This window comes from Cupressus sempervirens, chromosome 9, assembly GCF_028749045.1.
Source record: "Cupressus sempervirens isolate cs-2001-9-10 chromosome 9, ASM2874904v1, whole genome shotgun sequence".
NCBI classification, from domain to species: Eukaryota; Viridiplantae; Streptophyta; class Pinopsida; order Cupressales; family Cupressaceae; genus Cupressus; species Cupressus sempervirens.
The window spans coordinates 481,948,416-482,236,773 of NC_143126.1; the positions used below are offsets into that span (position 1 = coordinate 481,948,416).

Here is a 288,358-nt window from a genome sequence, read left to right on the forward strand (position 1 = left end):
AAACAAATATAAAGGAAATGATTGCACATTGGAATAAGAATCAATTCCAATTTCATTGAAGAAGGGCATATTTTGACCACTGGCATCAAAGATGCTTAGTAATCCTAATAATGATGGTTTATACACTATTCAATTAAAAATTGGAGACCATTACCAATTACGATGGCATATGAAGTAATCCCTAATGTTTTGACATTGGTTTACCCCTCCTCCACTATCTATTTTGGACAATAGAGAAAATGCTTTCATAAAATCTACAATGCATCTTGGGGTCCTTGTGCACTATTGGAGGGGTCATACCTAACATGTGAATTATGAGGCTACATTTTTTAGGGCTACAAGGGGATTGTAGGATTCTTCAACCACCTTCGATGTTACCTACACTTTAGCCTAAGGTTATGCACACAAGTTGGATGAGTGTAATCTCCAAATAAATGACATCAATATATGCAGACATCAATAAACTATTCATGTAGGCAAAAACAAAAGAGAGACAATAATACCTTATGCTTCTCAAATCTATATTAGAGGACAAGTCATAGATGTTCTATGCTTCAAATGAATTTAACAAGTCACTTAAAACTTTAGAAAAAGAATGAGGATAGGCTAGCCTGGCAGTTGGGTTAACAACCTCTACAATTTTGACTTTTGTAGCCCCTACACAAAGTGGTTTGTTGTGGCACATCACATCACTGCCTACACCTTCGATGATACCTTTATCTACCAATATACCTTGACATTAGAGGTCTACATAATCACCAATACCATAAGAGAAAACCTCTTCCTCTTTGCATCCCTCATCATCATCCACTCCCTACAATTGTAAAATATTCTTAGAGGAAATCTAGGTTGTTTGTCCCAATTATGATTATATTGTTGCTTACAAATGGAAATAAAAGATACATCTATCACTTTTATTGATTCTTGAGTACTCTATGACTTATCATGCACATCTATCTGACTTTCCATGCCCATTTGCAAAGGTGCAAGTTTTTGATTGTCTGATGGGTCTGAGCTTATAGTTCCAACTAGCCTTATGGATCACTCAACCAAAGAATTGTGATACATGGTAACATCTCTCCTCGCTATGTCTCGGCCCACAAAAATTAGAAAAATGGTTTCTGAAATTACAATATCTCTAAACCAATCTTCCTTTGGGCATTAATCTAAAATACATTACTTACATCTCCATTTGGGGTCTCCATCATGGATGGAGTGTTAAAGGAAACACCACCACTATTGACCTGCATTACATATAACCAAATAATATAGGTATTAAGTGAGATGGACGTCACTATCAATATTCCATACACTAAAGTCTCTACTAATCACTAAATTATATGTAAACATATTGCCTCTTCAAGATGTTCAACTATAGGCTGCTGTCCTACACACCCCTGAACACCACCATTACCATTAAGAGTGGGTTATAATTAAATTCAGAACACTAATAATATATGTGTTGAATAATGCATTGCCTATTCCAACTACATACTACTTACTCAAACTTCAATCTCATTTTCATCAACCAACATTGCTTGTTTATGCTTTCCTAACATAAACTTATTGCCACTCCTGCATTTCACTGATGTCAATTTAACACCATCACATGTAGAAGCTGGGAGAGCAAGGATATAAGCATCTTCACACTCAACTATTGTAACAAAAGTGTCTTTTGTGGTGGATGATTGACATAGAATAAAACATTTGTTCCAATTTTTTAGATATCAAACCAAAATGTTCACAACCACAAAATGCATGAGTGGTGAAAATAAAAGTAATCAATACATTATTCAATCTTATATAAATAGAAAAAATTTTTTTTGTTGTCCTTGTTACCTACACCCTCTCACTTCTAGCAAAAAAAGGAATCCTCCTTATATCATCTACAAAGTCAATACTTTTTTTAGCTCTTACAAAGGTTCTTTTCCCTTTACTAGACTTATTCTATTTTGTACGAGATCATTGTGTGTAACTCTTATCACCTACAATTGAGGTAGAAGGTGGTGCATATGTTGATCTTTTAACAATGCCTTCCACAGAACCCATATTCACTAAAGATGGAGTGCCCTATTAGTGGTACATTTAATGAATATCAACAGATTTCTCTAAAGTGGTTCACATGTTTGCATAAAAAATAACTATTATATCAAATTGATCATACCATGATCTCTTTTCTCTTAACCAATGCTGCATCCCTTTTCAATCTCTCCTTCCTCAACTCATCACTCTCATAGTAATGCATTTCCTCTTCCATCTTGGTTAGACACTCTTCCAAAAGGAGTTCAACTGAGGAGACCTTGTATGGTTTGTATATGCATTACTATAATCACCTTCTTTGGGCTTCAAACCTTATCCTCATCTAGTAATAAAAAATTTTGGCCCTCTTAAAGACATATCCAGTTGATTTTGACTCATAACGACATCACTTTCTATTCCTTACAAAAGGCCACCCATGACAAGGTGCCTCAATAAATGGGAGATTATAAAATTTTCATTTTATGTAGGTTCATCCTTGAAATGTCCTAAAACTTCTTTCCCCCATCAACATAACTTCCAACAAGGTAGTAATATATCCTCCTTTGGGTAGACTTTTCAAATCTATATTGGCCCTTCCCCTATATAGATGAGACCATAACACAAATATAAACATTACCATAATTTTTTTTATAGCATGTAACTATAATACATATGAGTGTCATATTCCTATTGATTATATCATTTATCAACAATGAATACAAAATTTGAACCTTAGTGCAAATGAGGGATGTATCACTAGCAACATCAATATCACACTTGTGAATTGCAATATCTCCCATTGGTTCCCTTGATGGGAAAACCACCAATCTAGGTTTCTCACTTTGTATCTGAAATTAACTATAAGTCAATGGAACTATCCACACACAATTCATTCAAACTATACGATGTTGAAATGATAGCAAATGTTAATGACTTTAATTATCACAATCACATGGCCATCTCTAGAAAACTTGGTAGAAGTCCTCTGCACAACAACCTTGCTCTCCTAAGAAAGGAAATAAAAAGAATTAGACATTTTCAACATTGTTCTCTATACTCGGAGGATAATCTTTTTTTTGGGTGTTTTCAAACCACTACATCTTACCAGCATATTTTTTCATATCCACTCTTTCCTTGTTGTACAACACCTCTTTCATATCCACATAAGGCTTAGATGTTTCCCCTATGTAGGGCACCTCAAGTGAACTATTTATTTCTATTAATTTCTTACTTAATTTTAACATCCTACATAGTTTGCAATATTATAACAAGACTGCTTCTAAACACAACTTCCTAATACATTCAACATCCTGCAAATTCTAATAGTTTCATGATGCTGGGCTTTTAACAAAACACAATAGAAATTATTGCTTCTTTTTCTACAATATTAAATATGGAGTTCATCCAATCTTTTATATATATATATATATATATATATATATATATATATATATATATATATATAAACTTATTCAAATTTTTATCTATCTATATGGAGCTGCATTCTTGATGGAATTTTTGTAATGTCCCATTTTTGGAGGAGTTAATCATTTATAAAGTTATCAATAAAAAATATCTATTACAAGGTAATTTTATATTTAATTAACTTAATAAAGTGATATATTTTATAAAGTCATTAAATAAAACAATCTTCTAGAGGTTGCTGGAAGAAGTAGAGAAAAAATTAAAAAGGAGGCTGACCTATCAAGAAAAAAGAATAAATAGGCATTGAGGGCTCATTGCCTATCATTGTGATTTATATTAATATTTGCTAATGTGCATTGTGGAGTCTAGGGTTTTTGCAGATAGTCATAATTGGCTATTGAGAATGAAAACTCTCAATTGGTATGCAATTTTGAGGGTGTGAAAGATCACTTGAATTATTGTAGTGGTGGGAAGGATATTTTAGTCCTTTCACTTGTGCTTAATTGCTAGTTTGGAGTTTTAGTTGGAGTTTCACTTTCATCGTATCATCTTCAACATTCAGTCTCCATCATTTGATCAATCCAGGTTCTTCATTTCAATCTATAGTTGTAACAAGTTCTTAGTTGAATTCAATCAGCTAGGTTTGTCTGTAATGTGCCATGTTGTAATGTTTCAGTGCTGAAAATTGTATAAACATTTGATGATCATTGAATGAATACATTGGCACTATTTTACATCCATTATTTAAGTAGAACAATTTCTTTTATTTAGAAATATACTTTTAGCAGTGTATTAAACTTAGGGTTTTTTTAGTGGCCTATTGGTAAGGGTCATTACAGTGGTATTAGAGTGGTTTCCTACCAGCCTGACAGGGTTACCCAAACACCATTTAATTTAGTTTACAAAAGAACCAACATAATTGAGAATATGGATGAGAGACATTCTCAAAGCCCACCTAGAACTATGCATGATGATGAGACTTTACAGCATCAGGAGAGGCTTCTACAGTAAATAGAGGCAAGTACATAGGCAATGATTGTTATGATGCAACATTTGATTGGGGAAAATAGGGGAAATAATCATAATAATGACCAAGATGATAGGAGCATAGCAAGATCACAACATAGGATATGGTCTAGAATAGCTAACAGACCCACACGTCCTACATTTAGAGAAGAAACTCCAACACACACACTTGATGCTATGGTAACAGATATTGTAGATGAACTCTGACAAGAAAGGAATGAGTGGGATTCATTACTAGAATATGTATAAGATGGATGGACGTTTGATAGGTACCTGAACTACAGAGCTGCTAGGTAGAAGCAAGTAGATAAACACAATGAGTTATGACAAGTCACCAACAAGTTGGTATTACCCACATTTGATGGCAGTGGAAAAATGACTGCTTGTGCTTGGATTCATAAGGTGGATACTTTCCTATCTTTGAAGACTATGATAGAATTTGAAGCACTCAAGTATGCCACTTTACACTTAGATGGGGCAGCACATGATTGGTGGACACATGGCATGATCACATTGCAACACAATCAGGTAACCACATATCAGGAGTTTGTGCATAGATTGATAGAAAGGTTTGATAAAAAAAATTCTTGAAGTTTATTTCTAGGAGTTAGCCCTATTGAGACAGTGAGGAGGCTTAGAAGAATTTATCAATGACTTTTGGAAGCTTATAGTGATGGTGCCTGACATTTTAGAAAGGAGGCTAGTCATTTTATTCACAGAGGGATTAACTAAACCACTCAAGGGGTGGATAAAGGCCTTTGATCTTCCTACATTACAGGAAGCCATGAAGAAAGCCCACAGTATGGAACTTGTAGCTCCATCAAACCAGTTTAGCTCAAAGGGTTCTTCATCATTTAGAGATAACAAAGGGGAATTTAGCAAGGGTAAAGAGAAGGTTAGTGACTCAAAAGGCAAGCTAGCTGTACCTTGGGATAAGGAAACACTTAATGACCTATGTAGGAAGAAGCTATGCTTCTTTTGCAAAGTTCCCTATGAGTTTGTTCCTGATTGTCCTATGAGGCCTAAGGGGAAGGCTAATTGGGTGATGTGGGCTTATTACGAAGGTTTAGATTCAAACATCTCAGAGCACCATGATGAGGATCCTAATGAGGTAGAGGGTGAAAAAGAGGTAGATAGTGCTGAGAAAAAAGAGGCTCCAGAGCTACATTTATAGGAGGCACGTCTGTTTAGTATTCAAAGAGAGGGATCTTTCAAATTTTGGGAAGTCTTGGCAGGACAAAAGGTTATTACTTTGTTGGATACAGGTGCCACACATAATTTCATTGACACAAAATTTGTGGGGAGGTTTGGACTCATTACTAAGGATTCTGAGGGACTGAGAGTCAAGGTAGCCAATGGATATACTCTTCGTTGTGACAAGATGGTGTGAGATCTACCTTTGCACTTGAACAACTATGAGTTTAAGGCAGACTATCATGTGGTCAACATGGGTGACATGGACATAGTACTTGGGATGCAATGGCTACATTTTTTGAAGGTGGTTACCCTGAGATTGGAGGATATGGAGATATGATTCGTGGTGGATGGTAGGACTCATGTGTTGAAGGCTATCTGTAATGGTGATGTCAGGACTATCTCATTTAGGTGGTTGGAGAGATTAGTGAGGCATAATAATATAAAGTGGGTGGCAATATGTGCCTTGATGCCTACCTAGGAGGAGCAACACAAGATTGAATATCATCCAGATATTCAAAAATTGAGAATCAAGTATGAGAAGGTATTCTGTGAGATTCCACCAGGCAGGCCAGTGGACAGAGGTATTGAGCACATTATTGAGTTGGAGGAAGGTGCTAAGCCTGTCATGATCACATCATACCGAAAGCCAAAATGACTCAAAGATGAGATCAAGAGGACCATCAAGGAGTTTCTAGTAATGGGACACATCAGACCAAGTAAGTACCCTTTTGCATCTTCTATTGTTTTGGTAAAAAAGAAGGATGAAAGTTTAGAAATGTGTATTGATTACTGGGTGTTGAATAAGAGAACTATAAAGAACAAGTATCCCATCTCACACATCGATGAGCTGATAGACAAATTGAATGGGGCTTGTTATTTTACAAAAATTGATTTGAGATCAGGCTATGACCAGATCAGATTTTGAGAGCAGGATATTGAAAAATCTGCTTTCAGATGTCGTTGTGGGCATTTCAAATTTGTAGTCATGCCTTTTGGTTTGACTAATGCACTTGCCACTTTTCAGTCCACTACGAACAAGGTCTTCCACCATTAGTTGATGAAATTTGTGCTAGTGTTCTTTGATGATATTTTGATCTATAGCAGGACATGGCAAGAACATTTAGAGCACTTGGAGACAATATTAAGCATTTTACAGAGGGAGTCCTTGTATGCCAAGGAGTCCAAATGTGATTTGGGGATTACAAAATTGTTGTATCTTGCACACATCATTAGTGTGGAAGGAGTGCGAATGGATCCTGAAAAGATCTGTGCTATTGTTGATTGGCCACCACCAGAGAACCTTACACAGTTAAGAGGGTTCCTTGGTCTATGTGGATTCTATCGTAGGTTTGTCAGTGGCTACTCACGACATGCAATTCCCATGATAGATTTGCTAAAGAAAGGGGCATTTTTGTGGACTCTAGAGGCACATGAGTGTTTTATGTGGTTCAAGGAAATAATGACTACATGCCCAGTAATAGCATTGTCTGATTTCACGAAGCCATTTGAGCTTCAATGTGATGCTTTTGGAGAGGGAGTTGGTGCTATACTCATGTAGGAAAAGCATCCTATAGCTTATGAGAGCAGGAAACTCAGAGGGCCTGAGAGATCATTCAGCATATATGGTAAGGAGATGTTGGACATCATGCATGCCTTGGCCAAATTCAAATAGTATCTTGTGGGCAGAAAATTTTGTATTAAAACTGATCATAATAGTTTGAGGCACTTTTTGGGACAGTAGGACCTGAATGATCATCAACAAAAGTGGGTGAGTAAGTTACAGGCCTATGATTTTGATATCACTTATGTTAAGGGGACACATAATATTGGTGTAGATGCTTTATCCTGTAGGCCACACCTCACTTGTATGATTCAGATATCAGAGGACTGGTGACACTTGATTGTAGCAGAATATCCCAGAGACACATGGGCCTCTGATATAGTGGAGGGAAAAGTGATCGACACTAGGTATACTCTCATAGATGTTTTGACCATTTACAAGAGTAGGATTTACTTAGTCCCAGGATCGAAAGTGAAGCAGTTGATTTTGAGAGCATTCCATAATTCACCTATAGTAGACCATCTTGGGTATTTCAAGACTTACAAGTTAGTATGAGAGCGGTTCACTTGGAAGGGACTTAAGGCTGATGTTTTGCAGTATGTGTGTGAATGTCAAGTTTGCCAGTAGAACAAGCACACTCATCCAGAAGGACTCCTACAACCACTTCCTATTCTTGATAGGAAGTGGGAGTGCATCTTTATGGATTTTATCACGGGCTTGCCCAGGGCCTAGGGGTGTGATTGTATTTATGTGGTGGTGGATAGGCTGAAAAAATATGCTCACTTCTTCCCTATTGCTACTACATACTCAAAAACTTAGGTGGCAGAGGTCTTCTTTAGGGAGGTTTTTATATTACATGGTTTTCCTCAGAGCATTGTGAGTGACAGGGACAACCGCTTCATGAGTCACTTTTGGCAAGAAGTATTTTGGTTTTGTGGCACTGGGCTTACACCTAGTACCAATTATCACCCACAGACAATGGTCAAACGGAGATTGTAAACAAATGGGTGGAAGGGTATTTGAGGAATTATGTGGCCGATAAAAAATGAGCTTGGGTCAAATGGATATATCTCTGTGATTATTATTACAATATGTATATCATATGACTATACAAATGACACTCTTCATGGCCCTTTATGGTTATGAGGCACCTAGTTTCTTAGATTTGTTGTTGGGAGAGAGTCGAGTACCCCGTGCAGGTGAACTATTATAGGAAAGTAAGGATATAGTTGCTACTCTCAGAGATAACATTGTAAGAGCTCAGAACCAGCAAAAGCAGTATGTAGACAAGAAGAGGACTAAGCATAGTTTTGAGGTAAATGATATGGTTTACCTCATGTTGCAACCATATAAGCAATCCACTCTCAAGAAGATTGGTGCAGAGAAACTCAAGCCACACTATTATGGACCATTCAGGATCATTAAGCGAGTTGGTGAGGTGGCTTATGAGTTGGAGCTTCCCACAAATAGTAGAGTGCACAATGTGTTTCATGTATCACGCTTCAAAAAAGTGTTGGGTCATAATGTGATGCCTTCTGAAGTGTTACCTCCCTTGGATGATGAGGGAAATTGATCTTAGTGCCAGAATCCATTCTAAGTAGTAGAGAGAAGCAACTTTGTAGGAGAGTAATCAGAGAGTATCTAGTTAAGTGGAAAGATTTACTTGTTGAAGATGCTACTTGGGAGGGAGAAGTGATTTTGCAGCATCTAGCATTAAGATTGCTTGAGGCCAAGCAATTTTAGGAGGGGCAGACCTGTAATGTCCCATTTTTGGAGAAGTTAATTATTTATAAAGTTATCAATAAAAAATATATATTAAAAGGTAACTTTATATTTAATTAACTTAATAAAGTGATATATTTTATAAAGTCATTAAATAAAACAATCTTCTAGAGGTTGCTGGAAGAAGCGAAGGAGAAATTAAAAAGGAGGCCGACCTATTGAGAAAAATAAATAAATAAGCATTAAGGGCTCATTGCCTATCATCATGATTTATATTGATATTTGTTGATGTGCATTGTGGAAACCTAGGGTTTCTGCAGGTAGTCACAATTGGCCATTGAGAACAAAAACTCTCAATTGGTATGCAATTTTGAGGGTGTGAAAGATCACCTGAATTATTACAGTGGTGGGAAGGATATTTTAGTCCTTTCACTTGTGCTATTTCTAGTTTGGAGTTTCAGTTGGAGTTTCACTTTTATCATATTATCTTCAGCATTCAGTCTCCACCATTTGATCAATCTTAGTTGAATTCAGTCAGTTAGGGTTTGTCTGTAATGTGCCATGTTGTAATGTTTCAATGCTGAAAATTGTATAAACATTTGATGATCATTGAATGAATACATTGGCACTATTTTACATTCATTATTTAAGTAGAACAATTTCTTTTATTTAGCAATATACTTTTAGCAGTGTATTAAATTTAGGGTTTTTTTTAGTGGCCTATTGGTAAGGGTCATTACAATTTTGTTGCATAACATATAGTCATAATCATTGTCTCCAAGACTACACCTAGTGTGTATATCATGTATTATAATTGGCTTTAAATTGTTCAAACATGTGGATGATAGATCATAATATATGACATATATATTCTTAGGTTATAAAGAGTATCCATGAACTAAGATTTAAGCACAAATATGGATAAACCCTCTTTTAAATTATGGTAGATGACATAATCAACACATTTCTCTTAGTAATTACACTCAAATAATAGATTTATTTGAAATTATTCAATTCTTAAAAAATATTTCATGCACCATTTTAATTAAACTACATTTAAAGCTCCATTTATATACCATCTATTGTTCTAACTCTATTAGAGTTGTTCGAACTCTATAAAAGATATAATTAATGAATATCATTATTGGCATCACCAATTGTACTCAATTAGTTAAGCTTTAAATCTTTCATTATCTCAAACTTCAACCCATCGATGCCTAATTAATCAAGTTTTTCTATGCTTTTGCAACATTTTAAACAGCCTACATTTGAGGTCTTCCCACATGTATAATATATGTACTATGAGTTGTAACTCCTCATAGAGATTTTCTAGAGAGGTAACAAATAGGCATATGAGTTTCTTTCCATTATAATCTCATAAAAAAATGTAGATTAATTTCTTGATCAATGTATCTACATCTCTTGCAGTACAAATACTAATTAATGCCTTGAGGCTTTTTTGAGTGAAACCCAAGAATGGAAGAGGAACTTTGAAGAAGTGTTGTATGCTCTGTTCATTAATCCTTTTACTTAGTTAATCATGTATGCTAGAGCCATTGCAATAATAGATAATCAGAAGGAGAAGCATGGGTTTAGTGTACTTCAACAAACTGGTGTACTACCAAGTAGGTCACCTAAGTGTAAGTATTGTGATCTCATAACATTTGATCTTCCTTATGTTACTTTTCACTACAACTAGAAGGTGATTATCTATTCTTCCCCAAGAAAATGGTTTTCCTCCATGGTGGAGGCTCTAAAGAAAAGCCTTTTAGAAGCTCTGGCCTATTTCTACCCTCTTTCTAGGAGATTGTGTATGAAATATGGGACTCTTATTGTTGAATGTAATGATCCTAGAGTGGACTTCATCCAAGATTCACAGAATGATGTCACAGTTGGTGATCTATTAGGGACAAAATCTACTTCTTTAATTGAGGACATTATTCTTTTCAATGATATCATTAACCTAAATGGGTTTTTCCTTCCAATGCTTGTAGTTTAGGTGAGAGTCCTAGGAATGTTTGTGACCACAAAAGCATTAGGAAGAATGAAATTTTAGAAAGAAAATAGGATTAGAGGGAGTTGGAATATACATACTATTGTTTGTTTGGTTACCATGCATTACCAAGGAGAACTCATGCAGGTTAGGCCTCATAGAAAATTGTTGGAGTTATAGGATGAGTAAATATTCAAGTTGATTGGGAATATTCAAGTTGAAACCTATAATGACTAAACTATTGGAATGTTCAAAATGGGAAGAGTACTTCTGGTGGGGGGGAGTGAATAAGAAGTATCACACTTTTGGCCTTTTCTAATCCTTTAAATCAAATAACTAAAAAGTAAATTGCATGCATGTAAACATATAAATGAACATAAAGTAAACACATAACACCATATTTGGTAACCTAGAAACCCTCTAGGAATAAGACGGTAAAATTGAGGTGGAGATGATACCCACAAAAATCACTGTAGCAATAAATATTTGACCACTTCTGATGGTCTGCCCTGTGAAAGGCCTACCCTATTAAAGGCTTTACATTGTGTCAATAGTGACCTGGTTAGAAGATTTACACACTTTACATGAAGTGTTACCTTGTTAAAGGATTTAGTCACCTCTTCAAAGGATCTACAAAGTAGCTATTAAGCTAACCTATCAACATAAGATTTTCACTTATCTAATACAATGGCTAGAGAGTGTTAGGAATCTTTGACCTGATTGCTTACAATCTTCAATTGCTGATTTTAGGTACTTGATCTACTCCTTTTGATTTTGATCCTTTCAAATTTGATATCTAATCATGTCCTTTGCACTATTCTGATCAATTGGATATGTAATTGCTGCTATGTTCCTCTAAGTCTTTCTCTCCTTCACACTAAAATTTTGCTATAGTTTACCCATACACTACTCTCTTCAACATATGAAATGGGGTTTTTGACCTCCTTTTAAAGATTGTGAAGACTTAGGGTTAGGTATGGATCTACGATCCATATTGAATCTTGAGTTCTCGCTCATTCCTTACATTTTCCTCATTGGTTGCATGCCTTCTCCATTTTTTTGATTGGCTGCATGTTGATTACAGAGGAAATGTAAAAGATTTGTCCTTATCATTTTTCTCCTTCGAAATCCTTCTATGTTAGCTCCAAAAATGGTTTACATCTGAGTTTGTGAGGGCAAAAAATCATATGCTAATTCTATGTTACTCGACACATACCGGACTACTAGTGCTTGACACATATACTATCTTGGCTTGCTTGACACCTATTACATTTTGTCTTGCTCGACACATGTAAGATCTTGGATTTCTTAGCACATGTATGGTTTTGGATTGCTTGAAATTAATTGTGAATTGACACCTATATATCACTACGCACTTATATACTACTCGACACCTATTGGAAATCTAACTCGGCACACACTATGGCTCAACATACATAGTGTACTCAGTTTTAATGTAGAAAGTGGTTGAGTGTATTAACACTCAAATGTCAAAACCATCTAAGACCAACAATCTCCCCCTTTGACATGAGTGTCAAAAACACTTAACTAATCATTATCATCTATCCTTGTGAGTACCCTATCCAATCTATTCGGCATATGTACAAAAATTTCAAAAATTTGTTCACAATACCTTATAACTCCCCCCTGAGATGATTGTGCCTTGTCATTCTTGCAACCAAAATTCTATGCTGAATGTGCCTAATACACTTTTTCCTTTACCCTTTACCTATATTCTATACCTATGTTCTATATCTGATCTATCAAAGCTATGGGATTGTTGCATTTCGTATTAGATCTTATATGGAATAGAGTTATCTTCCATATGATTGCCAAAATTTTGTATCTCCCCTCACTTTGTCTTATTACTTATCTCCCCCTTTTGGCTATCTACAAACTTTCCTTTTTCTTCAAAATGAAATGAAAGAATGTTATAGTATTCTCCCCCTTAGTTATATCTTCATCAAACTATTATATCTTCCTTATATCTCCCTTAAAATGTATATCTCCCCCTTTTTGACACTTATGTCAAAGGGTTTTAAGGAGTAATACCATACTTAGCCAAAAAGTTACTATTTACCTCCAGTATTGTTTTCAGAGCTGCATCCCAATTCTCCAAAGCAATATCAAGTGACTTGTGCTAGATGGCAGTCTCTACAGCAAGGTGTACAAGTCCATCAAGAGTAGAAAGATTAGGATCTTTCTTTAAAACTATTTTTGCATATACTTGCTCCTTGTGGAGGACTTCCAAATGTGTGGTGATAGAGGATTGAATTTGCATCAATTTAGCCTTAATATTGGCCTCCTCTGCTATAAGTACAACTAACTCCCTTTGAGCGTGAAGCAATTGTGCAAAATGCTTCTCACTTTGAGCTGGATCCTTAGGCAATTGCATGCTAGAAATTTTCAAATTTCTTTCCGAGCTCATTATTCTTTGATTTGTTTCTTGTGTGAAATTGGAAAAATCACACAACTTCTTGTACAATGAGAAAATGTTCTCAAGTACAACTTTGACCTTGTCTATTTTCTTGGCCAACTCTACCTGTTCAAGTGCTATTCCACTTGATATCTTCTCATTTACTTTTCCTTGAAATTTTCTCTCTAACCATTCTATGAGTTTAACATTAGTATCCTAGTCTTCATTTGTCACTGGGTCAACTATATCTGATAGTTGCTCTATTATTGGCTTTGATTCATCTAGTGACTGCAAGCTGAGGACATCCATAAAGATTTCCTTAATCTCATGTAGTGCTTTCTTGTGTTTGAACTCTTTCCTGAGTATTTCCTGCTTCGTCCTTTTGTCTAATGCAGTTTGCATTTCATTGATTTGTGCCATTATGATGGTCTTGGAATCATAGGAGGGTATTACAATATCTTCATCTAATTCAGGGTCTCCATAGTGAAGTACCCTAGCCACTCTAGTTGAGGTCAAGCCTAGAGTTGAGAATTGCAAAGGAATGGCTTCAGTGCTTGGCTTCTGAAGGGTCTTTGTAGGAGTGCCAGTCTTTGGTAGTTCTACCAATGTCTATATGGAAGCTTGCTCCTTTTCTTTTGAGGTATCCTCCTTCTCATCTAATTTACCTTCTTCTATGCTTGGCTTCTATGTGTTGTCACCTACTGTTGTAGGTGGTGAAAGCATCAAAACTTTAGTATGAGTAGCGGTATAAGTGAAAGGTGGTTCTTGTGGTTTCACCTTTTCTCTTTGTGATTTTGCTACTACTTTTAGTAGTTCATCTACACTCACCAATACAAGGTTTGTGCATAATTGTGCCTATAAAGTAGATTGGTGAAGGATCTTGGAGAGATCCTTTGTAGTAAGGGGATTGATGTTCTAAGCTGAATTGTTAGGAACATCCTTAATGATTATTGTTTCTACAGGTGTAATATGAGGTGGACTAGGAAGTGGTAGGTGTAATATGAGGTGGACTAATTCCTCCTCATCTTTCTTCTCTTCCTCCTCTTTCTTCTTTCTTCATCAACTTTTGTTGTTACTTCCTCTTGCTTCTCTTCCTCTCCTTTCTGCTCTTCTATTTTCTTTTCCTCTACCTTTTCTTTGGCACTAGTTTCTGCCTTATTTGTTTCCTCTACCTTGTCATCAGTTATTTTATAAATTGTTTTCCACAATTGTGTGGATTTATTTACTACATCCTCTATCTTGTTTTGCAGGATGCTAAAGGCTCTATACTTAGTTGCAAATTTGCCACCATGTTTCTTATTTGCCTTTGTTATTTGACCCTTTTTCATGTTAGGCTTTACTTGAGCCAAGGTAGATTCTCTGATCTCATTTTCCATTTTTAGACAATAATGCCATTTATTCTCAATTATCTCATACAGTTCTTTGGGCATGGTATTGTCAAGTTCTAGAGGTGTTTTCTTAAATTCTGCCATCATGGCATACACAGATTCCTCTACTTTATTTTTCTCTTCTCTACCGAGCTTATTAAAATCAAGATTCTTCAAATCATTTAAATCTACACTCCTAATCTTTTTACAAATTTTGTCTAAGGAAGATTTAGGAGGATGACTTACCACTCTAAATTGGTTGATATCATCTGATTCTATTCTTTCTTCATCATCAATATCTGGTTGAGCCACATACTTCCTTCTCTTCTTTAGCTCTTCAGCAGGCTATTTAGTGGCTTTCTTTTCCTCTTTTGTTGCCTCTTTGGCCTTTTGAGTGGATGCCCTTATAGTGGCCCTTGTTGCTGGAGTTGGCTTAGTTTGAGCTGGCTTAGTGACCTTCTTAGGCTTGGGCTAAGCTGTAGGCTATGTTTTTGCCTTTCTTTTCTTTTGATCAATAGGCGTAGGTGCTTCCTTGGCTTCTTCTTCCTTGGCATCTTCCTCCTTGTCTTCTCCTACACCCTGGGTCAACTCTATTGGACCTTGCCCTTGCTCTTATTCTTCTTCACTTTCTCCTTCTACCTCTTCTTCTTCTTCATCACCCGCTTCACCTTCAATGCTTGCTCCAAATTGCTTCTTTATCTTCTTTACCAACTTATCTTTCTTCTTGATAACAGTGGCTATTTTTAATTCAGTCTCAACTTTGGACTTGAAAACATCATATGTGCCAAAGTGAGGAGCTTCCTTATCAATTTCTTTTGCAACCAATGTTGTGATTGCTACTAAGGCTTCATATATGTCAAGCTCATATCCAAATGCCCTTAGCCATCTTACTCTTGGTCTTGCTACCTGGATGTAGGTGTTGTCAATGTCAACCAAGAAGCATATGTCATTGACATGTTTCTCTACCAATGAACCTAATATTCTAACCCTTTGCTTCATAGATTTCTTAAAATCCTCAAAATAACTTGTCATTTGTGCATCAAAATTGTCACCCATTTGATCAATGAACTCATTAATTTGTGTAATTGCAATTTTGTTGGGGTTCCAATTCACCTTTCCTATAGAAGGAAACTCTTCCATAACATAAAAGAATATACACATAAGAACTGAACCAAATTTGCATTGTGCACCTTTTGATCTCCTTATTGCTCCTAGATTTTCATTAATTTGCTGCAACATAAGTTTTGATAGATCATATGTGTGATCTTTCTTCACCAGTTTGTATGCTACATCAATAGCTATGCCTGTCACATTGTTCAATCTACTGGATTGGTAGAATTCATGGGATATTATTCTCACAATAAAGTCTAGAAGATGATCAGTGACAGTGTCAATAGTCATACCTCTCTTATTCCATTTGGCACCAATATTCTTTTCAATGATCTCTTTGGAATCACTATGCAAGGTCTTAGGCTGATCTAGGGTTGGGAAATTTGTAACCCTATGCACTATCCTTTTAGTGATCTTTACTGATCCTGTTTCCAACCATAAACATCCATTGTGAATTTTACTCAAAACAATCTATATCCATTCAATCTTAAACATCATGGGAAAAATTAAGGCATTTGTCAAACCCTTTTTCTCAACTAACTCAAATTCATTTTTTAGAATCTTATTTTCACATAGTTTATCATAAGCTTGGAATATCTCTAGATCACCTATGGTGCTAATTTTGTAGTTATAGCATTTTCTTACATCTTGCACCATGACAACTTTAGGTGGGATAATGGACAATGCACTAGTTGGGTCATTTCTATAGGTAACTTCAGGGATTGGCCTAAATTCGGGTTGCTTTACCTGATTGCTAACTAACTGGACCTCATGACTCTCTTTTCCTTTGGGGTTTCTTGAACTAGATACCATTTTACCAAACTAGGGTTTAAATGTATTAAAACTTTAACTTCTACGTAGCTCGAAACTTGATAAATACCTTTGAATCGATGAATATGTGCTAAATTGCTGTTGAAATCTATGCAAATGGTTTTTAGGTTGCTACTTGATGGCTTCTTTTCTCTTCTCATCTTTTCTTTGTGTTCAAATGGCATGAAAATGAGAAAAATTCAACCTTATAAACCTAGCATTAAATGCTTAGTGCTTACAACTATAAACTCGACACTCGAAGGTTTCACCATGACTCAACTCCCATTATATTTCATTTACTTGGCTTCCACTAGCTCTTCACTTCACTTAGCTTCTATTAGCAACTCAGCATCCATTTGAGATTTACTTAGCATTCAAGGGTAGCTTAACAACTTAAAATTTTTGACTTGGCATCTTTTCTCATGTTGATTTCTTCTTTGTAGTACTCCTTTGTTCTTTGGGACTGATGTATGATATAACTTTGTATATTAGTCCCATACACTCTTCTTTTGCTTAGTTGGATGAAGTGTGATCACTTGAACTTTTGGGTGAAGTGATCTCTCCATTTGATGTGCTGCACTCATCTTTCTTCTTCCAAGTTTTTCTCATTTGCCCTCTTATTTGTTCAACATCAACCTTCTTTTTTCCTTTGTTGACTTCTGTCATGGGTGCTTTTGAATTTGTTGCGTAGTTCCTACTGATATGTCCAGTCTTCAAGCAACTAAAACATGTAGTTTGACTTAACCATCTATTGTAATTCCCTCTAAAATGTGTCTTTATGCAATTTTCAACAATGTGTCCATACTCCTGACAATAGTGACAACTATACCTGGTGTTGTAATCCCAGTTGTAGTGATGTGCATGGTTGGTTCCTCTTGCAGGCTGATTAGGTGTCCACATAGGCTTGGATCTACACTCAAATGCTCTATGTCCATATTTTTTGTAGTTGTAGTAGTGATCTTCAAATCTTGGTGTCCTCATGGTCTTGGTTCTACATTCATGTGCTTGATGTACTTGCCTTTGCACTTGTGACAAAAGCTTGCATTTGCAGGCTTATCATGCTGATTACTATTCTTGCTCCTGCATATATTAGAGGTATGTCCCTTTTTACCACAAAATGACAAGTAGGTTTAGTGTTCTTACATTTGTTACTCCTTTCTTCTGCGGTCTTAGATGATTCTCCTTGTTCAGTGTTGGTGTAACCAAGTCTTGAATTATCATTACTAGCCCTTGGTGATTTCTATAGTTGCTCAAAGTACTTGATAGCCTCATTAGGTTTGTTGTAGCTTTCTGCTATCTCCTTTTCTCTCTTCAATTCATTATGCAATTGTTCATTTTGCATTCTTAGAGTGGAGATCTCAATGTCCTTCATGTTTAGCTCATGACGAGCATTCATCATTTGACTTAAGGTGTCTAGCTACATGTTTGAGATCCTTTGAAACTCAATTTTCTTCTCCTCTAGTCTATTTGTAAGATTTCTCTTGTCATCTTATATCATGGCCTTCTCTTAAATGGCTCTCTTCTTTTTTTTAGTCAATTCACAAAGCATTATGGCTTATGATTCTTGTTCAAGCTTGAGTAATCTGATTTCTTTAGCTTGTCCTCTATTTTTCTCCATTAGTTCTACTATTGCTACATCAAACTCCTTGGAATATCCATTGGAGAACACTTGTGTGGTATCAATCTCCTTGTAGTGTATGTCATTTTCAGCTATGGCTATATCCTTCCTTCTTTTTAAGGACTTTCTCAATTCCTCTCTGGCTTCCTCCAATTTGTGTAGAGTGAGGTGTACATCGATCACCTAATTGTCTATGATCTTCCCAAGTTTGAAGACTTCCATCTTCAAACCTTTTCTCTAAGCTATTATGCTTCTCCTTGTGAGAGCTCTGATACCAATTGTTGGAATGTTCAAAATGGGAAGAGTACTTTTGAGGGGGGGGGGGGGGGGGTGGGTGAATCAAAAGTATCACACTTTTAGCCTTTTCTAATCCTTTAAATCAAATAACTGAAAAGTAAATTGCATGCATGTAAACATATAAATGAACATAAAGTAAACACATAACACCAGATTTGGTAGCCTAGAAACCCTCCAGGAATAAGAAGGTAAAATTGGGGTGGGGATGATACCCACAAAAATCACTAAGCAATAAATATTTGACCACTTCTAATGGTCTACCCTGTGAAAGGCCTGCCCTGTTAAAGGCTTTACACTATGTCAATAGTGACCTGGTTAGAAGATTTACAAACACTTTACATGAAGTGTTACCTTGTTAAAGGATTTAGTCACCTCTTTAAAGGATCTACAAAGTAGCTGTTAAGCTAACCTATCAACATAGGATTTTCACTTATCTAATACAATGGCTAGAAAGTATTAGGAATATTTGACCTGATTGCTTACAATCTTCAATTGCCAATTTTAGGTACTTGATCTGCTCCTTCTGATCTTGATTCTCTGAGATCTGAGATCTGATTGTGTCCCTTGTATTTTTTTGATCAACTAGATATGTAATTGTTGCTCTATTCCTCTAAGTCTTTCTCTCTTTCACACTAAAATTTCACTATAGTTTACCCATACACTGCTCTCTTCCACATATGCAATGGGGTTTTTGACCTCCTTTTAAAGATTGTGAAGACTTAGGATTAGGTATGGATCTACAATCCGTATTGAATCTTGAATTCCCGCTCATTCCTTGCATTTTCCTCATTGGTTGCATGCCTTCTCCATTTTTCTGATTGGTTGCATGTTGATTGCATAGGAAATGTAAAAGATTCATGCTTATCCTTTTTCTCCTTCAAAATCATTCTATGTCAGCTCCAAAAATGGTTTACATTTGAGTTTGTGAGGGCAAAAACTCATATGCTAATTCTATGTTACTCGGCACATACTGGACTACTAGTACTCGAGACACATACTATCCTGGCTTACTCAACACCTATTACATTCTATCTTGCTTGGCACATGTAAGATCTTGGATTTCTCAGCACATGTATAGTTCTGGATTGCTTGATATTAACTGTGACTTGACACCTATATATAACTCGACACTTATATACTGCTTGACACCTGAAGTCACTTGACACCTATTAGAAATCTGGCTCAGCACACGCTATGGCTCAGCATACATAATGTACTCGGCTTCAATGTAGAAAATGGTTAAGTGTATTGACACTCAAATGTCAAAACCATCTAAGACCAACATGAACATATCTTGATAATTGTCATACACATTTAATTGCATATGCCATACCTAACAAAAGTAACATGAAATACAATTACTACTAAATTTAGGCCTAAATTTTGATGTAAAAAGGTCAAAATTTTGACAAGAGTAGGTTGATAAGGCAAGCAAGCTTGCTATCGATCTTTTTTGGTCAATTTTTTGCCACATACATTCTACGTCTAAATTTTGACTTCATAAAGGTGGACTTACTGATGCGAATTTCGTCAATTTCCCTAGTCCAAGTTGAACTATTATTTCCTCATTTGCAGCTGCCGCTGGTCAAAATTTTGATGTAAACCTATACCAATTTGGCATCGAAGTTGCGACAAAAACACCTTACTTTTCTACGTCAATGCCATACAAGCGACATCAAAGGCAACCAATTTGGTGTCAAAATTGTGACCAAAATACCAATTCTTATTTGCGTTTGTGTCAAAATTGAGACCAAGATATGTAGAAATTTTGACAAGCTATCCCAGTTATTGTAAAAGCTTTTCTCTCATAGGAGCCTTCTGAACTGCACAAAACTTGATTCTAAAGTATAATTTCTCAGTGCATGAGAGTTAGGGTATTGTGCACATTTCTACCTGCACACCATTGTTTTGTTCATCACATGATTTATTTCATACAAAAAATTGGGAAGGAGGAAGAAATGTGCACAATATCCTGAGTCTCCACTGAGCAATTATGCTTTACAACTCAAATTTTGTGTAGTTTAAAGGCTCCTATGAGAGAAAAACCTTTGTAATAATTGGCATAGCATGTCTAAATTTTGGTTCCTGCAGGGACAAATAAAATTAGGAAAGAATTATTTATCAGGAATGAAAGCCAATAATTTCATCTATTTTTCAAACAGATAAATGTGACAAAAAAACTTACAGTCCCAATCACATCATCATAAGAGCGCATATATAACTATAACTATAACTATGTCTAAAACCAACATAATTTACAAATATCCACAATTCAAATATTATCCCTTGATGTTTCCTTTAATGCAAAGTTTTAAGTCAACTATGTTATCGCCTTGGATGTAATACCAAACTGTCATTAGGCTAAAGACTGCAGCAAGATTTACGATTTACAAATGCAAGGAGAACTACCCAACCAAAGTAGAAAATGACATGAAAAGTTAACAATCTATCAATTGAAAATCTAGATGAAATATTTCTAGCAATTGAAATGTACATTATAGAAACAAAAAATTGCCTTAAAATTGACATCTCACCAGTTGTTCATTTTCATCTGTAATGGCTTCACAAAAGTTGAAAGCTTACGATTTGTCAAGAACACAAAAGGCATCATAGTTCAGCTGCATCAATAAAACTAAAGTAGTTCAGTTGCATGGTGAGGGCAAGAGACTGTCAATATCAATTGTGGAGTTGCAGATAGGTAAGCGATAAACATAAAAAGGTAGTACAAGATTTTAGTAGCAATTATGACCTTCATAGTTTTTCTCAGTAGTGTTAGGTCATTAAATTGGATAGAAAATTGATAGTAAAATGTGAAAGAGAACACACATAATGTCACATCAAAATAAGTTTGCATCCTACATATGAGTATGCATCAAAACTGAATTTTTACCTCCTCAATCTATCTATATCAATAAAGAAATAAGACATTTTTGTAATACAAAATTCTTGAACCCTATTCCACCATAATCTTTCAAACCTGCAAAATAAAACAAAAGCCATAAGAACTAAAATAAAAGGATTTATTTCTAACAAACTATCATATATGCTTTGTATATACCTTAGGACATGATACAAGTTGTTTCACAAGCACCACTTAACATTCCAATTTTTTTCTCATTTACTGGAGTGATGATAAACTATATGCAAAGTAGAAATAGTGCAACATAATAGATGATTAGTATCTACAATTTTTAATACTAAAAATTATAAAGAATGTAATACTCACAAGTGTCACTGGCTGAGAAAATGCAACCCAAGTTTATCATGATCTCTGCAACATTCATTGCATTGGGAATATTCTACTTATTTGCAAACACCAATAACACTACATCTCGTAGTTCATCTTGCAAGAACAAGAAACTTAAATGATAAAAAAAATTCTACGGATAACATGGAAATAATTGTTAAAAGAATGAGGCCAATTTTACACATAATAACCAAAGTTGCCATGAGAAAGACATGAAATCTTCTTGATCCATTTTCCAATTGTGTTTATATAATCCTAAAAATTCACTTTGATAGTTTTGACTAATTATTCTTGGAAGGATTTTATTTGCTTCATCAAATGAGTGTATATTGTAGTTTTGGCTTCTTGTATTTTTCAAGATAGTATCATTACTCATCTAGTATTGTTCAATCTAAAAGGATGATATTGATATGTTGTTTTTCTATAACAACCAAAACAAGGGGTTGTTGACCTTTACACAAACAAGGGATGAAAACATAAACATAGGGCATCAACAACACAACAAAAAAAACCTCTTCCTATGCACTTGGAAAAAAGTCTAAGCAACGCTATTGTTAGGATTGCAACAAAGGAAACCCCACTACAACCTGTCAACAAGGCCCAAGAGTGATTATTTAAGAGTTAACATTATCAGTAGAATTTTGTTCAAAATAGAAGTGGGAGTAGTAACTTCAACAACATAGGCCACAAGGCTAGCAGGCATCGCACCTGAAATACGATCTAACATCCAAAATTGTGACAAGAATGGAAGTGATAGAAGTCTAGCTCAGACCAACAACATGAGAAGCATCAATATAATCAAAAATTGTTTCTTCTTCATTAGGAAACAAGTCCTCAAAAGGAAAATCTGAAATAGAATTAGAAGCTCTAATTTTCAAAGGGTCATTTTTCATGGCCCTCCATCAAGTGACAACACCTATCCAACAGCAATCATTAGGCATGTATCCTATAGAGATGCAATCTCTACAACAAAATGGAAAACCCTCATATTCAATGCTTCACCCATGGCCTCTCATCAACCATGATTGAAGTGGAGAGATCTCTATTTCAACTAGAATACAAACATAGAATAGCCCAAAATTGTACTAGATCCATCCAATTTTAGGAACTAGCAAAGGGAATTTCCAATGGCCTTGGGTAAAACAACTCACAAAAGTGAAATGAAGATGAGGAAGGAAAACCCAAACATAACTCACATAGGTATAGCTCAATGTCACCAAACATTAGGGACTTCAAAGAATTAGTCACCCAACGGTGTAAATCTTAGAGGCACTAGAGACTCTAAGAATTTATAGACCATACTTCTACACTGATAAAAGTCCATGTTATCACCACAAAATAGGAAAAACTTTTCATAAGACTTGACAACCCAAGCATAGCTCCTTCAACCAAAATTTGATAGGCAATTATCTAGAGCATTCAATGAGTCTAGAACCACCAACAAGAGCAAATATCCTAGCACCTAGAAGCCTAGCTTAGTGCTACACCAGGAGAGTCAAACCCCAACAAAAACCATCCAATGGATCTCTTTTGATGGGGTGTGTTATCAGTATATTAAGTTCCCCTCTTTCTCCAGAGTGGAAAACATCATGAATTTTGAGTTTAGATCTACGTTATGTAATACTGCTTTACTCATGTTTAGAGATCCTTACAGTATATTCAGAGATACTTATTATATCTACTCTATAATAAATGGCAGTGTAATAGCATACTAGCATCAGAGTTCATAACCCACATCAAAAGTGGTTAGTTACACAAGAAGAAGCATCCAACATGGGACATGAGAAATAAATTTAGATTGATTTCTCCTCTATTATCAGAGGATCATAGTACGACACAACACAAATTCTCAAATATAAATAATAGTCAAATGTCATTTTACTTAGATCCCTATGAAAATGTAGCACTGAAATACAATATACATTGGAGTTAGGAATTCGATTGACAACCAAAATCAATTGAATTGAAATAAGAAACTTCACCAAAGAATCAACTAAATATGTAATTTCAAGCATATTCTGCTACTCAAAATGTTACGACTTCTTCCTTCTTGACCTTAAACTCGTGACATTTTCTAGTTTTACGGGGAGAAACATGATCTCTCCAACTATTAGTTCTAAATGGCTTCCACCTTAGGCACATAGAGTCTTTGAACTAGATAGATAAAATACACAATTGTGCCAAAGACCATGGAAATAGAGGATAACATGGAAAATACCAAACAACAAGTTGGATGATGATGAAGACTACAGTGAAGGTAGAAGATCCCAAACATCATCAATTAATACCAAACTACCAAATGGAGTATACAAACTTGAAAAGATAAGACACACCTTACAACTTGAAACTCTAGAAGCTACCATCAAATGGCATGACATTGAATCATTACCAATAAATGAATACAACATAGAGAAACTACTAGATATGGTATTTCTATTCATTTTTCAAATAAAAGAGTGCAGTAGGTATGCAACCACAACTAGGGAAAGTGCAATTTCACACCATTTTTCATGTTGATGTTGAGATACAGACCTGTGCAATCCAATCTCCAAAGGAATAAACAACACCACGTATCGCCATCTTTGCCAAAATAGGATTTGTCATAAAGTGGTGTTAGAATAGTTACTAAAATGGTCATAAATTATGTTGTTATAGTAAAATAATACTTTAACTTAAGAAAAAAAAACTATACAATATTAAAACATGATATCGTGTTTTAAAAACTAAAAAGGTACCTGTAACGAAGAACTTCATTTTGACTTGCTAATTGGTTGTCACTATTAACTATAAGCTTATCTTTAAAGTTTGAGCTTCACTTGGTTTCGAGAATAGTTAAATATTCTCTACTTAACAGGGCCAACTACGTGAAGGTGGAAGCTCATTTGGCCCCACCCCCCCTGCCCCCCCCAAACATCACTCTAAATTTCCCATTAACATTTAATGACACTCAATTCATCCATTTTTGAAATATAACATTCAATCATTATAATCACATGATAACATTCATTAACACATAAAATTTATAAACACACAACATTCATGAATAATTTAAGAGTAAGTCATTCATGAGTAATTCATTAACACAATATTCATTAACACCCAACATTAATGAATAATATTCATTAACAATATTCAAGAGTAAGTCATTCATGAATAATCATATCTTTTTTGCTTTCTTTCCGTTTCTTTTTTTCATAAAATTTCTAAGAGGAATATCAATGTCCTCGTCATCCCCATTAACATTTAATAACATTCAATTCATCCATTTTTGAAATATAACATTCAATCATTATAATCACATAATAACATTCATTAACACATAAAATTCATAAACACACAAAATTCGTGAATAATTCATTAACACAAAATTTATTAACACGCAACATTCAAGAATAAGTCATTCATGAATAATTCATTAACACAATATTCATTAACACCCAACATTAATGAATAATATTCATTAACAATATTCATTAAGAATATTCAAGAGTAAGTCATTCATGAATAATCATATCTTTTTTCCTTTCTTGTTGTTTCTTTTTTTCATAAAATTTCTAAGAGGAATATCAATGTCCTCATTATCCCCCCCTCCTCTACTGGTCCTAACACATGTCTCCTCCTCATCTGTTCATGAACATCATGAGGCCGTTCCACAAAAGGGGGGTCCGCTACAATAACAAGTACTTCATGAGTTAAATTCGCACCATTTTATATTAGTGAATTACAAGTTTTTATTTAAGTAAAATAACTATAAATCAAAAAATTAATTTAAAAGAAGAAAACATAGATTTTCTTTACCTGAATGTGTGACATGATCTACCTGCTGATCAGTCTGAACATCCTCTGGCACTCGCTCAGCACGACATGATTCTATATCCTCAATAGAAAAAGGTTACACCAAGTTCAATTAAAGATGTTAAATTTTATTAATAATTATATAATTAGTTTTAAATAAAAAATGAGCACCTCCATCAATAGTATAATGCGCATCAGGGGCTTCATGATGCTACGTATGATCTGTATCATGATTAACAAGCTGCATTGCAATGTCATGCACATTATTATCAAATAAATTTTTTCTCAAGTATTCAATTTATAATATATATTTTGGCATATTTACTTATGCACATGATGCAGGAGATTGTTCGGTTGGGGCAATGGAAGTTTGCCATAGGCATTCAGCCACCGCTGCATAGCCTTGCTTGAAGGCAATTTTTTTGTGTTCTTCTGTGGCCTCTAGATTAAAATTAGTGCCCTACATTTTTTTATTAATAAACAAAATTATTTGCATTTTATAAATAATTTTTCTTTGCAATTCATTTATTGCTACTTACAATGCATGCTTTGATTTTTGAATATCCCCTAGAGCCAAGTTTGTGCTGCCCAACCTTTTCCAGCCTCACCTTTGTTGCCTTTGATGTGTCCTGCAACCTATGAAAAGTTTGAAATATGTTAGATGATATAGATATAAAGATCAGTACTAAATAGTGGATTATTATATATTGGTATGAAGATTTTAGCATAAAGTAGCATGTTCCACCAAAAATATGAAAAAAGGGAAGAAATTATAGCATCATACCTTTAATTGATATGTGTAATCATGCTATTTATCCATGGAGTTCATGCTATTTATCCATATTCTGACATGCCTCTCCATAAAATTACACATCAATTTCGACAGTCTATATTATCCATTATCACACAAAGTAAACAATAAGCTAAAAGTTCAAACATCTAGTAGATTTTATAGATTAATTTTTTTTTCCATCAAAGATAAGTCAATTTAGTTGAATGGAATGTGAACATATTTGGTAAATTGTGGGGGGGGGGGCTTCATGGAGGAATCACTAGTTCAAACTGTAGTTTAGAGTCTATACGCTTAGTGGAAAGGCATGAGTATGGTAGCATTACCTTGGTATCATTACCTGCTGGTTCTTAATGTCCTACAAAGTATCCATAGGTTCCACACTCGAACTATTTTTATCCCCAAGGCTGCAACAGGTATAAACTTGAGGACGAATGTCAGATTTCATATTGTTTTAGTAGCATTCCCTTTTACCCGTAGCTGAAAAGTAAGTATTTTTTTGTTTTCAATTTAAAAGACATCACCTTTGTGCATCAAGTGCTTCTTTAGCCTCCACACTGCATGGAACTAATTTTATAAATGGTGCTTGTAACTGAAAAAAAATCCCCACTAATTTGCTAACATAACTAGCAATTAACAGGAACTACCTAGCATTTTTTGAGCAGAAGACTCATGACTTAAGACTTGTCTTAATCTATGTTTATTTTGATTGCTTCTAGCAGTGGAGCACCATTCAGAATGTTTGAGAAGATAAAAAATGTTACATCATAGTTTGGAGGATGTTTCATATAGTCTACATCCACAAAAAATGATTTCAAAGCTGAAAGTTGAATAGAAAACTGTTCAGATAAGCTTCAACTATTCTTAAAAGTCACATAGTAAAAGAAGAATTAACAATAGAAAAAAATAAAAAGTCAACTTTAACACTTTTACTGTAGAAATTAAGAAGATTAGTATGTGATCATGTTTAAACCATTCGCTTTAATAATGCCACATAATTTTGATCCTATAAATAAGGTATAAGAGTTTAAGAAATAGTAAATTTCATATAGTGGAAAGAAATAGCAGAAATTATCAGCATTATTTATAAGAATGAAATTTGGGTTAGAGTTTTCCAAAAAAAAATTCATAACTTTAAATGCTTGCAAAAAAATGCTTTCATGTAGATTAAAATAACATAAATGCTTACACTTGTAGGGGACACGGCCAATAATGGAGAATGCACACACAACTCCTCCAAATAAGGAAAGCATTTAAAACTTTGACATTAGCAAAATCTTCATCATCAGAACATGTGATTTTCCTGATCGATTTCACTTTTGCAAAATGTTCTAGAAGTTGAGTGTCAGTTTCCAAATAGAGACATTTAGGTAAATAGAAGCTCACCATTATCTTACTGGGAAAACTGCAATCAATAATTCTAATGCTTTCTAAGAGTGGATAATTTGCGTCTAGTGTCATATATATATCATTGACATGTCGAAGGGGTGATACAATTAAAGGCTCAAAACTAAGTGCTAATCAAAGCACTATCAATATCTCAAGTCTCAAAATGATACATCAAATATACAATGAATCTTTTTGACATGTCGAAGGGGTGATACAATTAAAGGATCAAAACTAAGTGCTAATCAAAGCACTATCAATATCTCAAGTCTCAAAATGATACATCAAATATACAATGAATCTCATGATCAATATAAAGATACAAAAAGGAATAAAAGATAGCATGGACCTAACTACAGCCTTCCCCCTCATCACCAGGAGGAGGAGGAGGAGGAGTAACATCTGCACGTGCAGGAGGCACTACACCATCAGAAGCTCAAGCATAATCAAAGAACCTTAAGACATGTTGAGCTAGAGGTCCTGCATTTTCATATACTACGTAATATCGATCAGCCCGAGAGGTATGATGATAGGTCTCATCTCACTCTAACTCTATCTATCTCTTTAGCTCTATGATATTAGACCATAGATCTACTATCTCACAGTTCCCCTCTTCTAGCTAGTCATGCATCTCTAACTATAACTTGCACCTGTACCTTGCCCACCTACCTCTGAGAAGTCCTCAATCTCTCCCTCACATATCATAGAGAATCTTGAGTCTGTGCTAATAGATCTCCTATGGGTGAAACCTGTAGAGGCTAATTTGGCATGTCATCATCCTCTCCTCCACCCACATCCTATTGTGGTGGCTCCTCTACCCTATGTCTTCTTGCATCACCTCCTACTACACCCATGGTGCTCATCTCTCTGTGAGTTCTCACATGAGTAGGCCTATGTGCCTATTCATTGTTGCTCGATCTAAGATCGAATCTAACAGTATGAGAAGGAATTGTAACAAGAACTACCCATGGAAATTATAATGGTCTCTCCTCCCTCAAAGGATGTTCTTGTGGTTGCTAAACATCAGGGTGTGGTGCCTGACTAACTACCCCTATAGGATCAGTTATATGAGGAAATGAATGTTTGGCCAAATGCTCTATGTATTAGGGAGTGAGACCATCATTCACTACATCTAGAAAGTAGTCCCACCTATAAATGGTAAGGCCACTAACATCTTCCATACATCTAATTGGGTCCAATCTAGGAGAACAACCTTTCTTTACCTACTTGGTGAAGCAGGTGTAACTATAGTACTCTTGTGATATACTGTATTGATAGTCGAACTGTCTCTAGACATGGGTTAGTGAAAATCTCTCTATCTTCAATGAAGAATGGCCATTCAGTGGCTAATATACCAACATGAATCCTAGCTAGGAGAAGACATAATCTTATGGCTCTATGCCTAGCCATGGTCTATAGGTAACATACATCATGTCATCCAAATGAAGTCTCAAATAGTTTTTCTTACCTAGTGTAGGCTGGATCATCTCTCCACAATACCAATAAATATAAATCTACAAGGGTTGTTGTCAGTCCTCAAAGATAGGAATGTGATTGTTGTCATTAACTTGTGTTTCTGGCATTGAACATAATGCTTATTACTTTTAGGAGACTGACCATTAGTAAAATTCTTGCAAATTTTTTCAACAAAATTGTACTTGTCATTACAATTACTGAATATCATTTATCACCTATACTACTAACACATACAACTATGGTACATGTAGTTGAGAATTAGTATATTTTCAAGATATAATATAGCTATATGTGAAGTTATAAGCGCACTATTTATATCTTATGTAGGATTTATGTCCAGATTGAGATATATACAGTTGTGTCAGCATTGAGATTGAGATTTATATGCAATTGTGTCAGCATATGAATTTAGGATTTTAAGTAGTTGTGTCAGTTATATCTTATGTAGGATTTATGCCCAGATTGAGATTGAGATTTATAAGAAATTGTGTCAGCATATGAATTACATACCTTTCATCAATAGATAGATTAAATTGAGCTAGTTGAAATTGTTGATACTGAAGTTGAACCCTAAATTTTCTAATTAATGTACTAGTAGTTAATACTATTGCATACCTTTTCAGATCTGCTAGTATACTTTCTTTTGGACATTCCCCTTTCTCCTTTGCATCCAAAATGAGCTCATTCTAGTCCCTCACTGAAACAAAGGGAGGATGCTTGTACTTTAGGCTTAGGACGAGGCTCTTTCTATATGTGTCCCTCACAACCTTAAGATGTCTAGAATCTTTTTGTAACAATTTCTTATGATCAAAAATATTACTACCAAACTCATGCTCTATATCTTTGATGAGCTCATCTTTTAATTTTTGATCTTGGTAGTTCCACCTTATAAGAAAAGACCTGAATGAAAGGAAAAATGTTGCACCAATTAATGATATGAAAAAAATAGTGGGATAAAATTAGTTCAGTTATGATGTTCCACCTTTTACGTATGGTGGGCCCGAATCTTCGTAGCGTGAGGTCATAAAGCCTCCTATAAAATGTATTGTTTCCTGCAAAAAATGTCATGGGATAATTAATAGTAAGAACCATTAAAATGAATCATGCAAAGAATAATTTTCATAGTGAATAAAAAATACATAAAATGAGATACATTTCATCTTTTTAGTGATCTATTTTAGGGTTGGAGGATCAAATTGACCAAAATTGACCAAAAAAGAAGTTTGGAAAAAAATTTAAAATGTCTAAAACCAGTCAAACTCTACCAGGGTTCTATTGCTGATGTTTTGAAACTAAAAAATGTACTGTGACTATATTAATCAGTATACCTTGAAAAAAATATAGTGCATAATACATATAACTTGCCATGACCTTCATTTTTTGTCATTCTTAATTGATGTTTTCACTGATCATACCTGGGATATTATGGAAAAAAATATTGCTAAAATAGATAGTGAAGCTGAAAGTGAGCACTCTAAAAATCTAACAGGAAATAGCAATGATGTGGGAAATCATTGAAAACTGAACATTGAATATGAAAGAAGACTCCCACTTTTGGTTCTCTATAGAAAAATTGGTTAGTATCTTCTACTAAAAGCATGAAATTGCAATGTACCAAATTACTAAACTAGAGAATTACTAGTATAGACAAAAGGTCATTGATAATTCAAATGATCCTACCAAACCCCTAATAAAAAGGAATTCTAGAATAATTAAACAACTTGCACAATACGACATACTAAAGAAGGTCATGAGGCATCACTCCAAATCAAAAGCCCTTTCATTCACCACTTCCTATCATGTTTACGTCTTGCAAGAAAATCCTTATTACAATATAAAAATAATTATTTAAAGTACCTAGAATTTTAGGACATTTCAAAGGCATTGATTCATTATCATCAATCAACAACGATGTCTGCATAGTTCCCATGCTAGAAATACAGGTAGCTCCAAGAAATGATGGTGAATTATCGCCAATACATGCAGTATGATCTGCATTTGGTGGCGTACCAGATGGTGCATCTCCTACCACAAAAAATATAATACACTATGTGATACACCCAAGATTAAAGTACATATTATCAACTCATAATTAACACAAAACCAAATATAGCTAAACAAGGATTTACTAGCTAGATGTCACCTTGTTGCCGACATTAAAACTCAAAAATCTCATACGAGCATCTGTCAACCTCGTAGGAGTCTCCTGCACTGGATGACTTGAACAATACATTGTTAGCAAAGACATTTTGAAATAATAAAAGTAAGAGTTAAGAAGTTTTGAATGTTGGAAATAAAAAATTCCTTCTAACTTGTCAACTAAAAGATTATTTTATTAGTGGTAGTCGGAGCTCTGCTACTACCGGCCTCACTGCGTTGTCCTTGACCAAGTTGTGGATCAGTTGCCAAAATTTCTATATAACAAGAATTTAGTAGTTAAAGTTTCTTACAACTCTTTAAATAAATTGCATCAATAAATTATTTTTGCACATATTACATATTTTACTTCACCACATAAAAGATTATAAAATATAAATCTTTATTGAACTTTTGTTATAACTAAATATTCATTGGAGCTTACTTCATAACGACGAGCTTGCACTCTCAAATCTAATAGCCTCTTCATCATCTCCTTAGATTCCATATTTGCCTCATCCAAAATTTTCATTGCTTCTAAATTAATTTTTTTTCATTTTTTCTTCAACATTTTTATGAAATTGGGAGTTTCAACAATATCCTCATCAGAAGGTGTAGCTAGTGGCTTGGTACTTACTAATGCTGCTTTACCCTTATCCTGAACATCAAATTGTGAGAGGAATATCAGTAAAACTATCATAAAAACTAAAAAACCTTAAATAAAATAACGTAATAATATAACATTTTTCAACTATCTAATTTGTACAATTTCAAAAAGGTTTACCCTCACTGAAGAAGGGGTGGGAGTAGCATCTTGGTGACCTCTATCATTTTTCAGATCCATATCATCCTATCACAAAGATTAAACATAAAAAAATCAGCTAACTGAAAGCAATAGACAACAAAAAGAAACTTGTTAACAAAATGGTAAATAGTACTTACACTGTAAATAAAATAACATAATAATTTAACATTTTTCAACTATCTAATTTGTACAATTTCAAAAAGGTTTACCCTTGTTGAAGAAGGGGTGGGAGTAGCATCTTGGTGACCTCTATCATCTGTCGGATCCATATCGTCCTGTCAAAAAGATTAAACATAAAAAAATCAGCTAACTGAAAGCAATAGACAACAAAAATTAAACTTATAAACAAAATGGTAAATAGTACTTACAACCCTCATGATAGTAACTTTGTTTGTATCTATGCAATTTAAATGGTAATCAATTAGCAGTTCTTCCCCTGCACTTATTGATTTTATTGCACAAACAAAAACTTCATTCCCCTCACGTGCCTCAAATATGCAATTGGGTTGCTTACTAGTTGAAGAAGGTTGCGTACTATTTATAAAACCTGCAATATTACCTATTGCTTTTGGTCTCCCATCAATGTACATAGAAAATCTTTTACTTTGATCATTTTCTTTCCATTGTATATAATTAGCTCATACCCCATACCTACACATACTTTTTTTATATTGAACAATCCACATCCAATCATTGTAATTGTAACATGGACCAGAATACTTGAACAATTCAACAACTTTGTTGTAACATACCTTTATCCCATCCCTGGAAAATAGGCCCAAACCATGTAATGAGGATGGAGCAATGCGATATATCCTCTCATTAACACAAAAATCTGTGTTAATTGGAGGTAGCTCATTGGGTACCCATTCTTTCTCAATGTGTGAGTATTGAAAGGGCACCTTGATGTCACCTTTGGTCTCATCATCATAAGAACATGACCCCCATTAGCAAGGAAAAATTGCATGCATTTATCAAATTTTTTCTTTTGACCTCTAGTTGATCTCCCTATTTTAGTCGTACTACATGTAGAGCTTTCATCTACTAGTTCCTCATTTCCCTCATTCGATGTAGATAGATCTAACAAGTACCTCTTTGGCAGGTCCTGCAATCCATCAAATGGAAAGTGAAAGTGACAAATATAAAATGTAGTAAGTTGAAAGTGATTATACAATTATATTTCTATAGGGACCTTCTTTTTCTATATATACATTATATGATTATATAATATGTCTATTTATAACATACATGTTCAATGATAAACAAGAAGAATATAAGAAAATTATGTCTATTTATTGACTTATACCTGCTGATCCATGTCATTGTGCACAATCCATCCCAAACGGGTCAAATTTTCTGTAGTCAATTGACTGTTTGCAAAAAGGGTGACAATCAGACACAATATAAACATTGGTAATTATAAATAACATATGTTGTAATCATTAGAAATGAACACAATAAATATGTAATCAAATTTCCTGAATATGTTAATCATTTATCTTAAGTTAGTTAAAAATTACATGATACACGTTTGCTACAAATAACTTAGAAGACAACATGAACAATAGGCAACATCGCAAACATGAACAAATTTCCCTTATATATGGAATGCAAGATCGTCAACAAAAGGGGTGATGATGTACCTATAGTCAATTGACTGTTTGCAAAAAGGGTCATAATTAGACACAACATAAATATTGGTAACTATAAATAAAATATGTTGTAATCATTAGAAATGAACACAATAAATATGTAATCAAATTTCCTACATATGTTAATCATTTATCTTAAGTTAGCTAAAAATTACATGATACGTGTATGCTACAAATAACTTAGAAGACAACATGAACAATATGCAACATCGTAAACATGAACAAATTTACCTTATATATGGAATGCAAGATCATCAACAGAAGGAGTGATGACATTTTTAGTTATTGATTATCATCATCATCATCATCATCATCATCATCATCATTGCCATCATCACCATCATCATCGCCATCATCACCATCATCATCCCCATCATCACCATCATCATTCCCATCATCACCATCACCATGATCATCATCATCATCATCATCACCATCACCATCATTGTCATCACCATCATCTTGATCTTCATCAGCTGCTTCTTCATCATCTTCAATATCTTTTTCTTCCATAACATTATACTTTATCGGCCTTCCTCTTGGATCACATCTAACAAAAAATGACCAACCCTATTTATGTGGAACCTCTGAGTAAAACACTTGCTCACATTGGCTTTGAAGAACATAGGGCTCATCTTCGACTGGCTCAAACGACCTTGTATTGATCCTTGTAAATCCATTATCATGTTGAATAACCATTCTATCTAGATCATTTTGATTTAGTCATAACTTGTAACATTTGACGATGAATAGAACTACTTTGAAGGTGTTAAATTCACACTCAATTATATCATCCAAGATTCCATAGTATTGATTTTGAGATTGTTGAGGATGTATGTCATTTCTAGATGATATATTGACCTTGAAAACTGCAGTTATCTGAGAATCACAAGTTTTCTTTGTGTCATCCAACCTTTTTATGAAAAATTTGTGGCCATGATAGTACATAGCTTTGTGGTGCTTGACCTACAATTTTTGAAGTGTGTGTAAATTATTTTCATTGTGAGTTGATATGAAACATATGTCGAGTTATGATCATTAATAAATTTCCTACGTACCTCTCCACCTCTTAAACCCTTTACTAGATCAACTACCATCGGTATAACATTGGAATCTCCATTACGATGAGCTTCTGTAACCAATGAAGAAACACCTTCCCATGTTAATGAGAAACCATTTTGTTGACATCATTCAATCCATTCCATCATCCAATCAAGATTGATCACAATATACAAATGTATTGTATCCCACTCTCAACCACCTATTTCAAAAAAATACACCAATTAAAAATAACTTATATTGAAGATTTATAAGAATTAATTAACTACAATAACATCTTAGATTTACCTCTCACTTTCCTCGATCTACCTTTTCCCATCAAGTACTCCCCTTCAAATTTTTTAATTGAGTTGGGATCCCAAATACGATCTACATGGATCTTTGCTGCAAACTTGGAAAGATATTCACTAATGTACACCATGGTCTGGTATACCATATATCCCTCCACCATAGAACCCTCGGGATGTGCTCTCTATCAAACCAAGTCTTTCAAAAATTTCAAGTGCCTCTCAACCATCCACATTGACCTGGTTGGTATAGGTCCACACAATTCAATCTCCTCAACTTGATGTATGAGGTAGTGTTCTTGTGCATTGAAAAAACATGGAGGTAGACAATTTTGCATTTCACACATCAGAAGAGGAATTTTTCTCTTCCAATATTTTATATCTTCTTTATTAATTTCTTTAGATGACAACCACCTCATGTAATTTTTAGGATCATATATAACCTGTTTGGCATTGTTGGCGAAGTGGCGTGGGAGAGATAGAGGTAGAACATACTGCAATATTTGTAAAATGATCTTGTCAATATTTAATAAAAGAATGCAATTGAAACTACATGTAGTATATAAATATATAGTGAATACAAAATAACATGAATTACCTTAATAAATGTATGCCAATAATGTGTTTTCAACCTTGGCCCAAATTCACTTTTATTTGATATGACATTGTTTATGTTCGCAACAAATCCTGTGGGAAATCATATTTTTTTGTGACTTCTTTTATAGCACTGCTCTACTACTCTGACAATAACCAACTAAGGGCACTTGTATCAATTTGGTCTCCGTTGTTATTTGATCGAATGCCATTTTTCATTGCATGGTTGGATTCTTCAATGTCACTACAAGTTTTGACAATTTGATCTTTGTCACGACTTCCATTCAAGATTTTCCATAATGTCTCTGCTACATTCTTTCCAATATGCATAGGATCAAATAAATTCACAATTGGGAGTTTCTTGTAGTATGGGAACCTAGTAAATTGTATAGGATAAATTTTTAGTCCTTTTGGAAGTTGGTCATTGATGTCTTGACAACCTTCACAAGCATCAATCACATCATCAGTAAAAAAAACACAATATCGAAATATAAATTTGAAACAAAAACCATCAAATGGAATGACATTACCTCGATGATTTATTTTATTGTATGCCAACTTCCATAGGTGAGGTGTCATTCTCTTTGGCTTTGATGTAGTCTCTTCTAGACCATTGAAAAGATGTTTTTCGATAATTCAGTACTTATGATTTTTGTGCAGAAAGTGTCTATTCTCATGAAACACTTGCTTTCTTAAAATTTTTGAATGATGAGATTTTGTCTTTGGACCACAAACTAGACATGCAAATTTACCCTTTGTTTGAAGACCTACAAGATCATGTATAATTGGATTAAATGTGTTAACTTTGACATACCAAAAAAGAGGTGTCAAGAAGAGAACATAGCACAAAAATGTGTTAGCCCAGGGGCATCATGTATTGTCCATACAAGCATTGCATGAAATTGAAATTGTCTTTGTCCTATTGGTCTACAAATTTCATACATAGTAACCCCATTCCATAACACCACCAACTCGTCGATAAGGGGTTCAATATATACGTTGATATCTTTAACTTGGTACTTACCTAGTTGAAAGAGAAAAAACATTACATAATTATTTTGACCATTTGATGGATTAGTAATAATAAATTAATTTAGATGACCACTAAATCAAAAAATACCTGGAACAATCAGTGTTAGCATTATGTGCTCTCTCTTTATGGACAACCAAGGAGGTATGTTATTGTTGATAACAAAAACAGGCCACACCAAGTAAGTAGATCTCATCTCTCCATAAGGATTGACACCATCTACTACCAATAAAAGCTTGAGATTATGAGGTTCTTTAAAGTGTGGCCATTTTTCCTCTATTTCCTTAAGTGCCAAACCATCTACAGGCATTCACATAATGTCATCTTGACTTCTATTGTGTGCATGGTAATCCATAAATTGTGCCAAGCTATTGCACTTGAATAATCGTTGTAGACGTGGAATAATGGGAATATTCTAAAGAACCTTGCCAGGCACCTTTTTTGTTAATCGATCTGATTGATATCTACTAATATGAAAAGTAGGGCATTGTGTTGCAAATTCATGTTGTTTATGATATATAATATGATCGTTCGAACATGCATGTATTGTTTGATACTCCATTCCAATATCTATCATAATGGCAGATAATTCTTAGTACAATCAAGGTAGAATGTTTGATGGTGGTAACAAACACTCACCTATCAACCTACGACCAAAAATATAATTTCTTAATTTAAAGAATATTAATTGCTACATGAACCCAATGTTAATTGTAAGGGAACTACGAGTAAAATAATGAAAGAATATGGCATACCTTAACATACGTGTCATTGCTACGTTGGATAAACCATTCATAACCTTCAAGTTCACCAATAGCAATACAGTGGCAAGAAGAGTTGTTTTGGAGCCTTCATATAAGGACTAGTGTGCCTTCTCAAGTAAAGGTACATCAAGCTCTACATCATCATCATCATCATCATCATCATCATCATCTTGATCATCGTGATCATTTTGATCATCATGATCTTCATCATCCTAGTCTTCTTCCATGGTATCATTACCTTCTACTTCAATATTCACACCTCCATGTTTCTTTGTTTGGAAATTTGCATTCTCCAAATTGTCATGGTCCATAACATGAAACTCAGGGATTTTGACCTATATGAAAATGATGACCTTATATTAACCATGCCATGATATCATCATCAAATCATGTCTTATGTAATTTATAAACTATTAAAATACATACCAATGGGTGATACTCGTTTCCCCCTTCAATATGACCATGTTGCTTACAATGTTGCTCAATTGTTGTGATTAGATATCTTTGAGTCTTTAAGCCCTTACACATTTTGCAAGGACAGTAAATTTTCCATCACCTTTTCTTTTTAAGTTAGACCATAGTCTAACAATTGTCTCCCTATTTTTTTGTGTGTTGATATCATTAGACATGGTCTTTCTTGAATGGAATGACTAGTTGGTGGAAGAAGTATGATTTGTTTGCAACCTGCAGATGGAGTAGTAAGAGGAAGACACATATAAAAAGGAGTTAGGTCTCTAAACCAAGTAGGAGTTAGGACATGCTAGAGTGGGGTCAGCCCAAGATATTTTGGAATCTTGAAGAACCTGGTAAAGGGTATATGGAAAGGTGAAAATAAACAAGTATTTTTATAGCTACAAAGGAGGAATCGAGAGCATTCTAAATAATGAAGAAGAAACTTAAATCCATACAACTTCACCTCTATTTACAATTTGACCTTTCTGCAAGTGAAATATTACAATATACAAAATTTCCAATCACATTTTCACTTTAAAAAGAACACCAAATATACCTTTGCTACAATATCTTCTTCAAATTCTTCGCTATCAGATTCTTCAGAACTGCAAGCTCTTGTGTAGAAAAAAGATGAGATGTACTAAGTAATTTTTGATGGGCAATATTTAAACAAATAAAGTATCAAAAAAATAATTTATGAAATTCAGTTGCTTTATTATGTACTGAAGACTTGGCAAGATGTTCCCAAGTCTATCTATAGAATGCCTATCTGCGTGGTTGTTTCCAAATAGTCTAGTATGGTGCCGCTTTTGAACAACAATAAATGTCACTGGGGCTGGCAATTTGGCTCAAGAGATGCACAAGCCTATTGACACCACATAACTTTTAGTTCATATAGCATTCAACTGTCTTCTTTAACAAAATCCAAAGAGAATACAAACAAACTAATAAGCCGTGTCCATCTCAATTGAATAGCATGTACTATAGTGAGTATTAGGAAACTGACCTTGCAAATAGCATCCAATTCATAAAGTATTAGGAAAGTGACCTTGTTGATTAGTTTAACATAGATTGGTGAACAGAAAATTCATAATAAAAATCTGATTTTTTCCACACTTGTTCAAACCATATAATGAAATGACAAAAAATGAATTGTATACGAGTCACTCCAAATCCTTAGCTTTTAATATGCTTCATAGATGAGATTGCATTATATGTTTTGAACAAGATGTGGGAAAAAATCAAATGACATAGATATAAGCATTCTCACACCATGAGAGAAGCAATAATTTCATAAAGCTTTATTGCAAAAAAATTGTCAATATTATTTACATTATACATACTTGTTTATATAATGCTTCAATTCCTAAACTAAGAAACTATATCTAGTGTTCTAATCATGCATAAAAATAAAATTACAGTGCAGATGTATGAAATTATATGGATAACTACTCCTATACTAGTTTATAACTACTATGGAAGCACAACATTGCAATCACAATACCAAATCCAACTCCATAACTTAATCCCAATCCCACTGCCCACCATCAACTCTCCATTATATCTTTGTTGCTACCAACTGTAGTCTTATTCCATTATGCTTGATGCTCTTTGCAACCTGAACCACAACCCAATGTCATATTTTCAAGGGGAAACCCATGAAGGTTGGGGTTTCCTAAAAAGGAGGAAGCCTCAAATGTTGTGAATTTTTTTCCTTGTGGTATTAATCCTGACAAAATGTTGTTTGAAAGATTCAATACTTCGAGGAAGATTAGATTTGAAAATTTGAAAGGAATTTTTCCTGACAACTCATTTTTTGAAAGATCTAGAGACTCTAAATGAGCCATGTTTGCCAAGGATTAAGGAATTGAACCACATAGCTGATTATTTGAGAAGTTGAGAGAAATTAAACCTTGGAGGACTCCTAATGCTAGAGGAATATTGCTTGAGAGGTTATTATGTGAGAGATCCATGAACTTGTCTGCATAGATTATCTTCTTGTATGTTTGAACCCTTCCTTTTATCCAAATTGTTACTTCATCCTCAAACTTTGATTCATAAGGAGAGTCCAGATTTAAATTAGTGAAATAAGAGAAGGTAAGTCGTTCATCAATAATTTGAGATTGATTGACCATAGCATATAGATTACCTAGATCTTGAGGGATACTTTTTGATAAACAATTACTCGATAAATCTAGAATTTGGAGATTCTGCAACCTCATAAGTTGGGATGGAAATTTACCTTCGAAATTATTAGAGGTTAAGCTCAAAATTTTCAAATCTTTTAGCTTTTCAATCCAAATAGGAATTTTAGCTTCAAATCTATTATTTCCCAAATCAAATATTTTGAGACCTGTGTAATTTGAAAGGGACGAAGGAATATTACCTTGAAACCTATTGCCATTGAGATTTAGTGCATGAAGAGCTGTGAGATTTCCCAACTCCTCTGGAATCTCCCCTTCCAAATTATTGTGAGCCAATTTTAAAACCACTAATTGAGAACACAACCTGATATTTGCAGGGATCTTGCCCGTTAGCTTGTTATTTGACAAGTCCAAAATGCCCACTCTATCTAAATTTGTGCAAGTAGAACTTGGAATTTCTCCAGAGAGGTTATTTCCTAACAATGATAGAAAGATCAATGCCCAAATATCTGATGGAGGTCTAATGTTTGGAATTGATCTGTTAAACATATTATCTGATAGATCTAATAGGAATGAAACAAAATCCAAAGTAGGAAGTGTGCCATACAATCTATTCCCTTGCAAATCCACCACATAAAATTGATGGGATATCTGCTAGGGTAGAGAACCTTCTAGATTGTTATCTGAAAGAATGAGTGTATCAAGATTAGGAAGATCCCACAACCACAAAGGAATATTTCCCACAATGTTGTTATTTGAAAGATCTAGTTCCTTCAATTGATATTGTTGGGACAAAAATGCAGGGAAAGCACCTTCTATATTGCAAGACCTCAATGCCAAGTACTCCAAATGGTCAAACTGTGGAATCCAACTTGCAGATATAGTAATAGATAATTGATTTTTAGAAAGGTCCAATCCTCGTAAGTAAGTCATCTTTTCAAGCATCTAAAATGAAATGTTGCCTCTTAATCTGTTGGAAGCAAGTGCCAACACTTTTAAACTGGCCATATTCAAAAGAGAATTTGGAATTGTTCTTGATAGCTAGTTATCACCTAGATGCAACTCACTTAATGTTGAAAGCTCACATAGAGAGGGTGGAATCTGGCCAGTTAGATTATTATGGCTGAGTAACAATACTCTTAAACTTGCTAGCTTTGAATTGGAGTCTAGGATTCTTCCTGACAATTGGTTGTTACTAAGGTCTAGATGTGCAAGGGATAAAAGGCTGTCAAAAGAGGATGGCATATTTCCCTCCAAATTATTATGGGACAGATGCATGGTCTCAAGTTTTGAATAGTTTGCAGCAGAGTGGGGAAACTCTCCACTTAAATTGTAGCTAGAAAGAGATAGAGCAACAAGTGAGTTGGAATGGCCTAAAATGAAAGAAAGGTTTCCATTCAAGTCATTATTACCACTAAGGTCAAGATTTCTCAATTTCAAACGGGGCATGAAATTGGAAGGGATGGAGCCATTTAGATTACTATAGCTGAGATCAAGTGAAACCAACAAAGATGCATTCTCAATCCAAGAGGGTAGTTTGGATGGGAATGAATTCCATGATAAATGCAGATGGGACAAAGAGGTTAGATTTGATAGATTTGGAATATTACCTGACAGCCCACAACTAGATAGTTGAATCTGGGTGAGATTGTGAAGACTGTTGAGGGCCTCACCCTAGCACTCTGAGCCCATTGTCAGGTTCACTTCATTCATTCCCAAGAATTCAAGGCTTCTCAGACCTCTGGCCCATACATCAAACTTACCACCCTTAAATTCCCAATTATATGAAAGATCCAGATGAGGAAAGCTTCACACATTTCCCAACATTAGAGGAACCTCACTGCCAAATCTAGCATTTGACAAGCTAAGAAATGAAAGCCTCTACAGTTTTGAGAACTGTGGAGGAATAGAAATACCTTGAAAGTAATTCCAGCTGAAATCCAAGTGTTGCAGGTGCTACAGATCAAACAACGCTGGATGAATTTCACCACTCAACTGATTTCTTAGATCAAGGGTAATCACATGCGATGTATGATAATTGCAGCCAACACCCTCCCACTCACAACAATTCAATCCATGCCAAGAGGATAATTGACCCAAGGAAAGATAAAGGCCACCCATGAAGTCTAATAGAGAACTTCTCTCATCTTTGATACATGATATTGAAATTGACATATTAAGATTTGGTATTGTGATTGTAGTGTTGTGCTTCCACATTTCTGAAAATTACAGTGCAAATGTATGAAATTATATGCATAACTACTCCTATACTAGTTTATAACTCCTATATTGTGATTTTTTAACTCCATCACCCAAGAGGATGCAAAACAAGATTAACTTTTACCAGAGATGTCAAAAAATTACATTCAAAAAAATCTAATTTATAGAAATAACTGCAGCAGGTAAAGCACATTTGAAAGGTAAAAATAGACAACTTATGTATATAAATCCTAGAATCATTATGATTCAAAATATTACTTGACTTATAATTAATAATTATGGAAGGTTTTATTTTCACTATAGTCAAAATCTATTAACAGAATGGGTGAAGGTAAGGTAGGGATATACCAAACTCGCATTGTAATGTGGTTCCAAATTTATAAGACACAACAAAAATTGGTTCCACATTTATATGACACTTTTCAAATATTAAAAATATATAAGTAGTTCACCACAGTTTTTAACTCTCAAAATATTAAAGAAATGATATTCTATGATTCTAGTGTTTTTCCTAAAAGCTAGACAAACTACATTAGAGATGTATAGTATTTCATATACTACTACTCAAGAGTTCTAATCATTTCAAATTGTAATAGAATAATTACTATAAATTAAATGTACATTTATCTCACATGGCCTTTACCTTATTGTTCACTTGTTGTAATGCTTATTTATGGATCATGTACAAATGTGTTATGAGTTTTGGAAGATATTACCTTATGTCATAGACATCCTTGGTATCAAGACTAGCTTAGTTGTATATAAGAAAAGCATATATTTTCAACATTTCCATTTAAAAGGATACTTCTACATTTTCCATTATCTCCTCACTAAAACACAAAACAATAATTTTGAGCCATAAGTTTCCATCAATAAAATACAGATGTATTGATAAGACACAAATCAATGCAAAAGCAAAGAAGAAAAGCTTGGTGAGATAAGGCCACATAATAGAAGGAAAGAAGTATAGGAGAAAATTGTTAAATAGGCACACCAAATTTCTCATGGAGAACATTAAAATAAAGTCAATGAATTGAACTTCTATGATGCCCCCAATCTAGTCAGTCAATGCACCACTACAAGCGATAAACGTGACATTTTTAATTACCCTTACAAATACCCATAACTACTTGAAAAAGCTAAGATTTGTGCATCTCAAATGCAACTAGAATTTTTTTGCTAACACTATTTTGTAACCTTGCGAATAACATGCAATTAGCGAAAGCACCAAACTTCCATTAAGTTTCAAGAAGATTCCATTTGATGTAGAAGAAAAGAAATCTCAAACTAGTCAACATATTAGTTTCCTAATTTCCACCAATTCTGGAGGGCCTGTAAGAAAATGAGAGGGAAATTCCCTTAGTGATGTAACATAAAAAATTATTGTTCTTGGCTCTCAGTTGAAGAGGTTTCAGTACAAGGCTCACACTCCCATACCAAGTAAGAAAGATGATTGGTGTTCTTCACTACCAATTAAGAATATCCCAATCTAAGGTTTGTGCTCTCATATCAAGTAACAAAAAAAATTATGGTTATTGGTTCTTATCAAAGAAGTTTTTCAAGCTAGGTTGCAGGCTTCCATACCAAGTAGCGAAAATAATTATTGTCCTTGGCACTCAACTGAAAAGGTTTCAATTTAAGGCTCTTGCTCCCACACAGACTAGAACAAAAACAATTATTTCTCCTAGCTTACAATTGAAGAAGCTCTAATCTAAGACTCATGCTCTCATATCAAACAATAAAAAATTATTATTATTCTTGATTATTTGTCCAAGAAATATTAATCTAGAACTCATACTCTTATATCCAATAACAAAAATATATCATTCTCAACTATCAATCCAAAAAGCTTCACTCTAAGAATTCTATTTCCATATCAAATAACAAATATAATTACTGTGTTGCTCCCAATATAAAAAGTTCCAATCTAAAGCTCATGATCCTATATAAAATATTATTAAACAAGCTAAGATTTCTTCAATCCTTAATAACTTCTCCAAATATAGAATATTATTCATTAGTTTTACCAATAACCAAAGTAATTGGTAGACAAAAGGTCATAGGCTATAGATTCAAACCATTGGAGTGTCTAAAAGAAATTTCATTGTATAGCTAACACAAAATGTGAGCCAAATTGTTGCATGAAGCTTAAAATAGTGAAATAGTTGAAGTCAATGAAGTCAATCATAACGTAGGTTCAAAAAATCTAAATTCTTTTGGTAGAACTTTCTCAGCACACTGAATTAAGATCTGAATTGTCAGTTTTTCAGCTCCCCAAAAGTAGGATGCCACAGCAAAAAAATTGTCTTGTCAGGACAGCGTAAATGAATATCTCACCAAGCCACTTTCCACATGAAATCAAAGATTATCTTGGTTAATTTCTTTGTTCAATTCAATGGGCTCAATATAACTTCAATCTCTTTTCATAAGTAATGTTGTTTTTAGCTATTATATGGTACATAGTATTACAATTGTTTGAAATTTTTTGTAATGCACATTCAAAGCCCTTCTAACAGATAGTTTGATGGACTAGAAGTTCCACAAGATGAATACAACACATGGTTGCAAAAGACTGGGATGCATTAAGAAGTCAGTACTGAAAAAGTAGCACAAGAGTAATGCATGAAGTGCTCAAACCAATGATTTTGGAGAAAATGCCACCAACATGGAGTCCCCAAGTGCATTCTTATGAAACCCCTTATAGTGTGGTTGCATTGAAACCAAATGGTAGAGAAGGGAACACTTTCTACTATTAAATGTAGGAGGATAATAAATCATGTAAATCATGTACCAACTAACAATACATAAGCAAGGGCTTGAATGCAAAAAAATGCACAATCCAAGGCTTGATCGTGCATGAGGAGTTGACTGCTTGGAAGAGGGGATGAAGCCATTCATGGTGAATTTGTGTGGAGTTTGGACAAGATAGAGGGTGAAAAAACTAGACTATGGGAGTTACCACCAAAAAAATGCACCAACAAAAAATGACGCAAGTGACAGAGCGCCTATAGCACATGTTGATCTTCCTTGCCATCTAGATACACAGTTGCGGCCAAAAGATTGATTGCAGCAAGAGTATCATAACTGAAAGTCCCATAGAATGTCAAAACACTTCCTTCCTCAATTGAATTTAAGTCATACAATTCAAGAGTCTCACATTCTTCACTATTGAGTGGTGATCGTTTGGAAAAATTACTCCCATCCTCATCTAAAGAATCCTTCTCTGATCTCTTTGAACACATGTATCTAACAATCAATACTCCAAATGTACACACATTTATGAGAAAACAATAGTTAAACATGAGAGTCCTATTTAAGGGTTTGAAATCCTACAAGGCTTTTAATAACAAGTTTCTATGTTCAGCCTCAAGTATATATGGGAAGTAATCAGTGCTTAACCCTACACCTCAGACACAAGGATTTCACACATAATTAGCTAGAAAAAAACCTTATCAACTAAAATTTTATATATTACAACCCTACACAATGCCATGGTAAAGAAAACCATATAGCGCTAAACTCTTACCTATTACAATGGTCCCTACACAATGCCAAGTCCTCTCTTCTAGAACCTGCCCTTGAAAATCAATGCCCTCCTATGAGTGAAATGCTGGAAGTGAAGGAGTTGAAGTGGTGGGTCAATGGAGGTCGACCACCTGTACATCAAGAAGCATTCCAGCGATTTCCATACAATTCTATGCCTAAAATTATATGGCAATCGTGAACCATCGAAAGCCTGCCATTATGTTCTGTTCTCCTGTAATGGGCACCTACTGGTTATAACTTTGTGAAACACTTTGCAAGTAAGCTCTAATACCATTTTAATGGACACCCACCAGTTATAACTTCATGAAAGACTTTGCAAGAAAGATCTGATACCACTATAATGGACACCTAGGAATGCCCAAAAGCTGAACCAAGGCTGAAGTTATATTAATGTTGAAAATGCTGCAATCAATTACAAGAGATGTATTCCAAAGGCCAAACCCTAAGGGAATGATTTCTAGAATGTTACAACAGAGAATGAACATCCTGTATTGCCCAAAAAAGAGTGTGATTCACACATCCAAGCTCTTATCAAATGCAAGTTATAATCATCCGATACAATAATCCCATGATCAGAATGAAACTTTCAGCCCTATTTATCCTTTCATTCATCCTTCTAGAAGGAACTAAAACATTAATTAATTGCAAGAGCTAGAAGCTTCCTCCTTACAATAATTAATGCATACCCTAGAAATTCCTCCCTGGCAACAATTAATTAAATCACGAGAGGCTTCCATCCTTCCAATAATTAATACATACCCTAGAAGCTATTAATACAAAGTCACCTTTTAATTTTTAATTGAATGACTTTAATTTTTCTTATCCTTCACTTAGACTTTGGAGAACATGAGAGCTAAAAGATGGGATCATTACAAATCTGCCCTCCTTGAAATTGCTTGTCCTTAAGCAATTAAGTAACATAATAAACTCCAACCTCCACCTGGATCCCAATTGAAGTAATATGTGATATCCATATGCAAGTTAAACCAACTGCAAACCTGCATTAGCCAGACCAACCCCTGTAGCCTAACATTCAAAACTTGTGCTAATGAAGTTAGAATGTCACCATAAGGAAACTCCATAGAAGATCTATGAAATGTCTTCTTCCTTGTACCCATCCACATAATATATATTGGATTGGAATGTAAATTATCACCATCATGCATTGAAAAAGATGTAGCTATAGGTGAACCATATGTACTCATGCTAACTGTATCAACAATAGCTGTTGTTGTATCGAAATATATGGACATAGGAACAACATTAATTGTTGCAACAGAAAACTGAACCAAATTTGTAGTTGATGAAAAATCATAATCATCAACATGTGTGGCTTCATTAGAAAATACATCAACCACTGCATTTATACCATTAAAATCCTCATTGGATGGTTCAATTGACATAGAAGTGGCTGCTGATATGATAGTATCCTCATGTTCTCCTAATCCCACTATTACTGCAACACCATCTCCTGAAAAAGCTTCATATGTGGTCTCCTAACTTTGCACACATGTCTCTACTAACTCTGCTGAAATGCCCACATCACCAACATCATAACTGGCTGGCTCTATACATGTCTTGATCCCACTTGAGGAATCAATTACCTTCTGCTCTGGAGCAACATACAAATCGTCAATGTTGATGCCCATCTTTCTAGCCATTTGCTGCAACATCCTATCCATTTGCCTATTTTTCTCCTCTAATGTACCCAGTAACCTAAATATTACATTTTCTTGGTCAAAAATGGTAGTTCTATCATATCGATCACCCATGCTATTGTCTTGTTCAAAGAATGTCTCGCCTGTGTCTATATGACTGGATTGTATGTCCCTCTACACAAACGAACTATCCCATTCATTAAGTGAGTCTGAACTACTTTTTCTTGCTCTAGTATTGCAAAAATTATAGAGCCCTTGTCGCATGCTCAAACATAAATGTTGAAGATCTCCACAAGATGGTAGGACTTATAGCTCTAATACCACTGTAATGGGCACCTACTAGTTATAACTTCATGAAAAACTTTGAAAGTAAGCTCTGATACCACTGTAATGGACACCCACTAGTTATAACTTCATGAAAGACTTTGCAAGAAAGCTCTGATACCACTATAATGGACACCCAGGAATGCCCAAAAGCTAAACCAACTGATGAAATTATATTAATTCTGAAAATGCTGCAATCAACACCCACCGATTATAACTTCATGAAAGACTTTGCAAGAAAGCTCGGATACCATTGTAATGGACACCCAAAAATGCCCAAAAGCTGAACCAAGGCTGAAATTATATTAATGCTGAAAATTCTGCAATCAATTACAAGAGATGTATTCCAAAGGCCAAACCCTAAGGGAATGACATCTAGAATTATACAATAGAGAATGAACGTCCTCTAGAACTAAACATTAATTAATTGCAAGAGCTAGAAGCTTCCTCCTTCCAATAATTAATGCATACCCTAGAAATTCCTCCCTAGCAATAATTAATTAAATCACGAGAGGCTTCCGTCCTTCCAATAATTAATACATACCCTAGAAGCTATTAATACAAAGTCACCTTTTAATTTTTCCTATCCTCCACTTAGACTTTGGAGAAGTTGAGAGCTAAAAGATGGGATCATTACATCTTCAGACTCGTAGCAACCCTCACACCAAATGAAATGTGTTATATTTTTGCCCTTTTTTTTGTTTTATGTTGCGGTGTGTGTCACAATTGCAACCAACACGTGCATGTTATAAAAATTTAAAAAAAATTCTTTATAACTCGACCAACCAACCCATTTAAAATACTTGGTCGCAATTTAGGGTAAAATGCACTAGTGTTAATCTTTCATATGATTGAATCTCTACATTAATTTTTTTACCAAAGACTAAAATTGCACCTCTAATCTTATAGAAAATTGCAAACAACTTCTTGTTACAAAGGATCCTTGAACAACTGACTAGCTTCTAGGAGATATTAGTGATGTCTCTAAATAGAAAATAGATCATATGGTGAAGAATACTAATAAGAAGGATCGTGGTGGTGATGACCCAATTCCCAATAATAACTCAGAACAATTTGAGAAATTCTCAATAAGGTACACCAAATACTTCACCCTATTAGCTTTATAAACTGTCTTCATTATCTTCAAAGATTTATATTCATATAAAATGATCACATTGTATGCATCCTTATAATCAAATAAACTATTTTTCACTATTTTTAATATATGAGACTTGTAACTATTAGGATTACATATTGAATAATTACATCTTACTCAAATTGAACTCTTAAAACATTTATTCTTTGTGGCATGCATCTATAATAAATTTAAGAAGAAAGCATTGTAAAAAAATTCATGATATGCCCGAAGCTATAAAAGTGGAGTCATTATTGTAGTTATGTATGATATTTATGAGAATTTTTTTTGATGTTTGTATTTTGTCAAGCCCCTGCCTTAAAAGAGACTCCTAACATAAATGAGAAGAATAGAAAGTAATGGGTAGCGAATAAGAATGAATACTTTTTCAAAGGAAGATGATGAACAATGATGAAGTCAATAAAAATAAGCAACCTTATGAGATAATTAAAATTGTTAAAAAAACATGAAAAGGTGCAATCAAGGAAAAGAAACAAATTGTTAGTTGGCGATTAATCAAGAGCCATGTCTCTTCACAAGGATTCCTTCTCTTGAAAGAAATAATGAGATATAAATAGTAAATATGGAGGGCTATGGTGAAAGGAAGGCATCAACCAATTATACAAGTAAAATCATACCAAGGTACATTCAATAGATTGAAAACAATGAGCAAGAAAATATAATTACATCAAGGTAGGTTAATCAAGAAGATTAAAGTATTCAACCCAAGAACAAATAAATCTAGGATCGACTCATTGAAGTCCAATAACAAATTCATCAAAGGAACTAATCTTCAAATCAGGGAAAAAAAAAGTCTGAATATATTTTAGATCTACCCTTCTAAGGATTCTCATTTCTACAATATGATATTCACCAATCTAGGGTTTGAGTCTCGCTAGAGAAGATTTTGGTCTGTAAATATGAATTTTGAGGTAGACTAGGGTTTCAAATTTTACAAAGACTCAAGTCAGAATCTCATCTCAACATATATAACTAAAGAATAAAATAATTCAAAGATTCTTTAAATATATTTTCTACCTCATCTTAAATTTTCTGGAAGGTATTCTAGAACAACACGACAACTTCTATTGTGACTTCATTGGACTAGAAAAGTATGTCAACAAAGGAGAATGGATTTTTTTAACCATAATGTTGAATATGGGAAATGGATTCCCAAAATTATACTACATATCAGTAAAAATGCAATGCCCAAATAGATTTTAAATGGAAGAACCACTAAATTCATATTTTCCAATTTATAATTCTTGCCTCAATTAGCTATGTATAACTGACATTAAAATAATTCAAATATTCTATAAGGATATTCTTGGGTGTCGTAATTGAGTGGAAAAGGGCTCAATGAGTACTTTGATAATATTTTAGATCTACCCTTCTAAGGATTCTCATTCTACAATATGATATTCATAAATCTAGGGTTTGAGTCTCATTGGAGAGGATTTTTGTCCAAATATGAATTTTGGGCTAGACTAGGGTTTCAAATTTTATCGAGACTCATGTTTTAATCTCATGGTGGCCAAAATCTCAAAGAGCCATGGCTTCCATTATAGGATGAACTAAAATGGATTTCAAATTTCTATAGATCTACAACAACATTTAAATTTAAAAAGGAAAATTTGCATACCTAATTTATGCGATATGTAGCTGACAAGATTTTTATTTGTGTGATCTATAGGCGACCTATGAAACCAAAGAACTACAAGCAACCTTGACTTGATATGAAAATCTGGAGAGGAATGTGTGAAGTGTAATTGTGAGAAAAATCACACAATGTAGCATGCAACAAATAAACCATTTAACCCTTTTCAAATGTTAATTTGTAATCAAGGTTAATATCTAACTTAACCACAGTTAGTTTCAATGTGATTGGAGTCAAAATGTGGTTGGATTCAAAATGCGATTTCCAAACTACATATGGAAAGCTATAGTTAATGCAAGTGTGTGGGTCTAGATATGGTTTTGATGCAGTTACAATTTCAGTTTGAGGCTAATGATTACCAATGCTAGGAAAGAGGTTCCTAGAAAAATAAGTCATGTCCCCCATCATTCGTAGGTACTATGTTCTGCCACCCATGAGCATTACTGAGGACATCAATTCTATATAAGTTATGTATGGTAGTATCGTATGATAGTATGTCTTAAGCATGGACAAATTGTCTGGAGATTAGCTTTTCCCTATTATTTAAGACTTGTATAATGAATTTTATTAAAATAGTACAATTTCATCTATTGGTGACCTATTAATTTATTGTACTATGAACTAATAATTCAACAAATCTAAACATTTAATGTGTCATAATAGGATGCAAAGTAGTATCTTAAATTAAGACTTATCATACCATAACTTACTTTTCAATGGAATAGATGTACATAATGTTAACATTACGTACTCAATACTAATAAAAATGTATTATAATATTTTATGCTATATGATATCAAGTTTAACACTTTTAAATAAAAAGATTCACAATATAAATTAGAATAGGACAAAATAAATGTGTGGCATATACATAGGAAGGAAATGAAATATATATATATATATATATATATATATATATATATATATATATATGTATTTGTGGGATAGATGAATATGTGTGATGATTGGTGAATGGATGGGGTATGATATGATATAAAGGGGAATATAGGATCTATCCTTAATCCAAATTCCCAAAAGGAAAGATCCAAATGGATTAATCACAAAGAAGTGATCAATGCACCAATGAATCAAATGATGGAAAATATGAAGAAAGAAGGAAATCCTATAATCTACAATAGAAAGTATGTACTTGAAATATTGAATGAATAGAAGGAAAAAACTAAGCTCAAAGTAGAGTAAATATGAAAATGCTGATTTCTGATGTCTATATACAATTTCAAGAAATTTTGCAACCTAGTCTAAACTGGAAATGTTGAGATAGAGAAAACCCAAAAAAATTTTGTCCTTCCAAGGGTAGGTCAACCTTTCCCTAGATAGTGGGGCACAATCTTACCCCAAAAAGTCTTCCTTGACCTGCACTTATCTAACAAAAATTCTATTCGTGGTTCCCAAAAGTTCACTAAAAAAGGTATCTAGATCTGAATTGATATTCATTGTTTTGTACCTATACCTACAAGAAAATAGTTTTTTAATTTGGATGAGGGTATTTCCTTAGTCAAACCTTGGTTTAGAATCAACCTTAATAATTTAATTGAGATAAAGAATGCTAGCAAGTAGTAGAAGTAAATCTAACAATGAAGCTATAATATTCAATAGATATGTAATTGTATTTGAAATGTAAACAAGCATCTTGATATGAAAGCTTGAACATAACATAAGAAAATGTAAATCAAAACCTCCATGATGGTATACTTGGAATCCACATTGAGAGAAGAATGAATAGATCTTGAAGATGAACAAAAGATCTTGAAGGAAGACCACACCACCATGATTGTTAGATTTAGGGTTTTGAATAATGAATCTTGAATGCTTAAACCAAATCCCTTCAAAGGCTTGAATGGTTGAATCCTTGACCTTAAATAGTGAATTTTAATGGAGATAATAGCTTAAATACTTCCTTGAAAATACTTGATGAAATTCTTTCTTGGAAATAATGGATTGTCTAATATCTTCTCATCAATGTGTGTTAGAGAAAATGAGACGAGGAGGCTTCCTTATATAGTGATTTAGGGCAGAAACTTCTAGAGAGGCCAAAATTGGAGAATTAAATCCCAATTAAACTTAACCCCTAGAAATGGACCTAGATTAAATTAAATTTAAGAGTTTACCATTTTGAAACCCAAAACAGCCAACTCGAAAGTGAAAAAATGAAACTTTCCAAAGCCTAACATCTCGAAACCTTTGGAACTTGAAATTTGCACCTGGGGTTAGTGTTAAGGTCAAATCTTCCCTAGGTCAAGATCAAGGTCATCCTTGAACTTGGTTAGGGTTGAGGTGAACCTTGACCCTTCAAGTTGTCATTGACCCAAAAAGTGAAAATCTTCAGTTTCTTAGAGAAAGTTGTCAAAAAGAGGCTGGAAACAAGGGGAAAGAAGAAAAATAGGGGGAAAGCTAGATCAATGCAAAGACCAAATCAAGGTTCTTGACATGACCCCATACCACTTACTTGGAGGGCTAAACTCTCTTAACATGAAAGTGCTCCCATTTTAAGATGATACATTAAGCCCCCACTTTAGCAAGAGTATGGATTCAATACAAACTCTTGGTAAAGGAGAAGAAAGAAGAGATCCAAGTAGATTCAAAATGAGATAAAATAACACCTAGCTAAGGATACAAGCCCATAGACTAAGGATTATAACTGAACATACATGCACAAGGGTGCAAAAACAAAAATAAAACTGAAACAACACAAAAGAATGGTCAGTACTAAACAAACCCAAATCAACTAGCACAAGAAACCTTGCTAAGAAATATTTCTCATAATAATATCATATTTTAAAGCTATCATAAAAGCATAAACGATTATATAAGAAAGACAAGAGCAACACTATAATTAACATAGATTCATGATCCAATCCTACTAGCATGAAAGTGAAAAAAGAAAAAGAGGAAGTGATTACCAGTGAAAAGAGAGAAAAGAGGAAGTGATTACCTTACCCAGTAAGATGCCCATCTTCCTATGAATCACCAAGGGAGGGAGAGCAAAAAATATGGTCAAACCTGATAATTCACCCATAAATTTTTCTTGTAATTGTAATGCATCTTCTGACGGCTTCTAGAAATACCCATAGATCCACCTTCTTGTATCACTATGAATATGAAATGTGTGTCTCCTTGGGATTTAGCAACTTATGTGTGTTACCTTAGGAAGATTTAGCATATTGAAAATATGTGTCTCTTTAGGATTTAGCAATTTATGTGCATTACCTTTAGAGGATTTAACATATTGAAAATTGATGAATGTGTGTCTCTTCAGGACTTATCAACTTATGTACATTACCTTCTAAGATTTAGCATGTAATTATTTAAAAAAAAAAAAAAACTATAGTATAAGGAGACCCTATATATGCCCCCTCCTTATCATGGCTATCTACTAGACATGATAAGGAAGATGAAGAGGATACCTACCTCTCAATACAAGGAGATATCCTATTAAACAAAAATGTATACCATATTCTTAGTGAGGAATATTAACCCCTACATCCAAGAATATTGATAATTGTGAAAAGGATATGTCACTCATGGGAAAAGGATCCTCAAAGAAAGAGATCTTATCAACAAGATCCCCACCATAGTGGAGTGTTTTTAGATAAAGTATCATCTTTCAAAGATAAACCAAGTGGGAACAAAGATTCAATAATCAATCCCCCTATAAAGAAGAGGAAGAGGAATATTTGGAATGAGGAAAATAACTCTAACACCAAAGAAAGGGTAAGATTTTATAAAGAACATAATTTATAACATAAAGGAGAGGTGATGAGCTAGGAAAAGAACCTTTCATAAAAAGGTTATCCATAGTCAAAACATTTGTCAGTATGATGAAATAATATTGTAATATAAATAAGTGCAACTAAGCTAAGGAAAATAGTTCCTTAGACAAAGAGAAAGAATGAAGAACCTTGCCCCCAAGGGTGAAGACAAGAGATAATTTTGCAAAACAAATGTCTTATAAAAGATATATTGAATATACTCTATGAATGATTATAAACATAATAAAAAATCATAGAAAAATAAGAAGAAAGAATACCAATTAAGCTCAACAAAAGGCCTAATGGATCCTAAGAGACTAGATGGAAATAAACATCTTGCTCCCTATTCTTGAAATAAGAGGAGAAGAAATCTATATTATATCAGAATGAGGAGAATCCCTTATATCAAAATTATGAAGGGACTATAAATTGCATGAGAGAAAGATATAATTCCTAAAGTAACTCTTTCTCAAACATATGATTTTAAATGTTTACAATCAACAAATAAGTGTGTATTATGATAATGAAAAGGAAATTTTCACTTGTATAAAGCATCAACCAACATAGGTCTAAAGATTTATTTCTTGGAATTGATTAACTTAACATACACCTTTTTAGCCACCTCTTAACAAATATTTGGGTTATCTAAGGTAGGTATAGGGAGAAGATTATGAAGAGGAGGATGAATATTAACATCAACCACCTTGGATTGCGATTATAAATAACCAACACCATGCATATCTAGTTTAGGGGGTATATGAATGAGATACTTGATACCATGCTCATTAACACCAAGCCCTAAACCTCTAGAACCTTGTTTAGTTATCATATTATATCCTATAGTGTACATATCATGTAAAGATTTGACAGGAGGTGATTATTTAACATGTTCATGAGTAAAGGTTGTATAAGGTGGAATAATAGGTTTTGAAGAAGTTTCTTTACCCTTTCCTTTAATATCATCATGAATTAGAGGAGAAGGTAAATCAAAAAAGTCTTGCACATCTACATCCTAAATTATAGCTTGAATTCCATCATAAGTATGGAAAGAACGAAGATTAATAGATGGATAATTAGGCATTGGATTAGGACTAATAGGATGTGTTGGCGCTAAAAATTGCATGGCAAATTTTGAGCACCCTTGAGAAATTTGAGCCCTATAAACACTTTTTGATGCATATTTACCTGGTTGTCAGTTTGAGGCCCAAGAGGTGTTTAATTTTATAGAACCTTCCATTCAGCCCGTCTACCTGTTCTGTGAAGTTAAATCATCAATCCAAGTCATTTGGCGAAGTCCTGTTTTGAGCTAGTGTCAAATCTGCATTTTACATTAAGTGTCAAATAGCGATCAGAGGCCCAGTTTGCATCTGAATATTTTTTACCCAGGAAAGTGTCATGACTAGCCACTTTGGGGATGTTTAGTATGTATAACAAAGAACCTATGTTTCAATTTTCAAGTCATTTCAAATCTGTTTGACTAGATTTTGCACCCCCCAAAGTTGGTCATTTAATGTTTTATGCATTTGACTAGTTGTTCACAATTCTGGGAAGCTCTATTCGACCAATCATATCTTTGACCCAGTTGACCCAAATGAAAAAATTCTTTTTGCATCCTATTCTAGGGATCAGACACTTCATATGTTCAAATTTTGAGGTCATGACGAATCTATTTGATAAATTTGCTAACATGATTAAAAACCCAGTTTGCATTGTTTTGTTATGGCTAAGGTATCCAGATTGATTCACATCCCTGTTTGGCACGTTATAACATTGATCCTATGATTGGTGAGCCTAAATGGATTATATCATTGTGTTGTCTCCTAAAAATCCTTCAAGTATGCCAATTCTTAAGTCATGACGAATCCATTTGCATACTTTCACATGTTTGTACATTTGCCAAAAACTAACTTTTGACATATTTCCCAGTTAAAATTTCCAAGTGCCTATTTTCGAAAATTCACCAAATGTGTCCTATGATTCGTCATGAGCCCAAACTATTGAATTATATTCTCCTAATGGAAAAGGACCTATATCTAGGTTTTTAGAAGCCCAAGTGATCAATAACCCTAATTTATAATGCCAAACCCGAGCCCAGTTTATGTTTTTTAACACTGTTTGCCTACAGGGTAATTGAAGTATGGATGTTCAGCAATTAAAATATCTTGACTGGGAATTCATCATGGGCTAAAAATTTGCAATATGATAGAGTGTGTAGGATTGAACACTTGTGCCAATTTTTGGGGCCTAACTATTTGATTGAGTCAGTGTTTAAGCCCAGCTGGCGGGCCTCCAGACACAAATTCATAGTTTGCAAGTAAGAAGTGATATGAGTTTTAATTGTCAATGCTAGAAATTAAAAAGGGGATTTCATCTATAATGCAACAGTCAAAAGGATTTACTATGTTTTGAGAAGCCATTAAATCTTTTGATTTAAGGTATGCAAAAGGTCATCAAATGTTGGCTATTTCAATTTGGCATTAGTAATAATAAAGAATGAGCCGACAATGCAACAGAGGAATGGACAATACAATGAAGAAGATTCTGATTTCCTAAACATAGATTCTAATACTGCTCAAAGGAACAAATAAAACAAAGAGAAGAATTTTCAAAAGGGGATCAAGAAACAAAAAAGAGGCTCAGGTAATGAAACCACAGAATATTTAATGTCTTCAACAACGATAGAAGCCTCACACATTTTAAAAGAAAGAAGGCGCCAAGCATGGATATCATGCCAACACAATAGAGAAATTCCACACTTGCATGAAGCTCTGCCCATGCATTTAGAGATCCACGCAATGGGCAAAGAGAAGGAGAAAACCACGCAAGCATGAACCACTATAGTGGAAGCCATGGTGGGTAGCATTGTGATCCACATTTTTGCAGAGTAAAACATTTCAGCAATGGGCTTTGATGTAAAGGGAAAGCACAACACATTCATATTGCATGAATAAAGATCAAATTGTAGTCAAGATGCACCAACGTTTTGACATAAGGGAGACATTTTTAAGCATTGCCAAAAGCATTAAAAAAAAAATATACTCCTTGCACAGGCAAAGCCGCCTCATGCCAATCAAAGAGGTAGCATTTAAAAGGAAGGAGATTCCCACCTTCCAAAGAAGATGCCTGCAGTGAACGAAAAAGAAAAGCCGCCCAGGACAAAGACTATAGTCAAAGAAAGTTTCCACGCTGCAAATAAAAGAGGACAGGTTTTTTGCAGAGAGCCTCACGCAGGCAGGGGAGGCAGCAAAGACAAAAGTGGAGATTCTGAAGTAGCGGCAAACTTAGAAGGAACAAAGCATGGGCGAGATAGGAATGAAAGAACCTATGCTTTTAAAATTCAGTCATCTCTTAAAAAGATTGAACAGAGAACGTTGTCCTCTAACAGAGAGTTCCATGCAATTGAGAAGAAGCTCACGCATTTTTTTTAAACAATTAGAAAATTGCCAGTCCAAAGAAGAGTCATGGTAGCAAAAAAGGAGCCACCATTAAGAGTTAAAGACGTGAAGGCCAAGATGACTAGCAGAAGAGGTCGCCAGTAATGAAAGAGCAGACCCGCACCGAGAGAACAAAAAGAGGATTTCGCCTGCAAGAGAAAAGATGCCAGCGAAATGGAAGCAGGAGCAGATATAAAAAATGTATATCCCACATTGGTAAGTGGTGAAGCAATTTTATAGTTTAAATACAAAGCACTCATCATATAATGTGAATTGAAGTGGACGGCTTTTGGAAGCCAAGGTGCATGTCATGGTCCCCATGGATGATGTCAGCAGGATGGAGAAAACACAAATTTTAAACCAAGGTACATTTCGCGCTGATGTGGCGAGTTGATGAGCGGACGCACAAGATGACGCCACGTGGCAGAAATCAACGGGTGCTCGCTTCCCCACAATATGAAGTTGCGCCCAATTTAAAATATGTGGGAAAGCAAAATTTGGACATGTGGCAAGTGGGTCCTAGCTGGCGGCGAGGTGACGATCAGGTGCAACTTGTGAGGATGTGTCAGATCGTGACACGTGTCACGATCTGATGGTCGACGTAATCTCACATTATGGAGATGCAAGGGGGATAAATAATGCAGGAAAACAGGATTGTGACATGTGGCAATGGGTCCCTGCGGCGCTGTCATGGCACCGGTCGGCCAATCAGAGGCCGCTATGTAGCAGAAAGGCTGGTCAACTGAAGGTTGACCCAGATTGAAGGAGAGGGCAATATTAAAGAATAAAAAATAATAATATTTTATTATTATTTTTATAAAAAATAGTTGACGTGCATCTTTTTAAAACTCAAATGAGGCTCTTTTCTAAAGTTTAAACTTTAGAAACTTTTAAATTTTTGAGAATGTCTTGACTGCAAGCCTGAACTTTCTAGCAGAGGAGTCATTTTCAAAATGACTTTCAGGAGGTTTTCGAGAGGCCAAATAGGTGATGTTATATATCACCGAAATTGGGAGAAGATGAACTTTTCAATTATGGAGTCAATTTTTGCACAGGTAGTAGCTGGCTCAAACTACATGAGGTTTTCTTTTAGGTACCTGAATTGCAACCATTTTCAGACCAGGAAGTTTAGTTGTGTTTTTTGGCAAGTTAATAGCTTGAAAATGCATAAAATAAAAGGAGAATTCAACTGGGGGCATCTCTAAGTCAGTTAGATGAAGTTTTATCAGCATTTTGATGCAAATCAAATATTTAGCAAATCAGGGATTTCATCATTCAGCTGGGGATATTTTGCAAATTAGTTACAATGTAATGATGAAATAGAAAATCAGATGGGATGAAAGAAGAAAGAGGTTACTCACTTGCACAGGATTGAATTTCAAGTGGATACTTGTCATCTTCATAACAGATACAGGAATTCTTTCTCTTCTATATCTTTCTTTCTTGCTTCCATTTGAGGGGTTCCAGTTCTAGTTTTTTGTTACTAAGAGACCATTGTTGGTAGGAAAGTTACAGTCATTCTGTGAGACCACTTTTTTGGATCTAGAATTGTGATTCCACCTCCATTCTTTAGTATTTCTCTGTTGTATTGAGCAGCATGTGTGTTTTATGCAGATAGTTCTTTTCTATTAGGTGATCTATGAGTTATTTTCTGTACGTCTTTCATGTATTTGTTTTCAAGGAGAATGAATAAAATACAACAAAGGTTTCCAAATTCAATTTGAGTCTTATCTCCTATTTATGGATCTGTAATCTTTCTAGTTTGTGATCAAGGATCGTAGATTAGGTTGCATCTTGTTTTGGAATGTATGTGGTTAAAATGTCTTGCATATGGATCAAAGAGCCATGTAATTGCTTGGTATTTATCACAGGGTTTGCAGATTTCATGATGGGATATTTTCAGTATGAGATTCAAATCTGAAGCAGATGTCTGTTCATAAGGTGAAGGATAGATCAGGGATCTGGATGTAGTAATATGTCTCAGATTTCCAAAAGATGTATGGTTATAATTCATTTAATTTCCCAGTAGGTAAGGCACTGATCATAAATAGGATCACTATATTTTGTTGTTCGTATTTGAGTCTTGCTGATATCAACATTATTAATCAAACGTTTTTCCCTTTCATGTTGAAGAGTTGTATTAGAATGCCCTCACTCAGCTTATGAGGTTCTTAGATCTGCATTTAGCTACTGTAGATTGATGATTATTTCATGAGTTAATAGGAGAAATAAGGGTTTTATCTGCTTCATATAAGATTCAGTGTATGCTTTGACAACTGGTACCATATAAGGAATCTGTAGGTTCACCCGCCTAGGTTTTGCAGAGCCTGAAGTGCAGAAGGAGTATAGCCTTATAGTTGGCCTGGTGTCTAAATGGATGTGTTGATAATGGGAGTTAGCTGCCCATAGATATGTTTTGTTCTCATCGGGGTAATTGGAAATGGGTAACATTTTCAAACACCAATAGGATTAGGATTAAGAAAATTCAAAGATGGTGTATCATCTACCAAATTCTTCACATAATCCAAAAGAATAACAAGTCTACCACATGAATCTTTAATGAAATTTTTGAATGTAGGAAGACTTGTATCAGTCAAATTCACAAAAGCATAAGGGAGAATAAGATGAAGGATCATCAAAATAATAAAGTGAATGATACTCTCATAAACATCATAGGTATGGTAAAGAGATGTTAAAAGAAGGGTAATAAAGAACATGACCACACACCAAATCATCTTAATAATCTTCATAGTAAGTAAAATGCAAGAAATATTTTTGGATTTTATTGTATATATAGATTTTTTTTGGTATTTTTAATGTTAAAATGAAAGAGCATAAAAGGAAACAAAATATATAACACCAAAAAGAAAGAGTTGTCTATCACAGGTTCACCAAAATGAATAGGATAAAATAAATGTGTTCCATATATAGGAAGGAAATGAAATATATATGTACGTGTGGGACAAATGAATATGTGTGATGATTGATGAATCGATGGGGTATGATATGATATAAAGGGGAATATAGGATCTATCCTTAATCCAAATTACCAAAAGGAAAGATCCAAATGGATTAATCACAAAGAAGTGATCAATGTACTAATGAATCAAATGATGGAGAATATGAAGAAAGGAGGAGATCCTATAATTTACTATAGAAAGTATGTACTTGAAATCTTTAATGAATAGAAGGAAATTACTAACCTCAAAGTAGGGTAAATTTGGAAAATGCTGATTTCTAATGTCTGTATATAGTTTCGAGAAATTTTGCATCCTGCTCCTAACTGGAAATGCCGAGACAGAGAAAACCCAAAAAAAATTTTGTCCTTTCGAGTGTAGGTAAACCTTGACCCAAATAATGGGGCACAATATTACCCTAGGGCACAAACTTATCCCAAGAAGTTGACCTTGGCCTGCATTACTCTAACAAACATTCTATTTGTGGATTTTGAAAGTTCACCAAAAAGGGTATCTAGATTTGCACTGATATTTGATGTTTTGTACTTGTGCCTGCAAGAAAAATGTTTTCATTATTTAGATGAGGGGTTTTCCTTGGTCAAACCCTAATCTAGAATCAACCTTAATAATGGAATTGAGATTAAGAATGCTAGCAAGTAGTAGAAGTAAATCTAACAATGAATCTATAATATTCAATAGATATGCAATTGTATTTGAAATGTAAACAAGTATGTTGATATGAAAGCTTGAACATAACATTAGCAAATGTAAATCAAAACCTCCATGATTGTATGCTTGGAATCTACCTTGAGAGAAGAATGAATTCATCTTGAAAATGAACAAAGGATCTTGAAGAAAGATCACACCACCATGATGGTTAGATCTAGGGTTTTGAATGATAAATCTTGAATGCTTAAACCAAATCCCTTCAAAGGCTTGAATGCTTGAATCCTTGATCTTCAATAGTGAACTTGAATGGAGACAATATCTTGGACACTTCCTTGAAAATACTTGATGAAATGATTTCTTGGAAATAATGGATCATCTAATATCTTCCCATTAATATACATTAGAAAAAATTAGAGGAGAGGGTTCCTTATGTACTGATCTAGGGCATAAACTTCTAGAGAGGTCAACATTGAAGAAATAAATCCAAATTAACCTTAACCCCTAGAAATGGACCTAGATTAAATGAAATTTAAGAATTTAACACTCCAAAACCCAAAACAACTGACCCAGAAGCATGAAAATGAAACTTTATGAAGCCTAACATGCTGAAACCTTTGAAACTTGAAATTTGGACCTAGAGTTAGGGTTAAGGTCAACTCTACCCTAGTTTAGGGTCAAGGTCATCCATGAATAGGTTAGGGTTGAGGTCAATCTTTACCCTTTAGGTCATCATTGATCCAGAAAGTCAAAGTCTTTAGTTTCTTAGAGAAAGTTGTCAAAAAGAGGTTGGAATAGGGGGAAAGAAGTAGAACAAGGGGGAAAAAGCTAGATCCATGCAAAGACCTAATCAAGGCACTTGAAATGACCCCAAACCACTTACTTGAAGGTCTAAATTCTCTTAACATGGAAGTGCTTCCATTTTAAGATGATATAAAATCTAATTCTAATTTTATACATTTTTGCATGTTTATTTTCTTTAGTTGAAGTTACCTCAAGAGCCATACCCATATATTAACTGATGAAAACATACATGAAAAGGGTACTTAAAATGGATATCTTGAAAACTAAATGCTTAGTGCTTGAGGTATATTTTTAAAACCACAAAGATAAAATAGATTTTATATTTAACTGGCAATGGTTGTGTGCCTCCATTCTTAACACACATTAACATTTTTTCATCACAAAATAATGACAACTCCTTATGTAGCTCTTTTTTTTGTATTAGTGTGAACCCTTTAAATACATGTATACATCTAAGTCATCCATTACATCATCTTCAATAGTTGACATGTCCTCTTCCATGATAACTGCCCAAATGACTCCATCTAGAGTCATGGTCCTCTCTTGGAAAATTTCAAGAAGGTAGTGCCCCATTTTTTCTAGTATTTAAGATGTTCATCATTGAGGCCATGAATTAAGATAATCAATGAGATGATAAAATATTATTGTAGAAACTAGCCACAACCAATTATTGTTTTGGAAACTCAATAGAGGAATAATACTGTCAAGAATATTATTGCACTTTGAATGTCAATGGTCTTGATCAATGTCATTGATACCAACCTCACAATGTAAATGAATCACCCCAACTTTAGAGAATCTCCTATGAACATTAATGCTATGTCTATGTTGACATGATATGAGTGAAAAAAGTAATAGATTGTACATAACCATACATACTACACTATCATCATCACTTTAGCCTTGAATGTTATATTAATCCACCAATTTGATATCATTCCCATGAAAGAAATGTATAACTTCTTGACATGTAATATCATTATGATTTTTATTGAGAGTTAATTTAATGTATTCTACAAAGAATTGTGTGAGACCCCTTTTTAAAATAGCATTGCATTCCAAACCATGGTTTCTTACCTCTATTTTTTCATGTTGTTCAAAGCATAGAGATAATAAATCTACTTGTATTATAGTCATTTTGTGTTGTTGAATAGATTTGTTTAACATTCTAGTGGTAGAGAATCATCATAAAATAAAGTTGAGAATCATCACATCAAAATACATATGTTGTCTCCAACTAATGTATGTCATGATCAATGCTAAAGTTTTCCAATAAATTAAAAAGAAAATTATCATTTCTATGAGCATGTCTCATTGTAAATGTCTCAGGTTTTTTTAGGCAAGGAAAGTATTTGATTTAGACATTTTATCAATTTTCTAATTTTGAAGTTTCCTTTTTTAGATTTATGATCATCTTAAATTCATCTCCAATCTACACCTTATTTATAACCAAGACTGAATAAATTTGTAGACTTTTGAATAACATTATGGCCTTGACTTCATTGTTAGGTTCCTTATCTCAATCTCTTTAAAGTAGCTTCATTTAGATATCATTCATGAGCTATCACAATGAAATATGTGTTCCCATCAAGAACCAATGTCTTTTTAGACTAATAGAAGAGATCATACAGGTGATATAAGCAACCTCAATGACACTAACAACAAACTAGGGAATAAAAATTAGAAGGAAGATATGATATAGGGAGAGATGGTAGCTGAAAAGTAGTATTATACCTAGTAGTGATGGAAGCAAGGATTGCTTTAGATTTTTAAGGAAACTAGAAACAAGGATCCCCTCAAAAAGTTCAAGCAAACTGAAAAGCTTGTGAACAAATTCCTCATGATTTTTTCCTTTAGATTTTTTTGGTCAATTCTATTTTTTTTCAAAACTAGTATTTTTAATAATATTCGTTGACCTCTTCAAAAAAATATTTTTCCTTTTTCCTATTTTGATTAAATTTCAAATGGATTGAACAAAAATATCATATTAATTAGTATTTGTAAAGATAAATGAACACCTTATATTTGTTAAGGTTGTTTGGTATGAAAAAACTTCAAATGAAATATTGATATATTTAAATATAATTTCTACCATTAATAGTAAAAAATTAAAATATTAAAAAAAACTTAAAATATTTTCCTTTCCGAAACCTTTCAGCCATCACATGTATCCAATAGTACTCCAATGACTTAACCTAGATCAACAATGTATTGAACCCAAATCTCTAGTTTTCCAAGGTTGCCCCAACTCAATTTGTATCTCCTCTATTAAAAGGAGTTACAAAAGTTACTTGATGATCATTTAGAACACCTCTATTTCTTTCATTTCCCTTGCACATTTTTGTGTTGTATTTAAATAAGAACATTCTCTAAAAAAAGAACAACATAATAGATTTCTAATATCCACCCCTTTGTTACCTTGTTAGATCACTTTTCATATGCAAGTTATATCTTTAATTATATTTGATAATATGTTTATGTTATTATAATATTTATTGATGATGTAGTACATTGATACTTGAAGTATTTGATTGATATCATGTTAGCTAAATGACAATGATTATTTGAATATGATGATTCTATATGGTTTTACTTGACCCTATACCTATAGGTGTATGGATGATGTGTATTCTTTCTATCTCTATTTAAGGTGCTTGAAGAGGTTGATGGATGAAGTTTTATATATATATATATATATACACACATACATATATACATATATATACATATATATATACATACATATATGTATACATACATATATATATATATATATATATATATGTATGTATGTATGTATACATATATGTATGTATATATATATGTATATACATACATATATGTATATATATATGTATATACATACATATATGTATATATATATGTATATACATACATATATGTATATATATATATGTATATACATACATATATGTATATATATATATATATATATATATATATATATATGGTTATGTGCAGGATCATGGTGTGTCAAAAAGTGGCAATATGAAAAGTCATAGTTTTAAAATGTCTAAATGCATTTCAAAATTTGCTTTGACTTTTTTCCCACCCATATGTATGTATGTATGTATATATATATATATATATATGTATATATATATAAATGTATATATATGTATATATATATATATATAAATGTATATGTATATGTATATATATATATGTATATATGTATATATATGTATATATGTATATACATATATACATATATATGTATATATGTATATATACATATATACATATATACATATATACATACATATATATATATATATATATATATATATATACATATATACATATATATATATATATATATATATATATATATATATATATATATGGTTATGTGCAGGATCATGGTGTGCCAAAAAGTGGCAATATGAAAAGTCATAGTTTTAAAATGTCTAAATGCATTTCAAAATTTGCTCTGACTTTTTTCCCACCCATCTTGATGCCAAAGTAAAAAAATAATACCTTACCTTATTAGGCACTTGATCCCATATCAAGCACCCAATATAAGATCAAGTATCCGATATGAGATTGGGTACCTAAAACTATTTTCCACAAAATAAAAACAAAAAACCCAAGAGTATTAGGTTTTCATTGCTTTCACTTGGTGTTTTAAGTTTTTTCACCCCATATTATGTATAGGATTTTAGAACGGGTATAGGATCCTCTCCAAGCTAAATTAATCTCAAGCAAGTTAAATTTGTTAATTTTTAAAATTGTTTTCATTGAGTTCAATTTAAAATCAGGGTTTTTATATAGAAACCAATGCTTTTTTTTCATTTTAATTATAAACTATCAATTAAATTAGTAATTTTTGAATTCTTTAACAATGTTGATAACAATGAACCATGAAATAATGTTCCACAAAATCCTCTACCAAACATTCCACAACCTTGTCAAAAACCTCAACCGTCACAAGTCAATCCACTACCCCCTCAAAACCCTCCTCGAATTGAAGATTTTATACAAGAAAATCTTACTAAACTAAAGGGTTTTCTAGGCACATATAACAATATGCCTACATTATCTCCCATGTTATTCATGTTAAACACCATAGTGGATAATATCTAGACAGTCACCAATGAGAAAAATATTTCTCTTCAATAGTGTGAGCAAATTCATGCCCTATTTGATGATGGGTTGGACTATGATGAGGTTGTGACACTAAACATAAGAAAAGATGATATAGTTATCCTTTTTGTGAACCCAACAATTGGTAAAACAATAGAATGCAGAAAACCCAAATTATCAATTAAATGGTGCACAACTAAGGCTATGCATGAAAAGTTTTGGAATTATTGGTAGATGGTTTTTGAAAAACCACCACAAAATAATTTAAAGGTCTTATTCTATTTCATTAAAAACCTACATGCTAAATTTGTGTTGGTTCTTGTTGGGCCTCAATGTAAACTACTAGAGCATGAGGCCTAACATGGGTGTAGGAGGAGGAGCTCCTTAGGATAGATCCTATGCCCAACAAAAGAAAGCTAGCACTTTTGTCCCCCCTACTAATGTATTCCCCCTCCTCCAGTACAATATCCTAATATCATTACATAGGCTATCTCTTACACTATTAGAGCCATCCATAGATTGAGTAACCTATTGATCTCCCAAACTAGGTCATTGTTGCCTCCCACTGTTGATGATGCTAGTGTGAGTTCATCATTGATGAGAAAATCACATGTTTGTGTGACCCATACTTACATTATGTGCAAGAATATTTGTCTTGGTCACATAGGTGATAATTTTAAGTATCAATTTCTATTTGGGGAGGAGGATACATAAAACATGCCTACCAAGACTATAGACCTTAATGTGAGAAAGGAGGAGGGGAATGCAGAGCCATGGGCTCTTTCTATGTTGATAAGTCTTTACATTTTTTTGTTACGACATAGTTGATTTAAATTTAATCTTTATAGTAGAATATTTTTAACTCATATTGACTTATACATGAATGTAATCTTCATTCATGTTCAGTTGATGACTGAGGAGGAGCTCAAATAGGTTGACGATATCATGCTTCTAGCTATTTAATTTTGGTATTGAGACATCTATAATACATTATACTGTTCTCTCTTTTCTTTTCTATTCGATACTAGAACATACATGGTTTCTAATCTTTCTTTTCTCTTACAAGTATCATCTATCAGTGGGGGACAAAGTGTGAGAGGTGAGCCACAATGTAATTACAAGGGAAAGGTAATTGGGTGTTTTTAAAGTGATTAAGTATCAATGCATACTTGTAGCTTATGTGTGGCAAAGAAATTTAATTACATTCCTTATTGTATAGGGTCTGGCCACAGGTGATGAGTCAAGGTAGATTTGGCATCAGAGATCCTCTCACATTTTCATTCATAGAGAGAGCCCCATCATATGTATATATATCATTTTTTAGTTATTTTCATAAACATTTTAAAAACTAATTTCCATGATATTAATAACTAGGATTTTTTATCTTTTAGGAAACACCTAGTGCCTAGGAGGCTGGACATCAGAGTTATGTATCTTTGCTAGCACAATCGATGCTTCTAGAGAAGGGGTTGATAGAGATAAGTTTTAGTTTTAATTCTTGATTATATGTTATAATTCTAGTATGTTACCAATTATAATGTTATATTTTAAATCATTAATCCATCTCACAACCATACTTGAACATATATAGGCCACAACCAACAAGGTTCAAGAATTGTCGAGGACATATGAGAGGACTCTTGACCCTTGTAGGAGGTCAATGAGAGAGGTAAATGATGAAAGTTTGAAACTATAAATATTCATTAAAAAATGATCATTATGCTTTTGAGTAATTTAATATTAGATATGTGGAATCACATAAATTCAGTAGAATAACTTTGGGTTTTCCTTTTTTGTTTATGTAGGAGGCATTTGATCCACATAGTAAAATGAAGAGGCTGCATTTTGATGATCCACCAACAACATAGGATGGTATAGTTGTCATAGGATGTATCATGATACATTTTGAGATAGAAAATGCTACATTGTATAGAAAATGCTACATTGTATACAAAAAAAATTGATATTATACAAATTTCGATAGCATGATAAACCACATATATGAATATATGTATTTGATATATATTTGTATAATATATCTATGGATCCATGTATTTTGATATAAATTTTTTTTATTTATGTGCATATGGATATTAATTTTAATTTATTGTGGTATTGTTCAATTTATTGTTCATGTTTATGGAATATCATTCATTTTGATTATGTTTGTTATATTTGATTCAAATGTACTAATTTTTGAAGATCATTTAATGAACCTTTAGTATCAAATTTTAATGCAATATTTAATTAGAAATTATATCATATGATTAACTTTAAATGATGTCTATTGTCCCTTGAGATGTTTACAATTAGCCAAATCCACAACCCATTTGGTCTTAAGAGCTCATCTTTGGTTTTAAGGGACACTTCGGTATGGGGTGACCATGAATGTTTGAGACTCTCCATGGTTGGAACACAAGTGTCACTAGGGTTCACCTACCCATTCAAAGCTAATGAAATTGATAATTTGATGCCATGATCAACTATTTGAAAGTTACACAGTGATGCACCAATGAACTGAGGTACACTACAAGTTTTAGAATCAAGCGAGATCATTATGCCTAAGAGTGATTATTATAGACATCAACATAAATGTCGTATAGAATTTGATTTTTCACCAATATCCCACATGATCTCTAAGTTAGGACCCTTAGAAGAACGACCTCAAAATGCACTTGGAGCATCTTAGGGATGCTTTGGTACAGGGTGGTTGCGAACATTTGAGGCTCTTCATGGTCAAATTAGGGGTATCACTAGAGTTCACTTGCCCATTCAAAGATAATTGAATTAATGATTAAATATCATGATCAATAGTTTGAAATTTATCCAGTTATGCATCAATAAAATGAGGTACACTACAAGTTTTGGCATCAAATGAGACCATTCTGCCAAATCTTATTGCCAAACTTTAGTTCCCCTTTTATGCTTCTAGCTTGGAGTGTTGCAATTAAATTTTTTATAAGTGTCCAAGTTTAGGTTTCCCCTTAAGTGGCTTTCTTTTCATCCATTATCTCATTTTCCCTAACTCTATAGGATTTCATTGCTCTACCTTCTCCCCCAATCCTTCATGCAAGATTCATGCAAATCAAGTGTGCCAAGGGTTGTAGTTGTCTTATGATGGGTGGGAATGTTATAGATCATCTTCCTCAATAATAAGAAAGTAAAAATTATAATTAGAACATCAACACTATGCATAAGTGTGCTCCTATCAGAAAATCACCTACTCAGCTACCCCTCTACTAGAAGTGAAGCTTGTTCAAGAAATTTTTGAAACATAAAGAAAGGTTCCTTCCATAAGCTAAGTGTTCAAGGAATGTGGAGTTGAAAAGATAAAAGAGAATAATTTTAAAGTAAAGGAAGTCCTAGTTTTCCCAGAAATGAAGAGGGACTTAGTGTTATCAATAAGTCAAATTGCACCCTTGTGACTACTTCCCCATAGGAGGAGTAGCCCATGAACCAATTTTTTGATAGAGGAACATGAAGTACATTTTTGGTGGTAAAGTGAATGAATGTGCATTCAATGATTCCAAATTATGTTACTTGAGGAAGATCAAGAGCCTAATGCTTCCTAAGATGAAGAGAAATAAAATTGGTTGTGATTGTTAGAAAGAAGAAATTCTTAGTGCACCTTGTCTCCTAGACTACCTATGACTCCCATTTTCCAAAAGTGTGATTCCAGAAAAGTGTAAGAAGTATACATTATGCAGATATCACTTTTTGAATGCATTTAAAGAACTTTTGAGCTAAAAGTTCATTCAATTAGTGTTAGAGCACATGTTTGATAGCGATTGTGTTATAAAAGTGAATATTCTTTTGGAGATGCCTATTTGATGCTATCCAAAGAGGAAAGAAGGCTAAGTATGAAGTTTGTGGAAAGGAAGGAAATGAACTTCTCCAATGCTGGAGTAGTAGTCCATGTGCCATGATCCTAACAATGCTAAAATTGTAAGTTACTAAGCTTGTCAAAGAGGTAATGAAATAGCCACTCCCGTAGCTTAGTTAAAAGGAGTGTGTTTTGCAAAGAAGGAAGCAAGGCTTCTTCCTAAACCAATTAAATAAAGTGGATTTCTTCATAAGTCAGAGTCTTCCATCAATTAGTGATTCTCTAAAGGCCAATATATAATGGAGAACTAGAAAAGTAAGTTTTCACTACTCTACTATTCTACTAGTTAAAAGCTAAATATTATAAAATTTATTGTATGACCTCATGTTTAAGATAAATCTGATGTGAATGACATAGTAGGGAGTCATTAACATACCATATTAATGGTAAATTTGTTTGTTATTCCATTAAAGATAATTTTTGAGTTAATGGTTGACTCCTCACTTGTGTGATATAGGAAATTTGAAGCCCAATGATAAGATTTTAGATTAATAAATACTAGATTTTTTTTGTTTAATTCACCCCTATAGCTAAGACTACTGGGTGAGAATCTAAATTTACTATGAACTTCTATCATTCATTAGATTAGATTTTCATGGAAATGAATGACAATTGCTAATGGAGTTATTGATATTTCAATGATCTGAGTGTTGTTGTGTGTTAGTAGTACAAATGACATGAGTGTCATTTTCATTTTCATTTCCCCTCTTTGATTGCATTGTCAAATTAAATTTCATGTTCATTTCTCAGTGGTTGGAAATGGAGTACCTAATGATGCACTAATCAATTTAGGGGTAACATGAGAGTTGTTGTAACTTGGTGCTATAATATGAGTATTATCATCCTTGAGTATGCCTATGTTTCTTTGTTCTTTTTGCATCTCTATAGCATAGCCATGCTTTGTGCACTCTGGGATATAGATATACGTGAGATGGGAAATTATTGTTCAGGGATTTGTTTGGTCAAAGAGCCACTTGGGCCCATGAATATTCATGTCTTAGAGTTCCTTCTTTGCATCTAGTAGCTGTAACCTCAATGTAGGAGTAGTAGTGCAGATGCATAGTAGAAGAACTGAAAGTGGCTTGTGGTATTCATAGTTGTGGGTATTGTGAGCTATCTAATCATTCTCTCTGCTTGGGTTTCTTTAGGCTATGGGTAACCTAGATTTTACCTCTTTTTCTCTATGGTTAAGAGCATACCCCTATTTAGAATTAGGACCTATTAAAAAGAGAATTCCTTACAAACCTTTTCATATAAGGGAGTTGTACCTTTCAATTTAGAGGGTAGTGATAGAACTAATAGACTGACCCCTCTCTTGGTAACAACCTATTTCTCCACCACACTAGGCATAAAGAGTCAAGGTATATCTAGATCGAAGGAGAGACAATTTGTCAACCAAAAATTTGTGGCAACTCTACTAGGGATGGTCTATAGAGAAATTTTTGGTATCCCTAGCAATACTTTACAATAGTTTGGCACTCTTATATATATATATATAGTGCTCTCTCTCTCTCTCTCACACACACACACACACACACACACACACACACACAAACACACACACACACACACACACACACACACACACACACACACACACACACACACACACACACACACACACACACACACACACTCACACACACACACACACACACACACACACACACACACACACACACACACACACACACACACACACACACACACACACACACACACACACACACACACACACACACACAAACTTGGCTTTCAAGATGAAGAAGAAGACATTGCAAATCACTTGAACAAACTCACTTGGAGAAGAAGAATATCTTAGGATGAGTACATAAGAGTGAACCTTTTACTGGAAGGAGAAGAAGCCAAAGTTGAGAACCAGGAGAGGTTTCTTCAGAGAAGTGGTTAAAAGAAGTATACAAACTTGTTCATTAGAAGTTGATTCACCCTAGATTTGAAGTACACCAGAACTGTGAATGGATGTGGTCAAGTTGATTTAGTGTACAAAGAGCTAACAAAAGATAACTTTCCTATCTTGGAGGACAACTTGAGGAGTGGCAAGAGTCATTCTAGAGATCAAGGGTTCAAAGAAATTTGAAAGGCCCTATTCTCACCTATTAATCCTGCTAGTTGAAGATGAAGCAAGTCCTCTTCTCCTCCAATTTTTTGAACTCAAACTCTATCACTATGCAACACACTAACTCTTCATATAGTTGTCACACCATCAAGGGTGTTTTTGCCTCATGCCATTTGTTCTCCCAAGAGCCATGGTAGTACCTTGGGGTAATGCAATAGTCCCACTTCACCTAGAAGCAAATAATGATCTACCTAGAACATCTAGGAAGAACTTCAAAAATTTCAATGGAGATGGGAAGGTGTCAGCCGAAGAACACATTGATTCATTCTTCATAGCCTGTAATGTCATGATACCACAACATGAAGACATCATTGTATGCATGTTCATTGATACACTAGTTAGAGGTGTAGCTAATCGGTTCTAATATTTTTCAATTAAATTTATTACTACTCAGGATGATATGTAGACACAATTTGAAGCAAGATTCAAGAGCATAGAGGATGAACACATGTTTCTCTCACAATTGACCCAAGTCAAGAAGGAGCCAAGTGTTCCAATGTGGGAATTCATTTCTAGATTCAACAAGTTGATTAACTACATCCCAACTCCTAGTAGACCAACTCCAAATAACTAAAAGATATTTTTGATAACCTCTATGCCTCTTGATATAAGTTTCCAATTAAGAAGAGTGCACATAGTATATTTGTAAGCTTTCAAAACATGGAAACCAAACTTGAGGACAATCTCATAGCTACTAGTAAGTGGAAGAATAAAATTCAATCAGGAGAATCTATCAGTGGCACTAGTAGTGTTAATAATATAGAAGCTATATTATAAAAGTTATCTAATGAGGTCATTCTGCTAAAGAGACAAATTACCAAACTTGTTCCCTCAGTTCATTAGCCTTACCAAGATATACCAAAGAAGAACCACGAAGTGAAATGTTACAATTATTTCCTGCTTAGAAAAGACTAGTCATAGAAGCCCCTCTGAAGAAAGGGAATATGTGCCTCTTTTACCTTACTACATACCATGATGAAAATTCCTACCCTGAGGTGAAAAGATACATGCAAATGAGTACCACCAAAGAATTGTCTGTGGAATTTCAGAAAAGAAAAGATAACTCTACTCCTAAAGGTGACTATGGAATTTTTTATTTGGAGTATGAGTTGGATTTGAAAAGGGGAAGTGACTAATTTTCCAACCTAGATGGAGTGCACATGAAAATAATGAAAAGAGGCTAGAAGAACAAGAATGCCACCAATTTAGTGCCTATTCATAATAATGCTTTTGTAGCTACTCCAACTAAGGCTAGCGGCCCTATTCTATCAACTTCACAAAAAGGGCAGAGTGGTAAGTCCCAAGAATCATTTGATATTGTAAAATACTATAAGGATTATATAATTTAGAGATCTCCTTTGGACAATATTAAATATAATCCTTCTCAATTGCAAAAGCTAGCAGATTACTGTAAAGGAGGTAGTAGGGTTATTGTAAATGCTAATACTAATTCTAGTCTAAATTCACCTCTTGAAGAAGAGCTTGTGTTACCCAAGATATTCCAAGAAGAGGATTCCTCTATTTTAGTTACCTACCCTTGTAAAAAACCTAACCCCTTCTATGTTTCCTGATTCATTAATGGTTGTAAGATGAGTAACCACATTATAGACTCAAGAGCCTCTAATAATGTCATGCTTGCTCTAATTGCCTGAGATTTAGGTTTTCCACTAACTAAGAAATTTGGATGTTGTTACTCCATGGATGTTAAGCAAGTTCCCCTTGTAGGAAAAGTCAAGGATGCCAAGGTTTCCTTAGTAGCACACCCTCTAAAAAGACTAAAATTGGCAATCTTGGTAGTAGACATACTAGCCAGTTATGGCATGCTATTGAGCTGAAGATTTTGTAGGGATATGGGAGGAGAAATTAAACTTGATTGATCTTAGGCAATCATTCTAGTAGGAAGTAAGAAGGTCAATGTTGAGGGAGAGGAGAAAGAAAAGTTCACTATCATGAAATTAGATGATCATAAAGCCTAAATCATGTACCAAGAAATGAAGTTCGAGAATTACGTGTTATTCACAAAAGGACCTAATATATAAGAAGAAAAAAAACTACCTAATGGTTAGCAAATTTGGACATGGAATTTGATGGAAGTTGTGTGTTTATGAAATCTAGAGCTAGTGTGATGTTGGTTTCTCCTGAACGAAAGGTGATACATATAGCTTACAAGATAGAGTTAAAAAAATATAAATAATATTGCTGAGTATGACACCCTTCTCCTAGGTATCACAATAACTAAATAGAGAGAAGTGAAGATCCTAAGAGCTCAAGGTAACATGAAGCTGATTGTTAAACAAGTCATATATCAATATACAATGAAGAACCATCAACTTCAAAACTATAGCTATAGAGTATGGGATGAACTAGTAAGTTTTGACACCTTCTCCATTGAGGTAGTCCCAAGAGAATAGAACACAACAAATGACTCATTAGTAATTTTGACATCCCTTCTTCTACCACATCTTGACTTTGGAGACCAACTATACAAGGTGGAGGTCATGTTTTGACCTGATGTGCTTGATAATGTAGGCTCATGGAAATTATTTGAGGGTGAAAAAAGGATTTAACATTTCCTGGAAGAAATTGATGTATTTGAAGGACTATAACTTAAAGGATGCATGAATCATTTTCATGATTTTACACTAGACAACAAGAAAGAATTGGAACAAGGTGTTGTTCAACTAAAGGTGATAAGATTCCTCCTCACCTAGTTTCATTAGAAAAGTTTTCAATAGACATTATGTGTATGTCAGATGAGAACTAGATAGGAAAGCAAGAACCACAAGAGAGTATGATGGGATAAACATTGGAACTGAACTTAGCCCAAGAATGATCAACATTGGGAAATGTTGCATTGAAGAAGAAAGGGAAAAAATAAAGAAATTTCTCATAGGTAATGAAGAAGTGTTTTCTTGGGGATATGAAAATTTGAAGAATTTCATGGATGGAAAGTTCAAACATAAGATATCCCTAAAGCCTGATGTAGTGCCCTTTAGGAAAAAATAGAGAAATTACAATCCTATGATTTAAGATGTCATCCATAGAGAGATAGACAAGATTTTGAAAGCTCAAATTATCTATCCAATCCACCACTCAACACGGATTTCAAATATCATGCCTATTACAAAGAAAAGTGGAGAGATGAGGATTTGTGTAGACTTCAATAATATCAAACAAGTGTCCCTCAAGGAAAATTATGCCCTTCCTAACATGGACAAAATTTTACAAACCATGGTGGGATTTGAGATGGTGTCCATGTTGGACAACTTCTCGAGTGTTAATCAAATCAAAGTGGATCAAGCTAACCAACATAAGACAACATTTATTACTCCATGGGGAACACTCTCCTACAATAGGATGTCGATCAGGTTGATCAACACAGGAGAGACCTTTCAATGATCCATGAACCTCTCATTTGGAGATTTGAAGGATAAAATCATAGTCATCTACTTGGATGACCTCATAGTCTTTTCTAAAAGGAGAAAGGATCATTTGAAAGACCTAAGAAATGTGTTACAAAGATGTAGGGAGCATGGAATTTTGCTCAACCTAAAGAAGTCAGTGTTTTGTATGATAGAAGGAAAGTTTCTTGAATATATGGTGTCACAAGAAGTCATTCACATAGATCCAAAAAGAGTATAAGTTATTCAATAGCTCAACCTAGCATTAAGAAAAATATGAGTCAAATCATTCTTTAGCCAGGTGAATTTTATAAGAAGGTTTGTTCCTAATTTCTCAAAAATAACTAAATGCATAGTAGATATGATTGTCTAATCAATGTAACACTTTTTTAGTTACAGGATTGGACATCCCATACTACCAAAGTACTATGCTAATCTTCATTAAATGTCAATCTAGGAGCGTGAACTTGAGATGATATCTGCAAAGTATATGCTCTAGTTTTCGCTAAAAGTCACTACTACCTTGAATGCAATAACTATTAAGGAAATCTAGTTTATCCAAAGGAAAGAAAACTATCAAATACTTGGAAGGGAATTCTAATTATTTCGTTGCAAGAATAGTGACTGGTTCTATTTCTAGTGGCTGCAGGAATGACAATTCTAATCTTAACTTAGAAAACTGAGTCTAACTCCTACTTACTGAAGTAATCTCCACTTTTTGCATGGGCCCCCATGGAAGAATGAAGGAAAAGATTGACTTAGAAAAAAGTATAGAAACTCAGCAAAGTCATGTATTCATTCAAATATGCAGTATTACAATATCTTGGGAAAACAACAAGATGTCTAATAACTCTATCTATCTGCTCACTACTTAACCTCATGGATACAGACGAGGTCTTATTTAAAAGGAAGGAAAAAAAAAAACTCCTATAATTACAACTTCCTCATGAAGGAAATTCAGTTACAACTTAAGATTACAAGCATGCAATTGTAAAGACATTAGTTATCCCTTAAATTCCCCATAAATATAGATCATAGCAAATGCTAGATTTGCTCTTTTATCTAACTTTAAACAGCTTCTAGGAATCTAGGTATTGTGCTTTGCATGTTTAACCAATCACTTTGATGCTTGCTTCCTTGCTCAACTACTTTATTAGGTCCCTCTTTTTTATTCATTGAAATAGGTCCCTTCTGACTTTGCCACCAAGTCTCCAGTTGCAACAGTTTCATAATGCTTCTCATTAATACCATCAATGCCTTAGTGCTATTCCTTCATAGTTTGTTTCTAATTAAGTCTAGCTTAGCTTGTATTCCTGTGATCAACATTTAATGCACACAAAACTTCCCACAAACATTTATTTGCATTTCTTAGTTTATAAAGAAAAGGCATTAATTATTCAACTAACAATTTTTGTAATCTCTTTGGCTATAGGAAGATCTACCCATATCAAACATTCATGAAGAAAGTTTTTTACCACAAAATGAACCTTTTTTTAGATATAATTCTGATTATCATTTTTATGCCCTATGTCCATACTTTATACATCAAAAGTTCAAAACACTTATACTAAAAGATGATAAAGTTCAATATGTTATAGACAAATGTTCACAAAAAGGGCCAAAAAGACTTCTATTTCTTCATGTCATCATTTTTCCCCCCAACTGTCCTGAGGCTGGTCCCTTCAACATCTATAGGTTTTTGATCCTCATCTGTAGCTTGAGATCATTGGCAATTTTCTCCCCTGATTCATGAGCTCTATATGATTTTGTTTCAACCTTTTGCATTTTTGTTCTTCAACAATCATGTTATATTTAGCAAATGAATCATACTTTCCAAGCATAGGATGCAAGAGTATTGGCGGTTGGAAATGAAGAGGTACCCAATAATTTTTCTGACTTCTACCTAACATCATATACTTGGGCATCTTGCTGATGGCTAACTCTAGATTTTGAGGAGAGTGCAACTCCCTTGTTTTTAGATCTTCTAGTAATCAGATCCATCTTTGAAGGGAGGCTTGTATAGCATTAGGGGCATTTGTAGAACAATGTTGCTCCCAATCCAAAAATGCTTGTTCACAGACAAGGTGAATTTTGGTAGCAACACTTTGATTATTGTTAATAGAAAGACAATCAAAGAATACTCTATGAGTGTTGCACCTTTGGTCAAATGTACAATGGTTCAAACATTTCTTTTTCCCTATAAGGAATAGCCTAGTTCTCTTGACTAATCTCATTCTGCATCCATGACATAACTGCCCTAAACTATACATCTCCCACATATAACAATGAATTCCAATATTTATCATCTGGAACAACAAGATTAAGAATATATAACTCATAGAGGAGATTCTGCAGAGCCATCAAAACTAATTTGAATGCTGCATAGAATTCCTAAGGAGTGTGCAAGGAAGGGTTCAACCCCTGAGTAATTCAAGACAATTGAAAATTAATCATTTGCTCCTTCAGGAACAGTGTGTAAATTGGAAATGGTGACCTGCAATTTACAAGCTCTAGAATGATCTCTATAATCTTCATGAAACGTTGCTACAGGACCATAATTTCACTATCCTTCTCTTCAATTTGTTGTGCCTGTTCCCTAATAGTTCTAAGCAATTGCTTCCTTTCTAGGTTCTAGTTTTCTTTTTTCCATTGAAACTGTTGGTACAAACTAAAGCTAGCTGTTAATGGAGTAGAAATGTCTGTTGGTGTATGCCGATGGACAACAGGTCTATAATCTTCAAGGTGGTGCTCAGGATGATGGTGGTCAGTAGTGCTATCGTCCTAAGAATGTTGACATTCAACAGAGTTGTTATTTTGATAGGCAACAATGTTATCAAATTTTTTTGAAGGTACAACAACTACAGGATAGGGTGCAATAGTTATTTTAACTCAAAATGTTTTAACAATTTCCTAAACTATATCTTATGCAACATATGGATATTCCTCTGGTGGTAGATTATCAGTTTCCTTCACTGGCTATTCAAACCCAGACACTATTTTATCTAAGGATTCTGTCACTATCAATATTAATAGGGTTATTTGGCTTTGTGAGAATTTCCTCAAGATCATTTTCATGTTTAGGAGTACGGATTGTAGGTGTTGAGGTCTGTAGAGGTGGAGCTTCTGAATCAATAGGTGGAATAGAAGGTTCCTTTTTTGAGTCTACCCCGGACAATATGGTTACTCATCATGGGGTAGAGATTGGTTGCTTACTCTTATCAACATATTTCCCTTTATTAATTTTGAGTGCAATTTCTTGTGATACTAGGGATACTTCTTCTGAACCTTCCTCTGTTGCAACTGTGTGTGATTTTCTCTTTCTAGGAGTTGAGGCTTTTGCGGGCAAAATTTTCCTTTTCACAGTTTTAGTATAGATGCAGAAGCTGAAGCTTCTTGAGCCATTCTATATACTACTTTCCTGACTCCTACAATAGTTTTCTCTCTTGTCCTCATTCCTTGCACTTTAGGTCCACCCCTTTTAGGTCCCTCTATCTTGAGTTTTACAAAATCCTCTCATGTTCCCAAGTGTTTCCTAGTCAAATCCCTTTCAATTATAGCCCTAATCAAGCTATGGTGGGATACCGAATGGGTTTTGCCTTGCTGTACATAGGTAGCTTTCCTTTTGCTAATATTATAAAGGAAACTTGGGATATTTACAAAACAATCATCATGCCACAAACCACTCAAAATTTTCAAATGTATAGCATGCAAATAGGAATACCTTCCTTCATAGGTAAAATACCTTATGATAAATTCAGTAGGGTGGATGAATTGCAGAGGGAGAGATAATTGTAATGTACCTTGCTTTTTGTTTTCCTCCAGCCGAGGATCTCTAGGTACTAAGAATTTCTCTTTTTCTTGTCATGCATCCATGTCCTCTATCCATCGTTCTCCATTTGTGGGCAAACCAGAAACTTTTTCCACTAGCTCCTTTATAAACCCTATCTGAATGCCCTTAACAGTTGCATATCCATTTCTTAATGTATTATGAAATTGGAGTGCAATTTCCTGATCAAACTACTTCAAATTGAGATAGTAAGCCAACCAACCTCATTGTTGAAACAAACTACATGTTGTTGGGTCTGCCAATAAGACTCTATGGTCTACTGGTTCATGCTGTTGAGGTTCTCCACCCATATTTTTTGAAAAAAAATGCTATTACTGGCAAATTCACTGCAAGTTATTTGAGAGTATGGACGGAGATGGTTATAAGAGTTTCAACAAAGGGAATTAAAAAAAAAAAAAAACTTTAATACTTTCCAAACATCACATCCTTCAGTACTTCATGACGGCATTTTAATCACCAAACTATAATGAGGATAAAGATCGTGCTCAAAACATATGCCATATTAATGAGGGGTTATGTGAAGTCATGATTTAATGATTAGCCTTCTTTATATTATTTCACACATTTCAAAAGTACAAAGTAGTGCCAGCTCATTACTGAAATAACCCTTCACTGTACATCCTACATGCCAACTTAAGATTTTCCTTTATTTGCATTTGCATTCATGATTTCAATTTTCCCTCCCTCCAACCTATCAGAGACTGGGTCCCACCAGACTGTAAAGATTGCAAATTTTGAAAATCAAAATAACATGCTTTTCTAAATAAATAATAAATTAAATAAATGAAAAGGGGTCAAGTGTGATTGACCTGAGGTGTGATAGAAAGGATGGTTCGAGTAGTACCGTATGAGAGAAAGAAAGTGAGATGACATGATGATGGAAAGACAAGAAGGTGGGATGGAATGAGGTGGAAAAGAAATGAATTTCGCATGAATGCAAAATTTTTATTATGAAGGCCTTGAAAATAAATTCAAGGGGTTGAAAGCGTCTGAGTGGGAAACTCAGATGAAGTGGCTTTAGGAAGAGATGTTTCTATTGTATTGAATTGTTGAAGAAATTCTTCCCAGGTTGCTAGTTTATGATATAACTTCAGGCAATGCCCATTAACTAGGAGTTTGAATTTGACTGGATCAATTATTGATAGTTGAATTGCTGCATTGTTAAAAATTGCAATAATTTCATAGGGACCAAGCCATCGAGTCTAAAATTTTCCTTGGTGATGCTGATATCATGAATCATATAGGAGCGCCCAATCACCAATAGAGAATTCTCTATCTTTAAAGAATTTTTCATGCCATTGCTTTCTTTGACTCTAAATTAATTCTGTGTTATGAAGAGCTGACTTTCACCATTAATCCAACTCATTGAGATGCAAAATGTGATCCTGTTGTACTGCAGGAAGGGTAATATCAAGTTCCAAAGCTGTCCGCAGAGTTTTATGTTTAAATTCAATGGGCATAATAGCTGTCTTCCCATATAGGAGTTGAAAAGGTGTAAACCCAATAGTGGATTTCCATGTTGTTCTGTATGTCCATAAGGCTTCAGGAAGTCTAGCTGCCCAATCTTTCCAATGCAAAGACACTATTTTAGTGAGTATATGTTCTAGCTCTCTATTTGTCACTTCTACCTATCCATTGACTTGTGGATGATACAGAGAAGATTTTCCATGCCAAATTTTATACTACTCCATGAGTACAGCTATTAGATTAGATGTAAACTGAGGCCCTTGATCTGATTGTAATTCTCTTTGAACACCAAATTTGGTAAAGATACATTCGTACAGAAACTTTGCAACATTATTTTCATGAGGATGCTTCATGGGTTTTGCTTCTGCCCACTTAGTAACATAATCAGTGCAAACTAGTATGTAACTTTTCCCTTCTGATGGTGGTTCAATAGGGCCAAAAAAATTAATTCGCCATTTATCAAATGGTTCTACTACTATCTATGGCTATAGGGGCATTTCATCTATTTTTTTTGGTTGACCCATTCTTTGATATTTATAACATTTTATTGTATATTGGGTTGCATCCTTGTGAAGTGTGGCCCAATTATAACCTGTATTTAAAATTTTTACTGTAGTCCTTTTGTTAGCAAAGTGGCCACCATAGGGTTCATTATGACAAGTGTGAAGGATGTCATAAGTTTTATCCTCTCTGAGACATCTTTGTGTTACCTGATCTAGTCCAGTATAAAACATGAACCCCGAGATCCATGAAAAGTTAAAACTCTTTTCTACTAGCAATCATTTTTCTTTTGTAGAGAAATGCGGGGGACTTTTGCCAGTAGTTAGGTAGTTGGAAATGTTAGCATACCAAGGGTTTTGTGCTGACAAAAGAAAGAGATGTTCATCGAGAAAGCTATCTTCTATGGTTGTAGGATCATCAGGTATTTGAAGACGAGACAAGAAATTAGCTACAACATTTTCTTTACCTGGCTTGTCAATAATGGTGATGTCAAATTCTTGCATTAGTAACAACCATTGAGCCAATCATCCAGAGATTGCTGGTTTGTTCATCAGATATTTGATAGCAGAGTGAATTGTATGTACAAATATTTGGTATCTTGTAATGTAATGTTTGAATTTATTTAGAGCATAAATTACAACAAGCAGTTCTTTCTCTGTTATAGTGTAGTTATACTCGGCTCCTTGAAGATTTTTGCTGATATAGTAAATTACATGTTCTACTGAATCTATCTTTTGGCCAAGTACCATTCCAATGGCATGATCTGAAGCATCTATGTGTATGTGAAAAGGTAACTCCTAATTTGGTCCTTGGAGCACTAATGCTGTTGAGAGGACTTCCTTAAGCTACATGAAAGCTTTCGTACAATCTGAATCCCATACAAACTCTGCATCTTTTCGAAGCAATTTATATAAAGGTGCTGCAATTTGACTAAAATCTTTGATAAAATGCTGATAATACCTCGCATGTCCTAGAAAACTCTTGACTTCTTTCAATTTAGTTGGTACAACCAATGTGCGTATGACTTCTATTTTTGTTGGATCTACTTCAATTCCTTTAAGGGAAATAAAGTGTCCCAACACCACTCCTTGCATCATCATAAAACACTTTTCACTGTTTAAAGACAAATTGTAGTCTTTGCATCTTTGTAAAACCTTGTTCAAGTTCTCCTTGGCTTCTTAAAATGTTTGTCCATATGTGGTGAAGTCATCCATATAAACTTCCAAACAATTTGCAGATATGTCAAAAAAAATGCTAATAACAACTCTTTGGAAAGTTGCAGGTGCATTGCACAAACCAAATGGTAGGATAACATAAGCAAAGGTTCCCCATGGACACGTGAATGTGGTCTCATCCTGATCCTTTGGTGCTATTTGGATTTGATTGTAGCCACTGAACCCATCCAAGAATGAAAAGTATTTTTTTCCTAAAAGATTGTCAAGAACTTGATTGACAAAAGGCAATGGAAAATGATCCTTCTTGGTAGCCGAGTTAAGTTCTCTATAATCTATGCAGACTCACCATTTTCCCCCTTTTTTGGGAATAATAACCAGTGGTAACACCCATTGGCTATCTGAAATTGGATATATGAAGCCAGCATTGAGTAGCTTTTGCAATTCATTTTTGACAATATCCCTTAATGCTGGGTTTATCCTACACTAAGGTTGTCTCACAGGTTTGCAATCTGGACTGATATAAATCCTATGGGTATAGAGTGCAGGATCCAAACTTTTCATATCTATATAATCCTAAGAAAATGCATCCTGGTGCTTTTCTAATAGTTGCAGGGTATTATGATGTTGTGCCTGAGATAAAGACTTGTTATATTTAATTCTCTCCCTAGAATGATTGCTATTTTGACTACATTTTCAGCCATTGAAATTTTCACAATTGGTTGTGAATCTATCTCATGTGGTAGGAGTGAATGCATAAGCTGTGCAGACTCGAACTAATGAAGTTCAATGGATAAAGGTAAAATGATTTCTAAGACACACTCTTGTTTAGAAGATGTCTCAGGTTGTGTTCCATACTCATTCAGTATGATAGAAGAAATGACATCATCTTCTTCTTCAATGTTTACAAATGAGTCTCATGAGATCATCATCAATTGTTGAATAGATCTATGTTCATATCAGAGTCACCCATATTTGGCCAGACAACTTGATCATCCTACAACAAAGGCTGAGTAGGAGAATACAAGGTTAAATTTTTAGTGTTTGTTCCATCAGAAATAGTCATTTTCCTTGATCGACATGCAATATAAGCATCTATTTTTGCTAACCATGGTCATCTTAGAATGATAAGATATCCCCCAGTACTTTTTTTTGGAAAGAGTACTACAAAATCAACTGGATAATCCCATGAATGCAATGTGATAGTGACATCTTCTAGCATACCATCAGGAATGATGGTAGAACTATCTGCTAGCTACAAGATTGTTGGTGTTTGCTTGAGATCGATGATGCTTAATTTGGACACTACTTCCTTGGTCATTACATTAATGGATGCTCCTAGGTCTATTAAGATATTCTACACTTGCACTCCTTGAATGGTGAGGATCACTACTAGGCTTCCAAGGTCTGCATACTTAGGCATTATGTAGTTATCAAGCATAAGATCAGAAAGCTGCCCAAGGACATGGATAGTCTTTGGGTCTTTCTTTTTCCTTAATTTTTAACACATGCTTCTTTGATGTCTTTTGAATATATAAGTACTTCCTTTATTGCATCAAGAAAGGGAATTTTTATTGTCATTTGCTTGACTTTCTCAAGAAAATCTAGTGCAACTTGATTTTCAATTGGCAGAACTTGCTCTGTTAACCTACTAGGAAATGGTGGTTTCTTGGTTGCAGGAGAGATAGTGGTGGTAGGTTCTTGAATTGACTCAACATTTGTATCATCTATTTCTATCATAATGGGTTGCTGAGGTGAGGCAAGTGTTGTTCTAGATTGTAGATGGATATCATTCAGGTGATGGAATAACTTTGTTGTTGGCCTGAAGGTTTTTCACTATTAGGATTAGGCGCAGGTTGTGTAGGTAATTGTGGCTATTTTAGAGGGGTTATATTGGCTGTAGGAGGCATTAAGTGTTATTGTTGAGGAGGTTGAGTCAAGGTTGGTTGATGCTGGTGCTGCTACCAATTTTCAATTTGTTGCCAACCCTACTGAGGTTTTTGCCAACCCTGCTAAGGTTGGTGGCACCCTTGGTTAGCTTGGTGCCACCCTTGGTTAGGTTGTTGCCAACCTTGGTTAGGTTGCTACCATCCTTGGTTAGGCTACTGCCAATTATTATAATTACCATGTTATTGTTGTCATTGTCTATTACCACCATAATTATGGAGTGGGTCTCGAGGAATACCTGATCTTGGAGCCCATAGCCTTCATTGAGAAACATAGAGGACTTCCCCATCTTCATCAATTGCCTTGAACTTAGTAGGCACATGCTGTGATTCCAAGCTAGCGAAAGGCTTGCATTGGTAGTTGCCTTTCTTTTCTCTACAATGGGGGCAATATTCCATCAACATAATATCAACATCCTCCTTCTTCCTTCATGTTTGCATGGTGTCCAATTGTGTAGCAACATCATTAATGATGTCTTGTTTGAAATTTGACAAGAGTTTTGATAGTTCTATCTTAGATACTCCTACCCCAGGAGTTTTTTGGAGTAATTCCCTCAAACCTCATCGTTTTTTTTATTGTTTCTCTAGAATAGTTCAAACAAATATTCTAGATTTCAGCCCATGTCTTCTATGTAATGTCACCTCCACCCATTAAGTCTAAAGCTTCCATACTCCTGTCATGCACTCCTTTCAGAAATAGATGCTTTTGGGACTCCTTGTTTAGGTGATGTTGCATGTTACGCTATAAGTTAAACATGAACCAGGAAACATAGTCCTCCAAAGTCTCATCCTCCTTTTGTGACATTTTTAAAATGTCATCTCCTTTCAAATCATGGCCTCTGCAATATTCCTTATATTTATTAAGGAACAAGTTACTCATAGTTTGCCAATCTGTCATAGCATTGGCACCTAGACTCATGAACCATCTTAAAGCCGCTTCTTTGAGAGTTGATGGAAATAATTTTAGCTTATGGGCATCAATTGTGTAGTCATAACTTTGATAAAGGATGTTGAACTCAAAGAGAAAAGTTTTTGGATCTTCAGTAATAAGGCCATAGAATTTAGGCAGGGCAACTGAGGGTATATTTTTCAGGTTTTGGTTACCCTGCTGAGGAGGAATTGGAAAGGGAAAGGTAGGCTGAGCTACTACCATTTGTGGATGTCCCAGTAGTGGCTGATAAATGACTAGTGCTAATGGATTATCTTGATATTCTGGCTCATAAAAAAGATTATTCAAATGGAAGGATTCTTCAAATTTGGTTGGTGATTGTAATTGTTTTGGTACTTTTGCAAATACGTTCTCAAATAGTTCTTCTTCTTCTATTTCTTCTCTCTCTTCTCTTTCTTTAGGGTCAGGATAAAAAGGATCTTCCTGATTGAAGTTGGGAAGAAATATTCCAAGGTGATCTCTTCTCCTATGCATGCAAAAATGCTAAAAATGAAACTAAATGACTCAATAGTGAATACTAGACTGACACCATCCTCGAAAATGGTGCCAAAAATGTCTAATAAATATAACACCTTTTTAGTTATAGGATTGGAAATCCCTTACTACCAAAGTACTATGATGATCTTCATTAAATGTCAATTTGGGAGAGTGAACTTGAGATGATGTCTGCCAAGTATATGCTCTAGTTTTCGCTAAAAGTCACTACTACCTTGAATGCAATAACCATTAAGGAAATCTAGTTTATCCAAAGGAAAGACAAATATCAAATACTTGGAAGAGAATTCTAATTATTTAACCATACATCTATGCACCTACTATTGTAGGAATAGCGACTGGTTTTGTTTCCAATGGCTGTAGGAACGATAGTTCTAATCTTAACTTAGAAAACTAAGTCTAACTCCTACTTACTGAAGTAATCTCCACTTTCTGCATGGGCCTCCATGGAAGAATGAAGGAAAAGATCGACTCAGAAAAAAGTATAGAAACTCAGCAAAGTCATGTATTCAATCAAATATGCAGTATTACAATAACTTGGAAAAACAACAAGATGTCTATCAACTTTATTTGTTTTCTCACTACTTAACCTCACAGATACAGATGAGGTCTTATTTAAAAGGAAGGAAAACAACAAACTCCTATAATTATGACTTCCTCATGAAGGAAAGTCAGTTACAACTTAAGACTACAAGCATGTAATTGTAAATACATTAGTTATCCCTTAAATTATCCATAAATATAGATCATAGCAAATGCTAGATCTGCTATTTTATGTAACTTTAAACAGCTTCCAGGAATCTAGGTATTGTGCTTTGCTTATTTAACCAATTGCTTTGATGCTTGCTTCCTTGCTCAACCACTTTATTTAGTCCTTCTTTGTTATTCATTAAAATAGGTCCCTTTTGACTTTGCCACCAAGTCTCCAGCTGTAAAGGTGTCATAATGCTTCTCATTAATACCATCAATGCCTTAGCGCTATTCCTTCCTAGTTTGTTTCTGATTAACTCCATCTTAGCTTGTATTCCTATGATCAACATTTAATGCACACAAAACTTCCCACAAAAATTTATTAGTTTACAAAGAAAAGGCATTAATTATTCAACTAACAATTTTTGCAATCTCTTCGGCTACAAGAAGATCTACCCATATCAAACATTCATGAAGAAAGATTTTTACCACAAAATGAACCCATTTTTAGATATAATTTTGATTATCATTTTTATGCCCTATTTCCATACTTTATACATCAAAAGTTTAAAACACTTATACTAAAAGATGATAAAGTTCAGTATGTTATAGACAAATGTTCACAAAAAGGGCCAAAAAGACTTCTATTTCTTCATGTGATCAATGATGAAGGGAAATTTGAGTTTTGGATGGAGTGACATTGGAAGGGAGGTGTTTGAGGACATAAAGGGTACAATTGAAAAAGTCCCTATCCTTGTCCACCTAGACTATACCAAGGAATTCATCTACTATTATGCATCAACACATATCACCCATCCTCATGCAAGAAATCAAGGAAGGAGTACATGAACCTATTGCTTTTATGAGTGTGCCACTTAAAGATCACAAACTAAAGTACTCTCAAAGGGAGAAGCATGTCTATAAGATGGTAAGGATGTTAAAGAACTTCAAATTCTATATATTGCATTCTCATTCGATTGTACATGCTCCTTACTTGGCAGTGAAGAGTATCCTCACTCAACACAAAATTGTATGTAATGCACAAGGATCTTGGGTGGATAAAGTGCAAGAGTATGACATAGAGGTCAAGCCAACCAAGCTTATTTGTGGGAATGATCTATGTAGATCAGTGGGAGAAAATTGGGAAAGTAGTGAGATAAAGGAGATTCTAAAACTACTGATGGTAAGCCTATAGGATCCTTGGTTATTGCTTATTCATTAATAGACAAAGAGTGTCTAGAGGGTCTAATTTCCAAGCATAGAAGAGATCTAGAAAAAAAGCTAGCCAAGTATGTCATCGTTGATGATGTGCTATAAATTAAGGCCATAGACGACACCTTCTTGAGGTTTGTAGACAAAGAACAACATGATAAATTGTTAAGAGAAATTCACAATGAGGCATGTGGAGGACATTTATCATACTCTATCATAGCCTTCACATTTTAAGACAATGTTCCTACTGGTTTTGAATGTTATATGACACCTATAGATGGGTAGAAAATTGTGAGAAGTGTATGGTGTTAACGAAAAAGACACAATTAGCTGCTCTACCCTCGAGGACAGTAGTCATCGAATCCCCTTTTCAATAATGAAAATGAAGTTTCATAGGACCCATCAATCAACCATCCAGTCAACATCATACACACATTCTTATTATGATAGGATACTTTAGCAAGTGGGTTGAAGTGAAGCCAACAAAGAAAAAAACCTCTGTAATAGTATAAAATTTTCTAAAGGAACACATCTTTGTTAGATTTGGTGTGCCACTCAAATTGATCATGGAAAATGCCTCTTACTTCTCTTCTTCAAAGATTGCATAATTATTCTATGAAAATGGCATTTATTTGGGGCATTCATAAAATTACTACCCCCAATGAAATAGGCAAGCCAAGTTAAGTAACATGAACCTAGTTAGTATTATGAAGAAGTTGGTCTTGGATAACTAGATAAGTTGGTATAAGAAGTTACATGATGCATTATGGGTGGATAGGACCACTCCAAAGTGAAAAATTGGTATTTCATCATTCAGCTTAGTCTATGGCATGGAAGCTAATTTCCCCCTTCCTTTGGATCTCTCTACTTGCAAGTTACGAACTATGATTGAAGATAATACCTTTATTGATGGACTAGAAAAAAAGGATCATGTACCTAACCCACCTTTAAGAGAAAAAAGAAGAGATCATAGATCCAATCACTCAACATCAAATGTAATTGAGGGACATATTTCACAAAATATCAAGACTAAGGAAGTTCATGAAAGGAGATATGGTCTTGTTATGGGGTAAGAGATGTGAGCCTAAAGGTATGCACTCTAAATTTGAGTCTCTTTAGAATGGACCTTTCAAGATAGTTCAATTGAATCAACAAAATGAATTCAAGCTGGCATACCCATCTAGAAAGGCTCTTCCATTATTCTACAATGTCTAGGATCTAAAGCTCTATCAAGCATATAAGTGAAAGCAAGTAACCCCTACATTGTAAATAGTTAATATATGTTTCTTTCCATTCAATTTTATTTCCCTATTACATGTGCTTAGCTTAGTTTCCTTTATCTATGTATTTTTCATTCCTTTATTTTGCAATTAGAGATGTTAGGTCCTTTTCTTCGGCACTTGCATACCTAAGTTGACAATCAAAGCCGATTGTTTTGAAATTTTTAGTTCCCCTTTTAAGCTTCTAGCTTGGAGTGTGGTCATTGCACATGTTTCTAAGTGTCCAAGTCTAGGTCTCCCCTTAGGAGGCTTTCTTATCATCCATTATCTCATTTTCCCTCATTATGTGGGATTTCAAGATTTCACTACTTTGCCTTCTCCCACAACCCTTCATTTAGGATTCATGAAAACCAAATGCACCAAGGGTTTTAGTTGTCTTAGGATGGGCAAGATTGTTGTAGAGAATCTTACCCAATGAGAAGAAAGTAAAAATTACAATTGGAACATCAACATTATGCCTAAGTGTGCTCCTTTTGAAAAATCACTTGCTCGGTTACCCCACCGCTGGAAGCGAATCTCATTCAAGAAATTTTTGAAACTAAAAGAAAGTGATGGGGAGATCTAATTGCTTCTCAAGAACTCTTCTAGCTATTCCTAAGGGCTATCATTTTCCTTTCTATGGTACTTTCCTTACCCTACTCAGAGATCACTTCTAATATCCCTATCCCTTTTAGAACTCTCCACCAACTTCAAACTTCAAATTATTCCTCAACTTCCTTCTATGCAATCATCAACATAATTATCCATTCTTCTTCCTAGAATATTATTGGGACTATTAATAGGCCCCCTCTCTATTATTTTTTGGTTTTAAACCCTTCTTGATCCATCCTGATGATTTCCCACTTGGGTTTCCAATCAATTTCTTGTTTTCTTAGTTCCAGGCCTTGTAGCCCTTTTACCCCAATTATGCCTCCCAGAAACTAGGTTTCTTGAATTTCTCACAAAAAACCTTAAAAAAAAACTAAATAAATTATGGATTCTTAATACCATTAATTAAGACTCAAATATTTCTTGGGTCTTAGGTTCTGACACTATTTGTACACTAGATTTCTACCAAACCCCTATTTTTCAGGTTTATAGTGCATATGAACCAGTCTAGATTCTTTTCCTTCAAAAAGTGCTTCAAAGGTCTTACCTAATCATATAATTTTTTTTACATGTCTAATACACATTCCTCTTCACTTCCAAATTCTTTTTAATTGGCACATCCAACCCATTCAACAAGCCCTCTTGTTGCTGTTCTGAGCAAGCACCTAGCCAAAATGCCTCTGCACTCGCCTAGGGCTTGTTAGTAAAAGTAGATCCTTTGAGACCCATGAACCCAATAATAATATTTATACTATTTACATAGTCTCCTACTTGATTCCAAGAGGCCATGGAAGTCAAACCATGGGAACTCAAGTAGGAGCCATATTTACATTATTGGCCTTGAACCAGACAGTGAATCAGCAAGACACAAAGAATTAAAAAAAATGATAACTAGTATCAAAAATAAACAAAACCAATGCTATAATGGATAATTAAACAAAAAAAATTTAATATTTAATGCATTAGTTCAATCCTTTCAAACTATGGATGACTAGATGAGGGCTCTATTGCACGAATTCAACCAATTTCTTGCTCTTTCCAAACCACAATCTGTACAATGTCCTTCCTAACTATCAAGTTAGTTTTTGGATGACCTTATATATTTTTTTCCCACATTTTTGGACCCTTATGTCAAGATTATAATACCATTAATCCTAATTCCAAGTTTTTAGGAAATGTTGTCATGACAACTTTGCAAAGTTACAAAATTGTCATGAGCAACTTTTACATGTTTTGCAATTTTGTCAAATCACTAACCTCAATGGATCAACTTGCCTTCAAATTATTACAAATGACCTTAAAAAAATTAGAAACATTAAAATCTCACAAACCATCCATTTTTGAATCTTGGTCAAATTTTGACCCTTAGTTGACTTTCTAGGACCTAAACACCTAGATCCTAAGAGACCATTCAAATAACTTGACTCCACTCAATCCTAAACTATCCACACACACACACACACACAAATAAAATTGAAAATTCACAACTTATTCCTTATTATTTGGTGGTTGGTTAACCCAATCTATAAGCCAATATTTCTAAAATCCTTAATGTGCTCCTACACCATTCTCTCCCTGCAACAAACAAGTTAGGAAACCTATGATGTTAAGAACTCTTAATTAATTACATCTTTCTTGAAGTCACTCTTAGATATCCAAGTAGAATCTAACTCTGGTTGGTGTCTCTATTTCACCAAGTTTTCCATGTATATCTTATGCCTAGTCTTCTTCTTCACCCTTGAATCTAGAATCTTTTCAGCTTGTTGTTTGATCTGGCTAGGTACCTTGAGTTCTTCCACATCCCTATTCATCTTAGTATTATAGTGTTCATTATCCATAGCTAGTCATTTATATTTGATTAAATCCTTCACATTAAATATGGGAGAAATGGACATCTCCTTGGGTAACTCCACCTTGTAGGCATTTGATCCATATTTAGCCAACACCTTGCATGGTCCAATCCTTTTCATCTATAGCTTTCTTGGTATGACCTTCTATAATTTAGCTTTGTTCAATAATACCATCACCAAATCACCTACCTCAAATTGTAGATCTCTTATGCCTTCATCTCTCTTAGCTTTCAATGTTTTATTTTCCTCCATTAGAGTCTTCTTTACTTTCTCATGTACCTCTCTCATTGATTTAGAAAATTCATCAACATGACCACTTTCTCCCTCATAACACTTCAAGTCTCTTAGCTCAAGAACTCCTCTTGGATGTAACCCATATACCACTTCAAATGGAATTCTACTTGTAGTCATGTTTATATTATCATTGTAAGAAAATTCTACTTGAGGAATGACTTCTCCCATCCTTATCCATACTGCTCTGTCGAACACCTCAACAAGTTACCAAGTACCCTATTGACTACCTCTACCTGACCATCTATTTGGGGATGGTAGGAAGAGCTATGAGACAAGCTGGTTCGTAACCTCTTCCAAAGTGTCTTCCAAAAATGGTCTATGAACTTCATATCCTATTCTACCACTATACTCATAGGTAAGCCATGTATCCTTGCTATCTCCTTGAAGAAAAGGTGGGTAATTTGATTGGCATAATGTGTTGCTTTTCATGGAACAAAATGACCCATCTTATTGAACATGTCCACTTCCAAAAACACATTGTCCAATCTAGTAGATGTTCTAGGTAGTCCTACTATAAATTCCATGTTGATGCACTCCCAAAGCCTATTTAGGATGGGTAATGGCTGGTAACGTCTTGCATTTGATGATATCCACTTTTCCTTCTGACACACTCCACACTGTTCCACATATCTCCTTACATCCTTATGCATTAGGCAAATAGTAGAACCGTTCTACTAAGTCTATGGTCTTGTTCAACCCAAAGTGTCCACTCAAACTCCTATTATGTTTCTCCTAAATGAGATTATTCCTCATGGATCCTCTTGGAACACACAACTATTTTCCCTTGAATAGTAACCCAACCTGCAATGTGTAGTCAACATATTCACTATGAAAATTATTATAAAATTTAGTGTATACCTTGGATCTTTGAGAAGTCTACATCCCAATTGTAGAGTTCTTTGAATTCCTAAACTCCAATGCCCTACAACTAGATCTCCTGAACAATGAGAAATTTTTTGAAAAGTGCATCTACAACCTTATTATTAACTCCCTTCTTGTGCTTAAAAGTGAAGGTGTAGGATTATAGTAGTTCCATCCACTTGATATGTCTCAAACTTAGTTTGTCTTGGGTGTTGATGTAACTTAGGGCCTAGTTATTAGTATAAACCAAAAACTCTTTAGGCAATAGGTAATTCCTCCACTTTTCAAAGGCTTGTAAAAAAACATATAATTCTAAGTCATAGGATGAATACCTAGACTTGGCCTCATTTAATCTTTCACTAAAGAATTCAATTGGCCTGCCTTCTTGGCTTAGGATTGCACCCACTACAATGTTACTTGTATCACATTCTACTATGAATGGCTTATCAAAACTTGGCAATACCAATATAGGTTTGGTAACCACTTCCTTCTTTAATCTATCAAAGTTTGTATTGGTGTTCTTGGTCCACACAAACTTTTTCTTGAGTTCTCCTTTTATAGTGTCAAGTACTAGTGCAAAAATTTCAATGAATCCTCTTATAAACTTCCTACAACCCATGAAAAATAATGACTTTAGTCCCTATCCTAGGGGTAACCCAACTTAAAATGGCTTCAACCTTGCTCTTTTCCATCTTCAAGTTACCCTGTGATACTACAAATCCTAGGCAGACTAGTTCTTGATTCATAAACTCATTCTTTTCAAGATTTATGGTGAGTTTTTCCTCTTGCAATTTCCTCAACACAATTTATAGGTGTATGATGTGTTCTTATTTGGTTTTACTAAATATTAGGATATCATCTAAGTAGACTACCACAAAGACTCTATGTAATCATTTAGAACCTCATTCATTACCCTCATAAAGGTACTAGGTGCATGTGTAAGCCCAAATGACATTACTAACCACTCATAGAGCCCCTGTGTAGTCTTAAAACATGACTTCCACTCATGTCCATCTTTCATTCTAACCTAATAGTATCCACTTTTTAAATCAATCTTCGACAAATATGTGTTACTTCCTAAGAAATACATTAAATCTTCTATTCTAGGAATAGGAAACCTATATCTAATAGTTATCCTATTTATTGCCCTAGAATCAGTATACATTCTATGCTTACCTCCCTTTTTAGGAGCCAACTCCACTAGAACAACATATAGGCTTACACTCTTCCTAATTAGACCCTAATCCAGTAGCTCTTGAACTTTCCTTTTTATCTCCTTATTATGTTTTGGTGTCATTTTGTATGCATCCTTTTTAGGCAATGATGCCTTTGGCACAAAATCAATTTTATGAATGATTTATCTCTTTGGTGGAAATATTATCAGTGTACCTTCACAAATGATGTCCTTGAATTGATCTATTACTTGCTTCACCTCTTTTGGAATAGGTGATTGTTTAGGTATCTCCTCCTCCCTTGGTTTCACCAGTATGGCATAACCAACTCCTTCTTCCTTCTTCATATGCTTTAGGAATTCCTTCTCACTCATCAAAAGTATATTGGACTCTACTATCTCCACTGCATCTTCTTCTATCAAAGACTGAATCTTATAAGTTATTCCATTCTTCTTGAACAAGTACTTGTTCTCCTTGCCATGGTGTGTTGCCTCATTTTCATACTGCCATGGTCTTCCAAGAAACAGATGGAACCCATCCATTGGTTGCACATCACACAGTATCCTATCTTGATACTTACCTATGGTAAACTCAACCCACACTTTTTTAATAACCAATTTTTTTCCCCCTTATTCAACTAGGTGACTTTGTATGGATATTCATGGGGTAGTAAGTTTTAATTTATGGACTGGCTCCTTTGAAATGATATTATCAGTAGATCTTGAATCAATTATGACCCTGCATACTTTTCGTAATACCTTTCATTTGACCCTAAAAAGACCCCTTATTTGCTTATGTTCATCTCTGGTAGGTTCTTTGATCAATATCCTCCTCAACATGAGATTCTCTTCTTTCTCTGAATCTAGGCTCACCTCTGATTGTTTTGGACATTCCTCTTCTTGTACATATGTTATTTTTTACTCTTCTTGTAAATATTATGGTTTATTAGGACACCTATAAGATGGGTGACCCAACTGCCCACGATTGTAACACTTCATGGAGGAAAAATAGAAACTTCTTCTGAATCCACTTGACCTTCCTATCCCACTATTATAAGAGATACCCTTTCCATATCTACCTATTTTATTTGGCTCATGACCTTGCTCTAAAAACTTGGATTCACCTTAGTCCTTATTGTCATTGCCTCTTCCACTTGACCCACCTCTATGACCACCTCTAGTGTCTCTCCCTCTTCCCATACCCCTAGTATTGGAATCTTATTTTTGTTATTGAGTTTTCCTTTCACTTTAATAGCCATTTGATAACATCTATGAAGGGTAGTAAGAGTAAAGAGACTTAACTCTTCTTTAATTTTCCATCTAAGTCTATTTAGGTATCTTTCCACTTTAATGCTTTCAAGTTCTTTTACTCTAGAACTTAGGCTCAGTTTTTGGAACTCTTCTATGTAAGAAGCTACATCTAGGTCTCTTTGTCTAAGATTTTGTCTCTTCCTATGTAATTGGATATCATAATCCTTAGATAGTTCTCTTTCACTTTAGCCCTCATTATTTTACAATTTTTTATCAATTTCTTACCTTCCTTCTCTCTTTCTTCTTGAAAGAATTTCCACTAGGTTAGTGCTTGTCCTCTTAGCCTTGATTTGGCTATCTTCACCTTTTGAGTATTTATTACTCCATCATACTCAAAGTGATTTTCCGTACCTTCAATCCACTCCATAACTAATTCTACATCCATTCTTCTAGTAAAGATAGGAATGTCTTCTAGTGCTTTGCCACTTAGTGCCTTCAATGCTTTTAGAAAAGGTTCCTTTGCTAATGGAGGGTCTAGTTCTGGTTCTACTTCCTCTTCTACCTAATTCTTTCCCTTGTCCTTATCCACTTCTAACTACTCTTTCATCTTGCTTGTAGTTTCAAGAACTTCCTCTAGATTTTTCTTCATCTCTTCCTCAAATTCCTCAAGAATTATGTTCTTCTCTTGTTGTTTTATAAAATCTCTTGAAAACCCCACATTAGTCACCAATTTGCTTTCTCCTATGGATTCACTTACCTTTGACATGCACTTTTCTCTACCCAAGCCTTTTATTAGGCTCTGATACAACTTTGATGGGGAGACTAACTGCTTCTTAGGAGCTCTTATAGCTCTTCCTTAGGCCTATCATTTTCCTTGCTAGGGTACTTTACTTACCCTACTCAAAGGTCACTTCTAAGATCCATATTCCTTTTAGAACTCTCCACCAACTTCAAACTTCAAACTATACCTCAACTTCCTCCTATGCTCTCATGGGCATAATTAGCCATTCTTCTTCTTATACTATAGGTTCCCTATCTATTCTTTGTTTTTTTTCAAGCCTTCTTGATCCATCCTGATGATTTCCCACTTGCGTTTCCTATTGATTTCTTATTTTGTTAGTTTTAGGCGTTGTAGCTTTTTTGTCCCGATCAGGACTCCTAGAAACTAGGTTTCTTGAATTTCTCACAAGCTCCCATAACAACCCAATAATTAAATTATGTATTCTTACTACCATTATTTAAGACTCAAATATTTATTGGGTTTTAGGTTCTAACACTATACATACAATAGATTTCTACCAAACCTTTTAAGCGTTTCTAGGGAAAATGAACTAGTTTAGATTCTTTGCCTTCAACAAGTGCTTCAAAGGTCTTCCCTAATCACCTCCTTTCTTGTACATGTTTGAGACACACATCCATTTACTTCTATTCTTTTGGATAGGCATATGTAACCCATTCAGCAAGCCTTCTTGTTGTTGTTTTGAGTAAGCACCTAGTCAAAATACCTCTACACTCGCTAGGGCTTATTAGTAAAAATAACTCCTTTGAAACCCATGACACAAAACTCATATTTACACTATTTACATAGTATCCTACTTTTTTCTAAGAGGCCATGGAAGTTCAACCATGAGAACTCAAGTAGGAGCCATATTTACATTATTGGCCCTAAACCAGGAAGTGAATCAACAAAACACAAAGAATTAACAAAATGATAACTAGTCTTGTAAAGCAATCAAACCAATGCTATAATGGATAAGTAGACAAAAAAAATTCAAATTAAATGCATTATTTCAGTCCTTTCAATCCATGGATGATTGGATGAAGGCTCTATTACATGAATTCAACCAATTTCTTGCTCTTTCCAAACCACAATCCATACAATGTCCTTCCTAATTGTCAGTTTAGTTTTTGAATGATCTTATATATTCCCTTACCACATGTTTTGACCCTTAGTTTTGACTTAGAACACAATTAAACCTAATTCAAAGTTTTTAGGAATTGTTGCAATGACAACTTTGCAAAGTTTTCATGTACAACTTTTACATCTTTTGCAATTTTGTCAAACCATTGACCTCAATGGATCAATTTGGCTTCAAACCATTACATATGAACTTAAAAAAAATAAAAACATTAAAATCTCACAAACCACTCCATTTCAAGGAGTCTTGGTCAAAGTTTGACATTTTTTTGACTTTTTAGGACCTAAATACCTAGTTCCTAAGAGACCATTCATATCACTTGACTCCACTCAACCCTATACTATCCACATATAGACAAATAAAATTGGGTCTTCAAAACTTAGTCCTTATTAACTGGTGGTTGGCTAAGCCAACCTATAAGCCAAAATGTTCTAAAAACCTTAAGGTGCTCTTGTACCAAAAATGTTCCCTCTAGAAGCTAAGTGTTCAAGGAACGTGGAGTGGAAATGATAAAATAGCATAAGTTTGAAGCAAAGAAAGTCTTAGTTTTCCTAAAAATGAAGAGCGACTTAGTGTTAGCACTAAGTCAAAATAGCACCCCTATGACTACTTCCCTGTAGGAGGAGTAGCCTATGAACTAGTATTCCAACAAAGGAAGATAAAGTACATTTTTGGTGGTAGAGTGAACAAATGTGCATTCAATGATTCAAAATTATGTTACTCAAGGAAGATCAAGTTCCTAAGTCTTCCTAGTATGAAGAGAAAGAAAAGTGGTTGAGTTCATCAGAAAGAAGCCATTATCAGTGCACACCATCTCTCAGAGTACCTGCGACTCCCATTTTTTGAAAGAGAAAATCTAGCAAAGTGCAAGAAATATAAATATGCAAGTTTTAGTTTTTGAATGTATTAAAGAAGTTTTGAGTTAAGAGTTCATTTAGATAGTGTTAAAACACAACTTTGATAGTGGTTTTGTTATAAAATCAAAATATTATTTCAAAGATTCATGTTTGATGCTACCATGAGAGAAAAGAAGGCTAAGTATAAATTTTATGGAAAATAGGTAAAATAACTTATCCAATGTCAAAGTAGTAGTCCATGTGACACAATCCTGACAATGGTAAATTACAAGTTATTAATCTTTTTAGGGAAGTAATAAAATAGCCACTCCTATGACTTAGTTAAAAGGAGTGTTTTTCAAAGAGAAGGAAGCAAGGCTTCTTCTTGACTCAGTTAAATAAAGTGGATTTCTTCATAAGCTAAAGTCTCCCATTAGCCAGTGATTCTTTGAAGGCCTATATATAACAGAGAATTAGAAAATTAAGTTGTTTACTACTCTAGTTCATAAAAGCTAAATCTTATAAAAGTTATTGTATGATCTCTCATTAAAGGTAAACTATTGTGATTGATGTAGTAGGGAGATGTTAATGTACCATATTAATGGTAAATCTTATCATTACACCATTAAAGGAAATTTTTGAATTAGTGAGCCACTCCTCACTCGTAAGACATGGGAAGTTCAAAATCCAATGATAAAATTTGAGATCAATAAAGATCAAAAATTTTTGTTGTGAATTCACCCCTAAAGTTGAAACTACTGAGAGAGACTCTAAGTTTACTATGAGTATTTTTCATTCATTAGATTAGATTTGCATGGAAATGAAGGACAATTATGAATGAAGTTGTTGATATTGTCATGAACTGAGTGTTGTTGTGTGTTAATAGTAGGAATGATATGAGTGTCATTCTCATTTTTATTTCTATTTCAGTTCCCCTCTTTCATTGCGTTATCAAATTAAACTACATGTTCATTTCTCAGTGAGAAGAATTGGAGTATATCTAATGATAAATTGATCAATTTAGGGGTAATCTGAGAGTTTTTGTAACTTGGTAGGATAATTTGAGTTTTATCATCCTTGAATATGCCTATGTTTCTTTGTTGTTGTTGTTGCATCTCTCTAGCATAGTTGATGTAGGAACATCTTGGGTTGCCTTGTAATCCTGCTCTTTTGTTCCTTTTAGTAGTTATCATCGAGTTCCTTTAGTGCTAATAAAGTTTTTTAGTGTTAACTAAGTTCCATTAGAGCTAACTAAGATGTTCAATATTAACTAAGTTCCTTTAGTGCTAACTAAGCTATTTAGTATCGACGAAGTTCCTTAAGGGTTAATCGAGTTGTCTAGTATTGATCAAGTATTCCTTCATGTTTTGAGTGAACCTATTATTTACTAATGATCGGGTACTTCTTTGACCAAGTTTTTTTGTGTTTGATTCTTAGTTTGAGCTGACTCATGTATTTAATTTGGATCATGAATTTAATGATGTGATCTTGTCTTGGGATGAGTGCAAACTATTTTAAGGTTGACCTTTCTATTATGAAATGATCTAAGATCTTCTATAATTCAATTTGGTTTAATTTAGAGGTAGGACTTAGCAAGTCAAGTAGATATTTCTAGAATTGTGAATTTGAAGTTGTATTGTAGATCTTGAAGTTGTAATTTGTATCTAGCTATAACCCAGAAGGCCTTACAATTGGGCATGTGTGCAGATAACTTGATGAATTAATAAAAATGTTTTGTTCTCTCTCTCCTTGGTGTTTTTCTCTATGTGTTTTCTTCTATTATGTTTACTCAACAAGGTGGTTGGATAGTTGCATGTTCCTTTGACCTTGGCTCTTTAAACCTCCTCCTTGCACTAGTAGCCCTACTTTCTGCACTCTAGGATTTGGATATAAGTGAGCTGATAATCTCTTGTTGGGTGTTTTTTTCTAGTGAAAGAGTCACTTGGGCCCATGAATATTCATATATTAGTGTGTGCCTTCTTTGCATCCAATAGTTGTAGCCTCACATGTAGTATTAGGATTAACCTCAAACATAAATAACATGTACATTCAAAAATAACCAATATCAGAAAATAATAGATCACATAGAAGAGAACACAAGACACCAAGATTTAATGTGGTTCACCCAATGCTTGGGCTATGTCCACCAACAACAAGTCCACCATTATTATTATCCAGTGATTACAATTCACAATCCCTGATAGCTCAATATTATTGCAAGAAGCTACAATATCACCATTACATTATGAAATCCCTAACCCTAAGCCTTTTAAACAAGCTTTTTCTACTTACAAAATTAGGGCTAGAATAAGTCATCTAGTGGGAAAAATAGTAGCTGAAACCTTTTATAATATAATGGAAATTTTGGCTTTGGGAGCACTACCCCTAAAAAATCACTATGAGGGTGTTGCTCCATGACCCCACCCTATATTCTGATAGGGAGCACACCTGGGGCACTCCCCCATGACCTTATCTTGGAGGAACTACCCCCATACCCCATTAGAAATAATATGAGGATAAAACCATGCCAAATAAACCTCTAAGTATAATTAGGCTCCACATCACAACAATCTCCCACTTGGAGACTAATTAGACTCCACAAAAATAACCTCCCACTTGGAGTTTGATCATACCACTACTAAACCTATAGCTCCCTTGCTACTACCTTAATAAAAATATCTATTGGATTATCATTTGTATGCATCTTTTCTATCTTTAACTATCCATCATCCAAAATTGACCGAATGAAATGATACTACAACTGTATGTGTTTTGTCTTTGAATGCAAAGTTGAATTTTTCTCAAGATGAATAACACTTTGACTATCTATAAAAAAATAATTATCCTTCTAAGGGTGTCCCAATTCTTCCAAGAATAACTAAAACCATATCATCTCCTTGGATGCCTTTGTAGTACGAACATACTCTACTTCTGTAGTGGATAAAGCATTAACCTTCTACAATCAAGAAACTCATCTCACTACTGCTCCACCAATAGTAAATACATAATGTATAGTACTCCACCTAGTATCAATGTCCCCTACCAATCATGAGTCAATATAGCCTTGTAAATTAGGAGTAGAGCCCCCAAAGTGTAAACACATATTGGATGTACCTCTCATATATTTGAAAATCCAATTAAAATCATTCCAATGCTCAATTCTTAGATGACTCATATACCTGCTAATGACTCCCATTTAATGTACAATATTGGGTCTAGTACATACCATAACATACATCAAGCTCCTTATAGCTGAAGAATAAGGTACATTGGACATCTTGTCCTCCTCTTCTTGTGTCTTTGGACACATCTCCTTAGTCAACCTCAAATGACCATGTAAAGTTGTGCTGACAACTTTAGCATTCTCCATAGATAAATGTTGTAGCACCTTTGCAATATAATTAGCTTGAGAAAATGTCAATTTCCTATTCTTCCTATCTCTACAAATCTTCATACCAAGGATTTGGTTTTTTTCCCCCAAATCCTTCATAGAAAATGCATGTGCTAACTAGTGCTTCATCCCCTAATTGTGATCCATGTTAGACCTAGCTAAAAGCATATCATCAACATATGAACATAAAATAATGTAGCTATCATCATCCAACCTCTTAAAATAAACACAATGATTTGAATGACACCTACTATATCCATGCTCATGCATAAAACTATCAAATTTCAGATACCTACATTGCCAAGGTGCTTGCTTCAAGTCATATAAACTTTTCTTCAATCTGTACACTAAGTTCTCTTTACCTTTGACCTCAAATCCCTATGGTTGTGCCATATATATCTCAAATAACCATAAATAAATATGGTTTTAACATCAAGATGCTACAAATGCAAATTGTCAGTAGCCACAATACTTAAAACAATACAAATAGAAGTCATTTTTACAATAGGAGATAATATCTCATCAAAATCAATGTCTTTTTTTTGTGCAAATCCTTTTATCACTAACCTAGATTTAATTAATTTCTTACCTCCATCTACTTCTTTCAACCTGTAAACCCATTTATTTAGTAAAAACCTTTTACCTACAGGCAACTTGCATAAATCCCATGTCTTATTTTTTAGCAAAGAGTCCATTTCTTCTTTCATTGTAAACCCCCACTGAATCTTTGTATCCACTCACCCAACTTCATCGTAACATTCAAGTTCACTAGAATTAGTAAATAAAATAGAATATAAAGAGGGAGAAAATATCTTTGGAGGTCTAATTAGCCTTGTTGATCTTCCAATAGTCACTAATTTGTGTTGTATTTTTTTTTGTAGTTGTTGTAGATCATGAGGAATTACTAGATCATCATCATTGGGAGTATCATCCAACACTACATAATCATCTTCTTTCTTCTCATATTGTTGCAATAGATATTTATACAACACTTTCTCATTGAATATGACATCCCTGCTTCTTACAATTTTATGATTTTCAAAATTGCAAAGCCTATAACCAAATTCATCAATGCCATATCCAACAAATACACATTTCTTTGACTTAGCTTCCAGCTCGGTTCTATTTTCAAAATCTATACAACTAAATGCTTCACAACTGAAGGTTTTGAGAAAAGAATAACTCACCTTCTTACTAGTCCATGCTTCCTTTAGAATACCACAACCCAAAGGAGTAGAGGGACCTCATGCTCCTTACACACTCCATTATAGTCCTGTTCATGTGTTCATCCACTTCATTTTCCTGTCAAGTCCTTGGAATAGTTTTATGTTTATGAAGACCATTAGTGGGGCAATCATCTTCAAATTCATGACTGAAATACTCAACACCATTACCAAATTTGAGACATTTTAATTTCTTACTAGTCTCATTTTCAACCAAGCATATCTATTTCATAAAAGTTTGAAATACATTAGATTTATGTCTAAGGAAATAAACCCATACTTTTCTAGTTGCATCATCAATACATGTAACATAATAATGAGAAGTACCAAGGGAAGATATCTGAGCTGGTTCCCATACATTTATATGCACAAGCTCTAATCTCTCACATTTCTTTTCCTTCCTAGTCTTCACAAAAATCCTCTCTTTCATTTTCTATAAGCACAACTTTTACAAAAATCCATATTAACACATTCTCGACCTGGTAAAACTTTCTTTGAATGAATTACTTTCATACCTTTCTCACTCATGTGCCCAAGTCTTTGTGCCATAGCATTGTATCAGATACTACAACAATTGTTCTTGAAATTCATTTTTCTCTGAAACAATCAAAGTAGAAGGAATAGTATGACTTGTATAAAGATACAAGGTGCTTACTTTTACACCTTTTGCTACTATAAGAGAACCTTTTGAAACCTTCCAATTTTTTACATTAAAAGTTGTTAAAGTTTGTAGCAGCAATAGAGATTTGTATCTCTCAAAATCTGGATGTTATTACTATTATTGTCATCTTTAGTTGAAAAGGACACTTAAGTTTAATTTATAATATTAAATGTAAATGACATGTGCCATTCACATGCATTGAGACATGGATATTTGAAGAGTCATAATAAATTAATTAGGAGTTATGGAATCTCAAGAGACCTTCGGTTATAATGTGAAGAGTCTCTCCTATTGTTATATATTCACATCAAGTGAAGGATATTGTACACTTGATTTTTTATTATCAATAAAGATATTTTTTTTTTGTGTGGCTAGGTATTTACCTTCATTCTAGAAGGGTTTTCCCAAGATATTTTTGGTGTTCCTTGTTTTAGTTTTGTCTTCTTCTTATTGCTAGTTATCTTTATAGATTTATAGGTTGTAGATTTAACATGGTATTAGAGCTAGAAAGATGACCTCCTCTTAGAACTTTTATTCAACTACTAAAGCTATGGTTTGATGGGTTGGATTGGTGTTAGCTTTTCCTAATCATTATCTTTAGAACTTCAAGTGCCATGCAAATCAACCCAAAAGACAATGGTAAATTGATTAGATCTATAAACTCTAGCTATCTTCTTGTTCATCAATTTTAGTGATCATTCATATTTTTAAATATCTTGGTTATTGGGGTCAAGATGGTAGTTCTAGTATTGTTTCAATCACCACCTTAATTGAGAATTTGTAGAATGTACTAAGTGGGTCAAGTTCTTTAGACATCTATTCATTCGCAATTTGAGGTAGTTTGAAAGAAACTTCTTGTGATGGAACCATCTTTTTTTATTTGACATATAGTAACAATGGACTCTCATTAGAAAGGTTCATAACCAAAGGTTGATCATATTCTTGAATACTCTTATGAAAAGATAATGATTAGGGAGTAAAGTATATTTTTTTGTTTATCGAAGGAAGGAGAAGAGTTATATCATTCATGATATTAATATTATTCTTGTACCATGCAAATTTCTACAAGTGGTCTTTCATTGTCTTTGAGAAAGGAAAAATAGATATTGTTCATAATGGACTTCTCCTCTATTTATGATTATACTTCCATCATTTATTCACTTTGACATGTTGACTCTATTTTTCTATCAATTTTGAAACTTTATATGTTATGTAGATATATGTGGCACCTATGTTTTCTTTTATTTATTTTATGTCTTGACAACATCCATGTATCCATTGATATCCTATGTAACAACATATCATTTATGTTCCTTTCTCATTGATAAAGAAATGTTTCTCTGAGCATTTGGAAGAGGTTTTTCTATGGAGCTTTAAGCTTTTCTATTTTTTTGTTCATCATGCAAAATATGATCATATATGTTATGTCTTGGTGTCTGGATTCCACCATCATCGTGAATCATTTATCTCTAAGTTTTTATTCAATCATTGAGAAATGGTTTCTACTCTCACCATACACTCTTCATGTGCTTCATCCATAATAGGCATCATAAGGTTCCAAGTTCAAACTTCCACATAAGTATTACTGCAAATCTAGTGAGAACTTAGTTAGAGTTTATATAGAAATACGAATATTGAAATTGTGGAAGGGAGTTCAATTTTCTACCAACAATCATTATCATTATCTATTCAGATAATTCTTGTTGTGCAAAGTATTTTAATTGTTTTTGTATACTAAGATATTGATGAGTATTTATCTTGAATTATTTTTTGGAAAATATTTGAGAGGTACCTGAAGTTGTAGGAACATGTCGACAAAACTAATATGATAATTCTGATTGAAAATTTTGAAGGTTAAAAAACATGGCATCTCAGTCATGGATAGGAGACACTTTCCATCCTTTTCTATGATCATTATGATGTTCTTGACCTCTCATTTGGACTTCTTTTGTTCTTGTATTGATCTCTTTGTGCAATGTAGATAGAGCAGATTATTTTTATTTATTTATCAAAGGTTTAGAATTATTTTAACCAATGAAGTTTGAGCATTGACAAAGGAATTTTATTTTAATATCATAGACATCTACGATGTCGATTTGACAGATTCTCACTATCCTATGAGAGGTGAATGCCTATGCCATATTTGACATAAACCACTGTCAGTAAGGAATCATATGGAATCAAAAGATAAGTTTTTATATTGAGTATGAACTAATATATGCAATTTTTGAATTGTTTTTAGATTTATCTCTTGATTGTAGGATGCAACAAAATAAATATTACAGCTTAGGGAGATGTTGAGATTTAGATGGAGATATTATCTTTAGAGGGAGGCTTCATACTTAAGAGGGAATTTTTATGGAATCCCCTTCAATCTCATATATGATTGTGATGCTTGTCATGTTTGTAAAATTTGAGACTTAAATGAAACCAAGTCTTGCTTTTATTATACCTATTTCCATTCTTGTGTGAATAAATGAGATTGTAAGATTAGCTTTGATAATTCTTTCACTATGCGATAGTGAACATCATATTGAGAGAAAATCCATGATGTCATCACATTGAGAGATTTTGTGATGGGAGTGGGAGTTGGATATCATGTTGAGAGATTCCATGATAGTTCATGTTGAGAGAGTTCATGAATAAAGGCTTAGCTATGAGTCTTACACATATTTGCATGTTGAGTGATTCCATGAATGTGAGTCTTACAAATCATTTCATGTTGAGTGATTCCATGAATGTGAGTCTTACAAACCTTTTCATGTTGAGTGATTCCATTAATATGATTCATTGTTATAGGTTTTCATGCTGAGTGATTCCATGAATATGAGTCATTGTTATAGATTTTCATATTAAGTAACTCCATGAATTGTGTTTTGAATTCATATGATCAAAATTTATCATTGACATTTTTGGTTGTAGCTTTATTTGATTGTTCAGCTAAAGATCTCTCTCTTTCTAAGAGGGAGTGTTAAAGTTTTTAGTTGCAATAGAGATCTGTATCTCTCGAAATCAAGATGTTATTACTGTTATTGTCATCTTCATCTAAAAAGGACATTAAGTTTAATTTATAATATTAAATGTAAATGATGTATGTCATTCACATGCATTCAGGCATGAATATTTGAAGAGTCATAATTAATTAATTAGGAGCAAGAGACCTTTGGTTATAATGTGAAGAGTCTCTCCTATTGTTATATATTCACATCAAGCAAAGGAAATTGTACACTTGAACTTTTGTTATCAATAAAGATATATTTTTGTTGTGTGGCTGGGTTTTTTCTTTCAATCTAGAAGGGTTCTCATAAGATATTTTTGGTGTTCCTTGTTTTAGTTTTGTCTTCTTCTTATTGCAGGTTATCTTTATGGATTTATGGGTTGTAGATTTAATAAAAGTAATTACATAACCCTCATCATTGAGTTTCCCTATTGAAATTAAATTCCTACTTAGCCTTGGAACATTTCTTACCTCATGTAGTAGCCAATGATTCCCATTCTACAACTTAATCTTAAATTTTTCTTTTCCAACAATTTCACACGGTTCATTATCCCCCAAATAAACAATCCCAAAATCCCCTTGGACATAATCAGTAAAATAATCTCTATGAGGTGTAGCATAAAATGAAGCACCAGAATCTAAAACCCATGAATCATTAACACTTTTTAAAGAAAGAAGCACAACATCCTCTTTGGATTTCTTACTTACCACATTTTCCTCCTTGTTCCTTTCTAGCTTATCTCCTTCATTGTTCTTTTGAGTCCAAAAATATTTCTTCTTATGCCCTAGTTTACCACAATACCAACAATCTCTTGGCTCTCTAGATTGAGACCTCTTGCCCTTTGACTTTCTTCTTGATTTCCCATGATTTCAAGAATTGTCTCATGTCTTAGTCATTCTACCTCTACTTTGTGCATTCAAAGCACTTCCTGATGTAGATCCTGTTGGTGTTTGAAAATGTTACCTATTTCCAATTACCCTGATGAGAACAAGATGCATCTAGGGGCAGCTAACTCCCATTATCAACACATCCATTCAGACACTAGGCCAACTATAAGGCTATACTCCTTCTGCACTTCAGGCTCTGCAAAACCTAGGCGGGTGGACCTATAGATTATTTATATGGTACCAGTTGTCAAAGCATACACTGAATCTAATGCAAAGCAGATAGAAACCCTTATTTCTCCTAATAACTTATGAAATAACGTATATCTGCAGTAGCTAGATGCAAAACAATGAAATTCATAAGCTGAGTGAGGGAATTCTGTTTAGAGCTCTTCAACATGAAAGGGAAATTCATTTGATTAAAGATGTTGATTCAACAAAACTTCAAAAATGCAACAGTATAACCAGCGATCCTATAACTGATCAGTGCCTACTCCATTGGGCAATTCCATGAATTCAAAACATACATCTGTGACATCAGGGCATATCTCATATATCCAGACATTAGATCTATCCAACCACCTTGTGATTCAGACATCAGTGTTCATTTAGGTCTCATTCTCACAAAATATCCTTCTCAAACAACCAGTAACCTTGTTTAAACATATTGAGCATTTACTTGGCCCTTTGGTCCAACAGCAAAATACGTCAAACATAAACCCTGAAAGGGATGCAAATGGGTCTCAAATCTTTGTTCCAAAACCACATAAGACTTACAGATTGCTGAGACAGGAGACAAGAACCAAAACAAAACTAGTGAAATTGTTGCTCATATGTATTCCTTTCCTTGAAACTATACATTCAGATGCATAAAATTAAAACATGAAACAACCTAATATCTCATAACTATGTATATTATCTCTACAATGCTGTTCACATGAGAGTTCTGCTGAAGAAAATGGTGTCACAGTCATGGAAACATGTCAAAATACTGGAACCAATGGTCTCACAGTGCAGAAACTGGAATCCCCAATGGTATCACAGCAATGAACTTTTTCTTCCCAAAAAATGGAACCCCTACAAAGTAACAGAGAAAGAAAGATATAGACAAGAAAGAAATCCCGGATCTATTATGAAAATGACAAGTGTCCACTTGAAAATCAATCTTCTGGCAACTGAAAAACTTCTTTCTTCCATTATCCCTTCTGATCTAATTTTGTTTCATCATTAATCTGTAACAAACTTGCAAAATATCCTTGCCTAATGATGAAAACCTTTTACTTGCCAAAAAATCTGATTGCCCCATAAAAAGCTAGTGAAAATGAGTTTTTACTGAGTAAATCAGAACAAATTCGACCCCAACTGCATTTCCATTGCCTTCTACTGATATCCAGGTCATTATCTTGACAAAAAACAAATCTAAACTTCCTGGTATGAATATGGTTACACTTTAGGTACCAGATAGAAAACCTCGTGTAGCTCAAACTGACTGATACCTGTGCCAAAACTGACTCCATATTTGGAAAGTTCGTCTTCTCCCAATTCCAACGGTATATGATAAGGCATATCTAGCCTCTCGAAAACACCTGAAATCTTCGTTTGAAAAATAGTCCTCTGGTAGAGACATCAGGTCTGCATATCTTTGAATTTAAAATCCAAAAAAAAATATAATAATATAATGTCTTAACATTAGAATTAAAACCCTGCTTGATTTTAAAAATTGACGTGCATTTTCAACAAGAATAATAATAAAATATTATTATTTTTAACTCTGCAAATTTTCCTGACCCTTTGAATTTGGGGTCAACCTTTAGTTGACCACTGCCACGTGTCACCTTTTGACTGGTTCGAGCTTTGCACAGCTGGGTGCCACATCATCATCTTGCTTGCTGCCATGTCAGCCTCGCTATCTCGCTGTAGTTAATTGGCGAGCATCTTCGCATGGCGAGGAAATGACAACCCTTTGATAGGAACACGTGTCATCATCTGGGAGCATCTAGGTTTTTTGGCGCCATGTCATCATGTTTGGATTTCCGTTCAAAATTTCATATTGACCCCACCCCACATCATGCTGATGTCATCAGGCATTTAAGTTCGGATTGAATGGGGCCCCTACCACATGGGCTTGGCTTTCCAAAAGCCTTCTCTTAATTCATTTAGTCTATTGTGTGAAAAGGTATTTAAAGTTTCAAAAACCTCTCACTCTAGCGAATGTGGGACATTACATTTCACCTCTCTATGATTGCGATTTTTATTCTTGTTAGGGTGGTGTGAGCTTCATCCTTATCATAGCCGGCTGCTTGCTTCTGAAGATGCGTGAGATCATGTGTTTGACTGTGTGTTCAAGATAGCTGCTTCCTTTAACGCCTCCTTTTAAAATTTACTGTTTTGCGTGAGTGATTTTGCTGAAGACGTTGCTTCTACCTCCATCACGTGAGCCTCCACTTGCTAACATTTTTCTTCACTCAAAATGTGAGGCTTCATCCTCTTTCATGGCCTGAAATGGGCTGAAAAGATGTCGCCCGTGCCCTCTTTTTTTTTTGGACTGGATGAAAACAGAAACTTTGTCTCTTTAAAAGCGTGATGTCCTTTATAAGACGTGTGCTCTTGCTGTGAAATGCCTCCCTCAAACATGGATCTCCTTTCATTTTTTTGAGCCTGTTCTCTCCATTGGTAGGCATGAATGACTTTTTACAAGTGGTGGGCGACTTCTTTCCAATGAACTGCGGGTTTTGTGACTTGGCTAAGTTTCTTTTATGCCTGGACGTGGATCTTCAATGGCATGGGCTGTTCTGATGGCATCCTCAAACTCTGACACCTTCCTCTATTTTAGACGTGACTTCCTTGTCCCTTGGCAGCTTTTTCTTTTAATGTCGTGACCTCATTTTTTATGTGCCTTTATCCATAAAAATAATAGCAATATTCCACACTTTACCTGTTACATATTCACTCCTTTTCATTGCATGTGGCTCTGCTATTTGCCCCATATCTATGGTCCATTGGATAAACTTTTCATCCGGCAGTATATCTTTACACAATCCTGCAAGAAAAATGGCTCCTTAGTTTTAAAATTTCTCTGCAAACGTTTCTCAGAGATTCTCCTAATGAAAAACAATTTTGCTGTCAATTTTGATGTTGCACGAGGGTAAAGTTTGTTTCACATCTCCTTCCTTTGCCCTATCTAAAATTTTTTTGACCCCCATCGAAATCACCACCTCATTGCACTCAAAGCCCTTTCTGCACAATTCATGGCTAGCTTAGATGCTATAATAGATGCTAAATTTGAGTGTCTTTTCAGGTTGTAGTATGCATCATGTATTTGTAGTAAATTCTGAAACTATTTTTTATGCAAGTCTGGTTGGCTTCGAAGCATGCAAACAGACAACAAAATTCTTAACATATCATATCAGCTCACTGAAATCAATCAGACCCCACAGTGGGTCCGGCTAAAAAATTTTCATTTTCACACGACTGACACCTTAAACTGATCCATTAAGATCTTCAAAGTATCTGACATCAAATTGGATCACAATTTGATCATTTAAAATTCATTTTATCACCTTCTACCAACTGTCAAATTCGTGCCAGGAGGTCCATTGGTTGGCCTTAAAAATTGACCCAAACAACTGACAATGCTCTAAAAACAAGCACACTGAATCTCTGTTCCGCACACTCTCAGTCTGTTGAATCTCGTCTCATGAAAAATTTGGGTAAATGAGCACATGGGGAGATGAAAACTGGGGCATTAAAACTCTATCATGAGGTGAGTATGACTATGCAATTTTGGCTCATGACGAATAACTGGGCGCAAATGGCGGACGCTCAAAGTGGGCTACTCAGAATTTTGCAATTAGGAACACTGACTGAAAGCGATTTTTGCAAATGGAATTGACCTGAAAAAGTGTGTAAATGGATTCGTCATGGCTTGCAAACTGACACACTTGGAATATTTTCAGAGGACAACACAGGGGTATAATCCATTTGATCTCACCAATCACAGATCAGGAGTTATGACGTCTCAAACAGGGCTACCAATCAATCTGTAAATACTGACACCAGTGAAAAGTTAGAAATTCCATTTGGAATCGCGTTTGAAAATCACTCAAACGGATTCGTCAAGAGTTGAAACTTGAAACATAAAAAGTCTCTGACGTCAAAAATATAATGCAACAGGAATTTCAACATTTTGGTCAACTGGTCAAAAGTTATAGCATGTCAAACAGGCCTACCCAGAAATATGCGCAAAGTGCAAAATCATGAAAACAGGAACTGACCAACTTCGAGGGATTCAAAACCTAATCAAATGGATTTGAAATGATTCAAAATCTGGAATATAGGTTCTTAGGTATGGACACTAGACACTCTCAAAGTGGAAAGTCACAAAAAATTTTTTGGGTGCAAAATATTCAATGGCAAACACAGCCTCCTATCGCTGTTTGATACTTGGGGTAAAAAGCAGATTTGAAATGCACTCAAAACAAAACTTCACAGAATGGTTCAAAATGATGCTTTAACTTCATGGAACACTTAGATGCTATAAATGAAATTTTCTAGAAGCATAAAACACCTCATGGGGTTCAAAGGTACAGCTAGGTACATAGGCTTCACAAACCATTTATAGGCTTCAAAATTCGGACTACAATTTTGAGCGCCAACAGTGGCTCTGTCTGGGGATGCATGCCCCATGCGGGCATGGCAAGGATTCAGGTCTCTGGGAGAAGCAGACCATTCCAAAACTTCAAAACTCTCCTGAACAGCAAAACTTTCTCAAACAGCTTTATTGAAAACAGGAAACTACTCTTAACTATGTACAAGTGATGGCTGCAGGCCACCGAAAAGTTTCAGAGCTTTTTACCTCTGTCAAACACCTTATTTTCATTTACGTTCTCCTGAGGCAAACTGAAACTCTCATCCTTATTTGTTTCACCCATCATATCAACAGTTTCAATTACTTCGTTAGGCAAAACAAAACTGCTAATACCATCTTCATAGTGCATATAAAAATCAGACAAACTTTCTACACCTTGCTCACTATGAAAATATGAATCGGCGTGATCATAATAACTTACATCATACTGAAAATGAAACTGATCACTACTGATTGAGTCATGGATTCTTTCAACTAGAAACACAAAAGCTTGGTACTCTATTTCATTCAACGAGTTACATGGAGCAGATTGTAACTCACCTTGTGCTTCCATAAATGAAGAGTATGTGAAATTTGATCGTTGCCTACTCGCAACCATGTTACACTTTGAATCAGATTTATCCTCCTTTGCTAAAACCTCTTCACACTCAAAACTTTGATTAGTGACCATATATGAAAATTCATTCTGAAAGTGTTGATCTAGACTATGCTGATCACTATCATTTTCTTCATCAAACTGAATGTCGGAATACACCTTGAACTCATCTTTACAAGACTTATTAGCACATGAAGAAAATATATAATCTGATTGACAACCTTCACTATTTTCCTCCTCATCATATGAAAACTCAAAACTTATTGTAGCATAACCAGCATGGAAAGAATCTAAAATAGCATTAAACTTCCCTTCATTAACATTCCCTACATCCAGCAAATCATCATGTGCAAAAACATTTGAGGTTCTATTATATACACCTCCAAAGTCTAACCAAGATTGTTTGGATTCTACCTCTTTTTCCACATCAAACTTTGGGGAATTGATTTGACTGAATGAGAAAGTATTATGAGAGAACATATGAAAATCCTTAGAGATACTTATGTGCTTTTCAAACTCACAAGCCAACAAAACAGAGATTTCATCAGAGCTCAAGAAGATTGCCTCACAAATCTTCTCCTGGCTGTGATTGTCATCTAGATAACATGAAGAACTTACAACAGGTAGATGATTAGTGTAACAATCTGGAAAATCAGAATTATTACAACATTATTTCTTATCATGGCAATCATCCCCCTTACTGTTGTTACAACTTTCTTCAACTTCATATGTACTGTAACTTAATTTATCTTCTCTTTTATATCCATCTTTTTCATTTTGATTTCTATTACCTGATTCATTAACATTTGAATCCACCTCTTCACAATGGAAAGACAGATTATCTTGCTCTACGGACTCATTGTATTCATTACTACCTTGGCTTTCAGCATACTCATTATCATTAGGAGATATTTCATGAAATCTATAATCACCACTTTCCATCTCCTCAATGAATTTTTTAGTCTGCAAAATTATTTGTAATCTTATAGGTGCTGGCCAATCGACTGAATCGGGTACTAGAACATCAAGGAAAATATTTGGCAGGGAAGATTCCTCAGGTCTACAATGAAAAGGCATCTGATTGATTACTGACTTAAGCCTTAAATAACATTGTTCAGCACTTAAACCTTGAGTACTCCCTACCTCAACTCTTATAAGATTTACAATCCTTTTGTAAACCATTGTAGTCAACATAGTAATGTTATTACTCACAGTTTCTAAACTCTTAGAATTTGGCAGACTAATCTCAGATCTAAGATCTGACTCCATCTTACAACAAAATTTCTACCTCTTCTTTCTAGCGCTGAAAATCACTAAATAGAGGCAACTTCTTTAAAAAATTGACTTCCATGAAAAGAAAACATGAAAACCAAAATACCTCCAGTGCTGATACTGAACTTGGATCTGTTGATTTGGCACAGGTGCAAGACTGAAAATCCTTTACACCACTGATCAAACTTTGTAGAGTCGCCACCTCTTTGCAAGAGGAATGAAATAACCACTGCTGTGATCTATTTTTATATTTCAATTATTTATAACAACAGATTGCAACCAGCACTTAAAAACTTATCAAGAATTTGAAACTCCTTTTCAAGAAACTACCAAAAGCTTCAGATCTGCCCATACAATTGAAAGTCCTTCAAAATTTTGCAATGAAATCAACTAGGAACAAACTGGTACAGAGATTTGAGAGTCGCCACTCACACTTGGTGAGAAATAAAACATAATTTGTCACTTGACAAATCTGAACCAGACCTTCAATGTAGGAGAAACTTGCAGATCATTATTATCTTGAAAAAAAATTTACACTTTATAAAAGAATTCTTGACTCTGAAACTTTCTCAACAGTATTTTCAAACTGGACTGATTGAAGATAGACTTATGACAGTCATAGAACACAATTTTCATCTAGTTTCAACATACTGCTGATAATGAATAAAGCTTAATTGGGGAACATGAAACTTTAGCAAGGAAAAGGAACACATCTTGCTATTGATATGATATATCCAATCTGTTTCACATCAAAGGCTCCTGTTCTTTCAACAAAATGGATTGCCATCTTATGTCCCCACCAAGAGTCGCCATTTTGTTGGTGTTTGAAAATGTTACCTATTTCCAATTACCCTGATGAGAACAAGATGCATCTAGGGGCAGCTAACTCCCATTATCAACACATCCATTCAGACACCAGGCCAACTATAAGGCTATACTCCTTCTGCACTTCAGGGTCTGCAAAACCTATGCGGGTGGACCTATAGATTCTTTATATGGTACCAGTTGTCAAAGCATACACTGAATCTAATACAAAGCAGATAGAAACCCTTATTTCTCCTAATAACTTATGAAATAACATATATCTGCATTAGCTAGATGCAAAACAATGAAATTCATAAGCTGAGTGAGGGCATTCTGTTTAGAGCTCTTCAACATGATCAGTGCCTACTCCATTGGGCAATTCCATGAATTCAAAACATACATCTGTGACATCAGGGCGTATCTCATATACCCAGACATCAAATCTATCCAACCACCTTGTGATTCAGACATCAGTGTTCATTTAGGTCTCATTCTCACAAAATATCCTTCTCAAACAACCAGTAACCTTGTTTAAACATATTGAGCATTTACTTGGCCCTTTGGTCCAACAGCAAAATACATCAAACATACAACCTGAAAGGGATGCAAATGGGTCTCAAATCTTTGTTCCAAAACCACATAAGACTTACAGATTGCTGAGACAGGAGACAAGAACCAAAACAAAACTAGTGAAATTGTTGCTCATATGTATTCCTTTCCTTGAAACTATACATTCAGATGCATAAAATTAAAACATGAAACAACCTAATATCTCAGAACTATCTATATTATCTCTACAATGTTGTTCACATGAGAGTTTTGCTGAATAAAATGGTGTCACAGTCATGGAAACATGTCAAAATACTGGAACCAATGGTCTCACAGTGCAAAAACTGGAATCCCCAATGGTATCACAGCAATGACCTTTTTCTTCCCAAAAATTGGAACCCCTACAAAGTAACAGAGAAAGAAAGATATAGACAAGAAAGAAATCCTGGATCTATTCTGAAAATGACAAGTGTCCACTTGAAAATCAATCTTCTGGCAACTGAAAAACTTCTTTCTTCCATTATCCCTTCTGATCTGATTTTGTTTCATCATTAATTTGTAACAAACTTGCAAAATATCCTTGCCTAATGATGAAAACCTTTTACTTGCCAAAAAATCTGATTGCCCCATAAAAAGCCAGTGAAAATGAGTTTTTACTGAGTAAATCAGAACAAATTCAACCCTAACTGCATTTCCATTGCTTTCTACTGATATCCAGGTCATTATCTTGACAAAAAACAAATCTGAACTTCCTGGTATGAATATGGTTACACTTTAGGTACCAGATAGAAAACCTTGTGTAGCTCAAACTGACTGATACCTGTGCAAAAACTGACTCCAGATTTGGAAAGTTCGTCTTCTCCCAATTCCAACGGTATATGATAAGGCATATCTAGCCTCTCGAAAACACCTGAAATCTTTGTTTGAAAAATAGTCCTTTGGTAGAGACATCAGGTCTGCATATCTTTGAATTTAAAATCCAAAAAAAAATATAATAATATAATGTCTTAACATTAGAATTAAAACCCTGCTTGATTTTAAAAATTGACGTGCATTTTCGAGAAAAATAATAATAAAATATTATTATTTTTAACTCTGCAAATTTTCCTGACCCTTTGAATTCGGGGTCAACCTTTAGTTGACCACTGCCACGTGTCACCTTTTGACTGGTTTGAGCTTTGCACAGCTGGGCGCCACATCATCATCTTGCTTGCTGCCATGTCAGCCTCACTATCTCGCTGTAGTTAATTGGCGAGCATCTTCGCATGGCGAGGAAACGACAACCCTTTGATAGGAACACGTGTCATCATCTGGGAGCATCTAGATTTTTTGGCGCCATGTCATCATGTTTGGATTTCCGTTCAAAATTTCATATTGACCCCACCCCACATCATGCTGATGTCATCAAGCATTTAAGTTCGGATTGAATGGGGCCCCTACCACATGGGCTTGGCTTTCCAAAAGCCTTCTCTTAATTCATTTAGTCTTCTGTGTGAAAAGGTATTTAAAGTTTCAAAAACCTCTCACTCTAGCGAATGTGCGACATTACATTTCACCTCTCTATGATTGCGATTTTTATTCTTGTTAGCGTGATGTGAGCTTCATCCTTATCATAGCCGGCTTCTTGCTTCTCAAGATGTGTGAGATCATGTGTTTGACTGTGTGTTCAAGATAGCTGCTTCCTCTAACGCCTCATTTTAAAAGTTACTGTTCTGCGTGAGTGATTTTGCTGAAGACGTTGCTTCTACCTCCATCACGTGAGCCTCCACTTGCTAACATTTTTCTTCACTCAAAATGTGAGGCTTCATCCTCTTTCATGGCCTTAAATGGGCTGAAAAAATGTCGCCCTTGCCCTCTTTTTTTTGGACTGGATGAAAACAGAAACTTTGTCTCTTTTAAAGCGTGATGTCCTTTATAAGACGTGTGCTCTTGCTGTGAGATGCCTCCCTCAAACATGGATCTCCTTTCATTTTTTTGAGCCTGTTCTCTCCATTGCTAGGCATGAACGGCTTTTTACAAGTGGTGGGCGACTTCTTTCCAATGAACTGCAGGTTTTGTGACTTGGCTAAGTTTCTTTTATGCCTGGACGTGGATCTTCAATGGCATGGGCTGTTCTGATGGCATCCTCAAACTCTGACACCTTCCTCTATTTTAGACGTGACTTCCTTGTCCCTTGGCAGCTTTTTCTTTTAATGTCGTGACCTCATTTTTTATGTGCCTTTATCCATAAAATTAATAGCAATATTCCACACTTTACCTGTTACATATTCACTCCTTTTCATTGCATGTGGCTCTGCTATTTGCCCCATATCTATGGTCCATTGGATAAACTTTTCATCCGGCAGTATATCTTTACACAATCCTGCAAGAAAAATGGCTCCTTAGTTTTAAAATTTCTCTGCAAACGTTTCTCAGAGATTCTCCTAATGAAAAACAATTTTGCTGTCAATTTTGATGTTGCACGAGGGTAAAGTTTGTTTCACATCTCCTTCCTTTGCCCTATCTAAAACTTTTTTGACCCCCATCGAAATCACCACCTCATTGCACTCAAAGCCCTTTCTGCACAATTCATGGCTAGCTTAAATGCTATAATAGATGCTAAATTTGAGTGTCTTTTCAGGTTGTAGTATACATCATGTATTTGTAGTAAATTCTGAAACTATTTTTTATGCAGGTCTGGTTGGCTTCGAAGCATGCAAACAGACAACAAAATTCTTAACATATCATATCAGCTCACTGTTCAGACCCCACAGTGGGTCCGGCTAAAAAAATTTCATTTTCACACGACTGACACCTTAAACTGATCCATTAAGATCTTCAAAGTATCTGACATCAAATTGGATCACAATTTGATCATTTAAAATTCATTTTATCACCTTCTACCAACTGTCAAGTTCGTGCCAGGAGGTCCATTGGTTGGCCTTAAAAATTGACCCAAACAACTGACAATGCTCTAAAAACAAGCACACTGAATCTCTGTTCCACACACTCTCAGTCTGTTGAATCTCGTCTCATGAAAAATTTGGGTAAATGAGCACATGGGGAGATGAAAACTGGGGCGTTAAAACTCTATCATGAGGTGAGTATGACTATGCAATTTTGGCTCATGACGAATAACTGGGCTCAAATGGCGGACGCTCAAAGTGGGCTACTCAGAATTTTGCAATTAGGAACACTGACTGAAAGCGATTTTTGCAAATGGAATTGACCTGAAAAAGTGTGTAAATGGATTCGTCATGGCTTGCAAACTGAAACACTTGGAATATTTTCAGAGGACAACACAGGGGTATAATCCATTCGATCTCACCAATCACAGATCAGGAGTTATGACGTCTCAAACAGGGCTACCAATCAATCTATAAATACTGACACCAGTGAAAAGTTAGAAATTCCATTTGGAATCGTGTTTGAAAATCACTCAAACGGATTCGTCAAGAGTTGAAAATTGAAAAATAAAAAGTCTCTGACGTTAAAAATATAATGCAATAGGAATTTCAACATTTTGGTCAACTGGTCAAAAGTTATAGCACGTCAAACAGGCCTACCCAGAAATATGCGCAAAGTGCAAAATCATGAAAACAGGAACTGACCAACTTCGAGGGATTCAAAACCTAATCAAATGGATTTGAAATGATTCAAAATCTAGAATATAGGTTCTCAGGTATGGACACTAGACACTCTCAAAGTGGAAAGTCACAAAAACTTTTTTGGGTGCAAAATATTCAATGGCAAACACAGCCTCCTATCGCTGTTTGATACTTGGGGTAAAAAGCAGATTTGAAATGCACTCAAAACAAGACTTCACAGAATGGTTCAAAATGATGCTTTAACTTCATGGAACACTTAGACGCACTAAATGAAAGTTTCTAGAAGCATAAAACACCTCATGGGGTTCAAAGGTACAGCTAGGTACATAGGCTTCACAAACCATTTATAGGCTTCAAAATTCGGACTACAATTTTGAGCGCCAACAGTGGCTCTGTCTGGGGATGCATGCCCCATGCGGGCATGGCAAGGATTCAGGTCTCTGGGAGAAGCAAACCATTCCAAAACTTCAAAACTCTCCTGAACAGCAAAACTTTCTCGAACAGCTTTATTGAAAACAGGAAACTACTCTTAACTATGTACAAGTGATGGCTGCAGGCCACCGAAAAGTTTCAGAGCTTTTTACCTCTGTCAAACACCTTATTTTCATTTACGTTCTCCTGAGGCAAACTGAAACTCTCATCCTTATTTGTTTCACCCATCATATCAACAGTTTCAATTACTTTGTTAGGCAAAACAAAACTGCTAATACCATCTTCATAGTGCATATAAAAATCAGACAAACTTTCTACACCTTGCTCACTATGAAAATATGAATCGGCGTGATCATAATAACTTACATCATACTAAAAATGAAACTGATCACTACTGATTGAGTCATGGATTCTTTCAACTGGAAACACAAAAGCTTGGTACTCTATTTCATTCAACGAGTTACATGGAGCAGATTGTAACTCACCTTTTGCTTCCATAAATGAAGAGTATTTGAAATCTGATCGTTGCCTACTTGCAACCATGTTACACTTTGAATCAGATTTATCCTCCTTTTCTGAAACCTCTTCACACTCAAAACTTTGATTAGTGACCATATATGAAAATTCATTCTGAAAGTGTTGATCTAGACTATGCTGATCACTATCATTTTCTTCATCAAACTGAATGTCGGAATACACCTTGAACTCATCTTTACAAGACTTATTAGCACATGAAGAAAATCTATAATCTGATTGACAACCTTCACTATTTTCCTCCTCATCATATGAAAACTCAAAACTTATTGTAGCATAACCAGCATGCAAATAATCTGAAATAGCATTAAACTTCCCTTCATTAACATTCCCTACATCCAGCAAATCATCATGTGCAAAAACATTTGAGGTTCTATTATATACACCTCCAAAGTCTAACCAAGATTGTTTGGATTCTACCTCTTTTTCCACATCAAACTTTGGGGAATTGATTTGACTAAATGAGAAAGTATTATGAGAGAACATATGAAAATCCTTAGAGATACTTATGTGCTTTTCAAACTCACAAGCCAACAAAACAGAGATTTCATCAGAGCTCAAGAAGATTGCCTCACAAATCTTCTCCTGGCTGTGATTGTCATCTAGATAACATGAAGAACTTACAACAGGTAGATGATTAGTGTAACAATCTGGAAAATCAGAATTATTACAACATTATTTCTTATCATGGCAATCATCCCCCTTACTGTTGTTACAACTTTCTTCAACTTCATATGTACTGTAACTTAATTTATCTTCTCTTTTATATCCATCTTTTTCATGCTGATTTCTATTACCTGATTCATTAACATTTGAATCCACCTCTTCACAATCGAAAGACAGATTATCTTTCTCTACGGACTCATTGTATTCATTACTACCTTGGCTTTCAGCATACTCATTATCATTAGGAGATATTTCATGAAATCTATAATCACCACTTTCCATCTCCTCAATGAATTTTTTAGTCTGCAAAATTATTTGTAATCTTATAGGTGCTGGCCAATCGACTGAATCGAGTACTAGAACATCAAGGAAAATATTTGGCAGGGAAGATTCCTCAGGTCTACAATGAAAAGGCATCTGACTGATTACTGACTTAAGCCTTAAATAACATTTTTCAGCACTTAAACCTTGAGTACTCCCTACCTCAACTCTTATAAGATTTACAATCCTTTTGTAAACCATTGTAGTCAACATAGTAATGTTATTACTCACAGTTTCTAAACTCTTAGAATTTGGCAGACTAATCTCAGATCTAAGATCTGACTCCATCTTACAACAAAATTTCTACCTCTTCTTTCTAGCGTTGAAAATCACTAAATAGAGGCAACTTCTTTAAACACTTGACTTCCATGAAAAGAAAACATGAAAACCAAAATACCTCCAGTGCTGATACTGAACTTGGATCTGTTGATTTGGCACAGGTGCAAGACTGAAAATCCTTTACACCACTGATCAAACTTTGTAGAGTCGCCACCTCTTTGCAAGAGGAATGAAATAACCACTGCTGTGATCTATTTTTATATTTCAATTATTTATAACAACAGATTGCAACCAGCACTTAAAAACTTATCAAGAATTTGAAACTCCTTTTCAAGAAACTACCAAAAGCTTCAGATCTGCCCATACAATTGAAAGTCCTTCAAAATTTTGCAATGAAATCAACTAGGAAGAAACTGGTACAGAGATTTGAGAGTCGCCACTCACACTTGGTGAGAAATAAAACATAATTTGTCACTTGACAAATCTGAACCAGACCTTCAATGTAGGAGAAACTTGCAGATCATTATTATCTTGAAAAAAAATTTACACTTTATAAAAGAATTCTTGACTCTGAAACTTTCTCAACAGTATTTTCAAACTGGACTGATTGAAGATAGACCTATGACAGTCATAGAACACAATTTTCATCTAGTTTCAACATACTGCTGATAATGAATAAAGCTTAATTGGGGAACATGAAACTTCAGCAAGGAAAAGGAACACATCTTGCTATTGATATGATATATCCAATCTGTTTCACATCAAAGGCTCCTGTTCTTTCAACAAAATGGATTGCCATCTTATGTCCCCACCAAGAGTCGCCATTTTGTTGGTGTTTGAAAATGTTACCTATTTCCAATTACCCTGATGAGAACAAGATGCATCTAGGGGCAGCTAACTCCCATTATCAACACATCCATTCAGACACCAAGCCAACTATAAGGCTATACTCCTTCTGCACTTCAGGCTCTGCAAAACCTAGGCGGGTGGACCTATAGATTCTTTATATGGTACCGGTTGTCAAAGCATACACTGAATCTAATGCAAAGCAGATAGAAACCCTTATTTCTCCTAATAACTTATGAAATAACGTATATCTGCAGTAGCTAGATGCAAAACAATGAAATTCATAAGCTGAGTGAGGGCATTTTGTTTAGAGCTCTTCAACATGATCAGTGCCTACTCCATTGGGCAATTCCATGAATTCAAAACATACATCTGTGACATCAGGGCGTATCTCATATACCCAGACATCAGATCTATCCAACCACCTTGTGATTCAGACATCAGTGTTCATTTAGGTCTCATTCTCACAAAATATCCTTCTCAAACAACCAGTAACCCTGTTTAAACATATTGAGCATTTACTTGGCCCTTTGGTCCAACAGCAAAATACATCAAACATACAACCTGAAAGGGATGCAAATGGGTCTCAAATCTTTGTTCCAAAACCACATAAGACTTACAGATTGCTGAGACAGGAGACAAGAACCAAAACAAAACTAGTGAAATTGTTGCTCATATGTATTCCTTTCCTTGAAACTATACATTCAGATGCATAAAATTAAAACATGAAACAACCTAATATCTCAGAACTATCTATATTATCTCTACAATGCTGTTCACATGAGAGTTCTGCTGAAGAAAATGGTGTCACAGTCATGGAAACATGTCAAAATACTGGAACCAATGGTCTCATAGTGCAAAAACTGGAATCCCCAATGGTATCACAGCAATGAACTTTTTCTTCCCAAAAACTGGAACCCCTACAAAGTAACAGAGAAAGAAAGATATAGACAAGAAAGAAATCCCGGATCTATTCTGAAAATGACAAGTGTCCACTTGAAAATCAATCTTCTGATCTCTTCCATTATCCCTTCTGATTTGATTTTGTTTCATCATTAATCTGTAACAAACTTGCAAAATATCCTTGCCTAATGATGAAAACCTTTTACTTGCCAAAAAATCTGATTGCCCCATAAAAAGCTAGTGAAAATGAGTTTTTACTGAGTAAATTAGAACAAATTCGACCCTAACTGCATTTCCATTGCCTTCTACTGATATCTAGGTCATTATCTTGACAAAAAACAAATCTGAACTTCCTGGTATGAATATGGTTACACTTTAGGTACCAGATAGAAAACCTCGTGTAGCTCAAACTGACTGATACCTGTGCAAAAACTGACTCCAGATTTGGAAAGTTCATCTTCTCCCAATTCCAACGGTATATGATAAGGCATATCTAGCCTCTTGAAAACACCTGAAATCTTCGTTTGAAAAATAGTCCTCTGGTAGAGACATCAGGTCTGCATATCTTTGAATTTAAAATCCAAAAAAAAATATAATAATATAATGTCTTAACATTAGAATTAAAACCCTGCTTGATTTTAAAAACTGACGTGCATTTTCAACAAAAATAATAATAAAATATTATTATTTTTAACTCTGCAAATTTTCCTGACCCTTTGAATTCGGGGTCAACCTTTAGTTGACCACTGCCACGTGTCACCTTTTGACTGGTTTGAGCTTTGCACAGCTGGGCGCCACATCATCATCTTGCTTGCTGCCATGTCAGCCTCGCTATCTCGCTATAGTTAATTGGCGAGCATCTTCGCATGGCGAGGAAACGACAACCCTTTGATAGGAACACGTGTCATCATCTGGGAGCATCTAGGTTTTTTGGCGCCATGTCATCATGTTTGGATTTCCGTTCAAAATTTCATATTGACCCCACCCCACATCATGCTGATGTCATCAGGCATTTAAGTTCGGATTGAATGGGGCCCCTACCACATGGGCTTGGCTTTCCAAAAGCCTTCTCTTAATTCATTTAGTCTTTTGTGTGAAAAGGTATTTAAAGTTTCAAAAACCTCTCACTCTAGCGAATGTGGGACATTACATTTCACCTCTCTATGATTGCAATTTTTATTCTTGTTAGCGTGGTGTGAGCTTCATCCTTATCATAGCCGGCTGCTTGCTTCTCAAGATGCGTGAGATCATGTGTTTGACTGTGTGTTCAAGATAGCTGCTTCCTTTAACGCCTCATTTTAAAAGTTACTGTTTTGCGTGAGTGATTTTGCTGAAGACGTTGCTTCTACCTCCATCACGTGAGCCTCCACTTGCTAACATTTTTCTTCACTCAAAATGTGAGGCTTCATCCTCTTTCATGGCCTGAAATGGGCTGAAAAGATGTCGCCCTTGCCCTCTTTTTTTTTTGGACTGGATGAAAACAGAAACTTTGTCTCTTTAAAAGCGTGATGTCCTTTATAAGACGTGTGCTCTTGCTGTGAGATGCCTCCCTCAAACATGGATCTCCTTTCATTTTTTTGAGCCTGTTCTCTCCATTGCTAGGCATGAATGACTTTTTACAAGTGGTGGGCGACTTCTTTCCAATGAACTGCGGGTTTTGTGACTTGGCTAAGTTTCTTTTATGCCTGGACGTGGATCTTCAATGGCATGGGCTGTTCTGATGGCATCCTCAAACTCTGACACCTTCCTCTATTTTAGACGTGACTTCCTTGTCCCTTGGAAGCTTTTTCTTTTAATGTCGTGACCTCATTTTTTATGTGCCTTTATCCATAAAATTAATAGCAATATTCCACACTTTACCTATTACATATTCACTCCTTTTCATTGCATGTGGCTCTGCTATTTGCCCCATATCTATGGTCCATTGGATAAAATTTTCATCCGGCAGTATATCTTTACACAATCCTGCAAGAAAAATGGCTCCTTAGTTTTAAAATTTCTCTGCAAACGTTTCTCAGAGATTCTCCTAATGAAAAACAATTTTGATGTCAATTTTGATGTTGCACGAGGGTAAAGTTTGTTTCACATCTCCTTCCTTTGCCCTATCTAAAACTTTTTTGACCCCCATCGAAATCACCACCTCATTGCACTCAAAGCCCTTTCTGCACAATTCATGGCTAGCTTAGATGCTATAATAGATGCTAAATTTGAGTGTCTTTTCAGGTTGTAGTATGCATCATGTATTTGTAGTAAATTCTGAAACTATTTTTTATGCAGGTCTGGTTGGCTTCGAAGCATGCAAACAGACAACAAAATTCTTAACATATCATATCAGCTCACTGAAATCAATCAGACCCCACAGTGGGTCTGGCTAAAAAATTTTCATTTTCACACGACTGACACCTTAAACTGATCCATTAAGATCTTCAAAGTATCTGACATCAAATTGGATCACAATTTGATCATTTAAAATTCATTTTATCACCTTCTACCAACTGTCAAATTCGTGCCAGGAGGTCCATTGGTTGGCCTTAAAAATTGACCCAAACAACTGACAATGCTCTAAAAACAAGCACACTGAATCTCTGTTCCGCACACTCTCAGTCTGTTGAATCTCGTCTCATGAAAAATTTGGGTAAATGAGCACATGGGGAGATGAAAACTGGGGCGTTAAAACTCTATCATTAGGTGAGTATGACTATGCAATTTTGGCTCATGACGAATAACTGGGCGCAAATGGCGGACGCTCAAAGTGGGCTACTCAGAATTTTGCAATTAGGAACACTGACTGAAAGCGATTTTTGCAAATGGAATTGACCTGAAAAAGTGTGTAAATGGATTCATCATGGCTTGCAAACTGACACACTTGGAATATTTTTAGAGGACAACACAGGGGTATAATCCATTCGATCTCACCAATCACAAATCAAGAGTTATGATGTCTCAAACAGGGCTACCAATCAATCTGTAAATACTGACACCAGTGAAAAGTTAGAAATTCCATTTGGAATCGCGTTTGAAAATCACTCAAACGGATTCGTCAAGAGTTGAAACTTGAAACATAAAAAGTCTCTGACGTCAAAAATATAATGCAATAGGAATTTCAACATTTTGGTCAACTGGTCAAAAGTTATAGCACGTCAAACAGGCCTACCCAGAAATATGCGCAAAGTGCAAAATCATGAAAACAGGAACTGACCAACTTCGAGGGATTCAAAACCTAATCAAATGGATTTGAAATGATTCAAAATCTGGAATATAGGTTCTCAGGTATGGACACTAGACACTCTCAAAGTGGAAAGTCACAAAAACGTTTTTGGGTGCAAAATATTCAATGGCAAACACAGCCTCCTATCGTTGTTTGATACTTGGGGTAAAAAGCAGATTTGAAATGCACTCAAAACAAGACTTCACAGAATGGTTCAAAATGATGCTTTAACTTCATGGAACACTTAGACGCACTAAATGAAAGTTTCTAGAAGCATAAAATACCTCATGGGGTTCAAAGGTACAGCTAGGTACATAGGCTTCACAAACCATTTATAGGCTTCAAAATTCGGACTACAGTTTTGAGCGCCAACAGATCCACCTAAGGTTTTCCTATGAGTTTCCTCTTTCAAAATATCACCAATCACATCATCAAATTTTAGGGTATTAGATCTAGAAATAGAATTACTCATAACCATTACCAAGCCATTCCAACTTTTAGGTAAAGAACACAAAATCAAGAGAGCCCTAATTTCTTCATCAAAATGAATACCCACAGAAGATAAATGACTAGTAATAGTATTAAAATCATTCAAATGATTTGTAATAGATCCACCTTCCCTCATCTTCATATTAAATAAATGCATGTGAGAAATACCTTGTTTGAAGCGGAGGGCTTTTCATATAGTTTTGCTAAGGTTTTCATCAACTCTTTTATTGTCTTTACTTTTGTAATATTAAATGTCACTGATGGTGCCAAGCATAAATAAATGCTTCCAAGTGCTTTTATGTCTAAAATCTCATAGTCATCATCTATCATAGTTCCTTCTTTCTTGGGTTTTCCTTGCAATGACTTCCATAAATCCTTTTAATAAATATAGTCCTCCATTTTCATATTCAATAACTAAAAGTTTTTCCCATTAAACTTCTCCACCTTTAGCTTACCCTCATCTACCATTTCTCCCACTCAACCATGAGACTACCACTCAACCATGAGACCTTTGTGTAGAGGATTGTTAAAAAAAATGATGAGTGTCTGGATCTGATACCACTTATTAGGATTAACCTTAGATAGAAATAATAGTTACATGCAAATATAACCAATATTAGAAAATAATAGATCACACAGAAGAGAACACAAGACACCAAGATTTAACATGGTTCACCTAATCCTTGGGCTACATCCACCAATAGTAAGGCCAATATTATTATTATCCAGTGATTACAATCTGTAATCCATTATAACTCAATACTGCCACAAGAAGCTACAATAACATCATTACATTATGAAATCCCTAACCCTAAGCCTTTTTATAAAAGCTTTTGTTGCTTAAAAAATTAGGGATAGAATAAGTCATCCAATGGGAAAAATAACAACTGACACCTTTTACAATATAAGGTCATTTTTGGCTTCAGGCTAGCGGCCCACCAAAACTTCCATGGGGGTGTTGCCCCTTGACCCAACCCTTTACTACGATAGGGAGTGCACCAAGGGTGCTGACCTAGGACCTTGTAGGGGTGCTACCCCTTGACCCCATCTTGGGGGTGCTGCCCCTAAACCCCCATAGAAATAATATGGGGAGAAAACCACACTGAATAAACCTCCAAGTCTAATTAAGCTCCACATCACAACATGTAGGAATAGTAGTGTAGATGCATAGTAGAAGTTACTATAGAAGAAATGAAAATGGCTTGTGGTATTTATAGTTATGGGTAGTGTGAGTTTTCTAATCATTCTCTCTACTTGGGTTTCTTATGGCTATAGGTAACCTAGTTTTTACCTCTTCTTCTCTCTAGTTAAGAGCATACCCCTGTTTAGAATTAGGATCTATTAAAAAGAGAATTCATCACAAAACTTTGCATATAAGAGAATTGTACCTTTTAATTCAAAGGGCAGTGATAGAACCAATAGACTGACCCCTCTATGGGTAACAACCTATTTCTCCACCGCATTGGGCATAAAGAATCAAGGTATAACCAAATCCAAGGAGAGAAAAATTGTCAACCAATAAATCCAAATAGAATGTGATCTCTTTGAATTGAGAGAGATTATTGTAGATGTAAATATCATTGTCTTTTTGCACTTGAAATTTCACTAATAGCCCTCATGGGCTCTGAGTTGCAACCCTCAGAAGATTCATCTCCAAATACACTTTGAGCATCTTAGGGACACTTCAGTATGGGGTGACTACATAGAATGTTGGAGACTCTCTATGTTCAAAAAATGGGTGTCATTAGAGTTCATCTACCCCTCTTGAGCTAATGGCACTGACAATTTCATGCCACTATCAATAATTTGAAAGTTATGTAGTGATTCACCAATGAACTGAGGTACATTGCAAGTTTCAACATTAGGGAAGATCATTGTGCCAAATCCAAATAGAATTTGATCTCTCCAAATTGAGAGAGACTATTGTAGACTTTGACATCACCATCTTGTAGCATTTTATATTTCACCAATATCTTTCATGATCTTTTAGTTACAACCCTCATAAGATCAACCTCAAACACACTTGGAGCATCTTAGGGATGCTTCAGTACATGGTGAGTATGGATCTTTGAAGCTCTCCATGGTTAGAACAAGGGTGTTTCTAGGGTTCACCCAACCATCTAGAGCTAACAACACTAACAATTAAATGTTATGATCAACAATTTGAAAGTTACATAGTAATGCACCAATGAACTAAGGTACATTGGAAGTTTTAGCATCGGATGTGATCCCTATGCCAAATCCAAATGAACTGTGATCTCTTTAAACTAAGAGAGGTCATTGTATACCTTGGCATCACCATCTTGTAACATTCAACATTTCATTGATAGCCCATATGAGCTCCGACTTACTATCCTCATAAGATTGATCTCCAAACCCACTTGGAGTGTTTAGAGATGCTTCGATATGCTATGGCCATGAATATTCAAGGATCTCCATGGTCAGAGAAGGGGTGTCACTAGGGTTAAAAGCTAAGGGGGCTAATGATTTTATGTCATGGTTAGTGGTTTGAAAGTTACATAGTGATACACTAATGAACTAAGGTACGCTGCAAGTTTTGACATCAGGCGAGATCGTTGTGCCAAATTCAAATAAAATGTTATCTCTCAATTTTGAGAGGGATTATTGTAGATTTTAGAATCACCATCTTGTAGCATTCAACATTTCAATGATATCACACATGAGCTCTGAGTTACAACCCTAGGAAGATTTACCACCAAATGCACTTGAAGCATCTTAGGGACACTTTGTTATAGGGTGGCTACAAACATTCAAGGCTCTTTGTGGTTAGAATAGGGGTGTCACTAGAGTTCACCTAGCCATCTGGAGCTAATGGTGCTAAAATTTGATGCCACAATTTTTGGTTTGAAATTTATATAGTGATGTACAATGAACTTAGGTACACTACAACTTTTGGCATCATTCAAGATAGCTATACCAAAACCAAATAGAATGTGATCTCTTGAATTGGGAGAACTTATTGTATACCTCACCATCATTATCCTATGGCATTTGACATTTTTCCAATATCCTACATGAGCTCTTAGTTACAACCCTTGGAAGATTGACATCTATACATACTTAGAGCATCTTAGGGATGCTTCACTGTGGGGTGGCCACAAACATTCAAGGATCTCTATGGTTAAAATAGGTATGTCACTAAGGTTCACCTGACTAGCTAAAGATAATGATATTGATTATTCAATCTCACAACCAACAGTTTAAAAGTTAAGCACTGTTGCACCAATGAGCTAAGGTACACTACAAGTTATAGTATTGGATGGGATTGTTGTGTCAAATACAAAAAAGAATGTGATCTCTTTGAACTAAGAGAGTTTATTGTAGAACTCAACATCACCATCCTATAGAATTGAAATTTGACCAATAGCTTGTACAAGCTTTGAGTTATGACCCTTGAAAGATTGATCTCCAAACACACTTGGAGGATCTTAAGGATGCTTTAGTACAGGGTGGTCACAAATGTTTGAGGCTCTTTATGGTCAAAATAGGGGTCTCGCTAAGGCTCACCCATCCATCAAAAGCTAGTGGCACTGAATATTGGATGCCCCAATCAATGATTTGAAAGTTACACAATGTTGCACCAATGAGTTGAGGTACACTACAAGTTTTGGCATCAAGTGAGATAGCCATGCCAAATCCAAATAGAATGTGATATCTTTGAATTGAGAGACATTATTGACCTCAACATCATTGTCCTTTAGTGTTTGACATTTTATTGAGAGCACTCACAAGCTCCTAGTTACGACCCTAAAAAGATAGACCTCCAAATGTAATTAGAGTATCTCAAAGACACTCCAGTATGAGGTGGCCATGGACATTCTAGCTGGCTCTCTATGGTCAAAATAAGGGTGTCACTAGGGTTCACAAGTTTTTACGAAAAAAGAATTGTGTTATTATTTCATCAATCACACTTTCAACTTTGTAAACATTACCAATAATAATTAGATTAAGTAAAAATAATATTTAATCTTGACTTCTTAGACCACTTTGACCATTAGAGAACCTTATGTCAAAACATTTAAATCAACAAATTCATATTTACAATATCTCAAGTGTTTCATCATTATTACATCAATACACAACTAGTAAAAATTATAGTGTCAAAAATATAATTGACTTGTTTACATTCTGCTCCTTATTAGGTTTCTATCTTCATTCACTGCTACTCTTTGTGATATACCTAGATTCCAATATCATACAAAATATTAGTATTATGTAGGCATAATAATAACTAGATTTATAGCTAAAGTTATATCATAAATTATTTGAATTTAAACAAGATACTAATTGGTTCACCAAATCATTATGAACAAAAGAACATTAGAAGTTAATATACCTAGTCGAGTGTTACTATAGGGTCCTCTCTCTACTTTTGGGTATCCAATAGGGCTTCATGATCAACATTACTAATAGTAAAAAGTTCTTTTACTTTTTGTCTTACTTGATGCTTCAACAAATTTACATATGCTGCTATAATAAGATGTGAATATATGAGAATTGTTTTGTTCTTATGATAGTCTTTGAATGTGAGAATTCCATTCCTTCTAAGCATGTATGTCCACTGCCATGTTCCAACAACAACAAATAAACCAATAGGATATGTGAATCCATCATTAGCTATAATTGGTTGCGCAAGATTTTGTTTAAGATTTATCATCATTCCCCTCTGGTTCAACCAATGCAAAGATGTATCATAGCTTAAGAAGATTTGATAGATGGTTATGTTCAAATGAACTTTTCATGTCATCATTTTTAATAGAGGGCATGAGAGATAATGGAGTAAGATAATGTGGAGCCATAGTGATACCAATCATTCTAAAACCAACTAGGACAAAAGCAAGCTAGCTCTCATGTCCAAATGGTCTATGTACTAGAATTTGAGCTCCAAAATGAATGTATCTTTGAAGAATCTCTAATAGTATCACAGTCTGATCTATCACCTATGAATCCCTCCTTAACCAACCAAAAGAACATGTTTACTACTAAATTAAGAGTTCCCCCCTGTGATAATGTTGAACTACACCAATCAACAATGTTATGAGCATCAAGAAGCTAGGCTCTTGAAATCTTCTATTGCTCCTTAACTCGAGATCTCTTCACACATGCACCTACTCCATCATGTTACATTTTTTGATGGTTGGATTCACAAAAAATCCATCTATGAGGCACCCTCCTCTCAATTTTCATCCTACCCAACCAATAAATTATGTGAGAATTCATGAATTTACCCATGTAATTATCTAGCCAAATGACATGTCTATCCATAGCAATATCATGTTCCTGCAAGAAATCAAAATAATTCTCAAAAAAATGTTGCACAAACTCATGAGTGAGATCTATCATTGCTAATGTAAAAATGGTACTCTCTAAGTATCTTCCACACTATTAGGAGAATTCCTATATTTTATGTGGACAAAAATAAAAATGTAAATGGGCTTGTAATACTAAGATCATTCCTCATTATGGGACTACAATGTGTAGTTCTTTGAAAAGTCAACAACTAACATAATAGTGCCAATGGAAAAATTATCCTTACACATCCTAAATTGATGATCCAACTATTGAGACCAGTGACTATACCTGGTTTACTTGTATAATTTTTTTTCCTGAAATCTGAAATAAAATCAGCCACACTGATTTCTTTTTCAACCAACTCACATGTAGATCCCTCACCTCCACTCTTCAATGTGTATTTCACTATTTCATGTACCTTTTTCTATATTGTTATCCTCCCAAGATCTTATTTTCACCCCTCATGGAAATATATTATATGTTAATCTTAGATTGGTTTTGACAAGTGAGTGACAATACACTTAAGTCATTACTTAATAATACTTAGTGCATGTTGAGGATAAGGTGTCAGATAATGCATTTTGAGAAAAATATATAGTATGTATCGAGCCCAGAGTTAGTACTGAGTCACTCAAGTGCCAAGAAAGACATACATGCTGAGTGATTCAAATGTTGTGTGAATAGTAGATGCTAATTCATTTAGGAGATGAGTTACAATATTGAAGATATAGTGGATGTCGAGCATCATAGACTTCAAGTGCCAAGTAAATAGTTTTGGACATAGGTGTTTGTAGTGGAACAAACTCCTATGTAAACAATATTTGAGCCAAGTTAAGGATTATTTTGTGATTTTAGAAGACATATATGAAGGTATATTGAGGATCCCTATATAGTACTTACAACCAATCAGATTGAGGGATGTCTTAATTGGAAAAATGTGCGAGTCACAATCGTTGATTCCTACCTAACCTTAGGTCACCCAAGTCTTTTAAAGAGGAAAAACCCTAAAGAGTTCATATGGGTGTGAAGAGAGAGTTTTGCATGTGAAGATAGAGTATCCATGGTGACTAAGGAGATGTCATCATGATTGGCAGAGGACTCAACATCTACTATTGCTATGTGGACATCTTACAACACTATTGGATAAGATTTAATTGTCTTTGTAAGCCTTTAACAAGGCAAACCTTTCATAGGGTAGATCATAGTTTATGATCAAATAATTGTAACCTTCATTGGATACACTTTACAATTGTAGTTGTGAAGATTTGTGGGTGTCATCCCAACCCTAGTTTTACCTTCTTATTAGAGGGTTTCTAAGTAACCCAATATCTTGTGTCACATGTGTTAATTGTTTTCATGCTATGGATGAACATGTTTAGCTAGCTATTTTAGTTTACATGCAAATTGTAAGATGGATGTGTGGTGAATGTTTTAATGGTTAGGATTTTCAAGAACTAATTCACGCCCCACCACACACCCCCCCACCCCCCCCCCCCCCCCCCCCCCCCCCCCCCTATTGTTAATTCCAAAAATTGGTATCATAGCCTTGTTCTATGGAAAGGTAAGCTTTGTAGCTTTGAGGAAAGATCTTGAAGATGGAAGTCTACAAGTTGGGAAAGATTATTGAGAACCAGAAGATTGAAATCCAACTTGCCCTAAATCAACTAAATGAAGCAAGAGATGAATTGAAGCACTCATTAAAGAGAAGGAAAGAGATAGCTATTAAGGAAAATAACACACACTACCAAGAGGAAGAAACTACTGAATTGTTTGCAAATGGAAACTCAAGTGAGTTTGATGCAACAGTTACAAATCTGATGAAAAATAATGATGCCCTAACTCAAGAGATCAAAAATATTAAGATAGAACAAGAATTCCAATCAGTATTACTATGTAAGGTGACCGAGTAGAAAAAGAAAGTTGAGGAAGACAAAGTCATGATTGAAGATGATAAAAGGATAGACCAACAAATTGGAAGAGAAGACATTAGAGGTATAAAGGATTGCTAGCATTCAACTAGATACAATGAATCAACTAATGATTTCCAATCATGAGTTAGATGGAAAATATATTGAGATCACAACTTTGAAGTTACAAAATGAACAACTGAGGAATGAGCTAAAAAGAGAAAAGGAATTTGCTGAAAGTTTTAACAAATCAACTAAAGCCATTAATTACTTTGAGAAATTGATGGGATCTAATGATAATAAAACTAGATTGGAATATAACAACACTAGGGAAGGAGAATAATCTAAAAATGGTGAACAAAGAAACAACAAAGGTAAGAACTACAAACCCACTTTTCATAAGTTAGGTCATACAACAAATGTTTGTAAGAGCAACAATGTAAATTAAAACCCTAAGAAGAAATTCATGGGTTACTATCATAAGTGCAACAAGCATATGAATTCAATACAAAGACTATGAACAACAAAGATTTGAAGGTTACTACTATAACTATCACAAGTATGGACATAGAGCATATGAGTGTAGATCCAAGCCTAACTGGTCATCAAACAAGCAAGAAAGGGTAAACCATACTAAAAACTCTTATAATTGAAATTATAATACAATTTATAGTTGTCACTATCGTCAAGAATATGGACATGTTTCCAAGGATTGATTAGAACACATTTCAGAAGTGATTATAGTAGATGATTGAGTCAAACTACATATTTTAGCTATTTGAAGATTGGTCACATCAGCAAAAAATATCTAGCTAATTCAAAAGAACTAAGTAGAAAATTTAATAAAGACAAAGAAAAGGTTGGTGTTGAGAAATTCAAAGTGCAAATGAACAAGACATGGAAGAAAAAGGAAGATAGCAACACATCAAGTTCAGATGAGGTCACTTCATACAATGAATTAGATGATCACATCACCTCGAACTAGGCAATCAAAAGGTATGTGGGATTGATATCTTAATGATATATTTTACATCACAATTGTTGAGCTATCATTTTATATGATGCTTAACAGAAGGAATCCTTCAAACTCCTCTCTTGAAAAGTTGATATGGGATCAACTGCAAGGTTCTAGGTGATCTTGCAACCTATTGGAATCCACTCAGTAGAAGATAAATGTAATTTTTCATATGGAGGCCTTTGTTGGTTCTGACCAATTTTGGATAAGATGTTGAATATGCTTGCTATCTCAAAAAGTAACAACACAAATAGAAATATATATTTTTTATTTTTCTATTTTATAATGAATGCAATTTTAACTATACAACTATATGAATTCCTAAATCAACCAAGTATTTGCAAAATCGAATAATGAAGATAGGGTGACAAGAAGTTTAAGCAAATGAATTGAAAAGTAAATCCTTAATGGACATAAGCCATGGAAACAAAAAATCTATAAATTAAGCCTTTCAAAAGATAGGTAAGTAACTAATGAAAATAGGAGCAACACTTCCTCAATTCCACTAATGCAATCATCAATGGGAATTTAGTAACTATAAGATGTTTCACTTTTCATCAGATCATAAGGCCATAGAAAGTATGCTTATGGAAGAAAAAAAGCTATGTAGGAACAATAGGGTGATGTCTTCTCCAAATAAGTACATCAACAAAATTTGTAAACACATGGCAAACACTAGAATTAAAAGATCCCTCAACCAAAATAAGACAACAAAACTATTAGCTCCATTACAATTCATGAACATACGTTCACAAAATATAACACACTTAGGCAAGAATAACTACACTCTGAATGAAAACACCAATAGCATATATTATTGCATCAAAATAATAGCCTTGAATACATTATACATTCTTGAATTTATAAGAAATCATCTCTTCAATTTTTATTGAGAGTTAGAGATCTCTTTATGCAAACCTATGCTTCTAAACTAATAAAACAAATCTGTTTATGTACAAACTGACTCTCTAACTAGTGCTAAGTATGACTCCACCTTTGTTTATATCATTTAATAGGTGCATGAGCCTTTACATGTCTTAAAAAAAAGAAACCATGAGAAAATAAGAAGAAGAAATCCATTAGATGATGTAGGAGTCTCTAGAGATGCTAAAAATAGAAGCTCCACTTTCTTTGGATGTTTATGGGAGTTAAAGTTTCGTTAGAATGCATTTTTGATGCAAGAAAAACTCTAAATTTAGAACTAGTAGTTAACTATTGGTGCATCCCTAAATTATTCAAAAAAATTTGGTGCACCTTTGGAGAAGTGCACCTTGGGAGAGGTGTACCTTTGGAGATAGGTTCAAAAAATGCAAAATTCTATCAAGTGTCAAAACTAAAATTCTAGCTTCTGGGTTTTCTTCCCCTTCATCCCAGAGCTATGTCTAGGAATTTGCTCTTGAGTTTATCTATGATCTCTATCACTTGGGTTGCATCCAAAAATTTTAAAGCTTCATATTTATCCTTTACCTTTTGTTGATAGTTTTCCAACTCTATATGAGTCTCTGCAAAATCTCCTAATTTCACATCCAATTCTAGCAATGCCTCTTCAGTCTTAAATGCTTTTCTAATATCCTCATTAGTGGAAGCTTCTTCAAAATTCTTCCATAACTATTCTACAACTGCTTGCATAGTCATAAGTCTATCTCTTGACTCATCTTCAAAAATGTTAAGGTAAGCATTGTTGTAATGTCTCTCTACTTCCAAAATCTACTCTTGGGCTTGATCCTTGAGCTTATGAATATCCACATGTAATTTCTTCATTACTTTATTACCATCTACAATCTTCTTGATCCAATTATCTATCTTATCTAACTCATCTATTGTATATACATCAATCAGCTTTTGATACCTTGACCTTTTATTGATTGCAATGCTCAAAGGTCATTTCCCAAGGTATGTACCTCATCCATTAACCAAAAATCTTGTTTCAATATAAAAACTAGTTTATCCACATTACTCTACATGTGGTGTAGCAATTTAATATTTCCTTGTATGATCTGTTCACCTTTTTCTTCAAAAATTTCTTGCCATTGCTAACAAGCCTTTAAAAATGGATCTAATTGTACATTCTCTTTATCCCTCTTATTGAGTGTTGCACCTAAAGTCTCCTCAAGGTTTTTAGGATCCAACAGGCCAACTACTTCATGTAAATAACCTCTTAGGAATTCATTCTATTTCCATAGGTTTAACAATTTAGATTCATCCTATTCTAAGTGCCTAAACATTTCTTTGATTCTTGTAGTGACTATCAATTTGGTAGTATCCACAGTGGGCTTTCCAAGAAAGAGCTCTTTGATTTGATAAACTTATGGGGTCAAATCCTCAATATTTGCATGTAGAGAATGGATAGCAACATGGGCAAACAAGTCTTGATTTTGATTACTCATAATGAATGCCAATATTTTTGCATCACCTGTAAGTGGCTCAAGTTTATTAAGAGCTTCAATTAATTCTCTCATTCCCTTTTCCTCAGTACAATACAACTACCTTTTGTGTCTAACCATAACCTCAATTCTTGACCATATCAAAGTATCTTCCATCAAAGATTTATTCTTATATGAAGAGGGATATTGTACCTCTAGGAATTTTCCCTTATCACTCCTCTCTAGAGTCTTCTCCTTTTGTGAAAGATCTACATTAGGAATCTCTATGTCTATTGAGTCCAAAGTCCTCACCTCTATATCTTGGAAAGTTTGTTGAGGTTCCTCATATATTTTCCCCTCCTCTAATACTTCATTAATGAGTCTTTTTTGTGGCTCTTCTTCTTGTTTAGCTTGTACCTATTCTTCATTACCTGGAGGGAGAGGAGTGACTGAACCTTTATCCATGCAAGATAAATCTAAACTTGGCGATGGTGGATTAATTAAAGGTCCTTGTGGCTAATGTGGAAATTGAATCCAATCCTCTTGTTGAGGTTGATTTGTCAGTTTGTCCCTTATCTAATCTCCTAAAAGTTCAATGCCTACATGCATGAAGTCAAAATTTGACATATTAAAGACATTTGTTGCTTGGTCTTGTTGCTCATCAATCCACTATTATGACTCCTCCTTTGAAGTAGTAACCTAAATAGGTTGTGTAGGAATGGATGGTGGTGTTATAGTTGAGCTCCTTCTTTGTTCTACCTTAGTAGCCTAGCAAGATGAGTCCTTTAACTTAATAGAAGGTTATCCTCTTCTTCTTCGTCATCTTATTCTTCTCCTTCTAGAATAACTTTTGTGACTAACACAAATAGGAATAACCTTTCTTATCAACTTTTGTCTCCTTATCCTTTTAACTAGAGTTTTAATCTTTCTTTTCTTGACAGCTAATGGAGAGGCTTCTTCCTCTCGGGAAGGTACAAACACTTCCTATGTTTCTTCTTTAGCTTCTTGCCCTTGTTTTGCCAGTGGCATAGGCAGATTATCCTAAGTTTAAGTAACTTCTACATTCTTTCCACCTTGATTCTTTGGTACTTGAGTTGCCTCCTCTTTGGGCTTAACTTGTTGAGGGGAAGCTCTTTTCCTTTTGTTCTCAACCTTTTATTCCCTAAAGTATCCAACTTCTCTATCAAGCTAATGCATCATTTTTGACCTATTTGGAGATAGAGCTATGAATGTTGACACTATCACTTTCACTCCTCTACCTTTCACTAGGTAGTTTGTAGCTTGGAAAACTTTTGTTTGTGGAATTGGATCCAGCTTAAATGGTATCTTAATCCATTCCTTGGTTAACTGGATGATATGCCTCACCCTATGATTGATATCTGGGTTTTCTTCTCTATCAATCTCTACATTCATGATAGGCTAATCATATATCTTATCTCAGTTATATAAAGGATCTAAGACCTATTCAATGTCTTGCTACATAATCTTTAATGAGACCTTCATTATTAAGGCACTACCTGCCAAATAAATAGTCATCCTATAATAATCCCTTATTTAGATCATGTAGTCATCTACTACATTCATCCAATGATCCTCTATGGCATCTTCATGTCTTGCCAAGTACTAAACTCTACCAATGCTATCAAAACATGGATGAGGGGAGTTATAATCTTCCAAGGGATATTGATCCCATTATGACTCAAAATTCATATATAAACAAGAGTTGTTGTGCAATCTCTAGCAATATGAGTCTATCACATTGATACCTAGGGAGCTTCTTTGGATTTATAGCTGTACCTACTACCCTTAAATAAGTGAATGTCTTAAATTGGATGTAGTAGGTGCCAATATCTATAATCTTTACTACTACCTCTTCTAACATCCTTTTTGCATAATCTCCTTTGATGAACTAGATGATTGCAAAAATGAAGGCATCATTCACTATTCTATATTCCTTGCTATGATCCAAAATATTTTTCCTCACCAACTGGGGCTATACCACATAAGGTCATGCATCAACATCTTGCAAGTTTCCCCTCTTAAACAATCTTGGGTAATATGTTGCTCTTGTAGCTAATAGATACACCAAATAAGATGTCATATTAAACCTTTGATCACTTTTGACTACCACCAGCTGTTCATCTATGAGGCCTAGTCAATTGGCATCTTTTTCATTCTAATGGTTCAATGAAGTGTACCATCGATATGTTTAAGTGCCCTGCTACTATTAATCCCATGATTCTATGTAGAAGCACTATAGAATGTTTGATATCATCTTTCATATAACCTCTTGTCATATCTACTTTGCTTACTTTTCTCCCAAGAGAATTCTTATCAATGAGATACGAGGATTGAATAATTTTTTAGGCTTCCTATTCATTTTCTCTACACCATCTTTCTAATTGATGTTATGTCAATATAATTTACTGATATAGCCTCAAAATATGGAATACATTATCTATATTCTTAGGCCTTCGATCTAGAACAATCTCTCTAGTTATGCTTTTTACTAGCCTTTCCTCTATAACATAATTTTCTGCTAATGTCATGATCAACTCAGAAGATTATATTAAAATTGGGTGTGAAGATGCATTTAATTACCCTAATTTGATGAGTGCAGACACCATTAGAGGCCTCTCATTTGGTTTGTTACATAGGACTGGGAATGTATTCCAGTCAATACAACCCATCTCAGTGTCTCGGATCTCAGAATATTCATCCTAGAAGTATGATTTTGGTGGAACACTTTGAAATTTGAAGACCACCAATTTTGGAGCCATCTTTATAGTGAGGTAGGACAAGGAGGAAGCCATTTTATCTGCCCAAAATAGACACCCAATTAGTTTGGAAGGTGGAAAAAATTAATTTAAATAAACCCTAATTACCAAAAATTATGACCCAAAATGTTAAGAACTGTTAAAACACCTAAAAACCCAATTTATATTCTAATGAACAAAATTTGGAGCACCTTGCACACCTTGAGGGTGTGTTGGAAGCACCATTCCTAAGAAAAAACCCTTAACATAAGGGTGCACACCTTGCACACCTTGTGGGGTGTGCTAGGTGTGCACCCTACAATGTAAAATGTAGTGAAGTTTGAAATAAAAAAGGTGCACACATAGTGCACCTTGTGGGGTGCGCTATGTGCATACCCTTACTTTGCAAGTTTGAGGGATGCTTTACCTTTAAAAGGTGCACATGTGTGCACCTTGGATAGGTGTACATATGCACACCTTTCACTTTTTGAAGTTAGATTAAGGTTCTTTAATTTTTGTTAAGTGTTTTTGGGAGAAAAGGTGCAACCTTGCACACCTTAAATTGGTGCGCAAGGTGCACACCTTCTAACATAGTTTTTGTGTGTACAGGTTCAAAGAAGATGAAACACACCTCTATGGGCACAGAGGTGTACTCACCCTAGGATAGAGGAAGGAAACAAAGTAAGGAAAGGGGGTCAGGTTCTAGGCTTTATAGGCTTGGGACGAAGCACACCTTTGGAGGTGCACTCCTACACATGTGCATAGGTGCACACTTCCAAAGGGAAGTACTCCTATAATGGTGCATTGGCGCACTAGGTCTGCTAGTGCACCCTTCTGCATAAAAATTCATTTTTTCCCCTCAAAATCTCCCATTCCCAACAAAATGGGTTTTTTGGGCAAAGGGCCAAACTAGACTTAGAGACTAGGTAGAACCTTAAAAAAGACTCAGACCTTGGACTTGTGGTTTAGAAAGAAAAAAAAATTATACTAGGAGTCCACATTTTGAGGAGAAATGGGGCATGCGCTATGAAACCACAACAAGTTCCAAGAACTAATTTCTAAAAAAACTATATATGCATGATTTAAGATGCAATGTATTGGTTATAATCTAGAAGAAATCTATAAGTTTTATTAGTTTTCATGTTGTTGCCAAACATGAAAATTTCATAGTTCTTACTAAGCGAAAAATGAAATTTTAGTTTATGTTGAGCTATTAAGGGTGATAGTATTAGCTGAGATCACTGTGGTTGCTAAGCATAGTAGAAATTATGTGTAAGTTGAGTGAGTTGAATTTGTATGGTAGCCAAGCTTACAACTATGTAAGTACTGAGCATTTATTGTCAAAGTTTTAAGGGTTATATTGTCAAATTTTGACTCAATTGTATTTATTCAAGATTAGAGAGAGCTCATAGAGCATAAGGAAAAATGAGGAGAAGGATTCAAGCATCTGTGAACTAGATTTAGCTACTACTCATCACCAATCATGAGATTCATAAGGTATTTATTGTGTGTTGAGTTATGCTTTCTCAAATATCACAAAACCTAGTTATTTTTAATGGTGTCTATCTATTTTATTGTTGATAGGAAGGAAGGAAAATATATTTTGAATGTTCAATTAATAAGCAATAAGGTTAAACAATCATCCTTTTGAGCTATTCCTGAGATAGCATACAAGGGAGACCATCTAGTACATTATCGATGATACCACCATAGGTTTTGATGATACAAGATGTTATATGTTGTTACACCTATAAGGTTGTATTGGAGACATGGAAATCAAATATTTGTATGGAAAACTAAGTGTAGATGGAGTATTGAAGGAGGAAAAAAGTTGTAGAGAGAAAAGGGTTAACTCATGCCTTGGATTTTCTAGATGTATTCAAAATAGAATGGATTAAGATAGTACTTAGCAGAATACATAATAACTCTATATGGTTGGAAAATGACCCTACTAGGATCTCAAAAGAATCATCCACCAAGTGATAGGGTATCATACCTTGATAGACCAAAGACCATGTGAAGTGATGCTAAGGAGATAGATGAGAAGAATACAGGGGTTGTATGGAATAAAAGAGGAATGACCATAAACACAATCTCATATCTCTTAATTGAATTACTAGTAATAATAATTGCTCACAAGATCTTTCAATCTAGCATATTGAACAATGCATCTTGTATGGTTGTAGATTTAGGCTACAAGATAGTAAAGAAGGACCACTCTTATGACCTTGCTCAGTTACAACTTCATCAATTATTAGAAAAATTGCATGCCATAAGAAAGATAGAATGCACAATGCAAATTTGGCTCATTACTTTTTTGCATATTCTTCTATGTGTAGAACACATTTCCCACATTTGGTAAGGTGATATGGAAATCAAATAGACTAGTAATAGTGCAGATTCTAGAGGTGACAGAAAAACTTGGAATTTTTTTTGAAACAGTTATGACTAGTTACTTTGAGGATTTAAAGAAATCTATGAAACAAAGACTAAGGATTCTAGTGTCACTAGTGGAGAAACATTGTAATGATGTTTTCTTCTTAGTTGATGTTGATCATACATATTTTCAAGAAACTATTCCAAGGGTTAGATGGCTTAGGCCATTTCCTTGTGAAATCAATGTGGACATCACAACAATATTGGTAGAGGACATAGACAAGTTTGTCACCCCATTTAGAAATTATGAGGAAGCCAAGTCAAAGATCTCAATAGACTTGATAACTATTTTTGTGATAAGAAAGACAAATAAAATTGTCAAGAAGCTGAAAGAGAAATTTGGAGAAGGTGAAGAGTAAGAAGATGAAGATGAAGATGAAGAAGAGGAAGATCAAGCTGAAGCCCCATTGGCACTTACACAAGGTCAAGGAGAGGACCAAGAAGAAGTAGAACATGATGAAGGTATTGAGGAAGAAAAAGCCAAGGAAACACCCAAACCAGAAGAAAAGAAGAAAATAAAAGAAAAGGAGACTACAGCTGAAAAACCAAAGAAAGTTGTGAAGCCAACATAAAAAAAAGCTAGCAATACCTATTACAAGGACTAGCACAAGGAAAGATACTAAAAAAATTAAGATAGCTGAAAAGCCTAAAGGAAAAAGAACTATTGCTACTATAGAGAAGAGTCAACAAGATAAACCAAAGAGGATAAAGTATGTAGCTCCAATTGAGTTAGATGAGGAGAGGATAGAATCAGATGAAAATAGTCAATTCCAAGTGGTAAGCCACAATCTCTCTTCTAATTTAGACATGAAAAAGGTGGAAGAGTCTATATAAAAGATGATGGTCACATTTAAGATCACTCCTATTGAGATTGCTAACTCATTACCCAAAAGTCTATATGACATAGTTAAGCAAAGATGGCAATACAATTTAACAACTGAAAGACACATAAGGGAGACTACTCTAGCAAGATTAATGCCATATTTGGATAAGTTAGCAATGACTAAGGCCATACATAAATACAAGGGGAGATTTTCTCCTAAATATAGAGTTTTTGTTAGGATAAACCATGAACATAAATAACAATTACATGGAAATATAACCAATAACAGAAAATAATAGAACACACAGAAAAGAACACAAAGCACTAAGATTTAATGTGGTTCACCCAATCCGTAGGCTATGTCTACCAAATAGAAAGTTTGATATTTTTATGATCCATTGATTACAACCTAATTATAATCTATAATCCCTTACAGCCCAATACCACCGTAAGACCAATTTCGCATCACAACTATATAACAATCCCTAACCCTAAGCTCTTTTATATAAGTATTTTTACCACTTTAGGCTTATAATTAATTATTACATGTTGGCCCAAAATTTTGACAATCTCCCACTTGGGGACTGATTAGACTCCACATTGAACAATAATCTCCCACTTGGAGATTGATCCTGTAGCTATGCCGCTACTCTATGAGGCTCCCATTGGATCAAACCACCCTAGACTGTGCTATTCTTTTATTCATGTTTAGTCTAGAAGACCAACCGAAGGTGAAGAGGAGTTCAACTTCTCCCTTGTTACTACCTTTGTCAAAATATCTGCTAGATTGTCATTTGTATGTATCTTCTCTAGCTTTAACTGTTCATCCTCCAAAACTGACCAAATGAAATGGTAGTGCAATTGTATGTGTTTAGTCTTTGAATGCAAAGCTGAATTCTTTGCAAGATGAATGGCACTTTGACTATCTGTAAACAAATAATTATCCTTCTAAGGGTGTCCCAATTCTTCCAAGAAGAACTAAAGCCATATCAACTCCTTGGTTGCCTCTGTAGCAGTGACATACTCTGCCTCTGTAGTGGATAAAGCATTAACCTTTTCTAACCTAAAAACCCAGCTCATGGCTACCCCACCAATAGTAATGAAATAATTTGTAGTAATTCACTTGGTATCAATATCCCCTACATAATTAGAGTCAAAATAGTCCTATAAATCAGTAGTAGAGCCCCCAAAGTGTTAACACTTATTAGATGTTCCTCTCAAATATCTGAGAATCCATTTGATTGCATTCCAATGCTCAATTCTTGGATGACTCATATACCTGCTAACAACTCCCATTACATTTTCAATATCTAGCCTAGTACATACCATAGCATACATCAAGCTTCCTATAGCTGAAGCATAGGGTACCTTGGACATCTTATCCTCTTCTTTTTGTGTCTTGGGACACATCTCCTTAGTCAACTTCAAATGACTAGGTAAAGGTGTTTTTATAGCTTTAACATTCTCCATAGAGAAATGTTGCAACACCTTCTCCACATAATCAGCCTGAGATAGTGTCAATGTTTTGTTCTTCCTACCTTTGCAAATATTCATACCAAGGATTTGTTTTGTTTCCCCCAAATCTTTCATAGAAAATGCATGTGCTAATTGGCATTTTAGCCCCTTAATATGATCCATGTTAGACCTAGCTATAAGCATGTCATCAACATATAAACATAAAATTATTTAGTTGTCATCATCCAACCTCTTAAAATAAACATAATGATTTGAATGACACTTATTATATCCATGCTCATGCATAAAACAGTCAAATTTTAGATACCATTGCTAAGGTGCTTGCTTCAAGCCATATAAACTTTTCTTTGATTTACACACTAAGTTCTCCTTACCTTTGACCGCAAATCCTTGTGGCTGAGTCATATATATATCTTCATCCAAATAACCATGAAGAAAGGTTGTTTTAACATCAAGCTACTCTAAATGCAAATCTTTAGTAGCCACAAGAGTTAAAACAATATGGATAGAAGTCATCTTAACAATAGGAAAAAATATCTCATCAAAAACAATGCCTTTTTGATGTGAAAATCCTTTCACAACTAACTTGGCGTTAAATCTTTTCTTACCTCCATCCTCTTCTTTTAACCTATAAACCCATTTATTCTATAAAGCTTTTTTACTTGCAGGTGATTTGCATAAATCCCAAGTCTTATTTTTAAGAAAAGAGTCCATTTCATATTTCATTGCAGAATCCCACTGAATCTTAGTATCCACCTACACAACTTCATCATAACATTCCGGTTCACCATCATCTATTCATAAAATAGAATACAAAGAGGGAGAAAATATTTTTGGAGGTCTAATTTGTCTTGTTGACCATTCAAAATTCACTAGTGTGTGTGGTATTTTTTATTACAATTATTACAAATCGTGAGGAATAGCTGGAACATCAGCTTTTGGAGTATCATCCAACACTACATAATCATATTTTTTCTTCTCATGTTGTTGCAAAAGATCTATGTACAACACTTTCTGATTGAATATGACATCCCTATTTCTTACAATTTTATGATTTTCAAAATCCCAAAGCCTATGACCAAATTCGTTAATGCCATACCCAACAAATAAACATTTCTTTGACTTAGCTTCTAGCTTGCTTCTATTTTCAGGATCTATATGAGCAAAAGCTTCACAACCAAAGATCTTGAGAAAAGAATAACTCACCTTCTTACCAGTTCATGCTTCCTCTAGAATACCACAACCCAAAGGAGTAGAGGGACCTCTATTAATCAAATATATAGTAGTATTGATAGCCTCTACCCACATGTATAAGGGCAACCCAGCATGCAATCTCATGCTCATTGCACACTCCATTATAGTGTTGTTCATGCGTTCATCCACTCCATTTTCCTGTGGAGTCCTTGGAATAGTTTTATGTCTATGAATACCATTAGTGGAGCAATAATCTTCAAAATCATGACTATAATACTCACCACAATTATCAGATTTGAGACATTTTAATTTCTTACCAGTCTCATTTTCAACTAAGCATTTCCATTTCTTAAAAGTTTTAAATACATCAGATTTATGTCTAAGGAAATAAACCTATACCTTTCTAGTTGCATCATCAATAAATGTAACATAATAATGAGAGCTTCCAAGGGAAGATACCTGAGCTAGTCCCCATAGATTAGTATGCACAAGCTCTAATTTATCCTTTTTGTTTTCCTTCCCAGTCTTTACAAAACTCACTCTCTTTTGTTTTCCATATACACAACTTTCAAAAAAATCCATATTAACACATTTTAGACCTGATAAAACTTTCTTTGAATGAAGTACTTTCATACCTTTCTCACTTATATGCCCAATTTTTTTGTGCCACAATGTTGTGTCAAAATTTACAGCAGCTATTTTTTTTCCCTACTCAACTATAGCAACTATTCTTGAACATTCATTTTTCTCTAAAATAATTAAATTAGAAGGAATAATATGACCTGTACAAAGATATAAGGTGCCTACTTTCACACCTTTTTCTACTACAAGGGAACCTTTTGAAACCTTCCAATTTTTATCATTAAAAGTAACTACACAACCCTCATCACTAAGTTACCCTATTGAAATTAAATTCCTACTCAGCCTTAGAACATGTCTTACCTCATGTAGTAGCCAATAATTCCCATTCTACAACTTAATCTTAATTTTTTGCTTTCCATCAATCTAATAGGGTTCATTATCCCCCAAATAAACAAGTCCAAAATCCCCTTGGACATAATCAATGAAATAATGACTATGAGGTGTAGCATGAGATGAAGCACCAGAATCTAAAACCCATGAATCATCAACACTTTCTAAAGATAGAAGCAAAGCATCCTCTTTGGATTTGTTACCACATTTGCCTCCTTGTATCCATCTAATTTATCTCTTTCATTTTTATTTCAATTCCAAAAATCTTTCTTTTAATTTTTCATAGTACCAGTAGTCATTCGATCCTCTCAATTAAGATGTCCTCCCCTTTGACTTTCCTCTTGATTTCCCACAATTTCTAGAATTACTTCCTCTTTCAATGATTCTGCCCCTACTTTGTGCATTCAAAGCACTTCCTAATGTAGATCCACCTAAGGATTTCCTACCAATTTCCTCAATCAAAATAACATCGATCACGTCATCATATTTTAGGGTACTAGATCTAGGAACATAATTACTCATAGCCATTACCAGGCCATTTCAGCTTTCAAGCAAAGAACACAAAATCAAGAGAGCCCTAATTTCTTCTTCAAAATTGATACCCATAAAAGATAACTGACTAGTAATAGTATTAAACTCATTTAAATGATTTGCAATAGATCCACCTTCTACCATTTTGATATTAAATAAATGCTTCATGGGAAATACCTTGTTTAGGGCTTTTCATACAGTGTCGCTAGGTTTTTCATCAACTCTTTTGTTGTCTTCCCTTTTGTAATATTAAATGCCACCAATGGTGCCAGGCATAATTGAATGCTTTCAAGTGCCTTTTTGTCCAAAAGATCTCATTCATCATTTGACATAGATCCCTAATTCTTGGCTTTGCCTTCCAACGGCTTCCATAAATCATTCTGATAAAGATAGTCTTCCATTTGCATCTTTCATAACTAGAAGTTTTGCCCATTAAACCTATCAACCCTTAGCTTACCCTTTTCTACCATCACTTCCACTCAACCATGAGACTTTCTTGAAGAGGATAACTACAAAAAAAACTCGGCTCTAATAGCACTTATTAGGATTAAACCATGGACAAAAATAAAAATTACATGCAAATATAACCAATAACAAAAAATGATAGAATGCACAAAAAATTAGAACACAAGGCACCAAGATTTAATGCGGTTCACCCAATCCCTAGGCTACATCCATGAAACAACAAGTCTAATATTATTATGATCCAGTGATTACAACCTAATTACAATCCATAATCCCTTACAGCTCAATACCACCGCAAGAACCAATTTTGCATCACAACTATATAACAATCCCTAACTTTCTTGATTAGTCACCACAATCTAACACCTTTAATATTTTGTAAAATAATATTGAAGATGTTGTCAAATAGAGCACCCAGATATGGAAAGTCTTCTATGGGTTGACAATAAAAAAAAAGTGAACAAGCACCTAAGGAGGTTGGGGAAGAAAAATATGATCGAGAGGTATTAGAGATTGCTAAAGATGTATGTGTTAAGGATGGACATGAGGGAGACATAGAGAAGGAAGTAGATAAAGATGCTACAATTGAAGATGAGTAGCAACAAGAACTAAATGTACCTGAGGTACATATGTTGAGTATCAGTCCCCCTCAAGTGGACCAAGAAAATTAATAGGATACAATAAAGATAAGGATGTTTCTGATAACATAGTTTATAACATCAATCCTTTGAGAAAGGATGAACTGAAAAGGATATTCCAAGATTCTAATTTAGCTACAAAATTATGCACCAATCCTATATTAGTTAGAACAACTAAGATTGACAAAGCATCAATAGGGGAAAAGAAAAATGACTAATCTAGTGTGACCCCTACAAGAAGAACTACATAATCAAAAGATACAAAAGAACTACAGGGTGTCACCACTAACACACATGTTTCAATGCCCATTGTTGTATATCAAGTGAAGGACATAGTGGCATCAGATGTTAGCTTATTAGTGTCAAATTTGTCAATGCAAGCAACTTTTGTAGTTGAACAAGATGGGACACAAGTCCATATAGGTCAAGAACTCAATCTTGCACCTATCACACAAGCACAAGGTGAAGTTTTGACATAATGAGAAGGAAAATGATAAGATTGAAGAGTCATTTTTTACTACGAGACCAAAGGAATAGATAGCAATTCAAACATTGGTTACCCTACCAATCTCTCTATCCCCTATTCCTAGTCAAACTTTTCATAGGTTAAGTGTGGATGCTACACCATTACAATCATCAAGGCCTAGTCCTGATACATATAAGATTGTAGAATGTACATCTTATGGATATTTCAACTTAGATCTAGTGATTGAACTTCCAAAGTTTGATCTTGTAACAATCACCATAGAATAAATGAGCATATTGTAGGAAGCTCTAGCAAGAAAGAAGCACCAAGAGTTACTCAGAAGGGAGCATAAAAAAAGATAAGTTCCACATGACATCATAGAAATATTTCTTGATGCATTTATCCTCCCAACACCTAATGAGGAAAAACCTATTATTGAGCAACTAGTGTATATAGTTGACAAGATAAGTGATGTAGACCTGAATACAAATACTAAACTTCTAGAATGGTTTGAGAAAAAGTTTCAAGGAAAGGTAAATGAAAAGATTTCTAGTGCTATTGCACTACAAAAAGTTTATTTAGCAACCAAGTTGGAAGGTTTAAAGAAGGTGTTAGAGAATATATTTTTCTCTATTTACAAAGTTGTGTGATATAAATCTTTTTTACACAAGAAGTATAGAGGCATATTGATCAACTAGAAGGAGATCTGAAGATTACAAGTAAAACCTTAAAACTATCTCTTGGTCAAAGTAAGACACATTTTCAAATGTAATCATTCAAGCTACCTTGATAAGTATTCAATCTATGTTGACCCCACACATGGAGGTGTTGTACAAGGAATTAGCCTTTGTAAAAACTATAATGAATAAAGATTCTCATCTTTCCACTCATGAAGGCTTAGTAGAGCTTTTTGTTGAGCTAGATATTCAGTTTCAATCTCTAGAGGTAGCGTGCAAAAATTAGGATGAAATACTCAAGATTATAATGGAGGTCCATAAAACATTTTTGGTCAAACACACTATTTGTGTGCCACCCATGATATAAGTGTCAAAAAAGGGGGTTAATAATAAAGGGGGATAATACTCAAAAAGGGGAATTGAGAAAAAAAGGAGAGCATACACAAAGGGGGAGTAAATATAGAAACAAAGGAACACAACACATTCAACAAATTTACTCAATAGGAGTATCAGATTCAGATACAATGAAGAAAAATCAACTCAAGGGGGCTTATGAATTTTTGAGGTATGACTGCTAAGTTATCAGTTCTACAAAATTTTGAAGTTTTGAAATTTTGTATGTGAGTTGAGTAAAGAATATAGATTATCTAAGTTATGCTCATAAGTTAAGATAACATACACATGAAAAAGTTCTTTTTCCACTCATGTCAAAAAGGGGGATATTGTTGATTTATATTGGTTTTGACAAGTGACTGAAAATTCACTTGAGTCATTACTTAACAATACTTAGTGTATGCCAAGAAAGTAGTGTATGCTGAGCATAAGATGTTAGATAATGCATGCCAAGAAAAATATATAGTATGTGCCGAGAAAATAGTTAGTGTCAAGCCACTCAAGTGTCAAGAAAGACATAAATGCCGAGTGATTCAGATTTTGAGTAAACAATGGATGCTAAGTTATTCAAGAGATGATTTACAACATTGAAGATATAGTGGATGTCGAGCATCAGAGGCTTCAGGTGCCAAGTAAATAGTTTTGGACATGGGCATTTGTAATGGCACAAACTCCTATGTAAATAGTTTTTGAGCCAACTTAAGGATTATTTTGCAATTCTAGAAGATATATATCAAGGTATATTGAGGATCTTGTTAAGCTGTTGTTATGCACGATGCTAAACAATAGGAATTATTGCAAAATCCTCTCTTGAAAAGTTGATCTTGTGAATCAACTCCAAGGTTCCAAGTGATCTCATGACCTACTAGAATCCATTTAATTAAAGATAAATGTGATTGTTCACAAGGAGTCCTTTGCTAGTTTGTTTTGATTTCAGATGAGATGAAGAATCTAGACATTGCTTGAAATTAAAACACGCAAATTGAACTATGGTTTTGCATTTCTATGTTTTTATTAATGCAATCTAACAATGCAACTAGTATGAAGTCCTATTCTAACAAGGGGGTTAATAAAGAAAATAACAAAACTTTGAAGCAAATAACATGAAATTGAAATCCTAATAGACATAAGCTATAGAAAACAACACATCTATGAGTTAAGCTTTCAAAGAAATTGGTGGGTAAACAACGAAAGAATGAGTAGCACTTCCTTCATTCCACTGATGAAATTATTGATGGGAAACGTTAATAATCATAAGATGTTTCACTCTCTGTCAAATTGCAAGGCCATGGAAAGTGCACTCATGTGAGACAAAAAGTTATGTAGGCACAATTTGGTGATTTCTTCTCAAGCTAGATACGTTAGTGAAATTCATCAAAACCATAGCAAACACCAGAATTAATGAATCACACAACTAGAAACAAAGAAATAAACTTTTGGCTCAATCACATTCCATGAACATACATCCACAAAAATATGACACATTTAGGTAATAATTACCGCACTCCAAATGCGAGCACCAAAAGCATAATTTTATTGCAAAATAATGGTGGCCCCAATCACATATTACAATGGAGTATTTATACGAAATCATCTCCTCAATTTGTGTTGAGAGTGAGAGATATCTTCATGTAATAAAATACTTTTAATTTAATAAAACAAACTAATTATATACAAACTAACAATCTAACTAGTGCTTTGTAGGACTCCATCCATTTTTTATTCATTAATTGAATGTATGAGCCTTTACATGTCAAAAAAAAGGAATTAATGAGAGGAGAAAGAATAAGAAAGCCTTTAGTTTAAGTGGAAGTGTCTGGAAGTCCCAAAAATGGAAACTAATCCTTTATTGGGCATTTGTCAGAGTTAAATTGCTATTAGAATGCATTTTTGATGCATGGAAAGCTCTATTTTTGGAATTGGCAATTAACTGTCAGTGTATGTCTGGAAAAGTGGACTTGTAGACCTACACACCTCAAAAGGGTCTAAAATCTCAAAAATTTACTAAGTGTCAAAACTAAAATTCTGGCATCTGGGTTTTGTTGTCCTTCATCCCAAAGCTATGTTTGGATGTTTGCCCTTGAATTTCTCTATTATCTTAGTAATCTTTGCTGCATCTGATAAATCTAAAGCCTCATATTTGTCCTTAACCTTCTGTCTATAGTTGTCTACCTCAATTCGAGTCTCAACAAAATCCTCGAGTTTGATATCCAACTCTAATAAAACTTCCTCTATTCTAAAAGCCTACCGGATGTCCTCATCATTAGAAGCTTGCTCAAAAATCTTCTTGAATCTCTCCACTACTACCTCTATCGGCAATAACTTCTCTTGTTCCTCATCCTCAAAAATCTCTAAGCACACATCATTATAATGCCTCTACTTCCAAAATTCATTTTCGAGCTTGGTCCTTGAGCTGGTGAATCTTTGCATGTAACATCTCCATTACTTTATTGCTATCTGATATCTTCTCAATCTAATCATTAATCAAATCTAACTCTTTCATTGTATATACATCAACCAAAATCCTATATCTTTGCCCTTTTATGGCTTGCAAAACCTATAAATCTTTGCTCCAAGCCCATACCTCATCCATTATACTAAAATCCTACTTCAAAATCACTACCATCTTATTCACATTCTCTTGTGTAGCATGTAGTAATTTTAGATTCCCTTGGATGATCAAGACACCCTTTTCTTCAAAACTTTCCTGCTATTGCTAGCAGGGTTTCAAAAATGGGTCTAAATGCACACCTCTCCCTTCTTTGAGTACATCATTTAGAGTCTCCTTAGGGTGATCAGGGTCTAGGGTACCAACAACTTCGGCTAGATATCCTCTTAGGATCTCATTTTTCTTTCAAAGTGTTCCAAGTTTAGCCCCTTCCTGGTCCATGCTTCTAAAAACTTCCTTTATTCGCATGGTCACCATAAATTTGGTCATATCCAATGTGGGCCTCCCAAGCATGACCTCTTTGATCTAATAATCATGTGAGTCCAAGCTTTCTACATCTGCATCAGGAAGAGGGATGCCTACTTGAGCAAAAAAATCTTGATCCTGAGTGTTAGTGATAAATGCCAATGGTCTTGCTTCATGTGATGGGGACTTAGGTTTATTCAAGATCTCAGCTAACTCAATGATATCCTCCTCATCTACATGGAATTGTGGTTTCATACTTCTCATCATTTCTTTTCTTAGCCACCTTAGAATCTGTTCACTTGAAGGCCAATCTCTCGAGGATGGAGTATGTTCAGCTACCTCCTTTCCCTTATCACTCCTCCCCAGAGTTCTTTCTCTTTGAAAGGGCTCTCCTTATATGGTCTCTACCTCTATGGATCCTATAGTTTGCACCTTAGTATCTTGGGAGGCTAGTTGAGAATATTCTACTATTTGTCCCTCTTTTGACACTTCATCCATTGCCATTTGTTTTGGCTCCTCTTCTAGTTCCTTTTAAACCTATTCTTCTTCAAAACTTAGAGGTAGAGGACTAACTGAGCCTTTATCCACAACCATGACTTGTGGTGGGGATGGGGGAGTAATATCAGGACCTTGTGATTCTGGCAGCATCTGTGTCTAGTCCTCCTGTAGGGTTCACCTATAGGGGTATGCCTAATCTTATCCCCAATCAACTCTATCCCTATGAGCATAAAGTAAAAATTTGACATCTTGAATATGTCATCACCCTCTTTACTTTTCTCATCCACCCATTGTTGTACTTCATCTTCTAAAGAAGTTACTTTCAAATGTTTCTCTATGGCAAATGGCAGTGTCACCATGGAACTTCTTCTCCTTTCATGTTCTGTGGCTCTAGCTAGCCAAGTTTTTCTTTATATTGGCACATTCTCCTCCTCACCTTCCTCTTCTTCTTCTTCTACCTCAGGAATAGGTCCTAGGATAGATAGGAAAGGAACCATCCTTCTAATTACCCTTTGCCTCTTCTTCATCAGAATCTTGATCTTCTTCTATTTCTTAGAGGCAGAAAGGGATGCTAGTTCTTCCTATGAAGGAGGAGAGACTTGTTGGATTTCACCTTCTTCTATTTGGTTGTGCACAATTGCTGACAATTGAGGGTCTAGCTGGTCTTGAGAAGCCCCAATGTCTTTTGATCCCTGCACATCTTCTTCCTGCTACTAAGGAGGTGCCTATACTTCACCCTCTTCTATTTTGGACCTTTGAGGAGAACTCCTCTTTCTTTTTCCCTTTCCTTTCTTGTCTGTAGGATGATAGTATCAAACTGGGTAGTCTAGTTGGTATATTGTTTCTACCCTTATTGGTGACTGGGCCGCAAAGGTAGGAATAGTAACCTTCTTCCATCTAACTTTGTTTGGGTAGGATTGTGCATGAAAAATCATTATGTCAGGTATTGGATCAAGCTGAAATGGTTTCTTGATCCAATCCTTCATCATCTTAATGACATGCCTTACCCTGTGATTTATATCATCACTCTCCTCCCTGTCCACCTCAAGATTCATTATGGGCCTCTCCCCAATTTTATTTTCATTAAATAGAGGGTCCAACAGCTCCCCTAAGTCTTGCTTTAGTATCTCCTCAAGAATTTGAATCTTTAAAGCCTTTTCATCCAAATACAAAGTCATCCTACAATTGTCCCTGATACAGACATCGTAGTCATTTTTTGCATTCATCCAGTGGTCCTCAATGGCCTCTTCATGCTGAAATTCTCTACTTGCTAGACTTTGGACCTTTGCAATATTATCAAAGCATGGCCTTGGAGAATTATATTCCTCAAGGGAATACTAATCCCACTTCCATTCAAAAGAAGGAATATCTTGCTTCTACCTAACTTGGTATGGTCCTATGACCAGGGGCCAAGTCCAACATGCTCTTTGTTGTCTCCTGACCCTATCATATGCAGATTCAATCTGCCATGCAATCTCTAATAGGTCAAGTCTATCACTAGGATATCTAGGGCGCTTCTTTGGATTGACAGTGGCACCAGCTACCCTTAGATATGTGAAGGTTTTGAACTGAATGTAGTAGGCCTCGAGAGCCCTTATCTATGCAATTACATCATCAAATAATCTTTTTGATAGTCTCCCTCTATGAATTAGATGATAGCAAAAATGAATGCATCATTCATGATTCTATATTCTTTTCTCTATCCAGAGAGCTTCTTCTTCACCAGTTAGGGGTAGACAATATACAACCAAGCATTAAAATCCTACATGCTACCCTTCCTATACAATTTGAGATAGTTTTTCACCCTAGTAGCCAATAGATATACCAAATATGAATTCATGTATAACCTCTTCTTGTCCTTGACTATCTCCAATTGTTTAGACAAACTTTTTCTTAATGTGGTGGCCTAGTCAAGTGGCATCCTTGGTGCCTTGATAGTATCAATGAAATTAACCATGAAATCATTCAAGTGTCCAACTACTGGAAAACCCATTACTCTACTTAGAAGAATGATAAAGTATCCAACATCTTCCTTTATATACCCCCTTGTCATATTCACCGTCCCTATTACCTTGCCTAGAGGAGTCTTCTCAATGAGATAGGGAGATTGAATGATATCTGTCACCTATTTTAGGTGTTCCCTATACCACCTTTTTGCTACCTCATAGGTGAGTTTGGTAAAATGATCTACCCTAGGGATATGAAATGCCCTCTCAATATTTTCGGGTCAAAGTTCAAGGAAAACTTTTCTAGTCATGATCTTTACTACCCTTTCCTCAAAAACAAAGTGTTGTGCTAGTGTCATTATGAGCTCAAATGACTATACTAATGTTGGATGTGAAGCTGCATTCACGAACCTTGATTAGATTAAAGTAGATACCAAAGCTGATCTCTCCTTGGGCTTGTTGCATATCCTAAGGAACTCTCTCAGATCAGTGTGACCCAAGTTTCTATCCTTAATCTCTACATAATCATCCTAGAATCTTGATTTTGACGGGACACCTTGGAACTTGAACACAATAGCCTTTGGTGCCATTTTCCCATCAGATGATGATGCCATTATATCTTCATGACAATAGAAAGATGTACATTAGTTCAAATTCAATATTAACAAGGCAAAAAAATACTTAATCACAAAATCAAATGCCTGAAAAACATCTTGTTATCCCTTTTATCTAAAAACAAAAAAATTAGATATAAGGTGTTTTGAATGGGTGCACACTTGCGCACCAAATCAAGTGCACAGGTGTGCATCCTTTATTTTTCCTTATTATAAAATATGCATAGGGGAAGGGTGCATAGGTGTGCACCAAATCGTGTGGTAACTGCACAACCCTTTTTTGCATCTACGCTATGGGCTTTTATATTTTCTTTATATGTGAGGGTGTGTTGGGTTTTTGCATTTGGGGGTGCATGGTAGCGCACCAAGCCGATGCATTACTACGTACCCCTTAAATTTTTGTATTTATTTTTTTTATTTTTCATATATGTTGGGGGGGGGGGGGGGGGGGGGGTGGTGCGTAGGTGCACACCAAATCAGGTGCACAACTGTGTACCCCCCTTTTGTGTTTGTTTTTACATTGTTCACAAATGGGTGTGCAGTAGCACACTTGATTAGGTGTATAATTGCACACCACACTTTTTTTTTTTGATGTGGGGAAGGAAGGTGCATGAACTTAGGTGCATAGTTTGTAGAACAGGTGCTCGACGAAGCTAAAGAACATAGGAGCTGCAAATAATGTGAACTTTGGAGGTTTTTTTTCAATGCATGAAAGACAAAATGAAATGAGGATAGAAGGGGTGGGTGGGTTTATATAACCCTCACTCAACATCACTAGTGTGTTGGTGCATGCCTACATAGCTATATAGGTGCACATCATTGCATCACCAAAGTTGATGCACGCTTGTACAATAGGGAAGCTGCAAAGTTGTGCAAAAGTAATTATATATATATATAGGATTTTTGACTTTTTGACTTTTTTTTGACTAGGACCCAAGATGTGAACTTAAGGAGAGGTAGGACCTCAAAATTGGTCTAAACCTGAAAAAAATGAAGTAGGGGGTCCCCCTTTTGATTAGAAAATGGGGCATACATTGTGGAACCACAATAGATCCCTATGCAACACATGCAACCAATTAGAGTGAAGGATGTTTTAAATGGAAAAATGGGTGGATCCGAATCATTGATTCCTACCTAACCTTAGGTCACCTAAGTCTTTTAAAGAGGAAGAACCCTAAAGAGTTCATATGGGTGTGAAGAGAGAGTTTTGAAGGTGCAGATAGAGTATCCATGGTGACTATGGAGATGTGAAGGGATTGAAATGAAAAATTAGTTAGAGAAGAACAAAGGAAATCAAAGAGAGAGAATAGAAGTGATATATTTGATCCGAAGGATCAAGTACACACCAAGAAAGAGGTGATATGTTATCTAGTAGAAAGGTGCTAACTGAAGGATCAAGGTTGAGTCATTCTAACAGGTGAATCAGTAAAATATCATAACTGAGTAGTCCTAGTAGGATTTTGTAAATCCTTTAATAGGGTGCTTACTTAATTGTAAGTTCAAGTCCTCTAACTAAGCACATTTCTAACAAGGTGTTGAAATCCTTTAACAGGGTAAGATTTAACAAACTTTGTAAGCCTTTAACAACATAGAACTTGTTGTAGATATGGTTAGTTAGATGTCTTGATGATCATCATTCATGGAAACATACATTTAGCATTTCATTTATGCATTTAGAGATAGAAAATTGTCTAAGTATTAGATAGTTTGCAGTAGCACAAAGCATAGATCTTAAGAATATAGACATTGTGTAAACAGTTAGCTTATGCACAATTGAGGAAATGTTTGTGACATCATCATCATGACATATACCAATGTGCATGTATGTATGGACAATATGACACAAGTTATACTAAGATTAACAATACAAGCATTTAACAATGTAGAATAAAGCATAGTAGTAAATAGAGTTGTACAACATTAAAGAGTTATTTTGGTTACAAAATAATTGCTAGGTTATGTTGAGTTGACTATGTGGATATTATTTCATAAGTTATTTATTTTATGTTAAGCATGTAAAGACATGAAAGCCGACAGTGCTAAGTTTTATGATTATGCAAGGTATAAGTAAAGATCTTATCTTGCGTAGATAATAAAGAAAAAGTTTTATGATTAGATGTGACATGTAAATTATTGTGAGAACTATCACCAAGTCTTACATGACGTGAAAATTTATGTAAGATCAGAGCAAGTGCGAGTTATAGTAGCAAAGCAAGTATTGTATGTATACCTATCTTGTGAAGGAATTGAATTATATAATTGTGTGTTAGGGTAGTGTTGTGGCTCCACAATGCATGTCCCATTTCTAATTAGGAAATGGGGACCCCCTATTTTGCAAAAGATTTAGGCCAATTCTGGGGCCTTGAGTCTTCATCTCGATGTCAAAGAGTCAGGAAAGTAAAAAGTGAAAAATAAAAAAAAAGGTCATTAAAAGTCAAAAATTTTAAAAAACCAAAAAGTCATAAAATCTAAAAAATCTTTAAAAATTGGAAATGTAAAAAAAAAATTGTTGACCTATGCACCTGCATTGATGCACAGTTTCAAAAAATGTACTTGTACATGCAAGCAGTTGTGCATCGTGCGCACCACTGATGGTGGGTGGGTTATTTAAACCCCACACTTCCCATCACTTCCTGACTACTATTTTCTCCTAGCATTTTGGTAACTCTCACATTAGTTGACTTCAACTCTGTGCTCCATACTCTCATTGAACTCACCAATTCTACACTTCTACACCCATTAAGGTGTTCAAAACACTCACCTCACACTATTGTGTGCATCGTGCTGCACACCTCACCACAAAATGTGCACCTTGCTTTCCATGCATCACGGTGTACATCCCATCACCATGCATCATGCATCGTGCACCACACCCACAACTACACATCCCATTGCCACACATCATGTTGTGCACCGTGTTCACTGCTATGCATTTTAACCTCTGAACACCGTGTCACACACCACACACTCTGTGTGCCCCACTACCACACACCATGCCATGTATGCCTCCACTTTGAAAATTTTGAAAAAAACATACACAAAGAAAAAAGGTGTGTGTTTAGCTATCATTTTACACGATGCTAAACAATAGGAATTATTTTCAACTCCTCTCTTGAAAAGCTGATTTTGTGAATCGACTCCAAGGTTCCAAGTGACCTTGTGACCTACTAGAAACCACTTAGTTGAAGATAAATATGAATGTTCATGAGGAGGCCTTTGCTGGTTCATTTTGATTTTGGATGGAATGTAGAATCTACACACTATTTCAAAAATAACACTAAAAGGGAACTATGTTTTTGTATTTTTATATTTTTTATGAATGCAATCTAACCATGCAACTACTATGAAATCCTATTCTAACAAGGGGTTTAATAAAGAAAATAACAAGAACTTAAAAGAAAATAACATGAAATTCAAAGAAAATAACATGAAATTGAAATCCTAATGGACATAAGCTATAGAAAATAACACGTCTACGAGTTAAGCTTTTGAAGAAATCGGTGGGTAACCAATGGATACAGGAACAAAGCTTCCTATATTCCACTAATGCAATTGTCAATGGGAAATTTCACTAACTGAATGATGTTTCACTCTTCATCAAATCACAAGGCCACAAAAAGTGTACTCATGCAAGACAAAGAGTTATACAGGTTCAATTTGGTGATTTCTTCTCAAGCTCAATACGTTAGCAGAATTTGTAAATCTGTAACAAACACCAGAACTAAAAGATCGCACAACCAGAAAAAATGCAATAAACCTTTGGCTCAATCAAAATCTCGTGAACAAAATTCACAAAACAATGACAAATTTAGTCAAGAATCACTTCACTCCAAATGCAAGCACCAAAAGCATAATTTTATTGCATAATAATGGTAGCCCTGATTACATATTACAATAGGGTATTTATAAGAAATTGTCTCCTCAATTTGTGTTGAGAGTGAGAGATATTCTTCACATAATAAAATGCTTTTAATCAATAAAACAAACTAATTATATACAATCTAACAATTAATTTGGTGCTTAGTAGGACTCCATCCATATTTTATTCATTAATTGGATGCATGAGCCTTTACATGTCAAAACAAAGAAATTATGAGAGAAAAAAAAGGAGGAAAGCCTTCAGTCAAAGGAGTATCTGGGAGTGCCAAAATTTAAAGCTAGTCCTTCCCTAGGTCTGTGTCAAAGTTAAACTACCATCAAAATGCATTCTCAATGCATGGAAAGTTCTATTTTTGGAACTAGCAGTTAACTATCAGCGAAACTTTTCTAAAAATACACACCTACAAAGCTACGAACCTGCATACCTATGGACCTCGATAGGATCAAAATTTTAAAATTTTACTATGGCAAAATTGAAATTATGGCATTTGGATTTTGTTCTTCTTCATCCCAAAGCCATGTTTGGATGTTTGCCCTTGAATTTCTTTATCATCTCAGTAATTTTAGCTATATCCAGTAGATCTAAAGCCTCATATTTATCCTTGACCTTTTGTCTATAATTTTCTACCTCAATTCAAGTGTTAAAAAAATCCTCGAGTTTGGTATCCAATTCTAATAGGGCTTCTTTTGTCCTGAAGGCTTGCCAAATATCTTCATCACTAGATGCTTCCTCGAAAGTCTTCTTAAAATTCTCTACTACTACCTCAATGAGCAATAACTTCTCTCATTCCTCATCTTCAAAAATATCCAAGCATTCATCATTGTAGTGTCTCTTTGCTTTCAAAATTTGCTCTGGAGCTTGGTCCTTGAGCTGATGGATCTCCTCATGTAATGTTTTCGTTTATTTATTTCTATCTGCTATCTTTTCTATCTAGTCATCAATCACATCTAATTCTTCCCCAGTATATACATCAATCAAAACTTGATACCTTTACCCCTTTATGGCTTGAAGAATTTGCAAATCCTTACTCTAGGCATGTATTTTATCCATTATCCTAAAGTCCTACTTCAAAATTGCTACAATTTTATTCACATTCTCCTGCGTAGCGTGTAGTAACTTCAAATTTCCCCTAATTATCAAAACACCTTTCTCCTCAAGACTTTCTTGTCACTCCTGATAGGCCTTCAAAAATGGGTCAAGTTGCACACCTCCCCCTTCTCTAATTATGGTATTCAGTGTCTACTCGGGGTGCTTAGGATCCAAAGGACCAAAAACTTTGGATAGATGTCCTTTTAGGATCTCGACCTGCCTTTGAAGTGTTTGGAGTTCAACTTCATCCTATTCCATGCTGTTGAGGACATCTTTGACCCCCATGGTCATCATTAATCAGGCTAAATCCCATGTAGGCCTCCCCAACATAACATCCTTCAATTTGTAATCCTCAAGACCAAGGCTTTTCACATATGTTTCTTCAGGAGGGACAACCACTTGTGCAAACAATTCCTAATTCCATGTGCTGGTGACAAATGCCAATGACATTGCCTCGTGAGATGGAGACTTAGGTTTATTCAAAATTTTAGCAATGTCACAAATGTCTTCTTTTAAAGCACAAAATTGAGGCTTAGTACTCCTCATTATTTCCTTCTAGATCCATCTAGGGAAGCATTCTTTTGAGGACTTGTCACTCCTTCTTGGAGTCATCTCCTATTGTGAGGGCTTCCCTTCTATAGCCTCAGTCTCCATGGATCCTACAGCTTGCACCTTAGTGTCTTGGGAAGGTGGTTGAGAGTATTACACCATTTTTCCCTCCATCTACACTTCATTAGTTGCCATTTGTTCTGGTCCCTCCTTCTGTGATTTTTCCTTATGAAACTTCTCTTCTTCTAAACTCTAAGGTGGAGGAGTTACCGAGCCTTTATCTATCACTGTAACTTGTGGTGGAGATGGGAGAGTAAGATTAGGACCCTATTTATTAGGCGGCATCTACATCAAGTATTCCTATTGAGGTTCACTTGTAGGGGCGTTCCTGATCTTATCCCGAATCAACTCTATACCCACAAGCATAAAATCAAAATCTAACAATGAAAAAACATCATCGCCCTCTTCACTCTACTCATCCACCCACTACTATACTTTAGTTTCTAAGGAAGAGAGTTCTAAGGGTTCTTCTTGGGTGGATGGCAAGGTACCCATGGCACTCTTTCTCATTTGTAGCTCAGTGGCTCTTTCTAGCTGAGTTCTTCCCTGTAGGTTCACTTGTTCCACTTCCCCTTCTAACTCATCTTCCTCCTCCTCTTCATCTCCCTCCAGAATAGTTTTGGGAATAGATGGAGAAGGCACCAATATTCTATTCATCCTTTGCCTCTTTTTCATCTAAATCTTAATCCTATTTTTCTATTTCTTAGAGGCAGAAGGAGAAGCTAGCTTTTCTTGTGAGGGGGAAATAGAAACCTATGGAATCTCTCCCTCTTCTAGTTGGATGGGCATAACAGGAGGCAATTGAGGTTCATCTAGTACTTGAGTAGCTCTAGTATCTTGGGACCCTTGTGCACTCTCTTCTTCTGTTGGGGAGGTGCTTGTTCTTTAGCCTGTTCTATTTGAATCCTCTATGGGGAGGTCCTCTTCCTTTTGTTCTTTCCCTTCCTCTCTGGAGGGTGATAGTATCCAACTAGGTAATCAAGCTAGTATATTTTCTTTGGCCTAATAGGAGACTGGGTCACAAAGGTAGGAATTGTTACTTTGTTCCCTCTACCTCTTTTTGGGTGAGCATGCACATGAAAGATCACTGTATCAGGTATTAGATCAAGTGGAAAAGGTTTCTTGATCCAATCCTTCATCATCCTAATGACATGCCTCACCCAATGATTAATATCATCGACCTCCTCCCTATCAACCTCAGCATTCATAATGGGCCTTTCACCAATTTTGTTTGAGTTGAACAAGGGGTCCAGTAACTCCTTAGAGTCATGTTGCCTTATTTCCTCTGAGATGTTCAACTAGAGAGCCTTCTCTACTAGATACAAAGTCATCCTACAATAATCCCTTATGTGGACATCATAGTCATTTGTTGTGTTCATCTAGTGATCTTCAATAGCATCCTCATGGTGAAACTCTCTTCCTGCCAAACTTTCCACTCTCTCGATATTATCAAAATAGGGCTAGGGAGAGTTGTACTCCTCAAGGGAATAATTCTCCCATTCCCACTTGAATGATGGAATATCTTGTTTCTATTTCACTTGATATGGTCCAATGACAAGGGTCGTGCCTAGCAAGGTCTCTATTGTCTCTTTATCCTCTCATATGCCGACTCAATTTGTCAAACAATCTCCCATAGCACCAGTTTGTCATTTGGATATCTTGGGAGCTTCTTAGGATTGATGGAGGCACTAGCTACCCATAGATATGTGAACATTTTGAATTGGATAAAGTAGACTCTTAGGACTATAATTTTTGTTTTGGCTTCATCAGATAACCTCTTCCCATAATCTCCCTCAATGAATTGGATGATCACAAAAATGAATGCATCATTCACGATTCTATATTCTTTGCTCTGTGCCTAGAGCTTCTTCTTTACTAGCTAAGGGTAGACTATATATGGCCAGGCATTAGGATCCTACATACTATCTTGTACAAATCAAGGTAGTTTATCGCCCTTCCTACAAGTAGGTATACCATGTAAGAAGTCATATAGAACTCCTTCTTATCTTTTACTACCCTTAATTGCTCACACAAGTTTTCACTTAGTGTGGTGGCCTAGTCTAGTGGTATCTTTATTGCTCTGATAGTCTCAATGAAGTTGACCATGAAAGTGTTGAGGTGGCCTACTCTGAGTAAACCCATGACTCTTCTCAAAAGGATGATGGAATATCCAATGTCCTCCTTCATGTATCCTCAAGTCATATAGAATTTTCTTATTATCCTCCCCCTAGGAGTCTTCTCAATGAGGTAAGAGGATTGTATAATGTCAGTTGCCTCCTGCTGGTGCTCCCTGTACCATCTCTCTACTACTTCATATGAGAGTTTAATGAACTAATCTTCTCTTAGGAGATAGAAGACCCTCTCAATGTTATCAGGTTAGAGGTCCAAAACAACTTCTCCTGTGACACTCTTGACCACTCTCTCTTTAGCAAAAAAATGTTTCACTAGTGTCAAGATTAGTTCTACTAACTGCATTGATATGAGATGTGAAGCTGTGCTCACCAACCTAGAATGAATTAGTGAGGATACAAGAGTTGGTCTCTTGGCGGGCTTAGTGAAAATTCTAAGGAAATCTCCCAAGTTAGTATGTCTCAAATCCATATCTATAATTTTTGTGTGATCATCCTAGAATCTTGATTTCGAGGGTACACCTTAGAACTTAAATATGAGAGGCTTGGGTGTCATTCCAAATGTGGACACCATTTTAATCTTTGCATGACACAAAAAAAAATGCTCATTAGGTCAACGATAAAACTTGGAAATCAAAACACAAATGTCTTCAATTTCATTAACAAAAGATAAGAAAATAAAAATAAAGAACAAAATGAAACGCCCAATTTTGGCACTTTTATTTATTTTTAAAATCTTTTTTTCTTTTTTTTAAAAATATTTTTATATATTCTTTTAAAAAATCAACTTTAGGTTTTTCTTTTTCTTTTTTAAAAGTGGGGGTGAAGAAAATGGATGCATGCATAGCTAGGGTTTGGAAGCATGAGGCGTTGCTTTGGAGTGCACATGATGGACAACAGCACAAGTGGTGGTGAGGTTTTAAAATGGGTGAGCACATAGCAGTGTGATTAGCATGCACTATCTAGCATAGGAGTGTGTTCAATGGGCAGCACTTTTTTTGGGTGCGCTGTGCCAAGGGGTTATTAGGCGCGCGACACCATTTGAAGGTGCATGGTGTTCGAGGTTTATTATGGGCATGCAATGCCAAAGTTTATTGAGCATGTCATGGTCATGGTATTGAGCATGTAGCACTGTGGTATTGAGCATGTCATGGTCATGGACATGGTATTGAGCATGTCATGGTCATGGTATTGAGCAAGTGGACACACAATTGTGAAAGTGGATGCACAATGTGTATAAGTACATGTGCATGGATGTGTGCTCAAACATGTGATGTGTGGATGTGAAAGCAGACGGTGGAGAGCTGCTCACCTTTGCACAAGGGTGTTAACAATGCAAAAATGAATGTGAGTTAGGGTTTCACTGGTAGGTGGGGGGTTTTATAACCCTTGCATATGCACGAGGTGCACTTTGTACCCCTGCACAGGTGTGTAGGTGTGCAACATGCACCTCGTGTATCGCACGTGCATGAAAATTATTATTATTATTTTGAATTTTATATTTTTATATCTTTTTTCATTTTTTGATTTTTTAATTTTTTGGGCTTTTTCAACTTTTTGGCTCTAAAAAAATTTTGATTCCCAAATGGTTAATTCAGGAACTCAAGAAAAGAAGGGGGCCCCTATTCCTAGTAAGGAATAGGTGTGTGTTGTGAGACCACAACAAATAGCCCCAAAAAAAGAAGAAATGACCAAAGCATTTCTTCATCAGCAAACATTCTTCCAACGTGTGTCAAACACCAACTGAACTTTGAACACCTCAAGCATATTTCAGATGAATTTGCAATCAAAAATCTAGAATTTAAAACCTTCAAGCTCAGTGTGTGATTCATGTGTTCATTCCCTTTGACATCTCAGGATGTAGTCTATCAAAGTTTTATGACAACTCGGAAACAATCTTACTCCTCCTGGCTTATTCATTAAAAATTTCTTTGAAGGCTATTCATCGATCATTTGCTTGATCGGATGAGAGAATTAGTTTGAGGGATCTTAGTGGGGTGTCACATTCTTTTTAACTTCCTAGAAAATTTGAATAATCACTCCATGTATTTTTGATGAAGCCATGTTTTGGATACAAGATACTTTGTTTTGAAAACATGTCTTTTTTCCAATTCAGATCTTTAGAATCCTTCAATCTTAACACCGTACATTTATTTTATTTTCTTTCTTTTTTATCTTTTATATCCTGACTATGCTTAGACTATGTAGTCAAGACATCGGTGTCATTTCTTGTATTTGATCTCTTGTGAACATCCATTGTGTTCCTCTTTTAGAACCTTTTAGAAACTCTCACGCCAAACAATGATCTTAGCAACCTTTTGAGAAGACCCCTCCTATTTGAACCAATTGAATTTGGATCATCCCTCATCATCTTTGACTTCAATTTAATACCACCTAAAACAATCAAATTTTAAATTTGCAAAGTGTTGAGAACTTTTTGGTTTAGACTCTTGATTTCTAGACTGAAAATCCCCTATTTCCATGAGGAATGTCAGTTGCTTGGTTGATATAAGACACACAATTGTCCAAATGTTTTGACAAAGAAATACCTCATCCTAAAATTGGAACCAAAGAGTGGTTAGTAAAACCTTGAGAGAAAATCTTAAGTACACCTTACCCCCCACACACAACTGAGAGCAAACACACAACATGAAAGAAAAACACACTTGTAGAAAATAAACACACTTGCAGGAATAAAAATTTAAGCTAAATGCAAAAAGACAATCTAACTAATTTTTATTTTTTTGTGTGTGTCTTTTAGGCTTCAAAGTAATGCTTCAGAAACTGCCCATTTACAAGAAAAGGAAGAAATTCCCCCTATAAGGAACTAAGCCTAAAAGTTTTTTCTCCAAGAATTTTTGTGATTTGATAAGGGCCTATCCATAAGCATTGAAACTTGGTATGGCTGCCCAGCTTTTCTTTTGCCTTATCCCAGAGTAGAACAAGGTGAAAAATCCTAAATGATTTTATCGTGGCTCTCTTGTCAAACCATCTTTTCACAACTTGATGTTTAGCCATATGCTCTAATGCAGTTTTTTTTTTCTCATCCATCTCTAAAATATTCATCAATCTCATTTATACTTTTTCAGCATCTTCAGCATACCCACTCATGAATTTCAAAACAAGAATCCTAAGGTTAAGTGGGAACACTGGTTCTTGTCCATAGACAAGAAAATATGAAGAATTCCCCAAAGTATTTTTGACCCTCACTCAATCTATTCATAAGGCATATTTGAGTTGTATATGCCAATCCCTAGGGTTCACCTTCAACAATCATCTTATTACTATGATCAAGTTCTTGTTTGCAAATTCTGCTACCCCATTTCCTTGTGGGTAATAATTTGAAGAGAACTTAATAATGACTTGATTTTCAAATACCCATTGGGTTAGGAATGCTAATGCAAAAGTAGATCCATTATAACACACAAGGGTGAATGGCATTCTGAACCTAGTAACAATGTGTTCTTCCAAGAAGTCTATTACCACCGTAGCAGTGCAATTTCTAAATGTTTCTACTTTTGTCCATCATGTATAGTAATCCATAGCTATGAGAATAAATGTGTGTCTAGTTGATGATGGCGGATTAAATGGACTAATAAAATTCAGCCCCCACTTTGCGAAGGTGTGTATCTCATACACAAGTTGTAAGGGCATTCTTAGATTCATTTCTCTATTGGCACTGGTTTGATAAATATGGCAAGAGCATACATGCTCTAAAGTGTCTTTGAATATCGAGGGCCAAAAATAGCCCAATCTTAGAATTATGTGAGTCATTGCTTCTGCTGAACCATGTCCTATACCATACTTTTCATGAAAATGTTGTAAGACTTCTTTTTCTTCATCATGGGCTAAGCATTTCAAATAAATCCCTTCATAGTTTCTCTTAAACAACTTGTTACATAGTATGTAGGATTCACACTTCATTTTAAGTCCCCTATGTTGTGAACTATTCATCCAACTGGGACATCAGTCTTGTAGAAGATAATAAATAATGTCTTGATACCAAACATCTATCACTACACCTTGACCAATATCAACTTGAGATATGATCCTTTTATCTTGATCATCTTCATTTATTTCATTGTCAAACTTAAACTCCTTTTCATTTCCATCCTAGTTATCAGCTATCATTCTTAACAACCCTTGACCTCTAACTGATCTCATAAGTTGAATTTCCTGATCAAATTCTTGAAGTATGGCCATCTATTTACCTCTCCTTTCACCAAGTTCATTCTGCATTAAAAGTGTCTTTACTACTGTGTCAAGTACAATTGCATACACCTTACTTATTAATATGTAATTATAGAACTTTTTTATAGCCTTGATTAATGCAAAGGATTTTTTATCAAGGTTTGAGTATTTTAACTCGGCATTCTTTAGAGGGCAACTCATAAAAGCAATTGGTCTTTCATCTTCCTTTTCTTTCTTTTGTGTGAGGATTCCAACACAAGAGTGTTCTAAAGCAAAAAAAAATATCTTAAAAGGTAACTCGTAATTAGGACTTACTAAGACTAGAGCTGTAGAAATGGCCACTTTGATATGTTTGAATGATTTCTTAATCTCTGGAATCCATCCCATCTTAGCCTCCTTTTTGAGTAAATCATTAAGGGGATGAACAATTTCTGCAAATCCGCTTATGAATTTTTGCACAAAATTTATCTTCTCGAAGAAAGTCTTGAGTTCTTTTTGACTATGGGGAGGTGACAACTTTAGAATAACTTCAATTCTATCAGGATCAATGGAGATCCCAGCTTCAAAAATGATATGACCTAGGAGCTTTCCTTTAGTAACCCCAAATGAACATTTATTGGGATTGAGGGATATGTCATACCTGCGACATCTATTGAATACCCACCTTAAATCAGCAATGTGAGTGCTTTGATCTTTTGAAAAGATAGTTGAATCATCCATGTAGATGACTATACACTTGTTTATCAATCCCTCAAAAGCTTCATTGATGGCTCGCTGAAATGTAGCCCCTATGTTAATTAATCTGAAAGGCATTCTCTTGTAGGAAAAAGTTCCCCATTTAGTTGTGAAAGTTGTCTTTAGTCAATCTTCTTCATCAAACATCACTTGATTATATCTTGAATATCCATCTAAGAAAGACATCATTTTTGAACCATTAACAATTTGTAGAACCTCATCGAGTGAGGGTAGAGGATAGTTGTCTTTTTGAGATGCCAGGTTTAAGTTACAAAAATCAATACAAAGGAAAATCTCTCCAGTCTTCTTCCACACGAGAACCAATTTTGCCACCCATGTAGAATGGAAAATGGGAAATATGATCTTTTCATAGAGCAATTTCTTGACTTCCTTCATTATTAGGGGCTCAAGGATGAGACTGATAGGTCTTTTCCTCTATCAGAAAGGTTTGGCATCTGGTTTCAATAGAATGTCATGAGTTATAATCTCGGGATCATATGTCCTTAATTCTTCATAGCTCCAAGAAATGGCATCTTTATACTCAGTAAGAAACTTGAGCATTTCTTCCCTTTCTTTTGTATTGCATGCTTTCGATATTTTGATCATCCTTGGATCTTATTTAGTTCCTAATTTATACTCATCACACTCCTCAATACCCTTTTCTTGGATCATTCTTTTGTTAAGTGTTGATTCATCATAATCAAAAATGCGTTCTAACTCAACCATCCCCTTGGGAATGGTGTTAGTCTTTAAATTCAAGATTCCATTTTCATCTTCAAGTTCATCATCCTTAGGTTTGTCATCTGGGATGTCATCAATTTATTGCCCTTTAAAGTGACCATTGCACATGATAAATTCAAGTATGTGTTGATCATCTTGGAAGACTTGAAAGTTGGTAATATTTTTGGGAATAGATGGGGCAAAAACCAACTCTACTAAAAATCTTTTCAACTTCATTCTTTCAACTGGTTATAATGCACTTGTTGAAATAGCAAGAGCATCTACCACCAAGTTCTTTGTCCTTGGAATAGACCTTATGTTTAAAGCTTTAAAATCATCTAGTAAGTCCCATACTCTTTTTCTATAAGAAAGTAACCTTTTTTCATTGCAAGAGTATAATGATTTTACTTGCTGAATAACAAACTAAGAATCTCCTTCAATTATGAGAGTCATGAGTCCTTTCTTGAGTACAAAGAGAAGTCCTCAAATCAACATTTCATATTTTGCAACATTGTTAGTACATCTAAACTGTAATCAATACGTTGCATAAAAGGACTTACCTTTTGGATTAACCAATTCTATACCTGCTTCAACCCCTAATTTACATCTGGAATCATCAAAGTGAAGTGTCCAAATTGGATCTTCCTTGGGCTTTTTAACCTTGTGTTTGTTCATTCTCAACTTCTCTTTCATCTAAGAGCTAAAAGATTGTTTCTTGGGAACCCATTGCAACTTCTCACGAGGTGGACTTGATGATTCCCCATTGTAACAAGTTGATAGAGGAAATGCATGTTTTCTTATTTGTCTTGAATTTCCTCTATTAATTCTTTAATTTTGTCTATTTTGGGTTTAGGATGAATGATGATCAAAGTCCACCCCTGGCCTTTCACATACCATCTTCTTCTCTGAATCTTGATCATTCTTGGGGGAGGAGAAGACAAACCTCTACCATCAGAAGAGGTATCACTATATGATAAATTTAGATCTTCAATTTCCTCTTCAATATGCCTTGTTGACTTAGTTGAGTTTATATTACTTTGATCTCCCATAGGTCCTTTTTCTAGAATGTGATTATCCTTGCCTTGCATCCTATGTGTTAACACCTTTACAACTACTTCTTGGCATGACAAGCATTCAAATTTGGAATGACTAACTTTGTGTAATCGACAAAATCCTGGGAGTAAGATACTAGGATCAGCTTCTTCTCCCAACCATTATAAATTAGTCACCATATTATCTATGAATTGTGTTACGATCTCATTCTTTGAGATTGGTATCTTGAGTTCCTTATCCTGATCATGGAATGTTTTGATTGGAATAGTGTTGAAAACCATCACCTTGTATGAACCCAAATCCAATTGTAAGAATGTTATCTCATTCGAGGGATTGTAGTCTATAATCATCATTTTCAATTTGGGTTATGCATCTATCTTGATTTGATTGTTCAATGCTTTCCATGGTAACCATAGCTAAGTGAAATCCATAGAGAACCATCCTCTTAGGCATTTTGTCCATTCCCTACTTAGGAGCAACCCATACATCTCTAGAATGTCAACCACATGAATATCAATAACATCTTGAATTTGAGGATCAACTGTTACCTATATCTAAATGTCTTTCAATAAATTGATGACTTTCACCTCTATTTTGTTCAACTATATCACTATCCAGTTGGAAGGTTGAGAACTTACCCCTAACTTTTGCACTATCGATAGTGGCATGACATTACATGAGGCTCCTAAATCAATCAAGCAATTTTGGAGATTCTTTCTATATATCCTAATGCTGAGCAAAAATGAGGGTACTTCAACCTTGTCTTTGAACATAGTAGGCATTGTTTCTACTGCATTGACTTGTTGAGATGCTATCTTTTGAGGGACAATATTCATATTGTGGGGTACCTTCATATGATCTAGGGTCTTCATGAGCACTTCTTGTTGTTGTGGACAATTTTACAACATGTCAAACATGGACATATTTTCTTTGGTTCATTCCAAGTCTTCAACGGTGTTATACCTTTTAGTAGACCAAGCAAGATTCTTCAATATTGTTGGTATGTTTGCTTGATTCTAATTATGTTGTCCTCCATATGGTGGCCTAACTGGTGCCAGGTTGTTACTCGCTCTCAGATTGAGAGGAGTTGGTTGTAAAGCTAGAGAAATTATATCTATCAAAGGTTCCTTTCTATTTCTTAGATTATATGAATTTCTATTGTCATTACAAAAATCAAACATCTCATCATGCTAAAGATTAGGTTCCTAATTCAATGGAAAAGAGAACTCTTCAATAGCTGGTTTTTCTACTTGCACATTTTGTGTAGAATCATAAGATACTAGTAACATAGCGTTAAACTGCTTATGAGGAGCATTATCATTCAATTGTGAACTTTAAGCCATCTCTTGATTCCCATTGTAATACAAACCATCATTGTTTGGTGTAGTCTGACTATCGTCATACTGATTAACATCTGCATACTAAATATTGTTATTGTTGTTGTTAGTGGGAATACTTCCATTATTCGGCCGAGTGTTCCATTGTTAGTTCTGTCTTTGGAAGACATTTTTATGATTAGGATGATTGAATTTGTTCCCCCCATTGTTTTTTCCTACATTTTTGTTGTTGTTGTTTCCATTTAAGTTTTTATTATAATTCTGGCCATAATTGTTATTGTAGGGACTAGCATTGTTTCTTTCAAATTTGTTGTTCTGTACTTGAGACAACTTTAGACAAGTCAATTTGTTGTTCATTTGAGATATAGTCTTTTTCATCTAACCAAATTCGAAAACAAAACCATTATTTTCTTCAGTGAGCATTACTACCTTTTGCTCAAAGAAGGCAACTTTTGGAGGTTCAAACATTGGATACGTTAGAGCGGGATTTTGTGGAGTGGGTGCTTGTTGCAATGGAATTGGGTTTATAGGTATAAACTAACTAGGCATCGTGGGTAATTTAGTAGGGTATGTTGGCATTGTTGTGATAGCTAGAGCTGGAAGCATTAATCCTCCTCTATTAGAATTAGCTTGCTTAGTGAAAGTAATTGCCTCTATGAAGACCTTATCCAATGTGTCAATATTTGTTGCAGGAAGCCTTCTCAAAAAACTTGCAGTAAGATGGTCCATAGCATTTAGATAAATTTGAATAGCAGGTTCAACGGGTAAAGTGTATGGCATCTCTAGCTTGTGATATGCCATATAAAAGCAATGGTTGAAGTGAGAAACTATCGTAGCCTAGTCCCTGTTGATTGATATGAATTATTGATGTATCACAATTGGGTTGATGAATATTTTGAATTGTTCCAAGAATAATTTTTTGAAAGTGTCCCAATCTCTAATGCATCTAGGTGGAAAATTAATGTATTAATTGAAGACAATTTCCCAATAAATGAAGAACCACATCCTCGTTAGCAATCTGCTTGCGGTTGAAAATTTCTTTGAATACCTTGATGTGATCTTCGATAGCTCGTGTCTCACCATAGATGAATCTTGGACAAAACTTCTCAGGATTCTTAGGGAGGTCATGGAGTGCACCTCTTAAGTTTATTGGTGAGTCCACAACATTTTCAAAAAAGGCCATCAAAGGGTTTGGGGAAGCTAATGGTGGTTGTTGAGGTGTAGCTAATTGGAATATGTGGTGGTCCACCACGTGGTTGGAGTGGAGGTCGAGTTGAAGAAGATCATGAAAGTTTGAATGGAAGTGGTTGATTTCGAGGTATTCCCTTGTCACTACATGTTTTGTGAAAGTGTGTAAGCCCCAAAACTCATGTACAATTGGCATAGATCTTAACACTTGCTGAAATGGAGATTTTGGATCCATATCCTCCAATTTGCATCAATTTTGAAAAAAGTGCACCTCTATAAAAGGACACTTTCTCACCTCTTTGAATTTTTTGCACCATAGAGTTTTGTGCTTCTGTGCACCTATGAAGTTGTGGATATGCGGACCTACATACCTAAAGAGTTGTAGACTTGCAAAGCTATGGACTTGAATTTCTCAAAAACTCAAAAAAGTTTCTAAACTTGTGAGAAGTGCAATTTTTTTTTGCAAAAAGTGTAGAATTTTGAAACTTTGGCAAATTTTCCACTTTTCTCTAAGATCTAAAAATGTAGCCCTCCTTCTAGTACCACTTCTATTCAGTTTTTGTTTTACATGATGTTAAATGGTAGGAATTCTTGTGAACTCCTCTCTTGAAAAGTTCATTTTGTGAATTGACTCCAAGGTCTTGAGTGATCTTGCAACCTACTATAACCCACTTAGTTGAAGATAAATGTGAATGTTCATGAGGAGGCCTTTGCTAGTTCATTTTTATTTTAGATGGAATGTAGAATCTACACACTATTTCAAAAATAACACTAAAAGAGAACTATGTTTTTTTATTTTTTTATTTTTTATGAATGCAATCTAACCATGCAACTACTATGAAAGCCTATTCTAACAAGGGGTTTAATAAATCAAATAACATGAAATTGAAATCCTAACAGACATAAGCTACATAAAACAACATGTCTATGAGTTAAGCTTTTGAAGAAATTGGTGGGTAACCAATGAAAATAGGAGTAGCACTTCCTAGATTCCACTGATGCAATCGTCGATGGGAAATTTCAATAACCGAATGATGTTTCACTCTTCATCAAATTGCAAGGCCATGGAAAGTGCGCTCATGCAAGACAAAGAGTTATGTAGGCACAATTTGGTGATTTCTTCTCAAGCTTGATACAGTAGCAGAATTCATAAATTTGTAACAAACACTAGAACTAAAAGATCGCACAACCAAAAACAATGCAATAAACCTTTGGCTCAATCACAATCTCATGAACAAAATTCACAAAGCAATGACACATTTAGGAAAGAATCACTACACTCCAAATGCGAGCACCAAAAGCATAATTTTATTGCATAATAATGGTGGCCTTGATTACATATTACAATAGGGTATTTATAAGAAATTGTCTCCTCAATTTGTGTTGAGAGTGAGAGATATTCTTCATGCAATAAAATTCTTTTAATCAATAAAACAAACTAATTATATACAATCTAACAATTAATCTAGTGCTTAGTAGGACTTCATCCATATTTTATTTATTAATTGGATGCAAGAGCCTTTACATGTCAAAACAAAGAAATTATGAGAGAATAAAAAGGAGGAAAGCTTTTAGTCAAAGTAGGAGTATCTAGGAGTGCCAAAATTGGGAGCTGGTCCTTCACTAGGCATGTGTCAAAGTTAAATTGCCATCAAAATGTGTTCTCGATGCATGGAAAGTGCTATTTTTGGAACTGGCAGTTAACTATCGATGGAACTTTTCCAAAAATGCACACCTGCAGAGCTATGGACCTACAGACCTTGATAGGATCAAATTTTCAAAATTTTACTAAGTGTCAAAATTAAAATTCTGGCATCTAAGTTTTGTTCTTCTTCATCCCAAAGCTATGCTTGGATGTTTTCCCTTGAATTTCTCTATCATCTTAGTAATTTTAGCCACATCTAGTAGATCTAAAACCTCATATTTATCCTTGACCTTTGTCTATAATTGTCTACCTTAATTCAGGTGTCAACAAAATCCCTGAGTTTGGTATCGAATTCTAACAAGGCTTCTTATGTCCTGAACAAATATCTTCATCACTAGATGCTTCCTCAAAAGTCTTCTTAAAATTCTCTACTACTACCTCAATAGGCAATAACTTCACTCATTGCTCATCTTCAAAAATATCCAAGCATGCATCATTGTAGTGTCTCTCTTCCAAAATTTACTCTTGGGCTTGGTCCTTCAGTTGATGGATCTCCTCATGTAATGTTTTGATTACTTTATTGCTATCCGCTATCTTTTCTATCCAATCATTAATCATATCTAATTCTTCCCCAGTATATACATCAATCAAAACTTGGTACCTTTGCCCTTTTATCGCTTGTAGGGTTTCCAAATCCTTACTCTAGGCCTGTACTTCATCCATTATCCCAAAATCCTACTTCAAAATTGCTACAATTTTATTCACATTGTCCTACATAGCATGCAATAACTTCAAATTTCCTATAATTATCAAAACATATTTCTCCTCAAGAATTTCTCACCACTCCTGATAGGCCTTCAAAAATGTGTCGAGTTGCACACCCCCCCTTCTCTAAGTATGGTATTCAGAGTTTTTCGAGATGCTTAGGATCTAGAGGACCAACAACTTTGGCTAGATATCCTTTTAGGATCTCGACCTACCTTCAAAATGTTTGGAGTTCAACTTCATCTTATTTCATGCTCTTGAGGACCTCTTTGACTCCCATGGTCATCATTAATCAGGCCAAATCCTGTGTAGGCCTCCCCAACATAACATCCTTCAATTTGTAATCCTCAAGACTAAGGCTTTCTACATCTGTGCCTTCAAGAGGGACAACTACTTGTGCAAACAATTCCTGATTCTATGTGTTGGTGACAAATGCCAATGGTGTTGCCTCGTGAGATGGAGACTCAAGTTTATTCAAAATCTCTGCAAAGTCACAAATGTCTTCCTCTAAAGCATGGAATTGAGGATTAGTACTCCTCATTATTTCCTTCTAGATCTATCTAGGGATGCGTTCTGCTAAGGACTTGCCTCTTGATGACAAAGGTGTATGTTCTACAACTTCCTTCCCTTTGTCACTCATACTTGGAGTTATCTCCTATTGTGAGGGCTCCCCTTCTGTAGCCTCAGTCTCTATAGATCTTGTAGCTTGCACCTCAGTGTCTTGGGAAGGTGGTTGAGAATATTCCACAATTTTTCCCTCCTTTGACACTTCATCGGTCACCATTTGTTCTAGTCCCTCCTCCTGTGATGGATCCTTCTAAACCTACTCTTCTTCTAAACTCTTAGGTGAAGGAGTAACCGAGCCCTTATCTATCATCCTAATTTGTGGTGGAGATGGGGGAGTAAGAATAGGACCTTGTGTATCTGGTGGCATCTGTGTCTAGTCTTCCTATTGAGGTTCACTTGTAGGGGTGTCCCTGATCTTATCCCCAATCAACTCTGTACCCACAGGCATAAAATCAAAATTTTCCATTGAAAAAATGTCATCATCCTCTTCACTCTACTCATCCACCCACTTTTTTACTTCATCTTCTAAGGAAGAGAGTTCTAAGGGTTCTGCTTGGTTTGACAACAAGGTACCCATAGCACTCTTTCTCCTTTGTAGCTTAGTGGCTCTTTCTAGCCATGCTCTTCCCTATAGGGGCACTTGTTCCTCTTCCTCTTTTGACTCTTCCTCCTCCTCCTCTTTGTCTCCCTCTAGAATAGTTTCTGGAATAGATGGAGAAGGCACCAATCTTCTGTTGATCCTTTGCCTCTTTTTCATCCGAATCTTAATCCTCTTCTTTTGTTTCTTGGAGGCAGAAAGAGAAGCTAGCTCTTCTTGCAAGGGAGGAACATAAACCTATTGAATCTCTCCCTCTTTTGGTTGGCTAGGCACAACAAGAGGCAATTAAGGTTCATCCTGGACTTGAGTAGCTCTAATATCTTAGGATCCTTATGCACTCTCTTCTTGCTATTGGGGAGGTACCTATTCTTTAGCCTATTCTATTTGAATCCTCTAAGGGGAGGTCCTCTTCTTTTTGTTCTTTCCCTTCCTCTCTGGAGATTGATAGTATCCAATCAGGAAATCAAGCTAGTATAATGTCTCTAGCCTAATAGGAGACTGGGCTACAAAGGTAGGAATTATTACTTTCTCTGGTCTACCTCTTTTTGGTTGGGCATGTGCATGAAAGATCATTGTATTAGGTATTGGATCAAGTAGAAAAGTTTTCTTGATACAATCCTTCATCATCCTGACAACATGCCTTGCCCAATGATTAATATCATTAGCCTCCTCCTTGTCAACCTTAGCATTCATAATGGGCCTTTCACCAATGTTTGTTTGAGTTGAATAGGGGGTCCAGTAACTCCTTAGAATCCTATTGCCTTATTTCCTTTAGGATGTTCAATTGGAGAGCCTTCTCTACTAGATATAAAGTCATCCTAAAATAATCCCTTATGTAGACATCATAATCATTTGTTGCATTTAGCCAGTGATCTTCAATAGCATCTTCATGGTGAAACTCTCTTCCTGCCAGACTTTCCACTCTCTTGATATTATCAAAATAGGGCCAAGGAGAGTTGTACTCCTCAAGGGGACAATTCTCCCATTCTGACTTGAATGATGAAATATCTTGTTTCCATTCCACCTGATATGGTCCAATGACCAAGGGCCATGCCTAGCAAGGTGTCTGTTGTCTCTTTATCTTCTCATATGTTGACTCAATTTGCTGGGAAATCTCCAAGAGCACCAGTTTCTCTCTTGGATATCTTGGGAGCTTCTTAGGATTGATGGAGGCACTAGCTACCCATAGATATGTGAACATTTTGAACTGGATAAAGTCAGCTCCAAGAATTGTAATCTATGCTTTGGCTTCATCAGATAACCTATTCCCACAATCTCTCTCAATGAATTAGATGATCACAAAAATGAATGCATCATTCATGATTCTATATTCTTTTCTCTATGCCAAGAGCTTCTTATTTACTAGCTGAGGGTAGACTATATATGGCTAGGCATTAGGATCCTACATACTACCTCTCCCATACAAATCAAGGTAGTTTTTTGCCCTCACTGCAAGCAGGCATACCATGTAAGAAGTCATATATAACTGATTCTTGCCTTTTACTGCCCTTAATTGATCACACAAGTTTTCACTTATTGTGGTGGCCTAGTCTAAGGGTATCTTCACTACTCTGATGGTCTTAATGAAGTTAACCGTGAAAGTGCTTAGGTGGCCCACTATAGGTAAACCCATGACTCTACTCAAATGGATGATGAAATATCCAATGTACTCCTTCACGTATCCCTGAGTCATATCCACCTTGCCCATTATCCTCCCCCTAGGAGGCTTCTTAATGAGGAAAGAGGATTGTATGATGTTATTTGCCTCTTGCCGGTGCTCCTTGTACCATCTCTTTGTTGCTTCATACGAGAGTCTAATGAAGTGATTTTCTCTTGGGAGATGGAAGACCCTCTCAATGTTATCAGGTTAGAGGTTCAACACAACTTCTCCTATGATGCTCTTGACCACTCTCTTTTTAGCAATAAAATGTTGTACTAGTGTCAAGATTAGTTTTGCTAACTGCACTGATATAGGATGCGAAGCTATGCTCACCAACCTTAAACAAATTAGTGAGGATACAAGAGCTAATCTCTTAGTGGGCTTATTGAAAATTCTGTGGAATTCTTCTAAGTTAGTATATCCCAAATCCATATCTCTTATTTTTGCATGATCATCCTATAATCTTGATTTTGAGGGTACACCTTGGAACTTAAATATGACGGGCTTGGGTGTCATTCTGGATTTGGATGCCATTTTAATCTCTACATGACATCGAAAAAAATGATCATTAGGTCAATGATAAAACTTGGAAATCAAAACACAAATGTCTTCAATTTCACTAAAAAAATATATGAAATTAAAAATAAAGAACAAAATGAAATGCCCAATTTGGGTGCTTTTATTTATTTTTTAAATCTGTTTTTCTTTCTTTTTTTCATTTTTTTTTTTTTTTTTTTTTTTTATTTTTTTTATTTTTTAAATTTTTAAATTTTTTAGCTTTTACGTTTTTCTTTTTTTTTTCAAAAAGTGTGGGCAAAAAAATGGATGCACATGCAACTAGGGTTTGGAAGCATGGGGCATCGCTTTAGAGCATGCATGACAGACAACAGTGCAAGTGATGGTGAGGTTTTAAAATAGGTGCACATTGCACAGCATAGGAGTGTGTACAGTGGGTGGCACATTTTTTTGGGTGCATGGCGCCATTTGAAGGCACGTGACACCAAGGTTTGTTGTGGGCATGCAACGCTGAAGTTTATTGAGCATGTCATAGCCATGGTATTGGGCATGCACACCATGGTATTGGGCACATGGCACCATGTGGTACATAGTGTGTGGGCCACATGTGGAGTAGTGTGCGAGCTCTGTGTTGTGAAGGTGGACATGTAGTTGTGAAAGCAGACGTGTTCAAGCACACATGTATGGATGTTTGCTTAGACGTGCACTATGTGGATGTGAAAGCAGACGACAAAGAGGTGCTCACCTTTGCACAAGGGTGTTGAAAATGCAAAAATGAAAGTGAGTTAGGGTTTCATCAGTGGGCGGGGGGTTTTATAACCCCTGTGAATGCAAGGGGTGCACATCACGCCCCTACGTAGGTATGCAGGTGCGCGGCGCATACCTCACGTGTTGCGCATGCAAAAATTATTATTATTATTATTTTTAAAAAAATTTGAATTTTATATTTTTATATCTTTTTTCATTTCCATTTTTTTAATTTTTTGGGCTTTTTCAACTTTCTGACTCTAAAAAAAATTTCAATTCCCGAATGGTTAATTCATGAACTCAAAAAAAGAAGTTGGCCCCCATTACTAGTAAGGAATGGGACGTGTTTGTGAGACTACAACAGTGTGTGCCTGCACACCCCTTTGATCACTAGTACATTTGACCCCATTTTTAGACAAAAATTTTCCACCATCTTTCAAAATGTTTTAGATCGGTTAGAATATGCAAGGAAAAATATCTTTTTTTTAAAAATTGATGCCCATCTTGGTCAAAATTTTGACCAACATGAGCTTCATCATGTTAAAATGAAAAAGGTTGATTTCACCCTATTTCATTGTTAGTTCAAGGTCCAGTGCATGAATACAAACATGCCACTTTTAGGGAAAATAGAAATGCATATCTGTTCTATGGAGGAAGTGAGGGCATCTGCACTTCCTTAGCTTATCTGATAATCAGAAATCTGGATCCATTAATAATGGAAAATCTTATATTAAGTAATTCTCAAACTCTTTTTATTGATCGATTCTTGATTCTAACACTAGAGATTGATATCTTTGCTAGTTTTATTCTTTTGTAGTTGTTATCTTGGCTTGCATACCGGTATAAATTGAAGTAATTTTTTGCATACCCACAAAGTGTTACTCTGGTATACATGGATCCAGAGGCCCTAATTTGGTTCTAAGATGATATTCACACTCAATTGTCCTTTTGTATAGCCCTTATAATTGTCTAACTATGTGGCCAATTTGACTGCATGCGAGAGTTGCATGCTAGTTGAATACACAAGCACAAGTGCGAGAATCAAGAATTGTGGGTTTTGTGTCAACTCCCATGGCTTCAGAGCTTAAACTAGTAGATTTTTCTATATAACCCCAATTTAATTTTGCACACAAGCTTGATCATATATGTTTATGGGTACTTTCTCATGACAAGTGATAGGTTTTTTAGTAGGACAAAGAATGAAGTGTGCAATAGTAGGCATGAATTCATACACAGGATTCTCCTACTTGACTGTGGGTTTAATTCCACTCCTATTTTGAAGCATCTTTTTTTAGGAGGGCTGTAGATATTGTGTTTCAAAGAGGCCTTGATCTTGCAACTATGAGGAGCACATATGTTACCACTTATATGTGAATAATAGTTAAAAGTATTTGTCCTCACAAGGCCTCTCAAAGGATAGCTACACAAAAGTTCTCAAGGTTTTGTCATATTGACATAAGGGCTAGGTAGATTTCTCAACCCAAATTTAATTTTCTTCAAACTAAAGCAATGCAATTGGGATTATTTCAGACTTTTTCTACATACTGACATCTTGGGCCCTCTATTCCTGTAGGATGATCAAAACCACCAACTATTTTGCAGAGGGCATCTAGGTTCTCGTCAACACAAATTGCATTAACAGTTGGCTAAGGAGACTATAGAGTGAGCAGTGCAAAAGATTATGGTTTTCCATTTGACTACCTCTCTTTGTCTCTAGGATTTATGGTTTCCTCGACTTATGGCTTCTTTTGTACTTATCACATTTTTCTTCCATTGGTTTGAGTTTGGGGTTTCCTACATGTTTGTTTACATGAAATTGCATGTGTACAGAATACTTATGGTTTCCAAAAAATTTATGTTTTTTTCATGTGTGATGATAATGGTAATGTATAAAACCCATAGCTCTCTCCTAAATCTAGAAGATTTGAAACCCAAAACCATTACAAACAAAAGGAAAAAAATGCAAGGTAAAAGATAGTAGAAAACTATTTATGCTTAACAAATTTCAAATCAGCACATTGGAGATCAATATAGATAAGTTAGATTAGGATAGGATCCAATTAAAATAAGATCTAGAGTATCTTCTTTCTCTGCCAAATCAAGTTTTTGATGCTATGCTTAACTTCTTTCACTGGTATAATTGAAGTATTCAGAAACACCAATCATGGCATATAGAGAAGCGAAGATCTTTCTTTCATACATTCTTTTGTTAACGGCCTCCCTAAACATTGAAGAATCTTGTTCTTATAAATTCTATAAAGACCCATTATAGTTAGAAGCCTCATCTACCATGAATATGTTAGGCATGCAACTATTATTATTGGTAGGCTCTACCATTTCTTCAGCAATGGTAAAGGGAGAATAGCCACTTGCCAAATCAGAGACATCAATAAATCAAAATCATTATCCATTTTTGCAATCACACCATGTAGACTAGAACTAATATGTGTGTCTTCCCTATTTATACATTCCACTAGTGTGATATGATCTATTTCCATCAAAATTGAAGAAGAACTCAAATTACACTCTTCCCTACCTCCTTTCACACTATAGTAGCTTTTCTATAGTACTTGAGGTAGCTCCTTATTAGGGTTTGTCTCAATCATTTTGAATGCCCCATTACTAGGGTTTCTCTTGTCCATTCTTCTATTTATAGTGGGTGAGCTAGGATTCAAAGACCAATCTTTATCTTCTAATAGTTGAGACAAGTCCTCATTAGGATTTCTTTGGACCGCTGTAGGGGTTATAAGGGTTTTCTAGACCAACTGAAGCAAATCCTTATTAGAGTTTGTATAAACCACTCTAGGGTCTAAAATGGTTTTGTGGATAAACTAAGGCAAGTCTTTTTTAGGGATTTTTTGGACCAATTGGGAAGCTCCCTTATTGACATCTCTCTAGCCCATTCTAATGTTTGGCTCAATGGGCAGAGTAGGATCTTCAAGATATTTCTCTTCATTTGAATCATTAGCAGTAGCATAAGGCTTGTTGGGCACTGTAGAATGTAAAATTCCATCCATGCTTGACATCCCTAGGGTTAAGTTGTGGATTTGGGATGTTTCAGTTTTAGATAAATTTTCCTCCTTCAAGCTTGGAATTTCAGCTTCAAGATTAAGTTTTGAGTGCATAAATTTATTACAAAGACTATGATCTATTGAAGAATTGATGTTAGATATCATAACGTCATTGTTGTTTTTGGCTTTGGCTTCCTTGAGAATAAGCTATAGCATCCTTGTAGTCCTTTAAGGCAACACTAAGGTCCCATGGGCTTCAGTGGAAGGAGATGGCCATAAATTTCTTCTTGTATTTTTCCTTATCAGAATATAGGCAGCTTCATCATAGGCCCAGGTAGCATCCTCTGTTGTGTCAAAGGTGCCCAACCAAAGTTTGATCTTTTGAATGGTGTCTTTAATCTTAGCAACCCATCTCCCTGATGGCCTCTATCTAATTCCCACAAACTTCTTTCTTTTTCTCCCCAACATTCTACCCAAAAAATGTAGCATGTCCCAATGTTGAATCGAAAGAATAGGTGGCAAACCTACTATTACAAATCTAGAAAGTATAGGATCAAATTAATGATCTCTAAATTTTTTGGGAGAAAGTATAAGGTATATAGTGAGAATGCATCCTATACCCAGGTATATGACATCTAGATTTCCTATACCCTCCAAAATAACTTCAAATTTAAATCCTATATTAGTGATGAAATGTGGTTTCTATTTCCACTCATTACAATTTCATGTCTAATTTTTGTCTTTTTTATTATGTTATATGTTTTCATTTAGCATAATTAGGCTTCTATCTTACATCAATTTGTTGTATCTCCTCAAATACAACTTATTCTAATTCATTATCATCAAAGGATCATTTAGTAACTTAGTTCTTAAGTCATATTTGAGCCTATTGGGCCATCATCCTTTTGATTGTACAATTAAAAAGAAGTGGGTCACCTCTCCCTTCTCTTCTAATATTCTATCCTTCCATATTTTTATTTAATTTACACCAAATAATATCAAATATTTTCAAATGTAAATAAACTTGATGAGGCTATAGGCTTGATTGAAGTGCATGTTTCAGATAGATCATTCTTTAATATTGAGTAGTTTATTAATCCATGAGAGGTGTGAAATGAGTACACAAATCTCTTTTTATTAGTTAAAAGGGTAAGAGTTGTGTTATTATAAGAATAAATTGCATCCCTTTTTACTCTCTTTTTTCTTACCATTAAATATTATTTGGCTATGTTTAGAATATTGAGATCACATTGAGTTGGTTATTAGAAATAGAAAACTAACAAGGAATACATATTTCTATTTTTTTTGAATTTTTTTTTTTTCATGATCCTCTACTTCCTTTTACTCTATCATGGATAGTTCAAGAGCATCATTTGTAATACCTTCATTTGAAAAATGTGATAGATTGACTAGACAATAAGCAAACATGTCAACTTGATGTATCTTCAAAGTCTCTTGCATTGATTCACAATTCAAGGGTAAAGGAAATATGAACAATAAACTTAAGATAAGAATTAATAGAACCTCCTACCTCTTCTCAGGATAATATTTACCTAAGAAGAGTTTAAATTTTAAATGTAGCTATTTTTTAATAAGCTTGAACATGCTAAAAATTATTGTTTTAGGAAATAATTTGATGACATGAAGCAGCTTGTGAAGCAACATAATAATTATTTTCCATCTTTTTATTTAATATTTTAATTTTATTTATCATCTCCACAACCTTTTTCATCTAAATATACAAGTTTCATAGGTATTGCAAATGAAGATGATAAGATGAAATCTCATGCACTTATTGCAACACATGTTAATAGCTAAAAGATACTAGGAGAGTGATAGGGTTTCAATACAAGTTTGTGAATGGATAAACATGTTTTAGGTGATAAGTATTAGGATTGTTTTGAGTTAAAATGAATTGTAAATGAGATTGAGCCTAGTAGATGAAAGGACTTTTGTTTGTATTGATAATTAATGCATGATGTGGAGGAATATCTAGGAAGGTTTTGTATGATGTTAAGAGTCAAAGGATTAGTGGTTGGGGCCTTGACTATTGGGCAAGGGATTAGAATTTGAAATGCAACCATAGATAGTCTATGATAGTCAGTGAAGTCAATGAATGCAATTACCACCTTACTTGAGTTTCTAGCATTGAGGATATAAAGGATAAGAGTATATTTGATAGAAATAGGTGTCAAATAATTTATTTTAATAAAATATATTATGCTTATATTTATCAATAGGTATCTACTATTTGATACACCAAAAGTTTCATATCATCTTGAGAGATTTCTTTTCACCAATCAGTAGTCGAGTATTTCATTTGACTTAAGCCACTATTTAAAAAGTAAACTTGGCAATAGTACCACATTTTAAATCTTTTTCCTCCAACTTGTCAACAATTTTATAACAGTAGCTCTTTCAATTGAGAGTGTAAGCAAGAAAGAAATATAATTAAATACTAATTAATCTTATATACAATATGAATAAAAAATATATTCTCCTCATTCTCAAATAAAATCTGATATATGCACAAACATTTTCCAAAAGCTTTGACATATCCTATATACTATATACAAAATTATCCTTTTTTTAATCCTTAATCCAATGAGAATGATGAAAATAAAAGTTTTAAATTCAATTTTACAATTTATCTAATATAAAAATTATACAATTGTACGTATAATAAATCTTGTCAACTAAAATAAAAGTAAACCTTTGTTCTATTGTAATTTATATTCTTTTATTAAGACTGGTGTGTGTCCTAAAATCTACAGATTTTGTATTTCATTTATTATAACTCAGTAGTGTGACTACCTTAAGATGCATTTGTATTGGTCCACGCAATAGCAAATACTAAAATAGCCTTGCAAAGGTTAAAGAGAGGCCACATATAAGCAAGGTATATCTCCCTATCTAATAAAATATACTTATGTTTAACTAGTGCATGCTATTTTTTTTCCAATTCCTTCCTTTTGGAAATTCAATATTCTAGACTTCACTCTAGGTTTCTCCTGAAATTTTTTTTTGAAATTCATTGTATACAATTTACTGTCATCTTTTTATATAAAACACACAAAATCATTGATAAGAAATTAATATGTATTTTTTTGTTATATGCTACCAACACAATTCATAGTTGGAAAAAAATACATAAAGAGCTAATTACAAATAGTGAATCAAACTCTATAGACCGTGTACTAGCTGGATATCATAGATTATTCAATTTTACTTTATTTCACCTATTCTTGTAATTCAATTGAACTTTCTAGTCTAGTTAGAAACATTATTTTCTATTAATATTTCTAAGAAAATATCTGTTGCAACATTTGGTGTTTGGAAAATCTGTAACAAGTAGATACTACATTTGCATAATTAGAAGATACTGCATGTACATAGTCAGAAGATACTGAGCACTATATCTTACTTCAGCTATCCAATTTGGTAGATCTATGAGAAGAATATCTTTATGCTTTAATTTTTATTTTCCTTGTGATATTGCTACCAGAATTCAACTGTGTAGTTTTTGAGGCAAACTCATTGATTCATATTTCATGAGTAGTGGCTTATACAAACCATGTTTCTCATGTAGAACACTTAGCACTCATTAGATTTAGGTGATGCTCATAGAGGTGAAGCACAAAATTTTTGAGAGGTCACACCGTCTTAGTACTACTCCAACTCGAGCGCACTTAACTATGGTGTTTCCTCCATGATTAAACCTACTCTACTTGTAACCCCATTTGGTAGAATTTCTAAGAAATCAAAATATTTCTTTTCTAGTCTAAAACTATTGGCATCAAATAGAATCTTAGGTTCAAAGAAAATTATTTATTTTTTAAATCATTAAGTAAGAAATTTTGCAACAAAAATTATTGTCTAAATTTTATGCATAAGGAGTTTGATAAAGAGAGTTAAATTTTTGCTAGCAATATCTTTAGAGGAGGAATCTAATATTTGTTTTATTAAACTATTTAAACTACTACAAATCATGCATCGATTCATGCATATTCCATTATTATCTTTGCATATTGTGTGATAGGGCTTTTGAAACTTTACTTTTAGCTTCTTGTTATTTGTTAACTTATTCTAATTATTTCTTATACCCATGAATACATGGTTAATCACTACTTCCATGTTCACTCTTCCACTATGATTTCACGTTATTTTTTGTTTGGTTGACTTTAGTATCAACTTTACCATCTCTAAACTCTTTTCTACTTGTGACCTATATTACTTTTCCTTTCCATGTTCCACATGTCTATAATTGTGTGTTTTGAACCAAGAATCTAGGGATTAGAATAGAAAATTGCTTGTAAACATTCCTCTCTATCCATAATTAAGATTTGGATATGATTTTCTAGATTGTGAAAAGCTTTGCCAATAAAAATATCCTTTTAGGTGGATGTGATAGCTCTGTGAATCAATTTACATATTTCTTCATTTTTTTGGATATTTGTTAAACTGTATAATAGGTGAGGGTTTGGACTTGTGTACATAGTCATGTCGATCCAATTATAAGTTCAATGTTTTCTATTTGCCAAACTTGTATTTATGCACTGGCTTTCGCTTGTTTAGTTTTGTAGTCTCTTTCTTAACACATTTCTTATATAATCTTTGTTCAAATCATATATGAAACCAAAATTTGTGGTCTAGAAGAATTTATCTTTTACTCTATATGAAAAGCAATATTTTAGAGTTTTTTCAGCATGGCCATTGAGAATAAGGACATCAAAGTAGATTTTGACATTTTCCTATCAGTTTTGGAATTTTGGGAATGTGAGAATGTTCACTGCAACAATATCAGGGATCACAAATTCTAGGTCTAGGAATTCCTTTGTCACCTCCTCTCTACATTTACTATGGTAGAAAATTGCATATACATAGCATCTTCTACCTTTTTTCTCAAAATAGCATGGTATTGATACAAATTTTAGATTTTTTCTAGCTATTTGATATAAAAAAAATTATACAAATTTTTCTTTCTCAAAGTTCATGTGTCTTGCTATTTGATGGTACATTTCTTCAACAAATCTTGTGTAATTTTTTAATCTTGCTTAGCAAATCCATCAAAGAGAAGTGTGGTTCCTAAGCTAAAGGGCCTTAAAACAAGTATTACAATATGTATAGTAAGAGTTAATGCACGTCATGGCCATTCTTGATTATATGAATTGCAGGATTGTATGTCTTCTTTGCAACCAAATCATTTGATGAAAACCAATGAAATAAATGTTCTAACTAGTAGGAAACTATAGGATACATGTGCTATGAAGATGCATGCCATTAAGGCTCATGGCTATTTGAAAAGGAAACTACTAAAGGGCTCATTAGATTAGTTAGAGCATGGCCCTTGTCATACTAGCTAAGATTTTTGTAAGATAGAATGTATGCATTTGAACTCCCAAAAGACTTTGGAGTATCATGTGTTGAGTTGTGAGATAGAGCTATTAGGTGACACTCTTGTTATTTTATGGTTGCAAGACAAAACCATTTCCATGATAGAATTTATGTTTGAGGCTCTCACACCCAAAATATCTTGGCGAATCATGTTTACAATTGAAGATAGAATCACTAGATGACACTTCAGTTATAATTGCACATATTGTTTCATCACACAATCACACCTTTTATTTGGAGTATCATGCTTATAGTTTAGCTTCAATTGGAAACCTCATGCTTACAACTAATTTTTAGCATTGACAAATATATATTCTCTGCGATTGCTTTGACATTGGAATTCTATGTTTAAATAGATTTCCATAATTCATATCAATGAATTATTTTTTCTAGGTTTGATTGTACAATGGTAATGTTTTAGATGACACTATATGATACAAAATATGACACTATATCACAATAGATTGTTGTATCTAACTGCCAAGCATATTGAATTGTCTCATTCCAAAAGCTTATCCACAAAATGTTCCTAGAGTAGTTCCTATTCCTAGCTAGCCTCCTAGGATTGGTAAAACCATAAACAATGAAATGTTTGATTACACTTCATCTGTAGTCCTTAGGATAATAATCTTTAGCAACAATGATAACTATCTCTTACTCTAGTCTCAAACTATACAAAACTCTTAATAAATTGATGAAAATATGATGCCCCTATTGACCAATTTTCAAAAGGTAATGTCCATCTACCTGGAGTACACATAGATCACATCTAATTCATATTTCCTTTTATATCTTACTAAAGAGCATATATTTCCTCAAGAGAAACATTTTTATACATTAATATGTTTCTATCTTTTAGTCATCTTCATTAGTTGATGCATTAATCACATTAGTCATTGCTATCAAGATTAGTCAAGGCATGTTGTTGATAACACCTAAGTAACTTTCACCTTGTAACATCTCTTTGAGGCATTTTGCAAATAATTAAGATAGATTTTCTATAACTCCACATTTTGCAAACATCTAGGCCTTCTAGAAATTATAGGATCATTTTAGTTACATTTGAAAACATTAATCAATAATTTCCATATGTGCAAATATAAATATTAACCACAACATGTCCAATTTATTTGCAGATATATTTTCCTGTGAAGAAAGACCACACCTGAAAATATGAACCCAAAATGAAATAATGAGACAATGGCTGCATTGTGGGCTCAATTCTGAAGAAAACTTGATAAATGTTATTATCCTTGCAAAAAGTGTAAGGGCTTAAAGAATTGAAGAATTCTAATCACAACAACCTAGAGTCATTATAGGTAGCATGGTCACATTGAAGGGGGCCACAATTTTTGTCCATTTTTGAATGTGGATTTCCTACCAAAGGAACATGGAGCTGTGAATATCCAAGCTGAGGATAACACTCCCATGGAAGAAGATGATAATGTGCCAGAGAACATGATTGAAGAAGATGGTATTGGGGTAGGTGATAAAGAGGCTCACAATGATGGTACTAGTGAATCTGATAATGATGATGAAGATGGTCTTGATATACCTTTACTTGAGAAGGCACACGAGCCCTTAAACGAAGTCTCCCAAACAATTCTACTCTTGGCTATAGTGTTGTTGGTGAACTTAAAGGTTATGAATGGTATATCCAATGTAGCAATGTCGCGTATGCTAAGGTATGCCATTTTTGTCATCTTCAATGTTAACATAAAATTACTATTCATTATATTAACAATGCATATTTGTTTTAGATTACGGTAAAAGTAGGTTTTGAAGGGACTCCAAAACCTTTTAACAAAAAATAGAAAGGTAAAGCAAGATAGCCCAACTAGGAAAAAACCTACAACAAACTGAAGAATAGTATCAAAATCAGGTTTTACAGGGACCTGAAACCACTAGAAAATTCCAAAAACAAACTAACCCAAGTTTTATAGGGACCTGGAACCACAAATAGTCTAATCTATAAAAAAAACCAGAAACCAGGACCTAAGTCCCCAACCAGCGACCAATACTAGACAGGAACCAAACCAGAGAACCCACCCCAGTGCCACTATTGTAGCTCTGGGATCAATTTAGCTACTTCCTTACCAATAGCAGCAGTCTCTTGAATGGAAACAACATCCATAGTAGCAGCAATTTTCATAGCACTCTTCCTCGAGCTCTACCTAGTTCTTTTGCTCAGACCCTCAGTCGAAATGATATCTTCATTCGCCCTTTTGCCCAGGCTAGTAGTGGCTTCCCAAATACTTGAGGTGACCTGTTCCATCTTAGTGCTACTCTCCTTGATTAACATAGTGAGGTTCTGATCATAGTTGTTAAGTTTTTTAGGGATGTCTCCCATCTATCCTTCCATATGACTAAGTTTAGCATTGATAGTATCCAGGTTATGTTGCAGAATTTCCACCTTTTTCTTCAAACCCATTATTTCATTGTAGATCCAGGAATCAACCTTGAGACTGGTGTCAGCTTTCTCCTTAGTAGAATGTAGGAAGTTAAGCATGGTATCCCTCTGCATAGCGTCACAATCATCTTCAGCAGTCTCGTGAGGGGGGGAGCAGACATTGTCATTGATGTCCTCCATTTCCATTTGATCCTCCTTTCGACCCTCAGCATAGTCCTCAGGATGAGCAGAGTCCTTCCTTTTTTCTTCCTCTATCCCCTTAATAGGAGAAGTAGTAATAGCCATATGGTCCTCCTTATTCTTCTTAATAGGATTCCCAACAGTGTTATTTTCCACTATATTACCCCCACTAGAAATAACCTGGTTGCCCTCATTATTAGATTTACTCTGTTCAAAGTTACCTTCACTATTGTTTTCCTCTTTTCCTTTTTCATTATTATCTTCAGTCTCTAGATACCCATCCAAATTAGAACTTAACTCTCCAGTTTTAGTATCATCCTCATCCTTAGGTTTCCAATTCTCATAGCTTTCTGAATTATCAATCTCAGACTCCTCATCCTCAAGAACTTGAGAGGCAGAGGGTTTCAAATTCAGGGCATTTTCTTTACCTTTAACAGAGTTACCCTTCTTACTCTTAATGGGCTCTTTCTTCTTGTCCTTAGAGGGAGTAGAGGAAATGTGCTTATTTTTACAATATCCCTCAATAAGAAGGATCAGACCTTCATGAAGAATGGGTCTGGAATCCTTTTTCTTATGGGCTTCTAAACTATTAAGTAAAGAAAACCACAGAAAGAAGGGGAAAGATATTCTATCTTTATATCTGAAATGATTTAAAAAAACAAAATGACATTTATGAACTCTTTTATTTCTTCCATCAAGTATGAAATACTCACAAATGCAGCAAAGAACATCCCTCCAGATCTCCTTTATCTGATTCGCATCAAAGAAATCAATATTCTTTTCCAGAAGCTTCTCCTCTTCTTCCGTTTTCAGAAACTTTTTGTAGGCTACATTTGAAATACTAGTTTGCTTAGTGAATTTTATGCCCACCATAGGAAGCCCCGTGATCTCAGCAATAAACTCCTCTGTAAGTTTCATAGTCACACCATGGAGAGTGACTTTGTCATTGGACCAGTTCTTAAAGAAAGCTATAGTGATGTGTGGCTTAAAACCATTGATTCACTCCATGTAATGAGTCACTTTTCCTTTCTGCAAAATTTTCCAAACATCCTTGTGAGCCTTCCATGCCTCACAATTTTTTGGTTCTTGTTTGCGTGGTTCACCCCCCATCAGCAGAGAACAGTAAACACATTCAAACCAGAAAAACCAGACGCATAGAAGGAGAGGGTTAGAAAGAAAACTATTTTTCTTCCCACCAAAATAGACACCTTTGTTTGGAGAAATGTGCGAACACCATGTCACATTCATTTGAGTGTACTTCATAGGGAATGAATTTGAGTGTACTTCATAGGAAATGAAAATTTGGAAATAATTTGATCACTCCACGAAATCATTAACTTTCCAATCTTTTCAAATCTTACCCACCTTCGCATGAATAGCTTCATAATGAATAATTTCTTTGAGATCAACTTGATTATTTAATTCATTGGTCCACCTCACCATTTTCCCCGTTAGGATAGCATAGTTGGCAACCCAATCAGCAGCATCGTTGGCCTTCCGAAAGGTATGAGATATGACAACTTTTTCAAATTTTTGAATAAGGTATTTAATCTCCTTGATAGTGGTCTCTATCAACCATGAGATAGCACTTTTATTATTAAGGATATTAATAATATTTAAAGAGTCACCTTCCAACCATAATTTTGGACATCCCAAATCCACTGCAATTTTCATAGTATAAAGGGTCATCGTAGCTGTAGCAATGTGACTATTAGTCTGACCTATAGGGATAGCTATAGAATCTTTAACTATTCCCATATGATCTCTCAACACACCTTCACAACCCGCACTCCCCGGATTTCCCTTAGCAGCACCATCAAAGTTTCCTTTAATCCAACCATTCAGAGGGGAACTCCAAGTGACATTCAATCTTGGGTTATCAGTTTGAGTCTTAGGGTTACAATGCATATTTGTTGTTGTAGGTTGATTAGTGAGTTTTTGTTACCACCATCAAACATTTTTCCTTGTTCATACCGAGAATTATCTACCATTATGAATCAGATTGGAATGAAGTATCAGACAATACATGCACGTCCCAATGATCACATTCTATATCATAAACAACATGAATTTACAATAGAATGTCCTGATTTTCATATTAGTAGATATCAGTCAGATCAAATAACAAAAAAGGTGCCTCACAAAGTTCTTTTGTACATTCTCATTATTCCACATCTTCAACAATTATTTAGGTGCGCTAGCTTAGCACAATTTATGGATTACCATGCATGCAATAGAAGTCAAGATGACATTATGTGAATGTCTGTTGATGGTTCTACATTTAAAGAGATAGGAGAAACATGGTCACACTTTAAAGAACCTCATAATCTAAAGCTTTCATTAGCAGCATATGGTGTCAAACCATATGGAGATATGAGATTTGTTTATTCAGAGTGGCCTATTTTTATTATTAACAATAACATTGCTCCTTGGATGTCCATAAAGAAGAAGCACATAATGTTGTCAATGATTGTGCTAGGTATTTTTTCATTTTATAGTTATCTAAATTAATTTATAAATAGTGCATGAAAATGGTCATAATAATTATGTAATGTTTATGTTCATTAAATTACTAGGTAAGTACCAAGTTAAAGATATAAACGTGTATATTAAGCCCCCTAATTGATGAGTTGTTGAAGTTATGGAATGACATCACTATGTATGACATCTCTAGACCAATAGGACACCAAAAAATTTAATTCCATGCAATACTTGTATAGACAATACATGATGCCCCTAGACTAACTCATTTTTATGGTATGTTATATTGTTAAGATCATATATTTTTGGTTTGTTATAGTGCTTACGCATTACTATCATATTCTTAAGTTACACATGATAATTGTACATTATCAAATTGTACATGATCTTTTAGGTCTTTAGACAAAGGAAAAATTTGCATGTCCAGTTTGTGGTTCGAAGATAAAATCTCATCATTTGAGAAGTTTAGGAAAGTAGGTGTTCAATGAGTTTAGGCACTTTTTCCACAATAATCATAGGTATTGAATTGCCAAATAACATCTTTTCAATGGGAAAGAAGAGACATCATCAAGGCCATGGAGAATGACACCTCATCTATGGAAGTTAGAATATGATCGACTAAATCATCGAGGTAATGTCCAATTTGTTATCCAAAGTTTAAATTTGTATTTTGATATTGTCTTATATTTACTAATGATGTAATTGATGCCTATGAAGGTCATCAAGACATCAATGACCAACTTCCTAGAAGAATGAAAATTTATCATACTCAATCTAGTAGGTTACCATACTACAAGGATCTCTCAATCATCCATTTGTTTGATGCTATGCATATTGGAAAGAATGTAATAGAGACACTATGGAAAATGTTGGATGGAAGGTGTGATAAATAAAAAATTACCAAAAATTTTACTGACATTCATGAATCCAATCATGCACTAAAATATTTCATTGAATCAAATAGCAATGGAGACCACATAAATACAAGTGCCCTTCCTTAGTTATTAAAGAAGCAACAAAGTGATGCATTAAAAGAAGTCATAAAAAAAGAAAAATTTCCAATAGGATTTTCTTCAAATATAAGCACTCTTCTATCAAAGAAAGGTGATTTTGGGCTAGGGTTGAAAACACATGATTGGCATACCTTCTTCAAGGTAAGTCATGTTCTCTATTTATAGTATATTTATAAAATTGAATGTACTACCTATTGCATTATTTAAGAATATATTGAAATGATAATTTTTTAATGAGTACAGTATGTCCTACCTCTATCCCTTCCACACTAGTTTGACAACAGTATTAAACAAGTTATATATGATCTTGAAAAATACATGAGGTTAGAAGTGTTTTTTCTTAGATTTGTAAATTTTTATCTGAAATATATTGTATAATTTATTTGAAATCTCGTTTATGTGTTTTTGCATATTGAATCTCTTTTAGATGGTTATCATCTAAAAAATTGATAAAAATGATATAAAATATTGGAAGAGAAAAATTCCATAGCTTATGTGTGAAATGAAAAAGTATTTACCTCCAACCTTTTTCAATGCTCAAGAACACTACCTCATACATCAAGTTGAGGAGATTGAATTATGTGGACCTATACAAAATAGGTCAATTTGGATGGTTGATAGGCACTTGAAATTTATGAAGGGCTTGGTTTGAAAAAGAGCACATCCTAGGGGCTCTATGGTAGAGGGATATATGGTATACCAGACCATGGTGTACATTACTAAATATCTTCCAAAGTTTGCAGCAAATATCCATGTAGATTGCATTTGGGATCCCAACTCTAATAAAAAATTTGAAGGGGAGTACCTTATAGGGAAAGATAGATTGAGGAGAGTGAGAAGTAATTATAAGTTTTTTTCTTTTTAGTTTAATAATTCTTATCCATCATCAATATATAAGTTGTTTCTAACTAGTGTAATTGTCTTCTTTATAGTTGGTCGTGAGTGGGATGCACTACATTTGTATATTGCAAACAATCCTAATTGGATGATGATGTGGATTGAATAGTCTCAAGAAAATGGTTACTCATTAACATGGGATGGTTGTTGGTTAAAGAGGCTCATCATAATGGAGATCCCAATGTTACGCCAATGGTACTTGATCTAGTATTTGGCTTAAGAGATACAAAGGTACGCATAAAATTACTAATCATGAGACATAAGTTTAATATCAACTCATAGATCGATGCAAATAATCTTGACATGTTTGAATAATTGTAGATCAAACACCACAAAGCTATGTACTACCATGGCTATAAATTTCACACAAAAAAGTCAGACGAAATGAAGAAAATATGTGATTTTGGGATAAGTGTTGTCTTTGCGATCACCAATATTTCATCTAGAACTGACATACATCCTCAATAATCTAAAAATTGATACTATGGCATTTTGGATGATATACTTGAGTGTGACATTGATTCATTCAAAATAGTTCTATTTGTCATCAAATGGTTCAAGCTATGATTGAATTGAAATGATCCTGATAGGACTATTATTGAACATGATAGTGGATTTACTATAATTAATACAAGGTCATTTGAGCCAGTTGAAGATGAGCCCTATGTTCTTCCAAGTCAATGTGAGCAAGTGTTTTAATTTGGTGCTCCACACAAACCAAGTTGGTCATTTTTTGTTAGACATGACCCAAGAGGAAGGTCGGTAAAGTATAATGTGATGGAAGAAGAATATATTGAAGAAGCACAAGATGAAGTAAATGATTATCAAGAATGACAATTACCCAATGAAGAAGAAGAAGAAGATGGTGATGTTTTTGGTCATGCTGACGATAATGGTGATAATGATGATGCTGATGACAATCATGATCATGGTGATGAAGATGGTGATGATCATGGCGATGATGGTCATGATGATGATGGTGATGAAGATGATGATGATGGAGATGAAGATGTTAGTGGTGACGGCAATGATCAAAGTGACAAGTAAGATGATGATGATGATGATGATGATGACATGGATGAAGATCATGATGATAAATGAAATATCTAGGTAGGATCAATGTCAACTATGATGGGGTCATGTACGACCAAATTTTTCTTTCCAAACCATATGTGCAGATATAAACATTAAGTACAACATGTCAAATATTTTTTAGATATACACATTAGTTACATTTTTGGCTAACTTAAGACAAATGATTTAAATATACAATCTACTTTATTATTATTATTTTTGTAAGTCTATTACTTTAAATTTGCTACTGATTTCTAAGACTTAATAATCTTTTTCATAGGGTGACATGGATGCACCATCTCACACACCTTTAGCAGAGGTAAACACTAATTATTGTAATTTTTAATGTTAATATAGAAACAAATGTCATATTATTATGTTCTTTTCTTTATGGATTTCAAGTTATTTTGATGAAATTTTATTGATAGTTGATGTCACAAATGATAAGAAAAAGCTAGAATGATAGCTGATCAAATGCGATTTGAAATACAAGTGTCATTTCTACATGACATTGCCCTTAGTGCTTACCCTATGTTCATGGCCTAGCAACTCAAACAAAGATTCACTGATGAAATTTATAACATTATCATTGAGGGTGACACAAGCGAGGAGAAAGAGGCAATGAGAAAAGAATTGGACCATAGGGTCCAATCTTTTAAGGTATGCAATAATTTGACTAAAGCAAAAATAGAAGTTTAATAGATGTTAATATTTTATAGTATCTTATGCATCATGATCTCTAATTTTATGTGTTCTTGTATAGAAATATGTGATAGTTGTGACATCACATGGTGAACATGGTGAGGGTTGTAGCGCGCAACCTTCATGTAAGTGACACTTTCTTTGTTTATTTTCATCAACATTATAACACTTACCTTTTTTTTTTGTAGACACTTCTAGCTAGTATCCCATTTGATCTTTATCCATTGAGAATATCTTTGCTAACAATATTGTATTCTTTAGCTCATGATAAAGTGTGGATGCCTCCTTCAGTCAGTGGTCCAGTATTGCCTTGTGCATTGTTGGCAACAAGGACCATGCAAACATCCTCGTCTATGCCCACTACAACTGGTAAAACCTTGTTTTGCTATATTTTTAATGTGCTAATCATGCTTCTTTTTTTCTACTATTGGAATGCCTCTTACTAAATAGGGATTGATGTTTCCTATAAAAGTATAGACTAATATTAGAAGTTTCTTTTATTTTTATCCTTTTTGAATATAAATTTGTAATTGAATTTAAATAATCTATAAATAACTTAATCAACTAAATTTATATTGTAGTCTCAAGGTACTTTATGACATTATGCCTAAATTCCATGAAGGAAATTTACATTAAGGTAAGAAATTACATCAAAAAGGCTACCTTCTTAATGCAAATTGGAAAAAAATGACAATTTGGAGAAATTGCATCAAATAAATTAGCTTGGATTTTTAAAAAAGAAAAAGAAAACATGAATTGTTTCTTATTTTTTTGTTGCTTTATGATTGGGAAAAAGAACAATATTACGGTTTTAAAAATACTTGAGAGAAGCATCCATTGTGTGCTTTGTTTCTTTTTTGTATTTTATATTTAATTGAATGTGTGCTCTATCTAGTGGAATAGAGCCTATGCCAGAAGCTTTGTTGCTCCATGACTATTTTCATAGGGGAAAACACTTGTATTAACATTGATTAAACTAGTAGAAACTATAGGTGGCTCTAAGGAATTTCTCACCAAGATTTCTAGAGTATTTGATGAGGTACACCTATACACAATACAAGAGTGAATAAGGCCAAGAAAAAAGAAAAAACTTATTGGATGTTTATAAGCTCTAGTAAATCTCCATACAGGAATAATTTCTCAACTTTTATTGGAATGTGGTTAAGAAAAATATTTCATTTCAGCTTCATTTAATTCCACTAAGAATTGTGGTGGTTCTTTCCATTTTTCTATCATCTCTAGCCATGCTTGAACTACTTGTATTGTTGCTTCTATGTGCTTAGCATCTATGTTTAAAGTGTTTAGTGCTTCATTCTCACAGATTGTTCTAATTCAACCTTTCAAACCCAAAGTTGTTCTTGATATACCCATGTGGCTAGAGATACAAAAATTTACATTTAGATATACCTTCCTTGGTTTCAAGGGAATCTTTATTCTATGCCATGCGATCATATTCTACATAGAAATTATGGCTTGACCATCACCTGTTATGTCTAGATGTTTCCATCAATCTTTTAAATATATTCTTTGATGCTCCAAACATTGTCTAAATCTTATAGATGATAAATCACCCTTTTTCCTAGTAATTTGATCACTTGAGAGATGAAATATCAACTATCCATTGCTCTAAGACAGTCCCAATCCAATGACAGATGGTTGGAGCTATGATGTTTGCACCATAAATTGTAATTTCTATCTTTAAAAGGTGATAGTTTCTTTCATTGATCCAAATAAGGTGTCAAATTTTTTTTTAGGAATTCCATCACATTTTGTTTTGTAAATGAGGAGAGCTCTATTGCTTAAGTTTATAAATCATCCCACTATCATTATGAGAGGACAAATCAGGTCCCAACTAAGGTAATGTTTTAAAATGATTTAAATGGCATGTAGCTTCCAAAACAAAAAGAAAAAAGAAAAAGTACAATTACAATTACTAGGCATGTTTTTTCCATGAAAATTTATGGGAGGGTGTTAGAAATATATATATCATATTTTAGCACACTTCACTATATTATTTATGGAGAGTCATGTCTTATACCAGAAATATACTGATCCATAAATAGATAGATAAGTGAATGGAGAAAAACTTTAGTAGCTTCTGTATTGGTACTTAGATGAGGCTTGATAACAATACGTCTTAAACAACACACCTAATTTAATTGTCTTCAATTTTTTTTTCTTATAGACAATGAGATTTGAGAGGTTTTGTAAACAAGTCATGACAGTCTCTAACTAAAAATATTACTGGTAGGATATTTCATATTCAGTGTCTCTACTTTCAGAATGGGAGTTACAATTGCCTTCTATAATGTATTGGCATGTTGCTCTAGTTTTGTCCTAAAAATAAACTATCTGAGTTTTTTGCATTTAATCCATGACACATAGTTGTGTAACACCCTTTCACATAGATGTAGACACATAGTAAAGAAAAAGTCTTATAAAACAAGTTGATCATTGCACTTATAAAAGATTTCTCCCACACAACATATTTGCTCACTAATGTTAAAAGTTTAGAAAAATGTTTTTTTTTAAATCATCTTTATTTTCATAAATTATCTTGTGTGCAACCTCATTGTCCAATAATCCAACTTAGTGCAATAGTCAATTAATTAGACAAGAGACTAAACTCATATTTCACTCAGAGTTGTATCAGATGGTTGTTGCTATTTAATTGCTTATTACATAGGATGCATCTAGAGGAAGGTGAGGGGCCATTTAATCTTATTCTACAGTGTTTAAAAATTTGATGAAGATGGCCAGCAGGTGAAGACCCCCTAAAACTATCCAACCTTTCTCTATTGTCTTGATCTAGGTTTTCATGGAGTAGCAAGGAATATCCAATCTCTTTGTTGTCTTGATCTGGAGGGAATATCCAACCTTTCTCTGTTAAGCAGAAGTGAATATCCAATCTTTCTCTATTTTATTTTTTATCTTTCATTTACTACTCCTCTTCCTTGAGTGTTTCACATGCATCATTTTCATTCTTCCCAAAGGGAAGTACCGACGATTGCAAAATCAACATGCCCACTTGATTCATTTGATTCCACTGTAGACATCACTAATCTAGATTTTTAGGGATGGAAAAATATTGATATATATATATATATATATATATATGTATGTATGTATATATAATTCAAATATTATATATATATATATATATATCACCAATCTTTGAATATATATGCAACTAATCTAGATTTGTAGGGAGCATGAGCAGTAACAATTGGTTTCAATGCATAAGAATATCCTACTTTTTTCTTACCTCCTATCACTTACCTCCTCTAAGATGCCAGTATCAAGATTTGATCCTCCTAGACCACCATTATATCTCATCCCTTTTTAATTGCAATTATCTTAGATTCAAGTCCTAACCAATCTATATGAGAAATTTGTCACAACTAAAAAGAAGATGTTGGTTTGTACATCAAATCACTAGTAAGATCAAGTCACTTAGTTAGCACCAATTGTTTCAACAGTGGTTCAAAATGATAAGATCTAATATTATGAATATGATGTGCTTGTTCTTGCAGAAAAGGCTTTGGGAATGCCTTGTAAATATCATAGATTCATGAGCTCATAAATTTATTCATTGGCATATATTATGAATCAGTACATTTCTAAGTTTTCCTGCCATACTCTAGTCATTTGGCTTCTGCTGCTATATTAATATAAGAGTAGTACTTAGACTGTAACAATATCTTTGGTTCCTTTAGCTAGACTACACCAATATCTTTGGGTCCTTTTAATTTACAATCTATTTTGATTTTGAGCACTTAAATGAATATCTCAAAAAAAATTTAAAAATCAGATCAACTTTTTCAAAGAGAAATTAGAATGTTGAAATAATATCTAAAAGCCAAAAACATAATGAAAGAAAATCTAATGTAAAGGCTACTTCAACTACTAGTGTGAATCAGTGTTGCGAAATAATCTAAGTGATAGCTCATGAAATGTGTCAGAGGATGACAAGTCTAAATGAATGAATGATTTAGAAGAATAGCTTTCTCTAGACAATTTCAAATTGAGGTTGAGGATGAGAGTGTACAGAGGGATTGATCCCTAAGAGGTTTGGTCTTCTCAGTAGTGAATTTTTTCTTTATAAGGAATATGAGGTGCATTTTTATCAAGAATAATGACCTGCCTGTGGGAATCAAGAAAGTTGAATAATAAACTCCTTAGTTGAAAAGTCTTGGCAAGAGATTTTTAATCCATTGGTGCTAACTAAGTGACTTGATCTTACTAGTGATAAAGTTATGCTAGATAGATCTTAATCCATCAGCGAATGTAACTAGTAATAAACATTATGCCAAATAGATCTTAGTGCAGTCCTATTTTGTGCACTAATAGATAGAACTTCAATTGATAAAGTAATAGAGAGTAGTACTAGTGAAGCTGATCCATTTCCTAGAGTAGTCCATGTGGTTAGTACTGGTTCATACGCAACGACATTGTTTCTCAATAAGAAAACTATGTTTTCGTTAAAAGAACTAAAGCTTCTAGGTGATTTAAAATTGTTATTATATAAAGTGTACATTTAGTTTACTTTTACCTTACTCATTTTAGACTAATAATCCCTTTATGATTTTGTAGGTAATAATGTTTTCTTTGATCATCTTTTTGATATGACATTGAGACTATTTGGACCCACCATACATAAAAGGTACATAGTTTCATATCATTGCCACACAATTTTTCTTTTCTTCCACTTATCGTACTATATTAAAGTTATTGATCTAAAAATCTAAATTTTTTTTTAAAGGTGGAATTTTCAAGCAGGGGAATTAAAAAATCAATTGATTACATCTTTTGAGCAGAAATTTGGAAAAAACATTTTTGACACTGGCCTACTTTTGAAATAGCATCAAAGCATTTAAAGACTGTGAGGGATCAATATAGAAGGGGTCTTAAGGAGAACTCAAATTACGACTGTCCTCCTATGATTCCACCAATGGAGTGGAATGAAATAATCAAAGATGTAAAGGAGAAAAGGTTATATGAAAATAGAGTAAATGAAGTAGCATGGGGCAAAAAAAGGCATGTCATGATAGTATTAAGTACATTGTAATCATGCAATAATTAGTGATATTTGTAAATATATAATCTAAGATTTTAAAAATTGTTCATAGAATACAGGACACATCCGTGGCTACAAAAGCGAGACTACAAAAGGTTGGCCAACACAAACTTGGCTCAGGTGGCTATATGAATCTTTAATCTTGACTTGTAAGTAGAAGCAATGAATTTCATATTTATTTTTTTATATAATGTTGCAAAAAAAATTGTTTAATGAAACCATAAATGGAAAACTAATGATATTAAGCAAAAAATATAGGGCACAAAATTAAATGTGGACCTCACAAATGAAGATAGAAAAATTGCCTTGAAGGAAGGCTATAAAGCCATGGCTACGTGCCTACGTGAAGAATCTGAAAGCCTTGCCCAAGAATCCAGTGCACCAAATGATATCTCACAGGTAAATTGCTCAAATGAAAAGTAAATGAAATTGAATAGTTGAGAATATTCTTTTTTGGTGTTAGTTTTGAATGTAAATTGACTGCATAACAATGTGCATAACAGTTTACTACAACCTTCACATCCTATCATAGAACCTGCTCGTGATGAAGTCCATGATGTGCATTATAGTGGTGGAGGTATTAATATTCTATTGGAAATTAATTATGCAATTATGAATACAATTTAACATATTCAATTACAATTTAAAGTGTATCCTTTTTTTTGAATATTTTAGAGCATGTTGAACATCATGGTGAAGGAGTGGAGCATGTTCCAAGTGTTCAACATGTTGACGTGGTAGCAGAGAAAAATGTTAATGTACATGATGTAGCATTGTTAGGTAAGAAAAATGCATGTTATGTTGTACTAGTACTTAATTATAGACTTGTAATAGTTAAAAAAAGAAAAAGAGTATACCAATTTATCCTATTTACTTGTTCTTGCAATAGAGCCCCCTTTAGTGCAGTAGCCTCCTACTCCTCGAAAGAGAAGGAGCCATCATAATTTGACATTACACGTACTAAAAGAGGAGGACAATAAGGAACATATGGATGCTCCTATGAGCATTTTTCTTAAGAGAACTAAGAAAAACGAGAAGAGGAAATGATGTTTTAAAAATGCTCTTTGATAAACCTTGTTGGATAATGAAAGAAATTTGTTTTAAGGAATTATCTATGAATGATGCATATTAATATTGATTTTTATTTTATGTTAATGAATATTGTTATGTGTTAATGAAGTCTTGATTAGTATTGTGTATTAATGAATTTTATATCATATTAATGAATGTTATGTGATTGTATTGATTTAATGTTATAGTTCATAAATGGATGGATGAATGAATGAAAAAAGTATGTAATTAGATGATAATGGATAATTTAGATTGATGTTGGGGGAGGGGGGTGAGGCCAAATGAGCTTCCACCTTCATGTGGTTGGCCTTGTTAAGTAGAGAATATCATAGTATTCTTGAAACCAAGTGAAGCTCAAACTAACATACTAAGGAATCAAAAAAATCAAATCCATCTACCTCTCATCTTCTCATCCCAATAAGTCATCTTTTCTACCACTTTTATTTGGAAGGGTCTAAGTTCATTTTTGTGTATACAAGTTGGAATGGAGCATTAGGCTCACTGGGTTCACCAAAAATTCTAGCATGGTGCTCTCTGGAATATCCACGAGGTATGAAATTAATGCTATTGTAGATTGAGCTAAAGTGGATGAAAAAATGATCTTCAACCCTAAAATTCCACTGTAACAAAAAAAAAATGTTTACTTACTCTATTCTAATCAAACATTCACTTGGTTTTGCAGTCTCATCACAGGCCTCAAGATGGACCTTTTGAAATGAACAATATATTTACCATCCTCAATTCCATCCATGCCAATGTCTTACTAACATATAGACTCTACTACAAATGCCTTGTGCCAAGTCTTTTTTTTGGTGTTGTATGGACTATCCCTTACCTTGCCTTCTATATTTTTACAAATTCAATCTTGAAAAACAGTGCAATAATGATTTGGGTCACTATATATTCCATCATCTAGATAAATGATGAACAAGACATTGTTGAAAATTTACTTAATTCTTATGTTTATGTCTGAAGGGGTTTAATGGGTCTGAAAACTTTTTCCAAGGCATAGGAATCACCATTGGTGGGGTTGTGTATATACTAGTCCACGTCGGCCTTATTGATAGATGTTTTCCTATTGGGCCACTTGGTGATATTCCATACCTTCAAAAAGTAGCAATGGCACATTAGGTTTGTGTTATAAAACCTCTTCTCATAGCCGGTTTATTTTTGTGTTTGTTGTTTTAAAATCTTCAATTCATTCATAAGTTAGAATGTATATATTTGGTCAGAAAAGAAATATAACAAATTTGTGTTGATGTCACTACAAATTCATCATGCAAATAATTTTAATGTTATATCATTTGGTATACCTATGATTTTGATTCAAGGCCCCCCTGGAATAGGAAAAACTATTACATCTGCAGCTATTATATATCATTTAGCAAAGCAAGCAAAACAATGTGCAGTAAAGGGGATGTATTGCATAATATTGAGAAGTAAATGGAAAAATGATGGTCTACTATATATTTTTCATGAAAATATTGGTTGACGGTAAGATCTAATATTTTATGAGACATTTTAATATTTTTGAAATATCATTTGGCATTCATTTTTTACAAATAAAACTAATAATAATAAAACAATTCTAACTAACTTCTTTCATATTTTATCCCTACTGAAAATGAAAATGAACACAAACCTTTTGACATATATCATAAGATCCTTGTTCACTTTTTATAAAGCATTAAAATATCCTTTTTATAAACTTATGTCTATTTTAACAAATGATTCATTTTTTAACCATGGCATAAAAATTGAAAAATACAACTCAAACCTAAATTTGGTAAGACAGAAAAATACTTTGTCCCCAACCATGGTCCATTATGCTTATATGGCTTGGTTGGGACTCAATATGTTTTCACTAAAGTTCATGTTAATTTTGAAACATATGATAGATTTTGTGGTATATAATTGATGAATAGTGTTAACAACATTTCCTATGGTTATGGGTGTAGTCTAATATCTCTCTTTGAAACATGTACCCCTATACATTGTTTCTTAAGGTTGAATAATACCTATGTTCTAACTATTGTAATAGGGAAACCATCAAGTGCTGATGAAAAGAAGTATAAGGCACTTAAAAGAGCAATAGAGAGAGAGAGATAGCTCAAAGTGTTGATGTCATTTTCTCTACGTGTGTTGGTGCTAGTGATCCTCAACTATCAAACTTCAAGTTTTGTTAGTTTGGTCAACACCATTGACTTCCATTCATTAAATAAAAAATTCTATGTGTACTTATAACAGACTTCACATTCTCACAATGGATATTCTAACATATAGTTTGCTGATTCTGCAGGTCCTCATTGACAAGTCCACACAAGCCACTGAACTTGAGTGCTTAATTCCATTAGTTCTTGAAGCAAAGATGTTAATAAGCCTAGAGTTACAAGTGCATATTGTTTACATGATTCTTATTCTCCTGCATTTAATTGAATTAGAATATTGAACACCAATAGTTTTCTAACCATGTATATTTAGATTTATCAATAGTTGTTTTCCCTATTCAATACAGGCAACACAATACTAATATTTATTATTTATGTCAAATTTGTTAGAAATGCTTTAGAATAACTGAGAGGAGGGGTGAATTATTTATTCAAGGTCCAAATGTCCAATTAAAACTTTTTCATCAAGTAAAGTGATCCTATTAAACTATTCATGCATCCAAGCTTAAACTTTCCTACTTAGCAAGTTACTGTAAATCAACATGCAAGCATAATACACGAAAGATCAACACATAACACAGTGATTTATGTGGAAACCCAATTTGGGAAAAAACCATTAGTAACATGCTACTCAATTCTCACTCTTCTAAAGTGATGCCCTCTAAAAGGCCTACCCTATTAAAGGCTACAACACATTGTTAAATGTGACTTGATTAAAGGATTTATCCACCCTGTTAGAAGTTGGCTTGGTTTGAGGACTTTAGAACATTCATTTGGAATGCCACCTTATTAAAGGATTTACAAATGACTATTAAACCGACCTAGGTCCCTAGGATTTTACCCTAGCTTACACAATTGTTAGAGAGTAACAACAAGGGCTTTTGACTTGATACAACTCACAACTTGCATATTTTAGATCACAATTTAGCTCTTCACAATTTTCCTAGCTTTCAATCTCTACAGCTCTGATAGCTTGTTCTCCTTTCAAGCTTCATCTCCTTGAGTCTTCATGCTCGATATACCAGTATAGTCTTCATTTTGACCACTTATTGAAGCAGAGTCTTTATGCTCTGTTCTTCCTTCTCCTCTTGATGTCTTCCCCTTAACACCTTTCAACCACTTTGCAATTTGGCACCCCAAATACTCTTGCTTCTTGGCTTGTGACTCCTTAAATAGAAGTCTAGAATTGTTTTTCCCACCTGATTCTTCCCTCCTTTAATTTTAGTTTGAATGAATTAGGTAAGATTCATTGAATCTAACCCAAATCTTGTTCCTTCTAGAAACATCATGAAGAATCCTCTTGAATTCATTCAAAAATGGTTTACATAAAATTCTATGCCTCCAGCTCATCATCCTTATCCTCCAACCGGTTCACAAAATTCAAGGTAACAAACTTGTCAGCTCATATCTGGAAAATCTTTGACTTTTCCAATAATGTAGCAGTTCGGGTCTATTAAAATTCTAGTGCTCAGCACATACTATGTTACTCAGCATCAACTATGTTCTACTGATGCTCAGCACCTACTATGGATTCACTTAGCATCCACTAAGTTTTACTACTGCTCGGCACCTATTACTTTGCTTGTCACCTGAACATGCTTGCCTCCTTTTGTATCACTCAATGCACACTAGATTTTTCTTTTTCTTAGCACTAACTTAAAATATGCTCGGCTGGAACTAGCTTTCTCAACACTTACTAATGAATTTATTTAAGCTTTTTAGACATCTTTGTTGCAACTTATTCTTCTAGTGTTTCTAAGTGTGGCCAGCCTCTATATCTTCAAGTATGTTATCAATACATCATTTTACCATTGTCTTAACTGATCCTTTCACTTCATTACAAAACCATAACTCAACCTTTCCCTTATGTATTCTTGTTACATCTTGTTGATTAAATCATCTTCATCAATCAACTAAGTGATAGTACTTGGATCTTATAAGCAATTGTCATTCTAGAAAATAGCAGGTTTGTCATCAATGATAAAACAATGATTGAAAACATTCTTTATCAACCATCTTCCTTCTTTGCAACAATCTCCCTCTTTGATAGTATTCATTTTCAATCAAATTTTCAACAATCTCCCTCTTTGGCATTGATGTCAAACCAAACTGATCAACCAAGTTGTCAAAATACTAACTAGGTTAAAATAGTAAATCAAATGCCAAAAAGAAAACTTTATTCAAAACTATTCATTTTATTAGCAACATAAGTTAGCTTATGACTCCCTCTAAATTTTTTTGCCAATAAACAGTCTTCTCCCTTTTTGTTATGCTATTCCTCTAATTGGTTCTTGTATGCACTATTTTCTCCCTTTGAGCTACTATTTCCTTTTTGGTTTTTGCTATTTCACTTTTTACATATCTAAACATTCTTTTTCTTTCTATTTTCTATGGCTTACTACTATTCACTTTGTTCTTGTGCTACTTATAACTCCCTCTTTCATTATTTCTCCCTCTGCATGCATTGACCATGTTATGATATCAGCTACTTCTCCCTTTATCCAATTGAATGTTGTTGATTAGTTTCCTATTACTTCTCCCTCTTTAACAACAATGCCAAAGACGTACTATTTCAGCATCTTAACATGCAAGTGTAGCATTTGTAGGTACTCCAATTTCTCCCTTTTTCACCTTGCTTGTGACTGATTTGGAACTTCACCACTTTGATTACTTCAAGCATGATCCTGAAGTAAACATTCTCTACATCAATTTGTAATATGCCAACAATCAACTCATTTGATGCAGTGAAGTCTTATTTTTTCTCAAATAGCCTTGGATAGCAATATCACCCCTAACTTACCTCTAAGATACTCAAAAGCATCTTTAGGTAGTGCTTTTTTAAAGATGTCAGCAATCTATTCTTTTGAATTGACATATTTCACTCTTACTTGCTTATATTCCACTAATTCTCTTGCATAGTGATACTTGATTGCAATATGCTTTGTTTTGGCATGCATCACAAGATTCTTTGATATGTTGATGGCACTTGTATTATCATAGCAGAGTATCACAGGTTCAATTACCTCTTCTTTCATGCCTTACAATAGATTTTTGATTCGTACAATATTAGTGCAGTTGATAGCAGCATCAACATATTCAACTTTTATTGTGGACTGTGAGGTACAACTTTGGTTTTTGTTGGTCCAAGTAACCAATCTTTTACCTAAGAAAAGTGCTCCTCCACTGGTGTTTTTTCTGTCATCAATATTACCTCCCCAATCTACATCAGTGTAGGCTTTCAACTCAAAATTTTCACTCCTCTTGTAGTGTAAACCAAAGTCATCAATTCCTTTTAGGTACCTCAGTATTCTCTTTACTACCATCAGATGATTTTCTCTTGGGTTGGCAAAAAATCTTTCCACTATTCCAATAGCTAATGCAATGTCTAGTTTATTATGCACAACATATTGCAACTTTTCAATCACTGATCTATACATTGTCTGATTTACTTTAGCTAACTCATCATTCTTGGATAACTTATGTCATGTTACCATTGGTGTACTGACTGGTTTTGAGTCTTCTAATCCAAATGTCTTGAGTATCGCCTTGATGTATTTTGATTGGGTCACAAATATGTCGTGCTTCATTTGATGTACTTACAATCCAACAAAGAATTTGATTTCTCCAAACATTGACATCTCAAACTCATATTTCATTTGAACAGCAAAATTTTCGCATAAGACATCTTTTCTTGCAAATATTATATCATCAACAAAGATTTTAGATATCAAAATGTCTTTACCTTTTTATGCCTTAATATACAAGTTGTCATTGTCATCTGTTCTCTCAAATCCTATCTTCACAAGGTATTTGTGTAGTCTCTCATACCATGCTCTAGGTGCTTTCTTTAGACCATAGAGTGTTTTATGCAGTTTGCAAACCATATCCTTATTGTTGTCATCAACAAATCCCTATGGTTGTTCTATGTAGACTTCCTCTTCCAGTATACTATTCAAAAAAGTAGACTTTACATCCATCTGATAAATTTTGAAATCTTCATAAGTAGCATATTCAAGTAGTGTTCTTACTCCTTCCATTCTTGCAATAGGGGCAAATGTTTCCCCATAGTCTAGTCCTTCTTCTTGTGCATAGCTTTTGTAGACTAGTCTGGCCTTGTTTCTTGTTATCTCACCATTATCATCAAGTTTCTTCCTAAAGACCCATTTGGTATCAATAACATTTTTATCAACTGTTCTTGGAAGTAGGGTCCAAGTTTTGTTCTTCTCAATTTGATCTATCTCATCTTCCATAGTTTTATGCCAATTATCATCTTGTAGTGTATCTTTCACTATTTTGGGTTCAATTTTGCTCAGCAAACATGATTCATTCCTTGTCATTGGTCTTGATTCCTTGTCTCCAATGATTTTTTCTATAGGGTGATGTCTTTTCAAATACCTAGATAGTCTTGGTTTTTTCCTTCTTTCCATGTTTGGTCCTTCAGCTTTAGAGTCACTATGCACATCACTTTCAATTATTTCATCATCTCTTCCATGTGTACTGATTTCATAATCACAATGTGCATTTTCTTCATTCTTTAACTCAACTTATGAATGCAACTTGGCATAAATTGGCTATGACTTGGCTAATACTAAAATTTTTTGTTGATTCCCAACTTGATTGGTAGCATCATCTTTAGTTGACATTCCTTCATAGAAGTATACAAAAGATCTCTAATCTTTTGGTTTCCTAGATTCATCATCTTGGACTTCTACATGCTCATCAAAATTTACATTTGCACTCTCCACAATCTTGTTAGTGTTAGTATTCAAACACTTATATGCCTTACTTCTAGTGGAGTATCCAAGGAATATACCTTCATCACTCTTTGTATCAAATTTTCCATTTCTAGTATCTTTAAGAATATAGCATTTGCAACCAAACACTTTGAACTGTATTACATTAGGTGAATGACCATACCATAATTCAAAAGGTGTTGCATTTGTACCTTTCTTGAATTGTACTCAATTTAGGGTGTAAACAACAATACTTATAGCTTCTCTCAAGTACTTCAGAGCAACATTTTCCTCCACCATTAGTGTTTTGTCATTGTCTATTACTGATCTATTCCTTCTTTTTGCAATGTCATTCTATGGGGGAGTTCTTGGTGTTGACATTTGTCTCTTGATTCATTTGTTATTACAAAATATCTCAAATTCTTTTGATGTAAACTCTCCTCCTCTATCTGATCTGAGGCACTTTAGACTCTTTCCTATTTCCTTCTCAACCTTGGCCAAATACCACTTAAATATTTGAAATGCATCAGATTTTTTCTTAAAGAACATGGATATCATCATCCTAGAATAGTCACCCACAAATAGCATTATGTATCTATCTCCTTGGTAGCTTTGCACTTCTATTGGGCCACATAAGTTAGTATGCACTAACTCTAGTACTTCTTTGGAAGTTCAGACTTTGCTTTTGAAACTTGACTTGGTATTCTTTCCTTGTTGACATTGTTTGCACATTATATTTTCAGGCTTCTTTAGCTTAGGCAAACTTCTAACTTTCTTCTTTTTGATGATGCTAATCAGATTGTCAAAGTTAACATGACACAACCTTTTATGACATAAACAAACATCATCAAGTCTAACAATAAGATAGGTTGCATCTTTCATATCTAGGAAAAATAGATTACTCCTAGATTGTTCACCTTTTCTTGTCAGAGTTCTATTAATGTCATAGATTTTGGCAATTTTGTTTCCAAATTCTATTTTGCAACCTATATTGCCTAACTGTGATACACTTAGCAAATTGTAGTTCAATCCTTCAACATAGTATGCATTATCACATGAAATTTTCTCTATAAGTTTAATAGAACATTTTCCTTTGATTTGATTGGGAGCATCATTTCCAAATCTAACACTATTTCCATCATACTGGGTAAAGGTAATAAACCTACTTTTGTCTCCTGTCATGTGATATGAGTATCCACTGTCTATGATCCATTTGTCATTCTTTTTCACACAAGTTACTAGTGTTGGTGCCTCATCTTCATCTAATTCATCCTTTATGGCTACATAGACTACTTCATCATCATTCTCATCAAAATCTTCTTCTTCAACAATATAGCATCTTTTGCCTTTGTCCTTGTAATCTCTGCTATCATCTTCTCGTTTGTTCTTAGACTTGTTTCCTTCTTTTTAGTTCTTCTTCTATGTACACCTTGCAATAATATGTCTAACTTCATTGCAATTAAAAAAAATGATAGGAAGCTTACTTTTGAATTTACCTTTGCCTCTATGGAATCTTTTGGCCAATAGTGCTTCCAGTTGTTCCACATCTTCTTCATCTGTGTTGCTATTAATGGATGCATGCTTTCCTTTTCTACTCTTCTTCTTTGACTTCACCTCATTAGTATCTTTCAATGATAGCTTAGCATTGAAAGAAAATTCAAGATTCTCAAGTCTGTAGTTATCAAAATTGGACAACTCAAGAGCAGTGAGTCTCCCTACTATTCCTTCAAAAGTTAGCTGATTTCTTGGGATACACCTTAGCTCTTGGATGGCTAAAACTCTAATAGCATAAATGGGAAGCAGGGTTCTTAAGTATTTTCTATTAATAGTATCATCATCCAAATGACCACCCAAACTTCTTATTGCACTTACCACTTTTTTCATTCTAGAGGCATATTGAGTAGCATTCTCACCTTCCTTCATTTTCATGTCATCAAAATTTCCTCTAAGGCTTTCTCTTTTTCTCTTTGAACATTCTAATCTCCTCCATAGATATCTAATAGAGCTTTCCACAATTTGAATGTAGAATTACATCCTTTGATGTCATTAAATTCAACATAGTTGAGTGCAGAGGCAATCTCCAGCATTGCTTGATTGTGCTCCTTCCTTTTTTTCAAATCATCTATAGTAAAGGCTCTAGCTGGATCTACATGTTCCACTTTAATTGAGGTTTTTTCATAATCACCTATTGATCCAAGGTGTTGTTTCATTAGGCTTTTCCATGCAGCAAAGTTATTTTTCTTGAGCTTGGGAACTTCTCTCTTGGACATCTTGATCTTTGTGTTTCTAGTACCTTTAAACTAAATCAACAGATGGCTCTAATACCAATTGTTAGAAATGCTTTAGAATAATGGGGGGGCGAGGGGGGGGGGGGGGGGGGTGAATTAGTTATTCAAGGTCCAAATTTCTAATTAAAACTTTTTCATCAAGTAAAGTGAGCCTATTAAACTATTCATGCATCCAAGCTTAAACTTTCCTACTCAGCAAATTACTATAAATCAACATGCAAGCATAATACATGAAAGATCAACACATAACATAGTGATTTACATGGAAACCCAATTTTGGAAAAATGACCAATAGCATGCTATTCAATTCTCACTCTTCTAAAGTGATGTTTTGTGAAAAGTTTGCCCTATTAAAGGCTACAACACACTGTTAAAAGTGACCTGGTTAAAGGATTTATCCACCCTATTAGAAATGGTCCTAGTTAGAGGACTTTAGAACATTCACTTGGAATGTCACCTTGCTAAAGGATTTACAAATGGTTGTTAAACCAACCTAAGTCCATAAAATTTTACCTTGGCTTGCACAATTGTTAGAGAGTAACAACATGGGCTTTTGACCTGATACAACTCACAACTTAACTTGCAAATCTATTAAGCTCTTCATAATTTGCTAGCTTTTAGTCTTTGTAGCTCTAACATCTTTTTCTCCTTTTAAGCTTCATCTCCTTGAGTCTTCATGTTTGATGCACTAGTGCAATCTTCTTTTTGACCACTTATCAAAGTAGAGTCTTTATGCTCTTCTTCCTTCTCCTCTTGATGTCTTCCCCTTGACACCTTTCAACCACTTCATAGTTTGGCACCCTAACTACTCTTGCTTCTTGGCCTATGACTCCTTAAATAGAAGTCTAAAATTCCTTTTTCCACTCAATTCTTCCCTCCTTTAATATTAGTTTGAATGAATTAGGTAAGATTCATTGAATCTAACCCATATCTTGTTCCTTCTAGAAGCATCATGAAGAATTCTCTTGAATTCACTCAAAAATGGTTTACATAAAATTCTATGCCTCCAGCTCATCATCCTTAACCTCCAACTAGTTCACAAAATTTAAGGTAAAAAATTTGTTGGCTCAGATCTGGCAAATCTTTGACTTTTCCAATAATGTAGCAGCTTGGCACTATTGAAATTTTGGTGCTCAACACATACTGTATTACTTGGCATCAAGTATGTTCTACTGATGCTCAATACCTATTATGGATTCACTCAGCATCCACTAAGTTTTATTGCTGCTCGGCACCTATTACTTTGCTCAGCACTTGAACACACTCACCTCCTTCTATATCACTCGGTGCACACTAGATTTTTCTTTTGCTCAACACTAACTAAAAATTTTCTTAGCTGGAACTAGATTGTTTGGCACTTACTAATGAACTTAGTTAAGCTTTGTAGACATCCTTGTTGCAACTTATTCTTCCAATGGTTCCAAGTGTTGCCAGCCTTTGTATCTTCAAGTATGTTATCAATACATCATTTTACCGTTGTCTTAACTGATCCTTGCACTTCATTACAAAATCATAACTCAACCTTTCCCTTAGGTACTCTTGTTACACCTTGTTGATTAAATCCTCTTCATCAATCAACTAAATGATAGTACTTGGATCTTATAAGCAATTGTCATTCCAAAAAATAGCAGTTTTGTCATCAATGACAAAACAATGATTGAAAACATTCTTTATCAACCATCTTCCTTCTTTGCAACAATCTCCCTCTTTGATAGTATTCATTTTCAATTAGATTTCCAACAAAATTTAGGCAGTACTAGTTGGATACCATTGTCAACTTGGTCCTATGATAATGTGCATTAGGTAGCTCATGCTAGTTTTGCACAGTCTTTGTTTGAGCAACTTGTACTCTTGGGTGTTAAGCCTTTCAGACTAGAGGTTAGATTATTGTTTGTGTTCTAGTATGTTCAAAATGAAGATCACATTAACCAACACTTATTATATATTCCAATGAAGTACTTGTAGATGAACTATTGCTTATATGGTACAATACACAAGAGACGTATAGTTTGATGTAATGGTTAGAGTATTATTGTATGTCTCATTATTATAAATTGCATGAAGATTATTTCTTAGTTTTTATGTCTCAATTTCATCATTTATTCTAAAATTCTATAGCTTGCAAACAAAGTTCATTTTACTTAGCATGATTGTGATTTTTTTTCTAGCATCCATAGATAGTTAATGCATGTATGTTGTAGCAGCTTCATAGAATTGAAGCTGTTATTTGGAAATGATCTTGCACTTTGCACTTATTTGAATTTTATCTACTAATGATATTTGAATAATCTGAATTTGTCAATAAATTGAGATGCATTGAAAAGCATTTACAAATTGAGTTTGCATCCTTTGTAGGTTCAATATTGTATGCATCCATCTTTATTTGAATTTCCTTCAAACAACTTCTATGAAGGCACACTTCAGAATGGTGTAATTGTAATTGAGAGACAGTTAACTGGAATTGATTTTCCATGGCTAGTGACAAATTGGCCCATGTTCTTTTATGTGCAGGTGGGCAACCAAATTTATTTATTATTATTATTTCTTATGTTTGTGCCTTGTGAATATAGTATATTACAATTGCTACTGTTATTAGTACTATTTTCTATTCAAAATTCAAAGTTTATTGAAAATTTCTTGTTTCAGATGGGACAAGAAGAGATAAGTGCAAGTGGCACATCTTATCTAAATAGAACTAAATCTGCAAATGTGGAGAAGATCATAACAACTTTTTGAGAAGTGGTGTAATTCCTAGCCAGGTATTATTTTTTTTTGTCAAAGAATGTTTTTGGTTTGTAAAGCTCTTTTCTATATTTTGTATTCACTGTGTTACTTTGCATAGATTGGGGTAATCACATCATATAAAGGACAGTGGACCTACATTATTAATCACATGGCCAGGCATGGTGCATTGCATCAATAGCTTTATAAGTAAATTGAGGTATTGGTTGTTTTCTACCTTCTTTATTTATTAATAGCATTTACATTTGAGTGTTGATTTTTATAGCATTTTTTGTAGGTTGCAAGTGTGGATACATTTTAGGGTCATGAAAAAGATTATATAATATTGTCTTGTGTAAGGAGTAATGAGCATCAGGTATGAAGATGTATACCCTTGGACATTCTAGATGAGAAAATTAGAACCTAGAATATCTTTCTTGTGGCTAATGGATTGACTGCACTTCATGAAATATGAAATTTGATTGTTTTGCATGTTGCTTTAGGGTATTGGATTTTTGAATGACCCCCAAAGGTTGAATTTTGTACTTACACAGGCTCACTATGGTATTTTTCTTTTTGGGAATCCAAAGGTTTTTAGTAAGCAACCACTTTGGAATGGTTTACTCTCTCATTATAAGGTAATGCTTATCCTCCATGATCTAAAATCATGGTTTGTTATGCATGTTTATGTGATGTATATACAAGTTACTAAAGTTTGTGATGTCATCTATGTTTCTTTATAGGAATACAAATGCTTAGTAGAAGGGCCACTAAACAATCTGAAGTAGAGCATGGTATAGTTTCATAAACCAAACAAGGTAAAAGATGTTTCCATTGATTAACTTACTCTAGTTTTGATGATGATTAAAAGATGATTGTGAAACTTTTTCCTTAGATGTTCGATCCAATGTTTCTTATGTTTGTTTTACTTTCATTTTGGGTAGAGATTCCATTGCTTAAAATTTGTACGATAAATAGAAACTCTTCTCAATCTAGTAAAGATGTTTTCTTTTTTACTAGTTGATTACATTGAAAGTGCATATTAGTCTTTTGGAATTTGACTATAAGAATTTTTAACATCCACATTTCAGATCTCACACAGTGATTTTTCATCAAGATGAAGGAGAGTGCAAGAGAATAGAAAAATTACTGTAGGAATTTTTAACATCAGAGTTTCATATCACACATAGTGATCCATCATTGGGATCAAGGAGAGTGCAAAAGAATAGAAATATATCATATTTTTCTATTCTCTTGCACTCTCCTTCATCGTGATGGATCACCGTGTGTGTTCCAAAACTTTGATGTTAAAAATTCTTATAGAATCAAATTCTAGAAGATTGATATGCATTTTTAATGGATTGTGGAAATCTAATTACTTTACATTAAAAGTATCTTTCATTACTGTGATGTTAGGTATATTTAGATTTGGGCCCTGTAAGGAAACTTGGCAATAAGGAATATAATCGTTTCCACATAACCCATAATAGATCTGAAATAAACACAAAATTAAAATCCACATGCAAGAGAATAGACAACATACCCATAAAATGTGACACAAGATATACCCTGGGAAAGCCTCATTGAGGGAAAAACCCAGCCTCCAAAAGCATCCATCACCATGTATTATTTAGCAAAATTACCATTGCAATACAACCATGGAAGCCTTCATGGCCATAGCCACAACTGAGAAAACTATGTGAACAAGCATGAATCCACACATCCCATGCCATGCTTCCAACCTTAACAAATACTCTTTTGGCTAACCTGTCAAGCCTTGTCCCACTTGACTCTTGCCTTTCTCACTCTTACTCTCTACAACAACTACCCTTGTGGATTCTTATATAGTAGCAAGTCTCACAAAACCACTAAGTGGTATTACATTAACCATGTGCTAAAACCATGTGCTACCTAACCCACTGACCTCACATTTAATATTGGGCATTTAATTATTTTCCCAATATTAAATAATTACATGAAATACTATCACAATGTTACCATATAACTCATCAAAAATATTCCATGGGAATCTTTAAATGTTGCACATCCACCTAGATGCAACATTACATAATAAAATAAAATAATAAAATATAACAATATTATGCAATGTGTGCAACACCCATTATCTCAACAATCTCCCACTTGTTGTATACATTGCATAGGGTCAATCTGTAGCCACATAAATGAACAAGGGAACAATCCCTCCTAGCACATCCACCATCATGGATCAAAATACACCAAGTGCTCCATCTTGGTACCTGCAACAAAAAAATCAAAGTATCCAGCATCTCAAACATGAATGATCTCACCTCCTATTATGCCACTGCCACTGGACATACATAGAAGCCATCCAAAGACAAATCCACCCAACTTGTCACATTAGAAGATCATAAAATCTTGTACCAACAAAAATTCCAAGTACAAAAATCTGATCCAAAGGTAATCACATGTATCTGTAGTTGTCAAAATATCCATAGCTGAAATAGCACCCACAGCAAAGCGCAAACCCATCCAACTATCCATACCTCCAAAGGTATGCCAAGTGAATCTCATGTCATCAACATATCCAATCTACAACTTGAAATCACAAGCCTCAAGAGCAATACCTACCACATATATACCAAGAAGCTCTCACTACAAAAGATAATGTCAAATCTATAACCAATCCACTCAAAACATCTCAAAGAAGTGAATCCATGTAGTATCAAGGACATCCACAATACATAAACTGATATCAAGTGTAAGAACAACTCTCGTAAAAAGTCTCCAATAGTCTCCCAAATTCTCCACAACCAATAGAGGAAAGAGATAAAGTAATAACCATGTCATCTCTCACATGACATACATGAACACAAACTAGTGACCAAAATCTCTAACCAATCTTAAATCCAATGTAAGTGAAACTGAACATCTAGGAAGATAACCAAGACCAAGAGAAACCATGCAAATCATAACCTATATCATGTCCTTCTACACACACCTCTAGATGTAAACTGTGCAAGTATGATCTCCTCTATAAAACCCTAACAACAAGCCTCAACAACACCCATACCATACCATATAACTAATCATGGATGTAAGCCTCTCACAAGAAGATCAAACTCATAAAACCATTCCTAAACCAAAGAATAACCATTCCTAATCCAAGGAATATGCCCAATATAAAACCATCTTCTAAACTCAACCAAAATAATAACATATGCACATGGAGATAACCAATGCTAAACCATCTCTCAAATGAACCCTCCAGAACTAACTCATGTACCATAGCTCAAGATCCATATCCATGAAAGACAAGCATAAATATAATGCACCTGAGAAAAAACAATGGGCTATACCTATCAGTAGCAAACCACCAAGTAGACCAAGAGTGGGGAATGAGAATGCTCATCAAGATACCCAAGTCTCCAACCAAGACTCATCTAAGAACAATCTCCTCTCAAGTCCATATCAGGTGACTGCCCCTCAAACTTCCTACTGAAACTATCAATTGTCCCAACAAATACTTCTCTAATCCAAAAAAAATCAGCATCACCACCATCTCTAAGTATCCATGAGCACCTGTAACCAATCAATCCATGCCAACTCCAAATGCAACATAGCAATATCATGAAGTATCCAACTTATGATCAATGTACTTAATACCAAGAAACTAAACCAAGATCAATGTCAAAGTTCCAACCATGGCCTTAAGAACATAAACATGAAAACATGATCTTACCATCTCAACCAAAGAGATAACATGCTCCATATGAACATAATATAACATGCCCCAACTCTAAACATGTATCAAGAGTATACCATCACATAATAATGAAACCATCCTCATAATAAGGATAACATGCCAAATAAAAGCATAAACTATACCTTTACCAAGAACCCTATGAGTCCTCAGAAAGAAACCATCTCCATAAACCATGAAGAAAACCATCTCCACATACCATGAAGAACCATCTCCACACACCATGAAGATAACAAGTGCCCCATTCAAATGTCAAAGAAACTTCTGTAGCAATAGGATCTAAGACAAACCTCCAACATCTACAAACACTCAATAAATATATCAATTCCAACAACTCCCACTCAACCATGGTACCAAGTCACCTATGGCATCATAAAATCCATCTCCTGCATGAAGATCCAAACCAAACTAGGAACTAATCCTGCACTATCAACCCATCACTATCACAAGCTCCCACTAAATCATGTATCCAAGCTATCCATAACATAATGATGAAAAAACTATCCTCTAACCATGAGAATCAACCAAGGCATCCAACCATCAAAGAACTCAAAGTGCACATCAGGAGTTCCTCAAAAGAAACCAAATAACCATGATCCTCAACCAAAAAAATATAACACCATAACTAAATCAAAAATCCAAGCTAATGATCATCATGGATGTACCTATATAGTCAATCATGTCATGCCAAAATCTATGACACCATGATCACATCCATGAACCGGGCATCTATCTCTCAAAGTGTCCAACCTGTTAGCATAAAATAGTCAACTCCAATCCTCCACCATGATTCTACCCAGTAACAACATCTCATCCCTTCTACATGAAGAAAAATCAGCAAATCATGTGACTTAGGGCATAGACAACCCAAATCCAAGCCACCAATCTGAATATGCATCAATAATGAAAGATCAATGGGCAAAGACAACCCATAACCAAGCTATAAATTCAACCTATAAGTATAGATTGCTTAAACCATTGCACAATTTGTAGATCCAACAAATCATCATACATATCAAAACCAAACATTGATAATCATATCATCATGAGACCAATCTGAATAATGAACTGAGTATACAATGACATCAAATCTTAAATCTCTAATGTCATAAACTCACAATGTTACCATAGTCAAAATATATCTATAAACTGTTCAAATCAATATATCACCAAATAAATCATGCCAAACCTGCACCAAATTTGAACCAATGTGTAGAGCTCTCTAAGAGCTTTATGTTGACTACTCAAAGTCCAAAATCTAACTCCATATGCCCAAGTTATGCCCTAATCTGTGCTCAAAATAAACAACATCTAATTTTAGGGCTCTTAAAACCTGAAAAAATATCAAAATCATAGAACCAAACCTACACCATGTTGTAGTGCTCTGAATTAACTTTCCAATGCCTATAAGAATTTTGAAATCTAATAGTTTGAGAGAAAGTTATGGCCATTTTACTAAGACAACCTTTTTACCATTTTCACTGTAATTTTTCATTTTTCTATTTTTTTCTGTGACAAAAAATTTGACAGGATTAAATTTGACAGCCATCACGGTCTGAAACTAAAAAACTCTTTCATTTCCTCTGAACATGGCCAAACTAGGGCATATTATATATCAAAATTTATGGAAATATCAACCCGGATCCAATGGTGAGGTCCATTTTTTATCCAAGAGGTCATTTCTGCATGCTACCCCCCAAAACCCTCATTTAAATGAAACATCTGAAAAATAGTTTTGTCCAACAATTTCACATGCCCAAATATTTTAACATCCCATCATAACAGCAAATCCAAAACCCTTAGATCTGTAATAAATCACTCATATATCTTGCCCTTTCTTTTATCCTCTCATGCATTCTCATGGATTCAATCTAGGGTTACAAACAATAAAACCATAGCTCTGATACCACTTGTAAGGAAACTTGGCAACAAGAAATATAATTGTTTCCAGATAACCCATAATAGATCTGAAATAAACATGGAATTAAAATCCACATGCAAGAGAATAGACAACATACCCACAAAATGTGACACAAGATATACCCTGGTAAACCCTCATTGAGGGAAAAACCTAGCCTCCAAAAGCATCCATCACCATGTATTATTCAATAAAATTAGCATTGCAATACAACCCTGAAAGCCTTCATGGCCATAGCCACAACCGAGCAAACTATGTGAACAAGCATGAATCCACACATCCCATGTCATGCTTCCAACCTTCACAAATGCTCCCTTGGCTAACCTCTCAAGCCTTGTCCTACTTGACTCTTGTCTTTCTCACTCTTACTCTCTACAACAACTACCCTTATGGGTGCTTATATAGTAACAAGTCCCACAAAACCACTAAGTGGTATTACATAAACCATGTGCTAAAACCATGTGCTACCTAACCTACTGACCTCACATTTAATATTGGGCATTTAATTCTTTTTTCCAATATTAAATAATTACATGAAGTATTATCACAATGTTATAATACAACTCATCAAAAATATTCCATGGGAATCTTTAAATGTTGCACATCCACCTAGATGCAACATTACATAATAAAATATAACAATATTATGCAATGTGTGCAACACCCATTATCTCAACATGCCCCACTCATATATATGTGGTTTGATTACGCAGTATGCTAATATGACAGCTCAACTCAAAAGCACCATTATCTATTATAATACACTAATCTTTCTTATGATCTCCTTATCATGAGCAACCAGTTTATAATGACTGAAGAATTTTCCCTGGGGGTGGGCCAACTAATGTTATTGACAACTTCAATGCTAGGGTAGTGAATGATAAAAGGAATGCTCGTGCAAGAGGTAACATTTTAAAGATAGATGTAAGTTGTTAGATAAGTGATTTCAAGTATTTTGTAAGGATCTAATCATTTATCCATTCCTGTTAACTACATAAATTTGTAAATGTTTCAATCTTTATATCCGACTATGTGCATATGCTATGTAGGAAATTCATTCATGCCATTTGGAAAATTACCCAATGGCAATCACAAATTTGGGGTGCACCCAGCCAGCTTTCCTTTTCCATGGGTTCTTGTTCCACCATACCGGCCTGGAGCACCACTTGGTCAACCTTATCCAATTCCTTCATGAGGTGGTGTCCATGGAGCAATAGGTGTTCCTCAAGGGCCACAAATGGGTAATAGAGGATTTGGTGCAAGATGTGGAAGTGTTGGTGGTCCCATTGGGGGGCATTTACCACATCAAGGTTCACGTCAACCAATTGGAGGTATGGAATCTAGTTTCAACTTTGTTGGTCTTGAAAATCTAGCAAGCTGGACTTTAGTTTGAGGTCTGTTGTCTCAAACTAGCTTATTGACCAAGTAATCATTTATATTTGCTAGCTTTTATTTAATAGGTAGGAAATACTAATAGTTGTATAAAGTTATGGGAAATGATTTTTGAACATTTGACTGAAGTTTGTATTAATGTGTTATGTAGTTGCCTAATCAAGGATTGAGTCAAATCCTATGGGATGGCTTTTCTCTTAGGGAATATGTCTCAGGTACTCTTTGAGCATATGTATCATGGCTTAAATTAATGATGTCAACAAGTGATTTGTAAAAAAACAAGTAGATAGATTTTCTATGTTGTATATTGTCAAATTGAAAATCATAAATTTGAAGTAAAAACCTTATGTCCAAGATTTTCTTGGGGAAGATTTCAAGAGTCAAGGCTCTCACGTGGCTTACAATGTAGCTGACTTCAATACTTAAGTGGTGGTTCTTAGATTTTAGTTAAGAATTATTGTGTGAACTTACAGACTTTAATTGAATATTCATTTTGAATTACAACCTTGCTCTATAAGTTTTTACATAGGTATCCCAAGGTGAATATGGTGTTGAGTTTATCACCCAAAACATGCAAGGTGCCTTCCCTAGAGACTTTTTGAATCAGAATTCACAAAGTGGCTACTCAGTATCGAATACTAGAAATGGCTTCATTTCTCAAGTGAGTCATTAACTTGATCTATAAATTTTGATTTTTGTTGGATTTACATCTCTAGTTTTTTATTATGTGTAGACTATATTGATCTGTAGATATAGATTTTGATAGGATATATGATTTTGATTGGATATATATCTCTAACTACCTTTTGTATCTTTTTTCAATATGATGCCCCAAGGAGAATGTTCACTCATTGTTTGTTTAAGAATGTTCACTTGTTATTTTCTTAAGAATCTTCACACACTATTGTTTTCTTATATAATAGCTGTAATATGTTTTGATATATTTTTGGCAGTCTTTTTTCATATGTTGAGAGAGTCAGGCGAGACATTGTTTTGAAGCTAGTGCATAATGTTTGTGTTTTCCCTATCTCTTGCATTTTTCAAAATTAAATCATATTATGGGATGTGGATGTTAGTAGCAAGGAAGATATTCTTTGGTTGTAGGCATCTAATGTTTTATGGCAGTGAAATTGGAAATTCTATAAGCAGTTGCATGATAAGCTTCCAATCTTTTGCATTATTGCTCTATTTTGTTATCCCCACTTTCTTCAGGTTGAAATGCCTATTTAATAGGTAATTGAATTATGGTATATGTCCTGGTGTGAAGTTTGTTGTATTCATGTTGTCTTTGATTTTGACTAACTTTTCATTCTAAAGTGTCAAATGGTGGACTTTCTTATGTAGTTACCAGATATGGCTAGTTTTAAATCAAATTCAACTTGATCCAAAAATTTCATACCAGGAAAATTTTTCCAATTCATCCTTGGCTTTTCAATTCCTATAAAAATTTTAGTGAATTCTTTCTTGTGTTCTAGATTTCCAATTTCTATGGATCTCCTGAACAAATCAATTTTTTGGACCAAGTAATTCTAGTTTCTGAACATTGAATTGATCAAACCTAGTCGTTTGGAACCTTTAATTTTTTAAACCTAGTACCTATGTTTTATGAATTTTGATCTAAGTAATATGGTAGAGCTTTGTACCTACCCTAGCTTTTCCACTTTCAAGAAAGAATTTTATGGTTTACTTATAAGTGATTTATGCCTTGGGTACCCAGAGGTTCTTGTAGCATGTCTAATTTTTTCGCACTTATGATGTTGCTTGATATATATCACAATTATTCATGGTTCCATTGTTAGTTCCTTTATATACTTTGATATTTGCAGCTGTTTGATTAGGCCTTAGGTTATTCCTTTTATAATGATTCTTTATGTTCATACAATCTGCTACTTGCTATATCTCAAAATATTAATTTAGTTTGCATGCATTTCTTGCTTTAAGCAGCTCAATGATTTCAAACGTTCATTGAGTTTCAAATATGTAATAATCAATGCTGGAAAGTCCTAATTTTGTATAGGACTATATGCCACATGAGTTCCAAGGCCTCTTTATGCAGGTAGGTTTTAATGACTGTACATAGGATGAGACATCACAATCTCAGTTTGGCTTGGCTGGACCACTTCAATCATAGGTAAGAATTGAGAAGCTATTGATTTCATATGTTAGTTAGCATTCTCTATTTGTTAACTTTTTCTAATACTGCATAAACAAAAAAAAATGGGAGCTTAGGATGATTGTAATCTTTTCCTATATTGTTAGGGGCCACTTAATATGTATTCATAGCCATTTACTCAGTATGCTCACCCACTAAACTAGTAGGCAAATTAGCAAGGTCCTCAGAATCAAAGGCATCGATAGAATGGTATTTATATGCTATGTCTTGAAGAAATATCAATTGGTCTTTGTGTTTGGCCTTCTTGGGATGCTTGTGAATGGGACTTTCACCAATTTTGGGCAGTAGGACTTGCCAGATTGCAACTACTTATATTGTATGACTGCACCATTCAAATGGTGGGGGTCTTTGATCCTTTTTTAAAACATAAAGAAGCAAACTATAGTGTTCTTCCCTATGGTGCCAGTTGTGGCAAAATACTTTGATGGACCTCAAATTTTAGGTTTTTGCCTTCTCTTGAGATATTGGACTGTTGAAATGTGCTCTAGCAAATTTAAACCCCTTCATGGATGAGAAGTCTTTAAACTTGTATTTGACCCAACTAAACAACATGTAAAATAACTTTAGGTACATCCTTGTATCTTTGTAACTCATAGGGATTATACTAGCCATTTCAAAGCCATCATAGCAATGTTGAAGTCCTTTCAGTCTACTTCCACACATGCTTTAGTACAGTAGTGTTGATTCTATAGTGTTTGATCATGATGTAATTAGTGATTTATTAACTAATTACATCATTATGTCAAAAGCATACATGTCAGGGATGGTATCTATCAAATCATGTTCAAAGCACTAATTGTTTGCTAACCATGATTGTTGCACAAGGGAATGTACTACTATTGGATCAAAATCTAGGGTTTGGGTTGTCACTTGTGGACATATTCATTTGGTGGGAACTATGACATTTCTTTTGGTGTTAAAGGATGATATATGATTGTTATCATGGCACTGCATAATTGTGCAGGCCTTAACCTATATAAATAAATGTGGGCTAAATTATGAATAGAAATTGAGATTTGGTCATTACTACTATTTTTACAATTTCTTCTTTCTTGCTTTGTTAAAAAGCTAGTTCCATATCAAATGATCATATATTTTGCAGTCCTTGAGTATCTGAGTTTTTACATGGGAAGATGACTTTCACAGTTTGTGTTGTACAACCTATACAATATTTAAAAATTCTTTAGTCGTGTTGTATTGAACTTATTTGTGGTTCTAATTTGTACTATATAGATACAAGTTTCATACTTGGAAAAATATGAAGTTTCATACCATATTGTGTGATCAACAAATATAAAGTGCCTTACACCCTTGTAAGTATTTCAATATTCTTAGCTTCTTTGAGGCATTATATAAAATAGTTCACATGCCTTGCCTATGATTTGACATTTTTCATGCATCCTGCACTCTCTTATCCAGCTAATGATGGATTACAGAGAGTGACCTAAAATGATGATGCTAAAAAACACACACAATCAAATCCAAAATGAACTTGCATTACAAATGGATTGTGGAAATCTAATATTGTTAATTTTGCATTCATGTCTACTAGGACAATCACAACTTAAACATATATATAATAGATTTGATGAGATTATATATATGTTTAAGTTGTGATTGTCTTGGTAGACATGCATGCAAAATTATCAATATCAAATTTCCACAATCTATTTGTAATGCAAGTTTGTTTTTGATTTGATTGTGTGTGTTTTTTAGCATCATCATTTTAGATCACTCTCTGTAATCCATCATCATGATGAGAGAGTGCAAGATGCATGCAAAATGTCAAATCATAGGCAAGGCATGTGAACTATTTTATAGAATGCCTCAAAAAAAAAATTGAAAATTTTGACCAATGCTTGGTAGTTTTCCACCAAGCATTGGTCAAAATTTTGACCAATGCATAGAAGTTTTCTACCAAGCATTGGTAAAAATTTTAACTAATGGCTGGTAGTTTTCTACCAAACATTGGTCAAAATTTTGACCAATGCCTGGTAGAAATTATGCCAAGACTTTTCAAAGATTTTGACCAATGATTCAGTCAAAATTTTGACCAACTAGTGATTTGGTCAAAATTTTGATGAGAAATTTTTTGACAAACTGGTTGGTTGATATTTTGACCAACCTGGGTCAAAATTTTGACCAATATTCATCAAAAAATGAGGTCAAATGTACTAGTTTCAAGCCTAGGGATGTAGAGGATGCTACTCTTTTTGTGAAACATCTTATGTGTGTGGAGGAAACACACAAAGAAATAGAGGATTTAAGGTTACTCATGCTACTTGAAGGGAAGGAAGGGTGCATAGATATTTTTGAATCTCCACCAAGGATTATGGCTATGTATTTGGGGAGAATTCTAGAAATTGAAGAGATCTTCTATAAGGACACTTTAGTTAAATGGGATGGGATTTGGCTCACAGAGAAATGCACAATTTCATAGTCAGAGGCAAAGGAGATTAAGTCTCAAGTTGCTCCCCAAAAATCAAGAGGAAGGAATTTGATTCAAAGATTTCTAGAAGATATTAGAAATATGAAGGGTTAGGCTTGATTGAGATTTGGGAGGGACATTATCTCTCTTATGAAGCCATGAAGTTCCTTACATGGAATGTTAGGGGCTACAATACCCTTAGAAAATAATGTCTGATCAAGAAAGCTATTCACTAGGATAAAGCAGAAGTTGTTTACATTTTGGATACTAAGATGGAAATTGAGGAAGCATCTGGAGTTTTAGGAGTTAGGAATGGGTGGTTTGGTTTCTTTGTGGAGGCAGTTGGGACCTCAGGAGGCCTAGGCATTTTGTGGAATCCAAGACTTCTAAAAAGTGAGCCTATGATCAGAAAGAGGAATTGGCAAGCTTTACAATTTTCTTCATATGCTGTTTATTTTTTAGGAGTTTTGGTAAATGTGTATGGACCCACAAAATTAAATGAGAAGAAATTAGTATGGAGGAAACTTCTCTTTTTTTAGCAACCTTGGGGAGTGAAATTAGAATGATAGCATGAGACTTTAACACCACTCTCTATTTGCAGACAAGAGAGGGGGTGCCCGATCACTTGGCATAGCTCAAGTTGATTTTCAACATTTTGTACAAGATAACCAATTATGGGAAGTACTTGCAAAAGGGGGAATTTTCACATGGACTAATTAGAAGAAGGGTTTCTCTCATATTGTAAAGAAGCTTGAAAGAATCTTCTTGGTAGGTGATTGGAAAACTTTATCGATAGTTTTTGAAGGGAGAATACTTGGACTCTCGGGATTTGATCACTTCCCAATATCTTTAGTGGTATAGCAAGATGACATTCTCCTTAGATACCTTTTTAAATTTGAAATTATGTGGTTGAGGGAGAAAGGGTTTTAGAAAGTGGTTGTGGATTGGTGGTCTAATGCACCCATAGTAAAATGCAATGTTGCCTTTCAGCTCTTCTCAAAACTAAGGTATCTTAAGCAAAAGCTCAAGGAATGGAACAAATTTCACTTTGGGAATATTTTTAGTATCAAAGAAGAGATAGAGGCTGACTTGGTAGCTCTCAATATCAAAGTTATAGATCAAGGGATGGATGAAGTGAATTTTCAAATTGAACAAGATTTAATGGGCAGGTATGTGGAAATTTTGATGAGGGAGGAATTGTACTTTAAATAGAAATCAAGGGAGGATTGGTTGAAGGCTGGGGATAGGAATATTTTTTTTTTCCATGGCTCTATGAAGATTAGGCATAATGTGAATCATATTATTTTGATTGAGGATAAAGATGGGCTGCTATTGGAAGACTTGGATAGCATCAACAAAGTGGTTGTGGGATTTTCTTCAAATTTATGGAGTGGGGAACAAGTTGATAGGAGGGCTTCTCGGGAAAATGTCTTGGGAGTTATTTTACACATTATTTTTTTAGAGGACAATAGGATGTTAATGGAGCCAATAAAGATAGTGAACTAAAGGTTGTAGTGTTTGGAATGGTAGGAGATAAGGCTCTAGGGCTTGATAGTTTTCAGATATTCTTCTATCAAAATTTTTGGAATCTTCTCAAGCGGGAGCTATTAGTAGTCATAGAGGAATCAAGGAGAGAAGGTTGTATCTTGAAAGACTTCAATTATATGTTGATAGTGTTATTTCAAAGAAGATGCAACCGTCGAGGTATGATGATTTTAGGCCTATTTCTCTTTAAAATATAGTGTATAAAATTATTTCCAATATTGTTGCAAATAGGTTGAAAGTGTTGCTAGACTCCATAATCTCCCTAGAGTAGAGTGGCTTTACGCCCAATCAAAACATTATTGATGGCATTATTTCTTCTCATTAGGCAATACACATAGCCAAGAAAAGTAAGGATCAGAAAATTTTGTTAAAACTTGATATTTGCGAAGCATATGATAGATTTGATAAGGGTTTTCTTTTGGAAATTTTACAAAAGTTTGGGTTTGGAGAAGGATTGTTGAAATGGATGAAGAGCATGATTTTAGATTTTAGAGCCTCAGTTTCAGTGAGTGGAAGCCCTCAAGGATTTTTTTGTACTAGTCAAGGTATTAGGCAAGGGGACCTAATTTCTCCTTTTTTATTCATTCTCTTGGCCAAGGCTTTGGGAAGATTAATCTCAAACAAGTGAGATGTGCATTTATGGAAGGGAATTTTGATTACAAATGGATTAGAAGCAACCACTCCTTCCTAGTTTGTGAATGGCACTTTTTTTTTTTCGAGTGGCTTCAAAGGCAGAGGCTAAAGTTATGAAGAAGGTTTTAGATTAATATAGTTTAGCTTTGGTGCAGTCGGTGAATTTGGATAAATCTAAAATTTACTTTTTCAAAATAGAGTAGGGCTCAAGGTGAATTATTTCTAGATATTTTGGTGTGGGAAAGCTCCTTGGCATATTCCTAGGTACACTATTGTTTGAAGATGTAGGAAAGGGTGATATACGGACAAATATTATAGATGGTTGCATGAAGAAAATGGATAGCTAGAAAGGATACTGGTTAACTTTGGTAGGAAGGATTTCAATGCTCCAAATTTTCATGTCAACCATTTCAATCTATTCTGTGGCTTGTTTTAAAATTCATAAGAAAGATATATTTTTGATACAACATAACATGCATATTTTTTTGTGGAATGAATTGAAGGAGGGATGAAAGATTCCATTGATGGCTTGGTCAAAGGTATGCCAACCAAAAGGAAGAGGTGGGGTAGGTGTCTAGGATTGGATGTTGTTAAACATTTCTCTTGGAGCTAGATTAGTTTGGTAGATGTACACCACTAGAAACCAACATTGGGTCAAGATTCTAATAGCTAAGTATTTGGATAGCACGAAGAATGATTGTATTCTAACTATTGTTGACCCTCCTTGGGGCTTAGAAATATGGAATTTCATTAAGAATTGTAGGGAGGTAATCTCCAATCATTTGACATGGAAGAGTGGTGATGGTGCAAAGGCTAATTTTTAGAAGGATTCATGGGATGGAGGCCAAAAATTGGAAAGCATTAGTGTGACTCAAAGTTTAATTGAAGCAACACAACAATAGTGGGGCTCCAAAGTCCAAGACCACATAGATGGACAAAGTAAAATTAATGGCTTTCCCAAGAAATGAAAGGAGGCCTCTTCCCTCAAACTTAATATAGGACATATGGAGTAGATGAAACAAATTTTGAATGATAGGGCTCTAGTATGCACAAACTCAAGGGATCAACTAGTCTGTTGTGGTTCAAAAAGTGGATGATACTTAGTTAAAGTTGGCAATCAACTGTTAGAAGAAGTGCATAATAAGGTGGCTTGGGAACAAAACCTTTACTCAAACTGAGCTTGTTTAGCAAAAGAAGGTGCCTTCACCTAGCTAGTAGGCAATGGGAGAATTTTAATAGGAGAAAGGTTAATGAGGATGGAATTTCAAAGACCATTTATTTATAAGGAAGATGAAGAAATGGTTGATCATCTCCTATTATATTGCAACTTTTCTCAAAAGGCATGGGTCATGGTGAGGTCAAAGCTAGAATGGGAAAGCCCATTGATAGAAACCCTAAAAGGTTAGCTAGAAGCATGGCCTACACGTAAAAAATGAAACACCTTTGGAATGGTGTGGAATGGCATCCCAATGATGATACTTTGGAAGGAGTAGGATAGGAAAATTTTCCATGAGAAGGAGGAAGATTGCTTTCAATTTGGGTAGGGATTAGAAGGGGCTATTGTAGAAGTTATCTCATTAGTTGCCTCTTCTATAAACCATCAAGGTACTTCTTACACAAGGAAATATTTTAAGCTACAAAAGATTTTTTTGACTATTAAGTTTTGGTCCATTAATGGGCTCTTAACTGATGATCCTTCTCATAAAAGAGATAAGTGCATTTGGCTTCCACTAGAGGAGGGATGGATTAAGATAAATTTTGATGGGGCTACACAAGGTAACTTGGGTTCATCAGGATGTGGGTGTATAGTACGGGACCATCAAGGAAACATCTTAGCTTTTATGGCAAAAGTGATGGGGACACAACCCAAGAATAGAATGGACACAACAGAAAAGGGAAATTATATTAACTGAGAAAATAAGCTAGTACAAACAGTACAGAGAAAGTAAACTTCAAGACATGCCCTAAGGGCTTACAATAGCATAAATCTGGAGATAATTTCTCCTTTCAGTACCTTCTCTCAAACTCCACTCTGAACTACTTTTTACAATGCCAGAAATTTCCTTAAATAGACCCTGGAGGGTTAAGGACTAGGATTACATTCTAGAAAGTGCTAGTAGGAATCCATTGACCAAATAGAAGGTTCTAGAAGCTGCGTTAGAAGTTGGTGCAAATCTAGAAGAATCTAAAAACAGTAATCAAACTTTCGGGAGGCATAACTTTTGAACTGTAGCTCCGATTGATGAACCGTTTACATTTTCAGAAAGCTCTCGAAGCGCTCTATAGCCTTATGGACCAGCTTTGCTCATCCCCTATTTTTTGGCCCTTTTGAGGTCATTTAATGCCCCTAACCTAACTTTGAAGCATTCTTAGGAGGTCTCCAAAACCTAAAAAATTGTAATAACTTTCAAACCGTGGGGCCTTTTGACCTGATTCTTTTTTTGGAATGCTCTAAATCACAATTACATTCATCTGGCCAATTCACACCTTCTAGGTCACCAAAATGATGGTCAAATTGCATGCTCTTATTTTTTTGAGATTTTCTAGCACACTGATAGTTGAACTGTGAGAGTTGGAACCTTTATTTGACCCAAATGGGTGTCCAAAAATGAAAACACATGAAACAGAAACTAAGTCTAAGTACATTTTTTTGGGTGACACAGGATTGCCCTTATACCTCTGGATGCTCCTACATCAGACACCCAGGGTAGATTGAAAAGTGACCCTGTCACTTTATGAATGGTAGAGGAAATCCCAAATGGGAAACCTCAGCTGCTGAAATCCAAGTTGAGTCCTCGATCGGCTGTCCTTTCCACTTCACCAAATACTCTTCATACTACCTATTTCTGGTACTCCTACCCACACAATGATCTAGAATGTCTTCTATCTCCTCCTTCTTAGAAGCAGGAATCAGACATGGCTCTAACACCAGCTCCTCATCTGCACCATCATCATGATACTCTGTTAAATCTGCAATGTTGAAAATGGGAGAAATTTGAATACCATCTGGCAGCTCCACTTCATATGCATTTCCTAAGTCATGTTTCTTCAAAATTTTGCAAGGGCCAAATTTCTTCATTTTCAGCTTGTTGTAAGTACCGGCTGGAAATCTTTCTTTTCATAAGTGCACCATGACTAGATCCCCTACTTGGAATTCCTTATGTCTTCTCCTTTGATCAGCCCTAGCTTTATAATCTTGATTCATCTTGGTAATGTGTGCTTGAACCTCCTCATGTAGATGCTTGATATGTTCAGCAAATTCCTTAGCTTCAGCACTTGTCCTCTCCCCTTGTTCTACCTTCCTCAGCTTTGGTGCAGTCCTTGGGCTACTCCCATATACAATTTGGAATGGTGATTTTTTAGTACTCCTATTTATAGAGTTATTATAAGCAAACTCTGCCTATGGTAGAATCAAATCCCATCCCTTGGGCTTATTCCCAACTAAACATCTCAGCAAATTGTCCAGACTTCTATTTACCACTTCTGTTTGGCCGTTAGTTTGTGGGTGATGCGTGGAACTGAATTTCAAGTCTATTCTCAACTTTTTCCAAAATGTCCTCTACGAATACCCCACAAATTTAGTATCTCTGTTAGAAACTATACTCCTTGGAAGACCATGTAGTCTTACCACCTCTTTGAAAAAAAAGTCTGCAATATGGATAGCATCATGAGTTTTGTGGCATGGAATGAAATGTGCCATTTTGGACAACCTATCAACCACCACGAATACTGAGTCATTACCCCTTTGTGTCTTTGGAAATCCAAGAACAAAATCCATACTTATGTCCTCCCATGGCCTTGATGGAACAGGTAATGGCTGATATAGGCAAGTATTGTGACTAAACCCCTTGGCAACTTGACAAACCTGGCAACTTTGTACAAACTTCTTCACATCCTGTGAAATTTGAGCATAAAAATAATGTTCTCTAAGAATGGAAATGGTCTTATCTTGACCAAAATGTCATGCCATCCCTCCACTATGTTTCTCCTTAATCAGATTTTCCCTCATGGAACTTCTTGGAATGCACAATTGACTACCCTTGAACAACATGCCATCCTGAATCAAATAGTCTAACCACTTGGTTCTATCTACAGCAACAGGTTCTTTACAAGCTTTCCATGCTTCAGCAAAATCAGGATCCTCAGGGTACAAATTCTTGAGTTCATCAAACCCAACTACTTCAACTTGCATTACTGTAAGCAACAACTGTCTCCTACTTAGTGCATCTGCAACCCTGTTAGATTTTCCACTTCTATGCTTCAACACAAATGTATAACTCTGCAAGAACTCTACCCACTTCATATGCCTCTGATTCAATTTACCTTAGCTTTTTAGGTACTGTAATGCCTGATGATCAGTATACAAAACAAATTCTTTTGGCAATAAATAATGCCTCCATTTCTTTAAGGCCTGAACTATTGCATGGAACTCTTGATCATAAACAGAATACTTCTTCTTTGCATCGTTCAATTTTTCACTAAAATATGCAATAGGCTTACCTTCTTGGCTTAATACAGCCCCAATAGTGCTGCCACTGGCATCACAATCTACCTGGAAAACCTTTCTAAAATTTGGAAGTGCCAACACAGGCTATTTTGTTACCTTCTTCTTCAGCAATTCAAAACTTCTCATAGTTGCTATAGTCCATTTGAAATCTTTTCTATCCCCTCTTATTGTATCAGTTAGGGGTGCACATATTCCACTGAAATTCTTAATAAACTTCCTGTAAAAACTAACCAGACCATGAAATGATCTTACCTTAGTAGCAGACCTTGGAGTAGGCCATTCTAAGATGGCTTTTACCTTCTCTGGATCCATTTTGAGACCTTCAGGTGATATAACAAACCCCAAATAGACTAACTCCCTTTTTGCAAAGATACATTTCTTCAGATTAATTAATAGTTTCTCTTCCCTTAGCCTTTCAAGGACACTACGAATATGTAGTAAATGTTCTTCCAAAATCTTGTTGAAAATTAAAATATCATCCAAATAAACAATAACAAATTTTCCCAAGAACTTCTTGAGTACCTCATTCATGAGCCGCATGAAGGTGCTTGGGGCATTCGTCAATCCAAAGGGCATGACTAACCCCTCATAAAGACCCTCCTTGGTTTTGAAGGCTATTTCCCACTGATCTCCTTCTCGAATCCATATCTGATGATAGCCACTCTTGAGATCTATCTTTGTGAAGTACTGAGCTCCACTCAAGCAGTCCATAAGATCATCCATCCTTGGCAAAGGAAATCGGTACTTGATGGTGATCCTATTTATAGCTCAAGAATCTGTACACATCCTCCATTCTCCATCCTTCTTTGGTGCAAGTACTGCAGGTAATACACATGGACTCAGGCTCTCTCGAATCAAGCCCTTCCTCAATAGCTCCTGAACCTGTCTATTTAGCTCCTCTGTTTCAGTAGGAGTCATCCTATGACCAGCCTTGTTAGGCAAACTAGCTCCTGAAATCAGATCTATCTAATGACTGATTTGCCTTATTGGTGGCAATCCATCTCGAACATTATCAGAGATAATATCTCCAAATTCCCCTAGTAAATCTGAAACTTCAAGTGGTATTTCACTACTACTTTCTCTATCTTTCCTAGGAATCAAATCATAGCACATATGCTGATGTTTCATGCCATCTAAAAACTTCCTTCCATCAACAAGAAAAATCCTAGCACTGCTACATACCTTTTCACCTTCCTTTTTCATGGACTTCAATTTGTGGCGAACTCCATCCTTTGTGAGAGAGTATGTGTTTGCATGTCCATCATGCACTGCATGTCTATCAAACTACCATGGTCTACCCAACAATAGATAGCAAACATCCATCGAAATAACATCACAAAGAACTTCATCATGGTAACTCCCAATTTTGAATTTTACTAAACATTGTTCACTTACCAGGACCTTATGATCATCTTTTACCCAAGCAATCCGATAGGGCTGGGGATGTTTCTCCCTCTTGATCTTTAGCTTGGAGACCATCTCTTCTGATACCAAGTTATCAGTGCTACCACCATCAATGATCACGTCACAACATTTATCCTCACACTTGCATCTGGTACGGAACAAAATCCTCCGTTGTCCTAGTTCAATCTCACCACTTAGTAGGAATCTTTCATTTACCAAGGCCTCTCCTCTTTCTGCATCCTCTGAATGTGATGATTGTGCATCCTCATCCACATGAGCAACCCTAGCTTGGCCCTCAGCTCTCCTATCTGTACTTCCTTGTCGTTGAGGGCATTCAAAGGCACGATGACCTTCTTCATTGCAATGGAAATAGGTACCACGGAAGCCTCCTCTTCCTTTTCCACATCCTCTACCTCTTCCTCTTTGATTTCCAAAGTCTTGATCATGAGAGCGATTGAAACCCTCATTCCTCTGGTTTCTGCTAGTACCCACATCTTCATTTTTCTTTTGGGCTTCATTGCGACCTCCAGATGATCTACTGCTTCCCCTTCCTCCTTGACCGCGCCCTCTTTGTCTTCCTTTAAACATTTTATTCAACTTCTCTTCAACTTGTAGGGAAAATTGGTATGCCTCTTCAACGTTGGTCATTCTTACCAGACTTAATTCCTCCTAGATGCTAGGTCACAACCCACTGATATAACGAGCAACCTTCTCCTTATTTGCTTCTGCATGCCCTGCTCTAATCAAGAGTTGGTAAAATTCCTCTGTATATTCTTGGACTAATCTTCTTGCTTGCTTTAACCAATGCATCTTCTTAAACAAATCAAGCTCATAGTCCACAAGAATGAACTGCTTCTTCAATTTTTCCTCCATGCGATCCCATCTTGTGATCTTCTCCTTTCCTCTTCTGTTTCTTCCCAATTGAACCTCTTGCCACAAAATTTTGGCATGGCCTTTCAGTTTGGCCTTTGCAAACTTAACCCTATCTAGGTCCCTGATATCCTCATACTCAAGTATTCTTCCAGTTCATTGATCCAATCGATCAACTCATCTAGTTTCAGATTTCCTGAAAATACACCCACTTCAATTGTGGGTCTTTTCCCAAACTTAGTAATGGCCCTAAAAATTCTTTCCTCTACATGATTCATAACTTCCCCATCAAATTCCCCTTCTGGTCCCATTACTTCTTCTTCATTTTCATCCTCACTGTCGTCACCTGCGGCAATATTTACTCCTCTATGGAGCTCCTCTTGCAATGCCTATACCTACCTTTGGAGGGCTCTAACCTCCTCAAGATTAATAGCTTTGGCCCTTTCGCCATGCTCTCTTCATGGAGGCATCTTCTAACTCAAACCCACAACCACACAGTCTTGGTGCAAACTGCCTCACAATTGGCGCTCTGTCTACACACTTAGGAAAACCCGCTCTGATACCACTTGATGGGGACACAACCCAAGAGCAGAATGGACACAACAGAAAAGGGAAATTGTATTAACTGAGAAAATAAGCTAGTAAAAATAGTATAGAGAAAATAAACTTCAAGACATGCCCTAAGGGCTTACAAAGCATAAATCTGGAGATAATTTCTCCTTTCAATACCTCCTCTCAAACTCCACTCCGAACTACTTTTTACAATGCCATAAATTTCCTTAAATAGACCCTGGAGGGTTAAGGACTAGGAGTACATTCTAGAAAGTGCTAGTAGGCATCCACCAACTAAATAGAAGGTTCTAGAAGCTGCGTTAGAAGTCGGTGCAAATCTAGAAGAATCCAAAAACGGTAACCGAACTTTCGGGAGGCATAACTTTTGAACCGTAGCTCCAATTGATGAACCGTTTACATTTTTGAAAAGCTCTCAAAGTGCTCTATAGCCCTATGGACCAGCTTCACTCGTCCCCCATTTTTCATCCCTTTTTGAGGTCATTTAATGCCCCTAACCTGACTTTGAAGCATTCTTAGGAGGTCTCCAAAACTCGAAAAATTGCAATAACTTTCAAACCGTGGGGCCTTTTGACCTAATTCTTTTTTTGGAATGCTCTAAATCACAATTACATTCATCTAGCCAAATCACACCTTCTAGGTCACCAAAATGATGGTCAAATTACATGCTCCTTTTTTTTGAGATTTTCTAGCACACTGATAGTTGAACTGTGAGAATTGGAACCTTTATTTGACCCAAATGGGTGTCCAAAAATGAAAACACATGAAACAAAAACTAAGTCTAAGTACATTTTTTTGGGTGACACAGGAATTCCCTTATACCTCTGGATGCTCCTACATCAAAAAGCTAAGGGATGACACCAATAATGTGGCAGAATGTGAAGCAACCAAAGAGGCTCTCATATTAGGAATCAAGCTTGGTATAAGCATAGTGAATTTGGAAGGAGATTCCAAGATTATCTTTAACATAATTAAGAAAGGGAAATTGAAGTCATGACACCTTGACAAACACATAGGCCAGATTGAGTGTCTATTGTAGGAGTTTGAAGACTTTAGGATTACTGACACCTATTGGCAGGCTAACAAATTGGTAGATGAGTTGGAAAATTTGGGAGTGGATGGTTCCTTGGGGAACTAATATGCAATATTTGAATACCTAAGACATCTAAATTTGGATTGAAGGCCATGGGTTTTGGAATAGTTTTTATTCACAAACTTTCCCACCTATCGAGTGACCATTCCTTTCAATTTTGAGATATTATCCTCCAAGGAAGGATCATTCATTAAGGAGTAACTCCTAGCATGTATCAGAGTCTTTGTAATCATAAAGAAGAATACTTCAAAATTTGAGATTCCAAAGATGTCGAGGGTGTGATTAAAGGTGAATTGGCTTTTGTTATCACCAGAGGGCTATTTAGAAATTTGAGATGGAGGCCAATTTTTATTTGGGATCAAACAATCAAACTCATTTGTATGAAGGGAAGGTCTCAAAGAGAAGACTAAAGAACATTTTTTCTATTTGAGGATAAGAAATTCATTACCAGTATTTCTGAGATGGTTGGTCTAGAGTACCTTGACACTTACTAGAGGCACAAGTCCAATCTGGACATTGCGTCTCTCTTTGTGGCATTAGTTCTGATAGTTGGTGATTCCAAGGAGGAAGCCCACTGGGTTGCGGATGTATGTATGGATCCTCAAAAGTTTTGGGGATTGATGATGTAATTGAAAGAGCAATGCTTGGTGTCACCTTAGATATAGGACATGGCCTATGGCAAATGATTGATGGGGGTGATACTCAAGTTACACCTCTCATCATTTGGTCCGCTGCATCTCCATGGGGAGAACATGTTTTGAAAGTAAAGTGAGGTTGGAGGAAGGTGCTTACATACCTAGGCGAAATGGAATGGTATAAGGAAAAGGCTTGAAGGGGTTTCATGAAATTGACTCCATGCAAGAGTGTGTAGCTGTCAGGGGAGCCTTTGAGATATTAATTAGCATGAGCTACATGGGTTGCTTTACTAGAGGACACAATGGCAGATTTATGGATGGACATCTTGCTAGAGGATAAGAATTACACAACTCCAATAGGTAAGAAGTGCCCCCAAGAACCTAGAAGAAAAAACATGGTGTGAGTTGTGGAGGACGATCATGGAATCCTGATTTTTTCCAAAAAGGATGTAGATAAGTGGTTCAAGTGATAGTAACCAAAGAGCTCTGATCTTGTTTTATTTTATTTTATTGTGTTTTCTATCCTTAATGTAATATGTTAAAACACATATGTAAGGGTGATGGTTTTTGGTTGGGTGCTAATGCCCTTATTGTCAATTATTGATTGTCAAATGTAATGGGGATCAAGAGTATAGGTGTGGATGCTTGTATTGTGCTACTCATAACTGTGGAAAAATTGAACAGTATTATCTCTATAAATATTTTATTAATTAAGAAAAATACATGTTACCTATAAAAAAATAGTGTGTATTGTAACATTTAACAGGGTTGGCTCTTAATTGAGATCACTTCAAAAGAGTGGAAAATTGATAGCATGTTATTGGTGGTTTTCCCAAATTGGGTTTTGTGTTAAATCTTGGTGTTGTACTTGTGTGAATGTTATTTGATGTATTTTATTTCTTATTTCTCTACATTATGCAAGTAGGTTACTATTGGGAAAGTGGGTTGCAAGTTTATGTTATTGATAAGTTGATATAGAGACCGACTAAACTAATGAATAAATTTGAGTTTTTAAAAGTGCTTAAAAGTTTGTTTGGAACATCTGGACTTGAGGATAACTCATTCACCCTGCTCTCAGTTGTTCTAACAATGAGCATCATACATTTCCACAAGAAACTAATAGAACAAAAACAATTGATATCACTCTTAAGAGATGCTTAGAATTAAAAAAATACATTTCAAATCAGAATAGTGTAGCTTGTTGGTTCCTCAAGTTGTTGGTTGGAAAATCTATGAGTCTTGCTTTTTCAATGCTAGAAAATCCAACACAATTTGGTGAATAGCTATGATTTTATTAAGAGATCAAACCCTCTTCAATTTAGAATTTGCTAACCTAGGTGGGTATGCCTAATGGAATTTTTTGATATGACTTATAAAGACTTTATTTCTTGATGCTCTTGGGATAGCAATTGTTTCCCAAGGAGAAATCAATGGTACGGGGTTAAATGATTTATTGGTTATTAAGGTAAATGTTTTAAATGTTAAAATATGGTAGAGATGGTAACAATGACTTAATGTGATGTAGGTAATTAGATAGAGAACCTTACTAACTCTAACTTTAGATCAACTTAACAATAGATTGACCGGTCCTTTTCCAATCGGTAAATAGAGACTAACCCTAAATCAAAGTATCATCAAAACCTTGAAGACAACATGCACACCATTTATTATTTGACAAAGAACATTTATGGAAAATAGACCCTAGGCTAAGCAAATTTAACCTCGATGATGGAGACAAATTAGATAAACATTACATTGCATGCAACATTTGATAATAAAAGATACATATAGAATTCAATCCACCAAAAATAACATAGATTCAAGAAAATAATACTAAAAGATAAGTTATTGAAAATCCAAATATCTAAATAGAGTATCAAAGGAATGCATCTTATATTGCTATATAAAATAAGGAACAACACTAAAGCAGTGAACATTGCACAGATTTTGAAATTGCAACAAAAATTAAAGCTCAAACTACTTTATAATATTACATAAATATGTAAGCATATCCAAAATGCTTCCTTAAAGTGAGATCTTGGTACCCTTTTTTATATAAAATTAAAGGATGCAACAAAGCTTTGGATCTTTTCATTTCATAAATATTCATAATCAACTAAACACTAATGCATATAAACTTGGAATTAACTTAACAAAGCCTGTTTTTTGTTCATTCTGTGGTAATGGCCACTTCCTCCTCATTAGTTGATGTCTCCACTTGTATTTGTTTTGGTATTGCCATGTAATCATTGATCCACTTAGAGATATGTGCATGGGCAAGCCACGTGAATCCGGAGACCTCAAGAATAAATTTATATATGTCTTGTCATTTCCTCCTTGTAGTAACTTGAACATCAGTTTGAATTTACTCTGTAAAATAATGATCTTATCTAGTAGAGTGTGGAAATCATTTATTTGGAAGATTTCCTTCTTCTTGGAGTGATTCATAGTCCTTTGTGGCAATTTCATCATTTCACACTTTCATTCCTCCAAGGTTCCTCTGGCTCCATATAGGCCAAGTTATTTTTTATAAAATTTAGCACATATTTTTTATCTTTAATCACTCAAGGAGAATTTGGATCCCTCTTGGTTACTTGATATAATCTATCCAACTCAAAACTAGAAGGCTTCCATTTCCTTTCTAACTCTAGCAGTACATCCTTGTTATTTTTTAATAAATCAATCGTATTATTTAAACATTGAAACCCCTCATACACCTCATTTTACTTTCCCATAATCATTTTGACCTTAAATTCCAAGATATCTTCAAGGTTCCCATAAGTGCATTCTTTATGTATGTCTTCATCTTTGATTTCCTCAATTTTATTTTCTTTGATTTCAATGGTGGGTAATGTGGGCTAGTGAAGAATAATGGCTCTAGGTGTTGGAAAGGTTCTCATGCTATTTAGCTAACTCTTCAATATTTTTGTTTTTATGTGCATTTTATTAATGATGGCATTCATGACCATTTCTCTTATCTATAATTCCTCAATTATATCCTTCATGTGCTTCATTTTTTCCCTACTGAACATGGCTATGTGCATCAATTCATTTTCAAAGACTAAAGGATTAGTATTAACTATAGTCTAGACAACTTTCATTCCCCATGTCCCTCTAAAGATGTAAATTAAGTTGGTTTTATCACCTTTAAAGGTGACCCAAGTATCCAAGGTTCCAGTTTGATCAAATCCTAACCCTTCTATTTTCTCCAAGGGTTCAATTTCAATAGAAAATGTTGTATTATCCTACTTCCTTTCTTGTTCTAATAGAAATAATTCCATAGTATAAGACTAGACATAATGTGATATCACTCTTGTGTACAATGTCTCTAGTCTCTTCTTTAGTGTATTTTATGTCATTAAGATGCAATTCCTCTATCATCTATTGGATCACAACAAAATCTTTAGATTCATCAATCCCTTCTACCCTTTTCTTCTTCCTTTGATCAAAGTCTTGCATTTTGTATTTGATCTAGAAGTCCTTAAACTTCTATGTCTTAGTTAAGTCTTTTTGTTTAATGAAACATTTAAAAATTATCTCCCTCTCATCCTCGGTGTCAATTAGTGGGTCATTCTCCATTGTTAATGTATGATACCCATGTATCTCCTCTTTGAACACTAGTACAGGGTGTAGTTCTTTAACTATGGTACTTTCTTTCAAACTTTTAGTATATGGGAAACCTCTTGCAACCTTCCTTCATCATTTGAGTCTTCATAAGAGACCAGTGGGGTGCTACTCTTCCTGGACACACTAATCTTAGGTTATGAAGTTGAACCCTCTGCTAATAATTTCCTCTTATTTTGAGCAATGAGGGTTGAGGTTGCTCAATTTCCTTTCCCATTTTCTATTACATATATTCCTAATGTCTTCCATCAAATTTTTGAATACATTTATCAACTTTGATGGCTTCTAGTTCAATTTCATCATAAAAATTGGGAAGTCTCGCACTTAACCTTTTCTTCTCAATGTTTAACAAAATACTCCACTTCTTCATCCTCTACATAATATCAAGAATATGATCACAATTCATTATAATATCTTCCTTGAAATTGAATTGATGATCTTGTCTTGAAACAAAAGACTTGATTTGTCCCTCTGGATCATATTGCCTTGTCTTTGCACTCTGAAAACAAAAATGATTCATAATATACTCTTATACTTCCTTTATGTTTGATAATCTTAGTACAAAACAATCAAATTTCATGAAATGGGGCATGTGATTCTCCTTCTTCTTAGGTTGTGCGATGTCCTTTTCAATCCATATTAACTACCACATAAACTCAAGGAAACATACCATCTCAAACACAAAGTGAATAGTATGTGGGGTTGTTGCCTACATCTATACAACCTAATCAATGTGAAATTAGATTTGGATATCCATTCCCCAAAATTAAACTCATATTTTCCATTAGGTAGGTATTCCTTTAGGGCTTAGCATTACCTTGATCTATTTGGGGATTCTGGTGATGGAACCTCCAAGCAATCTAGTAATCCACACAACAAATATATCCCTAAATTTCTTAAAATCCCTATCCATGGCATGTTTTTCCCAGGCCTTGGAACACATTTGAATGGGTAATGGATTTCCTTTTTCATTAGTGGTAGTAAGCTTTAGAGATCTTCTAAACTAATCAACATTTTGAAATAATAGGAGACGATGCAACAAGGAATATTTCTTGAATTACTTAGTAGTTTTCCACCTAGCCAATAGTGTGTGAAGGGCTTCTCAATCTCACTAGAAAAATCAAAATCTCAATAGTAATAAGGGTTCTAAATTCTCATGGAAATATACATGTACTTAAAAGGATTTTTCTCTTTAGAATCCTCTCTAAACAGTTGATCCCACTCATAATGTGTTTTTGAAAAAAATCATAAACCTGTCAATGGAATGAGGACCCATGTTTTTAACTAGCTTTAATATATTTTTTTAGCTCCTATTCATGAATTTTTCAAACTCTATTATCCTAAACATCACAATTCTATCATAATCAACCCAAAATTGATTCATGTTTATCTTAGTTAGGGCCTGAGTGCTCAATCTAAAATATTCATCGATACAAGACCTAGTTATAACCAATAGGGGCAACCCGTCTATCTTTTTTATTGTTCTTGTAGCTATTTCATTACATTCATCTAAGATATTAATGAGTTCTATGTCCACATGTACATTTGAATCAATGATCTTTCCTAGGTCAAGTCACCAATCATTGTTCCTAGGTTCTTTTTCATCCTTATTTGCATAACAATACTAGATTAACAAACTACCATAAATTGGAAAATTTGCATTCTTACATCCACTAAATTCATCAAAAAATATAAGCATAGTACTAGTAGCTAAAGAATTGAGAAATAACTCTAAGGTTGTCTTTTTGTATTATTTTTTCTCTGTTCTCACCTTTGTCTTTCTTTATTGTCACTTCCTCTTTAGTAATAACTTCTTTCTTAGGTGTCCTTTCAGTAAGAATTCAAAATCAAAGAGAGAATTAAACTAACAAATTTTTTAGGCTTGACAATATAGTTTCATGGCTCCTTTTCTTTTTCTCCAAATTCTTTTACAACTTGGAATGGTATTTCACAAAGAATGGCTTCTTTAAATAACATGTTTCCTTTACTCGCCCTTTAATTCTTCATTTATGACTTCAAACATTTTGCACGAGTCACCACTTCTCTATTTCACTCATCCATAATTTCAAATATTTTTTCATTAAGGACTCATACTTTTATGTCCATAAAATGACCTATTTGACCCTTTTAAATGTTTATTAATCCCTTTATCTAACTTTGCTACATAGTTTATCTTCCCCCTCTGAAATGATGAAAATCTCTACTTTACACTCCCCTATCAAGTATATCTTATAAATAGAAAATTTTCCACTTTGTGGTCACCTTGTATCCATATATGTGATCCTTTGAAAATTTCTACTTCATGGGCCATCAATCCTTAGTTATCCAAAACAACAATAAATCACTATTTTGCAAGGTGTTCTTCTTGTGTCATTCGAAAGAGCAAAAATTATTATTTCATAGGCACCTCCAATATCTTCATCATAAATGGTGAAAACAACTAGAAACTACAATTTGAATAATTTTTATATTTTCATTGATGTAAAACCTTACTAGTGAGACAATTGATACATGAATAGAGTGGCATATCAAGATGACTGATGAAGAGAATTTGAGAAGAATAGATAACAAGAAGACCTAGTGGAAAGGTTGAGTTATGTGGAATTAAAATAGGCACTTGATCAATTGGACTTTAATAAGATAATGTTTTTTTTAATCATAACACTAAGTGGAGAAGATAGTTGAGTTGAAGCCTAGAAGAGGTGATCAATGGAGAACATATACAAAGGCTAAATCGAGCTTCAAAGTAGAAGATTAAGCAACTTATAGTTGAAGTTGAATTTTCCTAGTGTCAATCAAGTGAATAATAGAAGCTAAGAAAATATAGTTTTGACCAAGCATTAGTAAAGAAAAAGTATCATAAAAGTTGGACTGAGTGAAGATAGTGTAAGCCAAGCAAGAAAGACAGTGATGATTGAAGCTGAGGAATATAGTTTTGGATGAGTGTTAGCATATTATAGTTTTGTGAAGGAATTGAAATTCTTGGCTGACATATTTGAATTCTTGAAATATGTAAAGCATGTGAAAGATAAGTATTGATGAGTTGGAACATTTAATGAAAGGGAAATCATGTTTGAGCATTTCTAGACATGGATTCAAAGACAAGTTTTTGAGAAGTTTCTACAAGGAAAAGGAGGAAATAAAATGATGGAATTTGATGTATCTAACCTAAACCTAAGATTGATGGTAGTCTTTAAGAAGAAAAATATCAAGCTGCCTATTTAAGGAGGCATAAGGATTAACCTAGTGTGAGAGGTTAGTAGTTGCTAATTTTGTTGGTTAGTGAACTTAAGCAGAAGGTTGAGAAGAAGGAGAAGAGTTGAGGTAAAGAGTGACGGCTTGAAGGAGTTCCAAGAAGATCAAAGATAGTGATGGATACATGAATGGAGTTTAATCAATGAGTTAGAAGATGAGCTACATTATGATTTGTATTTACAAAGTGAGTTGTATTTATCAAATCAACCTGTTATTGTTTTCTAGCCATTGTATCAAGTAAAATCATTTTATCAAGGTTGACCTAATAGTTATTTGTAAATCCTTTAATCAAGGTGACATTCTAATAGAATTTTCTTAAAGTCCCTAACAAGGCCACTCCTAATAGGGTGATTAAATCCTTTAATAGGGTTACACCTAATAGTGTGTATTGCAACCTTTAACAAAGTTGGCTCCTTATAGAGCTCACTTCATAAGGGTGAAAATTGGTGACATGTTACTAGTATTTTTTCCCAAATTGGATTTCAATGTTAAATCCTCTTGTCTTACTTGTTTGGATGTTATTTGAGATGTTTTATTGTTTAATTTTTTACATTCTACAATTTTGTTATTATTGGGATAGTGGGCTGCAATTTTCTGTTACTAATATGTTTCTATGGAGACTGAGTGGATTAGAAATTAGATCTAATTCGTTTGATGAGTTAGAAAGTTTAACTGGTACATCTAGACCTAAGGATAACTAATTCACACTCCACTCTTAGTTATTCTAAATCATTCTAACAAATGGTATTAAAATTGTGGTGCTTTTAGAGGAAACTTTGAAGGAAATTAAAGCTAAAGATCAAGATGTATAGGAAGGAGATACCCAAGTTGAATAAGGAGAACTTACCTGTATGGAAAAGTCTAATGAAGTTACACATTGCTAGAATTGGAGAGTTAGCAGTATTCTACTTGGAAAATCAATATGTAATTGTACATGCACCTATGATAGCCTATTAGATAAAGGAGAAATAAGAACACAATCATGCAATGTTGGAGATTGCATCTACCCTAAGCTATTTAGAGTTGGATGATATAAAGGATTATAATACTACAAAGAAGATATGGGAAAAGTTGGCAAAGATCCATGAATTAGATAAGAATGTACTAAGAGCCAAATTGGAAAGCTTTAGAGGAAAGTGTGATGACATGATGGTAGAAGGTGAGAACATTGCTCAATATGCTGGAAGAAACAAAGAAATTGTCAATGTTATTAAAGGAGTTGATGGGAAGATTAGTGATGAGATTGTGATCAACAAGATATTAAGAACTTTACTTCCTATTTATGCTATTAGATTTTATACAATACAAGAACTGAGATGTACTCCTTGTAATGACTTAACCTTGGATAGTCTAGTTGGTAGACTTGCTCCTTTTGAATTATCAAATTTTGATAATTTTATTCCCCCTACTATTGAATCTCCATTCAAGTCACAATTGGTTTTACATAAGTCTAAGAAGAAGAAAGGAAAGTATGAGGATAGTGAGAGTGAATCTTTTTATGATGATCTTGAGGATCTTGAATCATTAATGGCTAAGAGACTATCAAGAGGAAAAGGAAAATTCAAAGGTAAACTCCCTATAAAATGTTTTTCATGCAATAAAGTTAGTCATATTGCTGCGAGATGTTTTGAAAAGGATGACAAGGATGAGAGGAAATACAAGTTTAAAGGAAGAAGAGATGAAAAAGACAACAAAGGTTACAAAGACTACAAAGGAAAAGATAAGAAGTCTTGTTATATTGCTGAAGAAGAGACTGGTGATGATTATGATAGTGATGATGAAGACGTTTTTTATATTTCTATGAAAGATGATTCTAATGAAGATGAGAAAACTACACTTATTTCATATGTGAGTAAAGGTGATAGATGCATAAATGATAGTGGTTTCTCACATCACATGATTGGTGATAAAAGTAAGTTTGAAATCTTAGAACATTATACAGGAAGTAGTGTTAAATTTGGTAATGATGCACCATTTCTTGTGAAAGGAAAGGTCTCAATAAAATTGACTAATAAGATCGGATGTGATAATGCTTATTGGGTTGAAATACTTAACTATAATTTCTTGAGTGTGGTATAGTTGAATAGTTCAATCTACAAGCTTTACATTCATCACAAGAAGGCTAAGATCTACAATGTGAATTGATTGGAAGTGGAGACCTAACTAAAGGTAACTTATTCTATCTAGACCTATCTGATGATACATTCTTGTTTGCACAATGAGATGATATATGGTTATGTCATAAGAGGCTATCTCATGTAAATTTTTAAAATTTGGTAAGAATTAGTAAGATGAAGAAAGTAAGAGGGTTACCAAGATTGAAGAAACCTAATAATGTAATGTGTAAAAAATGTCAATTGAGAAAATATTTCAAAGTCTTTTTTCAAGAGAAAGACCTATACTTCTGATGTTATTTTAGACTTGGTTCATACTGACCTTTGTGGACCTATTGGAGTGAAAAGCTATTGTAGTGACAAATACCTTTTTTTTTTTATGACTACTCTAGAATGATGAGTGTGATTTTTCTTGAAGAAAAATATGATGCATTTGAAATGTTTAAGTGGTATTTGGCTAGAGTTGAAAAGGAGATAAGTAAAATCTTGAAGTGTCTATGATATGATAGAGGAGATGAATTCATGTCTGAGGAATTCAACACATTTTGCAATGATAGAGGAATCAAGAGATAGATGTTTGCACTGAGGACCCCTCCACAAAATGGTATAGCTGAAAGGAGGAATAGATCAATCATGGACTATGCTAGGATATTGATGATGGAGAAGAATGCTGTTGTAATGCCCCACCTAGAGATCCTTGGAACAAGGATAAAACATGCACTAAATAATATTTTTTTTTTAAATAATTTACTTAACAACAACATGAAGTAACCTCAAGAGTGAAACATCTAAAACAAGTAATAAGAATAGGGAACACGACCAAGATCACATGTTCACTTACACTAGTGGAAGTCTTGCAAACACTCCCAAAGATCCCCAAGCACCAAAGATAACACAAACCATGAGAATACCCAAAAGAACTCGGGATAACATCCATGGATTCAAAGAGGGAATATAGAACTAAAAATCCCAAACAAGATATTCTTTTTAAACCAAAAGAACAAGTTCCTAGCATGGTTAACATACAAGTCCATTTCCAACTAACCATAACATAATCCATAATTACAAGAAGAAACCAACAATGGCCACACACAAGACAAGGGCTCAAAGTTACCACCACTCATCTACTGGACACCATGTTGAAAGATAAATGAAAAATCTTGAAATTTGGCTAAGTTTGAAATCTTTAAGCCCTAAAATTTCCTAGATTCTTTATCTTAACTAGGAGAGGTTTAAAACCTATCTCAAATAAATCATCACATATATTAAAATATATCTTAAGTATAAGGAATTAAATATACACCAACTTATACTTAAATAATATATTTTAAACCACATAGAAAGACTATTTTGAAGTGGAAAGGTGTGAAATCCAACAAGGTGTCCAAAACTAACTTTCAAACTTTCCTTGTCCAAGCCTAGATGCCCCCTATTTCTCATGCAAGGAATTGGATTGGTCTCTAGTCTTGCGCAAGGGAGTGCACCAAACCACATGAGAAACTACCCTCTCACACAAAGGAATACTTGGCCCAACCACCAAACTCATAGAACTGGTGTCAAGGCCCACATGAGGAAGTATAAAGAACCACATGAAGAAGTGCAAAGAGCCACATGAGGAAACATAGAATGCCACACAAGAAAATGCCAAAAGCCACACAAGAAAATATAGAAAGCCATGTGAGAAAATTCAAAGAGCCATGCAAAAATTTACACTCTCACATGAGGAATCACAATAGCAAGCAAGGATAACTAAAAATGAAAACAAAGGTAAAACTATTCCTCCACATTGGGGAGTACCGGATCCACAAATTGAGGCTTTAACACTTGAACACCATAATAGAAAGATGGAAATCATATCTAACCACTAGAAAACATAGTAGTAAAGGAAATGTATAGAAAGCAATACCACAATGAATGAGCATAATAAAACTCATGCATGATTCCTCCCAACCACAATGGCATCATGAGACCTCAAAGGCCCTAGCCATCCCCCACGGGTAACATCTCAAACTACCAACTAGATAGTTGAAGTTGTCTTATGAGGATGTCACTACTAAAATGTAGTAACATAATAATAACAGGAAATCTAACATACTAAACCAATAAGCAATAGATACTCCAACTAAGCAAATCACATCATCTAATTGTATGCTAAACATCATAATATAGGAATGTGTCAAATAAACTAACATCATCTAAACATGATATCTAAGCATTCCAATGAAAGTATAAATCACAAGGAAGCATACTTTAGAATCCTAAATATACCAAGTGAACATCAAGCACTGGTCACACTGGAATGATAGATTGGCTCTATACACCAGTCCCCAATAGTGGTATAGGCAGCTATGTCTCCCAACCATATGGAACCCATAGGTCCACTCCCATTATGCTGATGGAGATAATGATCCAACCAAAAATACACATGAAATAGACATCCATGGCTAACACTCATGCTAGACAGTAATGACAACTAAAAACAAGATCATGAGACAATGTAAGTACAATAGGTCACGGGTCAGACCCTCTATGGTTAACTATGCAAGGACTCAAGTGGAGTGTCATTACTTGCCATTGGGTAGTGCAAGTACTTCAAGCCTTCGATCAACTCCCTCAAGAGGCAAAACTTAGAAATTATCTTCCATCAACTCTCATAGGAGGTCAGATATTATGCCTTCGATTAACACCCTTAGGAGGCCAAACACACACAGCTTCAATTAAGTCGCTTGGGAGGCTAGGTGTTCAAAAAATCTTATCTTTTCATCAATTTTTAGTACCCATTTATTAATTTAGTTATCACTTGTTAGAACCTCTTCACATTACCTTTTGGGACATTTTTCAAACTAGAGTACATGAGAAAAGCCACTCCACACATATGCCCTATACACCCATGCTCATCACATGATAAGTGCCCAAAGGCAATGCAAATTCCCAAACCAACCCTAATGAACATAACTCCACAAAAATACAACTAGGAAATTGGGCCTTGCAAATAACATGACAAATGCATGTGCATGTGCTCATGTGTGGCGTACCACCATCATGAAGATCATAAAACAAGGGCTGGATGAGAACATAAGCAAAATAACACTCAATTGAATACAAGCTCAAGAGTATGGATTCTACATGAATCCCAATGAACAATAAAACCATACACCATGAACTCACTCAGTTGACCTCAATCTAAGAGTAAGGATTCTACACGAATCCTAGTGTCCACAAAATAATAACAGGGGTTCAATAAGAAACAATAACACTAGGTATAAAATCACTCAATCGAACACAATGTCAGGAGTATAGATACAACATGCATCCCAATGCAAATATAAAGATGCAAAAATGGTTAGATTGACATCCTACATTTAATCTAAATCCATGACCAACACCATGCCAAGAAAACCCAAGAAAATTGGGTAGCACACAAATCGAGGTGAAAACCTCCCAAAAACCAACATTGATGAAAATCAATGAAAATAAAACCCATTCACCCCAAGGATGAATAAGCCAACAAAATCCAATAAAAATTGGGTTCAAACACCATGTGAAAAAATGGCCAGCATAACAATGTGAAACCCAAAACCCTCATCCCAAAAATTAAGAAAATGCTCATACCCGCCCAACCGATTAGAGCTAGCATATAGAAATGGAGGGGAACACTAGTTCTTAGCCTCCTAACAAATGGATACCAAAAATAGAAGTAGAAACATAGTTGAAACATTCAAATGGGAGAGTCCTACCTTGCAGCTAAAAGAGGGAAAATGGGAATCTAAACCATAAAATATTTTTTTTGTAGAAGTTTCCAAAAATTGTGGTAATCCAAGGTCTCCCCAAGTTGGATCCAACCAGACCGATCTCATGAAAATCTCACACCTGGAGCTTCCACAATGAACAGAACAATAATTCCTCATGAAGAGGATTTTGGGTTTTACTCTCAAACTTTCTAATTCAAAAGTGAGAAGTGAGGAATTAAATTTAATTTTGGATACTTATTCACTTTTTGAGTTAATAATTGATTAGGGCAAATAACTAGGTAACCTAGTTAAACCTTGAATCAACCCAAATAAAAATAGGTTCTTCTAAGTAATTGGAATTAATCAATGGCAAAACTACCAAAAATTAAAATAAAATAAAACAAAGCATGAAATTCCCTTAAACCAAAATCATAGAATTCCTTAATAACTTTTGCAACAATGCAAACCTCTAAATGCACAAATACGTTCATAGGTCTAATCACATAATGCAAATGATTCTAGATTTAGTCAAATCACTGAAAGGTTTAATTTAAGTAATTAAATAGGATATTTTGACCATATAGGGGTGACATTGGTTAAATATGAATAGTTGAATCACTAACTCCATGTGCCACTGCCAAGGACATAAATCTTACATGCTAAACACCAAGATCAAGTACAATTAAATTTAATAATATAGCCAAAGTGATAAATGCATTAAATTTCCTAATTTAACCATTGATTTATTTGTACTAAAATAATCCATTTGCATCACTCACTTTTGCATTAAACATCACAAAGATAGATCATCAAGGTTGCATCCATTAGGATGACTTACATAAATTCATTGGGAGAGGCACTACAGTTGCACCTAAATACTCAAGAGAAGTTGTAAGTGTTAGATTGTGGTGACTGATTAGGAAAGTATTGTACATACTTCATAATTAGTGGGGTTCGGGGCTTCGCCCTGAAAAAAAAAATTGGTACTATTCGCCATTCGTAGATTCACCACTAAATTTATGGCTAATTTATGGCCGACATGTTATAACCCTAAAACGGTTTAATACTTGTATAAAAAGGGTTTAGGGTTGGGTATTTTCATTATGTTGTGATGTGAAATTGGTTCTTGCAGTGGTATTGAGCTATAAGGGATTACAAATTGTAATCATAATGTAATCACTGGATTGTAATAAGGTTGAACTTGTTGTTTGGTGGACGTAGCCCAGGGATTGGGTGAACCACGTTAAATCTTGGTGCCTTGTGTTCATTTCTGTGTGATATATTATTTTCTATTATTGGTTATATTTGCATGTAGTTTTTATTTATGTCTGTGGTTTATCCTAACAATAAGTATAGTTGTTTATATGTTCAACATAGTGCAATTCAAGAAAGGTACAAGTATTACACCTTTTGATTTATGGTATGGATATACACCTAATGTGAATTATTTCAAAGTATTTGGAAGAAAATGTTATACATTGAAAGACAATAGAAAAGGAAAATTGGATGGAAAAAGTGATAAAGGAATATTCTTAGGTTATTCCACTAAAAGAAAAGCATGTGAGTGTTTGAATTCTAACACTAACAAAGTTGTGGAAAGTGCAAATGTGAAAGTTGATGAATATGTAGAAAAAAGTGAAGTTGAATATGAGAAGGAACCTAAAGATTACAAAAGCTTCATATACATTGATGAAGGTGAGCTCGACACCTTACATGAATTTAAGAAGAAAGTTGTCAAACAATAGAAGCCAATACATGTTGAGTTACAACAATAGTTTTTCAGGCATCGAGAAATTGGTGTCGAGTGTTAGGTAGAGCATGCCAAGCATTAGGAAGAGCTTGTTGAGCATTAGTAAGTGATTGTCAAACAACTTGAAGAACAAGTTGAAATACATGAAGTGTTACCTAGAGTTAATCTATAAGATGGAACTAAAGAAGTAAGAAGACCTAATCCTACATTAGCAAAATATTTAAGAAGACATCATGCACATGATCAAATAATTGGAGACAAAGATTTGGGAATTATGATAAGAAAAAGATTAGGGAGTGATACATGTTTACTATGTGAATTTGAGCCTAAATTAGTGAATGATTCTTTGGATAATGAATACTAGATTCAAGAAATGAATATTGAAGAGATTGAGTAGATACAAAAGAACAAAACTTGGTCACTAGCACCTAGAAAAAAGGACAAGAATGATATTGGAACAAAGTGTGTATTTAGAAACAAGCTGAATGAGAAAAGTGAATTCACAAGAAACAAAGCAAGGCTAGTCTGTAAGGGGTATGCATTGTTGGAAACTATAATTGGAACAATTCTTATGTTGTCATTGATGTCAAACCTTGTTGGTAAAATAGTTTGCTATCTTATTTGATTACCATATCTGGATGATTGATGAAGAGGATTTGAGAGAAGACATGGCAATAGCACCTAGAGAAAAGTTTGAGTTATGAAAGGAAACTACAATGTGTATTTGATTAGTTAGGCTTTGAAAAGATAAAGTGACCTTTTAATAATGCTACAAGTGAAGAAGAGACTTGTACTAAAGCCTTGAAGAAATGATCAAAGAATAACTAAATGCATAGGCTTGACTAAGAAAAAGAGTAGAAGATTAAGGAACTTAAAGTTTGTGTTGAATGATGGTAGTGTTGACTAAGCGTTGGTATGTGCCAAGAAGAAGTAATGTCAATCAAGCATCAATATTGACCAAGTTCTAGTATATGTGCCAAATAGAAAGGATGGTAGAAACCTAGTAACCTAGTGACAACTAAGTGTTATAACAAAATGTTAGCCAAGGGACAACATTTAACAGTTTATGAGGAAATCATGATTTATAGTCAACATAGTTGATTTCTTGGAATATGTCAAACATGTTGAAGACAAGGATGGATGACCTAGAACATTTAATGCAAAGAAGGGGTTAGGTAAGTATCAATAGAGAAATTTGAAGTGAAGTTTCCAGAAAAGAAGAGGATGAACAAGAAGGTGGAAAAATTCTTGTATGTGTTGAATCTGATCAAAACCCTAAGATCTACGATGATGTTTAAGAAAAAAAAGATTAGAATCAGAATTACCTATTTAAGAAGGTACAAGGGCTAACCTAATCAAGGTCAGAGAAATTGTTGATGCTATTTATTGACAAACTTAAGTAGGAGGCTTATAAGTGTTATAAAGAGGTGAAAAGTGATTTATTGAAGGGTTCCCAAGCAAATAAGAGATAGAGATGAAAATGAAGGCTAGTTAGTGGATTAGTATGTGATCCAAACTCTGATCTATATTTTTAAAATGAGTTGTATTAGTCAGATCAAAACCTAATATTACTTTCTAACCATTGTATTAGTATTGAAATCCTTTAATCAAGGTGTAATTCTAATAGAATGTTCTTAAGTCCTCTAACAAGGCCACTCCTAACAAGTCGATTAAATACTTTAACAAGGTCATATTAAATATTGTGTTTTGTAACCTTTAATAGGGTTGGATCCTAAAAGAGCTCACTTCATAAGATTGAAATATTGGTGACATGTTACTAGTGGTTTTTCCCAAATTGGGTTTCCATATTAAATCTTAGTGTCAAATTCGTGTGGATGTTATTTGTGATGATTTATTGTTAATGTTTTACATTTTGCAAGTTTGTTATTATTAGGACAGTGGGCTACTAGTTTATGTTATTGATAATTGTTTATAGAGGTTGAGCTTATGGATGCTTAGATTAGAAGTAGTTAAAAGTAATTAATTGTTGAATTGATATATCTAGACCCTAGATAATTGATTCAGCACCTACCTCCCCACTTATACTAAACATTCTAACAATGCACAACAAGAGTTATTGACTATGGGGAGACATTTTCCCCTGTTGCAAGATTGGAAAGAGTGAGAACTCTACTTGCATAATCTACTTACAAATGATTCAAAGTGTACCAGATGGATGTCAAGTCTACATTTTTTAATAGAATTATAGAAGAGAAATTTTATATTAAACAACCTGAGGGAAGTTTATATTAAACAACCTAAGGGATTTGTTGACCCAAACAAAAGTGATACGGTATATAAGTTGCACAAAGATTTGTATGGATTGAAACAAGCCCCTAGAGCATGGTATGAAAGGTTGCACTATTATTTGGTGAAGATTGGTTTTGTAAGGAAAAATGACAATGGAAAACTATATTTGAAAATTGAATCTAAAAAAGGGATACTATTAGCTGAGATATATGTTGATGATATCATATTTGGAGGAAAGCATGCATTGTGTAAGTCATTTATAGATTAGATGAGGCAAGAGTTTGATATGTCTATGTTTGGAGAGACCAACTTCTTTGTTGGCTTACAAGTGTATCAAATGAAGAAACATATTTACATCACTCAATCAAAGTATATCAAGGAGACACTAAAATTTTTTGGTATGGAAGGCTCAAGACCAATTGGAACACCTATGGCTACTAGACAAATATTCAAAGAATGATGATTATATTGATGTGAATCAAACCTTATATAGATCAATGATTGGAAAGTTGCAATATGTTATTCATAGTAGACCAAATATTGCACTATTAGTTGGGATTGTTGCTAGATTTTCTACAAATCCTAGAGAGAATCACATGATGGCTGAGAAACAAATACTAAGATATCTGAAAGGAATAGAGGATTAAGAATTATATTACAAGAAGAATGGAAATTTTTAACTAAGGGCTCAAAATTTGTATTATAGAAATAGTAAAAGTGGTGGAGCTTTATTTCTAGGAAAGAGACCAGTTTCATGGACAAGCATGAAGCAAAATTCTATCTCTCAATCTACAATAGAAGTTCAATATGTAGCATTAGTAGTTAATTATTCTAACATAGTATAAATCAAACAATTGTTGAAAAAAATGAAGGAAGAGATCACTAAACTAGTTGTCACATTCTATAATAACACAAGTAATATAAACATGTCTAAGAATCATGTGATGCATACTAAGACCAAGCATATTGCTATCAAGTATCATTGCTTGAGAGAGTTGGTACAAGAAAAAGAAGTGATTTTGGAGTATGTGAAAACAACGGAACATATAGTTGATATATTCAAAAAGGCCTCACCTAAGGATGCACATAAATATCTAAGAGGTAAATTGGAAGTGATTCTCCTAACTGAGGTTACTTAAGTTGAGATGGATCTCTACATCAAACATTTTGATTAGAATATCTTACAAGTTAGTACAAAAGGTCACACTTTAGGACTTGCCTAAAGTTGTAAAGAGAGAAGCACAAGATGTTAAATCATTCATAAGCAAGATGACAAAAGAAGAACCTAGAACTATGTTGAAAATTTGGCTAGGTTAGACATCTTTATGTTGTAATTTATGGAAACATACCAGCTATGTGAAGAGGGAAGATAATGGAGATTTAGTTTTGGCATTTATACTTAGAAAATTGTCTAAGTATCATATTGTTTATCTGGCAGAACAAATAGAGTTTTGGTTGTTGAGCTTCAGAGGAATATTAATATGTGCAAAGTTAGGTATGGATACCTAACACTATGATAATGACATATCTAAGTTTACAAGTCATCAATATAGACAAAGTTATGTGAAGATTACCAGTTACAACAATATACAAGCAGAACAGGGTATGACAGAGAAATGGGTATTTTAGGTTAAGGAATTATTTTGTTTATGAAATAATTACTCAAATAATTAGGGATGACATCCTAAATGCTAAACCTAAGTTAGTGAAAGATTATTTTTTATTTTGTAAAATGTATAAAGACATAAAGGCCAACTAGGAAGACAATTATAAATTAGCAAGGTATAAAGGAAAGATTGTGAATGCGAAGTTTTGTGAAGTATGCATGTATTATATGATAAGTGAATTATGATGTATGGTCAGAGGGATGTGAACTAAGATTTTTTAAAAATTTATGAGCAACAAAGACAAATTCATATATTGAAGATATCAACAATAGTGTAAAAGAGGTTTTTGTATCTATCTCTTTGTATTGAAGAACTATATTGTATATTGCATGCTTGGGAAGTGGAATCATCTTGCATACATTTTTGTATTTCTATATACCAACTCCTAATAGGGTTGAGGCTTCTAACAAGGCATATTCCTCTAACACTTGGATCAAGACAATATATGGATGTAATAGACTCCTAACAGGGTCAATATCTTTCACAATATACTTTTGATTAGTGAATCATTTTGTGGGTGTTACCCCCATCAAAGCTTTCCCTTGGCCAGGGTTTCCCTAGTTAACAAAATATGGTGTTATTAATTTTCTTATTTCATGGTCATGTTCAATATTCATTATAGTTAGTTTAATTTCATATGCAAGTTATAAGATTGTTAAGAATATTCAATTTTTGGGCTAAAGTGTATAAAATAGTGATTTAACACACCCCCCCCCGGGCCTCACAGTTTTTCCTATTTATAAGAAATTGATAAAGAGATATCTACATGTTGAAGAAGTGTGAGATATAGTTTACTAAGATTTTGTTGACTCTTTGGCATTGTTGTCAAAAAGGGAGAGATTATATAGTTACCATAGAAACATGAGTAAAGAGAGCGATATGAAGAAATTACCATCAATAATAAAAGAGAGAATTGTATATAAATTACCATGAGGAGAAAAACTCAATAGGTAGAGATTATTAGCTACCTATGTAGTAATTAGAGAGTTTCCATCAAGAGATACTATGAAGTAATTCAAAAGATGTATATCAAAGAGGGAGATTATGTTTTGATATGATAGAGTGAGTTGTTGGAATTGTTACTAGAGGTGTTGCATATCAGAGTTGCATAGAAGAGAATTGGAATGAAACTAAAAGATGAAATCAAAGAGGTTATTGATGAGAATTAGAGAGAATGAAACTAAGGATATTGATAAAGATCTATTACTGAACACATGGGGAGTTAATAGAAGCAAATCAATTGGATACTTGAATGACTTTTTGGATTTCATGGTAAATAGAGGTGTTTCCATCAATGTCAAAGAGGGAGATTGTTGGAAACTTCAATTGAAACAATTGTTATATTGTTATTGATGTCAAACCTTAATGGTGAGACTGTTGCTACCTGAGTAGAGTGTCATATCAAGATGATTGATAAAGAGGATTTAAGAAGAAGAGATAACAAGAAGACCTAGTGGAAAGGTTGAGTTATTTGGAATTATAATGGGCACTTAATTAGTTGCACTTTGAAAAGATAATGTGTTGTTTAATTATTAACACTAAGTGAAGAACATAGTTGAGTTGAAGCCTAGAAAAGATTATCAATGAAGAACATATACATAGGCTAAATTGAGCTTCGGAGAAGAAGATTAAGGAACTTATAGTTGAAGTTGAGTTGAGCTAGTGTCAACCGAGCGAATAGTAGAAGTTGAGAAAATATAGTATCAACTAAGAACCAATAAAGATAGAGTATTAGAAAAGTTGGACCAAGAAAAGATAGTGTAAGCCGAGCATGAAAGATAGTGATCCCTAAGTTATCTAGTGATGACCGAGGCCAATGAAAATAGTTGTTACCAAGTGTCAACATCTTACAATTTTGTGAAGGAATTGAGATTCTTGTCTACCATAGTTGAATTATTGAAATATGTAAAGCATGTTGAAGATAAGTATTGATGAGTTGGAGCATTTAATAAAATGGGAACCATATTTGAGTGTTTCTAGACAAAAATTCAAAGAGAAGTTTCTAGAAGGAAAAGAACGAAATTAAATGATGGAAGGATTTGATGAATTTGACCTAAACCTAAGATTAGTAGCTATGTTTAAGTGGAAAAAGATTAAGCTACCTATTTAAGGAGGCCTAAGGATTAACCTAGTGTGAGAGGTTAGCAGTTGCTAATTTTCTTGACTAGAAAAGTTAAGTAAAAGGTTGAGAAGAAGGAGAAGAGCTAAGGTGAAGAGTGATTGCTTGAAGGAGTTCCAAGAAGATCAAAGATAGTGATGGAGAAATAAATGGAGTTTAGTTAGTAAGTTAGAAGATGAGCTACATTATGATTTTTATTTGCAAAGTGAGTTGTATTTATTAGATCAACCTATTATTACTTTCTACCATTGTATTAGTTAAAATCCTTTCATCAAGGTTGACCTAACACTCATTTGTAAATCCTTTCATCAGGGTTAGATTCTAATGGAATGTTCTTAAGTCCTCTAACAGGGCCACTCCTAATATGGTAATTAAATCCTTTAATACGGTCACACCTAACAATGTGTATTATAACCTTTAACAGGGTTGGATCCTAATAGAGCTTACTTCAGAAGAGTTAAAAATTGGTGAGATGTTTACTAGTGATTTTTTCCAAATTGGGTTTCTACATTAAATCCTAGTGTCTTACTTATATGCATCCTATTTGAGATGTTTTACTATTTAATGTTTTACATTCTACAAGTTAGTTATTATTGGAAAAATGGACTGCAACTTTATGTTACTAATAAGTTGCTATAGAGATTGAGTGGATTAGAGATTAGATCTAATTTGTTTGGTGAGTTCAAAATTTTAATTGGTACATCTAGACCTAGGGATAATTGATTCCCCCCCAATTATTATTATTTAATAATATGCATCCTATTTGAGATGTTTTACTATTTAATGTTTTATATTCTACAAGTTAGTTATTATTGGGAAAATGGACTACAACTTTATGTTACTGATAAGTTGCTATAGAGATTGAGTGGATTAGAGATTAGATCTAATTTTTTTTATGAGTTCAAAATTTTAATTGGTACATCTAGACCTAGGCATAATTGATTCCACCCCCACCCTGCCACCCTAATTATTATAAGTTGTTATAATATAAAACATGTCTACTAGTGTATCTTATAAGAAGAAATTAAAAAAATTTAATTTAAACATAGAAATTTTCAAGGTCTACCATAGCCAAATGTATTCATGCAAGCTCTCCCAAAACTGACAAGTACACCATTATAAAAAAATAAAAAATGTTAAAATAAAAGATGATTGGAAACAATCTCTAGAAATTAATGTTAATAATGAAACAAGATCTGCAATCTATAAATATGAAACATTCTCTCCAATCAATGTAAATAAATTTGATTTGGATGATAATAGAGACCATGATGGGCTTTCAAAACTTTAATACATGAGTTTATTTAATCTAGATCCATACATAAAATGTAGGATAAGATAATTGACTTGGCACTTGCACAAGAGCACCAACCAATTAGAATATTCAAAGAAAAATTGCTAAGGAAATGAATTTCCTCTCATTATTCTTTGGAAAACCATGTGATGAAGATATTATTCGAAGATTTCCTTACCAAAAAATTACATGATAGGAACTTCAACAATCCAAAAGGTACTTTGTATACCACACACCAAATATATTCTTCAATACCATAAAGATATTGGTATAATAAGTTGTTTCTACAATGTAGATAAAAATATGAAAGGGTCAATTGAAAGGATGGAAATTGTAAGCAAAAGATGTAAAACAAAAACTGAACTTGGAAAGAATTCTAAAATTAGATATTGAGTATGTTAGTTTTAAAATAACAAGAATATCTCTAGATTATGTACAAAAACTTAAGAAGAATGTTTTCACAATGATATGGCAAGTAAGTCCTCTAAATTTCTTTGTTACTTTTACTAGTGTCAAAGAAAATTGGGAGCCACTAATAAGTGCACTCAAACAATTTCACGGTACACATTAGTCAAAAGTACAAAAAGAATAATATGAGTGTAAAAAAATGATGACAATTTCTATCTTATAAAGAAAGACCTAGTGACTTGTGCACGATATTATAGACACAAAATTGATGTGATAAAAAAGTTGATATTAATTCAAGATTCTTTCTTTGAAAACGTCGTAGATTACTTTTTAGTCACTAAATTCTAGAATCAAGGAAATGAACATGATCATTTCCTACTCTAGGTAAAAAATGCACCAATCTATGGCAAGGATAGATATTGATCCATCACAAACTTTATCGATAAGTACATTACTTATTGCACCAAAAATATAGAGCCTAGTCTTTGTCCAATTCACAAGAACCACCACACTCAGTGATGCAGAAGGTTGAGAAAGATCACCCCTCCAAAGCACAACAATACTTGAACCACTATCAGATAAGAATGAAGCAATAAATTCCAAGGCAACAAGTATCCTTTTGAAACTAGAAAAAAAAATTATGACTTTAAATGCAACTTTAAGATGTTCTTAGATGAAGTTGGCATGGATGAAGAAAAATATATCTTATCTCTAATATTGATTCTACAATAATTAATACTCTTTCTATGATGAAAGCCATCATAATTTTGGAGCAATAGCTTTGCAAAGAAAATTCCACAACTATGGAAAGCCAATACCGATGCACAATTTGTACTAAATACATATGTTGCACCAATGTATTATAGCTTTTACATGAAAAAGGTGGACAAAAAAATGACATATGAATTCAAAACAACACAATAACCACCAACAAGATAGTATTGATGTAATAAGGATGATAACGAGGCTAGGAAACACACTATTTAACTTACAACTAATGTTATCTTAGCAAGTAGCACACTATTGGAAATATGATTGAAAAGATCATTGTTGAAGAATGAAGAAGATTATTTACAAAGAGGGAGATTGTTGATAAAGAATATTTTTAATCATTGTTTTGTCACTGATGTCAAACTTGCTATTTACTAGAATGACAATTGCTTATAAGATCCAAGTACTATCACTTAGTTGATTGGTGAAGATGATTTAATCAAAAAGATGTAACAGAAGTACCTAAGGGAAAGGTTGAGTTATATTTTTTTAATGAAGTGCAAAGATTAGTTCAGACAATGGTAAAATGGTGTATTGATAATATACTTGAAGATACAAAGGTTGGCCAGACATAGAAACTTTAGAAGAACAAGTTGTAACAAGGTTGTCTGCAAAGCTTAAGTAAGTTCATTAGTGAGTGTCGAGCAAGCTAGTTCATGTTGAGCAAATTTTTAGTTAGTGATGAGAAAATACAAAATCTAGTGTGTGCCAACTGATACAAAAGGAGCCAAGAAAAGTTTAGGTGTGGAGCATTAGAAGACTTAGTGGATGTTGAGTGAATTCATTGTAGGTGTCAAGCATTAGTAAAATGTAGTTGGTACCGAGTAACATAGTATGTGCCAAGCACCAGAATTTCAATAGTGTCAAGCTACTACATTATGAGAAAAGTCAAAGATCTGTTAGATTTGAGCTGACAAGTTTTTGACCTTGAATTTTGTGAACCAGATGGAGGATAAAGATGATGAGATGGTTGTACAAAATTTTAGGTAAACCATTTTTGAGTGAATTTTGGAGGATTCTTCATGATGTTTCCAGAAGAAATAAGATATGGGTTAGATTCATTGAATCTTACCTAATCCATTCAATCTAGAAGAAAGAGTGAGGAGAATCAAGTAGGAAAGAGGATTCCAAACTTCTATTTAAGGAGTCATAGGCCAAGAAGCTAGAGTTGTTGGGTCAAAGTTGTTGAAGGGTGTCAAGAAGAAGGCATCGAGAAGAAGGGAGAATAGAGCACAAAGACTCTACTTTAATAAATGGTCATATAGGATATTGCACTAGTACATCAAGCATGGAGACTCAAGGAGACAAAGCTTGAAAGGGGAACAAGCTATAAGAGTTGCAGAGGTTGAAAGCTAGGCAATGTTATGACCTAAACTGAGAAGTAAAATCTCCAAGTTAAGTTGTGAGTTGTATTAGGTCAAAACCCCTTATTTTTACTCTATAAAAATTGTATTAGCTAGGGAAAAATCCTATGGACTTAGGTTGGTTTAATATCCATTTGTAAATCCTTTAATGGGGTGGCATTCCAATTGAATGTTCTAAAGTCCTCTAACCAGCCCACTTATAACAAGGTGGTTAAATCCTTTAACCAAGTCACATTTAATAGTGTGTTGTAGCCTTTAACAAGGCAGGCCTTTCATAGGGCATAACTTCAGAAGAGTGAGAATTGAGTAGCATGTTACTGGTGGTTTTTCCCAAATTGGGTTTCCATGTAAATCATTGTGTTATGTTTGTATGCTGATTTTGCAGTAACTTGCTAAGTAGGAAAGTTTAAGCTTGGATGCATGAACAGTTTAATGGGCTTACTTTACTTGATGAAAAAGTTTTAATTGGACATTTGGACCTAATAGCAAACATAGTTCTATCACTACCACTAAATCACATCTCAAGAAAGTGCATATTCATAGATTCAATAGTTGATCATGATTGCACATTTATACTAAAAATTAATGAGGAATTAATTAAATGACCTGATGAGTCCTAAAATGTTCTCTCCAAATCTTCAGTGGACTACTACTTAAATCTCCCTCCAAGCCTTAAGAGCATATGCCTTGCATAATTCATTCTTGAGTATACCAAAAAGGGCATAAAATACACACCAAAATCAAAACCAAGTGTTATATGATTTATCAATTTCAACAAAAACATTGACCAAAAAAATTATCTTTTAGAAAAGCTCCTACTGTACTTGTTATGTGGAGAATAATCAAACTTGAAGGTTAATTTTTCCCTACTTCATTTAGTTTGGTTTCCCCTAGGTTTTTCTTGGGGGTTTGGGGAAGTACCCCTTGTAGGGTCATGGGGTAGAGCCTTAGGTATGCTCATAGTTGCAGTATGGGGTGAGGTCAAGGGTTAGCACCCCATGGGGGTTTTCGGGGGAATCACCCCTGAAAGCTCAAATGACTTTTTTATTGTAAATGGTGTCGATGCTTATTTTTCCTATTGAATTGCTTATTCTAGCCCTAATTTTGTAAGTGATAAAAAGTGTTTATAAAATGGCTTAGGGTTAGGGATCTTATGTATTATGAGATAGTATATTCTTGTAGTAGTATTGAGTTGCAAAGGTATTAAAGAGTGTAATTAGGTTGTAATCACTGGATGATAAGAAAAAATGACTTGCTATTTGGTGGGTGTAGCCTAGGGATTAAGTGAACCACATTAAATCTTTGTGTCTTGTGTTCTCCTATATGTGGTTTATTATTTTTGGATATTGGTTATATTTGCATGTAATTTTTAATTGTCTCTCTTTAATCCTAGCACTACATACCATTTATAGTCAATGATAGTACACTGAAACAATTTTTCACATCATGGGAACAAGTGTATTTATACTATGAAAAAACAATCATCGTGAATAGAGAAAATTTTATCATAATACAACTCCTACCTAGAGTGACATGGAAAAATCAATCAAATATTTAAACTTTGAAAATGATGAAACAAATGGCCAAACCTTCATAGGCAACAAACACAGGAAAATTAAATAATATGACATACAAAAAGATAACCAACACAAAGTACACCATATACAAAGTGACATGGGTTATCATTTATTTGAAACTAGCCACTATCTACAAATTATGGACAACAATGAGTACTAAAAATTAAGATAAATGTTGAATAAATAACAACAAGAAATCATTAAAGATATAGTAATTGAAAAAATTAAAAAATAAGAACCCATTGCATCTATTATTGATGAGCAAAGTTGGAACAAGAAAGACTTTCACTGCAAAAGTTATATACCAAGCTCTCCTTCTCATCTACAACAATCCCTTGACACTGATCCCAATAAACCAAAGGGTTTAATAACTATTTTCATAGGAAAAGTAGCATACAACATAGGTGGAGTCACATTACATTTAGAATTTCACATACCTTTTATCACATATGAGTTCCTCCCACTCAATAATAGATGCATTATCAAAGAACTATGATTAGCTAAGTGTACTTCTCATAGATGAGATATCACTATTTGGTGCCTCATTCATATGCTATATTGACAAAAGATTATGTGATATGATGAACATGTCCATTGCATACTTTGGAAACCTCAATGTAACTTTCTACAAAGACTTGTATCAAGCACAACTAGTACTTGAGACTGTTGCATTTGAAAATACAATAACTATGTCAAAATTGTTGCCCTATAATTTCTATATAGACAATGTAAAGTGTTATTTGTTAATATGCACAATGAGATTGTGAGCCCCAACTAGTAATATAATTGATGATGCTATGAATGTATCTAAAAGAGTCATATCAGTTGTTGTATTGTTATTAAAGTCTTAGTTGGCTAGACATTATACTAATTCAGTAGAGTTCCATATCATTAGATTGATAAAGAGGAGTTGATTGATGAAGAGGATTTGAAGAAAGTATGTTAATGATGAATTTGATAAGAGTGGTATTCAATGGGCACTTGAATGAGTTGGATAGTGATAATGTAATGTTAGTTTGATTATTTTACAATCATGTGATGTCTTAATGTAATGTGATATACAAGCTACACCAAGTAACAAGGTTAAAGAAGGAAAACAATGTTCACTGAGTGACTACAATGTTCATCGAGAAAGTAGCAAAGTAAAGTTGAAATTTAAATGTTAATCGAGTAAATTCAATACTAACCAAGTGATATATTACCCAAGTGAAATGTTATGCTCATTAAGTACTAGTAAGAAGATAAAGTTTATAAAGATGAAATCTGAGGCCTACTTTTGATAGAAATAAAGAATGTTCGAGAACTTCATAGGAACAAGTCAAAGTTTGTTATAAGATCTATCACCAAAACAATAAAATGAGGAATTAATAATGGAGATTGAATAAGGATAAGGATGAGCACAAAGAGCTATGAAAGTTCTATTTTCTAAGTGTCTATATTCATTGTATCTGGTATGAATCTGAGATCGATGATTGTGATTAAGCAAAAATAATTGGAAGAATCTGGAAGCACATAGACTACTATGTAAGGAGGAGTTGGAACAAGTTTTTGGCTATTGATGTTGATTATTAAGTGTTGAAAGGAAGAAAAGTAATTGAAGATGAAAGAAGAAAAGGTGATCCAAGTAGAGAAGAGAGAAGATCAAAGTAGAGTTAAGGTACAGTAAAAGAGTGAAGGAGTGAATCAACTAGTAAAGAGATCATAGGATAAAGATAAGAAAGAGACCAAGCATAAAGGAGATCTGAACAAGCAAGGTAGTGCTAAACCTAAAAAATCATTTGTTACTATTACTTTCTTACTATTGTAGCTAAAAAATCTCTTAATCAAGTGGACCTAATAAGTTTGTGAAATCCTATATTGTAACATCAATTAGTGGTGTTTGTAAGTCCTTTAGAGTAGGCCCCTCTTTAGACAGGATCAAGAAGTGATAAGGCATAGATTGTCTTTTGGTGTAGATCCTCTAACAAGGTCACATGAAAAATGTGCATGTAAACCTTTAAGAAGGTTGGCTCCTAACAGAGCTCACTTTAGAAGAGTAAACATTTTGGGTTGTCAGTCCCAAGTGATTTTTTCCCTTTATAGGGTTTCCACATTGAAAATCTCGGTGTCAAATGTGTGACTATTGTTATGTCACAAGTTGTTTTACATGTTATTTACATTTTACTATAACTCAATAACAACTAGGTTATGTTTGATAACAACTAAGTTTTATTATTGATAGTTGATAATAATAGGAACATTGACTAAATAGTTTGGAGTAAATTTATTGTGTGAGTTAATTAAGAAGTTAAATAGTATCACTGAGAAAATACTTATGATGTTTATTAAGTTTTTTTGGTACTAAAATTATTTGAAGGGACTGTAGGATATTTGGACATAATTGATTCACCACTCCCACCCTCTTAATTACTAATAGAGATAAAAGGACAAAAAAATTATTGATGTTCACTATTGGTATGTTTCCTATTGTGCCAAAAGCTTGAGCTATCAGCAAACATCACAAACACCAGACTTACCCACATCCATGAGAGGTGGTTAAGCCATGTCACAAACTCCAAAGGAGGTGCTGACCACCAAATCAAAAATCTCCCCCTTAGCACCAACTCAGGGTTCCACACTGGCAAAATGAAGGAGACCTCTCGAGATTTGAACACATGAACCAAGGCTCTAATACCAACTATTGGTATGTGTGTTGTTGCACCAAAAGCTCAAGCTATCAACAAATGCCACAAACACTAGACTTACCCACATCCATGAGAGGCGATTAAGCCATGTCATGAACCCTAAAGGAGGTGCTAACCATCAAGTCAATAGTTCACAACAAAATATGAATAGACCTACAAATAAACAAATACTTGCACTATATAAACCAACAATGCATATAGACACTGCCATTGGACCCAATGTTGCCATTCCTTTTCTATAGAAGAAATGATGTTGACACTCATATTACTAAAATTCTATTAATTGTTGTTGGTGAAATGATTTTCCTAAATTCCAATGATGAACATGACAAAAATTATAGTCCATTATGTCTTTGCACATGAACAATTTATCCGCCACATCAAATACATCTAAAACAAAATATTCTTGTAGAATTATATGCAAGAAACTACAACACAAAAAGAGAATCTAGTGAATGGATCAAAAGGGATTTTCATAGCATACACAAAATATAATGATTGTGGCACGGTCTAGGTCAAATTCAGTGATAGTAAAATTGGAAAAAAATAATGCAATAAACTATTGACAATAACTGGGTACCAATACTTTGCATTAGTTGACCTATTCAAAAAGTGTCAATACATAAGAAAATTATTGAACAAAAATAATTCCCTATGCAAATGGCATGTACAAGAACCATATAAAGGTCACAAGGACTCACAATGGAAGCTATGGATTTTGATCCCATAGGCATGAGACAACATGGATTAACACACACAACACTATCATGAACTAAACAAATTGACTCATTATTTCTATTAAAACCTCTAACATCAAAAAAATTAATATTAAAAAAATAACATCTTAAAATGTGTTGCATAGCATCAAGTAAAAAATGGCAATTTGAGAATGACAATACATGTTCTCATAACATACCATCCATTCTCTTATGTATAGTAAACACATGTAGCTTAAAGTCTCATGTAAATGACATTATTAATGACTATGATATAATGTCATTTGACATCCTCTGCTTACAAGAGGTACAAATACAACCCCCTCAAATACATATTGAATTCCAACATTTCAACAACTTAAATGCTCAGCACATACATGGTATAATGACTTTGGCCAAGGAAAACTAGTCATCTCAAAGATAAAATAACATAACACAATTAATATATTGAATCTATTACAATAACATGAAAGCAACAAGGTAGGCATGTGGAGATTTTGAATGGGTGGTCTAGGCAATCTAGGCAAACTAGCTAGGAAAAAGTTTCTAGACAATGGTGATGGGGATCTACTTTGCGATCAGAGGAAGGGTTAGTCGAAAGAATGTTTGGTAGAGAAGGATTATGATCTGTGTCAACTAGAAGAGGTGGAAAATGGGTAGACTAGAATATTGGGAAATGAAAAACTCCTTGAGAACTCTCATCAAGCTTCTCAAGAGTCTTGTGGGTCTTGTTTCTCCTTAGGGGAGCATACTTTTGTCCTCCACTGGACTTAGTGAAGCAAAACCTATCAACATTAAGAATCAAGTACCTGAACAAGGAAAATATTGGGCTTCACTCTTTGGTAAGATTTCATTGGGTAAGTCTTCTTTTCCTCCTATTAAGATCTCTTCTAGCTATGAAAAAGGGGAATTTCAAATTTTTGCCCCTAATCCTCTTGTTGGCCATTCTATCTCCTTGATGAATCTAACCCTAGTGAGAAAGTTCATGGGCCTAAGACCAACTATTGACAATATCAGGCTTTTGATGTGGAAAAAATGGTGTTTTCGTGGTCATGTGGATGTATCGGCCATGTAAAAGGCTTCTTGTCCTTTACTTTCACATGCCATGAGGATAGAGTTTTGGTCTTATGTGGAGGCCCATGCCAACTTGGTAACTACACTCTTACTGTGAAGAAATGGGAACCCAATATTGAACTCTTTGATAACTTATTTTCTTTCTACCTCGAGATGGGTTAGACTTTTGGGTCTCCCAATGGAATTCTAGAATGAGAATATTTTTAGGGGTTTGGCAGTCTTTTGGGAACCTCCTTGTGATGGATCATCTAATAGCCTCTAAAGCTAGGCTAGTTTATGCTTGTAATTGTGTCAAAGTTAATCAAATGAAAGATCTCTCGACTAAGATAGACATTGTCTCCAAACTTGGCACATGGTCTCAGAAACTAGAATTTGAAGATATTCCTAGGGCTTGTTTCATCTATAAAAAAGTGGGTCATTGGGTGAAGGCATGCCCTAAATTTGACTACAAGAGTAACCCCCCAAGATGTCAAAAAAATCCTCTTTTAGCAAAATTGAAGGCCATCAGAAGAAGCGAAAAATGGAAAAAATGGTATGGAGGCCAAAAATAGCTTCAACAAAGGTCTTAGAACCTATGAAAACCTCTTCAAATCCATCTCTCAAGGATTAGCACCTAAACTCCTTAGCTCTTAGGGGTACTGAGATGACGCTTTTGGGAGGCGTTGTTTCCTAGGATTTTGTAAATCCATAAGTCTCATTGTCCCTTGAGTTGATCTCCCAGTCTATGGTCAAGAAAGAGGGTGTTGGATGTGCCCCATCCCCCTCTATGGAGGACTCTTGGACAAATGTGTTATATTTGGATGCTAGAAAGAAGACTTATGTTGAACCATTTGGTGATATCTTCCTCTTAGATGTTCCTATTGCTAGGACCAATTATTCAATTTTGGGCATTGGACAGGAGAACTCACTTGTACCTTCGGGCATCTCTGACTTATGCCAAATGGAGGGTCTTCCCTCATCTTTTGAGAATCATTTCCTTAGGCCAAACTTTGAGTCTGTGGATCTTTTTGCCTAGTCATTATTGATTTTGTCCCTAGTTTCTACTGATGTAAGACAAAATGAGTCTAAGCCTACCACATCAAATAAGAAGGCTAATCCTAAGAAATTTGGAGTGGTATTTTTGACTCCTGCTAGAGCTACTAAAAGAAAAATAGCTAATGTTGGTTTCTCATCCTTCATCATTGCATCTAGTTCCCCCAAGAAAAGGGAGAGGAAAGGCAATTTGATTGTCAAAGTTTGGGAGAGCTTGTAGGATATTGTAAATGGTAAATAGACTACCATCCTTCAATTTCCCTAGGTAAAATATGAAGTCATCACTTCAAATGTAAGGGGACCAAATGGTCCTCATAAAATGGCAGTTGTTAGAAATCTTGCTAGAGACCACAAATCTGACATTCTTATTATTTAGGAAACCAAAATCTCTAAAGAAAAGTCAAAAAATTTAAAGTTTTTAAGTGTTGTGGTCTGGCTATTGGAAGTTTTGAAGGTTCCTCTAGTGGAACTCTTATTCTCTAAACTAAAGCTTATATCACTAATACCACTCTCATGGAGAATAAAAACTTTAATATGATTAAGTTCCATCATATTAATCTTAACTATGATTAGATCTTAGTCAACATCTATGCTCCTAATAATGCTAGAGCTAAGAAGTCTTTAAGGTCTAATCTTAAGGAACTAAAGAATAATTTTTTTGAACCCAATTGGCTCTTCATGGGTGATTTCAATGTTCCTCTTTATGATCATGAGAAAATGCGAGGTAATACTACTCATTTGGATGCTAGAATGAACCTTATGGATTTTATTAACCATGAAGGTCTTATTAACTTTGACCTAAAAGGGATTGAGTTTACTTGGTCTAACAAGCTAGGCTTGATAGAGTGCTAGCCTCAAATAATTGGATTTAGGATTGGAATTGTTCTTTATCATCCATTTCCAAGATTGGTTCAGACCATTTCCCCGTTGTCTTTGTTGCTGATCCAATTGGTAAGAAAAGACATATTTGCTTCATATTTGAGAAAATGTGGATGCAACACAAGGATTTCAATGAAGTATGTAACACTTGGTGGCAAACCAAAGTAGATGGAACTACCATGTATAGAATTGCTAAAAAAATTAAAATAGTCAAAGATAGAGTTAAAGTCTAGAACAAGTCTTCCTTTGGTGAAATTTTTAAAAATAAAGAGGTTTTCCAAAAGGACCTTCAGATGACCCAAGAGAAAATTCAAGTTTCTAGTTATTCAAATTAGCTTATTGAAGAGGAAAATGAAACCCTTTATAAACTCCATAATGTAATCTCCTTTGAAGAATCATACTAGAGGTAAGGATCTACGGCTATCTAGCTTAAGGAATGGGACCATAATTCCATATACTTTCACATCACCACCTTGAAGCACAAAGAAACTAATGGAATTTCCAATCTCAAGATAGATCAAGAAGAGTTCACTAATGAGGATGATATAACTATCAAAATGATGTTAGTGAAGGTCAATTGCTGGAAAATGTTCCTTCCATCATTTCCAACCATCAAAATTTTGTTTTAGTTACAATCCCCTCTGCATCTAAAATTAATAAATATGTATTCTTTTTTGAAGGTGACAAAGCGCCAGGCCCTGATGGTTTCTCAATGGTTTTTTTCCCAAAGCAATGGAACATTTTTGGTAAAGATGTATGTGATGTTGTCAAGGAATTCTTTGGAGCTAGATGCCTCTTACAAGAGCTAAATTCCACCTTTCTGGCTCTCATTCCTAAGAAGGTGGGAGCTAACACTCTAGATGCTTTCTGCGCTATCAATCTTTGTAACTCTATTTACAAAATCTTTTCCAAGGTCCCTACCCTGAGAATCCTTGCTATTCTCGCACACATCATATCCCCTGAATAGAGTGGCTTTTTCTTGGGCCATCAAATTTTGGACTCAGTTATTATTCCTAATGAAAACATCCATTCTATGGTGGCTTCTCATAACCAAGGATTCCTCCTAAAGTTGCCTCTATTAAAGGCTTACAATCATGTGGACTAAAAATATATATATAAGATTTTAAAGTCTTTTGGTTTTGGTAATAGAAGCATCTAGCTCATTTCTCAACTTGTTTTGATAGCTTCCTTGGCTATCCTAGTCAATGGTTCTTCCTCTAACTTATTTCCTTCATCTAGAGGACTCAGGTAGGGGGATCCCATCTCTCCTATCTTATTTATAGTGTCTTGAGAGATACATTAAACATCTCAATGCTCAAGGTAGCATCCATGGCCTTTGTCTCTCTTCTTTTTCCAATGCTAGTTCTCATGAACATTTTGTGGATGACACAATTTTGATGGGGCTTTCCATGGTAAAGGAAGCTAGGAGTTATAGGAATGCCTTAAACCTTTACGTTCAAGCATCTTGTCAACTTATCAATAGGGAGAAGAGTTCAATCTTCTTTGTGAATACTTCCCTAGAGATACAGAATTAAATCTCTAGGATTTTGGGTTGTGACATCGCTACCCTCCCTGGATTATACTTGGGCCTTCCCCTTTGTTCTAAACCACCTAACTCTTTCTTGGAAATGCTCATTGACAAACATAAAAAAAATTAGCAGACTGGAAGGACACTTTGTTGAGTCAGGCTAGCAAAATTGTTCTTCTCAAATCTTCTTCAAAAGTATCTCCATCTATGCTCTTAGTTTTTTCAAAATTTTAATTAAATATGTTGATGCTATGGAGAGAATTCAAAGAAAATCCTTATGGTTTGGGACTGAGAACCAAAAAACACTTCCTCTCATTAATGCAAATAGATTTCCATAATCCATGATAGTTATACTAAGTTTATGGATTTCCTCTCATTGCTTGGGACCTTGTTTGAAAATCCAAGAATCTTGGAGGACTGGGCATTAGACCTATCAAAGATATGAACAAAGCCCTCCTGGTTAAACAAGGCTAGAGAGTTTTCAATGAAGATAGGGACTAGATTAAAATATGGAAGAGTAAATATCTTCAGCACTCTCCCATTCTGAATAGTTTCCTATATGTTGATCATGTAGAGAATGTTTCTTCCATTTGGAAATTTATCCAAGCTTCAAAGAATATCTTGATCAAAGGTTTTAAATGAAATTTGCATGATGGTAGAACTATTTGTTTTTGGGAGGATAGCTAGTTACTAGATCCTTCCCTGAACTTGTTTTACAATAATGTTCATATCATTGAGTACTGCAAAGCCAAATTTTGAGATAAAGTTATTGACTACTGGGATAACAATAGATGGGTGGATCTTACTATTCTAGATATTAAACTTTACGCAATCAAAATCTCTATTTTCTCTACCTGTATCAATCCTAACTCCTAAGACAAGGTCATCTAGGCTCTTCATCCAAGTGGTAACTTCAAACTCTGCTCCCTTTTTTTTGAGAAGAGAATTGTTCTCCCATTGGTTAAAGCCTGGACCGAAGGTTTAACTCCTAAGATTGAGATTTTCTTTGGATTGCTATACAGAACAAAATTCTCACAATAGACAATCTTAGAAAAAGAGGGATGATCATTACCAATTGGTGTTGTCTTTGCAAGAAGAATAAGGAATCTGTCAACCATATTTTGTAAGGAAACTCAGGTGCGGAAATAGCTTCCTACACTAATCTCATAAGGAAAGTATGGTGCAAATCCTTTTAAAATCTTCTACACTTACAGATTCAATATCATGTAAACAACATTATTGCAGCCAACCATGCATAAATAAATTAGATAGAGAAAGAACACATAACACAAAGATTTGCCGGTGGGGAAAAACCTTTTGGTAAAACAACCCCACCCCTCTAGAACCTGCACAATGTATTATCTTCAACACAAGATTAAAATACACTTGCAATGCAAGTTCAACATCAACAATAGAAGACTCCAGTAGCACCTCAGTACCTGCAAACTTTCATCTATCACACTATTGCATTACAACATGCAATACTCATTTTATGAACATCTTAAGACCCAAAAAAATGCTCATAATGGAGTTGGGCATTTTTCATGGCTCAACCACCAAGAAACATGCACAATGCCACATGTACATCCAATACTAAGAAAAGGGTGTCCATCCCTTGAATAGACAATGACAGCTTGTCATAGAATCTGCCAAAAATAGCGGTCACAAGAGAAGTGTAAGGGAATCTATCATACCAACCTATTTTTGGCATATTCTCTTACACACACCAACCACTCATTCTTGGGCACCCAGATAGGCCTCATGTCATAAGATGCTCTTACACATGTCATAGCTCATTCCTTAAATAGCTCTTACACATCATAGGAATCTGTCATAACCATTTCAGCCATGATCTCCTTCACACACTTCAAGATGCTGACACATGTAAGTGATCAACATGCCAACTAGACATGTACACTCACATTTACATATTATTTGCAAAAATACATAAAACAAATAATAATAAGAATAGGAATTATACAAGGTTGAGACACCTTATTCCTAACATTCTCCCACTTGTCGAACACCTTATAAGAGCAATCAGGAACATAACAGGAACTAACCACTACAGGTCGAAAGGCCCATAGACTTTGAACACCATCTGAACTTCTCAGTGCCCACTAGTTTTGTTAATGCATCTACAAAATTCTTCATAGTATCTACCTTCTCTAAATTTACCTTTCCATCTTTCACCATATCTCTCACAAAGTGAAACTGCACATCAATGTGCTTCGTTCTGGCATGGAAAGTTGGATTTTTTGCAAGGCAAATAGCACTCTGACTGTCACACCAAATAGTAATTTGTTCTACATCAACACCAACATTAGAACACAATCTCTTAAGACAAATGGCTTCCTTACAAGCATGAGTAGCAGCCATGTACTCAGCTTCTATAGTGGACAAAGCAACCACAGGTTGTCGCTTACTCATCCAACTGATGGCACCACCAAACATAGTGAACACATAACCACTAGTGGATCTCCTGTGATCAATATCACCTGCCCAATCTGAATCCACAAACCCATGAATACAAACTGAATGCGGAGATCCAAAAGAGTTACCATGATAACGTATGGAGTAATCTGATGTACCCCTCAAATATTTGAATACTCACTTAATTGCATCCCAATGTATCTGTCCAAGATTAGCCATAAACTGACTTAGGACTCCCACTACTTGGGCAATGTCTGGTCTAGTATAGACCATAGCATACATAAGACTGCCAATTGCACTAGCATAAGGTACTCTACTCATGTCCTCCACCTCACTAGGAGATTTTGGACAATCACCTACAGATAACTTTGTTCCCACAGGAATAGGAACACATAGTGGTCTACAATTTTCCATGCTGAACCTTTCCAACATAGACTTCACATACTTACTCTGACTTAACCAAAGTTTTCTGTTAGACCTATCTCTACTGATTTCCATACCCAAGATATAACTCACTGCCCCAAGATCTTTCATCTCAAACTGTGCTGACAACTAAGATATAAAATTAGGAATCATACCCTTACCCTTCCCAAACAACAACATATCATCAACATATAATGCAACAATAAGAAGGCAATCATTTTCAACTCTGAAATAAACACAATGATCTAATTTCAATCTTACAAATCCAATTGACAACTCAAAGGCATCAAACTTAAGGTGCCACATCCTAGGAGATTGCTTCAAACCATATAGAGATTTCTTCAATTTGCAAACAAAGGATTCTTTACCTTTAACAATGTAGTGCTTAGGCTATGACATATAAATCTCTTCCTCCAAATCACCATGAAGGAAAGCTATCTTCACATCCATCTGTTCTATCTCTAAATCATATGATGCAACAAGAGATAACAAAAATCTAATGGATGTCAACTTTGCAATAGAAGAGAATATTTCACCATAATCTATTCCCTCTACCTGTGAATACCCCTTTGCAACCAATCTAGCTTTGTACCTTTCAACACTGCCATCTACACAGAATTTCTTCTTGAACACCCATTTACAGCCAACAAGTTTTCTCCCTTTAGGAAAAGGTACAAGGTCCCATGTTTTATTTTTCTCTAATGAAGCCATCTCATCATCCATAGCCTCAATCCAGGAACCTACATCTTCTATGCTCAAAGCCTCTTTCATAGATCTAGGCTCATCAATGTTAGTAATCAAAGCAAAAACACAACTGGAATCTAACATAGAATAACCAAACCTTTCTGGTTGCTTTCTTTCTCTCATGGATCTCCTCAAGGGCTAAGGTTGAGGTTGTTCTTCCTCTTCTTCTGAACTATCAGAGCTTCTAGAGCTCTCCTCATCATTAGACCCAACATGGTCTCTCTGTTCAGCCTTCTTAAGGGTAGGAGGCAACTGAACAACATCTTTTTTCTTTTCTTTTTCATCTAGATGTAGCACAATAGGAGAAGATGTTAGCTCTCTAAAAATAACATTTTTTCTATACAACACCTTACTAGTCATAGGATCCCAAAGCTTGTATCCTTTCACACCAACACTATACCTGATGAAAATACATTTAACAGCTTTGTTTTCCAACTTAGATCTTTTCTCCTTTGGAACATATGCATAAGCTTCACAACCAAAAACATGAAGATGTCTAATTGAAGGCTTCTTACCAGACCACACCTCCATGGGTGTCTTACCAACAAGAGCTAATTTAGGAGATCTATTAACCAGATAGTAAGCAGTGGCCACAGCTTCGGCCCAAAACCTTTGTTCTAAACTAGCTCCACTAAGCATACTCCTAGCCTTCTCCATCAGTGTCTTGTTCATTCTCTCTACAACTCCATTTTTCTCTAGGGTATAAGGAGTTGTCTTATGCCTCTCGATACCTTGTTCTTTACAGAACTATTCAAACTCTACTAAGCAAAACTCACCACCATTGTCAATTCTCACACACTTAATCTTCTTACTAGTCTAATTCTCTACAAGGGCTTTAAATTCCTTGAATCGGCTAAAGACTTGTGTCTTACTTTTAAGGAAATAAATCCATGTCCTTCTACTATAATCATCTATGGAAGATACAAAAAATACAGACTTGGAGATCGAAGGAACTTTTACAGGACCAAATACATCAGAATGAATAAGATCCAAAACATCGGAAGATTTGTGAGAACTAGAGTAAAATTGAACACGATTTTGTTTACCATATACACAGTGTTCACAGAAGTCGAACTCGAGATTGCAATCATTTAACCCCTCAATGAGATTTTTCTTTTTTAGGGTTCTGAGACCCTTCTCACCAATGTGGCCAAGTCTCATATGCCACAACATTGTCTTTTCTGTAGGAAGCTTTCCTTCCAAAGTGTTTGCATTGCCATTAGAACTAATAACCACACAATTCTTCACTGCTCGTTCAGATGGTGAGGATAAAGAACTGTTACATAAAGGAATACATGCATCTAGCTGAAACAAAGTACCTCTCCTAGTACCCTTAGCAAGCACCATCGATCCTCTAATCATCTTACATCCTTCTTTCGAAAAAACAACTTGCACCCTACATCGTTCAGCATACTTATAGATAATAGGTTTCATGCCAAACTTGGAATGTGCATAACTCCATTGATTCCCTTTACTTGTCCATCAAGAAATTTGATAGTGACCCTTCTGTGTCCAACTATCTTTAGGTGAGAGTCATCACCCAAGTACACCTTTCCACCATCGAACTCTTCATATCTTGAGAACCATTTTTGATGAGAGGTCATGTGAAAAGATGCACCCGAGTCAACCAACCACACATCATTAGATGCATGGGCTGCCAAAGCTATGATGAATGCATCGCCATCTTCTTGAGATTTTTCAGAACCAGAATCTGAGGCTTTCTTCTTTTTCTTAGGCTCTTTACAGTGTTTACAGAAGTGTCAGTATTTTTACAATTCCAACATTTTTCCTTGGACTTATTGGAAGTCTTTGACTTCCCACGAGATTTGGATCTACCCTTATTTTCAGACTTATTGTCATTTTTTCTTTCCTCTTTTCGTGGATCTCCCATGAACAACAAGGGCTTCTTTTTCCAAAACGGAAACCTTTCTCCGCATCTCCTTTGATAGCAGCGAAGACACCACATCATCCATTTTGAAGGTGACTAATGTGCTTCTGAGAGCCATCACAAGATGGTCCCATGAATCCGGTAAAGAACACAAAAGTGTGTAGCAATGATCCTCTTCCTCTAACTTGACACCAGCAGATGTCAACTATCCAACCAACAGATTAAATGCATTTAAATGATCCGTTAAGGATCCACCTTCCTCCATTCGCAGAGAATACAATTTCTTCCTTAGGAATAACTTGTTCACCAGAGATTTGGCCTGATACACAGCCCCAAGTCTCTCCCATAAGCTATATGCGGTTTTCTCATCTAGAACATTCAGAAGGACTGCATCGGTTAAATAGAGTCTTATGAGACCCTTAGCTTTACGATCTTTGATATCCCAATCTGCTTGAGTTATAGTTGCTGGTCTTGTAGTGCTTGTAGTCACTTCCCATAGGTCACGATCTTCCAACATGTCTTCCATCTTGAGTTTCCACAACTCAAAATTAGTGCCATTAAATTTCTCCACCTCCATTCTTCCATATGATGAACTCGCCATCTTAATCTGCAAATAAGATTCAGGATGCTCTGCACAAGACTCCCACTCAACTTGAGATTAGCTTAAAAAACCCTACCCAACAACTAGGATGAAAAGTTGATCAAGCTCTGATACCACTTGTAAGGAAACTCAGGTGCGGAAACAACTTCCTACACTAATCTCATAAGGAAAGTATGGTGCAAATCCTTTTAAAATCTTCTACACTTACAGATTCAATATCATGTAAACAACCTTTTTGCAGCCAACCATGCATACAAAAATTAGATAGAGAAAGAACACATAACACAAAGATTTTATGGTGGGGAAAAACCTTTCGGTAAAACAACCCCACCCCTCCAGAACCTACACAATGTATTATCTTCAACACAAGATTACAATACACTTGCAAAGCAAGTTCAACATCAACAATAGAAGACTCCAATAGCACCTCAGTACCTGCAAACTTTCATCTATCACACTATTGCATTACAACATGCAATACCCATTTTATGAATATCTTAAGACCCAACAAAATGCCCATAATGGAGTTGGGCATTTTTCATGGCTCAACCACCAAGAAACATGCACAATGCCACATGTACATCCAATACCAAGAAAAGGGCATCCATCCCTTGAATAGACAATGACAGCTTGTCATAGAATCCGCCAAAAATAGCGGTCACAAGAGAAGCATAAGGGAATCTGTCACACCAACCTATTTTTGGCATATTCTCTTACACACACCAACCACTCATTCTTGGGCACCCAAATAGGCCTCATGTCATAAGATGCTCTTACACCTATCATAGCTCATTCCTTAAATAGCCCACGGTCTCCTCATATCAAATCTTTGATATGCCCATGGTCCTCCTCATATCAAATCTTTAATGCTTCCATTTAGTATTTTAAATGAAATTGTTTTCATGCTTGCATGTCTATCAGAATCTCACATAGATTATGGGTATTTTTTGGGCTTTCAAGAGTAATACACAAAACTTTTCTTGGCACTTTTCTCTACATTTTTTTAGTCTCAACATTACAAGAAACTCTCTTTGTGAATATGGGTGGGGAAGCAAAAAAGTTGGAACCTTAAAAGTGCCACTACTAGAAAAAGAAGAAAGAAGTATGACATCAGCTGGACAAAGGAAAGGTGACCAGTTTCATTGAGAAACTTCATGGTTAAAAACCTCATGTGAGATAGATTCTACAAAGCTTGAGATGGTGATAAGGTTAATCTATATGGTAGAAAATTCATTATTAATATTGATTTCATTGTTGAAGAAACTGGATTGCCGAATGAAGGAATGAAATTTCTTAAGCAGATAAAAGATTCCAAAGAGGCAATCAAGTGCTTTCCCAAAAATCATCAAGAGGATGCAAAACTGGATAAATTTGGTCATTTTTATGACCTTGCTCAAATTTATGACATCTGGTAGGAGGTTCTCACTTGTTTGTAGATGTATTTCATTCTTGATGGTAGGGTTTTTGCAGTACATCTCTATCACTTTATCTTTTTGAATCATTTATGCTACAAGAAAAGAATGTCCTTGCCTTACTACTTGGTGAATTCTCTCCTCTCTGGGCTTAAAGCCCACAATAAAAAGGCTTCTAGACCTATTATCCATGAGGGTATCATCCTACTTATCACTAAGTTTTGTTGTGATGGTACTCCTGCTCACTCTATTTCTATTTCTAGTAGCAAATGGAAGAGAGAAGAGGAAGGTTTTCCAAGCAGAAGGGAAATTGTTGGTGACTCTTCTCTTTAAAAAAAAGTAGTTGTCAACATGCCCTAGTGATGGAAATAGACTTTGAGTATAGCTCAAAAGATTTGGAGAATGTCAAAGCTTCCTTGGATGATGGCATGACCTAGATCATAAGTGATGGGTGTTCTTTTGAGAACAAGGATGTTGCTTTAAGTCTGGATGATACCTCTGCTCATGATTCTCTACTTTCTTCCCCAAGTACTATTAGCAAGCATGGTAAGCACTCTTCTTATAAGGGTAAGGATATTGTCCCCTCCTTAAAGCATAAAAAAATTAAAAGGGTTATCTCTAGTTTGAAGACCAAAGATGCTACTATCAATGAGGATAGTGAAATTTTGCTAAAAACAAATGGTATGAATGATTTGAAGGATACCAGTACTAAAGGCATAGATGAGGCCATCAACCAGACCTCCCAAATTTTGGAAATAAAGATTGTTGTGACTCCTGTTATTGCTACCATTACCCTTGATCCTATCTGATGATACTCCTCTAGCCAATAGCGGCCATGATGATACCAATCATGGTATACTCACTACCCACACCCAAGAATTTAAGAAAATTCCTCAATAGTTTGTGGTTTCTGAGGATGCCCAAGATTTAAAAGATTATGACAATGTATTGGAATTTATGAACAAAGCCAAAAATACAGCCAATATTGAGATGGAGCTAGACAATTAGATGTACAATAAAATCAAAAAGCTCCATGTTTCTATTTCTTCCTTTCAGGAAAAGTCCCTAAGTTTACATGAGAAGATAAATGAGGAAAGCAAGAAGGAGAGGAGTTGGAAGCTATGGTTGGGAACATCCCAACTAAACTTCAAGAGTACAAAGCTTCCCTCAAAATTTTGATAATGGATAGAAAAATGGGAATGCAGGGTGTTACTTCATCCATCTTGGATACTATTGCATCAATAGGGAAGGCCTCTCTAGATGAAGAGACTTCAATTGATCATGCTCTAATGTTGGCTCATGGTCTTGGCTCGTGGTCTGAGTAGGTGCACGAAATGAAGCACCAAGAAAGCTGACCTCCAAATTCCTATAAAGAGCATTCATGAATCTCTCAAAGAGGTCACTACCTTAGGCTTTTCTATCACTAGAGGTATTAAATACCTAGTTTAAGTTTTTGTCTTTGTTTTTTTTGGTCTTTTGGCCCCTGCTATTTTTGTTGAATCATGTTGGTTGCTGGTCCTTGTAAAACTAACCTCCAATTTGTACTTTGAAACTCTAGGTTACCGGTCCTTGTAAAACCAGTTCTTGACTTTGTTACTTTTTGTTTAGGGTTTCAAGTCCCCTTCAAACCCACTTCTACCTTATCAAAATAAGATAGGCATATGTAATGTTTATGCAAGACCTAATACTCTTATTCCAGAATATGGAACTATTATTAAAGGAGTCACCATGCATGTCAATCCAAAAAGTACTCTATACATTATAGGTTATTGCAACATTGGCATGTCAACAAAAAGTGCCAGGAAAAAAATATCTTGAAAAGTATATGCAAAAATAGGACATGAATTGTATTACAAACAAAGAAATGAATGTATACATCCCATCAATTGATTATGTCTAAACCAATTAAAGTAAAAATATATATTGTTTTTACAAAGCTAAATCATATTGGACTTACCATCTTGCTACATGCATAAAGTTCCATCCTATAAAGAAAATTGACTCCACTCTAGACTCCTAACACATTTATGAAGAAAGGCAAATTGAATAGCAAAAACATCTACAATAATGAAAATACATCTTACAACTAAGATTTTCCAAGTATCAAAATAAAAAACTCTAATTTAATGATACATATTTGAATGTTCTACCATTTTTCTATAGCACAAAAATGGAAGCAAGGAAAAGAATAGAAAAGGGAACACAAATCAAGAAAGACCTAACAACAAAAAGGTATTGATATTCTCTCATTTCCAATAGAATGAATTCTCATATGAAGAAATGATCAATGAGTACATGAACATGTATATTATTACAAGTACTCTATGCTAAAATATAAAAATGACACATGCATACTCTATGAAAGTCTAAAATAGGCAACCCTGCTTCAATATCCATTGAGGACTTGAATGCAAGAAAATAAGGAAACACTTTTGAAGGAGACATACTTGTCATATATATAGAAACATTGGACAAAGAAAGTATAATATGAGAGGTGTTACGTGCAGACTTGAAAAACTTCATAGTAGAAATGATAATAACTCTAAATATCACAAGGAATCTTGTGCAACAATACAAAGACAAGATAGTATTAAGGACATTCATTTCAATATTGAGATTTCAAGTAGCACCTAGAAAAAACTATGATTTTGGAGGTTGTGATTGCATTTGTATACTTGAAGAGTCAAGCACAATTGAAATTATGCCATGACTCTACTAAGAACACAAATTCATACCTCTATCATCTTAAATTGGAAGCACTCCAAATTAATGAAGGTTTAGTATTTATTTAATGTGAGGTCATCAATCTCCTGGCATCTCTTATTCTTTCTTTCCTTTTATGTCCTTTCTCCAAGGTGGAATTGGAATATACTCTCCACACCGAAATAATATATCTCTGATTATGTGCCTGATTTCAAGGTTATTGAACCTGTTTTGGGATCCAAAAGGGTTTGATCCCTAGTTATTAGGGGTACAATGTGCCCCTGATCAGTAAGGGCATTTGTGCACCCCTAATTGGGCCTTATTTTGGTTCCTCATTTTGGGTTTTGTATCTAAATATCTTTATGGTGTTAATTCCTAGGTAGACTAGCCTACAAGAGTTGATCAATTTCTAGCTCTATATAAACCCTCCCATTTTTTTTGTTTCTCATCCAAGCATTCAAAAGTTCAAGCACTCACACTCAAGCCCTCAAGTATTCAAGGCTTCAAGCTTCATTGAAGCATTCCTCTATTGAAGATCAAAGATTCAAGCATTCAAGAAATTGATGGATTTTATCTTAGACATCTTCTTTATTCCATTCAAGATATTTTGTTGCATCTTCTACACACATTCATCTCCATCTTCTTGATCCAAATCAATTGGTCAAGTAAGAATTTTGTATTTGATTTGAGAGATCCATCCATTGTAAGGTGAATTCAGACATTTACTTTACATTCATGTTATTTAAATTCAAGGTTACTCCCTAAAGTGGGGTTTGACCAAGGCAAACCCCCATCAACAACAAAAACACCCTTTTATTGCAGGTTGTGAATATCAAATCAATGAACAAGTTACAGATTTGAGTACCTTTCAACTTTCTTTATAATTGCAAAATTAGAATTAGTGTCACACATATTCTATCAAGGTTGCAGTTTGTCCCTAATACTCTAGTTTACCCCTAATGCTCCATTTCTTCCTTGGTTACCTAGGTTGACTGTAAAATATCACCAAATGATTTTTGGGTTTTGTTCATAGCATAGTTTCCAGTGAAAATTTTGAAGATTAACCCTTTTAAAGGTTATTAAAGAACACATTTACATGTTTGTATTTCACAAGGTAAGTTTTTGTTTCTTCTCTATTTCAATACACATTTACATTCCTTACCTTTAACTCTTGTGTTGCACATCCACTTAATTTCTCTTCATAGCTCTTTCTATTAGGGTTTTAAGGACTTTTACATTCTTTCTCAACCCCTATAACCATTAGATCTTTGTTTGTGTTAGTGATCCTTTATCACTTGGTTGGCACAAATCCTCCTAGATTTAGTTACCTTAGAGGTGGGATTGAAAGGATCAATCTCCTTAACTCCCCTTTGAGTTATAAGGTTAATCAACCACCCTTGAAGTGTGAAGTAGTTGAGACCTATTCAAGTTGTTTCACATTTCACTTTTTACATTTTGGTGAACTTGAAACACGACATTTTTAGTTTTGATTTTGGTGATTCTTTCTTCAATTTCTTTGTTCTTCTTGATCTACTTTTTTTTGTGTTAGTAGCATTTAAATATGCTTAGCTAGCTCTCTTTTTCATGGATATTACAACATTGATTATGCACTTTTCATGTCTTATTGTTCACATGTTTATTGGATTTTGTATACACTTCAATGACAAAATGATTATTTGGATTTACTTTATGTTGAAAATGTTATTCTCTAAACATCATTCCCTTATCTTTGACCCTAAGCACCTTCCTCGTATCAACTTACTATTACAGTATGATCTTCCTTTTTATGGAGATGAGTGGTGGAATGATATTGGCCCTTCTCCTCCTTTAGGCCTTGATTACAAGGATACATTGGTTGTGGATGCTTCTATATCTTATTTCAATCTTACCACATTTGTGGACATTCCTTTAACTCGTGATTCTTCTTCTTCTATGGTGTGCTTTATTGATAGAGACATTCTCTTTATTGATAATGTCACTATTTTGGATGAGCCTCTATACAAGGATGTTGACTATTCTCTTCCTCGTGAAAAAGCTAGCATGATGATTGATGCCTTTTTCTTTTCAACATGACAAGATTTTAATTTATCATTCTCCCAATGCATCTTAAAGATATTTTAGAGAAAGAAGAGGATATTATAAACACTTTTATCAATATGACATTGTCTTCATTTAATGCTCCTAGTAAAGAAAAATCATTAATGGAAATCCACAATCCCTATTCTAAGAATTCCTTGGGACAAGTGGATAATGGAATTCTCCTTAATACTTTTCCTTCTATTCACGAGTCTATGAAGTTGTAGAATGTTAATTAAGTTAATGTTTCTCAACCTATTCTTAGTGTTAAATGTTACCCTCTTCTCACCATTAAAGGTTGTCCTCAATTAATTGTTAAGGGAAAATATAGTGATCCTTTGGATTTTAATGTGGAGGCTCACACATATCATACAAGAAATAATCCTTAACCTACTACATCTCTTCTACCTTCTCAACCCATTCATCCTCCTCTACCTCATCTTCCTTAGAATCTTGGGTTGGATTATGATTTGGTGTCTCAATTATGTAATACCTCCACTGATATTTCTTTGGGAACTTCTTCAAACATCTCTTACATACCATTAAGCCTTGAAAAATGATTTATCCAATCTCTCCATTCCACCTCCTAATCAAGATAACATCAATTCCTTTTTACAATGAATCTATGCTACTCATATACTGCCTTCAATTATGTTTACTCATGGAGATTTTCCTTCTAAGGAGATTCAAGATTGAAATGGCCCTCTTCTAGTTGTAGTGTCTACTAATAAAACTAGAATATGACAAACTTTGATTGATAATCAATTTGGTTTGAATATTTGTGGTATGGATATGTTAAAGGCTATGAATGTTGATCTTTCTACTATTCAACCTAATGATGTTCATGTTTGAGGATTTGATAACATTGCTAAGAAAACTTTGGGTATTATAATGCTACCTATTAAAGTGGGTCCTATGATATTGGATACTCTTATAGTTTTTATGCCTAGCCCTCTCACTTATAACCTTCTCTTAGGAAGACCTTGGTTTCATTTTATGCATGTTATTCCTTCAACTCTTCATGAAAAGCTTAGATTTTCTTACAACAACCTTTTATATACTCATCATGTTGATGGTACACCTAATCCTTGTTTAAATGAAAATTATGCCCAGGTGTCTCCTCCTACATAGGAAGTGAAGAAACTTGAAATTAAAGATCCTTCTTCTTCCACTTTATCTAAAGATGGTTGGGGTACATTAGATCTTAAGATGATTGTGGTACATTAGATTTTAAACCTAATTTTATTGGAGAATATAGATTTAATGATCTTTCATTCATGAGAAATCAAGCCTTTCCTCTCTTTACTAACTTTGTTTCTACCTGTAGTCATGATGAACCTATTAAACTGAGTATGTCCTTAAGAAATGGGGGACATAAGCATTCTTTTGACACCATTGTTGCTCATACATTAGGATGTGTGCAACAAAGTTATTCTTTATCTACATCCTCTCCTTTATCATCCTCCTTTTAATCAAGAGCTTTTTTCCCCTAAGATTCTTCATGCTAAGATGATTACTAGACCTAAATGTAGAAAGAAACATATTTAAAAACTTATGAATCTTCCATTTTCCATGTATCATCATTATCATGATCACTCTACTAATGATTGTCAAACTTTGTATTTTAAGATTAAACAACTTATGGATAATAAGGTCATTCACATGGCTTCTTTTGATGAGTTTTATTTCACTCAAAATATATTTAAATAACATTTAGGTACCTATTATGTTTCTTTACACCATGTAAAATTTTCAAACTCTCTCCTAGGGGCTCACTATCATGCATGCTCTATTTTGTGAGTAGCATAATAGGTCCTCTTTTCCCTTTGTTACTAAACTTGGGGGGAAAGGGAATCCTTGTTGGAAACTACAATTAGAACAATTATTGTGTTGTCATTAATGTCAAATCTATTGATGAGATAGTTTGCTATATGATCTAAATGTCATATCTATTTGATTGATGAAGAGGATTTGAGAAGTTGTTCATAACAAAAGCATCTAGACGAAAGGTTGAGTTATGAAGAGGAAAATACAAATGGACATTTGATTAGTTAGAATTTGACAAGACAAAGTGATTGTTTAAATAGTGTTGATAAAGGAGAAGACAATAATGTTCAAGTCTTGAAAGTGTGAGAAAAGATAGATCGCGTGTGTAAGCTTGACTGAGTAACATAATAAAAGACCAAGGAATTTTGATGTACATCCCAAGTGATGCTAGGGTCAACTAAGCCATAGTAAGTGTCAAGAAAATTCAATTTTTATTGAGCATCAATATTGATCGAGTGATAGTCTTGATGATGAGCAGGAAGTTCTATAGTGACCAAGTAATTTAGTGATGACTAGGTAACAAAACTTAGTGTTGGTTGAGGAATAACATTTTATTTGTTTGGGAGAAATCATAATTTCTAGCCGACTAAGTTGATTTCTTGGGATATGGAAAATGTGTTGAAGATAAGGATTGATAAGTTGGATCATTTAATTCTAGGAGAGGATTAGGTAAACAACCTAAGAGATAAATTGAAGCAGAAGTTTCTAGAATAGGGTGAGATAAAAAAAATTCTAATTAGATACATTATATTTGATAGATTTAATTATGAACCCTAATATCTACATTGTTGACTAAGGGGAAAAAGATTAGAACTGCCTATTTAAAGAGGTATAGAGACAAACTTGTAGTAGTGTTATGTGTGTGAGAACCATTGTGTTGTATGTGTACATGAAGGGGTTCCAGATAGTTGGAGTTGTCACTAATGTTGTTGACTAGTGAATCAGAGCAAAAGGCTTAATTGAGAAGAAGTGAAGGGTGATTTCTTGAAGGGTTTCCAAGAGAATATGAGATTGGAGATGACAATAGAGGCTAGATAGTGAATTAGTATTGAAAGTTAAACAAAGATCTGAACATGCAAAGTGAGTTGTATTAAACAGATCAAACATGTTACTTCATAACCATTGTGAATAGTGTTGGCTCCTAATTTAACAGTTTTGAAAATGACCAAGAAACTAGACGAATGCATCTAAGGCTAGCAAATTCCTATGATAGATACACCTAACTACAGTCTTCGGCCAACTATAAAGCATAACTCCTTCTTCACTTCAGGCTCTGCAAAACCTAGGCAAGTGAACCTTAGATCCAATTAATATGGTACCAGTGCAAAACATATTCTTGAATCTATTCAAAGCAAATAAAACCCTTCTTTCTCCTATTAACTCATGTAATAACATAGATCTACAGTAGCTAAATGCAAATCTATGAATCTCATAAGCTGAGTGAGGGCTAAATTGTTCTAGCTCTTCAACATAAAATTGTAAAGATGATTTGAATTTGATTTGATTTGATTTTATGTGGGTGGGGAAAGTGGATGAAAACTAGGTATGAACAACAAACTTATGATACTATAACAAATCAGTGCCTGATCCATTAGGCAATTCATGAATCTCCCTCATGCATTTTGGATATCTGATACTTATTCATATATTCAGATATATGATCTATCTATTCAACTTGTAAATAGACATCAATGTTCAATTTAAACCTCATTCTTACATGATATCCCCATCAGTAACCTCACAACCCTATTGATTTCCCTGAAGCATTTACGTAACCCTTTGAGTCACAGGCAATAATGAAATAACATACAGCCTTAAGGGACTACAACTACAACCTAAGCTCTATGTCAAAGATTATAAAACATTGAAGATCACTAATGAAGGAGACAAGATTCAAGAAGAAACTCAACCATTTGCTATTCTTTGAATTAATTTCCTTGAAATTATACATTCATATGCATGAAATGAAAACACAGAAAACACCTAATAGATCTAAACTATCTGTATTATCCCTCCTAATGTTGTTCATACAAGAGAGAAAATGTTGAAAGAATGGTTTCATAGTAAAACACTCGAACCCTACTGGTATTACCCAGAGAAAATTGCCAACCCTTACAATGAAAGAAAGAAAGAAAGATATAGGAGAAGATGAATTCCCAAATCTGATCTATGCCTGACATGTGTCCACTTGGAATTCAATCTTGTTCAGTGGAAAAACCTCTTTCCTCTTTCCACCCAATTGATTTGATTTGATTTGGTTTCATCATTACATTGTAATTGATTTGAAAATATCCTTAGTTTAATGATGAAATCCTTTTTTTGCAAAAATATCTGATCTGCCTCATGAAATTCTGGTAAAATTGAGTTTTTACTGAGTGAATTTGATTGAAATTTGACCCTAACTATATCTTCACTATCTTGTACTAATATTCTAGTCATTTCCATGTTATGAAACAATTCTAAACTTCATTACCTAAATATAGTTGCAAATTGGGAACCTGATAAAAAAACCTCTTATAGCTCAAACAAATTGCTTCCTATATGGAAACTAACTCCATAATCAAAAAATCTCTCGATTTTGGTGATATATAATATCGCATATTTAGCTTACTGAAAATGCCTAGGAAGTCAATTTGAAAATCACCCCTCTATTATAACTATCAGGTCTATCTGCAACTTTGATTTTAAATTTTGAAAAATTTAAAAGTTCTAAAGTTAAAACTTTAGAAAAAACCCCCTTTTGAATTTAAAATAAATTATGAACATCCATTTGAAAGGAAATAAAATAAAATATAATTTTTATGACCTTTTAAAAAAATTCCCTTTCCTTGAAATCTAGGTTCAAAATTCTATTCACTAACTGCCATGTGGCAGTGTTTGATTGGCCTAGACCCATACATCATCTACCACGTCGAAACCACTGGGGCCCATTTCCATGTGGCACATGCCCATAATCTTGC

General features: G+C 34.6%; 1 pseudogene; it reads left to right on the plus strand.

Moving 5' to 3' along the window:
* The first annotated feature begins 84,647 nt into the window (after positions 1 to 84,647).
* Positions 84,648 to 221,633, plus strand: LOC149539432 (regulator of nonsense transcripts 1 homolog; annotated as a pseudogene).
* Positions 221,634 to 288,358: the final 66,725 nt, after the last annotated feature.